Source organism: Ciona robusta, chromosome 8, assembly GCF_009617815.1.
Source record: "Ciona robusta chromosome 8, ASM961781v2".
Classification (NCBI taxonomy): domain Eukaryota; kingdom Metazoa; phylum Chordata; class Ascidiacea; order Phlebobranchia; family Cionidae; genus Ciona; species Ciona robusta.
Genome location: NC_143242.1, coordinates 7,423,116 through 7,704,344, shown reverse-complemented (window position 1 = coordinate 7,704,344; position 281,229 = coordinate 7,423,116). Strand labels below are relative to the sequence as shown.

Sequence of the window (281,229 nt, the reverse complement as noted above, 5' to 3'; positions counted from 1 at the left end):
CTGAAAGTGTATTACAAAAATCGGGAACACTAAAATTACCTTTTTCTTCTTTTCTCTTCTTTTCTTTCCCTTCTTCTACGTTGTTCCTGAATTGGTGAAAAAAATATAAAATTGACACCTGTGATTTATATCGGTTGCCCATTACCCCAACATTGTATATGCACATTCTATTCTATATGGGTGAGGTCCTACAGTAAGGCACGCCATGGGACCTGGGGTTTAGGCCGGAGTTGGCCATTACCCCAACATTGTATAAGCACATTCTATTCTATATGGGTGAAGTCCTACAGTGAGGCACGCCATGGGACCTGGGGTTTAGGCCGGAGTTGGCTCATTACCCCAACACTCCGGGTGCTACAGCATGGACAGATGTTATAGCTTGCCACTCACCCAAAATAAACCATATTAAAATTTAAACTTGTTTAAAACCACCATCCATCACACAACAAACCAAACTAACCTCTTCCTCTTCTACCCCTGCATTCCTGGGTAAAAATAACAAGTTAAATTTTATGTTTCAGCAAAAAGTATAATGTCACCCCTGCCTGTTTTTATCAGCTGCACGTTGCACCCCATATTTTATTAATTGCCACCTATTTAAAAGTTTTACCCCTATTTTATAAGTTGCCCCCCCGTTTCATAAGTTGCACTCCTCATTTTATAAGGTACACCCCTACTTTATAAGTTTTACCCCTATTTTATAAGTTGCATTCATAATGTTATTCTTTTCCATCCTACCTTTGGTGTTGGTCTTCTCTTCTTTCATGTTTCTATTAGTGAATAAATCCAATTAATATTATTATTTCTAATACATATGTTAGAATTATAATAAGGCAAATAACTTTTCAACATAGTTAAAGCATTTTTTGCACTGTTTAGTTTTATTCTGATGAAACAAGGCTAAATAAATGCCAGAAAATCCATGAATGAATGTAGCTTACTTTATCCTCACATGGCGGGGCAATGACGGCCATTACAACACGGGTGTTCTGTTTCATACACCTCGTGCCCGCTTACGAGTTACCATGCATATGTTATTTTGTGGGTGATTGTTTTATATATGGCAGATAATTTGGACAACCCATTAGTGACCACTGGGTTGAAGCAATTGTTGTGTGTTTGCTCAAGGACACATACACCCATAATGATAGGGGAGACAAGACTTGAACCCGTTTCATTTGGGTAAGAGGCAGGCACGTTAACCAACTGTGCTACGACGTGAACCATATTTACAAAACAAGTGTAATATGCCTGACAATAGCTTATACAAGTAAAGTAACAAATAACTTATAAGAAGTTATTTAGTTTTATTTAATCAATGCCACCTCACCCTTTCCCTTCTTTCCCCATCTTTTGTTGCGCTGCATTAAAATATCAAGGTTAAAAATTATTAAGTCTTGAAGAGATTTTCTGTTTATTTATAATCTTAAAAGATTGTCATTTGACGGGGAAACATCATCCGGTCGTTAAAACAACAAATCTACACATCAACAATATATTTACCTTCCTCTCTTTTCCTCTCTCTCACGTTGTCGTCTCTCCTGCAAAAAAGGCAAAAACTCTTACGATAATTATAACATTAGAAAAAACCAGTTATAGCTAATTTAAAATACCACATCATCCAATAAACACATTAAATAAGTTTATAATTAGTAAATGCAAATGCTGTTTTACCTTTTCTTTTCTCTTTGCTCTTTCTTCTGGTGTTTCACGATTTCTTCTCTCACTTCTGCCTTCTTCTTCCCTTTTCCGATGTCTCTCTTCTCTCCTTTTTTCTTTTTCTCTTCTATAATCTTCTTCATCACGAATTTCATGCCTGGATGATTTTTCTCTCCTTTCTCTTTTTTCTCTTCGTTGATCAGAACCTTCTGGAACTTCTCTCCTTTCCTTATGTCGTCTGCAATAAAATACATACGTTTACTGTTCTGTAACTAAAACACAAATACAAGATAGTCTTATAAGTTATATATATAAATATATAACAAATCCAGCACATGCACGAAACTTTAAAAAATACAGGGAAGGGGCGTATATTTATATATGAATTAATGCACTAATTTTTAACACAGGTAATTCTGCTGCAAATTTCACTTAGTAACCACAAAAAAATTTCCAAGTTAAATTCACACAAATGACACAGTATATTCAAAGCAGAAACATTATTTCTCACCTTTCTTTGTCTTCGTTTTTACTTCTATGTTTTCTATTATCTTCATCCAGGACCTGACAACAAGATACACTGATTAATATACAACATATAGTAGGGTGGGGAAGATGGGACACCGTTTCCTTCTATTTTCTCAGCCAATTTAATAATAAACAAAGAACATTCAAAGTATTATAATACCATATCCTCACGACTCCCATAGACCGATGTTAATTGTTTAGAACACGATCAGGATATTTGGATATTATGTGTTAAAGGTTCCTTCACCCTACTATATATATTGTTCAATATGAACTAAACATATTGTTAAACTACATTAACTCACCCTGTGTGAAGAATGTTTCTCTTTGCGGGCTTCTCTACTGTGGAAATCTAAGCAAGAAGGAAAACAATGAATGTAACTTATTTATCCTCGCGTGGCGGGACAACGACAGTCATAACATGGGTGTTCTGTTTCATACACCTCGTGCCAGCTTTAAGTTACCACTTATAGAACTTTGTCAAAGTATATTGCATTCACCACATTAATCAATGAGGTTCCCTATGTTTGACAACTATGAGTGTAACTGCATTTCAGCAATGTCACCTCAGATTTTACTAAAAACAACAAAAGAGTCACTCCTTCTGTCTCCCACCCCCAATAAACAGCCCACCTTCTATATTCCTTGTTTTATCTCTCCTATGAGGTCGATCATTATTTTTATGCAAAGCTGACGTCAGTTCCTCACTTGTCCAGGTGTCGTCTCGTTTCTTACGACGAGGTTTCTAAACAAATAAAATATTTGATGGTTAATTAATGGGTAAAAATTGAAATGTGCAAAAATATTTGGTAATATTGAGGAACCCTCTCTAACTTTACAGATTAAGCACAAAGTAAAGAGCATTTATTAGTTAGCATTGATGTATGGGTAATCCTTTAGCTGGTGGCCACCTGAAATTTTGGTTTCAAAATGTTCCTTAGGTCTCACTGATACTCATTGTATAAGTTTTTTTTGAAAAAACTCGGGCGCTCGTGTCGAAAATTAACTTTGAAAGTGCGCGAAATCGTGCTGCGTCACCGTATTTTCCACATCAGCCGTTATGAATTAAACCAAGGTTGGATTATTACGTCATAGAATGCGTATTGTTACGTTTGATTCCTACGTTAAAACAGTGGGGAAAAACAAGGCTATACCGTCTTATAACGTATGCAATATACCACTATTGTGACGTAACAGACCGCGATTGTGACGTAATAATCGTTAACCTTAAGCAAATCAGACGAATTACGGTGACACAGCATGTTTTTGCGCATTTTTAAAGGTAATTTTCGACACGAACGCCCGACTTTTTTGAAAAAAAAATTAGACAGCAGGTATCAGTGAGGGCTATAGAACATTTTGAAACCAAAATTTCAGGTGGCCACCAGCTAAAGGATTACCGATGTATGAGTGGGATTTTTTAACAGTAACAAAAGATGAAACAAAATGCATTAAAACTGACTTAAACAAATACAATTAAGCATAGTCCACAGTGAACATATATGTTCTACAAACCACTGTCTATATAAATTGCATTGGAAAGTTTCAATTTGATTATTTCCACAAATTATATCAATAATATATATACAAACAACAATTATACCTCTGAAGTCATTCTTCTAGTTTCTGTTTTACCTATATGCTATGTAACCAGAGAATCCAGGTTTGAAAATAACGAATGAAGTTAGTACTATATATGCCTTACCGTATATATAGTAACTATAGATAAAATTAGTTGTACAAACGCGCTAAATTTTTATTTATATTTTATTCATTATTGATTATTTTGCCTGGAATAATTTAGTAACGCGTAAGCGTTAAATCAAGCTGTTCTAAACATGTTAAAATGTTTCGTCCCCTATATAAATCTTGCTGCAAATCCGTGATTTTGTTAAAAACTCACATGCTTTCATTTGAAGACATACACATTTCCTAAATCTTGCCAACTGAACAAGCGAGCACAAGGTATATGAAACACAACACCTGTGTTATAACGACTGTCGTTTCCACGCGAGGTTAATTAAGTTACATTCGACCACACTTTATACAAGTTTGTGTATTTATTTATTTATTTATTAATACATCTTGTTAAGAGTGGATCTGTGTTTGGTATCTTGAGTTACTCCGTTCCCATTTCCATTAGCAAATCGAGTAGAATATCAGCTGTAAAGAAACATTTTAGATTTAGTTGTTTTATCGCGATATTGTGTATTTTTGTTTTAAATATTTTGAAGTATCATCCAAATATCTAAAAATTTTAAAAAGTGACACCCTCTAAAAATCCTGAAAAGTGATACTCTAAAAATTGAAAAAAATGGCACTATATAATACAAATACGATATAAACAAAGCGTGACGCCACGCGAGGATAAATAGGTTATAGTGGGTTATAGTGGACATTTTTATAATTCTTTAAATGTTCTTTGTTTGCTACCAAATAATATGAGAAAATAGAATAAAAAGGTGTCCCATTTTGCCCCACCATGATATTCCTTTATTCGATAAACTCCAACAAACCTGTGTCCAGCACTTTTCCCCTGTATAAAAAACATCAATTAGTAATCATGATTTGGGTAACAAATAATAACAAAGTATTTAAACGTACTGGTTCATTGGTACATGGTCTCTTGGTCCGTCTGTTCCTGTCGGACCGTGAAAGATATAAGGATAAGGCGATGGATATGGGAATTTGTAGGCCAATACTTGGACAATGTTTAGGGCTAATACAAGCACAACAACAACTTTTAGATTCATTACGCTTGTGCTGAAAGCAAAAGCGAAAATGATGGTAAAGATTAAAGCGTCACCACCAGCATTGTAGTTAAGCGCACGTGCTTATGTTTCTTTAATAAAAACAACAAAAAGTACGGTAAGTTTTAGTAGTAGGATGGGAGAAGATAAAAATCTTTTATTCTATTTTCTCGTTCTATTTGGTAGCAAACAAAGAACATTCAAAGAATTATAAAACTGTATCCTCACGACTCCCATAGACCGTTGTTAAATGTTTAAAACACGATCAGGATAAGTGTCCGTAATACAGCATATAAAGTTCACAAAACTGCATGGAGAAAAAGCAAATCCTAGTCTGCCTATCCCGATGCACTCAGCATAAATTTAAAAACAATGAACATCAATCTAACTGTAAAGGTTTGTTCAGTCCTTTTTTTCTCGCGTTTTCTTAGTCCTGCAGGTTCTTAGTACTTGTTGTAACATGAGCCCAAACTGTTTGCCGCTAAAGCCATATGTTCATTCAGTTAGACGTTTTTCCTGTATGGAATAGAATCACAGCATATATATATATGATGTATAAGAAAGCAGCAATCCGTACAAACTCTAATTCCTACAAAACCGCCTTTACTAAATACAAATGTTACATTTGAATTTTACTTTTTTTGTTCCGTTTTCATAGATGTCTAATGCAAAATACTAAAAGTGCAGAGCACTCTTGTTGTGGTTATTTTTAAATGTTCTAAACTGGCCAAAACAAGCTTAAGCAGACTAATCAATCGATCCTCGCAGGGCAATAACAGTCTTTATAACACGGGTGTTATGTTTTATACACTTCGTGCCCGCTTACAAGTTACCACGTATGTAACTTATTTATCTTCGTATGAGGGGCAATAACAATCATTATAACACAGTTTTTTGTTTCTTACACCGCGTGCCAAGTATAAACCAGCTTGCAACACTCACAGAAAACACAAAAAGTTTCCAAGCAATATTGCTTTGTATTATTTTCAATTAGTTCACTAATTGTCAATCATTATGTTTATTCCATGTCCATCAACAAGTCGACCAATGCTTCAGCTGTAAGAAACTTAAAAACTTATATTAGCTTGGCTGTTTTGTAAACAAATATTTTAATTGTATTTTACATAAGCATAGGGTGGGGTAAGATGGGACACCGTTTCATTCTATTTTCTCGCTACATTTATTCGTAAACAAAAAAAAAACATTCAAGACACTAACTGCAGTTGTTGCAACCCAGTGGTCCATTTTGCGTTGTTTAAACTCACAGCCGTACAGAAAAACAATCACCAAAAAGTTACATACGTGGTAACTCGGAAGATGCTTGAGTATGAAATACAACACGCGTGTTGAAACGAATGTCGTCGCTTCGCTATGCGCGGATAAATAACATTCATTTAACTCGAACTCGCATATTTGCTCTCTTATTAGAAATCAGCTGATTTTGTCAACAATAAATTTGGACACGTCAGTGTTTACAAAGTGTTAATGCTTTTGAGAAAACCGTCTGAAGTGTGAAGATTTTTAGGGAAAAAAACTTGAATTCGAAGACTAGATACCAACAACATGCGAAGGTCAAATGCTGGTAAGTTATATTTAAATAAACCAGGCACTCTTGGTTGACATAACATAGAAAAACTGACTATACTTCAATTTTTAAATATTTTTGTTCAAAAATGGCCAGTATAATTCTGTAAAATGTTGTCAGAATAAATTAATGTTCGTTAAAAAATTGCCAGTAATGGTGTAGCATCTTGTCAGTAATATTTGTTACACGTAGGCGAGCATTCCGTGTATGAAGAGGAAAACCAGAGACTTGAAAGTGAACTCAGAAATAAAGTTTCAGCTTTAAAATCAGTAAGTTTGTTGTTATGTGTTTTTACATTTGCTAAGCTGACACTATTAACTGTATTTGGGTAAAAAAGGAAATTGTTCCAACCCAGTGGTTATTAACGCTGGGTGTCGCCGTGTCGGACTAATGAGCCAACTCTTGACTTAATCTCATGTCCCTTTTTACTTATATTTATAAATTCTGTTATCAATTAGCAAAAGGGAATCATCGATACATTTTACTTCTATAATCAAATGTAAGTTTCCTATGCATCAAAAATAGCAGTGTATTTGGCAAGTTGTGAATATGCACTGCCTTAATGAAAATTATTAATATTTATCAACACTTGTTTTCCAGCTTTCAATAAACATTGGGGAGGAAGTTCGAGATCAAAACAAACTTCTTTATGGAATGGTAAGGATGAATGAATGTAACTTGTTTATCTTCGCATGGTAGGGTAACTACAGTTGTTACATCATGGGTGTTCTGTTTCATACACCTCGTGCCAGCTTTACCACGCATGTGTCTTTGTGGGTGATTGTTTTAATGTATGGCTGATAATTTGGAAAACCCATTAGTGACCACTGGGTTGGAGCAATTGTCGTAAAGTGTCTTGCCAAAGGACACATAGGAAGGACACATACGTCCACAATGGTAGCAACGAAAAGCCTTGAACCCATTACCTCTGAGTTCGAGGCAGGTGCGCTGACCACTATACATTGCCGGTGATGTGTTCAAAATGGTGGAAACTCTTTTTTTTACTGGTACTGTGGCATAAGCTTAAAGGGTCAGTGAAGGTCAAATCCAAAATTTATTTAGGGTTGAGACTTGTTGATACCAGTACTTTGGAATTCCCATAGCTGCAGTCTATGAAAGTTTAAGGTTTGACGCTGCTACCATTGTGGGTGTATGTGTCCTTGGGCAAGACAATTATCGGCAATAAGAATTGCTTCAATCCAGTGGTCACTAATGGGCTGTCCAAAACGGCCGGGCAAAATGTGTTTGAAGTTGGGAACTTGAGTGATAATTTTGATTCTTTGTGAACATAAGACTGACCATAACTTTTTAAACAGGATGATGATATGAACAAAGTATCTGGTTTCCTTGGCTCAACTATGAAGAGGTTAAAAGGAATATCACGTGGTGGATATGGAAAATTATATTGCTATTTATTACTATTTGTTCTTGCTGTGTTCTTTGTCATGTATTTGCTTATTAGATTGTCTTGAAACAGAATGGTTTATGACATCATAGGCTTGAATTTCCCAAGAGCACCACTGTAGTTATTCCAAATATATGTTTGGTTAGCTTTGTGGAAGTCTGGTTTGTATTATAACATACAATGTAACAATTCAAGTGCTTTTAACTGCCAACTGTTGTATCTTATATCACTTGAGAATGGTGAAGCTTTTATTTATATGAGCGAAAGTTTTAGCATTTCTATGATTGCCTTTCTAGTGTGCAATAAAAACGTAAAAAAATCTATTTTATGTAATTAATGAGAAACCAACCATTACGTTGCAACACCAGGGCCAGTGCAAAGTTCTAAGAAGATATTTATCTTAACTGAGTTTGTGAAGCTCAAATCACTTGAATGTGTAGCTGTGTCAGTTATAACTTGTACAGACTACTGTGAAGTAAATTGTAAAATACATGATGTATTGGGTCAACTCTGGTATAAATCCCAGGTCCCATGGCGTGCCTTACTGTAGGACCTTACCCATATAGAATAGAACGTGCATATACAATGTTGGGGTAATGGGCCAACTCTGGTATAAATCCCAGGTGCCATGGTGTTCCACTGTTGGACCTCACTCATATAGAATAGAATGTGCATATACAATGTTGGGGTAATGGGCCAACTCTGGTATAAATCTCAGGTCCCATGACATGCCTCACTGTAGAACCTCACCCATATGGAATAGAATGTGCATATACAATGTTGGGGTAATGGACCGACTCTGGCTTGAATCCCAGGTTCTCTGTTTTGCATCATAAGACATAGAGATTAGAATCTGTAAAAGTTGATTGGACAAAATACAAAACATTGCATATTTTAATATAAACTAAATGAATACTGAGGTAAAAATGTGCAAATACATTGACGTCATTACCAATGAAATCATAAACTGCTCACAAAAAAGTGAAACAAGATAAAAAAGGGCGATCTTATCAATAAAGTGAAGAAAAAGATCAATTGAAAAATGCAGATTGAAAAGGGTTGGAGTAAAAAGCAAAGACGTTTTCAGAAACAATGTAATTGTCATATCTACTAAGTGTAGTAGGGTGGGGTAAGATGGGACACCTTCATTCTATTTTCTTGTCACATTTGGTAGTGAACAAAGAACATTCAAAGAATTATAAAAACGTATCCTCACGACTCCCATAGACCGTTGTAATTGTTTGAAACACGATCAAGATATTTTGATTTTTATGCTTAAAGGTGTCCCATCTTCCCCCACCCTACTATATATGTACTCTGGATTGTCTTATTGTTTTACTGTGCTGGAAGTGTTATTCCCTTCAAGAATTCTTGAAAAGCATAAAAAGAATTCCCATCATTAGGATAATACTTCAATAGAGGAACACACAGTGTTGCATAGAATGTCATTCTTCTTTAAGCTTTGGTGATTTGAAGATGGTTGAAATATTAAGATTGAATGAATGAATGAATGAAAAAGCTTTATGCTTGTAGCATTGGCTTGAACAAATCAAGAACTTTTAGTTTAAAAACTTCACGGTTTATTGGATGGTGCAAACCTTGCTGCTGGTTGGCCGATCTTGTCTCACTTCCATCTTAAGAAGAAGAGAAGTTTAAAAGTTAAAAGAAAATGCTAAAAAAAGTTAACAACTTTTTTTAATAAAACGTTAAAAAACCATTTCGAGGTTACATTGAACCCTAAGTAAGTACAATTCATCAACATTACATTGAATGTAACCTATATATCCTCACCTAGCATGGGTGTTCTATTTTATAGACATATCATGCCCGTTTATGAGTTACTACTAACTGTGAGAATTAGAAACAATTTTTAAATTACTTCTCATAGAAATAATATTACCTGGTGAAGTTCCCCAACTTTATTAACACTAAACTTTTTTATTTTTCAAGCAACAAAAAACACCAATTTGCACTCTAAACATAATTCAACCAATACAGTAGAATTCCGAAACCACTGTAGTGACACTATAAGTTGATGCAAGAATCACCAAGCGTGTTGCAGTTGATTGACAGGTTTCCATAAAAATATCCCATGTTTTCCAAAAACTTTACAACTACTACTGCAACTGCTCTAAACAGTAAATACTATCCATAATTGAAACTGACTTTAATTTGAAATCTACGCTTCTACTTTGTTTTGCAGTTTAGCATGAATATATTTATCGCTACTTTGCACACTAGTTTGCCCTAACCATTTTATTGTGTGACTTCTGCTATCAGACATAATGTCATTGACTTTTTTTGGCTTCACCATTATAACAATGTATTTACACCATAGAAGCCAAAACTGTCTTTAAAAATTTACTGTCTAAATATATCCCAGTAAGCTTATACAATGGTGTCCTCTGTCTTTAACACCAGGATGGCATGGTCTTCAAATTGCAAAACTTATTCACCCACAAAGTTACATACCTGTTTTTGTTCAATGCTGTGTAGTTGTTCTTTCAACTTCAATATTTGTTCCTCTTGTTGCATTCTCTCCTTCTCATAAGTCTCTTGTATTGAACGCAACATACTAGCATGCTCTTCTCTCAGTTTTTCAAACTCTTTTTGAGTGGATTTCTTTTCCATTGATAATCTAAATGGTAGAAAGTTTCAAGTTTTGATTTGTTTATAAGACAACACAGTACAGGTATTCAAAATGAATGAATGTAACTTGCTTATCCTCATATAGCGGGCAAACAATAGTCGTTATAACACAGGTGTTCTGTTTTATGCACCTCGTGCCCGCTCACGAGTTACCACGTATGTAACTTTGTGGTTGATTATTATTTTTCTGTATGGCCAACAATTTATTCGCAGCTATTGTCCTGCTTAAGAATACACACGCCCACAATAGTAGCAGCATCAAGCCTTGAACGCATACCCTCTGGTCTAGAGGCAACCACCTTAACTCATGAACACAACTATAAACACAATAACCCACCTTTCAACCTCCTTCGCGAGCTTTATCGGACTTCTCGCTGGTGAACGACTTTGGATCGGGCGATTAGGTGCTGGAATATAGTGTTTTTACTGAAATGATTATAAGATTTCCATGCGTTGAATAAGTAAAGAATTAAGACTGCAATGTATTATCGCATCAAATTGGAATTTAAAACTTTTTGATAATAAAAATTTTTCAATACAGACAATATACATATTACACTTTTACAAAATTGTTGCTTTGGTTTAAAACTAAAACCATCTTCAGTGATGACAGAACTTAAAATGAACACTGTAAAGAAAATGCACACAAAACAGGCAAGGAAAACACATTATACAAACGATGGTCTTGCCCAAAGACACACCTACTGTTATAACGATATGGGGGCACATGTATACACCATTATTCCATATGCTAACCAACCAATCTATATCCTGGCTTTGTTGTGCGTGATAAACAACCAACTTACATCGATTCCTCCCCATATATGGATTCTTCATTGATTTGTTCGGTCGAGGTGACGCCTCTCTTGATCGCCCTCGTGTGCCCGTTCCATTTGTTTCCCGTCGTTTTGACGACTGTAGAGTAACATATAGAAAATGGCTATTTTGGTGGGCAAAGGAAATATAAATAATAAAGTATTTTTATTGCATTTACTATTTATTGTCTGCAATACTAGAGACATTACATCAAGATAGAATTTACATTTAACAGACAAACACTTATACAATACTTAATAACAACAACAACAGAATATAAAGACTGTCATTACCGTGGTATGAGGGGACAAATAGTTCCATTCATTTAATATTATCTACAAAGTTACATACGTGGTAACTTGTAAGCGGGCACGAGGTGTATGAAACAGAACACCCGTGTTATTAAGACTGTCGTTGCCCTGCCATGCGAGGATAAATAAGTTACATACTTGGTAACTTGTAAGCTGGCACGAGGTGTATGAAACAGAACACCCGTGTTATTACGACTGTCGTTTTCCGACCACTCGGGGATAAATAAGTTACATTCATTCAATAATGACACCACAATCTACTTACTGATGTAACAGATGACTTGATATGCGACGAATCAGACGAGGAATCCGACTTTGCTGAGTTAAGTTTCTGGCGCTCACTGTTGATACAAACATATATATGACAGCTGTTGTAGAACAGTCTTGGAAGCACAAACTTAAAGGTTAAATTAAACGGATTCATACTAAGCTACAAACAAGGAATAATAAAAAGCACATCACACATGACCATAGTAAAGCAACCATAACTTACATCGGGTGTATTCGGTAATTATTGGTAGGACTTCTTCTTGGGGTGGAGTTTCCACTTTTCCATCTAAAAAAATTCATTAATATTAAATCGCTTGAAAAAGTTGTATAAATATTACAATGTATATTACACCCATATTTGCAAACTACTGCGAGTTGCTTCTTATATCTCTTCAGCCATACTTTTAACCAATGCTTTCTCCTTTATGCTATCCATATTATGCTCGCTGTATGGCTGATGTCAGGTTATATAAGATAAATATCCACACTAGAGGGCATATTTTAACGGCGTTGCTCTTAAGGATCTGGTTCTTTGAAAACTTAACCAACAAAAATCAAGTACAGCCAATTGTACAATAAAAGATATATAAACTATATACGAAATAGTAATAAAATAGAGAAACCTCATTGTAAGCAATTATAAAAACATCCTTCTTACCCATCTTTGCCCTTGGACTTCTGTTCCTTGTTCGCTGTCTTTGAATTTATCTTGGACTGAAAACAAATATCAATTACAGCAACAGGTAAAACTTGTTTCATAGGATTGTGTGTTTCTGCCACCCCTTTGCTTTAAAAATGTTCGGCGAACAAAATTTCTCCAACCCAGTGGTCACTAATGGGTTGTAGCATCCTAGGTGTTGGGGTAATATGCCAACTCTGGCCTTAAATTCTTACCCTTGAGCGACGCACCCCCTTGGCTGCGCCACTGCTTACGGCAATAAATAACTTAACATGGTTAAACAAACCTGTTGGATGACGACAGCGTTTTCAAGTTCTTCCCTCAACCAATGGGGCGTGACATCTAACTCGGAAGTATCGGAACTACTCACGTAATCTTCGTCGTTGCTACTTTGTGAGTGGTGGAACTGGGGGACCTGGTAGTGGGGGTGTGGTTTTATATGTATATTAAAGAGAAATTATAGGTTATACAATTAAACCAAAATAAAATAATCCAAAAATACAATCACCTACAAAGTTACATACGTGGTAACTTGTAAGCGGGACCCAAGGTGTATGAAACAGAACACCCGTGTTAAAATGAAAGCCATGCAAGGATACAGCGATCTACATTTCAAGCAATGTAGCTCTGCTTGTAGTGTTGAATCCTATCAGTTCATCCAATTGAATTATTAGTCACAAAAATGTTCCCCCGTTTCACACGACCTCAGCCGCATGAGGATAAATGAGATATGTATTAAACCCAACCTTTAAACTATGCATGGTATTCCGCGTCTTCATGGACTTTTATTGTCATATATAACACAACCCCTGCTATTATGTGGTAAAAGTTTAAAAAAAGTCATATTACTCATCCCAAACTTTAAACTATGCATGGTACTTCGTGTGTTTATAGACTGTTATTGCTATATACCACACACAACCACCCTACCATGTGGTATATACCAAAGTTAAACACCCCAACCCACCTTTAAACTATGCATTGTACTCCTCGTCTTCATGGACTTCCTCCTCTTCTCTGACGGAGCAACGGGAGCGTTCGTCTCTACGAGGACGAAGAGGTTCTCACGATATGGGATCAGATTCTCAAGGAAGAGAGCGAGCTCTTCTTGGGACTCCTGTCCTCCTCTGCGGATGTAAGATGAACATTTAATTGCAGTAAAAAACATGGTAAAGATCATGGTGGTGTCGGAATAGTGAGGGAAATTTAGTATTTAGTTTTATTTTTAATAGACAATGGTTTCACACAAAGCAATTTCAGACAGAAGAAGTAAAAAATCTGGCATTGTGGCTTAGTGGTTAGGCATTTGCATTGTTACTAAATGATTTTAGATTTGATGCTTAAAACTCAAACTGTTGAAGTGATAAGTGAATATGTCCTTGGACAAGACATTTAACGAACGTTGTTCCAACCCAGTGGTCACTAAAGGGTTGTAGCATCCTGGGTGTCCGGGAAATGGGACAACTCTGACCTAAATCTCCCATGGCATACCATGTTATAGGACTTCAACCAGGTATTTAAAACATAAATGTTATGTTTAATAGTTTAAACCATCTATGTAACTTACTGTATATTAAGTATAGGAACTGGTGCTAGTATGGTGCCTGGCAACCTCGAGTCTTTATTGTTGTTTGTTTGAATCGCATGGTTTTCCAAGTCTATGGAATCTGTAAGTGTTAGAATGGATGAGAGAAAGAACATGTGAGTTCAAACATAGAAATGATATGTGATATATAGTAGGTTTTGTATGAATACTCGGGAAAAATACACACACATAGTAGGATGGAGGAAGACGGGACAGCTTTATCACATAATATCTAAATATCCTTATCGTGTTTTAAACAATTAACAACGTTCTATGGGAGTAGTGAGGATACGGTTTTATATTTCTTTAAATGTTATTTGCTTACTACCAAATAGGACGAGAAAATGAAAATGTGTCCCATCTTCCCCCACCCAACTATAATAGGTCAAGTTAGTCAATTGTAATAACGCATGAAAGGGAAACCGAAAATTAACAACACACTGGTTCAAACTGCAAAATCTGTTATATCTCTAAAAAAAATTGGAAATTTAGATTCAGCAAGGACTATTTGTATACCATTTGTATACCAAGTATAAAAATCAATGCAACAGTTACCATTTACAAAACAGATTCATTACTTTGGTTATGGGGGAATCATGTATTAGTACTTGGTTCATGCTTCAAAATTAAGCTGGAAAACTTATATGAAAATACTGAAGTGAGTTTATTTATAACTATGGACCCACCGGCCATGTTAAGATCCTGTAGACTTGGTGAGAGGCTTATGCATTCAGATGTTGAATCTGGCTGGCAACTGAATATAAATATATCTTTTAAAATTAATGTAAATACTAATCAATGAAATAATTAATGAAAATAATGAAAAAACGTATCTTACCCGAACCTAACAACAACTAAAAATATATGGAACTTTAAAATTTATGTAAATACCAATCATTAAAAATTTAATGAAAATAATGAAAATCTTGAACACTTTTATAAAATGATAGAGGGACATAAAATGTTACATCTGTTGCAAAGAGTTTGTAATATTTAAGGTTTAAACACATTATATTTTAGTAGAATAGCAAATAAAACAGCAATAATATCATGAGGACAATGGGCCAAACCTGGCCTAAATTCTAGGACCCATGGCATGCCACGCCACAGAACATCACCCATATAGAAAAGGTATTATTATATAGTATTATATAGTAGGGTGGGAGAAGATGGGACACCTTTAGCACATAATATCCAAAAATCCTGATTATTTTTTAAACAACTAACAACGGTCTATTTGGAAATCGTGAGAATACAGTTTTATAATTTCTTTGAATATTCTTTGTTTACCACCAAATGGGACGACAAAATAAAATGAAAAGGTGTCCCATCTTCCCCAGCCCCACTGTACCATATTCCCACCTTGACATGCTTTTAATACTGAGTGTACTCGTACTGCTCATATTCCTATGATGTGCCTTCTTAGATGGAGGTTGCAACAATCCCTGCGATGTCATGTCAAGCGGTCCAAATCTGCTCCCCCAGTATAATACTATGTTATTGGAGGTACCAACTGCAGTGTATGTGTTTCCGCATGCCACAACCTGGGAGATATGAATAAATGTAACTTATTTATCCTCGTGTGGCCGGAAAAACGACAGTCTTTATAACATGGGTGTTCTGTTTCATACACCTCGTGTCCGCTTACAAGTTACCATGTATGTAACTTATTTATCATCACTTGGCCGGAAAACAACAGTTGTTATAACACGGATGTTCTGTTTCATACACCTCGTGCCGGCTTATTAGAGATAAGATAATGTACGTTTATAATTGACCATCGGTATTCTGTTACTTCTGCTTTCTATTCATAATTGAATAGCAGTGATTTACATTATACAGGTTACAGGATGTAGTTTACACCACTGGGGTGTTAAAACATACTGTTGCACTATGCACACTAGTATACGTTCTACTTTATTAAAAATAATAATCAATATGAATTAATGTTTTTGGACCAGAAGAGCAAAATGAGGCCAACATTGCATGAGACCTGTCATTAGCAGTTACTACATTACCAGAATACCAAAAGTTTACAATTACTTTTAGAATGTAATTTATTTGTCCTGGTGTTACAAACTGGCCCTCAGATGAATTACTGTTTTTATACCAAAGCACTTATATTGCATTATGGCCTGTAGCAGTACCAGCATACCAATAGTTTACATGTATTCTAGTTTATTAAAATCTATTATTGATATGTATTGGTTGAAGTGAGTCACACTTTATTAAATATTAAAGAAGATAGTGGAGCAAACGCATATCAAGGGGTAATATACCACTTTTCAACTTATCGGCTGTAACCTGAAAGTGAGTTGCAGTCATAACCTATAGAATAGAATAATATCTATTTGGGGTTATGGGCCAAATTTGATTTAAGTCCCATGACGTGCCTCACTGTAGGACTTCACCCATATAGAATAGAATGTGCAAATACAATGTTGGGGTAATAGACAACTTTGGTCCAAATCCCAGATCCCATGGTGTGCCTCGCTGTGGGACCCCACCCATATAGAATGTGCATATACAATGTTGGGGTAATGGGCCAACTCTGGTCTAAATCCCAGGTCCCATGGTGTGCCTCACTGTAGAACCTCACCCATTTAGAATAGAATGTGCATATACAATGTTGGGGTAATGGACCAACTCTGGTCTAATCCCAGGTCCCATGGTGTGCCTCACTGTAGAACCTCACCCATTTAGAATAGAATGTGCATATACAATGTTGGGGTAATGGACCAACTCTGGTCTAATCCCAGATCCCATGGCGTGCCTCACTGTAGGACCTCACCCATATAGAACACAGGAATATTTACACCAATATGTAAGTACTAACCATAACATCATAATCTTTAATACATTTCACTAAATAAGGAGAAGTCCTGAGTTTGTTGTCTCCAGTTCCCATCTGGCCTTCCTTGTTGCTGAGGATAAAGTTATGTTCGTAAATATAAACAAATAATGGTCATCTATGATTTATATATAAAGATATAAGGTTGTATAATATTGATATAATTGTTTGTATATATAAAGACACAATCACTTTGGCTCAGTGGTGAGGTTTGCATCACAACCAAAGTAACTACCGATATGTGCAAGTACCCTTGGTCAAGACACTTAACGAACATTGCTACAACCCAGTGGTCACTAATGCATTGTGTCATTTTAGGTGCCGTTGGGTAATTCTTACACATGCAGAATCAAATAAAACAAACAAAAAAGGAATCAATAAAGGTACTGTTATACAAAAATAACCCACATAAAGGCCTGGTTATAAACACCCAAAAGTCGATATTTTTTATCTAGTTTCCAGATGTTTGCAAATATAAATATATTTATTATAGATACACTATATATTAATTATATAATATATTAATTATAGATACACTGGTATTTTTCAACTAGTTTCTACATGTTTACAAACATATATATATAGGCAGGTTTATCTAAGTATATATACGTATTTATGTTTATATACATAATGGTATTTCCATATAGTTCCACACCCACCTTCCAAGCATTAATACTTGGTTGGATTCGGTGAGCACCGTCGTATGATGTCGTCCCAAGGCCACGTCTACAACTCCTTTGATAGATTTAACAACCGTCGGTGTTTTCCTGCATTCCACTTCAGTCTGTGGGAAGTAATGGATATTATAAAGTTCGTTAACAGAATTAAATTCATGTCATGTTTTTCTATTTTACTTGTTAAAAGTTATGTTAAATTTTCAGACTTACAGTGCGCGTTTTTTTTTTAAAAACTTGATTACTGGTTTTTTAAAACACGTTTTTTTAGTTTCAGTATAAATATAACAGCCAACAGTCCATATACACAATTGTCATTAAATTGAATGGATGGTTTGTATAAATAGGGGAACAGGTGCACCCCAAACACCCTTAAATCGGTGCCCCTCAGGCCAGAGTACAAAAGCCAAGACGTTAGGATTTACATTGGCAAACATTAAGGTGTTTGGTAAGTAGTTTCTTTGACACCAAACCAATATTAGCGTCAGCATAAATTGGGCCAACAGAATCTATTAAACAGAAGCAGTGAGATATGACCACAGGCACCAAACCTAGGGTGGCTCGGTGGGCAAGCTTACCCTAGAACTTTCTACACTGCATTAATCAGTAAACATTACAACCAATAATTTTGGTGGTTTTATAGAAATATTCATATAACTATCTGCCTTTTATTGAGCCGACTCTGGCCTAAATCTTAGGTCCAGTGGTAGATGTTTAAGATATTATAATTAAGTGCGAGGTGTATGAAACAGAACACTTATGTTATAACGACTGTTGTTGGCCCGTTACGTAAGAATAAACAAGTAACATACGTGGTAACTTGCAAGCAGGTACGAGGTGTAGAAAAAAGAACAACCTTGTTATAACGCCTGTCACTGGCCCTTTACGTGAGGATAAACATACGTGGTAACTCGTAAGCAGGTACAAGGTGTATGCAACAGAACAACCTTGTTATAACGACTGTTGTTTTCCGGCCACCACGGATAAACAAGTTACATACATTCATGTTTACCAACCTTTTTCAACCTGTTGTTAAACATCATGATAAAACCAGTTCTCTCATTCAATCCAAGTTTATTGTATTGGTTGTTTCCACATGCAAGTAATGTACCAACATCTGTGGTAAGGTAAAGCTTATGTAAGTACGAACTAAAGCATACATCACCAATATTCCTAATCTTTATAGCACTTTCAGTAGTCCTGCACTTGTACCAATCTACTTGCTAAATGCACTACTTTTCTTACAACAAATTGTAAGTATGAAAAACAAATCAGTTTTTTATATAGGTTTATTGTTAAAACCTAGTAGAAAAAAGGCGGACAAAAACAATCCCACCAAGTAATAAACGTGGCAACTCATAAGCAGGCAAGAATGAAACAAAACACCATGTTATAACAACTGTCTTTGCCCCACCATGCGAGGATAAAGTAAGTTACATACGTGGCAACTCATAAGCAGGCACGAATGAAACAAAACACCAATGTTTTATAACGACTGTCTTTGCCCGTCATTCAAGAATAAAGTAAGTTACATACGTGGCAACTCATAAGCAGGCATGAAACAAAACACCCGTGTTATAACGACTGTCATTGCCCCACCACGCGAGAATAAACAAGTTACATACATTCATTTATTCAACACATAAAACCATAATCTTCATCTCAACACCTTCCCACCTGTTATGAACATCGTCCCATCATGCCCGCATCTTACGTCTCTTATAGCTTGGTTGATTGCAACTCTATGTGGTTCAATACAATGATCATCATGGCCCGTACCAAGTCGCCCCTGACTCCCGCACCCCCATGCGTATATCTAGTGATTAGTGAAGGTATTAAGTATATATGACAGGGTGGGGGAAGATGGGACACCTTTTCATTCTATTTTTTCGCCCCATTTAGTAGTAAACAAAGAAAATTCAAACAATTATAAAACCGTATCCTCACGAATCCCATAGTCCGTTGTTAATTGTTTAAAACCTGATCAGAATATTAAGATATTATGTACTAAAGATGTCCCATCTTCCCCATTCTACTACACATAAGCATCACAATGCATGGGCTTGGTTTATGGTTATAAGTATTCATTAAGAATGCTATTTTGCCCTCTATATGTCGTAGGCAAAATGTAGTAAAACTTTGCTTGTATAAAGTTGGATACAGAACTTGTAACCACCCAGGAAACATTGAGATTGAGTTTATAAGTATGAGTTGTATGTTGTGCATCACATAATATTCAAATATCCGGATCGTGTTTTAAACAATTAACAACGGTCTATGGGAGTCGTCGGGATACAGTTTTACAATTCTTTAAGTGTTTTTTGATAACTACTAAATGGGACAAGTAAATAGAGTGAAACGGTGTGCTATCTTCTTCCACCCTACTATATCTATGCCACATGGTGCGAAAAATATACATCTGACTGCGATACCTTGTTGCACAAAGGACTTACATGGGCTTCCGCGGGTTGGGGTAATGGGCCAAATCTGGCCTAAATTCCAAGCCCTTGACAAGGACCTCAACCATAAAAAATCAAAAAACATATATATATAAACCACCCGTGACCCACCTCTCCCTCACTACTTAGCGCCACCACGTGGGCGTCTCCGCATGCAACAGTAGATACATCCACCGACAACAGCGGTTCCACCATGCTTGGTCGTGTGGTGCTGCTTAAGTTGCCTTGACCCAAACATCCTTGGCTACCATCACCACAAGTTAGTAAGATGCCGTTGTCCGTTACAAACACGCTAAAATTTGACCCACAACTCGTACTATTGAATGAAATATAAAAATTTAGTTTAAAAAAAAACGCGCTTAAAAATGATTATTGTGTTATATATATATATAGACTGTGTCTAATAAAATGTAAATAAAACTAAACTTGGATTTAGTTTTAAATCGAAATGTTTAAAAATGAAGATTATGTGTCATGTATATTCACCCCGGTTCGATGCTCGACGGCGATACTAAAACTGATCGGCGTATGCGTCCTTGGGCAAGACACTTACCGGACATTACTCCAACCCAGCTGTCACTAATGGGTTGTCCAAATTGTAAGCCATATCAAATAAAAACCATACACAAAGTTGAAAAGTATGGTAACTCGTAAGCACACGAGGATAAAAAATGGTGCCAATATTACGCGTCTGACTGCGATGCGGTGTCATGGCACTGGGCTTCCCGGATGTTGGGGTAATGGGCCAAATCTGGCCTAAATTCCAGGTCCTTGATAGGACCTTACCCATAAAGAATCAAAAAAGAAGAAACATTACCATTAAATACATATGCACAAAATGACTGTTGTTACCCGTCACACAAGGATTAATACGTTACAGTCATCTAACTTAAATGAATTTTATGCAAAATTTAAACCATTAATGATTAAACATTAATAAAATACAGTGGGTAATGTGATGTTACACTCAAGTAATTAATTATAGCAGTAGGGAAATTTACTGCGGTGATAAATGTCATATTTGCTCAGAACAAATTGGTATTTGTGAATAGATTGAACGTTAAGTGACATTCGTGATAAATGTGTTTGCTAAAGTCAGAAATGTTTGCAAACGAACAAAGGCAGAATGGATGTGGGAGATGTGAAGGTACAATTACAGTGTATTTGGATAGTACATCAATGTTTGTGGTTAAGTCAAAATCGGGCGATCTTATGTTATTTCGTATTCTGTGCACTATTTGCTGCTTTATGCATGTCAAGACTATTTTGGTAATGAGCCAACTATGGCCCAACTCTAGGTGCCATTGCATGCCATGCTATAGAACCTCACCCATATGGAATAAAATGTGCATATATAATGTTTTGCATATACAGGTCCCATGGCATACCTCACTGTAGGACCTCACCCATATATAACAGAATGTGCATATACAATGTTGGGGTAATGGGCCAACTCTGGCCTAAATCCCAGGTGCCATGTCATGCCTCACTGTAGGATCTCACCCATATAGAATAGAATGTGCATATACAATGTTGGGGTAATGGGCCAACTCTGGCCTAAATCCCAGGTCCCATGACATTCCTCACTGTAGGACCTCACCCATATAGAATAGAGTATGGATATACAATTTTTGATACTTAGCCAACTCTGGATTAAATCTCATTTAACACCAACGTAAAATATAACAGTAGTAGGACAACATCAAGTCAAAAATCCTGAGAAAGAGACCAGTCAGATATAAACATAACTTACGTTGTGATTGGTTTTCCTTTCAAGGCCTCTATGACGTGGGGTTTTGCAACCGGTTCAAGATGTCCGTGACCAAGTTGTCCGTATGCATTCTCACCCCAAGAATAAACAACTCTTTCTGTGGTAACGACAACTACATGGTTGGTTCCTACAGCAACCTGGAGGTGAATAAAACATTGGTTTATAAAAAAATACTGTATATTTAAAAGAAATAGGAAAAAAATTCACTGACATTTTAGGGAAGTTTCATAAAAAAAACATTTGTTTTTGAAGAATAATGTATATTTAAATGCAACAGGAACAAATTTGAATTTTAAATATCGGTGACAAAGTCATGGCGTTTTTTAAAGCATTTGTTTTTTAAAAATACTGTATTTTTAAATGCAACAGGAAAATTTCATTGATATTTTGGTGCAGTTTCAATTTGTTACTTGATTTTGAAAAGCTAAAACCTGAGGTTTAATACACAGGTAGCAATCTATTAATATCAAAACTTTCATTCTTTTAAATGCAAGGTGGAAAAATAGTTGTGAAAATTTTGGGGCGTTCCTGTTCTATTGTGATATTTTATTCTATTCTATATAGGTGAGGTCCTACAGTGAGGCACGCCATGGAACCTAAGGTTCGTGCCAGAGTTGAACATTATTATTACTGAGTAATTATGGGGTCATTTCAATTTGGTATAACACTTGTGCTATTGTTGGGTAAAGGTTATCCTACATTACAAAGCATTGGAAGTATAATGAGTTCTAATCTAATGCTCATGAAGTTGGACGATTCTCGTAACCAAATACTGTCAGGATCAGGTAAAACTTAATGGACAAAACTCAACTCCAACAAGCAGTATTCTATTATATATATAGTTTGAATAAATAGCAACATTAGTCCTTTATTCAAATTAAATCAAAGCACTTGTGTGGATAATACGAAATTATAACTTACATGTGGAGTTATCTGCCACACATAAAAAAAAAAAAATAATCACCTACAAAGTAACATATTTAACTTGTAAGCTGGCACAAGGTATATGAAACAGAACACCCGTGTTATAACGACTGTCGTTGCCCCGCCATGTGAGGGTAAATAAGTTACATATGTGGTAACTCGTAAGCTGGCACGAGGTGTATGAAACAGAACACCCGTGTTATAACGACTGTCATTTTCCAGCCACGCCATTATAAAATAAATTACATTCATTCACCTGTCTAATTTTAACTTTTGAAGGGAGTCCTTCGATAGGTGTAAGGTGCATGTCGAATGTATTGTAAAGATACAGCACAGATCTCGTGGTTTCATGGTTTCTTCTATCATTAGATTCACGTGATGTTGTAATCATATGATTCCTTTCACTACAACCATGCTTCACGAGAAGTTCCGGCATTCGTTCACTTTCTAATACACTTGCTGTTGGCCGTAAGCTGAAAAATACACATTAAATTATACACGCATAACATATATATATATTAAATTTAGACTGAAAATACACATATTAAATTTAGACTGAAAATACAAACATTAAATTTAGACTGAAAATACAAACATTAAATTTAGACTGAAAATACAAACATTAAATTTAGACCAAAAATACATTATATTATGTTATATATACTACATAACATATATATATATGTTGTACATTTAGGCTGCAAAACACACAATAAATTTAGACTGTGAAAAACGTATGTATTTATTAAAAATGGACTTAAAAAAGGAGGAATATTTTAATATTTTAATCTGATTTTTGTTACAGTATTTAAAGAGATAAATATAAATTTATGTTAGGTGGAAAAAAACAATATTCAAATTTCTTATTTACCACTTTAATAATGGTAAAAATGAAGGGTCTTATATTTGCAAAGTGATAAGCCTATTATATGGTCGCGTGCGGATGAATAAACCACAATATACAACATGTATAATGTATAAGCTTTATGTACAAAGTCCAAACTTACTCTGGATCTTTCTGCAGCATGTCTTTTATAAGTCTACGGATATCATTGGAGTAATCACCCCTTATCGGAGGGATGCTCCCTTGCATTATCTTGTTAACTAGAGCAGGGAGGTTAGTCCCTTCAAAGGTTCGTTGTCGTGTAACCATTTCATATAGTATACAACCAAGCGCCCAGATGTCGGATTTCTCGTCATAGGACTTTCCCTCACATATCTCAGGTGAAATGTAATACGGGGTGCCTGGTGTTGTTTACAAAGATTAGATAAAGTGGTAAAGATAAAGCCTTGCTGCTGGTGTAGGCTGGTTATTATAAAACTTATATATATGTTTATAACATCAAACATAGTAACCATTATTACAGGGTGCCTGCTGTATGTTTACAATTAAGCCTATATAATAAAAGCAGAAAACATATTGTATTTACACCTCATTCATAATCTTGAGTTTAAGGGTTAGCTTTTTAATGTAAAACATAGGTACTTCTTCATGACACTAACAATAATATGCAATGTTTGTCTGTATACTAACATTAGTATGCAATATATGTTTATACAAACAAGCAGAGCCAAAGTATATTGCATTCACCACATTAATTAATGAGGTTCCCTATGTTTGACAACTATGGGTGTAACTGTATTTTAACAATGTCACCCCAGATTTTACCCTGCTGTTAGGTGTCTATACAAACAAGCAGAGCCAAAGTATATTGCATTCACCACATTAATCAATGAGGTTCCCTATGTTTGACAACTATGGGTGTAACTGTATTTTAACAATGTCACCCTAGATTTTACCCTGCTGTTAGGTGTCTATACAAACAAGCAGAGCCAAAGTATATTGCATTCACCACATTAATTAATGAGGTTTCCTATGTTTGATAACTATGAGTGTAACTGTATTTTTACAATGTCACCCCAGATTTTATTAAATGTTCAAGTGCATAACAGTTAACAGATAAAACACACACATACATATACACACATATATATATATATATAAATACATACATAACACATGCAATTATAAATAAGTTAGTTAGCCTATATACCAACCTAAAACAGTATTTGCTGCAATCCTTGAAGAGATAACTTTAGAAACACCAAAATCTCCGATCTTCACAACTCCCTCTTTTGTGAGGAAAATATTTGCAGTTTTAAGATCTCTATGTAGAACTTTCTGGTCATGCATATGAGCTAGGCCCGACACAATTTGCGAAAACATGGAAAATATCTTCTTTTCTTCAATAGCAGATTCCTACAAGCAAAAATGTTTCAATAAGGATCAGGGATAGTTAGACTTTAACAGATTTACTACTGAAGTAGCCGCAAAAACCACCAGATAGTTATTTCAATTATTTTCCGTATGTTTTAATATTTAAAAAAAAATATTTTTGAAATTTTAGTGTTTCCAAATTTATTTTTTATTTTAAATTTTTATTTTTTACGGTTTTTAGAAATGAAAAAATAACAGGAAACACTGTTTTCTCTGTGGTTCACTTTTTATAGAAGTGTTGAACAATAGACAGTGGTGTAAGTGGGATGTTATAACAACACACTCGTACTTGGAACACTTGGTAAACATAACATAACTTGTGTTAGGTATCATATTAACACATGGCATATTATGGAGGCTCCCTGATGCAGAAATTAAATAACTTTTAATCTAATACATAAGTTAGGATAATGTCTAAAGCCTGGTACGCACAATGTAAAATAAACATTGCATGTAACTCTAAAAAATAACTTTTACATTCTGATACTCGTTTTAATTATTCCATGCTTTATTGTTTAGTTTCCACGCGAGGATAAAGTAAGTTACATTCATTCATTCATTCAGTTATATCATGATAAAAAGATTTCTTCACTAATTGTATGTGTTTACAAATAATTTCCAATCATATACCAAATTTCAAGCACTTTATACTCAATGTTTCATTAAATTTATTAATTATATACAGTTTTAATAAGAAATCTTTTAACAAATGTTTACTACAATATATGATATCTACAAAATACTTACAGATTTAGCGAGGAATTGCGCTAAAGTCCCATCATCAGCGTATTCCATTTCAATCATTAAGACCCCATTGTCTTCAAATGTATCATAGTAACATATTATGTTGGGGTGATTTAACATGGCTAGTACACGCGTCTGTTGTGAAATACAATATAGGTAAACTTCATTGTAGAACTTTATATGTGGCTAGGCCCATGCAGTAGCACCCTACATGTTAATATAAAGGCCATATCTAAAGGCCGTATCTAAAGGCCAAATGTAAAGTCGGATCTAAAGGCCATGTCCAAAGGCCATATCTAAAGGCCATGTCCAAAGGCCATATCTAAAGGGTGTATCTAAAGGCCATATCTAAGGCCAACATAAAAGTACGATCTAAAGGCCAAATTTAAAGGCCAAATGTTAAGGCTATATCTGAAGGTCATATCTAAAGGCAAAATATAAAAGCCATATCTAAAGGCCATATCTAAAGGCCGTATCTAAAGGCCAAATGTAAAGGTTCTATCTAAAGACCGTATCTAAAAGCCAAATGTAAAAGCCATATTTAAAGATTAGGCCTATATTTAAAGGCCAAATGTAAAGGCCGCATCTAAAGGCCATATTTAAAATCAACCTTATTGTAAGGTAAAATTGCAGGTGTAACGTATTACATTAGCAATATAACTTTATTTAAAATAAAACAGGGTTGTGTTGCTATGATTTTCTACATTAGCCTGATAAAAGCGAAGCAGTTTATTGCTTTCCTATTCATGCTTATGGCAGCTTTTATAGGTAACCCTATAATTAATATATATACATTAACCCAAAAAGTGATATTACTTACTTCGTTCATTGCCATTTGTCGCTCCTGACTGTTCAGTTCACTCATATTTATTTCTTTTAAAACAACAAGTGAGTTATCATCTTTCTTCTTGTATAAAACAGCTGTACCAAATGCTCCTGGATGGTGAAATGTGTTAATAAGACCATTAATATGTGTATATAGTGTAAGACTTTTTAACAGAGTTCGAAGATCGTGGTTACTACCATTGTGGGCGTATGTGTCCTTGGGCAAGACTTGGGAAAGCTGGCTCCAACCAAGTGGTTACTAATGGGTTGTTCAAATTGTCTGTCGTACATAAAAACAATCACCCACAATGCCACAAAGTTACATAGGTGGCAACTTGTAAGCAGGCACGAGGTGTACGAAACAGAACCACGTGTTATAACGACTGCCGTTGCCCCGCCATGCGAGGATAAACAAGATACATTTATACTCATTCATTCACAGTTTAAAATGAAACAGAAAGTGTTAGCCGGACAAAGATAAGAACAACCTCCCACCTTTTCCAACCATTCTTATTTTTTCGAACAAATCGATTGTTTGATACGACCCGTTGTTGAATGAACGCAGCTTGTCAGATTTAAAGTAAAATTCACCAACAGTTTGTTTACCATCTCCCACATCTAGTATGGTGTCCATACCAAGCATCTCATTTGATATAAACACAGGGGCTCCTGTAGATACGGTTATATCACTATAAAGGTAAAGGTACATTTTGGGCCTAAACCCCAGGTCCTTAATAAAGACCTCACCAACTTAGAATAGATTCACCTACAAAGTTACATACGTGGGAACTGGTAAGTGGCAGGAGGTGTATGCAATAAAACGATAGTGTAAAAGCGACTGTCGTTGCCCTGCAATGCGATGATAGACAAGTTACATTTGTGGTAACTTGTAAGCGGGCACCAGGTGTATGAAACAGAACACTAGTGTAAAAACGATTGTCATTGCCCTGCCGTGCAAGGATAAATAAATTACTCTTTTTCATATATATTATATAAGCTTTATGGTGCAATGATCCTGGTACACACATATTTTCTCACCAATTATTTGTTCAAGTTGGGGAATGAAGGTTTGGTTTTGATTTCCAACTGCTACAAGATCCAGCCGACAATTCTTTGCATTCACATTCACAAATCTTTCAAATAAAGCCTTGAAGAACTTCCCTGTTAAAATAAGAGGTAAATTATGCTGGCTTGTATCTGTTTATGCGGCTATGCCCCTTATTATTTTAGTGCTTAGGGGTCTTCAAGATTTAGAACTTTATTAGAAATTATTAGATGAGAAATACTGAACATTACAAAAATGCTAAGTACAGAAGCTGTTATTTTAAATTTAACATTATAGCTTTGTAGTAGCTTAAACTTTAACTTTCTATGATTTTTAATGTGTTGGGACTTGGGGTCATAGGCGTAAAACGTTTCCAACACTGCTTTATATTTATATGCAATGTTTTCCTCAGGCAAGCAGCATATTTATTACGAAGGAGTAGGGATTCACACGTGGATTCATTGCATCATAATAGCGGTTGTTTGAACCTGGCAATTGATTACGACATAATAGCGATTCACACGTTGATTACTGACGTCACAATAGCGATTCACACGTTGATTACTGACGTCACAATAGCGATTCACACGTGAATTATTTAGCAAACAAGAGTTTAAATACCAGTTGAATGCATTTGTGTCGTGAATGACGCATCGGTATTGACATATTTTAACGAACGTAAACGAAGTTTGTTCGCAGTAATAATGGCGTCTTCGTTTGGTCGAACGTAATTCCTTACGCATTATTAGTATGGAGAAAATCAAAGGGTTGCCAGGCAACCCTGCAACCCCGTAACTTTACGCCAGTGCTTGGGGTAATGGGTGAACTCTGGCCCATGGACCTTACCCATATAAAATGTTCATTTATTATGCTGGTTGTATAAAGCCCCAAAGTTTAACTTATTGAACATAATACCAAATATTTACATCACAGCACCTTTCTTCTAACCTACATAACCTATATTTCCAGTAACACATAACTTATAACTTCTAATAACTCATAAAAGTTGAGCAAATATAAAACAAACCTGGCCATAACTTTGACGTCAGTTTGCTTGTAGGCCCCATATTCCCTTGCCCGTTATTCAACGGAACCATTAACATTCCACTTGGTTTACTGGTCATTAAAAAAGCGACAGAATTCACCTGAAATATAAAATTCTTCATAAATATAAATCACGATTATTGGAGTAGGAATGTTTCCCAAAATTTATGATAAAGTAAAACTAGTATGTCATTCAAATAGGAAGCTGTAATAAAGAAAATAAGCTTTTATCTCTGATTTAAATTTAAAAAGTATATTGTTGTTTATTTGTTTTTAATTTAGTATTTCTCTTGTCTGGTGCTAATGCAAAGTGGTGAGTACGCTTGCCTGCAGCCCAGAGGATACAGGTTTAAGACTTAACACTGCTACCATTGTGGGTGTATGTGTCCTTGGGCAAGACACTAAACAGTGATTGGTCCAACTCAGTAGTTCTTTATGGGTTGTTTAAATTATCAGCCATATAACACAAAAACAATGTTGCACACCACATATTAACAAACCTTTTGTCCAGGAGGCAACGATGCACAAATAAGAGCAAGTAAAGAATCAAAGTTATTGCTGTCATAATGGTATAAGATGGCAACTACATCTGGTAGGACAGATTTCTCCAGCGCTGCTGCATATTTGCATTTGTTGGATACGAGTAATAGTTTGGTGGGTGCTTTGTAGAGGATTTGTCTGGTAAAGTAAATTGTCAATTTTATGTAAACAAAAGGCTGAAAAAGAAAAATTAGGTACTAGTGTACTGTGTGTACGATTCTCTTATGGCAGAATGAAAATAAGATTTAGGGGTTAGTGTTAAGGGTATAATAGGAAGTGGTTAGGAGTTAGCGTATGAAATAGGGGGGCAGATTATTCACTGCAGATATCCTTCTCTTTGTTGTTGTATATAAACTCTTTTGTGACATTTTTGCGAAAACCCAAAGACCAAGTAAAAATGCAAAAGTTAGATGTTTTGCATAGGAAGTGAATTCAGCACTGTTAATTACCTTTTCTTGGGTGTTTAAATATTATCTGCGCTCTAGTTTTCGAACGATAAATAAAAAATGTTATGTTATGGGCAGTGGTTAGCATATAAAGTACTTAAATTAGTTCTTTACTAATTTAAGTTGTTAAAATTTCTCACTTTGATTTCCTGATGATAGTAGTTGGTTCTTTCATTCCTTTATTTGCAATTGAAGCTGGGTGTTTCACAGTAGCGGATTTTGTTTCATTTCTTTTAATCCTTTTAAGTGGTTCACCAGTTGATATAAGGGGTTTTGTGGAATGGTTATTGTTTAAATTCGCTTTCTGTTTTGATTCCCCATGACCTGGATTGGGAGAAACGCTTCTTGAACGAGTTTGCTTAGCAATGTCAAGATTTCTTCCAACTCCACGATTCATTATCAAATTTTGATTGAATGAATGAAACTTATTTATCCTTCCGTGGCAGGGCAACTACAGCTGCTTTGTTCCTTTTTTTATTATTTCAAGATAGAATTGAGTATTTATTAATGTTTAAAGCTGATTGGCAGTATAACATTACATGGCCTACAACTAAACGTTGTGTGTTAATTTAAAATAAAGGCACTAGTGAAGAATCCTCCGATACATAGCAGAATAGGCTGGTGGAAAGTGTTAGAGGTTGATGGTTAGGGGGTTAGTAGTTGGGGATTGGTGGTTTGCAAACAAGGTGGGGGAGGATTCTTTACTACCACCAAAATTAAACCGTATTACCTACAAAATTATCATAAAAAAAAAGTAATAACATGGTACATTATGGTATTTAAGTGCGTATAATTTCAGTTTTAATTGATGTAATGACATTTAAAAACCCAAACTTAGAAAAAAAAGTTTATTTAACTTTTACAACTATACATAATTACAAGTCATTGTGCTGCATCTCAAAAGCTAATACACATATATGTAATTAATTCCTTACACGCTGTCTGCTCTAAACGTGTTTTCTATAAACTTAAACTATCTTTACGTGATATGGTATGCGTAGAACGCGTCTGGTGTTACAGCGTTATAAAGTATGTAGCGCGCTCTTACGTCGATAAATATTGGCGTAAAATTGCGCTGGAAGACGCTGCTAGTTTTGTAGCGTAATCTCGTGCCCGCTGACAATTTGGAAAACCCATAAGAAATCACTGGGTTAGAGCCATTGGGGTCCAGTGTCTTGTTAAAGGACATATATGCCTACAATGGTAGCAACGTTAAGCCTCGAACCCAATATAGGCCTATAGTAGGGTGGGGGAAGATGGGACACCTTTTCAATCTATTTTCTCGTAGAATCGTAAAACCGTATCCTTAGGACTCCCATAGACCGTTGTTAATTGTTTAAAACACGTTCGGGTTATTTGGATATTATGTGCTAGAGTATCCCGTCTTTCCCCATCCCACTATATAAAACCTGCGAAAGAATGCGCCTTTGGTTTCCTACTGTCACAAAGTTGTTCTATGCGTAGTATATTTATTTACCCAGCACCTTAGCTTTCATAAGCCAAGTGGTTCTAGTTTTACAACAAATGACGTAATCGACAAAACATGGCTAAGTGCAATCAACGTAGCTTACTTAGCTGTTTATTTAAATATAACGGTAAGAGCTTAGAGTGTTATGAGGGTATAGTACATGAAGCCCACTCATTAGAGCGCCTAAAACGGCATCATGGTGTATATGAATATATGCGGAGGTTAAATGGTTAAAAATAGTCGAAACGAGAAAAAGAGCCCTTGTTCAATATGTGTGTATGACTAATGCAGTCACTTATGATTCATTAAATTGATACCATTTGATTTAACATGATCGAAACGTGCGGACTGGGAAAGCGTATATTGCTAATAGAAACGAACGAAAATTGGAGAAGTATATTTTAAGTACGCGATTTAGGATGTTTTGGTAGTTTCTTAGTCACATACGCATTATAATAAAATATAGTTTAGTTAAGTACGTTTGTGGAGTATATACAAAAGCGTTGCTTGTTATACAGTAGGATGGGAGAAGATGGGACACCTTTAGCTCATAATATCCAAATATCCTGTTCGTGTTTTAAACAATTAACAACGGTCTATGGGAGTACAATAAAAAGGTGTCCCATCTTTCCCACCCTATTATACTACATATTAAACGAGATACACCGATATTACCTTTTAACGGTGGATTGACCTAATGTGACCTACAGAAAGATTATATATATCAATTATTTTAACGTTATATCTCAATATGTTTACAACTTATATCTGTTACTTACTTCCTCAAATGTTTTGGCAAAAAATATCAAAATCGCTCATGCGTGGCGAAAAAGAAAAAAGCCCTTTAGGTTGTTTTTTATTCTGTTGTAAACTATAGTTATTAAAGTTATATATGCTGGTGTTATCTTTATAGATACTTAGGGAGTTATAAAGAAGGTTTATTTACAATATATGATCCACGATATAGTTATATTTGCAATATCTAAAACGTCGCCCATGAATTGAGTCGCAATGGAAGGGACCAGCGTGAAAAAGGAAGATAAAAAACAACTTCCTTTCGGTCGTGCCTCTAGTAAAGATAAAGACGACAATGCGTTCCAAAATGAAAACTACAGAAATTGTAAGTAATGTATTTGATTTAAGTTTAACCTTCATATATATTTAATAGAAATTAATAAATAAGTCTGTGTGAATTTGTCAAAATCGAACTATCGGTTAATTAGCCAAGGGTTTAGCACTAGCAGTATGGTATGTAGATCGTGTTGATTGATTTCTAATATATTTCTGTATAGTTTAAGTTGATGAATGTTGTTTAATATATATATATACTGTCATTTCATGTTGGAAATCTTAATAAACTGGTTTGTATAATGTCCATTTGTGTCGCACCATGGCACAGCAGTTGTGCGGTTGTGCCTGCCTCTAAAGTAGAGTCGTAGAGGTAACGGGTTCAATGCTCGTCGCTGCTACTGTGGGTGTGTGGGGTTGTCCAAGCTGTCAGCCACATAGTGAAAAATTACTCACAAAGTTGCATATATGGTAACTCGTAAACGGGCACGGGGTGTCGTTGCCCCGTCACGCGAGGATAAATAAGTTACATACATGGTAACTCTTTAGCGGGCATGAGGTGTATGAAACTTGTTTCGTTTTCCCGCAATTTAAAATGAAGTTACATTCATCGTAATAAAGTGTTTGTATAACACTACCTTCTTATATTTACAGCCAAACGAGCATCTGTCCTGCCACGTAGAATGAGGACCCGACTCCATTCATTGTTCGACCAAATAGAAGATGAATTTAGTGAAATATACACCGAGAATACCGAACTTAGAAAAACGATTACAGCGTTGAATGAAAAACTACAAACATGTGATCATGCAGCTTCAGATAAAAATGAACTCGCCCCAACTAATGGATTAGATATATTAAAAGTAAATAAATAATTATGATGTGTTGTATTGTGTTGTGGTAAATATTTTATAAGATCTTCCATATTACGCACCATACTGACACATTAGTTTTTATGAAATCCCACACATCCTCATGCGCCAATAACCTCCTTAGTAACACCAAACAAAGGAATGAATCAAAGTCTTTATTTATCCTCACATTTATTTATATATTTATATATCTTAAAAGCTACACCGCTCTTTTGTTTTAAACCCCTTATGAGTTAACACGTATGTAACGTTGTGGGTGATCAAATGAAACATTTGTTTAATAATAGTTTTTTTCGAATACATTTCATTAATGGAATGAATTATTGTATTTTAATCATGGCACCCAAAAAGCTATAACATACTGATACACAATCATAAATACTCCTATACTCTTTACTCCGGTTTGTGGTTTAAATGTATTTAATAACTTTGTGTTCGATGAAATGAAATATTTTATTCAGAGCAACATCAAAGGAAAATCCTCCGGGATCAGTTCCAGTCAATTATCACAAAGGTTGAAAACAACGTACAAAACTGGGACAAGCAAACTTGTGTCCAGTTTCAAACCTTCTGCCAATGTTATTTGTAAAGCTGTGCAGGTATGGTGGTGTTTTAGAGATATGGTTTAACTAATTAGGATTTGTATCTAATTAATAAAATGTAGTGTTTCCAATTGTATTTATTATTTATACCACTGAGGCAGTATTTCCCAAAGTTAGTATAGACCAAGTTAGGAAACGGCGCTCGTGTCCGCCATTACGGAGCCCACAGAGCGTGAATCGCCTATACAAATGCATGGTCGGCATGTGTTCATTTAGTTCTTGTAAGCGATACAAAGCTAGAAAACACATATAGCGGTTGTTTTAACATTTAAAATATAATTTCTAATATAAATCTTGTTATATAATATTAAATCTAGGAATTAATGTGAAGTAAATTAATATTTTGACTGGTTTTCGGCGTACAGTGTGGTTTAACAGGGTACTTTACGTTGGCGATTAAGACTAGCAGCAATCAGCTTAGTTTACATAATAGTATATGATCATACCTACGAATCTACAGAACCATTCTTTACTACATGTATAATCCAACATGGGTGGACATGCAGCTCCAAACTGCTTAAGTACTAGCAGATAAGGTGTTCGCGTTTTCCGATTTCATAAAGACCCGTAACTTACTAATTAAAGCAGAGGACCAAAAATAGTAACTCAGTATTGTTTTCCTCAATCTCACTTCGATATTAGGCAAATTTTACAAAGATACCTTAAGTTTCGTTGCCGGGTATACGTGTTAAGTTTGTGAGCCAAAAAGTAAAAAACTGCAGCTAGATACACCAGTTTATGGTAATGTTATGCGTTTTTGTTTGTATTTTTATATTTTAAACATGTTCTTTTATGTTTTTGGCTATAGTAAACTTGATATTTTCTGTTTTTTACTCTTTAATCGATTGAGTGTTCAATAAAAGTTGATTATTTATGTGAGGTTTATTATTGTGATAAGATATAACATTAGTAGAAAGCCATTTTTACTCGCAGAAGTGCTTGGTTTTTAAAAAATCGTAAAATTTAAACGAAAAACAGCACCCAGCAATGATAAAATGCTATGCCGTGGGCTCCGTAATGGTGGCTTTTATGACGTCATGGACGCGCGACAATGGATAACAAGACTCGTTGTTTTACAATCCGTTTCCTAACTTGGTCTATACTAACTTTGGTATTTCCTAGTTGCAGCACCTTTGTTATATGTTGGTTAAAATGATAAAATCAATTGTTTACAAGTGAAACACTGCCTGCTCCACCAACCATTTCATGTCATTAATATTTCATGACATCCGCCAGACTGCCACGTATAGGCACCTATCTTTTGGAAAATTAGGGTGGTGTTTAGATCCCATCCCATGTTATTATCTTATTAGTTGATGCATAAGATGGATACCGTTAGCAACTATATCCCATATTTTCTAAGAATCCTAATCGTGTTTTGAATAGTTAACAACGCTCTTTTAGAATCCCAAGGGTACCGATATGGGTATATAAATTTGTAAATATTCTTTGTTTACTCTCAAATGGGTCGAGAAAAACATGCCCTTTTTTACCCCACCCCTATTATAACATATTCAATGGTATGCATCAATGCATGCGCGCCCATAGGTGCCTACTAAATCTACCGCTTTATTTGTAGGAATTCCGAGGGCACAAGGATGGAATATGGGACGTCTCATCTTCACAAGTTAACGTTAACATTGCTGGCTCCGCTTCTGCCGATCAAAAGGCTAAACTATGGTGAGAATGTAACTTATTTATCCTCGCATGACGGGGCGATGACAGTTGTTATAACACGAGTGTTCTGTTCCATACACCTTGTGCCTGCTTACGAGTTACCACATATGAAACTTATTTATCCTCGCATGACGGGGCAGCGACAGTTGTTATAACACGGGTGTTCTGTTTCATACACCTTGTGCCTGCTTACGAGTTACCACATATGTAACTTATTTATCCTCGCATGGCGGGGCAGCGACAGTTTTTATAGCATGGGTGTTCTGTTTCATACACCTCGTGCCCTCTCACGAGTTACCACGTATGTAACCTTGTGGGTGATTGTTGCGAAAAATCTTACAAATTATTTGCATATTAGTCTGTTGCTAGGCTAAACCAGCAAGTTATGCTATATATAATTGCAACTACAGCAGAATAGGAAATCCCATGTAATCGAAATGCGTGTTGTGCTGCCAGTACTATAGGGTTGTTTGCTAAAACAGCAGGTGATACAATATATGATGGCCATAAACAGTAATAATGGAAAATAGCTTACAATTCAAACTGCATGCTATTGTATTGTTTGCATGTTATGCTAACACAGCATACAATGGACTGCCATGCATAATACAACACAATAGGAAATACAATTGAAATCCATACTGGTGTGTTGTGAGTGTATTTGTGCTAGTACACCAGGTTTACTACAAACTGCTAAGCCAGCACTCTGGTTATTGCATAAAGCTTCATCCTTGCTGCATCTATATGACCATATGTTGCCACTGGCACTATCAATATATATTACAAATGCTTAATGCTATTTAAAAGGTTGACTACTCCAGGAATAAACAGGATATTGCAATCACATAGGGACCAAACCTGGGGTGGCAGGGTCGGCAAGCCAACTGAATATTTTTATTGCATTAATCAGTAAACATTATAACCAATAAATTAGATTTGTTTCACAATTCATAGAATTGTGTGTCTAACTATCCCTGCCTCCCCTGTGTTTAAGACTTTGGCTACAAGTTGCAAATTGCAATGTCAATTATATTTGTTTAACGTTGTTTTTTTTAATTTCAATTAAATGCAGCTAAAACATTACTTTACCTAAATAACATTTGAATCGATAAACTTGTCCTAACAATGTTATTGCACAACAACATAAGATTATGCAAATCAATACCTGGTTTTTAATAAGCAATGAATTTTTAATTAATGTTAAAACCACTAAACCCACATAGTTGATATTTCATGAAAAGCTTTTGTTTTAATTCAATAAATCAATAAAAAACAAACAAATGAAATATTTAGGTTTTACAAACTAGATCATAATTAGGGAACCACATTTTCTGGAAATAGAGTTATTTTAACGTAAAAAAAGTAATTCCCATTATCTATCACTATGCTATAGATTCCATGAGCTATATATATACTGTATATATATTGTAATATATTGTTCCTGTTTGACTTTCTCTCTTTAAGATTGGTTTAAATCTTAGTATGTTCTTAGTACTTATGTAGACTGTTGCATATTACCCAAACAAAGTTACATACGTGGTAACTCGCAAGCAGGAATGAGGTGTATGAAACAGAACAGTTGTGGTATAACAACTGTTGCCCCGTCACACGAGAAAGAGCAAGTTACATATGTGGTAACTTGTAAGCGGGTACGAGTTATATGAAACAGAACACCTGTGTTATAACGACTGTCGTTACTCCGCCATGCAAGGATAAATAAGTTACATTCATTCATTTATTTATTTTTTCTAAACCATTCTCAGGAACACACAGAATGGTGAGTGCGTGGCAACGTATCATGGGCACTCTGGTTCCGTAAACTGCGTACGATTCCACCCCGAGAGACAAGTTGCTCTCACTGTGTCCGGTGACACCACGGCGCAAGTGTGGGGTTACGATTGCTCAGGGGTTAACGATGAATTAAACGACTATGATAGTGTAGAAGGTGAGTTAAAATATATGGAATTTACATTTTCTAGAAATTTTCAATTTTTGTTTAATTTTAAGAAATTTACATTTTCTGTTTTTGTTTAATCTTTAATTTAAAGCACATTTAAACTATAAGGTATACACCCATGTTGTTCCTGCTACCAGGCATTACGCAATATTATTAATACCTCTTCTGATAAATTTTTTTTTTTTTTTTGAACTAGTTGGCAAAACTTTTCTTTTGATTAAGATGAACTCAATGTTTGGTTAATCATTATAGCAAGGGGGGTTGTGAACAATTTATTTAAATATTGCAAATAATTTCCTGGCAACAAAAATTTGACTAATAAAATACTGTTGTATTTTAATTCAACTAAACACTGTAAAATATAAAATATTAGCATTAAATTTAGCACGATATATTCAAATAAATAATTGCGTTGCCGGCATTATATTTCAAACCCCTTCATTGATGCATGTGAGAAACAGGAAACACGAACACAATGTGTTATAAAGGTTATGACTTAATGTCTGCATGGCTTGACTAATATATAGTAGGGTGGGAGAAGATGGGACACTTTAGCACATAATATCCAAATGTCCTGATTGTGTTTTAAACAATTAACAACGGTTTATGGCAGTCGTGAGGATTCGGTTTTATAACTCTTTGAGTTTGTTTGGTTAACTACTAAATGGGATAAGAAAATAGCTTTTAAAGGTGTCCCATCTTCCCCCACCCTACTATACCTTATATTTGTAATATCCTCATTGCCCATCTAGTGTATGGGCAGGCACAGGATGTTGTATTATGTAGTGTCAGAATGATGTTTTGATATTAGCCCTCATTAAATAAATTTTTAAATAGCACGTTATTATTTACAATAAAAATTCCAATTTTTAGGTAAGTATGTAAAGTTTGCTGTCATTTGAAACAGCTCTTTTGGCTTTTATTAAAAATGAAAAACTTTATAAATTCATAAAAAATATTTTAAACTGCAGGTAAGGCAGAGACAGTTTCCTGTAAAACAAATCTAACTTATTGGTTGTAATTTGTTTTCCAAAATACCTTTTCTGGTATTTATTTGCAAATAATATGAAAAACGTTATAATACACCTAGCATCAACTGTTTATTAGGTTACAATGTTTACTGATAAATACCAGGGAATTCTGGGTGAGCCTGCCTACCCTGCCACCCTAGGTTTGGGGCCCTACTTTTATGTGAAACAAATCTAACTTATTTGTTGTATTGTTTATTGATTAATGCAATAAAAATATTCAGTTGGCCTGCCTACCCTGCCACCTCAGGTTTATGGTTTGTAAATCCAACATGTTTAATTCCACCCATGTATATTACAGACAGCACCCCCCAAGTCAGCCAGGATTACCACAACCCGCTTATTTGTGTCACGTGCCACACCTCCCCTGTCATGGGGTGTGATTGGCTAATGGATGGCGTACATTTCGTAACAGCATCATGGGATAGAACGTCGTGTCTTATTGATTCTTCAACGTCACAAACTGTCCAAACACTCAGCGGGCACGACTTACCCCTTACATATGTTAGGTAAGGCGACAACTTTTTATTCGTGTATTCTTGCACACGCAGTTATGTGGAGTAAATATATGGGTAATATAATCGGCCATTGCGAACAGTGCCTTTGAAACTTGCTGTTGCTGCCCAAAGGTGCCTGGTAATTCTATATGGGTGAGGTCCTACAGTGAGGCACGCTATGGGACCTTGGATTTAGACCAGAGTTGGCCCATTACCCCAACATTGTATATGCACATTCTATTCTAAATGGGTGAGGTCCTACAGTGAGGCACGCCATGGGATCTGGGATTTAGACCAGAATTGGTCCATTACCCCAGCACCCAGGGTGCTACAACCCATTAGTGACAACTGGGTAAAGTTATTAGGTTTTTTTCATTAATTGTGACTTGGTGGTTAGCTTATTACTGTAAATGGGTAATACACACTATAAAAAATAGCCTTGTAAGTTTGATAATCTTGTAAAAACACCATACATGTGATTTGCTTGATCATTATTAGACTGTATCAATCTGTCTTGTGTATTTGAAATTCTATCTGAGGCTAATTTGACGCTTACATCCGTTGCACCACACACATATTGTATGACCCTTTATGTATCATTGTGTGATAACAATACAGCTTACCACCACACACAGTAAGCTTAAGCCTTATCAGCTCGTCAAGGTAAAACATATTTGACAAAAAACATAAATGTCATTTTGATTTACCACTGAGACAAAGTCAACAATCACTAAACAAACAACTTGAATTTCTTCTTGTACATGTAATGCTGTGTCATCACTTTTATGACATTGCTGGCCTGTTTTGTTGATAAAATGACTTTGTTTTCACAACAAAGGTCAGAGTAGTGTACAACTTCCTATGAAGGCGTAAAAACACAGGAAAGTAATGGTGAAACGACAGTCATTATAACACCTTTAGGTATAAAACAGAAGTACAAAACCTAATCGATAAAAACATGACCGTTACACCTATTGCGGAGTGTTTGTTTTTTATTTTTGTCAATTATTTCTTATTATTTGTTTTTTTTCATTTTAGTGCGCATTCGAAACAAAAGTTAATTGTGACATCATCAAAAGACGCCACGTTTCGAGTTTGTGATTTCCGTGTTCCAACAGTGCATACGGTGATCGTGGGTCAAGGACACACTCAGTCTATTTCATCAGCCGTGTTTACAACTGATGAAAAGGTAACGATATTATGCTGATTTGGACTTAGAAATATAGATGTGTTTATGCCATTTGATGGATGGTGCAATTTACTTGTCAGAAGTATGAGGTATGCAATAGTAAAGGTAACAATATTATCCTCAACTTACATATCGGTATGCAATAGTAATTATCCAGAACTGGGTACTAAAAAACACTGATGAGTTGTTAAGTATATTACACCAGCCATAATATAGCAATTGATGGCAGGTGTAATGAAGTTAACATAGGTATGACACAATACAATAGTAATATTGTTTACACCGCCCACATATTGCATATTATAGCATTGTCTGTGTTGTTTCTAATGTATTATATAACTGTATACTGTACGGAACACCTTTTCATTTTATTTTCTCGTCCCATTTTGGTAGTAAACAAAGAACATTCAAAGAATTATAAAACCGAATCCCCACGACTTCCATAGACCGTTGTTAATTGTTTAAAATGCGACCAGGATATTTGGATATTAGGTGCTAAAGGTGTCCCATCCCCCCCACTCCACTGTATAACCATCATGCGTTTACAATGCTGGACAATTATATCTTGTTCCATTCAACAGATATTTCATTTATATCACAACATTAACAAATTATATATGTTGAACACATCATAACCCCTATAACCCTTGTTCCATTACACAGATAGTAAGCAGTAGTGACGATCGCTGCGTCAAAGTTTGGGATTTGAAAAGCATGCGCGCCCCTATTGCTTCCATGAGGTTCGATTCTCCCGTGAATCGAATATCTGTATCACGACGTGGCGTGATCGTGATTCCTCATGATAATAGACAGGTTAGTGAAGCAGAATTGCTTTGTTGTTTCACTTTGGTGCATATATTTTGAAAACCCTGTTTTTATTATTACTTTTTCTCGCTATACAATATTACAACATGCTTCAAAGAGATTTTTCATTAATTCATAAAATGTTGCTTATTGCTGTCAGTGGCTGGGTGCTTGCAAGTTGCAATGTAACCAAAGAATATTAGGTTTAATGCTAGATACTGATGGCGATAGACTCCGATAGATGTATGTGCCCTTGGGCAAGACAATTAGCGGACATTGCTCCAACCCAGTGGTCACTTTGGGCAAGACATTAACCTACGACCTCTCCCGTGTAGAATACAATGACAAAATAACTTCATTCATCCCAACAGATCCGTTTGTACGACACAAACGGGGCTCGAATCGCTCGATTACCGAGAAACGACCGAACCTCGCATCGACGGGTGGTTACCGCGGCAACTTGGGTGGAAGGGGCGACACCTAGTGTTCTAACCTGTGGATGGGATAAACTGATCATCGGGTGGAACATAGAAATACCAAACTCACTGACATTGCAGAAATAATGTTTCTATAAGGGTAAGGTCCTTGCCAGAGGATTAAGCCAGATTTGGCCCAACACCCAACATCATGATAAATAGAAGTCAAACTTCAAGTAAAACTTGGGGTTTTTAAACAGTGTTGCCTCTAAAGAAGCTGCTTCAGCTGCTATAATCGCAACACTTGGATTCATTGTTGGTCTTGAAACTGATATGGCAACACTGTTATCAACATAAAGACACAGAGAAGACATCTGTATGTTGCGATAATTTAAACTTGCAATTCCAGATGTAAAAAAACATCAGACAACGACAGATAGAAGAATTCTCCCTGTTGCTAAAGTTCAAAGCAATGAATTTAAAAACTTGCCACGCCAGACGTAAAGTTACTAAACTCGTTATTGTATTACAAGCTTACAATTCCAAACCATTTGTCCCAGCTGTAACATGAAGATAACAACAGAAAGAAGAATCTTTACTTTTTGAGTTAGAAAATTACAAAAACTTTTGGCTATGGGCAAAAAGTTACTGAATCTGTTTCTCTACTGCTAGGTTCACATCTCGAGTCAGAACATCTCTGATATTTGTTTTTATGCTTGCCACAACATAAGCAACATGGCAAGCTAATGTTTACCATATTTAAAGTTTCTTATATTAGCTGATTCACTGTTCAAATGACCACTTGCTGCTTAAAAAAAAACTTAGAAAAAATTGTGATATTACCTGACTGTGTCTTAGACTTTTGTTCCTGAGTGTTCTGAAAGGCTCTCAACTACAGTGTTTGTTCTACTTGACATAAATAGACACAGAACACTGCCATAGCTAGCCAGTATGCTTTATAGTATTCCTTTGTATAAAAAAATCCTGAAATTTTGGCTCCAGATGCTACTCAAATGTAGCCTACTTAACCAATAACTGCACTGAATAATTTTTTTGTAAATTTTAATTAAAATAACCCCAGCAACTTACATATTGTAACAAATTTCAACATTTTTGTTTGTATGACGTCTTCCCCATAACAGTTCCTGTACCTTAAGTTTCAAACTCGAAGTGGTATCTCCCCACGCATGATTGCCACGTACAGCAGAATCTCTAAATATTGCATTTCATATTTTCTTCAAGATCTTTGTGTTTTTCTCTACGATACAATTTCTCCGATAACAGCACTTTTTAAATTCTGCCAATTTTTTCATTGTCTACTTTATGTAACACAATATTTAAAAAGACCAATTTGTTGCATACAAGACATACATAGGCGCCAAACCTGGGGTGGCAGGGTAGGCAGGCTACCCTCAAATTTCTGCACTGCATTATTAGTAAACATTAGAACCAAATTTGTTCAATAGAATACGCATCTAACTATCCCTGCCTCCCCTACATTTTAAAAGATTTGGTTCCTATGTTTACATACATAGGTGCCCTTTAAAAAACAAGCATTCAATTTTCTTTCTTAAAAAGATTTTTTGATTCTATTTTCCCAACCACAAAACACTTTTGTGTTAATTTTTTTTCCACTTTTTAGCCCTGTACTGAATGTGAAATAATTGTTGGTATCCAGATTATTGTTGCGCCATCCGCAAGTACTGCTGTATGATTTGTAACACACGTGCATAACAGCATTATTTTGGGAAGTAACTTGATTGACTTTGTTAACATGATTCGCAGTATTTTTAATAAACCAGATCTGCTCTCATACTTTTGCATATTTTCCATCAGACTCCTAGCTTAAACTTTAACAGCTAAAACAGCAACATATTTTCACATCAGCAGCAACTGCCTTGATTTGTACAATGTCCTAACTTTGTTTTCTAAAACAGCTCAGGTATTTATTCTATTCTACATGGGTTAGGTCCTACAGCAAGAAACGCCCTGAGATTTATACCAGAGTTGGTTCATTACCCCAACATTGTATATGCACATTCTATTCTATATGGGTGAAGTCCTACAGTGAGGCATGCCATGGGACCTGGGATTTAGGCCAGAGTTGGTTCATTACCCCAACATTGTATATGCACATTCTATTCTATATGGGTGAGGTCCTACAGTGAGACATGCCATGGGCCCTGAGATTTATACCAGAGTTGGTTCATTACCCCAACATTGTATATGCACATTCTATTCTATATGGGTGAAGTCCTACAGTGAGGCATGCCATGGGACCTGGGATTTAGGCCAGAGTTGGTTCATTACCCCAACATTGTATATGCACATTCTATTCTATATGGGTGAGGTCCTGCAGCGAGGCAAGCCATGGGACCTGGCCCATTATTACCCTGACACGCAAGTGCTACCGCATGGACCTTACCCTATGTTGAAGCCTGTCAGCAAGGTGAAAACATGTATACAAATATATCTCATTGCAAAGTCAACTTTTAACCCCTCAATTAAATTTTATTTCATAACAATGCCATTTATGATTCGCCATCCATTTCTACATCATCCTTGATTGACAGGTCTTGCAACATTTCCTGCAACGATACTGATGGAAACTCAGTTTCATCAGCGCTTGAAGGGACGTCTCCATCTATGAAGGAAACACAACATTGTGAAAAAACATGGTAGTTAGTAGTTACCCAAAAATATGGTATAAACATGGTGTAAAAATATGAATCTTAACTCATACTTACAAAACTATAGTTTTAAATTTGCAAATATAATTAGGAATCTGAATTTGTTTTTAATTTTCGCATGATCTTTACTTCTTGCTTTTCCAAACAGCAGAAATCACAGATCAAGAACTTAATGCTTTCACTGATTGTCTTACAGAAATGTTATCTATTGCTTAATACCTCTTACTAGCTCTACAGTGTCTACACCAACTGCAGTAGGTATGAAGCAGAACACCCGTGTTATAAAGGCTGTTGTTGCCCCGCCATTCGAGGATAAATTACATTCATCCATTTAACTTCTGATCTTTAACCTTTGCTGCAACTAAACTAAACCCCCTGAAACTACAAACAGCTGCCCTCCCAACAACAGAAAGCTTGTTGATCAAAGCTGTGCAACTGAATGAGGTGTACAAAACAGAACACCATGTTATAACGACTGTCATTTGATTCTTTGATTCATTTAACTCCTGCAAACTCTCTCCTGCCACTAAACCAACCCCCTGCCACTACCAACATCTCTCCTAGCAACAACAGCCACAACAAGTTGATCAAAACTTCCTCCCGACCGATATAGATATCGATGTTTTTCCTAAACTCCTTGTCTTCCTCCAGATCCTCCAGGAACTCCGTGTAGCCCTCCTCCCCGTCAACGGAGGATCCTCGCTCTCCAATCCGCTGGAGTTTCCAATTCCTTCGCCGTCTACGACGCTGACGGTCGGCAAAAACTTTTCTCACGAGAATCTGGAAAATGTGTTATCTATTGCTTAATAATGGCATTATTTTAAAAGCATTTTTAAAAACTTTTCGCACGTGAATCTGGAAAAATATGAATAGAATAAAAATAAAGTAGTACATGATGTTTATACAGGCATTATTTTATTTTTAAGCAAAAAACTCGAGAATTTTATAAAAATATAAAATATATTGGTGCATGTGTTCTGTATGAAGTATGTATGATGGTGTTTGAACATGGTGGTGGTATTTAAATATGGGAAAGTTAAAACAACGACGCAACCCACCACATCTGGCATTCCCTTCATTTTATCCAAGTCATCATTATTAACGTTCGAGTTCTTAAGATCAAGCCCAAGCGCTGCATCACCGGGTTTAAGTAGATGACCGAGGTGTGTTCGTACGTGGATATATTCATCGTGCATACCAAGCTCGCTTGATTTGATAACCCAGCAATCAGCAAGAACATGCTGGGAATATTGGGGGTGTTTAGTTTATGGTTTAGAATCAGGTTTTTAGCTTTCAGTATTGTATTCAATATGATTTATATACAGTATAAAATATAGTGATTAACTTAGTAAGATTTATCAGATTTGGCTTAAGGAACGCAACACATAGAACCTTAACTATGAAAATCTCAAGGTCACTCAGTTCAAAAGGATGTTGACACCAGTAGCACATAATTGTAATGAATTCAAAAACCCCTTAAAACTTAGGTTATATACTTATAAAATAAAACATGGAAAACATATATACAAAAAACAATGGGGACAAAGTTAAGAAGTTTAAAGGGGACACAAACATACAACTTAAAGGGGACAACGAAGTAATAGGAGATGAACTCTATACATAAACATTGTTGTCTATTTACCAACCATGCAGATACAAACCAACCAACCTTATTAGACACCAAGCCTTGTCCTGATTTGAAATGACGTTGCTTCACGATCTCGATCTCCATTATTGTAAACTCTATCAAACTCTTAGGTGTGCATATCGCTTGGAAGGGGTGCCTCCAGTACAAACTACCACTCACTTCAGCGACTGTGTTAATATATATCTTGTTAGTTGTAAGTATTCTATATGGGTGGGGTCCTACAGTGAGGCACGGCATGGGACCTGGGAATCAGACCAGAGTTGGCCATTACCCCAAAATTGTATATGCACATTCTATTCTATATGGGTGAGGTCCTACAGTGAGGCACGGCATGGGACCTGGGAATTAGACCAGAGTTGGACAATTACTGTAACACCAAAAACGTTACAAACCATAGTGACAACTGGGCTTGAGCAATTGCAGTTAAATGTCTTGCCCTAAGACACATACATCTATTGCTATCAAAATTATTAAGAGGTATCGGATCAATTCAAGCGCTTAACCACTACACCATAAAACAGAACAAACAACGTATTTTAAATGTATTAAACCTTACTTGAATTTAAAAATCCACTTACTTTGTAAACTACTGAAATCTATGAGATGAATACAGTTAGTCACGCGAACGCATATCAACAGTTGACCAAGATTTCCAAGTTGTTGCGAAAGTTTCTTCGGCAAACAAACTATATCGTCCTGTGTGGGTGGAAACATTGAATGAATGCAACTTATTTATCCTCGCATGGCGGGGCAACGCGACAGTCGTTGTAACACGAATGTTCTGTTATATACACCTCGTGCCCGCTTCCGAGTTACCATGTATGTAACCTATTTATCCTCACATGGCGGGGTAATGTCAGTTGTTATAACACAGGTGTTCTGTTTCATACACCTTGTGCACGCTTACAAGTTACCACGTATGTAACTTATTTATCCTCGCATGGCGGGCAACGACAGTCGTTATAACACGGGTGTTCTGTTTCATACACCTCGTGCCTGCTCACAAATTACCACATATGTAACTTATTTATCCTCGCATGGCGGGCAACGACAGTCGTTATAACACAGGTGTTCTGTTTCATACACCTCGTGCCTGCTCACAAATTACCACGTATGTAACTTATTTATCCTCGCATGGCGGGGCAACGCAACAGTCGTTGTAACACAGTTGTTCTGTTTCATACACCTCGTGCTCGCTTACAAGTTATACCACATATGTAACTTATTTATCCTCGCATGCCGGGGCAACGATAGTTGTTATAACACGGGTGTACTGTTTCATACACCTCACACTATGTGAATCAGAAAAAAATTGAAATTTTATCGGCAAATATTTTATTTCATTTTATATGGAATTATACAAAATTTTATGAACTTCAAGAGTCTGAAAAAAGTTTAAATAAAATCAAGTAACAGATTGAAATAAATTGTAGCATTTAAAACAAATGTAAAGACAGCAAAGCAACAGACTTACCTTGCATACAGGTGGTAATTCAACTGAGAAGGAAGTTTTATAATTAAACGTGTTGCTATGCGTGTCATGTGACACCAACTTCTGTGAGGATTGGTACCTGAGATGTGGGGTCAGTTTTAATGCAAAGTGGAGATGAAATAGAGACCGATTTATTTTATTTAAAAAAAATAGACACCCATATAATTAGGTCTAAAAAGTCTTTGGATTATAAATGGTGCAGAAAATTCCGAGACAATTTTGCCAAGTTTATTATGTAACAGATGCCATGACTTTAATACGCCAGATGGCAGACACTTTTTCCTTTAACATTCACAATATAAAGAGTGATGGGCTAAGGCTGGTCTTAGCAGTTTTCTGTAGGGCAAAGGAGAATAGAATGTTCATATACAATGTTGGGGTAATGGACCAACTCTGGTATAAATCCCAGGTCCCATGGCATGCCTCACTGTAGGACCTCACCCATATAGAATAGAATGTGCATATACAATGTTGGGGTAATGGGCCAACTCTGGTATAAATCCCAGGTCCCATGGCATGCCTCACTGTAGGACCTCACCCATATAGAATAGAACGTGCATATACAATGTTGGGGTAATGGGCCAACTCTGGTCTAAATCACAGGTCCCATGGCATGCCTCACTGTAGGACCTCACCCACATAGAATAGAATGGGCATATACAATGTTGGGGTAATGGGCCAACTCTGGTCTAAATCACAGGTCCCATGGCGTGCCTCACTGTAGGACCTCACCCACATAGAATAGAATGGGCATATACAATGTTGGGGTAATGGGCCAACTCTGGTCTAAATCTCAGGTCCCATGGCATGCCTCACTGTAGGACCTCACCCAAATAGAATAGAACAATAATCCAAGACATATTGGCACATACTTGCATGGCAGAACACTCATCAAGAAATCTGTGAATTTCCGTGCATCTTGTTTTGATGAATAATAAAAATCCAAACCATCTAAAAAAGTTCATTTTTATTGAAAAAAATCCTAATTATTTTGAATATAAAAATAAAGTCACTCAAATACAGTTATGAACGCCAAACCTGGGGTGGCGGGTGGGCAGGTTAAAGTTTAGCATATCAGGGGTAAACAGTTAATATGGATGATCAATTCCATATCTTACTGTGTTATTTTCTGCTACTTCACAAATTTACATTATAATACAAGAAGAACCATTTACTTCATCATCTCATTAATGATATTATATATTATATACATATATTGGAATCACTATGCATTGTATACTGACTTGGTTTCTGTGATATTTTAGTTGTATTCTGATGCATCTTGTGTTTAAGGATCACTTGTTCAAGGTAGTAGAAAGTTTTCTTATGGCCAGCTTTTTGACGGACCTTTATTCAAATATTTAAATGGATATATAATATTTCTATAGTTATATTAGTGACCACTGGGTTTGAGCAATGTTTGTTAAGTGTCTTGCCCAAGGACACATATGCCCACAATGGTAGCAGTATCGTGATATCCTTTGGTTACGCAAGCATACCCACTAACCTGGGGAGTATGAGTGTTGGGTAACAGGTAACAGATCTATATCACTTAGTGCTTAAACAAAGATCTTACCCATATAGAATACAGGCCAGGGCCAAAACATGTGATACACAACTCAATGTCGAAAAAAAAACTCAATCGATACACAACTCAACGTTATGGGATATGTGACATCGCTCCAACACCCAGGGAGCGAAACAATAAAAGTAGTAGCATGTTTTTAAATTTTAAAGTAAATATAATAAATAGTTGTATAAACCAGTGCTCTTCAACCTTTTATGGGTTAGTGAACCCCTAAAGTTGTTGCGTCAAACTCATGCACCCCTGATTGCTTTAACGTAAAACTAATGAAGTTTCACAATTCCCAGTGATGCAAGATATAGAATTCATATAAAAAAATGTAGGAAAGTGGCTAAATTGGTTAGAAAAGTTTAAAATGAAAAAATATTGCTGAAAATTGTTGAAGTTTGTGATGAACCCTTGTATACCTTTTTGCACTGGTGCACCCCTGGCATATTTGGTGCACTCTAGGGTGCACCGTGCACACCGGTTGAAGAGCACTGGTATAAACAACAAAGTGCAAACATGTGAATGTAATCCACAACTTCCACCTGCACAGATGAATTCCAATAATCTTTAGCTTCGACTCGATGACAATCAGGGCACATATGGTTATGAATGACGTATTCAACCACAAATGTTTGTTCTAAGAAAGTCCCGCCTTCAACCTGGGTGTGCCAATTTCAATTTAGATAAAGTTGTAGTTGCTTATGCCAGCATTGCTATGGTAAACTTAAGGCACTGCTTGTTTACCTTTTTTCACGCAGTCCATGGTATAATGCAATTACAACAGTAATTGCTTTAGCTTTTTTATTTTTTTTTTCTATGTTATATTTCTATGCTTTTTTTAATGTAATGTTATTTCTATGTTAGATAAAACTGCATATTTAAACTCTTTGGGTATGATGATGCATTCTTGTGATGCTATGAAGCCTATGACAATGCATCCTGTATATCTTATGGACTCACTGTACACACAGGTGCTTAAAATGCACATTGATACCTAGTACATATATCTGCTACACCAAACAACACAACCACCAACCTCTTTTTGAACTGTGATTTTAACTTTAACACGTTTCGAATGAGGTTCCGTCCATATAAACGAAGCATCCACCAGCCTAACGCGTTGCAACGCTGATTTGATTCGTTTTAAACAAATAGCGAGCAATTCACGAGACTCTGGTTGAGCTGGTATCCATGCTACTGGTGGCGATAAGTATCTGAACAAAGTAATAGCATGTTCGTGTATATTTCAATAGAAAAAGGCAAAATTCAGGAAACTATAAACTGGTACTGCCGAAAAATTCGCTAAAGTAAAAGCATCTTTAAACAGACTGCAATCTTAACGATAATGGCATGCTTTACTGTAGAACCTCACCCATATAGAAGAGAATGCAGAGACATAAATTGTTGTTTTCTACTTAAATTTTACATAATAAACCACCAGCCGCCAATGCAGCCAAACTGTTATAAGTATAACTCTAGTGTTTATAGTTCAGGTCTTCTGAAATTTAATCCTTAAAAAGAGCCAACTAAGGGGACCATCTAGAGAACAAGCAAAGTTGTATAACAGCTGCTATACATCCACCCTTTATGTTTAAGTGCAAGTGCAGACACCCCCCCACCTACCTTACACAGTTCTTGCACTGCAGTAGGTTCCCATGCTTTGGTATCCCATCTGTAATATCTACTTTGCATCGTAAACAATCAACGCACATATTGCTCGGGTTCGGCTCGATTTCGGTCCCACACTCGCAACATAATCTGGAACACAAATCATTGATTGATTTTTTTTATCATATAGTTACATACGTGGTAGCTCCTAAGCATGCACGGGGTGTATGAAACAGAATACTCGTGCTTTAGGGACTGTCGTGGTCTGCTACGCAAGGATAAATAAGTTACATACTTGGCAGCTTGTAAGCGGGCACGAGGTGTATATAAAACAGAACACCTGTGTTATAATGAATGTTGTGAACTTCAACCCATTTTTTCGGAGCAATTGACACTGTATATATACAAAGGACTTCCATTAAATACAATGTGCAAAACATTCATTCCTGTTACATGCAGCTCAACACCAAGCAAACACACATATAATTCATACCAACTCACATTTTTCCTTGTGTTTGCGTTGGAACGAGATCAGATATCCCGATCACATTCATGATTATGAATTTAATTAAACACCTAGAACCTAAAATACATAAAAAATTAAAGAAATCAACTTTTCTGTCATAATAACATGAAACTATCCATAAACAAAACATCAGGTACACTGGTACACTGGTACGGCAAAATAAGTGATAAAAGTTCAGAATTAAAATTAGTCAATTTTTACTGAATAAAATTAAATGATAAAATGCAAGGTGGTAGCATTAAAAAATAAGAAGGTATAATTGTGTGAATTTAGTTAAATAACTTTACCTAGAATGCAGAAGGACGTTTAGCATAATATGTGATATTCATAGGCACCAAACCTGGGGTGGCAAGGTGGGCAGGCTAACTCTGGAATTCTGCAGTACTTAGTAAACATTACAACCAATAATTTAGATTTGTTTCTTAGGATTTGGTGTCTAGCTATTCCTGCCTCCCCTGTGTTTATAAAAGATTGGTGCCTATGAAGTTGTTCATAAACATAATACATTAGAAAAGTTCAAACTGTTAACATGTTTTAAAAATGACGCTCAATTTAAAACTTATGCAGTTGTAATACAATATACAAACAAGGAATTAAAAACAAAATAAATGAAATGTAAAAGTAATAAACAGAACACATTGTAGTTCATATGGAATAGTTAAAATACTGCACATAATTTATCTTAATGTGTAAGACTGTGAATACAAATGGAAAAATACTGAAAAGCTATTTTAGCTGATTTTTCAAATAAAAAAATAACAGCTTATGTTTAAATAAGATAACAGAATGTTTTGAAATATTGGGGAAACGAATTCTTTTTATCAGCTGGGCAAATGTGTTAGCATGTGTCTTGCGCAATCTATTCTTTTTCTGCATCTAACTTGGCAGTAAAAACATTTGTAACTAGATGAGTTTGTATCATGGGGGCCTGTTCAAAGAAACAAAGGTCAGAAAATTTTTAATTTGAGTGATAGAAAACTTATATAAATGAAAAGCTGTAATAGACCATTGACAAAACGTCTGTAGTTACTTTGATTTGTTTAAGCTAGGTTTAAGTTTATGTGATATAAATCTAAAAGGATTGAAATTTACATAAGATAAGATATAACTATAAACCCCTTGAGATATTCTTTCAAAGATAGGCCACCTTATAAAGTTATAAAGCACAATGTACAAGATAGTGAAGATACAGACACATTCATATATCCTACAAATACTCTGCATCAGATACAAACCTTGATGGTGATGCCTTTTCAAAGATAACTTATACTTAATTAGAGCATACAGACTAATGGACAAGATACATACATTCACTTACCCCCTATATTTGGGGTAACGCAATACATAAGTTGTGTAAACATATACATTTAAAGTAAATTACTACATACACACAAATAACACAAACACATTCACTTACCAACACCAACAGTAGACACGACATGTTCCTTTATCACATTCTTGGCATTGCTGAAGAAAAAATATTATATATATATATATATATATACACAGATGTTTAACTGTTTAACGTAAATATATGTGACAACAATTATATAAACTCTATTTAAATAGATGTCATTTCCGCTAAAATATTCCTCCCCACAGTGAACTATTCATTGGACTTGATTATTGTTTGTTAAATATTTTATAGCACTTGTATTTTTATTGTTGTATACTTTACCGTTAGCATTGTGTGCATATGTGACTAATATAAGATGTAAGACTAACCTTGCCATGGTAGACATTGGTTCACTATTCGTTCTTCTTCTCTTATGAGATGGTTCCTCTGTGGAGATATTTTACAATGATTTAAGATTTCTATTTTATATGGGTAAGGTCCTACAGTGAGGCACACCATGGGATCTGGGATTTAAGCCAGAGTTGTCCCACTACCCCAACATTGTAAATGCACTTTCTATTCTATATGGGTGAGGTCCTACAGCGAGACACGCCATGGGACCTGGGGTTTAGGCCAAAGTTGGCCCATTACCTCAACATTGTACATGCACATTCTGTTCTATATGGGTGAGGTCCTACAGTGAGGAACGCCATGGGACCTGGGGTTTATACCAGAGTTGGCCCATTACCCCAACATTGTAAATGCACATTCTATTCTATATGTATTGAGTGCTACTGCATAGTTATCTATATACGAGGTAAATGTTAAATATAATGTGCGTTGTGTGGTTGGGGTCATGAAACACCACCTTGCCTAACCTCCTATAACAATTCACCAAAATAACTACTTTGGTTTATTTTATTCTACTCACTAATTTATTTATACAAAATCACTAATTCGTTTGGGTTTATTTATCTTAATTTACGAATTAGTTTATTTAACTATACGATACCCAATTAGTTATACCCACCACCGAAACTAGTTTGATCCTGATCTTCTCCATTAGTTTGATTCTTATTTATATGGATGATAAGAAGATGCTCGTCAGCTTCCCCAACCGCATCCTCTGATGACATGGAGAAGATCTTCACTTGCCGATCATTCCTGTCTTCCTTGGGATCGGATTCCTCCATCTTATGATCAAGATCAGATGCAACATCATTTCCCCGATATTGAGAGGCGGGATCAAAACGATCCATCTTTTGATCCGGATGCAGGTCATCTTCTTTCTGATCTTGGGAGGTAGGATCAACCTCCAACATCTTTTGATCCAGATCCAAGCTAAGATTTAGATCCTGATGTTTCGAGCCAGGAAGAAAATCCCTAATCTTTTGATCCGGATGCGAGATAACATTATCTTCTTGATGCTGTCTCCCTTTACCTTCAATCAGAGGATCATGTCTCCTCTTGTGATCCTCTATACTCCCCCTCTTATTTTCACACAAGTGCATTTGGTTTAACTTGTCAAGTTTATACACGTCGTCCTGTGCAGGAAATTCCATCGTTTTTCCATTGAAATCAAAATCGTTCTGTTGGTTTACAAGGCGAGCTGCAAACTTTCTGCTCATCAGGGAAACAATTTGCGAAAGATATCTTCGAGTTTCACTTCCAACATTGGTGGATGAAGTACTAATATCTAGTGAGGGGGGGATTTATTATTTATGGGTGAGGTTCCATGGCATGCTTGCTAGGGACTTAAGATTTATCCCACACTTGTCCCATTACCACAACATTATATATGCACATTCTATTCATTTATTATATGTATGTTTATTTATGTATTTATGTAACTGTATGTTTATTTATTATATATGGTTCCTCGCGTGGCATAGTATAGGACCTGCTGAGGTTTATGCGACAGTTGGCCCATATATTGCGTAAGTTTATTTATTCTATGTGGTAAGGTCCTACGGCAACTTAATGTTAGGGTTGGCCAATCACACCATGCAAATATCATTTTATTCAATATAAGTGCGGCCTGTAGTATGGTATGAATTTAGGTCGGAATTTTGCCAATAATACCCCCATACCTAGAGTACCAGGGACTTACAAGATGTTGACCTGCCGCTTCCCCAAAAGTAATAGATATAATATATATATATATATATATATGCCTACATTTATTACGAAAATGCATGCATCAATGTAATAAACCATAAGGTTGAAAGCCATTCACCTGACATGCTTGCTGGGATTTTGTCCTTTGTTCTACAACTACCCAAGAACCTGTTGACGCTTCTAAGCAAATCTTTTTCAGCTTCGACAGAATTCTCATTTCTTTGCCTTTTCAACGTGGTCTTATGAGAACCCCATAGCTTAGCAGGTATGGGTCTTGCATGGCATATTGGTCTCTGCTTATGTTGGCTGGTGTGTTCATCATGTAATACAGAGCCTGTAGTTTTAAATTCTTCCTTATTGTTTGCGATCGTGAAGTGGCATTCTAGTTCACTACGGTTGGAGACTTCCCATAATTTTGCGATCTCAAGAAAGTAAGTGACAGGCAGGAAGAACTTGTGCGATGTTTTCTCGACGAAACTGGTTCGGTCAGATTCAGACGACTCCACTGAAGCAGGCATCAGTCTGTAGCTCTTTGGGGACGAGTTCACGAACCTGGTCTGCGCGAGTTTCTTGATATTTCCTTTCGAAACAGGTAGGAAAGGCACGTTTGAATAAGGGGCTGGGAATGTTGGGAGAGAAGTGTTTCCATTAGTTGTGTTGGTTTCCACACATGTTGATGATCCATTAGATGCGTAACTGGTACTGTAGGTGGTACTTGATGCTTTGTTAGTGGGCGGGGCAAACTGGGACAAGGAGTATTCAGGTAATATCAAACTATTTACATCATTAGATAATACTGCGCTCATATTTCTGTAAAACAATTAAACACAGTGGTTAGAGCTGGAAAATGTTAAAAGTCTTCTGTAAATTACATTGTTGTCCATTACAATTAGTGTATTGACTCCAAAAAGCCCCTTGTAAAAACTAAATCTCCATCAAAATCAAAACAAAGTTAGATCTAAAAAGTAATAATTTCACAAAACAATACTTTGATCAATATGATTAAATATACTTCGTTTTCAAATTGTTTTTATAAAAATTTCCCATTTTTTAAACATAATTTGCTATTGTTTTAAATTGAAGTATTACTAAGAATAACATTAATCACACAAGCACAGAAATTCCCGGGTTGATCTGCCCACCCTGCCACCCCAGGTTTGGTGCCTTTGTCACTAAACACCCTCTTCATCTGTCATCTACATTCTGTTTGTAATATTTGTATCACAAATATGAGACAAGAGTTTTTCAAACGCGTCATAATCCTGTATAATGTAGTCATAATTGTCGGGAGACTTTTGTGCGTCCGCTGCAGTTTTACACAATGAATGAGCAGCAACCTCAGCAACAGTTACATACAAAACCTCATGCTCAAGTGTGTTTAAATGTAAAACAGATTTGAATCCCTTTAAAACATGATCTGCCACTATATCAGCATCTAAACCATCTTTAAATGCTTTCATCATAAAGTAAGCAACTAATATTGCAATTTCAAACAGATAGAAACTGTGGGCCATGTCCCCAAAGTCTATGATTCCTGGAAAGGAAAGATACAAACAGTTTTTAGCATCCACTTTTAGAATATTATGATGTATATATTATATACATATATTCATTGGCACCAAACTTTTTAAAATGTAAGGGAGGCAGGAATAATTACCAACCCGTTTCTATGAATCAAATCTAACTTTTTGGTCCTAACATTCAATAATTGGGCAGTGCTGAAAAATCCAGGGTAGCCTTGCCTACCTTGCCACCCCAAGTTTGGCGCCTATGCATATATTATGCTCCAACCAATATATTCTACATGATTCAATAGGACCTTTAAGATTTAGGCCATTTAAGTTGGTTGGATTGGGACCTAAGCAAAACCAAGTTTTTAGGGTTTAGCACTTCACAAGTTACTACATACTCTGTACTCTGGGTTGGCAGATAAACAAGGTGATGTGCCTACCACCCCAATACGCAAAGATTTAGGCCAGAGTTGGCACATAACAACCCCACCACACAAGGTTGTACAACCTATTAGTGACCACTGAACTATGACTCATACTACATGTATAAGTTTACACACCTTCAATTATCCATCTCCCACACCCAGGTTGCTGCTTTAAGATTAAATTTGCATCATTTGCGTCTCCATGTATTAAACCTGTAGATAAATGTTTGAATGAATGTAAGGTATTTATCCTCGCATAGCGGGGAAACGACAGACATTATAACACGACTGTTCTGTTTTATACACCTTGTGCTTGCTTAAGAGTCTTTTTTATGTATAACTGACAACTTAAACAACCCATAAGGGGGTTAGAGCAATTGCTGTGACGTTAAGTGCCTTGCCCAATAACACATGCGCCCACATTGGTAGCAGCAGTGAGCCTTGAACCTGTACTTTCTAAGCTAGAGACAGACACCCTAACCACTGTGAAACAAAACAACTAATTACCAATAAAAGATAACGACATAAACCACCTGTTTGTAACTTGTTCAAGTTCTTTACAACTTTGTCTTCAAAAAGATTGAAGACACGATGACAAAGATCCTTCGTTTTGTTGCAACGCATATAGTGGGAACAGGATTTTACAAAATCCAAGTTTAACAAATTCCATTCCCCCTTCAGTTGCAACTCATCTGAAAGATGTAATGTCTAAGAAAAAATAAACCAAAATATTTGGAAATCTAATGTACAGAACATGTAAGGTGTCACTTCTGCAACCAAGAAAAACAATATGCCATATATAAATATATATATATAATATATTATAAACTTTTTTGGCATTAGTTATAAAACAATTTCAACTGACATTCGCCATGAGGTTATAACTCATGTGAGAGACGACTCATTAACATCCATTGAACAATATTAAAGTTTTTATATTAAGAAGATAAAAATCTGCTTAAAATTAAACACTAAGCATGCTATTGCATAACATGGCTCAACTTAAATATCAGAAACACATCGTACCGATAATGCTTCATCTATTTGTGCAATTGCCTTTCCACTTTGTTGAGCAATGTCATTCATATGAAGTTGAGTAACAACAACCTCACATAATGTCTGTCCTTGTATATATGTAAGCAACATTACCCCACATAAAATGTCATTGAAATCTAAGAAAGAAAGGATTAAGCTACAATATCAATTTAAGGCCTGGAAAATGGGGCAACTCCGACATAAATTTCAGTTCTAACACATCTATAATTTACCTCTGCACACACACACATGGATACAGATACACCTTTACAATAAAAAAGTATATATATTTATGATTTTCTGGTTCCTATTAGAACTGATGATTTACGGTTACTATTCCAAAATGTTTATTTCCTTATTTCTCTATTGATACACACACTGACAAACACATTATAAAAATTGTTACATACGTAACATGGACCCACTCACCCACCATATAAACCAAGCATTTCTCCATCAACTGTTGGGATTAGTTTTGAAACTTGAACACCTTGTTTATGTAAATGTTGTAATGCACAACCAATAGCATGGTATTGACCTGCATGTATATAGGATGAAATTTACAAAATATATAAAGATATTATGGTACTTAACAGAACATTATTTATATTTATCTCTTCAAATACAGTAATAAAGCTATGTCATTGTCACCATCTGTTTTAAAATAGGGGTGACATCCAGTGGCGCAACCAGCGTGTTCAAAAGGGGACTGTCATATTTACGTCCAGTCAACGTTTATCTCTGACGCGATAAAATACCCCCTTATTGGTTGTGCAGACGAATGTACATTCTACTTTACGCGGTAAATTAACTACTACATCTACATTGGTAAAAAGACGTATCTAAATTAGTAAAAACAAATGAAACATTGGTGACAGTTTTACGCATGTCCATCGTAGATAATTTAACGAATATTTTCGTCAGAATACCTTTGATAATCCATTACGATTGTTACATCATAAACGAGATTGTTGATAAACAATCGTGTTTTATTCTCTCCCATACGATCAGTAGTTCTGTGGTTTTATCAAGTTTACACCAAACGATCGCAAATGATCTTTTAGGGATTGTTATAATTATAAGCATTAGTTTATTTCACATACATTACGTTGAGCGTGACATTTCATGCTATCTATATTCCCCATTATAGTGGTTTCCAACTTTTTTAAACCTAGGCGTTGCTTCATGCGCGTACAAAGTATTTTTCCAAGCCTATCTTTACTTCTTGGCATACGTAAAAAGGGCTAATATCCAACCTGTTTTCAAGCACTTGCAGGCTAAATAATCTAGGGGGACAATCGCTATTATGACGCCAATAACGTGTGAATTGCTATTATGTCGTAATCAGTTGCCAGGTCAAACAATCGCTATTATGATGCAATGAATCCACGTGTGGATCCCTACTATTTCGTAATAATTATGCTGCTTGGTTGAGGAAAACATCGTAAATATACAGCATTGCTACTTCTGGAACATGTTTAGGTTGTTTATTCCACCGTGTTACCTTGTTTAATAGGCAAATTACATATATTTTGCACGCAACTTTGAAAAAGCTGTGTCAAGTTTGTGTTGCGAATTCTCGCTGAAAAAAATACTTATGCGTGCGGTTTCTAATTTCACTATTTAAGATTAGTTATTCACGAGCCTTCAGTAGTTTAGTATGTAGGTGGTAGGAGAAGTCGAGAACGCTGCATGAACCTAAAAGTGTAACGCGAGTAAATAAAGTTTGGGAACCACTGCTTTATATGCAGATAAACCGCGATTATGTGATTTTTTTAGGTGAAGTGCTAATATAAGAGTGAGGAGCGACGCTATTAGTAAATTGGAACCAGCAGAGATTGTAATATAATATTTCAAAGTACTGCCCGGTCGAGATTGGATGAAAGCCAAAAAATATCGTTTGTTGGCTACACGAGAACCAGAGTTTTATTACGTCACTTTTCACGAGAATAAATTCACATCGATTGCTCCGCTTGTTAGGTGTGGAATGTATGCTACCGCATGCGTCTTCCTTTATTTCCTACGCCGGCGCAGAGCGTAAAAATGTGACGCTCATACACGATGTTTCGATCTCGTGGTTGGTTGGGCAGTGGGCACATTCCTCCCGATTGTTATATTATGAAACGTCATAATTAATAGTTACGTTGCAATAGGACAAGTGACGTAACAATTGAACGAAAAATTGTTTCAATTCCAAGCGAATGAATGTAATATTGAATGCAACGCGTGTGTGCGTCTTAGCACTTTCTGGCTGCGTGCGTGTCTGCGGAAAAGGGGGCTGTCATGACAGCAAAACAGCCCCCCTGGTTGCGCCCCTGGTGACATCATATATTTTAACACTACAGTTTTAAGCCAACAACAGCTTTTATCCTGAAGTTAAATGTTCATAAAACAAGAAAATTAATATAAAAAGACACACATGGCTGTTTACAAAGTGTTATAAATTTATTGAAATGAAAATGTTAAACAACTTTACAACTTACATTTAACGCTTTCATTCTCCATATGAATTATTTTCAATACAAACTCTGTACATGAATATTGGTTTGGTTGTGTAGATATGTAGTAGTTACTGTCGGCATATCCTTCCAGTTGCTTCACAGTAATTGTTGATACTGCGTACAACTCACGCAGTACATGTTGAACACTTGTTACATCCATAACGTCAAGTATCACATTTCAAATATCTTAAAAACTCAATCTTATGACATTGGCTTACAGAAATTTATCTGCAAAGCATTTATCTCGTATTTAGTGAACGTAATACAAATTTCATTCGCTTTTTTCTAGCACAATGCAAGTTAAAATTACAGTGATAACGTTTTAATTTTAAAGGGACATTTCTCATTTTGGCATTTAAACGTTTTGATTTCTTTTTTGTCAACATTTTTCGCAAAGGTTTAATTTTCTTTTGGACCTTTTGGTGAAGTTTAGTTTCTGGTACTTCTATTGTAGATAAAGTCACGGGTGATTTTGGAGAGCTTTTTGCATTACTTTGTAGATCTTTTAAAAAGGCACTCCTATCTATAACAATACCAAAATCTGGGGTATTTTCATTGTTACTAAAAGCTGTTACTTCTTCTATAGCAGGATCATCAGCAATATTTCTTTGTTTTATAGAAAATGTCGTTTCAGCTCCAGCTTCATAAGGTGTTGAACAGATATCTTGCACTATAGGTAGGCTGTCAGCTGGACTTTGAGTTTGTTGAGTATTTTTTAAGAAGGTACTCCTGTCAAGAGCAACGCCAATGTCTACGGCATTTTCATCCTCAATACAAGTTAATGGCCTTTTCCCCCTAGTTTTATCAGCAATGTCAGTTGTTTCATTTATAGAAATTGTGGTTTCATTTTCATTTAAACAAGTTGGTAAAGCATCAACTGTAATAGGTATTGTAGAATCGTCTGGAAGTTTCAAAACTTTTAGATGGTCAAATGTGCTTTGTAGTTTTAATATCCATGTTTTCATTTCCGCCATTAATTTTCCAGTTAAATTGTAAATTTTGCTTGACAGTGTCACCAATAAAACATGATATTTGACGAACCGTTCGATGCGCAATTGGTCTAAACTATGTTGTACAGATTCCATACAGTTTTTACATACTTCGTTTAAATAGAGGTAACTTTGGTACAAAACGAAGTGTATTTCTTTAACAGATCTGTTTAATCTTGATGGGGAATCTTCTAGCACACAGAGCTCATTCTGAGCCGCATTTAAAACTTCGTTTGAGACAAATTTTCTAAAATTTCGTTCAATCTTTTTCAGCGCTCCGAAATGTTTCTGTCTTCGTTGCGCGTTTGAATTTTTGTAACATACCTTCGACAAAATAGCTAACTCGTAAGCAAGCGCAGTTTGAGAAGATAAAACCTCAGTAATTTCGAGTAAAACGACTTGAAAATCCATCATTTTTCCACGCAAAGCACATGCACTTCTCCCAGCTGGTAAGAGAAAATTTTGTACCGCTAGGATGCGCTCTTTTATCCAGGGACCAAAAAGTTGGAACCTTTTTCTTCAGATCAGAATCCGTATATAAATGTTTCTATACAGATTCTGCTTCAGATATGGAGATATATTGTTGATACCCTGTTCAAAAACTACGTTAAACGACAACTTTTTATTTATTTTGTGTTACATTTATAAAAATAGGTGGAATCCCCGAGTTTATATACGGACTATGGTACACAATTTTTTTCACCCACAAAAAACGTATACGTGGTAACTCATAAGCCGGAACGATATGTATAAAACACCCATGTTATAACGACTGTCGTTGCTCTGCCATTCGAAGATAAAACATTTCATTTTTTATTTACTTGGAACAGTATGGCCTTCGGATCGGAAGTCACTGCAGTTTATTAAACCCGATTATTTTGATCGTGTTTGGGCAAAGTTGTGTCATATCCTGTAGCGCTGTAGCAGAGCTGAGAAACAAAACATAAAACTATTTCCTGCAATTTTTTTAGAGTGTTACAGACCAATATTTTATCAAGCAAGTTTGTATACTGTTGTTCAATAGGCGTGTTAAAACAAGTGTTGTTTTTACCGTTGCTTCACGTCTTTTAGCTTTGGCATGCTGCTCCGACCTTCGTTACCGTGCCATAAAATACAAAATATAGTCATTCACTTAAGCATAGAGAGCTGTGTTTTCGAGGTTCGAAACAATAGTGTCCTACAAAAAGCCGCAAATGTGTTTTGACTGGTATGGTACGAAACGGAAAGCTTGGTATAGAGTAGCCAACACATTCTGATATACAGACCGGATTTGCTAAGTGTGGAACATATATATATAATAGAAGAAATAGTGAGATAGGCTACTCATAATTTCGATATAAGAAGCCGACAGGACAGAAATACTCGGTGTAGAGTTTACTATATTAGTCTATATAGCATTGTTGGGTAAGATGTATGTCATTTTTAATCGTGTTTTTAACAATTAACAACGCTCTTGTACAGTAGCTTGGATATGGTTATGTCCTTCTGAAATTTTTATTTGTCTACTACCAAATGGGACGATAAAGGAGAATGAAAACGTTGGCCATACAACCATGGGTGCATGCCGAAGTATAAAACGAGTTTCTAATCGAAACTTTGTTACGATATGTGTGGTTTTTATGGTAACATACTTTCTAATGAAAAGATTTTTGCAAGAAGAAAAAACAACGTTGAGAAAGTACGAAAGCGACCTGCAAATCCAAACAAGGAGACAGAAACCGTCGCAATGTGAAACCATCCATGTTTTTCTCGTGTGCACCGGATATAAAACTGTTAAAGATATGGTAGTACTTGTGAAGTCGATACTCTTCCATAGAAAAGATAGTTTACATTTCCATTACCTCGTGGACAACGTTTCAAAGCCGATATTGAAGGAGCTTTTTAGAAGTTGGGACATACCAGACTTAAAAGTTTCAATGTATGAGGATATAGCTGTATTAGACGATGTATCCTGGCTACCTTTTACGCATTACTCTGGAATCAACAGTGTGTATAAGCTGGCTATTCTTAAAGTATTACCGCTGTACATAGACAAGGTAATCGTTCTTGACTCAGACATGGTGTTTGCAACAGACATAGCAGAGTTATGGTTACAGTTTAGGCATATGGATCAACAACAAGCATTTGGAATGGTGGAAAACCAGTCCGATTGGTACCTTGGTACTTTGAAATTTGAATACGTTGTTTGGCCAGCTATTGGGCGTGGGTTGAATAGTGGAATGATGTTACTTGACTGCGAAAAACTTAGAAGCGCAAACTGGGATTTAAAATGGAAGGAAACAGCACAGCAGGGAATTGAACGTTTCAAGACAGTGCCGCTTGCTGACCAAGATGTTATCAATTTATTTCTTGTTAATAACAAACATATGCTGTATAAACTAAAGTGTAACTGGAATCTTCAGCTTCCATACGAACGAAAAATGGAACTTTGCTATAACGACCATAAGCATAATGTTAAAATAGTCCATTGAAACCACGTACGAAAGCATGACATTAATTCGGACCAAATTCAAGGGTTGACGAACTTGTTTACAATCTTTTTGGAAATGAATAGCATGTCGTTACGTCATCAAGCACCTGGTTGCACTCAGCGGGGTGAAGTCAAGCTTTACGCAGACGATAATTTAACCAAAGGTAATTATAATGCCGCTTAATTCATTGGTTTTTACATTATATTATTCGTCAGATGTAACGGTATGGAGGCTTGGGTACAGGACCAACTTTAGCCTAAATCCCAAGACCTATGGCGTTCCACGCTGCAAGACCTCATCAACATAAAATAGATATAGAGTATATAGGGTGTGAAGCTCACGCCTTCTATTGATAAGTTATATTTCGCCAAAAATGGCATCGTTAGTTCCATATTCAAATAGAATCAATCTTGTTATAAAGACATATGTTGTTTTACCGTTACTTCTCGTCTTTTTGATTCTGTATGCTATTTTGACCTTCGTTGTACCGTGAACGAAGAGACAAAATAAAGTCATTCATTCATTTATTCTTCCATTCACAGAAACCGAGATCTGCGACAAGTTCACAGCTCAAGCCTCATCGAGGCATAGAACTCACATCTACTATCTTCCTTTCAAATACCAAAACAAAGACTCGCGTGATATTACTTTAGTAACCCACCTACAGCTCAAAGATATGCAGACATTCGAAACGCTTTGTAAAACATGGACAGGACCTATCAGCGTAGCCATTTTCGTAGACGATCGCGAAACTGACCAGTTGGAACATTTTATAGACTCCTCGGATATTTTAAAACAGCGAGACAACATCGGTTATCATCTGGTTTTCAATGGAGTAAACGAACAAGTGCCACCGATCAGTTATTTACTAAATACATCTGCCAGCCAAGTGTTAACCGAATATCTGTTAATTTATGACGTAAAATATCAGCCGGCGGAACAACTGTACGATATTCTTTACAACTATTTTTCAAAATTCGATGTTTTAAGTTTGGAAAGCGTTTACGTTTTGCCGGTATTTGAAACCACTAGTAATGTATTAGATTCTACACCAAACACAAAAGTCTCAATCGTTAAACAAATTGCTGTTGGGGAAATCAAGTATTCCAATGACCAGCGAGCCAATTCGTTCGATATTGTACGCTGGGCTACTGCGACAACGCCGTATTTAACAGATTCGAGAAACATCGGTACACCGATCATTTTCGCATTACGAAAGCAGCATTTTATGCAACTTTTTGACGGTTTTCTCGATTCTGATCGAGCGAGAATTGCACTGGGAATTGAATTAGACGCTGCTGCTGGGTATAAGTTCTTCGTTTTACCAACAGCTTTTGCCGTTAGTAACTCATTGTACCCTAGTAATCGCAACTTATACTCCATTGATATTAAGCATTGTACAGAAATCACACAAGATTTGTTTTTTGACTACCTCAAACGAAAATGTCCCTCTTTTAATCGTACAAAATACCTTTATTAGTTATTGTTTTATACGTGTGTGAATATAACTCGGGAAATACACGTTTGAATTTTAAAATTTTGAGGCAATAACTTTGTTTAAAAGCACTAACAATTCACGTAAACTTGACCAAAGAAGTAAAGTTAGGTTGGGGTAAGATGTCGTCTACGTTTCATTTTCTTTTATCGACCCATTTGGTAGTAAACTAAGAACATTTACAGAATTATACGCCCGTATCCTCACGACCAGAGTCCGCATATAAACATTGGACTCTGCTCACGACTTTAAAAAGCGCACAGTATTAAACACTGTAACAGTTTTAAACCAATGCCACACGAAACTGTATAAATGTGAATTCACCATAATGCTGTAGCTCGCCCCCGAAAACTATAACAGATAACAGTAACGTAATCAAGATATTATGTGCTAACGGTGTCTATTTTTACGCTATAGTACTATTCTGGCACCGATAGCACGCCCCGAATACTAACAGTAACTGAAATCAATACTTAAATGTCGCTTGGAGGCGAACACAAAACGTTAGGAGAGTTGCCCCCATGTTTTTTCAGTAGTTCGACTTTGTAATCATTATAACGCAGGGTTGATTAGTCATTTCAAAATGAATGATGAAAAAGGGAGCAGCCCTTTGGAAATCTGCTTTCTGCAAGACGTTCACGAAATTCTAAGCTGCTTAGAGTCTGGACGCGATGTTGAAAACTTGAGTCAAAAAGTTACGAATCTGAAAGAAAAGATGGAGCAAGCACGACAAGAAATTAACCAAGCTAAAGGAATTGATAATACTTTACCACAGCAAACAGTCTTGTTAAAATCGTTACAAGACCAGTTAAAGATAAAATCTGACATTGTCGAAAAATATCGTAATTTTTCCACTAAGCCTAATTCAGACAATCTTATGCAATTGCAATACCCATCTTACGAAGGTTAAATACGAAAAATACCTTATATTTGTGGTGAATTCGTGCTTCATTTATGGTGAAATGCAAAAATATTATAAACCATGCAATACTACTGTGCTAATAATCAGTGAACTTGTATTTGTGGGAAATTTCTCCATTACTGTTTAGTGGTAAATAGCAAAAAGATTGCGCACCTCGAATAATAGTCGTGGATTTTTTTTTTACAATTTTATTTTTAGGTATATACAAATAGGTATTTGACTGTGGATAGTTAAAGTCTAAAAACTTCAATATGTCGCATAATGATTCAGATGAAGCCGGGTAAGATATAAGTTATCTAAAGTTATTTATTTGCAAACAATTGCAGCACAAACTAATGCGCCCGTTACATATATCTAAACCTAACACCTGTTAGAATGGAATATATCATTATAATAATAAAAACTAATAAGCATACAACCCAAAAAAATATGTATAACATTATACATAGGCGACATACGTTTGTAAAAATTTTAAACTTTGTTCAGTTGTGTTCTCATTTAAAGTATATTTATAAGCAAAACAATATTTTATAAATTCAAGTTTTGTGTTTTTTCTTTTTTAGTAAAATATTCGTTGGTGGTTTGTCTCGGCAAACGACAAGCGAGGGGTTCAAACAATATTTTGAGGGGTTCGGGGAAGTTACCGATTGCGTTTTAATGAAGGACAAAGAAACGGGTGTTTCCAGGGGGTTTGGGTTTATTACTTTTGCCAATCCATCGAGTGTAAATGAAGTGTTAAAAGCAAGGCCTCATACACTGGATAATAAAGGGGTGAGATAATTAGGTTTATTTTGCTTTTTCTTACTAATTTACATTTCGATTGTTGCTTTAAATAAAACAAATCTAGGGTATTTTATTAGTGGAGCAGGGGACCATGGGTGTTAAATTGATTTACTGTTTTTGTCGTCTAATTAAATGTAATATGTTTTTAAACATAAGTGTGTTTTAATAACTGTAGTTTTGTCTCTACCTGTCTTATCAATTTTATTTTTTGTCATTCTTTATTCTCATTTTAATCAAAGCCCAAATAAAGGGTATTATTATTATGCTAATCCTCAAAAAGTGCGCTAATATACTTTTACCCACTTCACTTTATAGAAATATCCAAACCTAACTGTTATTTTACAGATTGACCCAAAGCCATGCACTCCTAAAGCAGTGCTTCAACAGAAGAAGGCAACCGCCAACAGTTTCACGAAGTCACACAAGATATTTATCGGTGGGATCTCCATGGAAGCCACACAGGAGGATGTAAAAGGATATTTTGAAAGATATGGAACGGTGAGTGCTGGGTTTATTAAACAACAGTTATATTTGGCAATTAGTTAGCACCCTAATTTTTAAAACATGAGTAGCAATATATATACATTTTGATAGACTATTTTAAAAGATATTAAAGTGAGTGATTTGATTTTGCTAACAGCTGAATTTTGTCGCTTAATGACATGTGACCAAAACTTTTAAAACCTGGGGTGATATCATATGTTTAAGCACCGCACTTTTCAATACTAAAGCAGCTTTTACCTTGCTGTTAGGTGTCTATACAAACAAGCAGTACCAAACTGAAAGTATTTTTTAACTGTGTTTTAACAATGTCACCCTGGATTTAACAAATTAAATTGCCTGGCAGCAACAACATATTTAGACCTCTTGTGTTAATTAGTTTTCGATTTCCAGGTGGCTGAAGTGGTTTTCGTATTAAACAAGGAGGATCCCAGCAAACCACATAAAGGTAAATACAAATCCTAACAACTACATCAACCATACATCAATTATTTAGCTCCTTCATACATATATATATAATTTATGATTACGAGATTTTTAAATATTTAAAATATACTATGTTTATTTCTGCCAGACCTTATTTCATCTGTAAAGTGTTGCCAGTGTTTTAGATACCTAGTTAAAATAGTTGATATGTTCTGATTATTTCTACTAAAATAAACCTTGCATTTTATGTATTGAAAATATTATATTTCTTAATTTCTGGCAGAAGTTAAGGGCAGGTTAGCCATACTATATCTTATACTATGTTAATTAGTTAATTACAACTTTAAAATTTATCGTCAATATTTGTGCCAAAGTTGCCAGCTGGGTTTGGCAGCTAAGTTATAACTATTACTATCCTAATTACGAAACAGGGTTTGGTTTCGTGACATTTGAAGACGAATCATCCGTAGACCAAGCTATTGCCAAACATTACCATACCATCAAAGATAAAAGAGTTCGTTATGTTTTAATTCTTGCACATTCAATACTTTTACACACACACATACTGAGACACGCACGCACTCACACACTCAATTACACACACACACACATACCCTCAATTACACACCATACACTATCACATATTTAAATTAATACGTTCACACACATACATACATTCATACTATACAATACCACAGCACATTACTAGCACAGTTAGGTTGGGAATATAAAGTTACACCGACATAAAATGACATTTATCTATCATGTTAGACCTAGAACGCAATAAATTCATTAACTTAAGAACAAAATAAGATACTTTAGGTGTGTTATGTGATATAATGATAATAATAATAAGTATAAGACCTATGGGACACGGGTTATAAAATGCTGAATTCTGTATAATATAATAACTAACAGAGCCATTTTCATGTGATATTGGTGTTTAATACTGTACAAAAATCTATAAATCATGGTATACTTAAATTTCCAAAACTAATATTCAGTTACAAAGTAAACTGCTAAGCGGGCACAAGGCATACAAAACATCTCCTAACGACTATTAATACCCAATTACGTGAAATTTTTTTTATTCATTTATTCAAATTTCTTATCTTTAAATAGGCTACTCAACAAAATAGTCAGCAAGTTGAATTCCCCCTTGTCTAATAGTCATAACATTATTAGGAATAGTTTAGGTTTTCAATGGAATAAATTTAACTTATAAAATAAAACCCTAACCTAGGTTACAATACATTTAGGCTCCACTTAACTTACATTTAGGTTACATATAAACTTAACTTCAACCTAAGTTACGCTACATAATATACATACTACCTACAACTATACCTACTACTACTGTATATGTGAGTACATTGTTAGTATGTTTTGTTTCTCCGTGTGTCTTACCATTAACTTGATCTTACTGGTAATATCTGCAACCAGTGGTGCAGCCACAAAAATTAAGGGGGGGGGGGGTTAATCAAAAATTTTCAGTTTTTTTTTGAATTATTTTTAAGGGGTCGCAACCCCCTAAACCCGCCCCTGGCTCCGCCACTGTTTGCAACTATATATTTCGTTTTATGGTAATTAATGTTCACTTGGCTGTATTTTTACTAAATTTTGTTTTACCATGCAATAGCTAAGCCCAACCAACTATAAGAAATGAATTTATTAAGAAATCCATTTAATTTGTTTATACAAAAGTGATTAGGCTACAGTATTATAACAATTTATGTTTGTGTTTAGAATTGGGTGCATAAAACATTTTCTGGCAGTTTCTATATAAACATATCGGCCTATATATATTATATGACACAATGTCTTCGTTTTCAAACATTTCAGTTTAGGAACTAAAACCATAAAATGTCAGAAGTTAAAACGAATGATGGTTTTAGTTTTTTACATTTTTTATAACTTTTGCGATTAATTTTAGTTTTAAACCGAAACTTACAAAAACAGACAATGTGCCAGTATATATATTCTATATATATGGGTTGTAATGTTCATATAACATAGAATACATATATACAGGCACAAATATCTTTATTTTTGTAAGTTTCGGTTTAAAACTAAAATTAATGGCAAATGTAAAAAACTAAAACCATCATTCGTTTTAACTTCTGACGTTTTATGGTTTTAGTTCTTAAACTGAAATGTTTGAAAACGAAGACATTGTGTCATATAATATATAATGTTAATAAGTATATGTTCATATTATAATTATTCTTATTCTCCACTAGATTGAGGCAAAAAAAGCGGAAAGTCGCGAACGAATGGATTCAATGAAAGGAGCTGGAGGGGTGAGGGTTTGTGTGCTAACTTACCTTACTGTAAATTGTATTATTGTTTCTCAATCTTAACACTTTAAAACTGGGATATTGGAAATACATAAGGGTTTAATTTAATATGATAGCAGCATGCGTTTTGGGGTAATGGGCCAACGGTGGTCTAAATCTCAAGTCCCATGACTGACTTCACCAATATAGAATAGAAATACACAAGTAGCCTGGTTTAAAACTTCTAAATATCTATATATGTTTAACAAAACTCTATATTCATTTTTAGCAATATGGACAAAACCAAGGGTATGGTAACAATGGATATGGTGGTGGAAACTCCGGGTATGGGCAGGGTAACCAAGGGGGTAAGTACTCATATTGTTGCTTATGCTTTTACTGTATGTTGTAGTTAGTCCATCTTATAAATAAAATCTAATACTAAAAATTATCAACCACAAAACATACGTGGTAACTCATAAGCGGGCACGAGGTGTATGAAACAGAATACCCGTGTTTAACGTCTGTCGTTTTCCGACCAAGCGTGGATAAATAAGTTACATTCATTCAACCCCAATAATTTAGCTTTAGGAGTGGGGTATTTAAGATTTGACTTGAGAACACATGTATATACATTTGTTGTATTTCTTCAGTAGAAGGACATTTAGCATTTCAGCAATTTGTCATAAATAGTTTAATATTTTATCTTGGTGTAAATTAGGTTTTGTTTATATATTTTTTTTAATCAACATTATCATAATTCATAACAGGTTGGATGCCTGACCAAAACATGATGGGTAAGCATATTGTGTGTTGCTACTTTGTATATGAATATAGTATATAATGGCTCTCAACCTATATAAATAAGGACCTATAGTCTAAAGATATATGCCAGAGTTTACCTGCATAATCGACAACTGATTTGCTTGGGAAACTCATTCTCTAATATATACTTGGTGTATAAATATAATATATGAATAGTCACCCATGGAATGTCCTAGGATAGATGCCAGAGTTGGCCTGCATAAATTTGGAAAATTTGGAAATCTAAAGGAATCGAATTGGAAATCTAAAAGAAATTTAAATCCTATCATGTTCTGTTCAGTATATATGCCAGAATTAGCCTGTATAATTTTTGATTTGCATGGAAAACTATAGGAAGTTCAATTCTTTGTTATAAATACACCAATATTATCCAGGTAACTACGGATATGGTAACCAACAAGGCTACCCAACCAGCTACCCACAACAAGGATATGGAAACCAACCTTACGGTAAATATGATGTTGTGATTTCAGCATAATAGGCTGACCTTGGTCTAAAACAGTGCTCTTCAACCGGTGTGCACGGTGCACCCTAGGGTGCACCAAAATATGCCAGGGGTGCACCAGTGCAAAAAGGTATACAAGGGTGCATCACAAACTTCAACAATTTTCAGCAATATTTTTTCATTTTAAACTTTTTTAACCCATTTAGCCACTTTCCTACATTTTTTTATATGAATTCTATATCTTGCATCACTGGGAATTGTGAAACTTCATTAGTTTTACGTTAAAGCAATCAGGGGTGCATGAGTTTGACGCAACAACTTTAGGGGTTCACCAACCCATAAAAGGTTGAAGAGCACTGGTCTAAAAAAAAATGTTTTGTGGCCATAGCCATAGGCGATATGTTTTTTTTTATATTTTAACAAAATCTTTGTGGGTTAAAACATATGCAATCGCCTATCATTATTATTTTAGTTGTTAGATTTGACACGACACTTGAGGTACATTAACAGTATGAATATGAATATAAAACATGATATTAACCTGTTTATAAGTAAAAAAAAAACCACAAATGTTACATACACATTATATATCAAAGGTAATGGCTATGGATGACCAACTGTGGTCTAAATTCCATGGCAAGCCTCACCCGTATAAAACATAATTTCTGAGAAATAACATTAAAGAAATAGAATATAAAAACACAATTTCAATCACAGGTTTTGGCTACGGAGGTTACAATGGCGGAAACATGGGAATGCAAAACCAAATGATGGGTGGACAAGGTTACCCACAACAAGGGGGGCCAATGGGGGCACCCCCTCCTACCCCCGATAATATGAGTGGTAATATGGGCGCCAACGGTGGCTACCAACAGCAAGGGGGTATGCCAAGACAAGCTTCAAATAATGGGGGCAACGCAGGCCCTCCCAACCCACCAGGTAGTTAATTATAAAGTTGGTAAAGTAACTTGATAATAATGTATTATGGGCTCATCTGGTATAAAAAAATAAAGTTTGCCCATTCCCTGATGAAGTCTCAGCGTATGGCAGACGAAACGTTGGAAATACACTATGTTTTTATACCAGATGAGCCACTAATATATTATTTATACCATGCCTGGTAGCAGAAGTAACAGAATAACTTGATAATTTTAATTGTTGACGTATCCAAGTGAGGTAATAAGTTCTCCATGTTGTAAATTGTGGGCGTATGTGTGCAAGGAAAGACACTTCAGGGCAATTGCTGAATTGCTCCAACCCGTGGTCACTAATGGGTTGTATATTACATATATTCTTGGGATTAATATACATTTACATTAGCAGCATCAAACATGGGGGGAGGTTATTCACAAAATGCTTCACAGTACGGAGCTGTACGTGGGGGTGGGGGTAAGTTGGATCGTACTATTTGTTATGTATTGCCACTACCACGCATATTTTGTGGTTTTATGAGTGCAAATATTCTGATATGTTGTTGCTGTGAGGTATAATAGAAGTCCGGTTTTATTGGCCAGAATACTTGTTGCTGCAACCCAGTGGTCCCTAATAGGGTGTAGTCTCTGAGTATCAAAGTAATTAGAGAACTCTGGCCTTAATATCCCTTCTCAAAGCGTGCTATGCTGTTGGACCTTGCCTATATACTATGAAAGTTTTCCACATCCTGCTTTTATAATCAATCTGAGGAGTTTTAAACTGTTGTTTTTTTCATTAATTCTTCTGTTTTTTGCATACTAATAAGTAAGACCTTTGCAAATTTAAACTAAGATGTTATTGACAGATTACAACAACGCTCAATCTAACAACGCTCCTCCTGCTGGAGGATCATCCAATTACTCACAAAAACCCGCAGCTGGCTCCGGCAACACTGGCTACCATCCTTACAGGAGATAAGCAAGTTTGGAAACACTGGATAATACAATAACATTGGGCATGATCATTGAAATAGAATACCAATGCACAATCTACAGCTAACTTGAGTTGCAGTTTGTGCCATCTAACACTGCGTTAATTGTGAATAAACATTTTTTAACTAAATTCTGTTTTATCTGTAATCCGTCATCAACATTTGATGCTAGCCATCGTATGTTCGCCATGTATATTAATTGTTTCTAAACTGGGGGCAAGTAAGACTAGGAATAGGGCATGAAAAACAATATGTTTTTGTTGGGTTTTCTCATTGGGGGGCGTGCTTCAAAAAGTTTAAAACCCCAGATGTATACGCTTGTTCCGTAGTCACATACGTATAGTATGAAACAAACATTTCATGACTAGAAAAACCCCAATACTAATGGCTTTGTGAATGAGAAATATATCCACAATTATAACAAAATGTTTAGAAAAGTTAGGCATAGAGATAATAATGCCAGTCACACAGAAGGATAAAAAAACATTTGACATATAATATAAAGTGCAGAAAATTAGAGGATAGGCCTGCCTGTCTGCTGTAATTGAGTCAATACAAATATTTCAGATTTCAGGTGATTTTATTTCAAACAGAACTTTATTTTCACATCTTACATTTGAGGGACAATTTAAGCACAAAGTATCCAAATAAAAAGTTATTTGTTTCTTGTATACAGCCAATAGCACGGTGGGTTTATCTTCGGTTTGTCTTTGTAAAGTTTCACGTTGTATCGGACTAAGCCGACCATTTCCACATCATTTAAGTAATGCAAGTAAGATAGAACTCCAATCCAAGGCACCATGATCCAGAAGATTCCCTTGTCCACAAGTATTTGCTTGATGTTTTTCACCGGTTTGTAAGTTTGGCGGACAACTTCTTGTACACTGATGTACTCTGTACGAGCTTTGAGCAGACGTGAAATTAAACGCATTTTAACAGATTCTACTTTGTCTCTGAAAAATATAGAAATATGTAACAAATAAGCAATAACACTTCTGAAGAGCTATTTTATTGCATCTGCTAAATTAAAAAAAGTAGATGTAAAATATATGGTAACTAGCTATACAGCAATAAAAATATTAAATAGAAAATAAATATATAAATGAGACACAAAAAAATTTTACTTTGATTCTAACAGTGAAATTTTTTTTATAGAAAAGTAATAAAACGGTTAAATAGTAGACATACAATTTTTTGTCCAGAAACGTAACTAAATGATATTTTTTTTAATGCACTTTAAACAATATAGGAAAGGGGGTATTAGAATATAAGTACTACACTATACAAGGGTGTATTGTTTAGATTTAGACTTTTACTGTGCTGTTAGGTGTCTATACAAACAGAGCCAAAGTATTTTGCATTCACCACATTATTCAATGAGGTTCCCTATGTTTGACAACTATAAGTGTAACTGTATTTTAACAATGTCACCCCAGATTTTACACTGCTGTTAGGTGTCTATACAAACAAGCAGAGCCAAATTACATTGCATTCACCACATTAATCAATGAGGTTCCCTATGTTTGACAACTATGAGTGTAACTGTATTTTAACCACGTCACCCCAGATTTTACCCTGCTGTTAGGTGTCTATACAAACAAGCAGAGCCAAAGTATATTGCACTCACCACATTATTCAATGAGGTTCCCTATGTTTGAAAACTATTATGAGTGTAACTGTATTTTAACAACATAATTTCACATTTTACTAAAAATCCAAAACACCGAGCTTTACATGTATTCATTCACTGTTACTGGCACACAAGTTTTAACATGTTGATTGCGATCTCCACGACAAGGAAACTTTTTGCCACAAACCTTACACGAGAATGGTTTTTCACCAGTGTGTTTTCGACGCACGTGGATTATCATGTGTTGTTTATGAACAAAAACTTGGTTACAGTAAGAACACACAACTTTCGGCTGGTGTGCTAATGCAACATGTTGCTGCTTTTTATAATAGGAATCGAAATTCCTTCCACAATGTTTGCACGAATGCCATAATTTCTTACGCTTGCCTGTTATTGCAGCATTGTCATTTCTAAAATCTCCCGTCTGTGTTTTTGCATGAAAATGATTATAATAATATTGCCAAGATAATACATCCTGTTGTGTGATGGGATTTGGGCAAACTGGTCTAAAATGTGATTGCAGGTTTTCTGTAGCTCTTGCTGTATTTTGGTGATCTTGAATATTATCTTTTCTCACAACTTCATTGAAACCATTGTGTTTCCTTTCTGCCGCAACCACTGGTAATGCAACTACAGCATCATCTCTGTTCGCATTGGAAATGGATTTAGCATTAGAACCTGTTGTTCCAACACTTGCGCTAGGATAAAGGTTCCCATACACACAGCCAATTTGAAGATCACTAAGTTCAGAAGGTTGGGCTTCACTTAATAATGCAGGTCTTATATCAGAATATTCTCCTGAAGGTTTTTCAATTTTCAATGCAGAATTTTCTAGCAAACTCATTCCTTTTAATTTCTCTTCATTAATGGAAGTACGAGCCAATTCTAATCTATCGCTCGACGTGGCGTTTGGGGGAATTTTACAGTTGTTGTGTTCAAGTTCTTTTGATGGTTTATGAGAATTCAATGCACTTTCTATGTGGTTGATTGGATTCTCTTCACCTGACTTCTCATGTGTTGCAACTACTGGCAATGTAAATGCAACTACAGCATTATTCCCCTTCTTTAATTCTGTGCTCGCATTAGGAATAGATTTTGTATTAGAACTTGCTATAGAAGTATCCATATCATTACTACCTGTATCAGTAGTTATGTTTGGGGTAAAACTGTTAAACATATTTCCAACAGCAATATCACTGAATTGTTCATCATTGTAGGAATGCTGGGAAACATCTTGTAAAATTTCATGTTTTATATTCATTCCACCACCGCATGCATCTTGTGCATCATGTTCAATGGTTCCAGCTCCAGTTATTGCGGGTTGTTCATTAGAGATTTCACTTGAAGGTTCTTCAATATTCAATGGAATATTTTCTAGCAGACTGGTTCCATCTAATAAGCTCCCACCTTTTCCATTGCCTTTACACTTGTTACAATTAGCTTGTCTCAATTTTGTCAATCCATCTTTCATGTCTTGTCGCATGAGCTTTAGTTCTTGTAATATAAGCAAACTAATAGATGTAACTGACAAGGTGTGTTTATCATCAAGCATGTTCAATTCTATAAGTCTTGCTAAGCACCTAGTATAGACAACTATGAAAACAGTACCTACTTTCTTGATGTCAAATAAACAAAGTATTCAGCAGACTAATATTTCACTACCAACAAAGCTAACACAACATGCACCCTGAAAATATACACAGTTTAATATGAGATAATAGGAGATATGCACATCGTATTCGGATGTACATGATTTCACTACATTGTGCTATTACACGCAAATCTTTACACTCTGTGTTGGAATACACTAGCATAACTTTTGTATACTGATGTATGTGTGCCTTCACTCTAGGTGTTGGAGTAATGGGCCATTTCTGTCGTAAATCCCAGGTCCCATGGCATGCCTCACTGTAGGACCTCACCCATATAGAATAGAATGTGCATATACAATGTTGGGGTAATGGGCCAACTCTGGCCTAAATCTCAGGTCCAATGACAGGCCTCACTGTAGGACCTTACCCATATAGAATAGAATGTGCATATACAATGTTGGGGTAATGGGCCAACTCTGGCCTAAATCTCAGGTCCCATGTCATGCCTCACTGTAGGACCTCACCCACATAGAATAGAATGTGCATATACAATGTTGGGGTAATGGACCAACTCTGGTCTAAATCTCAGGTCCCATGGCATGCCTCACTGTAGAACCTCACCCATATAGAGTAGAATGTGCATATACAATGTTGGGGTAATGGACAACTCTGGTCTAAATCACAGGTTCCATGGTGTGCCTCACTGTAGAACCTCACCCATATAGAATAGAATGTGCATATACAATGTTGGGGTAATGGGCCAACTCTGGTCTAAATCTCAGGTCCCATGGCGTGCCTCACTGTAGGACCTCACCCATATAGAATAGAATGTCCATATACAATGTTGGGGTAATGAACCAACTCTGGTCTAAATCTCAGGTCCCATGGCATGCCTCACTGTAGGACCCCACCCATATAGAATAAAATGTATGCCTTCAGTAGACATAATATTAAACATAATGTTAGTTTCTATCTTGTTTCTGAAAAAGAAATAGAAATGGCGGATAAAAAAGTAGCAGCAGTTTGTTGTAAGTACGTAAACAAACGAAATACTGTTAAAATAAAATAAAATGTATCGGAATATAAAAACTTTTAATCGCATGCATTTAGATTGGTGGAAGGGTATTGGAAATGAAGATTAATTTTACCGTTTTTTTCTACTTATGAAATGTTTTTATATGGTGATTGCAATTTCCAATGCAGGGAAACTTTTTACCACAAATCCTACACGCAAATGGTTTTTCACCCGTGTGGTTATTACGTACATGAATTGTCATATGTTGTCTACATACAAAAATCTTTTTACAATAAGAACAAACAAATTTAGGTTTAGGATGATGGGTTAATAAAATATGTTGACGCATTTTGTAATGGGAACCAAAATCCTTTCCACAATGCTTGCATGCAGTAGCTAATATTCTCTTGCGCTTGTTTTTAACAGCAACATTGTCATTGCTAAAATCTCCCGGCGTTTTATTAAAATGGTCATAAAAATATTGCCAAGAAAATATACTTGATTTATCAACCAGATGTGTATTAGGTTTGGGGCAAACTGGTCTGGTTTGTGATTCCACTTCTTCTTTAACTTTTGCTGTAGTTTTGACTTCGGGAATTAATTTTTTCCCTCCAACTGCATTAACGCCATGAACTTCAATATTTTCTTTTTTATTAGATTTTTCTTCTTCTGCTGCAACTGTCAGTTGATCTAAAGACACATGAGGTTTTGTACGAATGCTTCCACAATGTTTGGAACTTCTTCTTAGTTGATATTTATGTGTAGCAACAATATTTTTAAGTGGTTTAACTGTCTTTACAACAGAAAGTTCACCATTTTGTTTCCTTTTTGCTGCAATCACTGGTAATGAAACTACAGCGTTTTGCTCCATGTTTATATCTGTGTTTGCATTAGGAATAGATTTTGTATTAGAACTTTCTATAGAGATATCCATACCATTACTATCTGTATCAGTTGTAGAGATATCGGTATTTATATCATCCGTAGAATTACTAATGTTGGGGTTAAAGTTCCCATACACACAGGTTATTTGAAGATCACTAAGTTCAGAAGATTGAGCTTCACTTAATGAAGCTTGTTCATCAGAATATTCTCCTGAAGGTTCCTCAATTTTCAATGCAGAATTTTCTAGCAAACTCATTCCTTTTAATTTCTCTTCATTAATAGAAGTACGAGCCAATTCTAATCTATCGCTCGACGTGGCGTTTGGGGGAATTTTACAGTTGTTGTGTTCAAGTTCTTTTGATGGTTTATGAGAATTCAATGCACTTTCTATGTGGTTGATTGGATTCTCTTCACCTGACTTCTCATGTGTTGCAACTACCGGCAATGTAAATGCAACTCCATCATTATTGTTCCCACCTTTTCCATTGCCTTTACACTTGTTACAATTAGCTTGTCTCAATTTTGTCAATTCATCTTTCATGTCTTGTCGCATTAGCTTCAGTTCTTGTAATATAAGCAAACTAATAGATGTAACTGACAAGGTGTGTTTATCATCAAGCATGTTCAAAGGTTTTTATCAGCCCAAACCTTTCCTCTACTTTCTGTTTAAACACAGAGTTTTTTAAACAGAAGCGCGTATATAAATCTAATACTGATGATTAGGGACGCACATTACAGAAATTCGAATCCTTTTATTTTCAAACTTCATTACGGAATTCGGTATTTTGTTTAATGATGTCATCACACGTCATCTCATACAATATATTAACAATTTTTGAAACTTAATAATTTTGAAACAATATTTTTGTGTTTGTGGGACTTATGAGAGTAAACGTTTTACAACGTCCTTTCATAGCCTACTATACGTTTCTTGGCGCAAAAACTACCCAATAGTACAATTTTTGATTATTTTACAGCTCATGATCCAACAAGGCTACTATGAAAGAGTCAATAAACTGACTTATGTGGGTAAAATTATTTTTTCCTATAAATATAAAAAGATTCGAAATTCGAAATTCGAAATAAAGTATTCTAGGATATCCTAGAACACCTAATTATTCTGTAATGTGCATCCCTACTGATGATATATTGCTACTAATCCATTTATCTCAGTAATTATACTCAAAGTTAAACAAGTATATGCCTAAAGTTTTTTACCGGTTTGTAAGTTTGGCCCGCAACTTCTTGTACACTTAAGTCTGTACGTGCTTTTAACAGATTTAAAAATAATCGATTTAACAGTTCTACCCAAACAAATTCTACTCCTGAAAAAGAAGAAATTTGATACGTGTAAAACGGCCAGTATGCAGTGCAAGATAAAAGTAAAAACAGCATCCATATTTTACAGCAATGGTTCTAAAAGTTTTACTTGTGTAGATTTAGAAAAGTTTGCTGGACTTGTGACGCACCAGCGATAATATAGAAATTTAATAATGCTAATGTTCATGACAAAATATAATTATAGATACAAGTTACAACAATCAAACTTGGCCAGATTGTGTTTAAGATCAACTTTCTTGTAAAAGTACGACATAAAGTGCAAGTTTTCAAAATGTGTAGGTTTATGATAAAACAATGCACCAGCGTGTTGTAACATTTAGGAACCACTGGTTACAATGATTATAAAAGAAAGTTTTTTAACTTGATTACATATAAATATATAAAGAAAACCAGTTGATTTTGCTACTGCACTATGCTACAGGGCAATGGGCCAACTCTGGTCTAAATCCAAGGTCCCATGGCATGCCACGCTCTAAAACCTTACCCATATAGAATAGAATGAGCTTATAAAAGGTTAGGGTAATGGACCTGAATATCAGGTAGGTCCCATGCCATGTCATGCTGTAAGTTTACTCCCACGTACAATAAAAAAACGACAATTTACCGACATTTATATCAAACATTTGGTCACGAGCACAAGGTATATGATTACAGCCAATCACTGAATAAAATATTGTACACATGAAATTCACATCGCATCACCTCAATTGCCATGGAAGCACAGCCTACCATGGCAGTTTGTCGCATGCTTGTTTTTGGGAATGCAATATTTTACTCATGGGCAATAAATATGCAGATTTTAAACAAGCGCCGCTTTTAGCATTCCAACAATTACTCTGTTGCTAGCAATGCTTAATGCAGTGGATTTCATGAATTGTTAACCAACAGCAATAAAAAGATCTTATAGCAATACTAGGCTATTTTCATGATGAATTTCATGAACTTCATTCATGTGATTGGATGAACCCTCTTCATATGATGATTGCAATCACCCACACAGTGAAAATGCAATCCACAAATATGACATGAAAAGGGTTTTTCACCGGTGTGCTTACGACGCACATGTACTGTAAGAATGCTTTTGCTGATGAAGATTTTATTGCAGTACGAGCAAACAAATTTTGGTTGTGGGTGATGGGCTGTTACTATGTGTTGGCGCTTTTTGTAAACGGATATAAATCGCTTTCCACATTGTCTGCATGCATATTTTAATTTAACATGCCTGTCTGATTCACTTCCATTCGTTATATCATCGGAATCAGTATTAGCACCATTCGTTAGCTCCATAGACGAGTTATAATTATTATTGTAATGTTGCCAGGATAAAAGACAGGACTGCTGGTCCAAAGATGCGTTAGAATTAGGGTAAATGGTCCCAGGATGCTTGGAGCTGAAGTCGAGTTGATATTTACTATTTGTAGAAGCAATATTTTTTTGTGGGGCAACACTTTTTACAATACGAACATCGTTACTTGATTTTTCCTTTGCTACATTGGCTGATGGAATTAGAGAAACTGTGCCTGTATTAGAAACAGATCGTGTTGTTGAGGAAACATTATCATTGCTACTAGTGATTGTGTTTTGGTTTAAACTTCCAAAGGCATTACAAGCACCAATATCACTGAATTGTTCATCATTGTAGGATTGCTGGGAAACATCTTGTAAAATTTCATGTTTTATATTCATTCCACCACCACATGCATCTTGTGCATCATGTTCAATGGTTTGAGCTCCAGTTAATGCGGGTTGTTCATTAGAGATTTCACTTGAAGGCTCCTCAATATTCAATGGAACATTTTCTGTGAAATTTTCAGAGCAATTCAGGTCCAAACCATAACTAGATGTAAATTGGATTCTTTTCTCAATATCCTCGAAATTATTCTTTCCAATGTTGCTTTCACAAATAGCTTGTCTTAATTTTGTAAATTCATCTTTCATGTCTTGCCTCATAAGTTTCAGTTCTTGCAATATAAGCAAACTAATAGGGGACGATGAAAATCGTTTATCGTTCCGTGGCATGGTTATGTTTTATTGCATAACAACGTGTATACCCAGTGAAAAATATGCCTAATAAAAAACACAGTTACTTTACTTTACCAGTGTAATGTTCAGACATGTGTTGTTATTGTTAAAAGCTAAAATAAGAATCCAAAAAGCCAATACATAAGTGGTGTCTGGTGAGTATAATAGTTTATTGCCAGTCTGCAAAGTATGGCAGTTCCTGACGAGATCTCGCTGTGCAAGACAGTTATTTTCCACGTGCGTGCGTGCTATCATAAAAAATCTATGTGCAAAACATGTACATTTTCAAGACACGTTGAAAATCTTACTCAATTTATTACGATTTTTTTTCTTTGTTTAATTAATTGGCGTGCATGTGACAAATTATGGGATGCATCACCAAAAGTTTGTAAACAGAAACGCCCGTGCACCTGACATGCTTTGCAGACTGGGTTTATTATACTACACTACCTAAAAATACCAAAAAATAAATTGACGTAATATTGTAATGCTGCAATGTACAATCCTCCAACAAGAAATCCAAATGCAATACGTTAGAACTTAGAGGCCAAAGTTTATATTATGCAGTATAGCGACTGTATTCTTTATTAGCACCTGTCAAAATTCTAGCTACATTCATTTAACACAGCGTTTATGAAAAATGGGGCAAAAAAGCATCGACTTTCTAAAACTTTTACGCCTTGCAAAGTTTTTACGCCAAACACGAAATTCAAAATAAATAAAATTATTTGCATATAACTACTCCGCCTTATTTCTTACCAAATAGCGCAAACCGTAACGGTACAAGCATTCTGTAATATGAAGTTGATCAGAAAATTAAATAACCTTCTAAAAGTTACCAACTAAATAATAGAACGGATTCTCTTTACACGTTTCTATGTTATTGTTGTAGGACGAAATGTTAACCCGGAATTCTGACAAATTTAATGTTATCGTGCAGTGTTGCCATGATAAAAAATTATACGTCGTTCATTGGGTACGTAGTTTTAAAAAGGTAGCAAAGGTAAATCGTAAAAAAATGTTTTTTTTTTATAGTAATGTTAACATGAAAAGCATGCCGTATAAAAAAAATACTTTTGTATTTAAATTACTTTCGTTTTTAGGTCTTAGATATATATAGTACTGCAGGGTAAGATGGATACCGTTAGCACATAATATCCCATATTTCTTGGCCATGTTTTAAACAAATAACAAACTCTTTTAAAGTCGTGAGGATACGGTTATATAATTCTGTAAATATTCTGTGTTAACTAATAAACGAGACAATAAAAGAGTATGAAAATATGGACAAAATAGAATGGACCATCTTACCCCACCCTACTATACCACATCGCCAAATTGCGTCAGTAAAGGTCAAGATACCCTTTGAATATCGTTAGGTTATATTGGTGGAAACATATCCGCGTGTCACGATTTAAATCACTCGCCTATAATTCAGCTGGTACTTTTGACGTAACAATGGTTTCAATGATGTAACAATAAACAGCGCGCGCTCGCTTTTGTTGAACGAACTCGTGTCCGATGTAACTTGATCTTGCGTCGGTGCGTTCTCTCGTGAGTATGGATTAATAACAACAGATTGTTTGCTCTTCAATCTGTATTTCAATATGTTTGTACCCTGGAGTAGGAACTTATATGTGTTTTGCAAGAAAGGATTAATTAAAGAGAGAGCTTGCAGCAAAAGCGATCGAAATTGGATTCTCCAGTTAAGTGATAAAGCAATCGTCTTGTTGGTCTTTGCGAGTGTATAGACAGACTATATATGAAGGTGATTTAAGGACGTATACACCGTATCTGTACAGGTATTTTCCTGTAACAGATTGTGGATTTGTTCTGTTCGGTTTAGCAGCCACGCTTTTATTTGACGTTTTCCTTCAGCAGTTTTTACTTTATCGTAGAGCGTGTTTTTAACGACTGTCGTTTTGTTGCTTATTCCCTTCTCTTCGTTGATTTGGTTTATTTCTACATTTATCGCAAAGAGAAATCTTAATTAAGTCTAAAGTTGTCACATTATTCCATTTTTCGCGTTGAGGAAGCCACCGTTTTTTTCAATGTCGTTTGATTTTTCAGGAGGCGCAATTTAGTTTAATTTTAATACGCAATGCCGCCACCAAGTGAAGTTTCATCAAGCAGTCCAACTCCAAGTTCAAGCTCCAGGATCACACAAAGATGGCCTGAAAGCATGACTTCAATACGTGAATCTGATTCCGAGGTCGAAGCCGATGTTATCCGAAACAAACCGAACAATTCCGAAATCATTGTCGGTAAAATACGTCATCGAATCCGAGATGAAGACGATGATGATGACGATCTTCTGGTGACGTCAGGTGACCTTGACGACAATAAAACAGGTGTGACGTCATGATATGATGCGAATTTAGACTACATGGGAGAGATCGGACATATACCGTGAATTCTAAATAAAATTATACATATATATTATAAATATGAAACCGACCTTGTCATGAATGCGAGTTACCACGTATGTAACTTATTTACGCTTCAAATGGCGTGGCAGCTACAGTCGTTATAACACGGTTGTTTTGTTTTATACACCTCGCCAGCTTACAAGTTACCACGTATGTGACTTATTTATCCGTTGTTTTTAATATGTTTTTAACCGTAAGCGTGTTTTAACAACTGTTGTTTTGTCGCTATATCCTGTCTTTTCGTTTAAAATATTTTTAAATCTTCGCTACCGTAATCGAAGATACCAATAAAAGTTATTATTATTATTATTATTATCCTCGCATGGCGGGGCAACGACAGTCGTTATAACAGAGGTGTTCTAATTCATACACCTCATGCCCGCTTACGATCTTCGATTAAGCTGTTACTTTTATGCTGTATAATAACAAGTTTAAAACCAAACAGGGAAAGTCGGTTTGTTCGATGTGGTAAAGCGAGAGTTTCGATGCAAAACAGCCGTCATCACTAACAGGGCGGCGTACGAAGATCCAATGATATTGTCGCCTAGGAAGGCAAAGGTTAACTTTATACAGGTGATGTGTGACATAGTAGGGTGTGAGGGGGGGGGGAGATTGGACACCTTAAGCACACAATATCCAAATATCCTGATTGTGTGTTAAACAATTAACAACGGTCTACGGGAGTCGTGAGAATACGGTTTTATAATTTTTTAAATGTTCTTTGTTTACTATCAAATGGGACGAGAAAATAGTATTAAAAAGGCCCCATCTTTCCCTACCCTACAAAATGCTTCGTGTGAAAGGATGAGAGAAAAAAACATAAATGAGTTATGTTAGACTCTTAGAACATGAGTGTTCTGTTCCATACACCTCGTGTCCCCTTACGAGTAACCACGTATGTAACTTTATGGGTAATTGTTTTAACAAACCACTGACAATTTAGACAACCCATCAGTGACCACTGAGTTGAAGCAATTGCCATCACTGCCTACATGAAGGCGATAATTTTAATGAGTGTACATGGCATCATACCGTTGCCTATATAGACTACACTGTTGGCAAATGCTCATTGTGTTAAAATATGTGTTTGTATATGCAGGACATGAAAACGAAAGTTAGCGTTGGAATGGAACTGAAGAACAAAGGAGTGGAATGCGTGCAAGCGAAGAAATATCGGGAAGCTACGAAGTTGTTTCACCAGGCGATGCTGTACATTAAAGGTGAGTACGAACTATATCTATATATGAATGGATGTAACTTATGTATCCTCGCGTGACCGGGCAACAATTGTCATTATAACCTAAGGTGTTCCGTTTCATACACCTCGTGCCCGCTTACAAGATACCACGTATGCATTACTTATTTTGAAGGATTTTTTATGTTTGGCTGGTAATCGCATGATGGCGGGGCAACGAAGGTCATTGCAACACAGGAGTTCCATTCCGCACACCTCAATTACGATTATACCTTCTCTTATTAGTTTTACTGCGTTTGTTAAAGTAATATTCACAATAACACTGGTAACACGGAAAAGTGTTCTATTTCCACCAGGTTTGGATCCTGACGAAGGGGTTATTTGGAGTCCCGAGTTCGAATCCATGGACAAAGATAAGATGCCACTTAGAGTGATGCCGAGTGAATTAAAAGAGATCAAAGAAGCGGTGGAGATAGATTGCTTTCTGAACCTAGCAGGTATGAGAGATATACGGTAGGGTAGGGGAAGATGGAACACCTTTTAACTTTATTTTCTTGTCCAAATTGGTAGTAAACAAAGAACATTCAAAGAATTATAAAACCGTATCCTCACAGCTCCCATAGACTGTTGTTAATTGTTTAAAACACGGTTCGGATACTAGGACATTATGTGCTAAAGGTGTCTCTCCCCCCACCCTATTATATAACTACATACTATATAGACCGGCTCCATATATAGCACAGTGGTTAGCCAAGAAGGTATGAACTTGAAGGTTGGCACTGCTACCATTGTGGGCTTATGTGTCCTTGGACAAAACTCTTAACGGGAATTGCTCAAACCCAGTGGTCACTAATGGGTTGTATCAGTCACACAGAAAAACAATCACCCACAAAGTTACATACGTGGTAACACGAGGTGTATAAAACCTGTGTAGCCTATAACGACTTTCGTTGCGCCGCCATACGTTGTAAAAAAGTAGCAATCAATCATATTGGTTTATTTTCGTCGTTGGAAAAATTACTAAAGGTGTTCTCGTGCCCTTATTTGAGTATAGTTGCCCAACCAAGGGGTTAGACACTTAGAATTCTTTGTACAAAGCTATTGTTAATCATGTACAAGTTAATTTGCACTTCATTTAATCCCTAATTGCCAGCAAGTGGTCCTTACAAGTCCTTTAGTTAAGCCGTAGGTCACGAACAAAGACTCGGTTACTGCGTAAACATAGAGTTACCTCGCTTTTAAATTTAGAAATTCGGTCTAAAACAGGGGTTCCCAACCTTTTTACACCAGGGTCCCCTTTGAAAATTTTGGAAAATCAATGGCCCGAAGATGTGACACCTTTTCATTCTACTTTCTCGTCCCATTTGGTAGTAAACAAAGAACACTTAAAGAATTATAATACCATATCCTCACGACTCCCATAGACCGTTGTAATTGTTTAAAACACGATCAGGATATTTGTATATTATGTGCTAAATGTGTCCCATCTTTCCCCATCCTACTATATAAACAACTTACAAAATTAATAAAGTAAATGAAATAGAAATTTTATTGTGTTGAAAATAGGCATGAACAGTTATAATTCATGAATACAACGGGCCAGTTTATCGAATTACGATCGTAATAACTGATATGTTGACAAAACATGAATATAAACCCAGGTGTTACTCGAAAGTATAAGATGACCTGAAACTAAAGCCATGGTGTATTTACTGTAAGCGATACGTTCATAAATGTTATGCGTGCGTAACAACGAACGATGGAACATCAGTTTAAAATATAAAGTGGCATCCGGATAACGAATGTGACTTATTTATCATCGAGTGTAGAGGCAACAACAGACGTTTTTCTCGTGCCTGCTTAAAAGTTACCACGTATGGAACTATGTATGTAACTTGTGGGTGGTTTATTTTTATTTTTTTAAAGCATGTTTAACAATTACTTCAACCCATTATTGACGACAGGGTTAAACTTATTGTCGTTAACTGTCTTGCCCAAAGACACATACGATCACAATAGTAGCACCGGTCTTGAACTTTGAGCTACAGGTAGACGCGCGAACTACTGCGGCAAAACGTAAAATGCCAATGTGTATTTCAACAATACAGAAAACCTTCCCCCAATAATGTCATATTGTGATGCATGTTACCAATCCCAATATCCCGTCGTTTATCAAGTTTGTTTATACCCTTTTTCTATTTTCTCATCCCATTTGGTAGTAAACAAAGAACATTCAAAGAATTATAAAACCGAATTCTCACGACTCCCATGGACCGTTGGTAATTGTTTAAAACACGATCGGGATATTTGGTTATTATGTGCCTAAGGTGTCCCGTCTTCCCTCACTCTACTAAATCTTTCACTGAATTTACAATTTACATTTTAGTTTGTCTCATGCACAAAGAGCGAGTTCCTTACCGAAGAATTAAAGAATATTGCTTACGTGTTCTTGATATACGAGATGATAACGTTAAAGCATTAATGAGGGCTGGGATGGCATGCTACTACCTACGTGAATATGAGTTATCAAGATATTACTTGCAGAATGCAAAGGAATACTCACACGAACCGATAGGTTTGGATATCGTTTGTATCAGATTGAATGAATGAATGTAAATTGCGCATGGCGGGGCAACGACAGTCGTTATAACACGGGTGTTCATTTTCATAAACCTCGTGCCCGTTTACGAGTTACCATGTATGTAACTTATTTATCCTCGCATGGCGGGGCAACAACAGTCGTTAAACACGGGTGTACTGTTTCATAAACCTCTTGCCCGTTTACGAGTTACCACGTATGTAACTTATTTATCCTCACATGGCGGGGCAACGACAGTTGTTATAACACGGGTGTTATGTTTCATAAACCTCGTGCCCGTTTACGAGTTACCATGTATGTAACTTGCTTTATCCTCGCATGGTGGGGCAACGACAGTCGTTATAACACGGGTGTTCATTTTCATAAACCTCGTGCCCGTTTACGAGTTACCATGTATGTAACTTATTTATCCTCGCATGGCAGGGCAACAACAGTCGTTAAACACGGGTGTTCTGTTTCATAAACCTCGTGCCCACTTACGAGTTGGCATATATGTTACTTTGTGAGTGAATATTTTTGGAGATAGATTTTTTGTATTCCTTGTTGTTTTCAACCTTCTTTCAAAAAAGGATTGTAGGCTATATAGTAGGGCGTCCCATTTGGTAGTGAACAATGAAAATTCAAAGAATATAAACCGTATTCTTATACGACTCCCATAGACAGTTGGTAATTGTTTAAAACACGATCAGGATGTTAAGATATTATGTGCTAAAGGTTTCCCATCTTTCTCACCGCTACTATAATACCCCATACCTAATTTTAAAACATATTCTATTTATAGACTTGAACATAAAGAAGTACCTACACATGGTTGAAAGGGAGTTAGCCAAGTCAAGGAAAAAGAAATAAATTTCACACCGATTCATATTTTGTTCACTGTGGTTTCGTATAGAAATCCTAAATAACAGCAAATATTTGCCAAATTATGCAATGGTGAAGCTATTTACGCTACGACCCGTTTTCAGCAACGCTATTGGCAACTTTAAAAAACGATTCGTGTGTTTTAACTTACCCTTTGTGTTTTTGTATATGCTATTTTGTATTATAAACGTATAACTTATTTATCCCCACATGGTGGGACACTGACACCCGTTAAAAAACGGGTGTTATGTTTCATATGCACCTTGGCCAGCTTACGATTTACTACGTTTGTAACTTATTTATCCTCGCATGGCGGGCAACGACAGTCGTTATAACACGGGTGTTCTGTTTCATACACCTCGTGCCCACTTACAAGTTACCACGTATGTAACTTTATTTATCCTCGCATGGCGGGGCAACGACAGTCGTTATAACACGGGTGTTCTGTTTCATACACATCGTGCCCACTTATAAGTTACCACATAAGTTGGTTTTCAATTGTATATCTCTACACGAGCTATACGAAATTAGAAGACCCGCCGTATACTGTTTTAATCAATTACTCATTCTATAAACACGACCGGAAAATATGGGCTAACAGTTCCCATCCTACCCAGCCTACTATATATTGTTTCAAGCCACGCATATTGTGCTTTGTGTTTGTTCTAGCCAACATGTGTGTCGTATTACTTTTATCATGGTATAGATTTACACCGTGTGACCGCGGACCAGGTATCAAAAGTTATTGAATGTTTCTGAAGATTAATAAATCGAATAAAAAGTAAAAATATATAAAAATATAAAGTCAAACATATCGGTAATAATGTATTTTCGAAGCAAATGGGACGATAAAAAGAATAAAAATATAAACCATCTTGAAGGTGGCTGTACACAGTATCCGGCATGCGAAGTCGTATGCAAACCCATTGCCGAGTTCCGCATGCGGCAACGAAATCCGGACAAAACAGACAAAACGGACGAATTCCGGATACTGTGTACAGTCACCTTTAACATAGATCCTGCGTTCCAAGCAAACTTCACGAACAAAAGCCAACGTATTTTGAAAGAAAAAGATAAAATAGAATGAATTAAACTGTCCAGACACAAAGGTTCTGGCGAACTGGGATATCATGTTCTTTAGGCTCGCGTTGGCGTTATAGTTGTTGTGGTGACGGTTTCCAAATGAAAAACCGTTTGCCTCAGGCTGTTAGATTGGGATACGCTGCTATGATATAGGAGTTTAAACAATGCATTTGAAACTTTTGGCAAAAAGTGCAAATTTAAATTTAGTATTTTTGTATTTTTAATAGGCATTTGGAAAGGTTGTATTTAAAAGCTATGTCTGATTATTTAAGTGAAATGTGCAATAATCTGTTTTCAATATTTCTGTATGCCGACTTTACGTGAATTGTTGCGTAATAGTCGTTTCGAACAGTTGCTTTTAAACGTTTGCTAGCACAAGGTTTTTCGTTAATTTTGGCAAAAGACATTTTGGTTTTAATTTGTCATACCGTGTGAAACATTAGGGAAGCTACATAAAGGCTTGTTAGGATTTCTAACAAATTACGCACTTATTATTTGCATTTATACTGTTGTATAGTAGAGTGGGGGAAGATGAGAAACCTTTTCATGATACTTTCTCCCCCAACTTGGTAGTAAGCAAAGAACATTCAAAGAATTATAAAACTGTATCCTCACGACTCCCATAGAACGTTGTTAATTGTTTAAAACACGATCAGGATATTTGGATATTCTGTGCTAAAGGTGTCCCGCCTTCCCCACCCTACTATATAGGTTTAACTGTGTAATATATGATTGCTTTGGATATAGGTAACTCGTAGTTACTGTCCTGTTATATTGTGTGAGCATATACCAAACGACAAACATGGAAAACCCAGAGGAAAATAAATCAGCTTTACCCGGATATGCAATGTCGCATGAGGTAAGTTATCGAATGTTTTTGTTCATCGTATTTAATATGCAGATGCGTCAGTACTTATATTCAAATATCCTGATCGTGTTTTAAACAATTAATAACGGTCTATGGGGGTCGTGGGGATACAGTTTTATAATTGTTTGAATGTTCTTTGTTTACTACTAAATGGGGTGGGAAAGTAGAATGAAAGAGTCCCATTTTCCTCCTTCCTACTATATAACATGCGGGAATGCGCCAGTACTCGGACCTTTATATCGTTAATGCGTGGGGCTTTGTTTAAAAAGTGATGAAATAATTAGCAAAATACTTTTGTTCATATGATTGCGCCAACGAGTCCTAAAAGAATGAATGAATGTAATCACATATATAACTTTGGGTATTGGTGATGCATGAAACACGAACAGGATATTTGGATATTATGTTGTAACCGTGTCCCGTCTTGCCCCACCCAACGCGCTATGACTTTGATGTGAGATATTTATAACTTTACACCTCATTATAAAACCTCAATATAGATGCAACCGAACACGGGGTTTCAGCAGCCACAAATGCAACAGAATATGGGATTTCAGCCTCAAATGCAGCAGAATATGGGCCCCCAACAGCCACAGTATGTTACGCAAACTACAGTTGTAAACAACAAGAGCTCTATGGACGGAATGCGACAAGCCATTCCCCAACTACCAATGCCATTGGCTATTTTTCTGTGTGTTGTCAACTTTATCCTGCCGGGAATTGGTGAGTGAATGGAACTTGTTTATTCTTGGGCAGCGAGGCAACGACAGTCGTTATAACATGGGTGTTCTGTTTCATAAACCTATGCCAGCTTACCAGTTACCACGTATGTAACTTATCTATCCTTGCATGGCGGGGCAATGAAAGTTGTTATAACACGGGTGTTCTGTTTCATACACCTTGTACCCACTTACAAGTTACCACGTATGTAACTTTGTGTTTGGTTGATTTTTATGTATAACTGACAATTAGACAACCCATTCGTTTGGAGCAATTGCCGGTAAGTGTCTTGCTCAATAACACATACGCCAACAATGTTGTACAGCTCGTACTCCTTTCCACCTAACCATTTTCCACGACGCCGAACAAGTAACCAAAGATACCCGATTGTCTCTTTATAAAATTCGCAGAGTATAATACACATGTCTGGACTTGCTTAACTTACAGGACAAATATTTAGTTTTCAATCACATTCAACCGTGTATTATAATCAGCCAACAATGGGCGTTTTTTTAGCACAATCTTCTCGACTTTTGTGCGAAGCTTATATGCTAAATAGGCTCAAGGCTTTAACCACTTCTCAAAGAAGTTCTTTCAAAAGAAGTTCTTTCAAAGAGAACGGCATATGGTACGCCATTGAAAGCGATGTTTATGTATATTTTGTTTAAATAACGAACACTTTTGTTGTAAAACGTAAAGCAAATACTTTATTGCCTCCCTTCCCCTAATTAAGTATTGTTTTCCTTTAAAAAACACCTTTTATTTTTCCAAAAAATGTTTCTTTAAATTTGTTTATTTTTTTTACCATCAACTCAAAAAAGTTTTTTTTTAGGCACCATTATTGCAGCCTTCAGCGTGCTATGCTGTGGTAATGTTGGGGAATCCGGTGGAAGTCGGTTTGGAACTTTCTGTATTAACTTCTGGATTGGGTTAGCACAGATTGCGTTGGTATTTTTCTTCATTGGCTGGGTATGGAGTATTATATGGGGGTTTGCGTTCGTAGCTATATCGGGTAAGTTGGAATATGAATATAGTAGGATGGGGGAAGATGGGACACCTTTAGCACATAATATCGAAATATCCTGATGTATTTTTCAAAACAATTAACAAGGGTCTATGGGAGTCGTGAGGATACAGTTTTATAAATCTTTGAATGTTCTGTGTTTACTACCAAATGGGACGAGAAAATAGAGTGAAAAGGTGTCCCATCTTCCCCCACCTTACTATACGACTTGTTACTTTTAGGATTACATAGTAAATGAGGGACATTTGTCGATAGTTGAATGAATGTAACTTATTTATTCTCGCGTGGTTGGGCAACAACAGTCGTTATAACACGAACATTCTGTTTCATACACTTCGTGTCCGCTTACGAGTTTAAGTTTATCACGTTTGTAACTTATTTATCCTCGCATGGCGGGGCAACGACAGTCGTTTTAACACGAGTGTTCTGCTTCATACACCTCATGCCCGCTTGCAGGTGTTATAAATTGCCGTTATGGGACGTTTCATAAGTGTTCTACCCAAAAACCCATACGCTCATAACGGCAGCAGCGTCGAGTTTCGAACCCGTATTCACTGTGCTGGTATTCGGTACCAACTTATATTAAAACATATTTATAGCGGCGGACCAAGGACAAACAACAACAACAACTACACAAGTCCAGCAGCTTCCTCCCCCGAAAGTTATTATGGCTTAATAAGCTACGATATAACAACTCGGAGTGTATTATATTATGGTAGGGCGGGGTAAGAAGATACATGTTTTCATTCTATTTTATCGTCCCATTTAGTAGGAAACAAAGAATTTTTGGAAAGTTATATAACCGTATCCTTACAACACTAAAAGGAGCGTTGATAATTGTTAAAAACACGATCAGGAAATATGGGATATTATATGCAAATTGTATCCCATCTTACCCCACATTACTATAACCCCTTTATTAGTTTATATAACCTTCCTGCATATTTAGATTGGTGTATTAGTGTGTTCTATATACTCTGCGTGTATTTTTACGTAGCTTTTTACGTAAGAGATTACGTATAGTAGGGTGGGGGAGGATGGGACACCTTTATATTCCATTTTCTTGTCTCATTTGGTGGTAAACAAAGAGCATTCAATAAGTTATAAAACCGATTCTTACGAATGGACCGTTGTTAATTGTTTAAAACACAGTCCGGATATTTAGATATTTTGTGCGAAAGGCGTCCCGTCTTCCCCCACCTTACTAACATACATTAAGTAATACTGTGTTGTTTTTAATACAAACATATGATGGCCCATTTTATGATACGATTTTCTCTTGAGCGTTTGTTTAAAATTTAAAACTCTGCATTTGGTTGGTCAAGTTAATGAATGAATGTAACTTACTTTATCCTCGCATGGCCGGAAAACGACAGTCGTTATCACACGGGTTTAACACCTCGTGTCAGCTTACGAGTTACCATGTATATGTTACTTTGTGGGTGATTTTTTTTAAATATGGCAGATAATTTAGACAACCCATTAGTGACCACTGAGTTGGAGCAATTGCCGTTAAGTGTCTTGCCCAAGGCCACAAACGCCAACAATGGTAGCAGCGTCGAGCCTTAAACCCATTACCTCTGGGTTACAGGCAGGCGCGCTAACCACTATACCACGGCGCCATGTAATCGATATATAACAGTTAGAAAACTATTTGTAATGGACCATAGTTTAACTTCACTGGGTTAGGTCAATTACCGTTAAGTGCCCAAGAATACACACCCACAATAGTGGTAGCATCGAGCCTCGAACCCTTATTCTTCAGTGTTTAATTACAGAAATGAAGTAGAATTTTAGACAAACAGATTTAAAAGTCAATTACCGTTAAGTGTCTTGCCCAAGGACATACGTCCACAATGGTAGCAGCGTCGAGCTTCGAATTTAGTATCCTCTGGTTACAAGACAGTAATTCCGTTTTAAAATGTATGGAATAGTTGTATCATTAATTTACTACAAAAATCACGTGTGCAGTAACACTGAAATCATATGAATGTTAATATGAATCACATAAAACGAATCACGAAATTTATGAAATACAGCTAACACGAGAATCATATACGAAATCACAAATAAAATAGGTTTCACATGATTATTTATGATGAAGAAATCACGAAACATTTATGATGAAATGAATAAAGTAAGTTTAGTGCATAAAGAGCAATGAAAATGAATTTGCTACATTTAGGTGGTTGAATAAATTAACTTATTTATTCTCGCGTGGTGGGTGACGTTATAACATGGGTGTTCTGTTTCATACAACCGTAAATTTAGTTATGAATACTCAAAGTTACATACATGTAACTCGTAATCAAGCACGAAGTGTATGGAACAGGTCACCCGTGTTATAACGACTGTCGTTTTCCACCATGTGAGGATAAACAAGTTACATTTATTCCCACCTCGTGCATGTGTATACTTAATGTGTAAATCCCAAAAGAAAATAACACAATTACTACAATAAAGTTTGATATAAAAAATAAAAGAAATTTCCTATTTCGCTCTAATGAAGTTATTATGTTAAACTGAAGAAGATTGGTTTGTGCAAAGTGATTTTGATTGGAATCATAATAAAGTGCAAAGTGCAGGAATCAGCAGTGGTTAGAGTTAAAGGTTACAGCATATATAGCATGGTGGGGGAAGACGGGACACCTTTAGCACATAATATCCAAATATCCTGATCGTGTTTTAAACAATTAACATCGGTCTATGGGAGTCGTGAGGATATGGTATTATAATTCCTTGAATGTTCTTTGTTTACTACCAAATAGAACAAGAAAATAGAATGAAAAGGTGTCCCATCTCCCTCCACCCTACTGTATTATTTATGCTAAGGAAAAAATCACATAATGTGCCCATATGGTACATGTTATAACATGGTGACAATAAGACAAGTCATTTAAAATTGTTTGGTTTATAAGTTTGTTTCAAGCAATCCGTTATCCTTCCTTGATGAGATATCTGAATGGAGTTGGTTGATTAGTTTCTCATCCACAGGTAGTGTGTATTCATCAAGGAAATATCCACAGCCAGGTATTTCAGATGGGAAGCCAGCTGGTAGCTTGTCTCTTGGGCGTGGTGTGAACTTAAACCCTGGGTCCTTACATAGGAACCTTTATGACATCATAATGTATCATTGGTAAAGTAAGAATGTGTATTATTGCAACAACAAATGATTACACATTTTAGCACAATAACATACATAGTATTATGGGGTAAGATGGATACTGTTAGCACATGGTAACACATATTTCTAAATAATGTTTTTAACAACTAACAACGGCATTTTAAAGGGTATGGTTATATAATTCTGTAAATATTCTTTGTTTACAACCAAATGGGACGATAAAAGAGAATGAAACATGAACCATCTTACCCCAACCTAGTATATATATACATCGGCCATCTTACCCCAACCTACTAGATCATATCTTCCTTCATTAAATATAAGTTACAACTTACGTTAAAGCATCTTTATGCCACATTTGTTAACTATAAGTTAAATTAACCTCCGAATATATAATGCCTTGCTACTAGTACTTCTAAAAACTGTACTAAATGTTTCTAAGCCTGTTGCAACGGCTGCCGCTTTGATGCTATGTTCTGACTTTCCTTTACCTTGAATTTTTATGTACAGCTTACAGCATCTCATTTCTATTTTTCATGAGCATTAATCTATTACAATTTAAGGGAAATAGAAAATGTCAACTTTTACTTTAATCCTAGAATTAAAGCTTAAATAAGTTAGCCTATCTACATGGATGAGGTCATACACTGAGGCATGCGACGTGACATATACCAAGTTGACTTACTACCCCAGAAACAAATTAATCTAATACATAAATCAGTCGTTATAACACTGGTGTTCTGTTTCATACACCTCGTGCCCGCTTACGAGTTACCACGTATGTAACTTATTTATTCTCGCATGGCGGGACAATGACAGCCATTATAACCTGGGTGTTCTGTTTCACACACCTCGTGCTCGCTTTTGAATCATCAGTTTATTACTTACTTGTATGAAGTAGGACTGACATAAATACGACCAGCTTCACTGTGAGATTCAAACTTATTTGCCAAAGTAACATTGTTACCAAATAAACAATAACGAGGCATTCGTGTCCCTACTACACCAGTAACTACAGAACCTGTGTGGACGCCTATTCTCATCTGGAATGAATAAGATAATGTTTTGTTAAAAGTGTAAAACAGCAGATCAACGTGTGTTTCAAATAAGTTTGTGAGATATAACAATGATAATGAGTATATAATAACTACAGAGTAATTTCCTTATCCTTGCGTAGCGGGCCAACAACAGCCGTAATAACACAGGTGTTCTGTTTCATACCTGATCACAAGTTACCAGAAAGACCTAAGTGCTTATACATGGCTGACAACCCATTAGTAACCACTGGGTTGGAGCAATTGTTAAGTGTCTTGCCGAGAGATACATACACTATTAATGGCACCATCAAGCCTGGGATCCTAATATGTGTTAAATTATATACTTACCGAAATATTCAGCCCTGTTGGAGTGTATACTGTCCCAGCACAATTCATCATAAACAAAGCCATCCAAGCTATTTGGTGTGCGTGCGTGTCTGTGACCCGATGTAAACCACCAGCCACACAGTAAGCATCACCAATGGTTTCAACCTTAAATGGTAAAGTATCGGTCACAGCTTTTTTTAAAACATAATTTCTTTCTTTTTTATTAATAAGCGTGTTTTAACAACTGTTGTTTTACCCTTACTACACGTTTTTCCTTTGTAAACTCTCTTGTTCTTCGTTATCGTGACCAATATCCAATGGTTGCAGACTTATAACAGTTATTGTATAATTAACAGCAGGTACAAACCTTATAAACATCATATATTCCACATTGTTTATCAAACAGAACATACAGATTACTCAGCATTGAAATAACTTCCATTGGCGTACAAGTCGCGCAGATGGAAGTGAAGCCAACGATGTCAGAAAACAACATCGTCACATCCTGTAAGATATATAAAGTAGGATTGGTTAAGATTTTAATTTCATACTTAAGCCATTAACATATAATAGAATGGGGAAGATGGGACAGCTTTTGGTTCTATTTTCTCGTCCTACTTAATAGTAAACAAAGAATATTTAAAGAATTATAAAAGTGTTACCTCACGACTCCTATAGACCGTTGTTAATTGTTTAAAACACAATCAGGATGTTTGGATATCTAAATGTGTTCCCTCCTCCCCCATGGTTTTATACTTTATAAATTCAATGCCAAACCTGCAACTGTCGTGCTTTAACTTGCTTTCCCAACCAAAGGTCTTCAGCAATATCAACAGGGAAGATAGAATAAAGAAGATCAACGTTTAACCTTCTTTCTTGCTCTAATGCGTTGTTGTTTTCCTCCAAAGTCCCTCTGCGTTATATCATGTTTATGAATGAAAGAATGAATGTAACTTACTTTATCCTCCCATGGCGAGCAATGACAGCTGTTATAACACTGGTGTTCTGTTTCATACACCTCGTGCCTGCTTACAAGTTACCGCGTATGTAACTTATTTATCCTCGCATAGTCGCATGAAAGGGCAACAATTGTCATTATAACATGCATATTCTGTTTCATACACCTCATGCCTGCCCACAAGGTACCACGTAGGTTACTTTGTGGGTGATTGTTTATCTATGGATTTTGTAAAAGCAGGAGCCAATTGTAAAACCATGTCATTTTTGACGTATGTGTCCTTGGGCAAGATATTTAATTGCTCAAATCCAGAGGCCACTAATGGGTTTTCTACGCTTTGCCTAATATGAGCAACAGCAACACAAAGTTACACCAACTAATATTTAATAATTAATAGATGATATTGGCAAAGCAAAGCCAATTGTATTACCATGTCATTTTGACTGACGCTGCCACCATTGTGGGCGTGTGTGTCATTGTGCAAGACACTTAACAGCAATTGCTTAAACCCAGTGGTCACTAATGGGTTGTCTAAATTGTCAGCCATACCAAAAATAAACGCTATTACGAGAAGACTAGAAAAGCTGTATATTATATTACTATGCTTAATATTATAAATGGCAACAGCAACAGAATAATAAACCAACCTAATTTTATCCATCCTTCTTTTCAAGCTTTCTTGCGCTGTAGTTTGTTCCCCCACCAATATAACATCACGCGTGGCATCGTGTATTGGAATATCTGAAATGAACATCCCTGTTTTGTTCAGTTCCTCAAGTTTCCTCAAGTTAGGTGATCCAAGGAACAACATGGCTTTGCTCTCTTCAACATAAACCATCTGTCCACGGATGTCCATCCCCTAATGTATAAAGAAGCAAATATAGGTTAAATAAAAAAGTAACAGGTTTTGCTGCTTTAATGGTATTGCAAGTTAGGCTACTGTTGCCACCATTACAGCTTACAAGGTATAATGTAATAGCCTACTTGAAATTGCTTCTAGTAAAATTATAAATTTTATTTACCAAATGACCTTAAAAAGAAGCGAACTTTCAGATATAGGCTGTATATACAATATTGGGTGAAACTTGTATAAGTATTGTACGTTTTGTTTTTTATATATGGGTCAGGTGAGGTTCTACAACGAGATAGGCCGAAGTTAACTGATATAAAGCCATGGTTGAACAATAATAAACCTAATTATAAACAACAATTAAGCACCAACAAATAGAATCCAACCCTTTTTTAAAGTGGCAATCATGCAACAAACAAAACACCTTGAATTAAAATCCCCCAAGCAAGCAACACACGCAAGACAAGATACCATGTAGGTAAGAATCAATAATCCTATCTAAGCCACCACTGGATTAGTACGTTGCAACTAACATAATCAGGGACTCTCAAAGGACCACAGACACCAATAAGACTTAATTAAATTTCTCACTTCGTTAGAGAACTTGTTAAAAACACCTTTGTTGCAATTTAAACAATTGGCAATATATGGAATATGAAATAGGCTATATACAGCATGTTCTAACAGCCATATAGCAATAATTTTTCATTAAAAATAACTTGTTAGTGCAAAAATAAGATTTGTAAATATTAAATATTATAAATAACATATAAAATAAGACATACAATTTACAATAATAAAAATTTACAACTATTTTTAATTATTATTATTATATATAATTCTGTTTTGTATATGGTATACAGACCACAAAGGCACAAGAATCATGTAAGTTTTACAGTTTTATATACAAGAAATGTGCTTTAAATACCTTGTTTTACAGATTTATTATCTAAATATAAACCAACACACATATTGAGCAATCTAATATAGTAATATGATATGCGAGATGCTATTCTGTCTGTTTTAAACAATAAGTATACCTGAAATAACACTGTATATTTTATGTTTTAAAATAATTAATTTAAATAGGCCACACATGCAAATAAAATCAATAAACTGAGAGATTATTATTTAGATATAGTTACAGAAACAATTTGTGTAGAGATATTGTCTTTGCTTTCTGGAGAACTTCCGCATGACTAGAAAGTATTTGAAATACCTTTAAAAATTATTTCCTCTAAAAGTTAAAACCACTAAAAACAGCAGTCATTTAAAATCTTCTGTATGTTATGTTATTGTCAAAAGTAAAAACACAAATAAATGAACACAAACTTATTTACGCCATTATTTTCACAATTTTAGCGATTATTTTTCTCACATAAGGTGCCAAACCTGTTGTGCGGATAAGAAGAGCAATAAGTTAGATTTGTGATATAAGATTATACGTCTAACTATTGCTGGTTCAACTGCATTTTAAAAGTTTGGCACAAATAGTATGGTAGCGCATACAGCAGTTTCTTAACCTTTATTCCCCTTTTAAAACACACACAAGTTTAAGCCCTCCGCTTTCATTACAAATGGTATGTCCAAACTTTGTTTTGGCACGTAACATATCATATTATAACTACTCAATAATACGGCTACTTTTAACATGCAATTCACTTCACTTTATTCTATTGTGGATAAAGTACTTGTTGAAGACCTGGGATTCTGGGATGTTACCCCAAATGCAATTGACTTTTAGCGGCAACAGTATACAAAACTTACCATAAGAGGGGTGTTACTATATTGCGAGCTTGGATTTTCCTGTTTCTTCAATTGGATGGTGAACGGTTCATTTACAAATTGAAGCAGAGTTTCAAAAGTTACGTCATTGGTTTGTAAAGCTGGCGACACGATTGAAAATTGGTCATTGAATAAAGTTCGTGGTAATTTTGACTTTTTCCCATAAACCACGCTTGCTGCTCTATCTGCCGACAAGACGCGCAAGAAAGCAACTCCAACTTGCAGAAGTTCTAACTCTTTATTGAAAATCAGGTGAAACGGGAAAGCTCGGCAAAATGTTGACACCCCAATGCGATTTTTAATGCAGCAAACTTTTTCTTGAACTTTACACTTATTATTCAATAAGCTTTGCTGTTTCTTTGTTTTACACATCATTCTGCATGACTTGCTTCTTCTTTGTTTGGTGTTATCACATTTTTTCCAAGGTACATTTGGATTAGTTTCATCAGTTTGACCAACTGGGTCTAATTTCTTGATAAAAGGACATTTTCCAAGTTTATTTTGCACCTTTGGGCCGTGCACCCCGATTTGTGCATCGTCATTTGCCTGCAGCATTATTAAATATAACTAATGATACAAAAAACACTAAAATTCTGCATACTGTATATAAACAATATCATATACTGGTAAAACTATAAAGGTGCTAATGAAGAATCCTCCCCCACCTTACTAACCACTAACCCCCTAACCACCAACCTCTAACACGAATATTTGGTAAAACCATAAGATTTGGTGCTAGTGAGCCTTTTATTCTTCCTATGTTATTTGACCGGTAAACGTAACTAGTAATGACTCATGTAACCCCGAACCCTAACTATACCACCCACTAACACTTTCCACCAGCCTAATCTGTAACATATGAGGGATTTTTTACCAGCGCCTAAAATTTTACACCATGAAAATACAGGAACTCGTATTTTGGCTTAAATTAGAAATAAAAACAACTGAAATATTAAAAACTTACTACAAATAATAAAAACAAAAACCAACCATGCGTAAAGTTGGATAAATATAAATTATAGAAACACTGTTTTTGTTTGGGGACTACCAACGTAACTAGAACGGCACTGTTTACAAAAAATACAACTCTCCTAATTTAAGGCGCCACTTAATTGCTTTTTTTGACCTGTAAGTCTAAATGAGATCTATATTTAGAACAGTAACGGGCGAAGTGGTTTCTACGACGAACCGAACAGAAAAGTCGATTACCCATCAAAACCCCTGGGATACTACATTTATGAGTCTGTCTGTTTCGCTTGGTGAACATGGTTTAAAATCATTAACGCAATTACTGTGAGGCACACTACATTGTGATGACATGTGCTATAAACTTTTCAGTTTCACAAAGCTTAATTTATTCGCGTTGAAAAGTTACACCACACTTTAATAGGTTACTTAGATAAGGGAGTGGTATGTGTGTTTTCTGTTTGACAGGAATTCCGCTCATAAGTTGAATGAAAATATATTTAAATCTTTGTTATACAAAATAATATAGTAGAATGGGGTAAGTTGGGACACCTTTGGCGCAAAATATCCGAGTATCCTGATCGTGTTTTAAACAATTAACGACGGTCTATAGGAGTCGTGAGGATACGGTTTTATAATTCTTCGAATGTTCCTTGTTTACTACCACGTTGGACGATAAAATAGAGTTAAAAGGTGTCCCAACTTCCCCCATCCCACTATACATAAATACAAATATACAAATAAAACAATAAAATGAAATAACTGCGGAACAACCACATTCGTATCCTACCAACCACAAAATTTACATTCTTATTAAAAAAACTTTCCAAAAATGTTTAAAGTAATAAATTGGTTATGGTAATCCTTGGTCAAATTGTGTGTATAGTTTAATGTGTAGAGTTCACGGTTTCTCAATTACAGGTAATTGCAATCTGCCGCAAACCAATCGTCGGCCATTCTTGGAGTATATGCTCATAGAAATGTTATAGAAACCGGGGAACGGTAGTTTATTGAGGTAGTTGCGTTTGAAGAACAAGTAATCTGTGGTGTTGTAAAACGTCAAAATATTACATTATAGCGCCGTTCTCCCGTATAGTATAGTAGGGTGGGAGAAGATGGCACACCTTTGGCACATAATATCCAAATATCCTGATCGTGTTTTAAGCAATTACCAACGGTATATAGGAGGTTTAGCAATTCTTTAAATGTTCTTTGTTTACCACCAAATGGGACGAGAAAATGGGCTAAAAAGGTGTCCTATCTTCCCCTACGCCTACCCTATACTATGTAGTTGTATGGGGGTATATTGGGGCATAAGTTACATTCACATACCACCGAGTCTTCCGGTACAACTGAAGCCATGCTTCCCACACAAACTCGAATGTAAAGATAACAATCGGGTTGTATTGCCGGGAGCATTCCCTCCCCAAATATCAAGTTTACCCCACAGCTTCTGGTAATTAAGACCTGTATGGATGTAACTCGCTTTATTCTCGTGTGGCCGGAAAACAACAGTTATTATAACACGGGTGTTCTGTTTCATACACCTCGTGCTTGCTTACGAGTTACCACGCATGTAGCTTTGTGGGTGATTATTTTTTGTGTTTTTTCATGATTGATAAACGTAATGTACATACTTGCCCATGCCTTTATTGTGATCTCAAATTTCTGCCTGAAAACCATTGGATCGGGTGATATCGAGATTGACAAGCGAGAACGAGGCTCTAGAACAACAAAGCTATAACTAGCAATGCGGTAGGTTCGGACAAGAGTTTTCATTCTGTTTTATCGTCCCGTTTGATAGAAAAAATGGAAAATAAGTTTTTAAACAGAAAACATGTCATTTTAAAAGAATTCTACGGCGTTTAACGTGATTTGTCATTCATGCTTTAGTAATCTACGATATGCGTGTACTGTGGGGTACGATGGGACACCTTTAACAAATAATATATAAATATCCTGATCGTATTTTAAACAATTAACAACGGTTTATATATGGGATTCGTGATGATACGGTTTCATAATTCTTTGTTTACTACCAAATGGGACGAAAAAATAAAATGAAAGAGATGTCCCTTCTCCTCCCATCCTACTAATATAGCTTATATACCAGAAATACAGAATGGGATACAGCCCTCATATATTTAGACCTATAATCAACAAGCATTATATTCTACATTGTATTCCTACAGCGACTTCGGCATGAGCGACCTTGCTTCTATTGAGTTTATAACAAACAACAAAATAAAGAATATCTTCATGGTGGCTGTTCTTTTGCTGCTATGATTCCCTTTTTTGTTGTTTTAATTAGTTTTGTCCTTTTCTGTGCTGTATTCGAAGAAATAAAACTAATGTTATGTTCCAACTGTATGCCAGAGAATTATAATCTGGTCCGAAAACAGAAATAACGAGGATAGTATGTTTAGAAGTTAATTGGGTTGTGATATACTGCCTACATAAAGTTATATATATATCCTTAATGTATTGCTGGTAAAGGATTTAGCGAGGCGTTTATATGTTATATTGCATGATGGCGGATGAGACAGGGTATTATAAAATACCAACTGCTTCCTTATGCGCATGGGGACAGACAATTAGGTGAATGAATGAAACTAGCTTACAAGTTACCATGTATACAACTTATTTATCCTTGTGTGGCGGGGCAACTGTAGTCGTTATAACACGGGTGTTTTGTTTCATACACTCTATGCCCGCTTACAAGTTACCACGTATGTAACTTGTTATTCTGATGGCATGGCGGGGCAACGACAGTCGTTGTAACACGCAAGCGTTCTGTTGCACACCTAATTTGAAGAAGGGCCTAAAACATTGTACAAAGTCATTTACTTATTTGAATACAAAAATCTAATCAAATATATGACCGATAATGTTACACAAAAACAAATATTTATACTTGAGTGGTCTAAGTCTTAAATATGAATGGCGCAAATCAGAGCAAACACGTTAAATCTCGTTCAATTACTTATTAATCCAAGAACAAACATTGCATTTAAGCATAAGGGTCACAGCATATGTTGAATGTATACAACGCATGCATGTGTATAAGGTGTGCCAGCATGGTTGCCAACAAATGGTAGAAAGAAAGAGGTTTGCAGATGTGCGTGTGCAATGCTGTACTGCTAGATTTTGTTTCTCAGCTAGTTATTACGGGTAGCTAAACATTCGAAGAAGTAAAAAAAGTTATGTAATATAGTAGGTTGGGGGAAGTTAAGACACCTTTTCATTCTACTTTCTTGTCCCATTTGGTGGTAAACAAAGAGCATTTAACAAATTATAAAATCGTATCCTCACGACTACCATAGACCGTTGTTAATTGTTTAAAACACGATCTATCCCCACCCTACTATATGTTATGTTAGGTTATAGTAATGTGAAAAGTATTCTGGTACTTGTATAGAAGTTGGTATTTTGTGTTTTGTAATTCTAGTACTTGTACAGTTACAGCACAGTTACTTACAGGCGTATGCAGCTGGTATCTACATGGTGGAGACTATGCACACATCGTAACTTTTAAACGTAGTTGATATCCCTATATGCATATACTGAATAAAGATTTTCGATTTCCTGTTAAACGTTGCTTTGGAGACGGTGTGTGCAACAGTCAAGTTGCGTCATTGAGCAAAACGGCAATTGTTCGAACCCAATAGTCACTTTTAATGCATTGTCGAAATTGTAAGCCATACAAAAAACAAAAACAAAATCACGAGGCACGAGGGAAACAGAACTTCAGTGTTGTACCGACTGTCGTTTACCGCCCACGACGATGGGACAAGTTAATTTTATTCTTTTATAGATATTCTCAAAAATATTGGCTTGGTTGGCTTGTACAGCACCCCGCCTCCGTAGTGAAATAACCCTTGTAATTCCATATACATACATATATATTTAGTCCAAGTTCTATTTGTATGGGTGATGTCAGAATACGAATCGAGAATGAGACCAGAGTTGTCCCATTACCCCAACATTGTATATGCACATTCTATTCTATATGGGTGAGGTCCTACAGTGAGGCATGCCATGGGACTTGGGATTTAGACCAGAGTTGTCCCATTACCCCAACATTGTTTATGCACATTCTATTCTATATGGGTAAGGTCCTACAGTGAGGCATGCCATGGGACTTGGGATTTAGACCAGAGTTGTCCCATTACCCTAACATTGTTTATGCACATTCTATTCTATATGGGTGAGGTCCTACAGTGAGGCACCCCAACGGGACCTGGGATTTAGGCCACAATTTGCCCATTACCCAGTATAGAACAGGTTCCATATAGTTTACTATCCGTATATATGAAGCATAGCGTAAATATAGTTCCTATTTACACATGAGGAAGTCGTTAAAACAGCGTCAGCTTATTCGCAACCTACGCGTTATAACTTATGCTTAGTAGAATCCCCACGATGCAAGGTTAAATAAGTAGTAGCCTACTGTGGGGTAAGATGGAACAACTTTAGCACGTAATATCCAAATATCCTGACAATGATTTAAACAGTTAACGCCCGATGGAAATCGTGAGGATATGGAGTTATAATTCTTTGATTTTAACTTGTTTACCACCAAATGAGAAAAGGAAAAAAAAGAGAGAAAAGTGTCCCATATTACCCCAACCTACTATATGTTACAGTCGTTAATTTCAACGATCCATTCAAACAGTAGAACGTTTTTATTTGATAGTAAATCTACCTCTGTTTTTATAGTGCTAAATACAAATATGAAGTTTTTATCAAATGAAGTCACGTTACTTCTGACGTCATTTCTATTTGTGACGTCATTACACGCCAGGGTAAACAATGGAAAATTTTGGCACGTCACGGATCTACATCTAGATTTCTATTATGACGAAACAAAGATTGATGCTAACACTATCTGTCCTTCGTCGTTTGGTGAGAACACGATGGACGCTGGACCTTTCGGCGATTACAGGTTGAATGAATATAACTTATTCATCCTCGCATGGCGGGGCAACGACAGTCATTATAACACGGGTGTACTGTTTCATACACCTCGTGCCTGCTTACGAGTTACCACGTATGTAACTTATTTATCCTCGCATGGCGGACAACGACAGTCGTTATAACACGGGTGTACTGTTTCATACACCTCGTGCCTGCTTACGAGTTACCACGTATGTAACTTATATATCCTCGCATGGCGGACAACGCTCCCCACCTTGCGAGGATAAATAAGTAACATTCATTCAATAATGCGTTCATGATCATGACAAGACAGGGAACATTATAAGAAACAACAATGCACATTTTGATAAACTTCATTTGAATCTTCCTACATATATTCTAAAGACTCTGAACCATATATTGTAATTACAGATGCGACTCACCATGGCGACTTGTACAGTCGGCTATCAGTGCAATGAAGAATATCGAAGGCGATCCGGACTTTATCCTATGGACAGGGTTAGTATAATAAGTATATAGGTCGTAGTCTTTGTTTACTACCAAATGGGAAGAGAAAACAGAGTGAAAAGTTGTCCCATCTTCCCCCACCCGTGTTATAGCTAATGTCGTTGTCCGCCATGCGAAGAAAATAAATATCATTTATAATTTCATATTTTACTATCTTCACAGAGACGATACCCTACACACATCAGACGAGGACAAATACTTGGGCACGGAGTTGGTCCTTGAAACTATTCGTAACTTGACCGATCTCATAAAGGGGACTTTCCCTAACACGACAGTCCACGCCTGCCTCGGGAATCATGACTACCACCACAAAAGCCAAATACCTCCGGGACCAAGTTATATACTGTCTAATGTAGCTGAGTATTGGAGAGATTGGATGACAGAGGAGCAGTTCCAAATGTTCAATTCAAGTTAGTATTTATGTTGTCATAAATTGTTCTATATGGGTGAGGTCCTACAGTGAGGCACACCATGGGACCTGGGGTTTAGACCAGAGTTGCCCATTACTCCAACATTGTATATGCACGTTCTATTCTACATGGGTGAGGTCCTACAGTGAGGCATGCCATGGTACCTGGGGTTTAGACCAGAGTTGGCCCATTGTCCCAACATTGTATAAGCACATTCTATTCTATATGGGTGAGGTCCTACAGTGAGGCACGCCACGGGACCTGGGATTTAGACCAGAGTTGGCCCATTGTCCCAACATTGTATAAGCACATTCTATTCTATATGGGTGAGGTCCTACAGTGAGGCACGCCACGGGACCTGGGATTTAGACCAGAGTTGGCCCATTGTCCCAACATTGTATATGCACATTCTATTCTATATGGGTGAGGTCCTACAGTGAGGCACGCCACGGGACCTGGGATTTAGACCAGAGTTGGCCCATTGTCCCAACATTGTATAAGCACATTCTATTCTATATGGGTGAGGTCCTACAGTGTGGCATGCCATGCGAGAATAAATAAGTTACATAGGTGGTAACTCGCAAGCGGGCACGAGGTGTATGAAACAGAACACCCATGTTATAACGACTGTCATCGCCCCGTCATGCGAGGACAAATAAGTTACTTTTATTCATTTATTTGTTACAGCTGGCCAATACAGTGTTGAAATTGCCACTAAAGTAAACTTAATCTCCCTCAATACAAACGTGTGGTACACCAGCAACCATGGTGTGAATGGTACTGGGGATCCTGGGGGTTATTTCAAGTGGTTTGAAAACCAACTTCAACAAGCAAGGACGGGCTCGGCGAAGGTAGGAGTTGAAATTAATCATATAGTAGGTAGGGTGGGGGAAAACGGGCCACCTTTAGCACATAATTTCCCATGAGCCAACTTTGGCCAAATCCCAGGTTCCATGGCGTGTCTCACTCTAGGACCTCACCCGTATAGAATAGAATGTGCATATACAATGTTGGGGTAATGGCCAACTCTGGCCTAAACCTCAGGTCCCATGGCGTGCCTCACTGTAGGATCTCACCCATAGAATAGAATGTGCATATACAATGTTACGGTAATGTACCAACTCTGGCCCAAATCTAAGGACTCATGGCCCGAACAAAAGGGAAATTGTCAAATGAAAGCGTGGCGGACTCAAATTTGAAACAGAATTATAATTCACTTTTGTATATTACGTAGGTATACGTCATCGGTCACGTGCCACCCGGTCATTTTGAATTAGTTGATTACAAATACTGGTTTTATCCGTCATACAATGAACGTTATGTCGACATCATAAGGAGATACAGTGATGTCATAATCGGACAATTTTTCGGCCACCACCATACGGATACGTTTCGAATGTTTTATGATGAAAATAACAAAGCGGTAAGTATATATATTATATAATATATATAGTAGGGAAGATGGGACAACTTTGGCACATACTCTTTAAATATCCTGATCGCGTTTAAACAATGAACAACGGTCTATGGGAGTCGTGCGATACGGTTTTATAATTCTATGAATGTTCTTTGTTTACTATCAAATGCGACGAAAAAAATAGGATCAAAAGGTGTCCCATCTTCCCCCACCCTACCATATTTAAAATACATACTGGTACGGAGCCGCCCTTTTTAAACAATCAATTCGCTCTGTTACGCTTCGGTGACAAGATAAGACACACGTCATTTGGTAGTATAAACGAAGAACATTAAAAGAATTATAAAACCGTATCCTCACGACTTCTATAGACCGTTAATTGTTAATTGTTCAAAACACGATCCAGCACGGCCTACTAGAGATACGGCCTGATAATTCACATTTTACGTTTGAAATTAGAAGGCCTATTTTACGTCACAACCATCATTATTATCCAATTGTTATCCATTGTTTGGGTGTAAACATATCTCTAGTAGGCCGTGGATCCAGATATTTAGATATTATGTGTTAAAGGTGTCCATCCCCCCACCCTACTATATAACTACATACAACCCCCATACAGATATCCAACCTACTGATAGCTCCAGGCGTTACACCATGGATGACGACACTACCAGGCGCTAAGGATGGGGCGAACAACCCCGGTGTCAGGTTGTTTGAATACGATGTTACGACTATGATACCAACGGTAGGTTTACTTAAAATATAGGTAAAAAAATAGAATAATTAGTATTTTCTGTATACAATTTACTGTGGTCAAAAAATGGATAAAGTTAAGTTAAAGTATTCAACTTATTTATTCTCGCATGGCGGGGCAACGACAGTCGTTATAGCACGGGTGTTCTGTTTCATACACATCGTGTCTGCTTACAAGTTACCACGTATGTAACTTATTTATCCTCGTATGGCGGGGAAACGACAGTCGTTATAGCACGGGTGTTCTGTTTGATACACCTTGTGCCCACTTACAAGTTACCATGCATCATGTAACTTATTTATCCTCGCATTGTGAGACAACGATAGTCGTTATAGCACAGGTTTTATTCTGTTTCATGCACCTCGTGCTGCCGGTTACAACATAATATATATAACTTTGTGGGTGATGTTTTGGTGTACGACTGACAAATTATACAAGCCATGAGTGACCGCTCTATGGCATAAAAAAGTAGCAGCGCCGAGCCTCGAAGCTATATCCCCGTGGTTTAATTGCGTACTTACAAGATACAGTTTAAAAATCCAATTCACATTTTACAGGATTACGTACAGTATTATCTAAACCTACCGGACGCGAATAATAACGGAAGAGCAGACTGGCTAGAAGAATACAGAGCAACGTCTGCTTTTGAACTTCCGGACCTCACAACCTCCTCATGGGATGCATTAAGCAAGAGACTCGCATCCGCTGACGTTTCGGATCAAACATCAGAAGATACAAAGATGTTGCAAAAGTTTTCTGAGATCAATTCCGTGTCGTACAACTTTGCTACTTGTGATAAGCAATGCCAACTTAACCAAGTTTGCGCGGTTAGAGAACTTAATTATGAGAAATATAAAGCATGTGTGAGCGGCGGTATCACACTGGTGCCTGTGTTTTACTTGTTGATGTTTTCGTGTGCAGTGCTAAGCATTTTGATGCTGTAATTTATAACGTATGACTCGATTCTATAGTTGCGATAATTGTTAGCAGTCAATATGGACTACTTTGAGCTACTTTGGAATTCTTTCTGATCCTTTTAAACGATGTCCGAATGCTGTTACACTGGTGCTTATGTTTTCGCTGTTGTTGTTACTTCTACATTTTTGAGCATTTGTAAACCATAATTTAGAACGTTTGATGCGACTTTCTTTAGTTTTGGGGGTTAAACGTAATCAACACTCTGGCCAGTTTACCAATTTTAATAAACAGAGCTACGTAATTGGTGCTAACGTTTTCCTTTTTGTTTTTCACGTCTACATTACTCATTATTTGTATATAGTAGAATGGGGTAAGATGGGACATCTTTAAGGACATAATATCAAAATATTCTGATCGTGTTTTAAACAATTAACAACTATCTATGGGAGTCGTGAGGATATGGTTTTATAATTCTTCGAATGTTTTTTTGTTTACTACCATATAGGACAAGAAAATATAACGAATAGGTGTCCCATCTTTCCCCCACCCTACTATATACGCCCAAGCAATTGAGCAATTGAGGCGCGACATATTTTGATTCTACACACTATGACTGGAACACTCAATATCAGGGAACTCAGTCGCTTTCACGGCCATTACCGCGCATTGCATTGGTGTCTTATCCGGATTTGCACGGAGTAATTATTTTTATGGCTCTGCCGTGGTCCGTAAGAGGTTACAGCAGACTGACAACGTAGTATCTGGAGATGGATATCTCTGCCTGTATGCGATGTTACAATATCGATATTTGAAAGGCTTATGTTTTATAAGTAGAGCGTAGTAAATGGTCGTATAGTTGAGCAGTTAGAAATATAGGAAATGGAAGTTAAGTATAAAGAAGGTCATATACAAGTTAATGGGATATGTAGAGGGTAATATATAATATAGTAGAGCGGGGGAAGATGAGACACCTTTTCACTCTATTTTCTTGTCACATTTGGTAGTAAACAAAGAACATTTAATGAATTATAAAACTGTATCCTCACAACATAAAAAATAGAATAAAGAGGTGTCCCATCTTCCCCCACCCTACTATATATACGTAGAGCAATTGTAGAAGTGACTTTTGCTTCGTTTTAAGTTTTTTCACAACTATACGTCGGGTCAGCATCTTATACAAGCGTCGTATCAATATTTTAACGTTTTATGGATGGCGGTATTTAGTTAAATAGCTATTGTGCTGCGAAGAACGTTATTATTAAGGCGGGCTTGCTTAATATTAATGCTGTGTGGCTGCTAGTGTTTATTTAACACGTAGGGAGGCGACTTGAACTTTAGGAATGCGAGGATTTGTTTCTATCAGCAGCAACTTTTTATACTGACAATATAATAGAGTGGGGGAAGACGGGATACTTTAGTACCTAATATCCAAATATCTTGACCGTGTTTTAAACAGCTAACGAGAAATAGAATGTAAAGGTGTCCCATCTTCTCCCGCCCTACCATATAAAGAGTTTAGGTAAGTTGGCCCATGTGTATAAAGTAGCAGATTGAGTTTGAGGACACATCGTCCCATTTGGTATTCAACAAAGAATATTTATAGAATTATAACCGTATTCTCACGACTCTAAATGTGGGACATTATATATAGTAGGGTGGGAGAAGATGGGACACTTTTAGCACATAATATCTAAATATTCTGATCGTGTTTTAAACAATAACTAACGGTCAATGGGAGTCAGGGGCATTTAGTTTTATAATTTCTTGAATGTTCTTTGTTTACTACTAAACGGGGCGAGAAAATAGAGGTGAAGGTGTCCTGTCTTCCCCCACCCTACTATACTAACGTATAGTTTTTGTTTACCACCAAATGAGTTAAAAGAGAAAGATAACATGGACTATTTTGCCCCAACCTAACAACGTGAAACAACTGTTGTCTTATAAAACGTTGACGACCAGATGCATCGTGTCATATTAAACCTGCTACTTCAATGTTATGCCATGCGGAATATTAACACTCCATGCTCAAAACACACGAATGGATGACATAGATTAAAATGCGGACAATTGCCTATGGTTTGTATACAGACGAAACGTAATACGAATTCTGGATTGTCCACGCGAATGTTCGCAGCGAAAGGAACAATTGAAACGTTTGTTTCGACAAATATCGTTATTGTTTTTAAAAATTATATTATGTTAATTGTTAAAAATACGATTAGGAAATATGGGATGCGCATATATATAGTAGGGTGGGGAAAGATGGGACACCTTTTCATTTGATTTCTCGTCCCAGTAAACAAAGAACATTCAAAGAATTATAAAACCGTTTCTTCACGACTTCCATAGGCCGTTGTTAATTGATAAAAAAACGACCAGGATATTTGGATATTGTGTGCTAAAGGTGTCCCACCTTCCCCCACCCTACTATATTATGTGCTAGCGGAGCCCATCTTACCCCACAGTACTATAAACTTATTAAACGAATTTAATTTTTATTTTGAAGGTTAAATAATTAGTAGGGTACTGTGACGTCACGATGACGTCAGCTCGACGTGGCTCGCAATGGGCCATAACAACTTGGAAGCGAGCGTTTGAAGGAGCGCTGATAACTCCAGCATTTGGTACGTATCATACACTTACTCATTTAAGTATGGGAGGAATACTTGTGTAGCAACGAATGTCGTTGCTCCGCCATGCGAGAATGAATAAAAGTTACATACATGGTAACTCATAAGCGGGTACGAGGTGTATGAAACAGAATACCCATGTCATAACGACTGCCGTTGCCCCGCCATGCGAGGATAAACAAGTTACATAGGTGGTAACTTGTAAGCGGGCACGAGGTGTATAAAACAAAACACCCGTGTTATAACGACTGTTGTTGCCCCGCCATGCGAGGATAATGCATTCATTTATTCATTCGTATACCCACAAATTCGTTAGATATTTCACTTTATAATTCATACAACGTTATATTGAATAGACAAAGACGGAGAGATGATAGTAGGCAGTGGAAAAGCTAACGAAGTTACACTCAACGTTGAAACATTGGAGCATAATGTAAGAGTTGACTTTTTTTATAAAACCGAGATCAATATATTGGTGTAGTTCAGTATATGTACATAACTAAGTTACTTTATTGTCAAATTACATAACTGTTAGTCGCTGTGGCACGAGTGGACCTTTATACCGGAGGTTGTGGCATTGAGACTGCTATAACATTGTGGGTGTATTTGTACTAAGGAAAGACACTTAACGGCTTTTGCTCCAAATCAGTGGTTAAAATCAAAAACAAAGTTACATACTTGGTAACTTGTAAGCGGGCATGAGGTGTATGATACAGAACACCCGTGTTTAACGACTACCATTTTCCGGCCATGCGAGGATAAACAAGTTACATTTACTCCTCAATAATGATCCTGATATCAATACATTCTAATAGGAAGGCGATAGCGTAGCTGATGGACAAGACTTGAAGTTCCCACCTCGTCAATACGTTTATACGAAGGTAAAGCTGCATATAGAATATCAAAGTTATGCGGACTCGTAAAGCTGACATAAGGTGTACAAAACAGGGCACACGCCATGCAAGGATACATAAATAAGTTACACACGCGGTAACTCGTAAGCGGGCACGAGGTGTATGGAACAGAACACCCGTGTTATAACGACTGCCATTGCCCCGCCATGCGAGGATAAATAAATTACATACATGTTAACTCGTAAGCGGGATGAAGTGTATGGAACAGAACACCCGTCTTATAACGACTGTCGTTGCCCCACCATGCAAGAACTAGCAAGTTACATACGTGGTAACTTGTAAGCGGGCATGAAGTGTATGGAACAAGGCACTCAGGCTATAACGACTTTCGTTCATTTTTGCTGATTCTAAGTTTGGCCAAGCCAGAGTTCCCCAATTACCAGGGCAACTTTTTCTGCCAAAAACCTAGAACTCCCAACTAATTTGCATACCGACTGTCTTTCCTGCAATGGTTCTTAACTTCTACACACTTGTAGACTCATCACTTCTTCTATACTGTAGAATTCAAAACTCAAAAAGTAGAATTTCACTGTAGAATTCAAAACTCAAAAAGTAGAATTTCACTGTAGAATTCAAAACTCAAAAAGTAGAATTTCACTGTAGAATTCAAAACTCAAAAATTATATTGTAGAATTTCACTGTAGACTTCCAAATTCAATTAAGCCAAAACTTTCCCAGATTTCTGCACTTATATTGCTCATGCAATGGGAGAAAGAGAGCATCAGAACCACAATGCAAATGCCTTCAACCATCAGCGAAGAAGCCAGCAAATCTGCATGTACTTCTAAACTGGAGTGTCACAAATATGGGGTACCTGACGCATTTACGTCAGCAGCTTTAGTAGAATGGTTGATGAAGAATCTGGAAATAACATCAAAGTCCGGTAATATATGTGAATACATTAGGTTAAATGAACCATTGTGCCCAAAGCAACACTTCTACCAAAAATGCTTAACGTATTTGTTAGCAGCTATAACATATACACCCACAATGGTAGCAATGTCTGCCAAAATGACATGGTTATACAATTGTGCTTTGCCTATATCGTCTATTATGATCATACGTTAAAATAATCAACCACAAAGTTACATACACGGTAACTTGCAAACGGGCACGAGATGTATGAAACAGAACACCCGTGTTATAACGACTGTCGTTGCCCTGTCATGCCAGGATAAACAAGTTACATTCATTGATTACGCCCCATTTTTTAAATTTTCAAAACTTTTTCTTTGTTAAATTAAGTCCTGCAGAAAAACTACTTATTTACAAATGTAGTTAACTAAGTTGTTCATACCTTACCACAGAGGCATTTCACTTGGCTACTACGAGCCTTGAACCCATTACCTCTGGGTTAAAGGCAGGCGCGCTAACCAACTGTGCTCAGTGCCTGGATTTATAACTTACAACATTTTAGTTGAATAAATTATATTTTCCATTTATACCTTACCACAGAGGCATCCCACTTGGCCACATTACTATGCAAGCTTGGGTACATCTACCCCTGTAGGTTTGGTTGGGATATCTCTAACATTACAGTGGGGGATCAAGACGAATCGGTTCTTTACAGATTCCAGGTGATTATGACTTAAAATAAAAAAAGTGGCAAGTGTTATAATGGAATACACTATTTTACATAAAAGTTAATTTTTAAAAACAAAAAAGATTATAACCACAAAGTTACATACGTAGTAACTTGTAAGCGGGCACGAGGTGTATGAAACAGAACACCCGTGTTATAATGAATGTCACTGTAGCCTAGTATTATAAGCTAGCAATCGCCTTGTAAGGTTGAAAAGGAAACCTTTTGCATACCTTGCATATTTTATTAGAGTCCTTTCTATTGGCCAACAGAGACATTATCACCTACAGAAACTGATCACGGTAGGGTTAATATACAAGATGTGCATGTCAGTGTTTGTTATCTTTTTCTATGGGTGAGGTCCTACAATGAGGCATGGCATGGGACCTGAGATTTATATATATGACAACAAACACAACATGTAAGCAAGTCACAACTGGGTTGGAGTCATGTTCGTAAGGTGTCTTGCCCAAGAACACTTATGCCTAGCAGTATCAACCGAGAGCGTTAAGTCCTGTTTCAAAAGACTTAACACCAATAACTCCAACCCATATTAGTTTGCAACACTTAACCATTACACATACTTCAAAATGTAGATCAGTTTGCACAGGAACAGTTTTGACTTGTTGTTTTGCTTCCAGCTTGCCATTTACTATCACGAGAACAACACAGTCAGGAAAATCCACTGGAAGAATATGAATCAGTAAGTTATAAACCTATTAAACACCAACATAGTGACGTAGTAACTTATAAACACGCATGAGGTGTATGAAACATAACAATGTTTTATAGCTAATTTTAAACTACATCTTCATTAAATAAGTGTAACCCTGAACTATCGCGGGCTGTCAAACAGTAGTTATAGTGAGCATCCATAACTCTAAGCTATTCAAGGCTTGCCGCTTTTTTATAATAAAGTAGAATAGGGGAATATGGGACACCTTTACATTCTATTTTCTCGTTCCATTCGTTAGTAAACAAAGAACATTCAAAATATTGTTTAAAACTAATTGTTTAAAACACGATTCGGATGTTTGGATATTATGTTCTAAAGGTGGAATTTTACGAAGTATTTGTATAACAGACTTACATTTTATGCAGAAATACCTTGGAAAACTTGAGAAAAACATGACTAGTCGATGGAATTTTGTCAAGAGTTCAACAGCTATTAAAGAAAAGTAAATTAGAATCTTAAATCTCAATAATTTAAATGTTGAATCTATAATGTTGGCACGAGGTGTATGAAACAGAACACCCTATCCCACCCCACTAGATGTTGAAGCCTGTCACTTCCCCGAAGGCGGCAAGGGTTTTATTGGTAATGGATGGGAGATGTTCCCTTGAAAGAGTTACCTTATCTTATTTTATACGGCTGAGGTCCTACAGTGAGGCATGCCATGGGTCCTAGGATTTAGGCCAGAGTTGGCCCATTACCCCAACATTGTATATGCACATTCTATTCTATATGGGTAAGGTCCTACAGTGAGGCACACCATGGCACCTGAGATTTAGGCCAGAGTTGGCTCATATTACCTCAACATTGTATATGAACATTCTATTCTATATGGTTGAGGTCCTACAGTGAGGCATGCCATGGGTCCTAGGATTTAGGCCAGAGTTGGCCCATTACCCCAACATTGTATATGCACATTCTATTCTATATGGGTGAGGTCCTACAGCAAGGCACGCCATGGGGCCTGAGATTTAGACCAGGATTTGCTATTACTCCAACTAAAATATCAATTTCTTTTTAGTTAGCATAATTCTAAAGTTATTTTATCAATGTTTTGTCCAGTTTACTACAGCAGTGCTGTGCAGTGGACCAAGCAATTAAAAGATGGCAAGAGTTTGCGTTTTGGAGAGTTAACCGACCGCAAATGTATCAGAAACAAGTTGGAAACATAAAAGCAAACACATGGGCGACTGCTATTAGAGGAATGAATAGGAAATTTACTTCTTACCCAAGGGCAAATGATAAAAGTGAGTTTTAATGAATGAATGAAAATTATTACTTTTTGCTAGATGGTGTTTGGTATACGCATAAATGTATAGTATTAATAAATGTAACATATTTTCATTGCCTGGCGGAATAACAACAGCCGTTATAATGTAAGCGATCTGTTTTATACACCTCATGCCCGCTTTAACACGTGTTTATCACGTATGTTACCACATATGTATTTATCCTCGCATTGTGGGGCAATGGCAGCCGTTATAACAAGTGTGTTCTGTTTCATACACCTTGTATCTGCTTACAAGTTACCACCTATGTAACTTTGTAGGACTATTTTAATGTATGACTAAGAATTTGGACAACTCAAAAGGGCCATTTATTTTCAGGTAAAAAAGAGAAGAAAAAAAATCCAGGAAAATCTCCGTCCAAAGTTTTAGCTACAAGTTGTTCAAGGTAAATAGAACTATAGCTTTGTTAGACAAGTTTAAGTACAATTTCTAGGTTTTGGGGTAATGGGCAACTCTGGTTAAATCGCAAGTCCAATGGCGTGTCTTACTATAGGACCTCACCCATATAGAATAAAATGTGCATATACAATGTTGGGGTGATGGACCAACTCTGGCTTGAATCCTACTGTGCCACACGGTAGGATTTCCTATAGAGCTTAATGTCACGAAACTTTAATTACCTTCATTGATTTAGTGCTTTCAACTCTTAACTTCAGGATATAATACTTTTCACTTCTCACAAATTTATAATTTTTGATATATTGTCTATGGATATAATTGATATAATGTCATTACTTTCCACTCCTCACTTCAGGATCCTCACTGTTTGCACCGAGTGGGTGAGCATTGACCCCTTATTCCAGGATGAGATGTATTACAACCCATGGAGAGCTGATACATTAAGAGACTCCTGGCCACAACCGTAAGAACAAACTAACAATTATCTAACTTCTGTAAACAAAAACAAACAAGTTATTACACATTACATAAAGCATTGTGGAGTTAAACAGTAAAAAATAAAACTTATTAGTACAAAAAAAAATACCAGAATGGCTATAATTTATTTGTTTTACGCATGTTCTTAACAAATATGTTCAGTGTAAAGAATTAATTCTCGCATGGCGGGCAACAACAGTCATTATAACACAGGTGTTCTGTTTCGTACATCTCGTGCCCGCTTACAAGTTACCATGTATAAAATGAATAAATTAACTGATATACCCTGATAATGAGGCAACTACAGTTGTTAAAACACAGGTGTTCTGTATTTTAAACTTTTCCTTTCATTCAGAGGACCAGGCCCTTATAAACTGGAGGCCAAAAGTTGGGCCTTGAGTTTTGAAATGCTCATACAAAGTGATCTTGGCCAACAGTATTTTGAAGAGCATTTAAAAAAGGAGTTCAGCGACGAAAACTTGAATTTTTATTGCGAGGTCATGTACTTGAAGTGTTCCAAAGAAAAGGAAGTCGATCAACTCATCAAGGCTATATTTAAGTAAGAGTGAATGAATGGGACTACGGTATAACATGGGTGTTCTGTTTCATACACCTCGTGCCCGCTTATGAGTTACCACCTATGTGACTTATTTGGGAAATGACAGTCGTTATAACACAAGTGTTTTGTTTCATGCACCATATGTTTCATACACTAATAAAAATTGTGATAAAATTGTTAACTAAAAAATTGGGTTCCAAACTTTTATCTTATAAACATATAACCATTTTCTGCATAAAGACACGACCCCCCCATTGTACGGGTTGTGTCTTTATGCACACTTTTGTTTCTATTAGAAGTTTAACTTAATTAAAATAAATGGCTTGTGTGTCCGTTAGGTGTAGCGACCATGTCTTTTTCTTCCAACTAAATGTAAATATGTTTTTAACTGTAAACATGTTTTAACAACTGTTATTTTGTCGCTATATCCTGTCTTTTCGCTTAAAATATTTCTAAATCTTCGCTACCGTAATCGAAGAGACAAATAGAAGTTATTATTAATATTCTACTTTTCACAGCGATTACATATCTCCAAATGGAAGTACTCCAGTGAACATCGACACTCAGGTTGTTAAGCACGTAAAGCAGGAACTAAAACAAGCCAAGTCTCGGTATATTTTTGATGCCGCGCTCGATCATATATACACACTAATGAGAAAAGATTCGTACAAAAGGTTTCTAACGTCAAATATTTACAAAGACGCAGTAGCAAACGCAAAGCATCCATGTAAACCAAGGTAAATATATTGAAAACAAAATAGTCAAATTTTGTGAGGTAAATTTAGCTTATTTTGCTTTGAAAATGTATCTCTGCAAAAAAATATAATCCACTCTAGTGGTTCCTAACCACCAAACTGCGAAAATTTTCTGCTGGTCCCCACAGCATATTACTTTTTTTCTAAAACAAACCAAATAACACATTAAACGTATTGCCAACTACTACTTGTTAAAAAGAGAAAATTTTGTTTTACAACAAGTTTGTTTATCAAAAAGTATTTATTATATTGCTAACATTAAATACTTTAATTCTAACCATAATGATTGTTTTTACAGAAAAGAAAAAGGAGGTTTGCCAAAGTAAGTGGAGTGTTTTATCTTGTTTATACTGATGTTAAATGAATGAAAGTAACTAGTTTATACTCGCATGGCAGAGCAACAACAGTCGTTGTAACACAGTTGTTCTGTTTCTTACACCTTGGGCTAGAGGCAAGCGTGCTAACCACTGGGTCACGACCAAACATAATGTTTACATTTAAATTAAATGCACAAATGTTTTTTTAGAATTTGGAGACTTTCCCAGTTTTTGCCAAAGAAGAAACCCGAAGAATTGGGAGATCCAGAGAGGTAGTTAATATTTGACAAACAATTAAGTAATTAATAATGCAATGCAGTGGTTTTCAAACTGATTTCTTTGCAAAGTATTTAGAAAAATTTGCTGGAAAAGCCATCCATCAGTAATACAGGGAATTATGGATGAAGTTAAACAAAGTTGTTTATTAAACAACAAATAAAACGTGATTTATTATGTAATATGATGGTAAGCACTTAGCACTTCAAGTGGCAGGGTGTAAAGACTAGTAAGGTCCAAGCAGTAGTCGCCCGGGTGTTGGGGTAATGAGCTGATCCTGGCCTAAATCCTAGTACCCATGCTGCGGGACCTTACCCACATAGAATAGAGCGTTGCCATACACACAGTTTGGGAACCACTAATATAACATATATTCTATTTGCAGAGGAAACTGTTAAACCTAAGTTCCATCAAAGCGTTTTGGGACAATCACTTTTTCGAGCTATTCTCCAATTTTTATGCTTTCTATGGCGCTGCATGATGTCATCAATGATGTCATTGATGATGTCACCATCAGAATGAAGTGAGAAACAAATGGGAGATACAACCTTGTTAATATTGCTTTACGATCATAGACACCAAACCTAGGGTGGCAGAGTGGGCACGCTTACCCTGAATTTTTTCACACAATCTTTTTTGGCATTAATCAGTAAAATACAACCAATAAGTAGTGTTTTTATAGGATTGTGTCTAACTATCCCTGCCTCCCCTGCAATTTAGGTTTGGGGCCTATCTTCACAATGTAGATATTTTTATTTTGTTACCTGATAAGTGTTTTGTCGTGCAAATAAACAAAGGAAACAAAATTATTATTTCTAAACCATGATTGCAGATATATATAGTACTCATGAGAAAACAGTATGAAATGATGTCCCATCTTTCCCCCACCCTACTTTATATTGCTAACCACTATACACAAACCAAACTATGAACATACTTATCTGTGACGTCACAGAGGATTCATCACTAGCACCTTAATATTGTTAACCGCTGCCATGGCGAAGTGGTTAGCGTGCCTGCCTGTAACCCAGAGGTAATGGGTTCAAGGCTGGTCCCGGCCATCATTGTAGGCGAATCAACCCAGTGGTCACTAATGGGTTGTCCAAATTATCAGCCATACAAGAAAAAAAGAAAAAATCTCCCAAAAAATAATCACCCACAAAGTAACATACTTGGTAACTTGTAAGTGGGCACGACGTGTATGAAACAGAACAATAGTGTTATAACGACTGACGTTTTCCAGCCACGCAAAGATAAAGTAAGTTACGTTCATTTATAAAATTTTACCTAAGTTACCAAAACCATAAGTTATCGGCGTAGCAACCGCGCTTATCTCTGTCCTTTCGTTTAAAATACATTTTGTTTAAATATTTAAATCTTTGCTACTGTAATCGAAGCGACAAATAAAGGTGGGCCAACTTCTAACACGCAATACATTATCGGTAATCCCCTACAGGGAAAGTACCTCATAAAGTGCACATGCAAAATAAAATTTGTCTCAAATACGTGTTCATAATTACGCGACTCGTTTTATAAATTCGCACGTTTTAAACCAAGTAAACCAGCAACATATAAATCATGAATGCCATTAACTGGTAAATTTTTCCACGAGCTAAAAACAGAAACTTTTAAAGCTTTAAAATCAACAAATATGTCAGTTATATGCGTGAAGTTATGCTATACCTTATACTGTACTACAAAGACACATACATTTACAAAAAAAATCCATCAAAAAAACTACACGATCCGAATTTAACTCCTTTAAAATATAAAACAGGTTCCCACATACATCCTGAACCGGTGTGGAAATAACTGCCCAATCAAAATATTTTGCCTGGAATGCGGCGTTTTTCGTTTATTATAATTAGCCCTCCGCCTTATATAAAGCAACGCTGCAACAACGTGGTATTATTGTCCTTTGTTACGTGTTAAGTTCTCGAAGCGCTTCGTTTTTGCTGAGTTAAAATGTTCGTTCTCGTTTTGTTAAGGTAAGTCCAGGATTTGTTGCGTAATGTGTTTATTTACGTCGTTCAAGATGTGCGGTTAATGTAAAAGGTAGAACGAAAAATACTTCTGTGAAAGTGGAGGTTTTCGTTATTATAGATCCGTTACAGCTGTAAATATGGTACATGCTCCTATGTTATGTGAAACGATAATGGTAGCGACCTTGTGTAGGTTATACAAGGACACGTGCGAAGTGTTCAAAGTTGGGCGAATAACCGTTGAAAGTGCGCGCGGAAGGTTCTTTATGTATAAAATGCATTTCTTTTCCAGTTTCCTGCTTTCGAGCTTCAACTCGGCGAATGCTGCTTGCGTGAACAATTTCCAATGTCCGTTGAACGCTGAATGCAGGCAGGGCACTTGCGTTGCAGTTGGTGGCGTTACTACTACATTGATCCCACCAGAACAAAACCGAGGGGCATGCACGCCCAACCCTTGCCAGAATGATTGCAGATGTGTGCCATCGTGCAAACACGCGTCGGGTTTCTATTGCACGAGTCCTTCCGGCTTTCTCGGGAAAACCTGCACGATACGTAAGTATAAATGGAGCGGAATTTAAACACAAGTGTTCCTGGGTTAGGGCCCACGCACCACAATGGTAGCAGCGCTGGGCTTTGTCCTAAAACGATCGCTGTAACCACTGCGCCACGTCACCAGACTAAAAACTGTGGTGTGTTTGCCGCTGTATGTTTAGACTTCCTATACATAATATGAAAAACTGGCGTCCGTTGGTTTTACTAATCTTTTTTCCTTCCCAGCCGCCCCGTCGTTATCCTGCAGTGAAAACACGATCACTATTTCTGTATCTGCGCAGTTGGTTCGCGAATATTCCATGTCTACAACCGGTAGCTACATTTACATGGGTCAAGGTCCTACTTCTTTACTGCAAGGCGGCACCGCAATGTCTAGTGCGTGTGCAGGTAAGTTGTTATGGTGGAGCTTCACTTGTGCTGTGTGGTTTAAAGTCTCCATGCTTTCTAATTTCTTGGTTTGAAGTTCCACGGCATTACTCCTACTTTAATGGATATTTAGAAACTAAATTCTGGGAAGCTTCACTTTCGCTGTATGGTTGAAAGCCTCCATGTGCATTTCCCGTTTTCTTGGTTGGCGTTCCACGGCTTTACTAAATAGACACTAACCAAATTTCTCAATTTGTTACTTTTTTCTCAATTGCGAAAACATTAACTTGTTATTTGTAATTTGTTACAGCAGCAGATGCCATAGTTTTTCTTAATTGCGAGGGCATTAAAACTTGTTCGGTAATTTCATTAACGACTGTTTTTTAACCGGTTTAATTTTCCTTTTTGTTTTCCAGTGTCCTCCCCTGTGAACGGCTACTATACGATTTCTATTCCGCTCCCATTCACTGGGTGTGGTACCAGAGTCAGCGGGCCCACCACCGGTACTGTTAACACGAATAGCTTCACCAACGAAATCTGGTTGAACACGAACGGTGTTTTATTCGACGTCCCAATCCCCATCTTTCGATGGACTTGCTCCTACACCGAGAACTACTCCATCGTTACAAGACTGCAACCAACGTATGTATATTTTAACACGCTTTCTATTATCGGTCGTTTTGGTAAAATTGATAAAAATTTTAAAAAAACAAGACTTCGTTTGCATAGGTAAACTTTCCAATATAGAAGGCGGTTTAACGTGTTTTTTTTAAGACTTCGTTTGCATAGGCAAAGTTTCCAATATAGATGGCGGTTTAACGTTTTTTTTTACATCTTGGTTGGTAGTAAACCAATATTTACGGAATTAAGACAGTTCTGTCTTTACCTCACTAGTGTTTTATAGCTGCTACCAGAACTCCAATATTTAACTGAAAATCCTACTATATCTACAGAGTTGAACCACTACGCATCGTCAAAGGCGACACCGTAATGCGACAAGCGGTGGCCGAACTTTGCAAAGTTCAATCTGCGTGCCCCGGTGCGTGTCCACCATTGTTCAGTGTGAAGGAAGGAGCTGCTTACACGGTGTCGGAGATGATTCATCTCACTATATCGTTACAAACCCCGACAATGGTGAGTGGTAGGTCGGGTTGGGGCAAACTGGGTCGGGTTGGGGCAAACTGGGTCGGGTTGGGGCAAACTGGGTCGGGTTGGGGCAAGATGGGTCGGGGCAAGATGGGTCGGGTTGGGGCAAACATGCCACTATCATTCGTTTTGATTAATGTTGCCAAGATTTTGGGTTTGCTATTATATAAGATAGTACCAAGTTACAAATTCTCAAATAGTTTGTAATCAAAAAAACATTGCAACAACGTTTATCCTAATCATGTTTTTACAAAGCGAATAAATATGACTGGCTTAAACAACTTAGTACTTTTTTTATAATCTTTCACTAACACTTTCGTATTCTCTTTTTTACAGACCGGCCAAGCTTTATACTTGTACAGCCTGACCCTTTCTTGCTCAAGCACCCCAGGTTCTTCTGATGCGGTTTCGTTGGTCACCGCGGGTTGTAGCAGCAACATATTGTCCACTACATTCGGTCGCAACGGTCAAAGCGGGACAGTGTGCGTATCATTCCGAGTTCCAAGGATGATGGGTTGTAACATGATGTACATTCACGGGTCGATGAAGTCTGCAATTCCTAGCACACTTTCGGTAAGTTTGGTAGTTTTCACACTTCTTTATATAGTAGGGTGGGGAAAGATGGGACACCTTTAGCACATAATATCCAAATATTCTGATCGTGTTTTTAACAATGGTCTATAGGAGTCGTGAGAATCTAGTTTTATAAATCGATTAAATGGGATGAAAAAATAGAGACAAGGTGTCCCATCTTCCCCCACCCTACTGTATTTGTATTGGAGACTTGCTTCTCTCCAAAGCAATAATAGCAGGCCAAGCACGAAGGGTCTTTTAGTATAACAGGAGTCTCCACCTTTTAAAATGTCCTTGCAAGCTCGATTGGTTTAGGGCGGGAGAGTTCTAATTTATCGTTTCATTTGGTGGTAAACATAACAAGTAAAACCTATGATTGCTTTGAACTTAATTTCTATATCCAGCTTGAGATACATTTGTCCTTTAACAAATTTTTACAAATCCCCGTAGGCTTGTCCAGGTGCAGACGGTGTTATCCTGCGCTCGGCTTCCTCGGTACCCGATACCGATGACGTCAATAACACTGACGTCAGAAAGCGACGATCAGCTGTTACTACAACCACAAACGATGACGACAACACGACTGCTATAGTGAGCGTTGGGCCCATCTTTATATTCCCGGGTTCGCCAGGTACCCCGCAGTCCGAGCTTTTCCCTGGAGCGGCAGTGTTGCCGGAATCTGACGACTCCTTACCGGAAGGTATGTCTTTCAACTAAAGCATTCGCTGTACTGTTAACTGAAAGCAAAAAACAACTTGTCTCTGGCCATTTTCTAGAAGTCGTTACCGGTTAAAAGCCAGTCTTAATCTTTAACGTTTTTCTTTCTGCAGGTGTCCCGACGTCTCCACTCGCCAAACAGTCGATAATTATCGTCACGACAATCGTCGTCGTCGCAACTTTATTGTTAATCTGCATTGTGTTGTATGTTTACGTCACACGAGCTCGTAACGTTCATAAATAAATAATTTATTAATTTCATACTTGTCATTTGTGGAAGTTGAAAAGGGAAATTCTTATTAATTGCTTTGGTTAAACATTCAAAAACTTGTGCTTCTGGAAAATCTTGTAAAATAGTTGGCAATTATAAGTAGATATGGAAGTCGTTTCGGATAACTGTCGCTGATACTATAATAAATACATTCTGACGTGCTTCTTGTGATAGCATATCCCCTCACAAGTTCATTGACTGGAATATTTCTCTTAGGTCTTGCTGAAGTTGTGCATCAATTTAAAAGCAACCTGAAGTTCCCCGGTTCGCTCCCCAAGCTCTTTAAGCATTGTCGGGCGTCCTATATATTCCCACAAGTTCGTGACAACTACATTTTAACCCCTCTGGGAAAAGAGGTCATCATGCTGAAGTTGCAATCTCACCGAATTTAAAATGTAGTTCGCCAACCACCTAAATTTTTAGCCATATAGATTAGATAAGATAACTTGTAAGCAGAAGGCTGTCGTTGCCCCTTCCAGTGTAAACAGGCTACATTCACTGCATAATTTCAAACGTATGGATAATAAATATGTCATTATTTAGTAGGGTGGGGAAGATGGGACACCTTTTCCTTTCTATTTCTTTTTAGTAGTAAAGAAAGTACATTCAAAGAATTATAAAACGGTATCCCCACGACTCCTATAGACCGTTATTAATTGTTTAAAAGATCAAGATATTTGGATATCATGTGCTGAAGGTGTCCCATCCTCCCCACCCTACTACTATATAAATATTATGCTATCATTATACATTCGTGTTGTTAAAGCCAAGGTCAAACGTGGTGATCAAATTTTATTACATTTTCTAACGCAAGCAGAATTAGATGATAACCTTCCCTAAAAAGTTGTTTGTATTTACAGCCAGTTAAATGAACGATCGTTTAAAAACGTAAATACGATTTTACCATTTCCCATTATATCCAATGAAAGCAATGTAGATATACAAGAAATAAAAACCAAACTCGAAAGGTAAAGGACACCACGTTTTTGAAACCAAATTCTCCCAGTGCTACACAGCAGTAAATTACTTCTCTTTTGCCCAAAACAAAACAGTGTTTCGCAACCAAAGGCAATAAAGCCAGCTTGAATGGGAAATAATTAACTAAAAAGCAAGTGTGCAACACTGCAATACAAAGTACTTTGTATTTCTCTGATTTTAAAACGAATTATTTCGATATAAAAACGTTATTTTTACTTCAAACATTCAGTCTGACTTAAGCCTTGTAGATATATAGAAAACTTTAAAAATTAACGTTTTTATACCAGATTTTTGGCGGCAAACTTATTAATTATATCCCATAGCATGTAGTCCACTTTATGTAGAGCACTGAGAAGATGTGTTTCGATTTTCTTCGAGGAACTTCCTCCCATCCTCCTCTGCTGCATCTTGCACACTGCTTAAAGATCGTCGTGACTCCGTGCGCTCATCCTGCTGGTAATTGCTTGCGTCGTTAATATTTGTTACTTACATTACGATAGCATACTACACATCATAAAAATATACAGTAGGGTGGGGAAGATGGGACACCTTTTCATTCTATTTTCTCGTTCCCTTTTGGCAGTAAACAAAGAACATTCGAAGAATTATAAAACCGAATCCTCACGACTCCCATAAACCGTTGTTAATTGTTTAAAACAGGATCAGGATATTTGGATATTATGTTCTAAAGGTGTCCCATCTTCCCCTACAGTACTATATAATTTATTTTTCATTGCTTCATGGGAATCCGCTGGTAATGGCTTGCAACGTTAATATTTGTCTTGTATATTACGATAGACATACGACACATCACACAATTTATAATTAGATGTTAAATTACTTAATGAGTGTACATACTGCCGGTAATGGCTTGTATGGTTCATATTATTATAACATTTAAACTGTATGCCTGGTAATTGGTAAGCATTAGGGGAATTTCATATGATTTATAGGGAACTTTAAATAGCTTTTTTTTATAGGTTTAAGCTTGATTCATTAAAATTGTAACACATATCATGGCTTGCTGGTGTAGCGATCACGCAAATCTTAAACAATTATTTTCTCTCTCTATATGTATGTATGTAGAATAGAAGGATACCTTTTAGCACATGTTATATATTTACTACCAAATGAATGGATGTTAAAACAGAATATAAGCATAAACCAACTTACCCCAACCTACTATAACTGCGCTGCACTGAATATTTTCAGCTGAATAACTACCTTACTAACTGTGACCTGTCTAACCAACTCCAGGGCCTGTTTCATCAAAAAAATACACACACCTATATGCTCAACTTTTCTTTTTTAGTAAAATAAAGTCAGGATCTGGTGTTACGAAAATGTAAGAACCAAAAGGCAAGCCCAACCACTAATATATTTTAAAGTAACTAACTGACAGTGAGATCATCCAAACAACTTTATTCTGCCTTGCCTCAAATAGCTATCAAATTCTTTCTCTTCTTATTTTCAATAAATAACCTTCAATGTTCCAATTAGGATATAAATAAACACTACACACAGGGTCACAGGGGGTGGGGGACCAGGATTTTATAAGGGGAGGGGGCCAACTCTATTTTAAACATAAAACCAATGCAATGGAGCGTGGCTATTCATGGCTTATTTTATTACAAAAAGGGAGTTCCAGGTTTAGGCAACCGAAGTTAAAGCCATCAAAGGAATTTTCTGTAGAGTTGGAATTGTTTCTGTAAATTTTTCACAAAAAGGGGTTCCAGGCCCCCCATATCTCCCCCTGAATACGCCTGTGTTCACACACACAATATAACATTGTACCTACTTGTCTAATACTGAGAGAAATTGAGACCTTGACCGGTGTAAGCTCGCTCTCCTTGGTAAGTCGAGTCCTGAGACAAAGCTGCGTCAACTTGGGATCGGAACTCCTCAGCCATGTAGCTGTCCTGTGAGGGATTGATTGGAACTTGCAGATTATACAGTGAACAATGGTATGTGTGTTGTAGATTATACAGTGAACAATGGTATGTGTGTTGTAGATTATACAGTGAACAATGGTATGTGTGTTGTAGATTAAACAGTGAACAATGGTATGTGTGTTGTAGATTATACAGTGAACAATGGTATGTGTGTTGTAGATTATACAGTGAACAATGGTATGTGTGTTGTAGATTATACAGTGAACAATGGTATGTGTGTTGTAGATTATACAGTGAACAAGGGTATGTGTGTTGTAGATTATACAGTGAACAATGGTATGTGTGTTGTAGATTATACAGTGAACAATGGTATGTGTGTTGTAGATTATACAGTGAACAATGGTATGTGTGTTGTAGATTAAACAGTGAACAATGGTATGTGTGTTGTAGATTAAACAGTGAACAATGGTATGTGTGTTGTAGATTATACAGTGAACAATGGTATGTGTGTTGTAGATTATACAGTGAACAATGGTATGTGTGTTGTAGATTAAACAGTGAACAATGGTATGTGTGTTGTAGATTATACAGTGAACAATGGTATGTGTGTTGTAGATTATACAGTGAACAATGGTATGTGTGTTGTAGATTATACAGTGAACAATGGTACATAGCTGTTGGGTATGGAATTAACTTAAATTAAGTATATGTACTGTTAGGGGGGGTGTGTGTACTATGGCTTATTTGGGGATAAGTGTAGTTGTAGCTTATACAGTAGATAAATGAATGTATGCAACTTATTTATCCTTGCATGATTGGAAAACGACAGTCGTTATAGCACCGGTGTTCTGTTTCATACACCTAATGCGCGCTTACAAGTTACCACATATGTAACTTTGTGCTGAGTTAATGTAACTTACTTCACACACTTATATTCAGATACTAACCTGTGATAGTTCAGCTTGAGAGAGACCAAGTTGGCTCATCCCCTGGCTAATGGGTTGGCTCATGGAGAGACCTGTTCCATATCCTTGTGTGAGGGCACCTTTGGGATAAAGTATATGGTTAAGTTGATATGGTTTGTAACTTCTATAATAGTGTTGTGTGGTAGCATATAGATTCATCTAGCATTAAAGTCACTTATTTTAACAGAAGTCCTATGTTATGGCATTCTATTGTATATGGGTGAGGTCCTGCAGTGAGGCATGCCATTGGACCTGGGATTTAGGCCAGAGTTGACCCTATACTCCAACATTGTATATGCACATTCTATTCTATATGGGTGAGGTCCTACAGTTAGGCAAGCCATAGGACCTGGGATTTAGACCAGAGTTGGCCCATTACCCCAACATTGTATATGTACATTCTATTCTATATGGGTGAGGTCCTACAGTGAAGCATGCCATAGGACCTGAGATTTAGACCAGAGTTGGCCCATTACCCCAACATTGTATATGCACATTCTATTCTATATGGGTGAGGTCCTACAGTTAGGCAAGCCATAGGACCTGGGGTTTAGGCCAGAGTTGGTCCATTCCCCCAACATTGTATTTGTACATTCTATTCTATATGGGTGAGGTCCTACAGTAATGCACGCCATGAGACCTGGAATTTAGACCAGAGTTGGTACATTATCCCAACATTGTATATGCACATTCTATTCCAGATATCAATCAAGAGTTTTCCCATTATCATACATTACAAGCCTTATGTTAAAACAAGCATTATATTTACCCTGTGAGAAGTTCTGTGTCATATCCTGGGATTGAGTTGCGGGGTTGGATCCAGCTTGTGGGTGCCGATTGGTGCGACTTAAACGTGGGGCGCGCCCACCCTTGGCTACTGGACGACCTGGGGGATAAGTGGGTTATTTTGGGTAACTTCTAGGTAAAAAGGATGAACCTAACCAGAGCAACACACTCAGTAATATCTAACGTGTGTATACATATATTCAAAGGCGTTTGGAACTTGGGTTTAAGCCAAAGTTGGTACATTAGGCCAAACATCTACTTCTCTATGTGGGTGAGGTTTCGCAGCGTGGCACGCCATGGGTCCTCGGATTTAGGCCAGGATTGGCTCATTACCCCACCCAAATATTCACAGTCACCTATCAGTAACTTGTATATACATATATTCACATGTGTTTGGAATTGAGATTTAAGTAAAAGTTGCCTCATTATCTACAAACGTAACACATATGTTGCAGAATACCATACAGTTATAATATCAACCTTGTGCCTGTCCATTATGGAAGTAATTTGGTGGTATAGTGGGGTTCATGTACATGTTAACAGGTACAGGTAGGCTTGCTACTGCTTGTTGCGCTTGTATGCTCGTTGTTTGGTTGATCATCCCCATCTGGTCGTGTGTACGAAAGTATTGGTGGCGTGGCGGGACAGCACCTGCGGTATTGATATCGTGATCAGTTATATTGTATATTGCTAAAGGTGACGCCTTTATGTTTAAATAATAAACTTTCAAAATAACAAACCCTAGTAAGCAGTGCACCAAGTGTATTGATATCGTGATCAGTAAAATAAAAAATAGTTTAATACTTGTTATTAATTAGCAACAAAAATAAGGATCTAGACCTGATCTAATGCTCATGAAGTTGGATGATTCTTGTATTAGCGGCTCAACTGGTTTAAAAAACGTAGTATATTTCCAAGGTTTCGTCTGCCATACGGCAAGACTTGAACGTTGGAAATACACTATGTTTTATACCAGATGAGCCACTAATATATTATTTATATTATGCCTGGTAGCAGAAGTAACAGAATAAATGATCCTTGTAACCAAATTATAATGTTTGTTGGTATGGGTAAGATATGATGGCTTTATGGCAGTGGTTCTTAAACTTTTTTGTTGCGAAACATATGTAAAGTATGGGTAAGGTTTTTGAGCATTACGTTTAAACATTTAACCTTTAAAACTTTATTCTCGGCTAACCTAATTAAAGAGACGAGCAAAATTTATCACAAAATTAAACTTCTGTAATAATAAACGCTAAAAATATTACTTACCATTATAAGTGGACGCTCTATCATAAGCACCACCTGGTATAAGTGCTTCCCTTGCATCCCACATAGCATTGCTCATGTACCTTCCACCCTGTTGTTTATGTGGGTTAACTAATGAAAGTAACCGATATATCCTTGTGTGATGGGGCAATGACAGTCGTTATAACACAGGTGTTCTGTTTCATAAACCTTGTGCTCGCTTACAAAGTTACCACGTATGTAACTTATTTATCCTCGCATGGCAGGACATCGACAGTCGTTATAACACGGGTGTTGTGTTTCATAAACCTCGTGCCCGCTTATAAAGTTACCACGTATGTAACTTGCTAGTTCTTGCATGGTGGGTCAACAACAGTCGTTATAACACGGGGGTTCTGTTTCATACACCTCGTGTCAGCTTACAGGTTACCACGTATGTAACTTTGTGATTGGTTGGGGGCGTATTGGTATAATGAATGGATGGATGTTACTTGTTTATTCTTGCGAGGATGAATAAGTTATTTTAAAAACTCACAAATGTGGACAATGGTTAAAACCTATTAATGACCACTGGGTTGAAGCAATTGCCGTTAAGTGTCTATACACACAAGAATAAATCGGTTACTTAAGCAGGCACGAAGTGTATGAAACAGAAAACCTGTGTTATAACGACTATCATTTCCCACCATGTGAGGATGAACAAGTTACATTTATTCATTCACTAAAACTTAAGCTACACACACACAACCATAAAAACACACCACAAGCCCAATATACACACCGGGTTCAGAACGTTTGTGAGTTTCCTTGGTTTCGAAAACTGCATCAGGCTTTCTTTGAGGTTTCCAAGCGGGCCTTCCACCAAAGCTCGTTGTTCTTTGAAATAAGTTAGCAGGTGATTCCACAGAGGTTGCTTGGATAAAGCTTTCGGGCTGCCAACGATGATCACACCAAACCTGGGAATTAATTACAAATTTGTTACAAACTTGTTATACAATGTATAAACAGGCAGATTGCATAATTTCAGACAACATATATCTGCCCGTACTCATCAAGTTTTTGACTGTTTAGTACTTGTCGAACATAGGGAACCTCATTGATTAATGTGGTGAATGCAATATACTTTGGCTCTGCTTGTTTGTATAGACACCTAACAGCAGGGTAAAATCTGGGTGACATTGTTAAAATACAGTTACACTCATAGTTGTCAAACATAGGGAACCTCATTGATTAATGTGGTGAATGCAATATACTTTGGCTCTGCTTGTTTGTATAGACACCTAACAGCAGGGTAAAATCTGGGTGACATTGTTAAAATACAGTTACACTCATAGTTGTCAAACATAGGGAACCTCATTGATTAATGTGGTGAATGCAATATACTTTGGCTCTGCTTGTTTGTATAGACACCTAACAGCAGGGTAAAATCTGGGTGACATTGTTAAAATGCAGTTACACCCATAGTTGTCAAACATAGGGAACCTCATTGATTAATGTGGTGAATGCAATATACTTTGGCTCTGATTGTTTGTATAGACACCTAACAGCAGGGTAAAATCTGGGGTGACATTGTTAAAATGCAGTTACACTCATATTTGTCAAACATAGGGAACCTCATTGATTAATGTGGTAAATGCAATGTACTTTGAGCTAACAGCAGGGTCAAAGATGTTTTTAATGTAAAACTGGGGTGCCAAAACATATATCACCCCTTTAATATGACGTTATAAAAACCTTCTGTCTTAAAATCAAACATTTGTAACCCAATAAACCCCTAACATGATTTCAGTACAACATGCTGTACCAAACAGCATAACTCCTCCCTGGCAGCACAATCCAACGGCAGTATCCCACTATGCCACAATCCCCACTAACAACTAACCCACTATGCCACAATCCCCACTAACAACTAACCCACAATCCCCACTAACAACTAACCCACTATGCCACAATCCCCACTAACAACTAACCCACTATGCCACAATCCCCACTAACAACTAACCCACTATGCCACAATCCCCACTAACAACTAACCCACTATGCCACAATCCCCACTAACAACTAACCCACTATGCCACAATCCCCACTAACAACTAACCCACTATGCCACAATCCCCACTAACAACTATCCCACTATGCCACAATCCCCACTAACAACTAACCCACTATGCCACAATCCCCACTAACAACTAACCCACTATGCCACAATCCCCACTAACAACTAACCCACTATGCCACAATCCCCACTAACAACTAACCCACTATGCCACAATCCCCACTAACAACTAACCCACTATGCCACAATCCCCACTAACAACTAACCCACTATGCCACAATCCCCACTAACAACTAACCCACTATGCCACAATCCCCACTAACAACTAACCCACTATGCCACAATCCCCACTAACAACTAACCCACTATGCCACAATCCCCACTAACAACTAACCCACTATGCCACAATCCCCACTAACAACTAACCCACTATGCCACAATCCCCACTAACAACTAACCCACTATGCCACAATCCCCACTAACAACTAACCCACTATGCCACAATCCCCACTAACAACTAACCCACTATGCCACAATCCCCACTAACAACTAACCCACTATGCCACAATCCCCACTAACAACTAACCCACTATGCCACCATCCCCACTAACAACTAACCCACTATGCCACAATCCCCACTAACAACTAACCCACTATGCCACAATCCCCACTAACAACTAACCCACTATGCCACAATCCCCACTAACCCACTATGCCACCATCCCCACTAACAACTAACCCACTATGCCACAATCCCCACTAACAACTAACCCACTATGCCACAATCCCCACTAACAACTAACCCACTATGCCACAATCCCCACTAACAACTAACCCACTATGCCACAATCCCCACTAACAACTAACCCACTATGCCACAATCCCCACTAACAACTAACCCACTATGCCACAATCCCCACTAACAACTAACCCACTATGCCACAATCCCCACTAACAACTATCCCACTATGCCACAATCCCCACTAACAACTAACCCACTATGCCACAATCCCCACTAACAACTAACCCACTATGCCACAATCCCCACTAACAACTAACCCACTATGCCACAATCCCCACTAACAACTAACCCACTATGCCACAATCCCCACTAACAACTAACCCACTATGCCACAATCCCCACTAACAACTAACCCACTATGCCACAATCCCCACTAACAACTAACCCACTATGCCACAATCCCCACTAACAACTAACCCACTATGCCACAATCCCCACTAACAACTAACCCACTATGCCACAATCCCCACTAACAACTAACCCACTATGCCACAATCCCCACTAACAACTAACCCACTATGCCACAATCCCCACTAACAACTAACCCACTATGCCACAATCCCCACTAACAACTAACCCACTATGCCACAATCCCCACTAACAACTAACCCACTATGCCACAATCCCCACTAACAACTAACCCACTATGCCACAATCCCCACTAACAACTAACCCACTATGCCACAATCCCCACTAACAACTAACCCACTATGCCACAATCCCCACTAACAACTAACCCACTATGCCACAATCCCCACTAACAACTAACCCACTATGCCACAATCCCCACTAACAACTATCCCACTATGCCACAATCCCCACTAACAACTAACCCACTATGCCACAATCCCCACTAACAACTAACCCACTATGCCACAATCCCCACTAACAACTAACCCACTATGCCACAATCCCCACTAACAACTAACCCACTATGCCACAATCCCCACTAACAACTAACCCACTATGCCACAATCCCCACTAACAACTATCCCACTATGCCACAATCCCCACTAACAACTAACCCACTATGCCACAATCCCCACTAACAACTAACCCACTATGCCACAATCCCCACTAACAACTATCCCACTATGCCACAATCCCCACTAACAACTAACCCACTATGCCACAATCCCCACTAACAACTAACCCACTATGCCACAATCCCCACTAACAACTATCCCACTATGCCACAATCCCCACTATGCCACAATCCCCACTAACAACTATCCCACTATGCCACAATCCCCACTAACAACTAACCCACTATGCCACAATCCCCACTAACAACTAACCCACTATGCCACAATCCCCACTAACAACTAACCCACTATGCCACAATCCCCACTAACAACTAACCCACTATGCCACAATCCCCACTAACAACTAACCCACTATGCCACAATCCCCACTAACAACTATCCCACTATGCCACAATCCCCACTAACAACTATCCCACCTTGCCCTTGTAAGCGCCACATTCAGCCTTCGTGGATCGTTCAGGAACCCGATGCCTTGATGCTCATTTGCCCTCACACATGAGAGGATGATGAAGTCCTTCTCACGACCTTGGAACGCATCCACACTGGCAATCTCAACCTCCTGGTGTATAAAGTAAAGTCATGTATGGTGAATCAACAGCAGTCGTTATAACACAGTGGTCTGTTTTATACATCTCTTGGAATATTAAGTTACAATGAGGTAATGTGGTAAGGTGCACAGGGAGTCATAAGACAGTTGTTATAATAACACAAGTGTTTTGTTTCATACACCTCGTGCCTGCTTACAATTACCACGTATGTAACTTATTTATCCTAGCATGGCGGGGCAACAACAGTCGTTATAACACGAGTGTTCTGTTTCATACACCTCGTGCCTGCTTACAATTACCACGTATGTAACTTATTTATCCTAGCGTGGCGGGGCAACAACAGTCGTTATAACACGGCTGCTCTGTTTCATACACCTCGTGCCCGCTTACAAGTTAGTCAATCTAAACCCCTGACTAATACACATAAACCTACAACCCACCATATACAGTTTAGAATGGAGGGAACCCGAATATTGCATGTATTGCACCAAGTAAGACCTCTGGCCTTCATATGGAGTTATAATCCCTATCTGCTCAGGTTTGATGCCGGATTTAAGAAACTTAGTTGTGATTCGTTCAACAACTGCGGCTTCAGTTCTGTGTAGAAAAATATAAACTTTTATTCAAATACCCTCGGTGGAATATGTTATATAAAGAATCCAGCAGTATGGCTTAGTGGTTGGGTGCTTGCTTTATAACTTGAGGTTCATGCATATGTATGTGTTCATGGGCAAGACACCTGACGGACATTGCTTCAACCCAGTGGTCACAAATGAATTGTAGCGCCCTGGGTGTTGGAGTAATGGGGCAACTTGGGCCTAAAACATAATTCTCATGGCTTTCCACACTACAGGAACTCACACATATAGAATAAAATGAATGGGAACATCTATCCCTAAACCCCCTAAAGCCAACTAAAACAATTTAAAAAAGCAGTAAGGTATTGGGAATAAAGGCAACTAAATCTAAGGTCCTGTTATGAAGTATAGTACTTCATCTCATAGAAACAACAAACAACCCACCTGTTTAGATACGAAGTACCAGAACTTGCAATCTCTTCCTGTCCTGATGTTTTGTAGAAAAACATTGGTTTATCGGGGGATGGCCAAACAAAACTCAGGTTCTTCCTCATTCTTTCACCTGTGGTGCAAATACAATGAATATAGGATATATAGGCGACAAACCTGGGGTGGCAGGTTTCCCCTGGAAATTTTCTACACTGTATTAATCAGTAAACATTACAACCAGTAAGTTAGACTTGTTTTATATGAATGTGTGTCTAACTATCCCTGCCTCCCCTGTGTTCTACAAGCTTCACCTATGTATACCAATATATCACATAATAACTAACTTATGCTGTTTGTTAATTAAACAGGTATACGCAAACAAAATGCAGCCTTTATTCCCCATGTATTATTGTGTTAAAATAAACGAATACGTAACGAATACATGGCCAACGAAGATGAGATATTGATGTGCATAAATATTTGGTTGACCGAGTTACTTTCATATTTATCATGTATCAGAATCTTACCTGCAGTGACCCCATTCTGTAGAGATCCTTCATAGAATATATTGGATGGGAAAGCAGATAAAGCTGGGTGCATACGGTATTGTACCTGTAACGTAGATGTATGGAGAATGAATTAAAAACAAACAATTTGACCCCACGGGCTCTAGGCAGCAATTAATTGTTAAATGGGGTATCGTCTCATATACCTCATGCCCGCCTAAGAATTGTATGTAACTTTGTAGATAAGAATTTTTTATTTTTTTTATTTGGTATGACTAACAACCTAAAAAATGACTACTGGGTTGGAACAACTGCCGTGTTTTTCTCAGATTTTTCTGGTCTAAAGTCGAGCGCTTCAACCACTGATCACAAATGGTACCTTAGTTGTATTAAAACACTTAATAAATTTGAATTTCCAGCCATAAATTACCTGCAATCTGATTGGCCGAATCCCGAGCACCACCAGCCTCTCGAACAGTGATTGGGCGAGCCCTGCATTGGCTGCTTTCTTACACATAACCACGGGTCCCAACTGACAATGGTCTCCTACTAAGATCAACTGGAAGAAAAAAATACAAGGTTTAGTGGAAAAAGTAATTCTATTCTATATGGGTGAGGTCCTACAGTGAGGCATGCCATGGGACCTGGGATTTAGGCCAGAGTTGTCCCATTACCCCAACACTGTATATGCACGTTCTATTCTATATGAGGTCCTACAGTGAGACATGTCATGGGACCTGGGATTTAGGCCAGAGTTGGCCCATTACCCCAACACTGTATATGCACATTCTATATGGGTGGGGTCCTAAGTGAGGCATGGGGACTTCTCACTTAGCTTGAGTACGCCATTAATTTAACAGCTTCAGGGCTGAAACATACACTTATTATATGACCAAATGCTGTCCTTGTACAAAAGGGAAAAATTAAGTGTAAACTTAAGTTTGGGAAAGTTAAATTCTGCGAATATTATATAGTTGGCACTTCGGAAAAAATGAAAATGTCACCAACTAAATGTAATTATTAGAACATTCAGTAACACAGGTGAACCAGGTCACTACAACCTGACTAACTAGGCAACTTTGATCAACTATTACAACAATATAAATGCAGTACTAACCTGCTGTGCTCCAAGCACAACTGGCACCATGCACTCAGGTTCAGTTGCTTGCGTGCTTTCATCTATCAGTATGGAACGGAACCGGAACCTTACAAGGCGTGGATCACCAGCTCCAACACAAGTAGAACATATCACGTCAGCATGCTGGGGATTGTGATATCATAAATATGTTAAGTGATGTCATAAATATGTTTAGTGATGTCATCAGTAGCAATGTTGCATCCAAGATCATTTTTATTAGAATAACTAGACTTCTCATTTTCGTGTGCGAAAATGACAATGATAAGAAAAAGGCAATTGAGAGTTTGCAGTAAAGGGAAAAGGCTGTGTCGGTAATTACCCATAGAGTGCAGCATGCCATGAGAGCTTAGATTTACGCCAAAGTTGGCCCATATTCATATATAACTTTACAAGTGTCAAGCGTTGAATCTGGCATCTTTTAGTTCTGATGCAGGTTCCCAACCACCGAGTCACAGCGCCGAACCATCGAAATTGTATGATAACAAAGTTATTGATATGAACAACAACCAACCTGTAGCAATTCCCGTTCAGCATTTCTCTTAAGGGCTCGGTATCTCTTCTCATCATTAGAGGATAATTCACCCGTCTCGTCCTTCAGTTGTTGTAGCTTCTGCAGCTCTGGTAAGCTGTGTTTGTAATTAATTATAACCTTGTATATATAACAATAGCTGTATCATGTTTCTAATGGCAGTATTGTGTTCAAGTGATAAATAGGAAACTATGTGTTTAGATGTATTATTATTCTGCACAATTATTGAAAAAGCAGAATTTGGTAGTATCTACATGAAAGAGTGTCTATACAAACAAGCAGAGCCAAAGTATATTGCATTCACCACATTAATCAATGAGGTTCTCTGTTTGACAACTATGAGTGCATTTTTACAATGTCAACCGAGATTTTAGTCAAATAAAAACTTAACGCCTTTATTGGACATCATCATATTACAACGTTACTTTTGTGACATCACAATAATACTTTATTGCATCACAATAACATTATGACATCACCTACCTCTCCATGCTTCTGACTTGATTATGCAGAGATAGAAACGAAACATTAGAATCGATCGCTTCCCTGCTCTTCGCGCACAACCTGACCACCTTTAACCCAGTTCGATGGATCTTCTCAGTAAGTTGGTCTACTGCTATGTTACTTGGAGCACATACAAGAACCTGTCTGTTTGGGGGATAGGGGATAAAACCATTGGGTGGTGGGTTCAAACCTCAACCAGGACAACAAAACAGATTTTTTTTATTTGGGTATTTTGTGTTTGAAATATTTCTTCTATTTTAATCGCGTCGTCTGTCGGCATTTTAACGCTTGAATCTTAAAAGGGAATGAAACCCAACAGGTCAAAAAATAAGAAAAATTGTTTTTAAACTCAGCAGAAAAAAGGGGTAGTTTGTCAAACTGTTAATGAGTAAGATACTAGAGCAAGGCATGCCATGAGACCTAGAATTTAAGCCAGAGCTGGACCATTACTCCAAGCCTGTGGTATTTTGTAATAAGAATTAATTGTAACTTTTATTTAGAGTTGAAATTTATATTAAACTTACCTTTGTCCACATGATTTAACAAGATGGTAAACAATAGTGGCGCTGGTTACAGTTTTGCCGGTGCCAGGAGGTCCTTGGATTAAACATAAAGGTCTTTGAAGCACCGTCTTCACAGCATATACCTGGGATGTGAGGAAAGTTAAGTACAGGTTCAATGCTCGATGCTGCTACCATTGTGGGTGCATGTGTCCTTGGGCAAGACATTTAATGACAATTGCGCCAACCCAGTGGTCACTAATGGGTTGTTTAAATTGTCAGCCATACAATATAAAAAATGTCACTATTGTGGTAACTTGCCTAAGGGTACGAGGCATATGAAACAGAACACCCATGTTATAACGACTGCCGTTGACCCGCCATGCGAGGATAAATAAGTCACATTAATTCAGACAATTATTTCAAACAACAATGCAACCTCACCTGTGAATGGTTGAGCTCTGGTAATCCTGGAGCTGAAAACCTTTTTGGAAGATTCGTTTTCAATGTTTGTTCTTCAGCTTCGTGGCCAAGCAGTCTATGGTAGATGTAGGTGGATACGGATGCCTCATCTACCGCAAATGTCTTCATAGCACTCTGCATTCTGTGAGGTGGGTAGGGATGCACATTACAGAATAATTAGGTATTCTAGGATATCCTAGAATACTTTATTTCGAATCTAGAATTCCGAATCTAGAATTTCGAATCTTTTTATATTTATAGGAAAAAATAATTTTACCCACATAAGTCAGTTTATTGACTCTTTCATACCCGCCTTGTTGGAACATGAGTTGTAAAATGATCAAAAATTGTACTATTGGGTAGTTTTTGCGTCATGAAACGTATAGCAGGTTATGAAAAGACGTTACGAAACGTTTACTCTTGAAAGTCCCACAAACACAAAAATATTTTTTTTCAAAATTAATAAGTTTCAAAAATTGTTAATATAGTATATGAGATGACGTGTAATTACGTCATTAAACAGAATACCGAATCCCGTAATTCCGCGGTTCCCAAAGTGGGCGCCGCGGCGCACTAGTGCGCCGACGCAACTCGTCAAGTGCGCCGTGAAAATTTGCAGAAACATTTCCAATTTAGCATGGTCGAGATAATTGATTTGTATTAATATTTTATTGCAATATAAATTGTTGTTTTATATAAAAATCCAACGTGTTTGTTCAATAATAAAATTTAAAAAGTTTGTTTTCGCATTTCTATCTGTACAGTAGATTTGTATATTACGTAACAATGCCAATTATTTCTTTCGGTTTGCAATAATCATGTCCAGACTGTGGTACACAACACTTTTCATATGCTTAAGTTTCATATGCTTAAACGAGCCTAATCTTAAAATACACGATAAAACTGTAAAAATGCGTTTTTATTTCTAAGACCTTTGGCTAAGTGCGCCGCAAACATTTTGAATAGCTCAAGTGGCGCCGGGTGAAAAAAAAGTTTGGGAACCACTGCCGTAATTAGATTCGAATACAAAAGGATTCGAATCTCACGGATTCGAAATTCTGTAATGTGCATCCCTAGAGGTGGGACAATATAAATTAACAATAGTATGGTTGGTTGGTGTAAACCAGTGGTTCCCAGACTTTATTTACTCGCGTACCACTCTTGGTCCATGCAGCCGTCTCGTGCCACTTACATACTAGCTTGTCAATGTTAAACAAAAAAGTCGACTGATTATTTATGTAATTTTTTGCGGGAATTCTTAACACAAACTTGACACTGCCTACCTCAAAGTTGCGCTAAAAAATATCATTTGCAACCGTTTGGTGTAAACATAATGAGTTGTTTGCGTACCACTTCGGAGACCAGTGGTACCACAGTTTGGGAACCACTGGTGTAAACTAAGGGCAACTAAAGATGTATAAAGAGAAAAGGCGCCAAACCTGGGGTGGTAAGGTGGGCACGCCGACCCTGGAACTTTGCATTAAACAATTAAGTTTCAGGGTTTTTATCTAGCCATCCCTAACTCCAATACATTTATTAAAATTGTGCAACATTGTAAGTAAGTACAGTAAGTATCTTCATATCTTAGCTTAGATTGAATAAGGAAAAGTTTTGCAACAATCTTAATATAATGCACACCGATATGCAAGAAAATATGAATACTACACAGAAACAAATCTAACCTGTCAAATGAGGTTGATTTCCATACAAAGTCAACGTGGAAATTCCCTGTTTTATCAAGGGGAACCCCCACAGATGATCTTAGTTCAATCGCTATTTCATCGCTCGAGTCTTAATGAGGTCAAGTTAAGGTCAAATAATTTACGTGGTGGAAATTTACAGTAATGTTTATTATGTTTTATTTACATTTAGTACTTAAAGGCCAAGTGTCTTAAAAAGACCAAGTTAAGAACAAACCAGTTTAAATGGGTAATAACAATGTTTTAACCAAAATTAGTTTGTTATTTGTAATACTAACTGCATTTTAGTAATAGTCCCCCGGATTTTGTAGCATACAATGTACATGTATACTACAAAATCACAAGCATTAGAAATTTTAAAATTAATTTATATTTAACAGTAAGTCAGATGGTGGGAATTACAATAGTAAGTCACACATATGTGTTAAGTTATGGTTCATCTCAGATAAAGGATACTGTCAGGCACTTTAACCACATGCCCCTTCCCTTCCCACAGTGTTCCCAGATGTCGCAAGCTTATCTCATCTCCCTTCATTAGTTTCATGTCTGAAAATAAACGGGGAACACTGATAAAAAATGTTCATATGAGCAACCAGTTTAAACCGCCTAAAACGATTTTTGTCATGAGTGGCTAGTTTAACCTGTCTGAAACCAGTTTCTGTTATGGGTAGCTAGTTTAAGCTGCCTGAAACCGGTTTCTGCTTTGGGCAAAGATAACAACAGTAACCACTATCATGTTAATACAAAAACATAGATAAAATGAGACATTGATTAATTCTTCCTTATTTGAATATAGCCAATAATAAACAAACGGCTTAGGGCAGAACAGAAATATCTTTATTAAATAAATGAATATTTGGAATTGGGAGTTTCAATAGGTGTTTGAACGGAGCAATTGGTCAACTCTGCACTAAATCTCAGGTCCCATGGCATGTTTCACTGTAGGACCGCACCCATATAAAATAGAATGTGCATATACAATGTTGGGGTAATGAGCCAACTCTGACCTAAATCCCAGGTCCCATGGCGTGCCTTACTGAGGACCTCACCCATATAGAATAGAATGTGCATATACAATGTTGGGGTAATGAGCCAACTCTGCACTAAATCCCAGGTCCCATGGCGTGCCTCACTGTAGGACTTTACCCATATAGAATAGAATGTGCATATAATACAATGTTGGGGTAATGTGCCAATTCTGCACTAAATCCCAGGTCCCATGGCGTGCCTCACTGTAGGACTTTACCCATATAGAATAGAATGTGCATATAATACAATGTTGGGGTAATGTGCCAATTCTGCACTAAATCTCAGGTCCTATGGCATGCCTTGCCATAGAACATTACCTATAAGTCCTCACATAGACTGTTTAAATTTAAAAATAAAATACATTCCAATTCCTGCCCATGGCATGCCACTCCATAAGACCTCACTCATATAGAATAAACTAGGGTATAAATTAATGATTCCAATTTAATTTAAATATAATTCACCTGTATCCGTCTTAGGAAGCTGAAAATGGGCCAACCTTTTCTTATTGAGCCCGATATCCCATCTTATAGTTACGTTGGCTTGCGTTTGGGATTCCTTTAGCCTTCTATCATAGTCAGCTTCCAGCTTAACTAGTGGTCCAAATATGTTCTGGTATTGGTAAGCGTCTTCATACCTATAGTGTAAGTATATATGAAAGGGTATGTTGGGTAGTATTAGTGTTATTGTTAGTTTATCATACTGTATAAGTAAGATGGTGAGGCAAGATATGGGACCGAACACCCAGGATTAAGGACAAAGTGAGTTTATAACTTTAAATTTCTATATATCTATTCTGTATGGGTGATCTTACAGCAACGCCTAGGAACAAAGTCAAAGTTGGTCATATACCCATTCGGCCAACGATACGACTACGAGTAAAACTCCAGAAGTCTGGTCACCACATATGTTAAACAGTAAAAAGGATTATAATACATAAACCAAGCCTGTCAGGCATAATATGAATCCAAATAAGCTTCTATTCTTATACTCAGTTACCACATACGCTGATCAGCATCAATATTGTTTAACATAGAGCATCAAACCAGTTATCCTTTGGTTGCCATAAGGGCATTTAACCACAAACAAAACGTTTGAAAGTAAAGCCAATTGTATCATATATACATGGACCTCTATGTGTATATATTAGCTTAACTAAGTTGAACAAAAGCTACCTCAACAGCACAGCGTGTGGATCTTCATCAACTCCAGGCTTCTCCAAATCTTCAATGGTTGCATCAACATTTTCCTACAATGGAAACATATTGTGTTTCAATTATGCTTTATAAATGTAAACAGCAGTAAACAAATCCACAATTTCTTGAAACCAGTTTAATTTACATCACAACTTTCAATTTATAATAAATTTCGTACAAATCGGTTGTTTTTAAAGGAATATTTTATAAGGGTGCCTCATTCTTGTTTACACCAAAATAACATATTATAATAAGACATCACTACACCATTATGTCATCACACCTTCCACAACTCTTCCAACTTATTGATCTGCTGTGCTGTTATCTGTCGTGCACGTAGTTGTTCTTCCTCTGATGGGATCTTAACCAACCAAGAAAGGAAACAGCGATCCTGGATTAGAGGTTGCCATTGGGATGCATCCCTAGGTGTGATAAATATTGGGTTTAGGAATATGAAAAAACTGGAAGATTAAATCTGACCCTGACCTGGTGCTTATAGAATTGACGATTCTTGTGTAAAGAATACAGTAAGATCTGATGCTACAAAAACAGACAAAAATCAAGTCCAACTAGTTATTAAGCAAGTGGTCAAATTAGAATAATATTGGAGCATTAAGTACAAAGGGATGGGGTACATGGGCTCACTCTTTTAAAACAGGGTTGACATTGTGTGTTTTAGAAACCCCAGTTGAATTTAAATCAGCTTTTACCGTGTTGTTAAGTGTCCATTGCAGTGCAGGAAATTTTGGATTATAGTAAAGTTAAAAAAAAGACAAGTTTACCTGGAATAAAGGTTAATGAAAGCACCTTGAAGTAATAACAACTAATGTATAAAGCACTTTATTTACAGATATAGGTTTAAATTAGACTCACCAGTTCATGTCTTTTAAGCTGGTCTGATTGGCGCATGGTTGCCTGAATAGATGATGGTTTAATTGAACAAAGATATTTTCCATTATGTTATCACACAACTAAACAAAGAGTTTATCAAAACCAACAGAAAAGGATTCAAATACTAATACCGGGGAAATATATGAACTTTATAAGTATAGCTAGTTTTAATAGAACTCCTGGAATTATAACAAATTTGACAACTGTGCATTTTATATGAGTGAAGTCCTATAGATAGGAAGCTGGGATTTAAACCTAAATTGGCCCATTCCCCACGTAACAGGCTATGTCTATTCTATATGGGTGAGGTCCTACATTGGCATACCAAGGGACCTGGGACTTAGGCTAGAGTTGCCCATTACCCCAACATTCTATATGGGTCAGATCCTACTGTGAGGCACATCATAGGAGTAGACTATCTATGCATGCAAATAATCAAAGCAAGCCAAACCTGCATAGGAGAACAACCACTGAATCAGCTTTAGCAGGAATAAACCCAAGTAAGAAGATATTCCTACAACCACAGTTGTAACATTCTAGCATTGAGTCGCCAAGTTGTCCGTCTCTATGTACGGTTACCTCCTTACATTTAGCTCGCACCAAGTGGTTGATGATGTGGCTGTGGTTGTTATATTGGTAATATGGTTAAATATATGGTTCCTAAAGCTTCTATTCTATATGGATGCGGTCCTATATTGAGGCACGCCGTGGGGTCTGGAAACTAGGCCAAAAAGAAAACTAAAAAAATAAATAATTTGATTCGATAAAAACAGATTTTGAAATGACTTTCGTTATTATTTATATTCACTCTCACAAAACAAGATTTAAAAACATCATAACCACACAAGTACCTTCCAGATGTATTTCCTCTTCCATTACAAAACCACTTCTGTGTGGAGTTACACATCACCACGCAGTTGGGGTCATGTATTCCACAATATCTGGGGTGGGGAATACAGTTTAAAATGTGTTAAGGTGGCTGTACACAGTATCCGGCGTGCGTATTAGCATGCGAAGTCGTATGCAAACCCATTACCGAGTTCCGCATGCAGCGAAATCTGGACAAAACAGACAAAACGGACGAATTCCGGATACTGTGTACAGCCACCTTTACAGTTAGGGATGTTCTGAGCCAAGCGCAAACTTTACAATGAAGCTCGGCGCTTGGCGAACCCAAGCTTTTACAACTTCGGCACATTCCTAGTTACAGTATATATAATATAGAAAGCAAAAAAACTGCTAAAAAATATTAAAATAAACGGAAGGATTACATTACAAAACGTAGTTCTTTTATTTCTGCGTTTTAGTTAGTTTAAACTTAGTGAAAAACAATTTTTATGCTTTCTCAGAAATAAGCCTCAAAGAACTTTTAAAAAAATAAGATAGATTCTTGTTTCTATGACCCTGCCCTATGCGTGGTTAGGGATGTCTCTGGTTGTAAAACATAATTTGTAAGGAGGGCAACTTGTGACTCTTTGTAGACCATCTTACCCCAAGCTGCTACATAGTGGTTTGGGTAAGATGGAGTTGTAACTTGTGAGGATACGTTTATTATCTGTGGGGCAATTTGTGACTTTGTGCCCAATCTTACTCTAATCTACTATACGTTGGGGAGTCGTGAGGATTGTATATAATCTAACCTGCATGCATGTTCAGGAAGATCCCTGGTATAAAATCCATCTTCGTCATCATCTTCCTCGAACCTTAGATCCGCTACTCCTTGTGTTGCGATGTGGATGTTCTCCTGCAATCCTCCCAAGTCATCATCTCGACCAACCAAGCCTTCATCCTCTCCTGCTACATCCTGGGTCTGGGAAACAAAGGTGTTTTATTATGACTCACACAAGAAAATTTTGCCTAAAATTGAAAAACAATAAAATACGTACAAAAGCCACATCCTGTGTGTGGGGGAGTAAAGATTTTTTGTTTTAATTCATAAAATGAGCAAAAACATTAAAATACTAAATGCATACAAGATACAACCAGCTAGTTTCTGTGTCTTGTGAGACAAGAGAATGATATATTAGTCATCTTTTTTTCGACACCTCTTTTTGAACTTTTAAAATGTAAATGCTAGCGAAAAAATTATCAGATAAGGTGGTATCTTGTTTGTGTAAAAATAGCATACAAAAACAAACTTTTTGTTTGTGAAAGAGTAAAAAATAGATTAAAAGAAAGGCTCTTGTTAGCATATCTAATTCTTTAGCTGAATTTCAAAAATATACTTCTACAAATTTACCAATAAATATTAATACGAATTATGTACCTGGCTATTATCCCCAGCATCAAGTTGGCTTTGGCTGTGTTGAGTTTGTGTCTGAGTTTGAGTTTGTGATGGAATAGTGAAGTCAGTGAAGTCATACTCGCTTGCCTGGGAGGTTAATATATGGTAAATTCAAGACAAAATAATTAAAATAACAAATTTTGTTTATCTTCTTAAAATAGAGTACAGCGAAGATCAGTTTAATTGAAACAACGAAATGAAGGGAATTAGCAGTAAAACGATACGTGTTAAAAACACGCTGAAGAGGTAAATTTATGTTAAAATCATGGAAGATAAAAAAAAACATGAGTGAGTGAAAGAAAGCAGCACTAAAAAAATGGATTTTAAATCGTGAAAGGAGTAATAACTTTAAAAAGGTGTAGTTGCTGAACCCACAATAGACTGTAAATTAACTCATATTGAGTTGTATTTAAATAAAACAAATTAAGATGTAATTGGAAAAGGTGTGTGTGAAGAGAAGAGAGAGAGCGCTGGCATATGTTAAAGAAAATAGAGTGAACAAACGTTGGCATAACATCACTGAAACATAATACCAGCCAACAATTAAAGTTTCCCTCCATACAAATGACCATTGTCTGTGACTTGAATGTATGTATGGGCATTTTAACATTACATCCAACTTTTTGTACCACCATTTTACACAACAAAAGATTGAGTATTCATATAAATAAAAGTAGGAATAAGGAACTAAAATATTAAGCAATTTGAAAAGATAGCTTCTTCCTCTTGCTATTAAGATTTTCAGCAAACATTTACCATTTTTATGTCGACATTTAAAATAAAAACACTGTCTTTGCAGTTATATTACAAGATCTTGAAATGAAATACTATAATAATACCTGCGTGTCTCCCCCTGCAGTTAGTACTCCACTTTCATCGGGATCCAGGAAAGTGAGAGTCTGGGAACTTGGCCCATAAGCATCTACACTACTCATAATTTGATTTAGTAACCAGCCAACTATATGGGATAAAATGTACAAATGTAAATACAAATAACATTAAAGGCAGTGTGAGCATTGGGCATCAATAAAAGTAAATGTCGAATAAAAACCACATTGTGAGTTGTTGATGTTTTATAGAAAGGCAAACAATAACTTGGCAGGTTAAGAAAAACAGAAGTAAATTTCACATTGGTTGTTGTAGTTTAAGTCCAAGCAAACAATAATTTGGCAGTTTTAAAAAAAAATATTATCTTTACAAAAACAACACAAAAAATGGCCCGCAGGCAACATTTTAAACAACATACAATTAAGTTTAAACTCTTTAAAATGATTAGAAAAATAATAACAAAGCTATAACAAACAAATTGTTCAGTTTTCTTTTAGAATGTTTGCTTTTTCTTTGAGTTTTTCCCTGGCATGCTGAATGAAACCAGCCAAGTTATTTGTTTCATTCAATCTATTTTCAAGCTGCTGTAAGTTCTCCAAGGGTGGCTCAGAGTCCATGATATGATATGTTTTACCTTCCATCTTTACTATAATGAATAATGGAGCAGTGTCATCTGGAAATACATTGTAGAAAAGAAACTGCACACGATTATTGCGTAATGTGTGAACCTCTAATCCCATGTACTTATGGTAAAACTCCAACCCCTGAATCTCTAATTCACTTTGTTGTTTTATTTTTTGTCGTTCATTTTCATTTTTCTCTATAATTTCTTGTTTTTTCTTCGAGTTTTCTTCCAGCTGTTCCCGCAACTTACAAATACGCGTTTCAATTTCTTCTTGCCGTTTTTCCATTTCCGCATTCACCACTTTAAGTTCAGCTAAAGTTTTTTCCAACTCCGTGTTTTTCACAAATTTTTCCTCCACCTCTTTTCTGCTCCTCATATAAACATCATGGAGCTCCAGGTATTCCGGCTTCTTCTCAAGAGCTTTGTCCGATGCAGCTTCTAACATACTCTTGTACGTGTCTGCTTGTTTTTTAGACTCATCCTGGATTTCTGCTAACAAGCTTTGAACGTCCATTTTGCTCTAAAGAAAAATCCTAAAACATAAAATCAACAATTAATAAATATACATGTAATATATATATATAACATTATTTTTACCTAATGTTAAGTCAAAATATTTTGTGCGCTGTTTAAAATACTTTAAATGGGCATACATTGTTTTAATGAAATGATTATAAATTTGCATTGCTTTTAATACTCAAACCTTTACATAATATAACACAAACTTATATTTATATTTTTAAATATAATAGCAAAGATTTTAATAATTAAAAGGATGAAGAGAGGGGAATTAGCAGCAAAACCATAGTCGTTGAAAATCCCTACAGTAAAGTGTCAAATAAAAGCTATGCCGCTGAAACTAACCTAACTGCTAAACCCAACATACAATGAACTTACATTAAGTTGTAGTTAATTAAACTAATTATTATGTAATGAGTTGAATCTTTAGTTACGCATATAAATAAAATTATTGGACTGAAAACCATTTTAAAAAGTTATAACATGTTTTAAAAATCCGATTTACACACTTTTCATATTCGTTATGCGTAGTTTAGCATTTGAATCTTGCAATATTCTAACGACATGTATCTTTAATTTAACTTTAAAAAAGCTGTAAACACATTATTTAATTTAAAACATTTTTCCGCTTTTAACTAACTTTCCGCAAAATTTCAACATCGTTGTTCAGATACATAAAAATGTTATAAAATGCAAAAAATAGAAGTCCCCATCAAAGTCCATTTTGGTCCCCATAATGTTTTTGTGTAGGTCACGTGTATTCAAAAGATAAACGTTTGTTACATTCGCTGGTAATGTTTTTAAAAAAATTATCCAACATACGTATTTATTCTTAGACAAGACAAATTGGCGATCCTCTTGTCAAAATTGTCATCAATGCAAAAAATTCCTTCCAAAACAATCCTACAAGCAAAGTCGGAAGTCGTAATTTCCCACGGCGTTAAAAGACTGTCGTCCCCCCGCCCCCTGGTTCATACAATCAATTCTACTCCAATGAAACCGTAGTTATAAAAGTTCAATGCATTAGTACAGACTAACCTCACTAACGCCTACTGCTTCAAATTCACTGAAAAAGTTAGCCCTCATTTTTATTTGCTTTAAATCGACCACAATTAAATGGCAGCGCATCGCTTTTCTTGCATGGTATTTATTAATGCATATCATAACAACATTGGCGAGGCAGACATTGACTGATCGATTATTTTCCACGCGGCTCTTCTGTCCATCTCTTCAACATCTCGACACAAAGCCCAAACATGGAAGACTTTCATTATTTGATCCTGGATAAAAACATACATTCAGTTTCTTAACTTACCAGTAATTTATAACAAAAACGTTGTATAGTAGGGTGGAGGAAGATGGGACACCTTTTCATTCCATTTTCACGTCCTATTTGGTAGTAAACAAAGAACATTCAAAGAATTATAAAACTGTATCCTCACGACTCCCATAGACCGATGTTAATTGTTTAAAACACTATCGGATATTTGGATATCATGCGCTAAAGGTGTCCCGTCTTCCACCACAAGACTAACTAAAAACATGACAGCCTATAGGTGTGACTTACATTCTTTACATTTCAGTTTAAAAAATTTTTTAAATAATTTTTTAATAAAAGGTTAAAATTAAATAAATATTGAGATTTAATATTAAGAATGTTAGAGTGTTATATAATAAATATATACTAAGCGTATACAATGAGAGCGCAAAAGTGAGTAAAATTTATGTTAAAGATATCCACATAGTGTAGCTAAACTGTTTGAAAAACTACTATATTTAAACAACTTACTGAATCTCCTTCTACAATATCTCCCTTCTTATTCCTAACTACCATAATCTGTTGAGTTTGAAAACTTATTACAAGCACAGGCCCCTGGTCTACTTTTGTAGCCCCAGCAATATCTACATGGTCAAGATCCACTGTGGTGAGCTCGTAACGACAACCTATTTGCTGGGCTTGCTTCACAGGAAACATTAGCTGGTTGTATGGCTGAAAAAGTTTTATAAAATAAATTGAATAAACCTAATCACTCTCAAAGTTACATATGTGGTAACTCATAAGTGGGCACAAGGTGTATGAAATAGAACACTCATGATATATCGAAACAGAACACCCGTTTTATAACGACTGTCGTTGCCTGCCTTGTGAGGATAAATAAGTTACATACGTGGTAACTCGTAAGCTGGCACGGGGTGTATGAAACAGAACACCAGTGTTATAAAGACTGTGTTGGCTCCGCCATGCAAGAATAAATAAGTTACATACGTGGTAACTCGTAAGCTGGCACGAGGTGTATGAAACAGAACACCAGTGTTATAAAGACTGTGTTGGCTCCGCCATGCAAGAATAAATAAGTTACATACGTGGTAACTCGTAAGCAAGCACGAGGTGTATGAAACAGAACTTCCATGTTATAACGACTGTCGTTGCCCCACCATGCGAGGATAAATAAGTTACATATGTGGTAACTCATAAGCTGGCACGAGGTGTATGAAACAGAACACCAGTGTTATAAAGACTGTGTTGGCTCCGCCATGCAAGAATAAATAAGTTACATACATTCCTTGCCACCCTATTATGTGGTATGAATTAAATTAGTTATCATTCATACACGGATCAATAGAATTTATAAGCATACCAATAAACACCTATGTAGATACAGGTTACTTTATGATAATAAACTTCTATACATAGTACTTACCGCTTCACTGCACCAGTCTTTCACAATGTTTTCATTCCCTTGTGAAATGGCTTCCAGTAAGTTTGGAATGATTTCAAATCGACAAAAATCTAGAAATCCTTGTGCCGAAAATTCAGGGTCAATTCGAGCTATTTCTGTCATCACTTTTGAGATGTCTGTTCCTCCAAATAAACTTCCTAGAAACGAAGAAGTGTCAATTTCCTGACAGCAAAAATACCTATATGCATAAACTAAATAACACATAGAATACATGTAATGTAGGGGTGCGGGTGCCTGGGAAGAACTAAATTGTATTTAGCACCCATTTTTATGGGTAAAGAGCTTTTATGATGCTGTTGAGTGTCAATATACACAAACAGAAGTATAGCCTTTGGCATTCACCACGTTAATCAATGAGGTTCCCTATGTTTGACAACTATGAGTGTAGCTGTATTTTGACAATGTCACCCCAGATTTTTTACTGCTGTAAGGTGTCTATACAAACAAGCAGAGTCAAAGTATATTGCATTCGCCATCACCATATTAATCAATGAGGACCTCTTTATGAGGTTACCTATGTTTGACAACTATGAGTGTAGCTGTATTTGAGCAATGTCACTCCAGATTTAGACCAAAGGAAATAAGTGTCTATAAAAAACAACTCCAAGCCCCCACCTGCCACTCCCGATATTTTGTCTGTGATAAAACGCGAACCTCGTATTAAAACATTATCGCTTTCATCAAAACGCATTTTCATTTCAGAAATACCTGTGAAGAATAAAAGAGACATTAATTCCACTTGAACAAAACCACCAATAAAAACATTAGAGAAAGCTGTATACGTTTGTAAATAGCATTATAGCCTAATTATTAAACTTAGTTCTTTAAAGTAGAATATTGTTTAGTAAACTCAAACCAATTCTTTTTAATTTTTAAGTAGGAATTTTAATTTTTATATTTAATTATTTATCATTATACAGTAGTTTCAACAGTTAGGAATGAAAAAATGTTATAACTTCTTTTTAACAAATAAAGGTAAAGGTACGTATGTACTAATATCTCTACAGGGACAGAAGTACCGCATGTTGAACAAGACTATTAGCACATTAACATCCTTACATATAACCGTAATCCACAGAAACACTATACTGCTTACTTTCTCCAACTTTGCTGGTCTTAAACGACTCCCACTGTTGGTTCCATATTGTATCTTTATGCATCACAATATTCGTAGCTTCTGTGTTGGGCTGGTATTCTCTATCAGGGTCAACCGATAATTCTTGTTTCCGCATCCGTAATACAGCTGTTAAGATGAAGAAAGGTTGTAAGACCTTATGTGACAAACCTAGGGTAGCAAATGGGTAAAAAACTTGTTTATCCTCGTATGGCGGGGCAGTGACAATCGTTTTAACACGGGTGTTCTGTTTCATACACCTCGTGCCCGCTTACAAGTTACCACGTATGTAATTTATTTATCTTGAATGGCGGGACAGTCGTTATAATACAAGTGTTCTGTTTTATACATGTCCAATTCGAGCATCTATTACAGCATAACATGAAACAGACTGTGACAACTTACTTGGTGGTCGATATAAGCTATCAGGAGCAACACCACTGCCTTGAGCAATGTCGCTCAGTCTTGATTGGACTTTTTTCAACGCCTCACTTTCCGAGGCGCGTTTTGCAGCGTCAGAAATCCCTCCAGAAATCCGACTCGCTGCTTTGCCAACTTCTGATGATCCAAGCTCCTCAGCCGTCTGTAAAGACATTTTATATTAATGTTTAAATATTTAGTAAAATCTTGGGTGACATTGTTAAAATGCAGTCACACTCATAGTTATCAAACTTAGCAAGTGTCTTTTCCTGACTTATAAATAAATATTACAATATGATAAATACAGTAGCCTATAGAACATTTAGATTACAAACCAAACACCACAAACCTCGGAAACTTTGGATTTAATTTTCCCGAACGTTTCTTGAAGAACCTCGGTGCTTTGTGTCGTCTCTTTTTCAATTTCTTGAAACTTTTTCCTCGCTTGTTTTAAAGCGTCAGAATCTTCCAATTCCTTTGCTTCTTGTCGAAACTTCTTGATGCTTTCTTTTAACTCAGGGTCTTTATTATATTCCTGTTTAATTGTTTCTATAAAGTTTTCAAGAAAGCCTTTCCTGTTTGAATAATCACGCTGGACTTCGGAATTCTGAAAATAAAAATATTTATTTGTTTAATAAGAGCTAATGTAATGAGCAAATATCCCAGGTCCCATGGCGTGCAACACTGTGGGAACTCACCCATATAGGATAGAACACTCTGGGCATGAGTGATCGGCTATAAAAATCTATATGGCAAGTTTCTAACCTAACATAATTTGCAAAAACTATTTGATTGATGATAAATTCCAACTATGCAAAACAGTCTTAACAGTGCTAGTGAAGAGTCTCCCCCCCCCCCTTATATCCTAACCACTAACCCCTATAACCACTAACCCCTAACCATCAACACCTTACCCCTATTAGGGGACAGTGGTTAGCAAATTTTTGAGAGATTCTTCACTAGCACCGTTTTAACAAAAACATGTTACTGTAGTCTGCAGTATAAGTTGACTGGGACGATGCCAAATCAAATACGAACAATTTTAAAAACGCTAGGTTGTTATATTAACGTTATTAGATGTATTATAGTAACGAAACGATTCTAATCAAACCTTAAAAACATGTTGAACGACTCTGGCGTCCAAAATAGCGTTGTCACTTTTTGCTTCTTTGCCAGCGACCAGCGCACCCCTTCGTAGCGTTGAACTTGTAACCATACGGCAAAGTGAATACATAATTCAGTTTATATTACACTTACAACTATTTTTTAAAGGTATGGCTACGTTATACACCTCATTGCTCGCTAAAATGCTAGTAATTAGGTAAATAACATGTTATTTTTGCAGGATTACTAAACTGATGAAATTGCATGACAACACGCTTTATACCAACCAAAGTACTCCTAAAGTACAGTAGCGCGCAGCGTTTTTAAAACATAGTTTTCAAAGCGTCAGCTGTTTCCACCATACTTGCTCCCAAACAGTTCACGAACATATTTTCTAATTTAAAAAAAGTTTTATAACTTTAAACAAATCTCGAAGAAAACAAACACTAACGTTCAAATATTAATTTTATTTTGCACAAAATCACATCCCTTGGGAGGCTTTCTTTGTAGCAAGTTTCTTCCGATTATGATTTCCTCTTGATGATTTATCTTTTCCTCTCCCACCTCCTCTGCTCCCACTCGCTCCTCCTCCTCTTGCTCCTCTCCCACTTCCTCCTCTGCTCCCACCCCCTCCTCTAAATCTCCTCCGAGATTCCTCCCTCATTTGATTAAATGCGCGAACCTCTTCAGGATTACGAACAAAATCTTTTAATCTGTCTTTCTTCTCCCTGAAAAAAAATTAATTAAAACAAAAAGTAAACAGCTGAAGGACTTAATAAACAGCTGAAGTTTTCAGCCATGCAAAAATAAAGTAAGTTAAATTCACTCAATCATCCAACTTACCCTTCTTCATTTTCATCATCATTTGTTTGTTTATATTTCCATAGGTCCCTGGTAGTTTGATGTTCTACAACAAGATCATCCGTTTCATCGGCGTCATTCGCTCCTACTTGTATTCCATCATATGTGTCATCGTATTCATCTTCATAAGAACATTCAGTTGTTTCTACATTGGAAGCAACAAAGATTAATATAACACCTTATATAGAAAAAAATTGGAAAATTGCGAAGGACTTTAAATAAGGAAAGCAGAAAAATAAAAGTGTGAAAAAAGAGCAAAGATATTGATCAGTTTTTTTCTATATATATATATATATAAATGGAGTACAAAAAACTGTAATAAATTAGGTGAGTCAAACCCCAATCTCAGGCTCATAGAGTTGGACCATTCTTGTGCAACAAAATACAGTAATCACCCACAAAGTTACATACATGGTAACTTGTAAGCGGGCACAAGGTGTATAAAACTATAACGAATGTAGTCTTCCGGCCACGCGAGGATAAAAATAAGTTACATTCATTCAAGTAAATGCATCCAAAAACCAACCTTGATTTTCTTCACCATCATACACCACCCCATATTTACTGTACAGTTCAACCAGCTTTCCTTCATCAGCTAAAGATATTTCTTGTGCTTTATACGCCTTGTATTCGGTAAATTTCTTCTTCCGTGGCATTTCAAAGATTTGATCGTCAAATTCAGGATCAAAAGATCCAAATTCATTCAAATTTTCTTCATGGTTTAAGTTTGCAGTTGGTTTGGTGAAACTAAAACAAATAATTTTGTTAAACTAACATACTGTATGGAGATAACTTAACTATTTTGAAACATTTTGTTAAAGATTTAAATCAAAATTAACTTTCATATAATAATTTGGTCCATATATGAGGTAAGTATATTTATATTTGGAATATATTTATATTTGGAAGTAAATAAAGAGTATTTACAGAATTATACAACCATATCCTCATTCTAAAGACTTCATTAGGAATCTTGCACAAAAAACAAAACATTGAAATAAAAATAGCTTTTATACCAAAAAAACAAAGAGGATTTATTTAGTTTTTTTATACCTTAAAAGCCAAAAAGATAATATGAGATTTTATTAGGTGTCTTGCCAAAACATTGCAAACAAAACATTAGGAAGAAATCCACATATTTGCAAAAGGTAGACAAAAGATGTTTTATACCAAAAAAGCCAAAAAGGATAATACATTATGCAAACCCAACCTTTGTGTTGTTCTATCCATCGTAGCAATATGGCTGGGAAGATTGTCCTCCAGGACCCTCTGGATCACCATCTCAGGGTTGTTGGAAAACTCCTCCAAACAAGCTCGGATGAAACCGGCTCCGAGATCGGGGAGGATGTCTTGGACGGAAGAGATGAGAGAGACAGCTTCAATGTCATCTGTTGGTGTTGCGTATATAAATTTAACGGTATATAAAGTGTTATCTTATCTGTTGTAAAAAAGAGTGACACAAAAAAATCCTGAAGAATTAATCACTCACAAAGTTACATACGAGTTAAGGAATACGAATATAAACAATATTTGGAGTGTCATTTCATAAGCATAATCTCATAGACTGTTAGTAAACAAGAATTATATAATAAATCCCAAAGAACAATCAACCACTAAGTTACATCAAAGAACAATCAACCACAAAGTTACATACGTGGTAACTATGTACGCTGACATGAGGTGTATGAAACAGAACACCCGTGTTATATAGACTGACATTGCCCCGCTACAAGGATGAACAAGATACATTCACACAAAAAAAACTAAAGTTTATATTCACACCCTGATCTGTTGCATTCACAAAACTATTCTGGTCTTCAAAGCTCTGAGCAGTTTCGATTCCTCCCGAATCTCCATTCGTTTGTGAGCTTGAAGTAAATTGTTCCCTCCATGCAGAGATGGCATCTACCTCAGTAGAGACCTCGTGTGGTGGTTGGCATGGCGATGGTTGAATCGTATCAAGGAGAAATGAAACTTGGCTTTCATTTATTTCTTCATTTACCTGCATGGTCGCAATAATTACAAAATAAACTTTTTGCCTCGTAAATTGTTATATTTTTATCAATATTTTGTATGGAAGACAAAACAATGGAATAAAATTAACAATTTCAGAGGTTTAATCTCACTCCCATTTACTGCAAAGTGGACATGCAATGTACTGTCTTAAATATCTACTTTTTGGCTCCTTAAGTATAAAAATTGTTATTTTATTTAAACGTTTCTTCTGCCATTCAGTAACATTTCAAATAGTTCTACCAGGACAGCAAAAAATTTATATTTAATTAAATTTTGCCTGGTAGCAGAAGTAGGTAATAATTAAATTATATATACACTACTATTAGATTTTAGTAGATACTTACCTTAACCAAGTTATTTATATCTTCTCTTAACCCAAACTTTTCATCCAAATCGTTAATGATGTTGTGGTCAGATGCAAACGCACTCAGAATCTTAAGAAGATCAAGAAAAACTATTATAATAATTTTATTACATGACTAAAAGTTACGAGTTACCACAAATGTAACTTATTTAACCTCGTATGGCAGGTCAAGGACAGTCGTTATAACACAGGTGTTCTGTTTCATACACCTTGTGCCCGCTTACAAGTTACCACGTATATAACTGTGGTACTTATTGTTTTTTTAACCAACAGTGATCACTGGGTTGGAGCATTTGCTGTAAGGTTTTCTGCCCAAGGTCACACACGCCCACAATGATAGCAGTAATACAATGTAAAAATAAAGAATATACCTCCAAATAGTTTTCACATAAAACCGTACAATCCGATGTTTTATTTCGAGATGCTTCAACAGCCGGTTTATAAGCGCATTTATCAACCACACGGTGCAGCAGAGACAATACAAGTTCCTTTGATTTTAAAAGGAATGTTCGTAGTTTAAAGAAATCATCATCTAATGGTAAAGCATTGTCTTGGGTTTGTTCCTTCATTATAACCAGAGCTCCATTGTAGAGTTGACAAAGAACCTCTATGGTGTTAATCTGTAATGCAAAAAAGTAATTGGGGAATGAAACCTTGAATATTACTTCTTATACATAAAGAAAAGAAAAATACCGGAGACTTTATTTTATTCATAATACATTGCTTGAAGAGAAATATGTGAAAAACTGAAAACCCAGTAGTAACTAATGGGTTATAATACCCTGGGTGTTTGGTAATGGCCAACTGTGGTCTAAATCTCAGGTTCCATGGTGTGTCTTACTGTAGGACCTCGCCCATATAGAATAGAATGTGCATATACAATGTTGGGGTAATGGGCCAACTCTAGTCTAAATCCCAGGTCCCATGGCATGCCTCACTGTAGGACCTCACCCATATAAAATAGAATGTGCATATACAAAGTTCGGGTAATGTGCCAACTCTGGTCTAAATCCCAGGTCCCATGGCATGCCTCACTGTAGGACCTCATCCATATAGAATGTGCATACACAATGTTGGGGTAATGAGCCAACTCTGGTCTAAATCCTAGGTCCCATGGCGTACCTCACTGTAGGACCTTACCCATATAGAATACCTGTTCATCTATTCTTGTATATGTTTATAAACAAACCTTGTAAAATGCATCACAGCTTTCAGGGTAAACTTGCATGAAAGCATCCAACGTATACAAGGAGTTGAATAAATAAGAAGCGAGTTCAAGCAATTCATCTTTGGAGTGCGGGATTCCCGACCTGTCAATCAACTTCCGCTTCGTGGTGGTTTGTTTCACAAATTTACCGTCAAATTCTTGAAGAATCTGAAAAATATTGAAGATATTAAACAATAGGCAATATAGGCTTTAACATTTCATTAGTTTTAGTTATATTTAAGTTATCTCATACTATAACAGAGAATCAGAGATCAGGTTAATTGAAAAAACAAAGAGACGGAATTGGCAGCGAAAGGACAGACAGTAAAAAAAGGCTGCTGGGGTGGGAACTACTTGAGTAAAAGTGGCAGATAAAAGTGTGTGTTGCTGCTGTGGTGAGTCAGATAGGTCAGATGGAGCTTTCTCTCTAAAAAAAGCTAGGTATTTCCTATCATAGTGTTTAACTTAACTTCTAAAATCACTAAAGATGGTACGTGTTTTATGAACCCCCAAAAAATATTTTAATACTTTACTTTAACCATCATTTTCGCGGCTTCTTCCAAGTCATTATTGTACAGAGGTTGATTATTGAAGATGCTTTCAAACATTTTATGGAGTAGAGGATGATTGGTTTGGTTTCCAAACAAACAAGCGATGTCCATCAACGAAGGAATGTCAAAGATAAAATTCTCATAAATAATTCGACCAAACTCACTCGGGGAGAAAAAAGAGTTTTCCGATTCTTTTGGTGTCGATAACCTGGTGGGAAGAAAGGTCTACTTTAAAAAAAAAAAAATTTTAAATATCAAAGTCCTTACTAATAGGGAAGTTTAAAAAACAGACTTTTTTAGATTTATATTTAAACCATCATGTTATCCTTTGATTACAATCACAAGTATCACATTAATAAACATAACGAAGAAATTGGAGTTAACAGCAAAAGGACACGCCAACCAATGTTAGTACCGCCGTCGAGCATCGAACCGGGGACACTTTGGTTTCTGATGCAGGCGCCTAAACCACTGAGCCGGACAAAATTGTAGCACAAAACGTGGATAGAATATTCACAATATACAGTGACGTAACCTATCACCAGAACATACCCTGGGATATGTTACAGTGGCAATGCACCACACATATCATATGCCTTATTATGTACATCAGCACAGATCAAACCACCTGAGGAAGGTCATGAAGAATAGCCGATGAAGTTGATCGTGTTTCTTCTTTATTTCATCCGACCATGAAGGGTTGTGGAAACGTGGTGCAAATTGTAAATATGAGCTGAGTGTTGCGCTGACTGTTTCATCATTGATCACCTGGTGGGTGGAAAATATAAATTGTATTTTGTAGCGCTTAGTCCTGTGTGCGTGTGTGTGTGCATGCGTGTGCGAAACGACCATTTTTATTTGCCTTCTTCTTCCGTTCTCTTTCGTGTTTCGCGTGCGTTCAAAACTGAATCATTACAATATATACAACGAGCAATAAGCATCGTCACTACATTGTGGTGACCTCAAAATATTGTTTAGTATTGTTACAGTTTAGACCACTTTAATAGAGACTGTATCATGTTTATTTTTTAAAATATTTTTAACAAGAATAAACCCATTTAAAACGTTATTTCCTCTTCTTTTTTGCATGTATTTGATTACTAAAATACTATTTTTTCATAAACATAATATATATATGTTCCAGATTGGAAAAAATTGTATTTTTGGTAAAAGGTTGTTAATAGGATATTGTGGTGTATGAAACTGTAGTAGCAGCAATAAGTTATTGAGAGACTTACAGTCTTGTTAGTTATCTTTACACTTAAACACTTTTAGTTATTTATATACTAAATAACTGTTGGTTTATCTATATACTAAAAAAGCACAAAAACTTTCTTATTTAAAGTAAGCATGAAAACCCTTCTTACCTGGCACCAGAACTTGGGATGGTTTAAAGTAAGTAACCATTGAAGGTCATCAATGATTGTCTCAACTTTGCTTAAGTTATTTTCATCAAGGTTTTCATATAATTCTCCCGACAAACGGTATTTGCACAAGTCCTTGTGAATTGCAGGGCGAAGTTCAACTTTATCTAAATGAATGAATTAATATACAAGAATGAAACTGCGTTTAGCTTGTCAGTTTAACTAGTCCTATTCATTTATTTGATTATATTCTCAAATAGTGAGGCCCTACAGGGAGCAGGGAGGCAGGCCATGGGACCCGAGATTTAGACCAAAGTTGGCCCATTACCCCAACATTGTATATGCACATTTAGTTTATTCTCGCGTGGAGGAACAACGGAAGTTGGTATTATACGGATGTTCTGTTTCATAAACACCTCGATCTCGTGCCCGCTTACCAATTACAACGTATGTAACTTTGTGAACAAATATTGAACACTAATAGCACATAATATATGAAATATGTTTACCCAGACTTTCGTTGAGATACGGCACTTCTTCCATATTTAAAATGAACGTCTATGAACACCATAAAACAATTGCACAATAGGATGTCATAAAAAGTGGGGAACCACCTAAATTAGGGAAATCCCCAGTTTAATGACGTTGCAATCATAGAAACACAATTTTTAAAATAGTTCTCACTCCCCTGTTATATTAAATGATTTTATTATATGTGGTTAACTTCTAGGCAGGCACCTGGTCCAAAAGGAAAAATCAAAATAAACTAAAACAACGAAGAGAAAAGAATCAGCAGCAAAACTGTAGTCGTTTAAACACGCTACGGGTAAAAACTACTTGAGAAAATTGTCAAATAAAAGCGTGGCTGCTAAACGCCCTAAAACAAATACAGACGCAATGTTAACATTAATGTCCCGTAATTTGTTCAATTATTACCCGTTAGTGGGCATAGTGACGTCACAGACGTTGAAACCGTTGTCAAACAGAACAATGCGAATCTATTCAGCATCGCGTTTCGAATAACATCTATGTGTTACGTCACAATAAAAGATATTCGGTAACAAAATACGACTTTTGTGTTTTATTCCTAAGACCTTTAACCGATTCACGGCGACATAGCAATATACAGTAGGGTGGGGGAAGATGGGACCCATTTGGAAGTAAACAAAAAAATCAAAGAATTATAAAAACGTATCCTCACAACTCCCGTCGTTAATTGTTTAAAACACGATCTGGATATTTAAATGTTATGTGCTGAAGGTGCCCCATCTGCTCCCACCCTATTATGCTTGAAAGTTTAAACCACTGGTAGTACAGAGTACTGTGGGGTAAGATGGTATTCGTTAGCAAATAATATCCCATATTTCCTAATAACTCGGGAAAACTTTGTCCATCTTACCCCAACCCACAATAAAGCAGAGATGATTAAATGTGTAGGCTATAGCAATAGACTCAATAACAGTTGACCGTATAAGTTTTTAATGCTATATCTTATTTAGAAGTGTATATAGTACTGTCGGGTAAGATGGCGGTATATTCTTTTTTCTACATATGCACAATATATATATATATATAACGCAACAGAAAACTCGTTTTACAAAAGTTCTAATATCTTGACCATGTATCTCCTAAGAAAACGTTGAAAACAAACAAATGGTTTCGAACAAAAGAAGGTGTCGGCCTTCGGCTATTGTAGCAGACGTTATGATTGTAGGGCTGTGGGGTAGCAACGTGACGCTGTTATGTCGTTACCATGCGTGACTATATGCCACCTTGTAGTAAAACTTATATTGATCAAGTATGTATTGGCGTAAGGCTTAAATTTAAACAGACAGTAATCTTAGCCAAGTTTAAGGGATACAGATTGCAGATTTGTAGCGTTTTATAACGACTGTTGTTTCCGTTACTTTTTAAAAGTTGTAGTATATAACGTTTATTGATTTAGTTTATATTGTCGTAAAGCTTTTCAACAGGGACCAATTTAAGCCAAGTTTAAATGGTAAAGGGTGCAGATTTCCGGCCATAATTTGGACGTGTTATAGTTTTTGTTACACTTTTAAAGTTGTAGCAAAACGTTTATTAAACAAAGATATACGCTGGCGTAAAGGATGCATTGGGGAATCTTATATCGTGCTATAACGACTGTTGTTTTATCTTTACTGTCCGTGATTTCGAAGAGACAGTAATTTTTACCAAGCTCAAATGAAGAAGTTTAATGCCTGTACCTGTTATGTACCGAACCTCTTTTATACTTCGGGCGAGTTATAACAACTGTTTTTACCGTTACTTGACATTAATTTAAACTAAGGCCAGAGAGCGATGAACGATGCAGATTTTGCTCATTTAACGTGTTATAAAGACTGTTGTTTCATGGTTACTGCTGTCTTTTCGTTTTTTATTATTAATGTAACTAACAGAGCGTATAAAGGCATAGTATAAACTAACTAAAGTGGTTTCAGCTTAGTTTATGGTAAAGGGCTATATATGTATTTAGGAATAACTCTGAGAAATAGGTCTATAGGTATTTTACATGGATCTTATAACGCATGATTAAATTTAGAGGGGTGGGGGGAGATGGGACACCTTTAGCACATAATATTCAAGTATCCTGATCGTGTTTTAAACAATTAACAACGGCCTATAGGAGTCGTGAGGATACGGTTTTATAATTCGTTGAATGTTCTTTGTTTACTACCAAATGAGACGACAAATTAGAATGAAAAGCTGTCCCATCTTTCCTCACCCTACTATATTACATTCGATGAATTAATATTTATTATTCACAGATTATACGCAACATTTAAGATGATAACTTCCTAAATGTGCAGTTACAAATAACTTGATTTTTTCCTTCAAACATTTGAGGGTCATGTTTTCTAAAAAACCTCTCGTGACGTCAGAGGATGATGACGTCACGAATCAATCTACCACCGAACCGTTACCAGGGCAATCGAGAGAAGCGTTTTCAGATGATAAAGGTTTGAAGTTGTATTACACGGTTTAATATAGTAGAGTGGGGGGAGATGGGACACCTTTAATACATGTTATCCAAATAGCCTGATCGTGTTTTTAAACAATTAACAACGGTCTATGGGAGTCGTGAAGATACGGTTTCATAATTCACTGAATGTTCTTTGTTTGCTACCAAATGGAAAGAGAAAACTAAACGAAAAGGTGTCCCATCTTCCCCCACCCTACTATATAATAAAAATTTAATATTATATTAAAAATAATAATATATTATACAAATGACGACTGTCGTTTTGTCGCTATTACCTGCCTGTTTAGTTAAACTATTCTTTATACTTTGCTACAGTAATCGAAGCGGGAAGTTAAAGTGATTCATTTATATTTAATATAGTAGGGTGGGAGAAGATGGGACACCTTTGGCACATAACATCTAAATATCCTGATCGTGTTTTAAACAATTAACAACGGTCAATGGGAGTCGTGGGCATTTAGTTATATATTTTTTGAATGTTCTTTGTTTACTACTAAACGGGGCGAGAAAATAGAGGTAAAAGGTGTCCCGTCTTCCCCACCCTACTGTATCATTCACATATATTTTTATTCGTCCATTCATTTCCATTCGTAGAATCGGAAGATGAAATTCACGACAAACCGAAAAAAACGAAGAATAATTTCTGGAAAAGAAAGAAGGCAGAAGTGGCGGCTTTGGAGGCAAAGAATGCACAAGGTGAGTCGGGGGTTTAGTTTTAAAATGTTTGGTTATAGAAAGCCGAATGCTAAATTGCAGCCCGGTACGCTGCCATTGCCGTTTATAACAAACCAAATACCTCTAGTATAATGCTTTTATTATAAAAGAGATTCTATTACGGTTAGGCTGTTAGGGTATACACACAGTGAGTTGATTTTCAGTTTAAAGTTCAGTTTAAAAGCGTCCCGTAGTTGTTGGTTGTTAAAGCATTTCAATTTATGCATGAACTTTTGGTCATGGCTATATATTAGGGAAAGATGGGACACCTTTTCATTCTATTTCCTCGTCCCATTTGTTGGTAGTAGACAAAGAACATTATAAAAAGGATCTTTCCAACCACCAATTGTTTAAAACACGATCAGGATATTTGGATATTATGTGCTAAAGGTGCCATGTCTTTCCCTACCCTATATACTATGTAGGTAGTTCGAAAATCTTTACAAACATAAGATTACCACTTCCACGACTCACTGAATAACATGAGTGTAACTTATTTATCCTCGCATCACGGGGAAACGACAGTCGTAATATAGGGTTCTGTTTTATACACGCCCATCTACGAGTTATATAGTTTTAGCTGTAAATATAGATGGTTCAGAAATTTGAAATAACAGTATTTTTTGCAGAGAAATACGTAGAAATAACGAGGAACATGTCGTGTAAGTTTGTATTTGGAGCGTATGGACGCGTGTGTATGTGATCGTATATAGGTATATAGTATTGAGGCAAGATGGGAAATGACTTTATTTAACTTTCTCATCCCATTTGGTAGTAAACAAGGAACATTTAAAGAATAATAAAACCATATCCTCACGACTCCCATAAACCGTTGTTAATTGTTTAAAACACGATCAGGATATTTATATATTATGTGCTAAAGTTGTCCCGTCTTCCTCCACCCTACTATATATGTATGTACGTGTGAGTACGTGACTTATGCTTGTAATATGATCTGACATTGTTACCATTTGGACAACTCGTGTAATTCGCACGCGTGTTGCGGAACTACGCTTGAATGCACGCAGGCATGCCAATGCAAGCCAAACATATGCTACAGTAAGGGATACATATATTGCAGCAAAAATGGCAGAATAAACGAAAGGCAGCATGACGATCAGGGTAACGAAGTCAGGATTTAATTAGGAATTTTAATACATGTTAGCATATACTGTAAAATCTATTATAACTCGTGAGCGGGCACGGGGTGTTGAAACAGAACACCCGTGTTATAACGACTGTCGTGGTCCGCCATTTGAGGATAAATAAGTTACATTTATGGTAACTTGTAAGTGGACATGAGGTGTATGAAACAGAACACCCGTGTTATAACGACTGTCGTTGCCCTGCCATGCGAGGATAAATAAGTTACATACATGGTAACCTGTACACAAGGTTTATGAAACAGAACACCCATGTTATAGCGACTGTCGTTGCCCCGCCATGCGAGGATAAATAAGTTACATACGTGGTAACTTGTAAGCGGGCATGAGGTGTATGAAACAGAACACCCGTGTTATAACGACTGTCGTGGTCCGCCATTCGAGGATAAATAAGTTGCATTCATTCATTCAAATATACCAAATCCAATTTAGTTAAAACGAATACAGAGTCAAGACATACACCAGTAATTATTAACAGCAATGACAGTCGTATTTAGGAAATGTGTTTTGGTTTATTTCATTTTAAGTATTTTATAAGACCGGATGAGTGTTGTGTATGTTTATACGGATATAACAATAACTGCGTATTCAGTGTCGAAATATCAACATTTCCGGCGGTTGAGGAATATGCGTGAAATGTTGTGTTTGTTCATTGAAGCCTTGGTTCTTGAAAGAAGCGCTTATAACTACTTCACGTTAAGTACATTGCGGTGTTGTACAGAGGGTGAGCTAAAGTTTCAATAAGAGTGCTGGTTAGTGGGCTTTTAGTTATAGGACAAATGGCTATATAGTAAGGTGGGGGAAGACGGGACACATTTAGCACATAATGTCTAAAAATCCTGACTGTGTTTTGATTAGTTAACAAGGGTGTATGGGAGTCGTGGGGATGCGGTTTTATAATTTATTAAATGTTCTTTGTTTACTACCAAATGGGACAAGAAAATAGAATGAAAAGGTGTCTCATCTTCCCCCACCCTTTTATAGGACAAATGGTTATATTAAGACAGGCGATAAAACAAAGATAATAAAAAAATAATATTAACCTCATTTGTCTCCTCAATTACGGTAGCGAAGATTTAGAAATATTTGAAACGAAAAGACAGGATATAGCGACAAAACAACAGTTGTTATAACACGCTTACGGTTAAAAACATATTTACGTTTTTAAAATACTCGTGCATGCTACGCATGTCAGGTTAAAGTCCAAAAAAACGAAGGTTAGATATCGAAGCATAGCGCGATAACATAGTCTTTATTTATCTCTTACGACAGCGATAGCGAATACCAAGGGAATTAGCAGCAAAACTACAGTCTCAAAATACGTTACGAGTAAAACAAGACAGCATATAAAAGCGTGGCTCTGAAACTCAAAGAAACCAATGTTGTTTTATAAATTTTACCCTTGGCGTGTTTATAACAAGCGTCGTTTTGCTTTTAATTTTCATCTCTTCGCTGTGAGTTCTTTGTCGTTGTTAATCATACGTAAGTAACAATGTATTGTGTAAGCAGGTAAACGTGTTGATATACAAGGTATCAAACACATGGTTAAGCGTAGCACAAGCTAGACGTGTATTAGCAAACCATTTTAACACATTAAACACGTCCCAGAGTTTAATAGGCGTCGTTTTAGCTCTTAAATTGCTAGAACAATGTCAGTAAAGGCGTATTAAATATTAACAGCGTCTGTGTGGTTAGGGCAGCATATAATAGCGCTTGGTTTTGAAGAGTAAATATTCCGCCAATCTTTCCTTGTTTTCGACAAAGCTATTGTTTGTTCTTTAAGGGTGGGGTGATGAAAAGATAGAGCGGCATGTGATGTGAAGGTCCCAAGTCGGCTGTATAGAAGTGTATATTAGGTTAGGAAAAGATAATCCACTTTTATTCTCATTTATCGTCCCATTTGGTAGAATAAAAACCTTTGTAAGTAGAATATTCGGGATTAATTTATAATCAGAGTATAAATGAAAGGTGGCAACATTTACGAAAATTCAAACTTTAAGTTGAGCAGCAAGGCTTTTATTTGACACGCTGCTCTGTTTTTTATTAAAAAATGTCGTTTTGTTGCTAATTCCTTATTTTTGCAATAATACTGAGACATCAGCAGGGTTTACCGTTAAGTGTCTTGCCCAAGGATAACTACGCCTAAATGGTAGCAGCGTCGAGCCTTGAACTCATTACCTCGTGAATAGACAACAGCAGGCTTGCAACCGAAATACTAAAATAATCTTAACATATGGTAGGGTGGGGGAAGATGGGACACCTTTTCGTTTAGTTTTCTCTTTTCATTTAGTAGTAAACAAAGAACATTCAATGAATTATAAAACCGCATCTTCACGACTTCCACAGAACGTTGTTAATTGTTTAAAACACGATCAGTCTATTTGGATATTAGGTGTTAAAGGTGTCCCATCTTCCCCCACCCTACTATATGGTATTTTTCACAGAAGCTCCGCCAACACCTGATGCTGATTCCTCATCATACATAGGCTCCACTGAACTTGCTTATAAGGCGTTAACCCGACCTGAATATACCAAGCCAGCACCAAGAACTTTACCCCCCATAAATACGAAGACAGCGGCTTTTGCTGGAACCGCTTCCGCCCTTCTTGGACCGTTGGTGCCAGAGATGGATCAAACTAACCACCCAAAGGTGATTTCCCTACTTGGATAATTTAAATTAAAATATAAATCATGTTTTTTGAAAAAATACGACGCACCGTATATGGTCAAAAGCGACTCTTCGGTGACGTGCTGGCCCAGTAGTTTATAGACGTTTGCATCTTAACTGTTGGACGCCAAGTTCGATGCTCGATACTGCCAGGCGTACCAGGCTATATGCGTGTCCTTAGTCAAGACATTTAACAAACATTGCTCAAACCCACTGGTCACTAATGGGTGACAGCCCGCTAAGTGTCGGGTAATGGGCCAACTCTGGCCCAAAATCCCAGGTTGCATACAAAATAATATACCTCGAATGATAGGCCACGGTTACGTTACGGATTTTCCGACATTTTCTCGACTCATAGATTCCGCATATTCATCATACATTTTCTCATTAGACCGACGGCCAAACCAACCCATCTTACAACGGCAGTGACTTTGTAGCTGGAGCAACATTACTTGGTACAACAACAGAAACACCATTACCGGTTAACGGGGGGAAGGATGGCGAGTTTTATAAGGTACGCTTACTCTGTAAAGGTGATTTTCTTAAAGGTATGTATGAATGTAACTTGTTTTGCGCTGGCATGGCGGAAAAACGACAGTCGTTATAACACGGATGTTCTGTTTCATTCACCTCGTGCCTGATAATGAATTTCCACGTATGTAACTTTGTGGGTAATTAGTTTGTGTGTGGCTGACAATTTAGACAACTTAAAAGGGGTCACTGGGTTGAAGCAATTATTGTTAAGCGTCTTGCTGAAATATGCATAAACCCACAGTATGGTAGAAAATACCTATGCAGACTGAGCGTTTATGTCTTCTTTTCCCAAGGCGCAATTCTAACTAACAAGTCTGTGTTGTCATATAGTAGGGTTGGGGAAGATGGGACACCTTTAGCACATAATATCCAAATGTCCTGACCGTGTTTTAAACAATTAACAACGGTCTGTGGGAGTCGTGGGTATACGGTTTATTAATTTGTTGAATGTTCTTTGTTTACTACCAAATGGGACGAGAAAATAGAATGAATGGGTGTCCCATCTTCCCCCACCCTAATATACTTCTCTTACTTTAATTCTTATATCCAGTTATTTAGTTGAGAACTCGTTTCAAAACCACGTTAAAAGCATTTTGTTGTCGAATCCATTTGCATCAGAAGGCTAGCACGTCAAAATAAGGGGCGTAATTAACTTTAGAACAAGCAATTCTAAATTATTCATAACGACTGCGGTTCGAGCTGTCGCCTGTGACTTAACAATGGTCGTACAACATGCATTGTTGATCGAAAAGGTTCGGAAACAGGCAATACGATTGTAGAATGCTTCATCACAATAGTAGCAGGAGCAATACGCGAATTCTTAAAACAACAATGGTTTGACTCGAGGTTGGTTTGACTATCTTGCGACTAGAGTAGCTAAGTTGGCCTTTAGCTTCGGAGTTGTTTAGTGGAGTGGGGAAGATGGGACACATTTTAGTTTTTTCCTTGTCCCATTTGGTAGTAAACGAAGAACATTAAAAGAAATATAAAACCATATCCTGGCGACTACCATAGACAGTTGTTAATTGTTTAAAACACGATCAGGATATTTTGATATTATGTGCTAAAGGTGTCCCGTCTTCCCCCACCCCACTATGCTATAGGTATACTAACAGACATACTATAACATAAGCATATGATAGCGAAGAGCAAATTAGTTAAAACAACAAAGAGAAGGGAGTGCAGTAAAAGGACAGTGGTTGAATGATTCAGTTTTGCTTAGTTCGATGCTGTATTGAGTTTTACTGAAAAGCAGGCTTTATTTAAGTTCATATACAATAGGTGGGGTAAGATGGTCCATGTTTTTATTTTCTTTTTCGTCCTAGTTGGTTGTAAACAAAGAATATTTACAGAATTATATATCGTATTCTAAGGACAGTAAAAGAGCGCTGGTAGTTGTTAAAAACACGATTACAAAATACGGGATAAATATGCTAACGGTTTTCATCTTACCCCACAGTACTACATAAAGATAATACAGAAAATCAGTTTTATATTTTAAAAGCTAGCAGTATATCTCGCGGGACCAGTAGCTACGTCAGCAGCCACACGGGAATCGTAATCGATTTAACAGCGCTTGAATGACTTCGAATATTTCCTATGCTACAGGGATAGCTACTATGCAGCTCTGTAAAGACGTATTCATAATGTATGGGAATACAGAATGCAGCGATTTCGTGTCGAAATAGCGTCAGAGAATGTTTAATTATGTATACAAGAACTCTAAACAGTAAAAGTCGCAACAGATTAGAGCACGTAAATAACAGTAGTGGTATTATTACCCACAATGTATGGAATACTCAGTGTATCAGAGTATTTATAAACCAGACACAGTTTAAGTACATACACTTACATACAAGTTATACAGTAAGATGGTATATATACACAAATGTGGTGTTTTATGTGTTAAAATAAAATTCACATTTCAGCGTTGTACGGCAATACATACTTTATACAGTGCGTATTCTGTACCCACTTTTATGTGCGTTTGGTCCATTGAATATCAGTACACTACACGTTATCTAGTTACGGTGATTGAATTTGTATTGACGCCGAAAATACCTAGTTTGTTGCCTACACCGGTAGCGTGTGTTTGTAGACTTATATCATTTTACACTGTTGCGGTGTGGTAGTACCCGGGGTGTTGGGGTAATGGGTCATCTTTGTCCTAAATCTCAGGTCCCATGGCATGCCTCACTGTAAGACCTCGTCCATATAGAATAGAATGTGCATATACAATGTTGGGGTAATGGGCCAACTCTGGCCTAAATCCCAGGTCCCATGGCATGCCTCACTGTAGGACCTCACCCATATAGAATAGAAATTATGGAATGTACATATACAATGTTGTGGTAATGGGCCAACTACGGCCTACATCAAAAGTGCTAGCGTGTTTTGCATTTATAATTAGTTTAATCCTCGTTAGTAAATTACGTTATGATATTTTATAAGCCATATATATTAAAATGAGTGAAACTGAAAAGTTGCATGATGCTGAAAGCGAAGATAGCATCGTTAGTGAGATAGAACTTCCAAACTCGGTGGGCGACACAAAATCAAATACGACAAGGGAAACTATATTAGAATACTCTGGTACTGAGACGACCACTGTGAGTTTGGGGTTAAATTCGGTGTTTTACGTCGTTGCATGTAAATGTAAACGGTTAATTTTGTAACTTATATGTCGTTGTCGTTGTTGTACCGCGTATGCGTGTTTTGGCAAAGTTAGGGTCGAAATGCTGCTAAAAACATCGTAAAAACAAGTAAATACACTCAAATTACATAGTCTGTTAGTACATTACTTGAAAATTATCTTATCATTGTTATCACAATATGCATTGTTTGTTCAAGGTCAGCAACAATGGTGTCTGTCAATACATAATCACCACAAATAGGGGTCAGATTGCAATTAAAAATGCAAGTTATTGCAAGACAGTTAGACCTAGAGTAAACATGCCTCGTATTTGTTGCTGTTGTGATTGCCTTGACAGTCTATTTCGTGAACTGGACGAGGTAAAATTGATTGTATTTCAATATATAGGTTATAACTGCACGAAAATGCAATTTAAGTATATTTTTACGTTGATTTTAATTTACCAACACGCAGCAAGAATTGTTATTTGTTATTTAAGAGTATTTAAATGTGCTATTTTATAGCGCTTATATAATGTATTAACAAACGTTGTGTAACCGTCCAATTACTGTGTGCTTGTAGTTTTAACGATGGAGACCAACATTTAAACGTTTTATGGCTTTTATTGCTTTGAAGAGTGTAATAAATCAATGTAACAGCTACAGTTAACGTTAAATGAGGTCATGTCTCAACTGATTAAAATAACAGAAACCAAAAGAATATTTACAGAATTATATAACTGTATCTTACTATCTTTACGACTCTAAAAAAACATTAGTAATTGTTAAAAACACAATCAGGAAATATGGGATTTCGGTGCTAACGATATCACATATTACCCCACAGTATCATAGTGGAGTGGGGAAGATGGGACATCTTTTCATTCGATTTTCCGTCCCATTTGGTAGTAAACAAAGAACATTTAAATATTTATGAAATCGTATCCTCACGACTACCATAGACCGTTGTTAATTGTTTTAAAGTCAATCAAAATAATTGGATATTTTGTGCTAAAGGTGTCCCGTCTTACCCCACAGTATTATATATCAATTTATACCTTTTTTACAGCGACCAAAAGCAACTCTCTATTTCCACGATGGTGTTCGTTTCATAGACTATGTGATTGCGTATCAAGACAACGATGAGCATGAACATGATAAGGACGATGGGCAACGGCAACATTACGAAGAAAATCTGGAGAAAGCTGGTCTGATGTTGGAACGGGAACCGAAAGAGGTGGGACAAAATATATAGTAATAGGGTGGGGGAAGATGGGACATCTTTTATTCTATTTTCTGCTCCCATTTGGTAGTAAACAGAGAACATTTAAAGAATTATAAAACCGTATCCTCGCGACTTCTAGCAAAGAGAAGGAAATTAGCAGCAAAACACCAGTCGTTAAAATACGCTACAGATAAAAACTACACTCGAGGGAAAGTATTTAGAGCGTTTCTGCTAAAACTGCCGCTATTTTTCCGCCCCGTGGTGCAGTGGATATAGCCTTGAAAATAGAGGTTACGAGCGCGAGGCTCGAATTAATCCTCAATGCACATACAGCGTGCAAAAAGTCGGGCGCCATGACACAGTTTTTATAGTTTTTTAAAAAAAATCTGAGTTTAAGGCTCGGCACTGCTATTGTTGTGGCGTTTATCAAGTTGCCACACGCAGTTTACTAAGTTCGAAACGTTTGTTATGGGTAATTCCCAAACAGAAATCCCCACGAACCGGGGATTTTTACACTCCGTTTATGAATAAATAACTGAAACTTATTTATCATTAAAACTACCACTATTTTTTAACTTTAAATGCTATCTCTGTTTTCTGTTTCTACAGCAATCGCAAGACCAAAACACATACTTTGTGAAAGTGCATGTTCCTTGGCCTATTCTGCTTAAATATGCTGAGAGAATGAAAATGAAGATGCCGTTGAAGGAAGAGAGGAGGGAGGAGTTTATGAAGGATTCTTCTGAGATTTGTGGATGTGTGAAAACTTTGTATAGAAAACTTGTTGCGCCTTGTGTATTGAACACTGAAGAAATGACAGAGATGGTGAGAGAATTAACTGTATATAGCATGGTATTGTAGTTACCCATGCCCGTGTTTGGCCCAGGGAATATTTAGGTTCAAAGCTTAACATGATCAGTGGTCACTAATGGGCTGTCCAAATTTTCAATCATTGTTTGAACAATCACCCACAAAATTACATTTGTGGTAACTTGTAAGCAGGCACAAGGTGTATGAAACAAAACACCTGTGTTATATCGACTGTCGTTGCCCCGCCACGCGAGGATAAATAAGTTACATAAGTGGTAACTTGTAAGCAGGCACAAGGTGTATGAAACAGAGACAACCCGTATTATAACGACTGTCATTGCCCGCCATGCGAGAATTTTATAGGTTACATTTATTCAACTCGTAAGTTGGCACAAGGTGTATGAAACAGAACACCCGTGTTATAACGACTGTGGATGCTACGCCTGCGATAAAAATTAGTTTTGTTCTATTTATTCAACTTTCAGGAGGAACCAGACTACTATACGACCGAGTTTGTTCGGGACAAGATGGAGTTCTTTGACATTCAAGACGAGAAATCATTTTTTGCGAATTCACAAAGATCACGAATCGTGAGTTTTACTTTTATTCTATTTTCTATATAGTAGGGTGGGGGGAGATGGGACACCTTTTTATTCTATTTTCTCTTCCCATTTGGTAGTAAACAAAGAATATTTAAAGAATTATAAAACCGTATTCTTACAACTTCGGTAGACCGTTGTTAATTGTTTAAAACTCGATCGGGACATTTGGATAATATGTGCTAAAGGTGTACCATCTCTCCCCAATTAAAAAAATTATTTCATAAAGTTAAAATTTAAAAAGATAACATACCCAAAACATTAAAACACGAAGCAAACCTAAATTTGTGGAAATCTGTTATAGATTTATGTTTGATTCACCAACAACAGTTTGTAAAATATTATAAACACTTTTTCGCATGAGTTATATAGTAAAAATAAAAATTAATTTCAAACCCCAAATTTTTACAGGCCCATCGAATTATGAGTGAAACAAGATACGGTCCTAAGAGAGTTAACATTGGTATTAACAATCTCATATCATCAGGAGTGTATGAATGTGCCTTCCCTTTGCATGAGGTAAGATATGTTTCAACTGCAGTTAAATTTATTGGGTTGTTGCATTTGTGGCATATAAGGGCTAGCAAATGGATCACTAATAAATTCTTCTAAATAAATGTAAATAGGTTTTTAACTGTAAGCGTGTTTTAACAACTGTTGTTTTGTCGCTATATCCTGTCTTTTCGTTTAAAATATTTCTAAATCTTCGCTTTTGAATCAAAGAGACAAATAAAAGTTATTATTATTTTAATAACTAGAAGGAATTTTGTTGATTGGATTATGGATTTATAATTATGCAATAAATTTGATGTTTTTCTTGTTAACCTTTTATCTCAAAAAGCTTAAATCCATTGATTTTAAAACATGAAATGTACTTATGCTTTGGGTGGGTATGAGCTTTTATGTTTTACAAAAAACAGTGGTTTTAAGCTTGTAGGTTAAGTAGGTTTGTCTTATAACTTGTGGGTGTTTTGCATTTGAGGGGGTCGAAAGTTGGCGGTGTGTGAGGTATTGCATTTATGGGTTATTACAGGGTTACATTTAGGTTTCACTTGCATATCTTGCTTCAAGTGGATTATATGCTTATGTACTTGACAATTCTCTCTCTTATGTGCCATTGAATACCACATTACATGGTGGGACATACACATCTTATAAATTATGCAACACCTTTAGTGGATCACTCTCCTATATAATCATTGTATTGTTTGTCGTTGCTACCATTGTGGGCGTCTGTGTCCTTGGGCAAGACACTTAATGGAAATTGCTCCAACCCAGTGGTCAGGCATAGAGAAAAGAAAAACGCCACTAGAAAAATCATATTACAAAAAAAAATGTAAAAATACTTCCAAAGAATGATCACCTACAATGCAAAGTTACATATGTGGTAACTTGTAAGCTGGCACGAGGTGTATGAAACATAATACTCGTGTTATAACAACTGTCGTTGCCCCGCCATGCAAGGATAAATAAGTTACATACGTGGTAATTCTAAGCAGGCACAAAGTGTATGAAACAGAACACCTGTGTTATAACGACTATTATTACCCCTCCACGCAAGAATAAACAAGTTACATTCAACCACTCTACTTTATATAGGGCAAACATAAGAGCACTGAAAGCAAACTAGCAATCAATGCAAACATGAGAAGGTTATTATACTGGGAATGGGCAAGATGGGGAAGATGGTATAAGTTTCAACCACTTGATTTGATAAGGTAAGTTATACATACAGCTTAAAACCTTATGTCAATATTTTTCCCATATAATATATATAGTATTTTTCCACTAAAGTTGCCTTATTATACAATTATATATGAGGTCTTGTAACATGGTATACCATGGAACCTGGGATTTAGACCAGATTTGGCCCATTACCCCAACATTGTATATGCACATTCTATTCTATATGGGTGAGGTCCTACAGTGAGGCATGCTATGGGACCTGGGATTTAGACCAGAGTTGGCCCATTACCCCAACATTGTATATGCACATTCTATTCTATATGGGTGAGGTCCTACAGTTAGGCACGCCATGGAACCTGGGATTTAGACCAGATTTGGCCCATTACCCCAACATTGTATATGCACATTCTATTCTATATGGGTGAGGTCCTACAGTGAGGCATGCTATGGGACCTGGGATTTAGACCAGAGTTGGCCCATTACCCCAACATTGTATATGCACATTCTATTCTATATGGGTGAGGTCCTACAGTGAGGCACGCCATGGAACCTGAAAGATTAAACCAGAGTTGGACCATTACCCTGAAAAATTTAATATAATATTATTAGGCCTAATCAGCAATCAGTAAATAAATATAAACAGGAGTTACCTGGGTGACAAGATAGCATTGTATTTTGCTTTTATGGGATTTTACACCAAACTCCTATGGCCCGCTGCCATGGTGGGTATTGGGGTTCTAGTATATGGCGTAGTGACGCTTGTCACCTGGACTAATGTCAGGTAAATGCTACAATCCCCCTGAGCATGAAATTGTAGCACGGGTGTTTGGTTCGATGGGAATGCCTTTTATGTTGTCACACAGCTGTATTGTTACATCACATATTGCTATGTCATGCTCTGAGAAAATGAGACATATATAGTTTATATCATTCTATTCTGGCTTTGGATAAAGGCTTCTAATATTTTACTCTATTTTAAGCAATTTACTTTATTCTTTTAACGTTTTATTTAAAAGTATGCACTTAAAAAATATAAATATTCCAATTTTCAGTTACCACAGTCTGAAAGAGATTTTCTGGCAATTGTTGTGATATTTTCGTGATTAGAATTACAAATAAACAGCCAGCAGATCTCTTTTTTTAGACTAATAATACGCCTGGCAGCAACATGCGCACACTGCATACCTATCCATATACATGCATATCCATCTTAGGCAGCTATATACATATACACCACATCTCTAGCTTTGCATGCATTCCATCAGGTTGTACCTTGGCGACAAGGTAGCTATCTACTTTGCATGGTTGGGCTACTACACTGAGATGTTGTTCTACCCCACCATTGTTGGATTTATCGTCTTCATTTACAGCATTATTGCTGTATGGTTTTATGCGCCAACGTGAGTATAAAAGTAGGGAAGAAATGAAAAAAATTAGAAATGTTTAAAAGATACAACTTACAATATTCTATGGGTTAGGTCCCATAGCCAGGCACGTCGTGGGACCTAAGATTTAGTCCAGAGTTCCCCATTACCCAAGCACTTTTCAATAGTAAATCAAATTGCAAAATTTAGATTATAGTAAGAGTTATAATTAGTGTAATTAAAATTGATTCAATTTGGACTTTTTTTTGAAAAGGAAAATCGTGTTTGAAAATTCCTATTGATTTGGTAAATTATATTTTGTTTATAAAAAAATGGGATTTGGTTAAAGTTACATAAACTAACATAATCTAAATATCTGCCAAACTTTATGCATTCAGGAAATGGCTTGCTGTGGTAATTGATTGCATGTTATGTGTTGGTGTTATATATATAAATGCATGGGTGTGATTTGTTTAAATGCATGCAGCACTTTACTTGTATAAAGTACACAGATGTAATTCTCATTAGGTCTATTAAACACTTCTGTTTTTCTAACATAATTATATATAAACAATGAAAAATTTATGATAACATTTTTTTTTGTAATCTGTTTAAAACATAGACATTATTTTAGTTTTAAATTAAAATCTTTTTAAAAAAGTTTTGCTAAATTGCAAAACCCTCTCCAAAGTATTTTTACACCACAGTCAGGAAATTTGCGATGAAACGTACCCAACGTATGCTGGTAATCTAACTATGTGCCCACTGTGTGATGAAGATTGTAGCTACTGGAAATTAAAGACATCTTGTCTTGCTGCGAGGGTAAATTCAATATTTGTTAATAATACCATAGTGGGTTGGGGGAATATGGGACACCTTTAGCACATAATATCCAAATATTCTGATCGTGTTTTAAACAATTAACAACAGTCCATGGGAGTCGTGGGGATGCAGTTTTATAACTGTTTCAATTTTCTGTGTTTACTACTTAACGGGAAGAGAAAATAGAATCAAAAGGTGTCTCATCTTCCCCCACCCTACTACATAACATATGTATTATTTCAAAAAAAAAAGTTTTATATTTTAAGATTGGCAGAAACCTTTTGCTTGCCACTTTTACTCAAGTTATTTTTGCCCGTACCGTGTTTTTAACGACTGCCCTTTTGCTGCTACTTCCCTTCTCTTCGTTGTTTTAATTAATTTAATCTTTATTGCGTTATTTAAAATTTAACCAAAAATTATGTTGAAATAAAGACATCTGCAATAAAGGGAAACATTATACATTATAAATGCCAGAACTCCAGAACACCAGTTTTAAACAAATGTAATAAATATGCCTGGCGGCAACAGTTTTTATATGGTATAACTATCATCTGAATTGGGTTGATTTACCTTGTGTTTAATTCCTTAGATAACATACGTGTTTGACAATGAAGCGACGATTTTCTTTGCTATCTTTATGTCATTATGGGGTAAGTTGATACAACCTCTAAATTGAAAACAATAGGAAATGAATGAATGTAACTTACTTTATCCTCGCGTGGCCGGAAAACGACAGTCGTTATCACACGGGTTTTAACACCTCGTGCCAGCTTACGAGTTACCATGCATGTTACTTTGTGTGGTGAGGGATATCAACTATTATGGGTTGTATGTTCTTGGGCACGTATTGTAACGACAGTTGCTCCCAGTGGTCACTGATGGGTTGTTTAAATTATCAGCCATACTTCCCAAGGAAAAAATCACCAACAAAGTTACATACGTGGTAACCTATATAGGTGGAGAAGGTGTTTGAAACAAAACACCCGTGTTATATAAGACTGCCTTGCCGGGCCATGCAAGGATAAAGTTACATTCATTCGTACCATATTATAGATTTAATAAACTGCATTCATTCACGTATATTATATATGTAAGTTTCATTCATACGTTCGTCTAACGGTCATGCCTTTCATCCAAAACAATATTTTTTCCTTTTTTATTAATAAACAGGTTTTATCAACTGCTGTTTACCGTCACTACCCGTCTTTTCGCTTTTTACCAACTCTCTTGTTCTTCGTTATCGTGACCCAAGAGACGAAATAAATTTCATTCATTCAAATCGTATCCCTACATACCCTACCTACCATATTATTATATATCCCTTCTACCCTACGCAGCCACTATGTTCCTTGAGTTTTGGAAACGCCGACAGTTTGAGCTTTCGTACGAATGGGATTTAGTCGATTACGACGAGCAGAGGGACCTCGTACGGCCCGAGTTCGAAGCTCAAGTTACGAAGGAACGACTGAACCCGGTAACTGGTGACATGGAGCCATATTTGGCAGCTAAGGACAAATACACAAGGACATGTTTGTCTCTTGTTACCGTGTTTTTCTGGGTAAGTTAGTTATATGGGGGAATTGCGAATGTTTATAATATATAGTAGGGTGAGGCAAAACGGGACACCTTTAGGACACAAAGTCCAAATATCACGTTTTAAACAACTAACAGCGGTATATGGGAGTCGTGAGGATGCAGTTTTATAATTCCTTTTTCTTTGTTTGGTACCAAATGGGACTAGAAAATGTTATCAAAATGTGTCCCATTTCCCCCCAGCCTACTATATATTAGTTTTGGTCATTTCGTGGGCAGAAAGTAGATTGTTTGTAATATTTTATAAAACATGTCATTACATTTTATTTAAGAATTGTATTAGGCTAATAATAAAGTATGTGTTTCTTTTTACAATGTGTTTTAACACATACAATAAGCAGAACATAATTTATCTCTCAACACATAGTATGTTCATAGTATGCAGTAAAAGTGTTGCATTGACATGTGATGCAAATTACATTATCTATACAATGAAACTACCTTTAGACGTACGTAACATATTTGTTAGCGATCTAAACATGACAACTTAATGACCTTTAACACAAGACACGTTATATATGTATAGTACATGACAACTATATAATACAATACATGTCAACACAGCTATATTTCACACCTTAGTTGCTGGTGGTGTTTCAATGCACATAATAGACACACCATTACACATATAATTGCTGTCATTACAGTATATTCTATATGGGTGAGGTCCTGCATGGCAGCACGCCATGGGTCCTGGGAGTCATTACATTATAAGTTTTACACCTCAACCGTAACAACATGCTGTATATGTTTTTAGTACATTACATATGAATGGTTAATTTAGCTTATCAAAGTAGTTTCTATTCTAATGCACACAATGATATAGTAATAGACATATCTATATATAACACATTCAGATTCAGTATAACCTAATCCATTAAAAGCATTGACATGTTGTATATATTAAGAACAAATTTATGATTTTTTTAAAGCTAATCAGGGTAGTATTTATTTCCTATTCCAGTGCATTTTATTGCCTGCAATATATGATAGATATATATAACACTTATGTTGCTGCTACTGGTACATTACAACTATATTTCGCACTACAGATCTTGGTCGTTATCGCTGCGGTATTCGCTGTCATCGTATACAGGTTGGCAATAAGTGCTATATTTGCTGTCAGTGTGGATTTATCTTCACTGGGAGCCATAGGAACCTTTGCAACACCTGCTATGCTAACAACCATCACTGCTTCTATGTTGTCTCTTGTTATCATTATGTGTCTTAACAAGGTGAGTGTATAAGGATAGTTTGAACATAGTCTGTTTTATATATGGGTGAGTTCCTACAGTGGGGCATGTCATGGGACCTGGGATTTAGACCAGAGTTGCCCATTACCTTAATATTGTATATGCACATTCTATTCTATATGGGTGAGGTCCTACAGTGGGGCATGCCATGGGACTTGGGATTTAGACCAGAGTTGCCCATTACCCCAACATTGTATATGCACATTCTATTCTATATGGATGAGGTCCTACAGTGTGGCATGCCACGGTACCTGGGGTTTAGACCAGTGTTGGCCATTACTCCAACATTGTATATGCACATTCTATTTTATATGGGTGAGGTCTTACAGTGAGGCATGCCATGGGACCTAGGATTTAGGCCAGAGTTGGTCCATTACCCCAACATTGTATATGCACATTCTATTATATATGGGTGAGGTCCAACTTATTAGTGACCACTGGGTTGGAGAAACGTTCGTTAAGTGTCTTGTCAAGAACACATATGCTGACAATGGTATCTGGATAACACTGGTGTTCTGTTTTATACGCATTGTGCAGTTACAACATATGTAGCTTTGTTTAATATATGGCTGACAATTTGAACAACCTATAAGAACCAGTGGTTCGGAGCAATGATCTAACATAACAATGTTTTTATATGATGTAGGAAAAAGTATGAGTTTTGTAATATACTAAACAATAAAACAACGCTCATAACTTTCCATTATAATATTCCTTATGTTACAGGTGTATGAAAAAGTAGCGATATGGCTGACTAATATGGGTAAGCTATTACTTTAATTTGATCGTTTATTCTGTAATTTAATTCACTTTTTGAAAGATACAAATACAAACATTTTCTCCTTAAGATATTCCTGTGTTTTGATTAATTTAATCTTTGACATTGTGTTCGAAGAGATAAATAAAAATTGATGTGTTTTATTATTTTTACTTTTATGTTATGTATGAATGATGAATGAATGTAACTTACTTTATCCTCCCGTGGCCGGAAAGCGACATTCGTTATCACACGGGTGTTGATACACCTCGTGCCAGCTTACAAGTTACCATGTATGTTACTTTGTGGTTGATTTATGTATGTAAATTGTTGCTGCCGGGTAAATAGGGTTTCAGCTTTGTACATTAATATTTCAATGTCAGTACAGGTCTATTATGTTTTAAACGGTCGCTGCAGGCGTAATACACTTGTTTGAAAAGCTCTGCCATATATATTTGTACTGACAACTTTACCTCTTATACAGGTCTATTTATTAATGTAATCTTTTTTTTATCATATATGGGTGAGGTCCTGCTGCATGGCACGCCATGGGTGCTAGTATTTAGACCAGGATTGGCCCATTACCTTAACACTTAGGGTGCTCCGCCATGGACCTTGCCATTGTTTGAAGCCTTCCTAATCTAATGTAATCTTAATTTTCCCAGAGCTCCCGCGAACGCAGACGGAGTTCGAGGATCGTTTTACTTTCAAGATGTTTTGTTTCCAATTTGTTAACTTTTATTCCTATCTCTTCTACATCGCTTTCTTCAAAGGCACGATATCTGGGACCCCTGGACATTATACTTATCTATTCGGCTCATGGAGATGGGAACAAGTGGGCTATTCTTTCTTGAATTATTATTATTGTTTGGTTATCCTTGCATGGCGGGGCAGCGACAGTCGTTATAACACAGGTGTTCTGTTTCATACATCTTGTTGTGTTTTAAACACCTCGTGCCCGCTTTCAAGTTACCACGTATGTAACTTATTTATCCTCGCATGGCGGGGCAACCACAGTCGATATAACACGGGTGTTCTGTTTTAAAAACCCTGTATGACTGCTAATTTGGATGCTGAAAATATTTAATCTTACTGTGACTTGATACACCTCAAGTAATAGAAGACACTTGCTTGACAAAAAGTTTAAAATGACCAACAATATATAATGACCTTATTTACCTCCCGTTAACACAAAGTATGTTTAAACTTCAGTGCGATGCTGGTGGGTGTATGTATGAGTTGTCCATCCAACTAATCATCATCATGTTTGGAAAACAACTTTGGAATAACTTTATTGAGTTGGTGATGCCATGGTTGCAACATAAATACAGGTAAGGGGTGGAAATCATTGGGAAACACTGAAATGTAAATTTGTCTGGAAACACTGAAATGTAAATTTGTTTGGAAACACTGAAATATGAAACAGAACACCTGTGTTATAACGACTGTCGCTGCCCCGCCATGCGAGGATAAATAAGTTACATACTTGGTAACTCGTAAGCTGGCACGAGGTGTATGAAACAAGGATAAATAAGTATTTCCCACTACATTATTTTTAAAGACTGTTACTTGTTTATTCTCGCATGGCGGGGCAACGACAGTCGTTATATTTCATGCATTCACATTATTACCCATATTTTATAACAGACAATGGAAGTCCCAGAAAGTTTCAACTGAAATGAAGGACAACGAATATACGAGATGGGAACAGGATTATGATTTGAATCAATTCACCGAGATGGGATTATTTTATGAATATCTTGAAATGGGTAAGTGGTCAACTTTATTGCTTTAGTATATAGAGAAAGATATTTCTCTAGCCCAAAGGTCATGGGTTCAAGGCTCAATGTAGCTACCATTGTGGGCGTATGTGTTCTTGAGCAAGACACTTAACGACAATTGCTCCAACCTAGTGGTCACTAATGGGTTGCCCAAATTGCCAGCTATACTTAAAAAAAACACCTAAGTGGTAACTTATAAGCGGGCACGAAACAGAACACCCGTGTTATAGAGACTGTCGTTGCCTTACCATGCGAGGATAAATAAGTCACATCCATTTAATTCAATTGTGTTACCATGGCTAGTTATTCTTCATCTACATTACAGTAATACAGTTCGGCTTCGTCACATTATTTGTGGCTGCGTTTCCCCTCGCACCAGTGCTTGCACTTGTAAACAACATTATCGAGATCAGACTTGATGCAAATAAGTTCATCTGTGAACTCAGGTACGTGGAAGACTAACTGTGTATATGAGTGTTAAAAAGTCAGTGGTTACTGATGGGATGTAGCACCCTGGGTGTCGGGGTAATGGGACTCTCTGGCATATATCTGGTTGCTGTAGGATCTCACCCATACAGAATTACTACCTGGCTAAGAGACTTTTAACACAAAACTCTTTTAAAATATTCACTCACAAAGTTACATACGTGGTAACTCATTAGCGGGCACGAGGTCTATAAAACAGAGCACCCGTGTTATAACGACTGTCATTGACCCACAATGCAAGGATAAATAAGTTACATTTGTGGTAACTCGTAAGTGGGCACGAGGTGTATGAAACAGAGCACCTGTGTTATAACCACTGTCGTTTTCCCTCTACACAAGAATAAAGAAGTTACGTTTATTTATCTATATAAAGTAATACCATTAAGGCATAAACACAATCATTGTTTTCCTACAGGCGACCATTGGCACACAAATGTTCAGATATTGGAGCTTGGTATTATTTACTGGAGTTCATTGGTAACCTTGCAGTTGTCACAAATGTATGTATGGACTACTTTGTTTTTACTTTGTATGAAACATTCTGATTTTGCATTATGGATATTTATTACTATTCTATTCTATGTGGATGAGGTCCTACAGTGTGGCATGCCATGAGACCTGGGATTTAGGTCAGAGTTGGCTCATATTACCCCAACATTGTAAACGCACATTCTATTCTATATGAGTGAGGTCCTACAGTGAGGCATGCCATGGAACCTGAGATTAGGCCAGAGTTGCCCATTACCCCAACATTGTAAACGCACATTCTATTCTATATGGGTGAGTTCCTACAGTGAGGCACACCACGGGACCTGAGATTAGGCCAGAGTTGCCCATTACCCCAACATTGTATATGCACATTCTATTCTATATGGGTGAGGTCTTACAGTGTGGCATGCCATGGGACACTCAAAGTGTTACAACCCATTTAGTGACCACTGGGTTGAAGAAATGTCCAAAAAAGTGTCCCGTCTTGCCCAAGGTCACATACACCATTAATAGTGGCAGTATCGAGCATTGAACCCGGTATCCTCCAGTTACAATGCAATAAGTCAGTATGCCAACAGTTTAACCACCTCCGCAGTATATTTGCTAACTTACATTATGATTGCAGGCGTTCACAATTGCTATAACATCAGAAGCAATACCTAAGCTGGTTTATTATTATGTTTATTCACTTGATATATATCCTTCCTCTACATATAATGTAAGTGCCCATGTGTTATTGTGAAATATGTAGATATAAGACCAGACCTTCTAGAAAAGCCAACAATGTAAATCTATGCGATTAAAAAAGGTTGTGGCCAAAAAATCCATCATTTACTGTGGTATAACAATAAAACCTGTGTTATAACAGGTTAAAACAACTGTATCAGTGTGAAATATGTAAATATTATTGTAGAACCAGAACTTCTAGAAAACATAAAATAATTTAGACAACAAAGCAACTAAATTTATCGCAGTCTGGATTTTAAATGTCTCGCACTTACCTGAATTTTTTTGGTAAACTTAAGATATTATAAAGCTTCCTTTACAATTTTCCTGCCAAAACTATTTCCTATGCTTTATATTACAACTGTAATATAAAGATAATCTACCATTCATAGGGATATGTAAACAACAGTATGTCATATTTCAACACATCTGACTTTGAAGCACGCAGCATGCCAAATAATCCTGATCCATTCGGTGAAGGCAATATCACAACTTGCAGGTAAATACATGTTATGGATTTCCAATTTAACTTTCATAAACATATAGTGACTTTAATAGTTTCAGGGGAGACATGGTATCTAACTTATTTGCTGTAATGTTACAGATTTAGGTGAATGCATTGAATGAATATAACTTGTTTATCCTCGCGTGGAAGAGGCAACGACAGTCGTTATAACACGGGTGTTCTGTTTCATACACCTCGTGCCCGCTTACGAGTTACCACGTATGTAACTTATTTATCCTCGCATGGAGAGGCAACGACAGTCGTTATAACACGGGTGTTCTGTTTCATACACCTCGTGCCTGCTTACGAGTTACCACGTATGTAACTTATTTATCCTCGCATGGAGAGGCAACGACAGTCGTTATAACACGGGTGTTCTGTTTCATACACCTCGTGCCTGCTTACGAGTTACCACGGATGTAATTTTGTGGGTGATAATTTCTCAGTATGGCTGAGAATTTAGACAACCTATAAGTGACTACTGGGTTGAAGCAATTGCCGTTAGGTGTCTTTCCCAAGGACATAATATTATATACAATTACCGTCACCAAAAATAATATTTTTTGTATACAGTTAATATTTTAAAATTCATATTTATTATTTTAATACTTGTAGATACCCTGGTTATCTCTCCCCGCCAACAGCCAGCCCCAAATATGAATACACGACCCAATATTGGCACAACATTGCTGGGAAGCTAGCATTTGTTATCGTGGTTGAGGTGAGATGGTTTATATTGAAGTGGTAGCTGTATTATGTAAAGTGTTTATTTCAACATGGTATACATTTTGGAAAAAAGCATATTATAAAAGACACCCATGTTATAACTCAGCAGTGAGCATGAGGTGTATAAATACACCATGTGTGTCTGGTGTATAAGAAGACACCAATGTTATAACAGTGATCATGAGGTTTATAAATAGGTCTATCTAAAACATACTTAACAAGATCTTCACAGTAATACCAAACTGTGTAATACATTAGTAAAACAAACTTACAACTAACCCATAAACATATTCACAGCATGTTGTGTTCTTTCTGAAACGATTGTTGGACTACCTCATACCAGACAGACCACGTAAACTACGAGATAAGATAAAGCGAGAGCATTTCCTTGTACAACATATGCTGTTCAAAGCTGAAACTCAACAATTGCTCAAACAACTTTCACAAGGTATAGACCATATAATATAGTTATATGTAATGGTGTTGAATTGCATAAATTTTAATATTTAAATATATTATTTAGACCCAGTGGTCACTAATGGCCTGTACAAACTGTCATATACATGTCACGTTTAAAAGTGACGGATGGATTTTCTTTTTAATTGGAATTAACTATCGAAAGTGTCTCGAAGCTGGTCCCGTTAATCACCGTAGCTAAACGTCTTCCTTATTCCTCTTACTCACAACCATAAGTAACTCAGTTCACTCTTGTATATCATGTTTACTACGGACCAGAACACGCTTATATACGCAAAGATTTCACGACGAAAGACACAAAAACAAAAGAACAGCGTGATGCGTCGTCTAGATACGTAACAGCAGGGGTGTTTGGTCTGGCTCCAGACCTTGCAGTTACGTTCCACGACTTCCGCGATGCGCAATTATCGATCTATAGATACGGCAGATGACCCAGAAACTCACGCACAATACATAATATAAGGTTTAAGGAATAGCAGCCTTTTACGCATCAAAGCGTGAATTTGTGACAATACATAAAATGTTTATAAAATAGTGAAGTTACATTTCTGCTCTCTTTTAAACCGGCCCGAGGTGTATGAAACAGAACATATTATATTGACTGTCGTTGCCCAGTCATGCGAGGGTAAATAAGTTACATACGTGGTAACTTGTAAGCGGGTACGAGGTGTATGAAACAGAACACTCGTGTTATAACGACTGTCGTTGCCCAGTCATGCGAGGGTAAATAAGTTACATACGTGGTAACTTGTAAGAGAGCATGTGGTGTATGGAACAAAACACCCGTGTTATAATAACTTTTCCTCTTTATGAGGATAAGCTTCACATAATCCTACTTACACCAGAGTCACAATATGCTTTATTACATCACAGATAACGAAGGCACTAGAGAGCTATCCCCAGCACCTCGGTCTTCTACGAAGCAATTCTACTCAGTTGAAAATGAAAAAAAAACAACGCCGTTCTGATTAAATGCAAACAATATACATGCATTCTAATAGAGCTTGACTTTATACACTGGGTTTTAATTTCTTTAGCTTAGTTATAGCTTTTAATATTAGGACACACTATTCTCAAAATCTATCCAAAGGTCCATGGAAAATTGACAATGTTTTAAACCAGCAGTTCCTAAACTTTTGTAAAAAACTTTGCCTGGTGGACCCCTGCAAATTATTTTGATATTTCACGGCCCCATAAAAATCAAGGAATGGTATAGTTATAGGAAAACCTACATGGTATAGGTATAGGAGGGATGAAAAAAACCACACCAATGAAACAAATTTTTTATCGAATCATAATCATTGCTGTACATTAAGGACCCTCTTAAACTGCTGTATAAACCCCAGTTAGCGAACCACTGTTTAAACTATGTATTGCTACTACCATATACAACTTAACATGGGTTTAAAGCTACAGGGCCTGTTTATCACAAATACACTTATATGTTCCTGTATTGCATGGGTATTGTACATACACCTTTTACTTGATTCCAATATCTTCCTAAGCTTATAAACAGATGCTGTTAACTTAGGCGCCAAACCTGGGGTGGCAGGGTGGGGAACCTACTCTGACTTTGACACTGTATTAATCAGTAAACAATAAAACTAATGAGATAAAATTTAATTTGTAGGATTTTATTTTAACCATCCCTGCCTCCCTTGTGTTTTAAGTTTGGTCACGTACTGTTGATATTCTGTTACTGCAAAGTATTGTTCCCATTATCACTGCAGTATGTAGTCACAATGTAGCAATTTCAAAGTAATTATCGCAATGTGAACCTTTAGTTCATTGGAAATAAAAAAACTGTGACTTGACTGAACTTTTACTGGTTGTTTTAATATTCTATTCTATATGGGTGAGGTCCTACAGTGAGGCATGCCATGGGACCTGGGATTTAGACCAGAGTTGGCCCATTACCCCAACATTGTATATGCACATTCTAATCTATATGGGTGAGGTCCTACAGTGAGGCATGCCATGGGACCTAGGGTTTAGACCAGAGTTGGCCCATTACTCCAACATTGTATATGCACATTCTATATGGGTGAGGTCCTACAGTGAGGCACGCCATGGGACCTGGGGTTTAGACCAGAGTTGGCCCATTACCCCAACATTGTATATGCACATTCTATATGGGTGAGGTCCTACAGTGAGGCACGCCATGGGATCTGGGATTTAGGCCAGAGTTGGTTCATTGCCCCCAACATTGTATATGCAGTATGCACATTCTATTCTATATGGGTGAGGTCCTACAGTAAGGCACGCCATGGGACCTGAGATTTAGGTCAGAGTTGGCCCTTTACCCCAACATTATATATGCATATTCTATTCTATATGGGTGAGGTCCTACAGTGAGGCATGACATGGGACCTGAGATTTAAAACAGAGCTCATTACCCTGACAGCCCTTTCTAAGTTCTTAAATCTGTCCTTCTGGCAGTTATTTGCATACCGTCGTTTCACCGTTTCATACAGGTCGCTCTAATCAGGGTGAACGGACCTTAACAGTGCAAAATATTCTCGACAAGTATAGATTTCTTTCGTAGTGGTATACAGGTAGTGTTCTTTATTCCCGTTTTAAAAAACCAATAACCCACTTACCCAAGGACCGTTAAAAACAGATCTTTTTACAACACATATAAAATAGTTCAAGTTGCCAGAATAACTGTTTCTGTATCTTTTTATTGGCTTTTAAAAATTCGACAAAAACCCATAAAAAAACACATCTTTTGAGAACAAAACATTTATTTCCCATCCCAAGTCCAAACGACGTTCAAACACGATTTACAACCCAGTGAATTATTTCCTTATATATTCTTCTAGTGATCTTGAAAAACAAACAGAATGAAATCTTAAATCCCAATTGAAACGAACGATCACCAATTTTCTTTTGGCCCTCCTGCCCAGTGGGGAACCTACATATAATGTTGATGTAGTTAAACATAATATAACTTCATTTATTTCCTCAAAAAGGAACACCTTTAAAGAAAAAGTGTGTAAAATTGTCAGTGTAAAAGCATGGCTGTTAAAACAGCCAAAGTCGGCATTTCTTTTAATTTTTATAGCAGAGCAATGACAGTTGCAATATCACTATCACTGGTGACAGTTGCAATAACACTAGTGTTCTGTTTCAAACACATGTGCTCACTTCCGAGTTACCATGTTTGTAACTTTGTAAGTGAATGAATATTTTTTGCATAGCTGACAATTTAGAAACACTGTGAAACATATCCGTGAAACATATTTGGCAGCACTCACAGCATCTGTTCGATCTCTTTCTTTATTCAACCTTCTTTCAACGTTTGTCGACAACATTTGGGTTCGTAAACCTAAACTCTTCGTTTTCTCAATTACCTGGTTGATGGGAAATTAAATTATGTAGTTATAATCATATCATGATATAAAAAAGAAATACTCCCGGAAAAATCACACACCATGTAGTCATGATACATGAAAGCACTCACATGATATGATACATGATCATTTAAACTCATCAAATATCAAAAACTTATTCATATGATGAAACAGCTTGTTTTAAACTATTTACTCATGAATTATGATAAATGGAATCACTTTCATGATATGATACATGATTGTTTGATCATATACATTCATAAAAATATCACTAACTTGTTCATATGATGAAACGGCTTGTTTTAAACTAATGAATAATGAATACAGTGTAGGATGGGGGAAGATGGGACACTTTTTAACTCTATTTTCACATCCCAACTTGGTAGTAAGCAAAGAACATTCAAAGAATTATGAAACCGTATCCTCACGATTCCCACAGACCGTTGTTAATTCTTTAAAACACGATCAGGCTATTTGGAAGTTATGTGCTAAAGGTGTCCCATCTTCCCCCACCCTACTATATAATACATGAATCCATTCTCATGATATGATACATAAACACATAAACATGAACCACATTCACGAAATATCACCAACTTGTTCATATGATAAAACAGCTTGTTTCAAACTATTTACTTATGAATATGACATAAATGCATTCTCATGATAATACATGATCATATGAACGAAATACTCATGATATGACATGATACATAACCATATGAACAATATACACTCATGAAACATCACCAACTTGTTCATATGATGAGACAGCTTGCGTCCCCATCATAACATGCCCCATCTTTGAATCAATCTTTGCATCCAAACGAGCGTTACGGATCAAGTTGACGATCCATCGTTCGGCTTCGTCCACGGACATGTTTAGCTTGTCAGCAAGCATGTCAATACTGATGCACTGTGGGGGTATAAGGTGTGTATAGTGTGTAGGGGGAGCATCCTATTCTAAATCTGTGAGGTGGTATGGAAATACAGGACAAAGACCTAGGATTTAAGCTAGGATTGGTCTAGGATCCTAACATTGTATATGCACATTCTATTCTATATGGGTGAGGTCCTACAATGAGGCATGCCATGGGACCTGGGATTTAGGCCAGAGTCGACCCATTAGTCATTACCCCAACATTGTATATGCACATTCTGTTCTGTATGGATAAGGTCCTACAATGAGGCATGCCATAGGACCTGGGGTTTAGACCAGAGTTGGTCTATTACCTCAACATTGTATATGCACATTCTATTCTATATGAATGAGGTTCTACAGAACATGGGATTTAGGAGAGAGTTGGACTTTCACCATACATGTATATAGCATATTCACATTATACGAATATAGCATATGCATTCTCTTCTGTAAGGGTAAAATCCTACAGCATGACTCCTAACGCTTTCCCTACAGATTGTTCATTTAAAGTTACCACAACTACCTGATGAATCCTACAGAAAGTTTCGAAGATAAAGAGTCGAGCGTTTTCGATAAAATCGTCCAAACAAGCGATGAGGAAGAAATCGTTTGAAAGAACAAGTTCGCATTCGCGTAGCTTTTCTTGGGCCTTGTCAAAATCAAAGTGAACGTAAAGGCATTCAAGGAATTCAGTTACAGGGTCACGATATGTGTATGCTTCTTGTTGGATCACTCTAACCAAATCTTTAAGAACCTGCAAAGGAATTCATTTGAACTGTATTGGTTGTTGATGGCTCAGTGATAAAAACCAAAAAGCTGGGATAGCAGAGTGGGCAGGCCAAAGTGGAATTTCTACACCAGAATTAGTAAATATTACCCTGGAATTGGGAGTTTTGCACCTAACCCTGGAATTTGCACGGCATTAATCGGTAGAATTTATAACCCTATAGGTTAGATTTGTTTCACAGGATTTTGTTTCATTATTCCTGTCATCCGCATTTAAAAATATTGGTGCCTAGTCTAAAAGGATTAATTGCTTCGAAACACATTACAGACAATCAAGTCTAAGAAATACGTAATATTAAAAACCCTGACTGTTATTTTTATACAAAAGTTGTCCAACTTCATGAGCATTGGATCGGGACCAAATTTAAACAATTCGACACATTTTTAAATCTGTAAGTTTCAATATAAGTATACCAACCTGTCTTCTTCTCTTGTTAGTGATAACGGCAGTAGTTAGATACCGTAACACCCATGGACACATGGTTTGTATGGTGTTTAAGTAGGGTGGCTGGTAAAGAAACAAATCAATAATTTCATCTCTTCCTTTGGCATGGTTGAAGAAAACGAATAGAGACCAATGTATGAGCCATGTCCTTTGCTGGAGTAACTGTAACATTTGTTTGGATTAGTAAATGGTAATGAACACAAGATAAAGATTTTGGCTTCCCCATGGTATGGCACACTGTAGGAGCTTATCCACAAAGTGAATGGAACAAAATATGACATGCACTAAATTGCCGTGGTAGGTTAAGCTTCAATGGCAATTATGTTGCTATGGTGATACGAAGACGCAAGGTAAATTTCACGAACCAGGCCACTGTATTACCATTTATTTCAAATGATGATCAAGCAAAGATTAAGTGTTATGAAATAAATTAACCAACAAAAAAATGTGTAATATTTGCCTAAAATAGCATCATCAGACTCCTATTTAGATGTTAAATACTTAAACTACCTGCAGAGGGCTTGCTATTGTGTTGGAGTCAATGCTTTCCTGCAAGCGGTGTAAATCTTCCCACGCTGTGTCCCAATCCTGCATCAATATTTCACTCGCTAGTTTTCCCCAAAGCGAGTCCATTGCTCTCTTGTCATCCGGTTGAACCAACACACGATGGAAGTAGAGATACTCCGCTGCCCCGGAATAGTTTCCACACTCATATTGAAACTTCGCATAATCGTACAACGTATCAAGATCTTCCAGTTTAAAGTTGTGATTTTTTTCCAAATATTCAAACAACTGTTTGCCGTCGCGAGTTGTTTCAATCTTAAAACACAAAAAGTAAATCTATTTTTTTAAACATTTTTTTGTCTCTTAAGCTTAAATGAAAAAAATGAGTAGGATTGTATCATTGTATACCAGCGGTTTTAAAAAGCAGTTATTATATCTTCCATATTTTTAAGACTCATTTAACCCCTTGGGGACGAGTAATGCAAATATGCATTCTGAAAAATGTTCATGAGCTTACTTATAGTTGGTAATAACTTTCAGTTAGTTTATTGGAAAGAGGGAGGAATTATCTACCAATATGTATATTTATAATATTATAACTAATAAAATATATATTGTTCCCATAAGTTTAACATTAAATGCACCTGTTTTCTGACTTCATCTTGCTCAAATATATGAACTATTGGCTCAGTTTTAACGGTATATGATTTCAACAAACTGACAACGTTGTTTCTCTTGTCTCGAAGGCTTGAAGGGATTTCCTGTGAAAATGGTTGTTAGAAATGCCAAATAACCATAAGCGCCAAACCTGGGGTTGTAGGGTTGGCAGGCCTATCCTGGATTTTTTTTAATCCGCACAAAAAAGTTCAAAAAATATTCTCTGTCCAAAAAGTTAACTTTAAATCTAAACTATGATTTCTACAGCAAAAATAAAATTCTTAAAACTAACGTGGAAAACAAAATTAGCAGCAAATAAACGGGCTATTAGCGCTATGGGTAAAAACTATACTGAAGTTAAAAGTCTCAAAAAGTGTGACAATACAGTATAACTTAGTTCATGTTGGATTGTATCTAAGTAAAACACACTAAGGTACAATTTTAAAAAACTGTGTGTATAAAGATTTGGTAGGAATTATTTTTGTGATTTTTTTAGGTAAACAGAAAATGCATTACCTCTCCCGGGTATAATGTCTTGTGTACATCCATAGCAAAGTCCACCATGTTGGTGTTACTAAGTAACTCAAGCTTCCCTTTATGTAGGTCCCGCTCATCGAAAATGTCTCGTTCCGAGAGAAATTCAAGCAAAGGGAAAACTAAATGACGATCAAGGTAACATCCTACTTTAGATGTAAGATCAAACTGCGCCATTTTTACTCTGTACTTACTCCACAGTACAGTCAGACTTATAAACCTAAAATACACAATATTTACTAAGTTTTAATACAAATTACAGCTGCATAAGCAGTATTTTTAGTTAAAATTTCACGAAAAAACGAAAATACAAAACACACGTTGTTACTAATAGTCGTTTCGGCCGGAAAACCAGGAGGCGACAGTTTCCGCAATATGTGTTTTGGTTAACTCGCCAAAAAAGTTAAAAAACTTTGTCTTCGGAAATTTATAACTAGGCTATTTAAACTCGGGTAACACATTTTACATGACATAAACATTGTGTGTTTATTATGTTGTTGCATTGACATTGCAAAGATTCTCCTGAATATTTACCTATAGGCGCCAAACCCGGGGTGGCTGGGTGGGCAAGCTTGCCCTGGAATTTTCTGCACTGCATTAATCACAATCAGTAAACATTACAACCAAGAAGTTGAATGAATGAATGTTAGATTTGTTTAATAAGATTGCGTCTTTAAACTATCCCTGTCTCCCCTGAAACTTAAACTTACCACATATAAGCATATAATTAAGTTCATTTAATCCATTGACACAACAGATTTACAAATGTACCAATCACATACGCACACAGTAGATAAAAAAATAAACAATAAATTATAAACTTATGTTAAATATATAAACACCTAGTTGGAATGTATACAAACGCAATAAAGAAACAAAATAATATTTATTCAAGACCTTAATCCAGCAGCAAATATTAACAAGGTTGTATTTAAACTTACAGTAAAACATAAATGTTTGCGTGTTTAAGCTATTAGGCTAATAAGTATATTACAACAAAATGCAACATGCTATAAGAATCAACTGCAAAAAAACCATAGCATTGGGTTTTGAATTTTTAATCTTAATAAACATAAACGATAGCATGAAAAATAGTGAAAAATTGTAAAATACTATGACAAAAATGCAATTTGCTATAAAGAAGCTACACCAGTAGGGCCCATTGTATCAACTACAATTGTTCCATTAGAATCTTTTACTCTCACTCGACCAGAAGAGTATTTTGTCTCTTGCCTTCCATCTGAATAAACAGTCTTGCACGTCCCGTCTGGGTATGTTCGGCGTTTATACAATGGCGTATGGACCTCCTTCTGCCCATTCATATATTCAACTATCTTCTCCCCATTCTCCTTCACTAACATCACAGTTCCATCAGGAAATATCGTTTCTTCCGTTCCATCAAGTTTAACCATCTTACTTGAACCATCCTCAAAAGATACGTGTTTCGAACCATCAGGAAAATGCCTTTCCACTTGGTTGTTATTAAACTCTATTATCTGCAGTCCATTAGGGTGTGTTGTATGTTTAGTACCCGAAGCTATGTATAAATAAGTTACTGTTCCATCTGGAAAAGTTGTTTTGACGTCTCCGTTTGTAAACTTGATCTGCACAGAGCCATTTTCTGGTGATATTATTTTCTGCGTTCCTTTTTGAAAAGTGATTTCTTGTGTGCCATCTTTTAACCTTCTTTCTATTTTCTTTCCTTCCCCAGTATTCCCTCTGTGTATTTCATCCGCCACTCCTTCTACCAGCACATTATCATTTCTATCCATTAATATCTCCTTAAACACACCAACAGGGGATTTCTCCAGCGCACCAGAATGCAACACACTTGGTTGGAAATTCTCTTGATCAGATTTATCTAACTTAGAATCTGATTCGTCAACTATATCATTTATAGCTTTCCAAACCGTATTTGCTTTTTTATTTTTCCTTGAATTATTTTGCTTCTCGTATTTTTCGACAGTTTCCTCCAGCTTTTTAACTTTTTCGCAAAGTGTTTTATTTTCTTTTACAGCAACATCCAATTGGCACCGCAGTCTACTGTTAACAGCCCCCAACCTCTGCTCCTTGATCTTCATTTCTTCCTGCAAAGTCAGAATTTCTTTCTCCAGGTCTGCAATTTGCTCCCGAGATTGCTTGCTGGGAAGATCTTTCAAAAAAGCTGAATGTTCGTCCAACATCTTTCTTTCTCTTTTCAGTTTTTTCATCTCAGACTTACGAAAATCTTCAAATTGTTCAGATTGTTCTTTAAAACGCTGCTCAATCATTTCCACTTCTTTCCTTTTCACTTCCAACTGCTTTGCTTCTTTTTCTCTCAAAAAAGACAACTTTGACGATTCTGTTTGAAACCTTTTTATTTCCAGTTCCATTTCTTCAAGCTTTCTCTTCAGTAATGTAGATTGTACAGACTCATCTACAGGAATCCTGTTTTCCTCATTTCTGCTGCAGAGCATGCTGCTTCTCTCAATAGCTTGGGGTGGGGACACTGGTTTCATTTTTGGATCCTGTTTTAAGCTCGGGAACAACTTTTGCATTAATCTATTAGGTGGGGGTGCTGGCTTCTGGTGCTCCAATACAGTTGGGCAGGAGATTGACTCATTGTCTAGGCTCTGTATGTTGTTAACATGGGCGTAATTTTCATTACAATACTTCTCTATTTGCTCAAATGTTTCATTGGATGTTTTATTAAAATCCATGCCATGCTGAGCTGGCTCCTCTCCTACTAAAAGCACCGAGTCTTCAACATCTGACCAAGCTGATTCCTGGAAGTTTGGTAACAAAGGTTCGGGACTACCACAAGTTGGACTATAAAGGTTTTGCAAGCTATTTTCACGAGATATAAGCGGAGATTGAAACTCAACCACTGGTTTTAGACGCAACTCTTTAATTGGTTCTTTTCGTGTCATACGGGATGTTTTACGCACAACTTGTCTTTCTGGCTGGATAGGCTGCTGTGTCATAGTTTTAGCTTCATGTATTTTAACAGCATTATTATCTTTTGATGGTACCATAGTATTTTGAGAAAATTCATTTGCGGTGTTTTTATTTTCAAAAATCTCGACTGTAGGAGTTTTACTTCTGTGGTGAACTTCCTGCTTTTGCTCAGTTTGTTTTTTTGTTCTAACTTTTGGTTTAGGTGGTGGGCCTTTAAACCTCGCTATTCCTTGGCCTTTTCGAAGGAACGTTCTTTTGGAAATTTTAGGGGTAGAAGAGATGTTCTTCTTTACTTTAGGAACTTCCGTCTTCCCGTTTTGCTGAAGTTCTTTCTCCAGAATTTCTTCAAACGTCGCTCCTTTACTTTTTAAAGGTATGTCGTCAAAACTACTAGGGTTTTTCGATGTGTTTTCGAAGCTGACTTCAACTTGGTCATCGAACACGTCGTCATTATCATCCCCATCATTAGATCCTTCATCAGTGGGATTATCACATGAAGATTTATCCAAAAATTGACCGGCTTCTACATCACATTGGGAATTATCTCCGCGACCACCATCAACAGGCGAGTCGTATCTTATGGGAATCGCTAAAACATCTTCATGATCAATTTCCACATCTTCTCTATCACTTGTCTCCTCAGGATCATCCTTCTCCTCTTCATCAGTATCATCACTAATAGACGTAATTGTTTGCGATTTAAGGATTGCCAACTGAGACTGCTGTTGCTGCTTCAGTTCTTCTTGTTGCATCAGCTGCCAAAGTCTGATTGCTTGAAGTTTTTTAATGACATCTTGATGGTCTTTTCCTTCCTCAGTTTCAAGTTGGGTAAATAATGACTCAATATCACTAGTAGTAGGTTGGGAACTCGTATCCATGATAACTACAACATGTATAGCAGGTTTAAGTTGGCGTTCTATGAAAACAAAACAAACATGATGATTAAGAAATGTTTGAAATATAAATAAATTGGTGTAAATGAAAAAAAACGTAACGGTATAGGTTAGGCAGTTTGTTTAGTTGTTTAAGAAGTATTCTTCACTTATCCTAAATATTATTCTTCACTAAATAAAGAAATAACTACAAAAATCGTAACAAATAACTTGCACAATTGACATAAATAATTTTTTCTGCAACTTCTTAGTTTTAAAAACAATTTCTTTTGCCGGGAATTTATCAGTTGGTATTTATGGTACCCTGTTACAAAACTTGATTGGGGAGTAAAATATGTTACTTGGTTAAAAAGGGTGAAACTGCGTAAATTATAGAGAATATTTTTATGTAATGTTAACTCATTAATATTTTTTTGCATTTACAAAGAAATAATTTTAATATAGAAAGGTGGGTCACGTGATCTATACTTAGCGTGTCTTTACTTTTGCAGGCTTCGTTTCTGAGCAGGTCGCACTTCATTTAGCTCTCGTAAGAAGGGAATAAAACGGTTTGTATACTTATTCGTGTTTTTAAATACATTTTGGGTTTGTTCTTTTGGTTAAATATATATTTTTAGTGATGTTTGATGTGGGTGATGTCCACGTCCTACATTGTTACACGCCCACAGTTACCGCGTTACCTTGACACCCAGGATGTTACAGGCCTATCAGTGGGTTGGGGCAATGTCTGCTAGCTATCTTGTCCAAGGTCACTTTTCTTGAGTGTTAAACCCGGTATCCTTCAGTAAGGAAGAATGGTCAAGGGTCTGAACTGTCAGTTACGACGAAAGCACTTAGCCACAGTCTCCAACACTTAATTTTCTATTTTTTATAAACAGATAAAAACCTGTGCAACATTCAAAATGGTTAGTCGAGCTGTAGGTGGTTTAGTTAGTCTTGTTACTGGTGGTGCATCGGGCTTGGGAAGAGCTACAGTTGAACGATTGGTCAGGAATGGCAGTCGCGTTGTTATGTTCGATCTGCCGTCATCAGATGGGAAAAAAGTTGCCAAAGAACTCGGCGAAAACAACTGTGTGTTTTGTCCAGGTGATGTAACTTCAACAGAGGATGTTTCTGCTGCGTTGGACGTTGCTAAGTCAAAGTTTGGAAAACTGGATGTAACGGTTAACTGTGCTGGTATTGGTATTGCTGTAAGGACATATAATATGCATAAGAAGAAGCTACACCCGCTGGACCAGTTTGAAAGAGTGTTGGATGTTAATGTGTGCGGAACCTTTAATGTCATTCGCTTGTCTGCGCAAATGATGAATCAGAATGATATTTCGGAAAGGCAAGAAAAAGGCGTGATCATTAATACAGCAAGTGTGGCAGCATATGAGGGGCAAATCGGTCAAGCTGCATACAGTGCAAGCAAGGGGGCAATCGTGGGCATGACTTTACCAATTGCACGAGATTTATCTGTGTGTTCAATCCGTGTCATGACGATTGCGCCAGGATTGTTCGAGACCCCACTTTTGGGATCTCTTCCAGAGAAAGTTAAAAATGAGCTCGGAAAACAAGCTCCGTTCCCACAAAGACTTGGCCATCCAGATGAATATGCTCAGCTTGTGCAAACTATCATTGAGAACCAAATGCTTAATGGAGAAGTTATACGATTAGATGGTGCAATTCGCATGCAACCATAAAAAACTAAAATTAAAAAAATACAGTCGAGTAATTTTAACATGGAATTTATAATCGTGCGTTAATGAACTTGTTTGTGATAAAAGTTTAGTACAATTTTGAATCCCCATTTGTAAAATGATCATATTGTTTGGAACAATTCATATAAAGGTTTCCCATCTACCATTATATTTAGTCAATTTATTCGTAATAACATGGGATATTTATTCCATTAATTGTAGATGGCTGACTCTAATACTGACCACAACACTACAGATGGCAATGAAACTGCAAGTGGGATTTGTGGAGTAATAAAACCAGTTGTGCAAAGAATTGATAATCAGGTTGAAGCAGTAAGAAAGTCTCAGGTGTGTTGGAACATACTTTATAAACTATAGATTTAGTACTAAGTATTTAAAATAATTAAAGTGTATGTATAATTTTAGGTTTGTGCTTAATTTACAAATCTGCAACTTACCTTGACAATGTAACTTGAATAAATAAAACTTTTTTATCTTTCTGTGGTGGGGCAACAACAGTCGTTATTATAACCCATATGTTCTGTTTCATGCGTCTTTTTGCCTGTTTACAAGTTAGGACGCATGGCATTTTATCTACAGTTTTTTCTGTATGGCTGATAATATAGACAACAAATTAGGGACCACTAGGTTGAAGCAAAACTGATTTTAATTTTTTCAGCTGGAGCTGAGAGTTAAAATAGAAGAAGTTTCATCGGATCTCCAGCGAATCAGTGAACAGCAGCCTGTGAATGTGAACTTTGACCCTTATACTCGTCGCCTTATAAACTCAAAGCGACGAGTTACACTTATTAACAATATTATTCAAAATGTTCATGACCGATTAGAACGATTACAGCGTAGCGCGGAACAAGAGACAAACCGTGTAAAAACAATTGTTCAAGCTGAATCTGCTTTAATTAATGTAACACAGGTGGTTACTAGTGATCCTTCATAATTCTGTGTTCAATAACAATCTAATTGTTCGGCATTAGTTTTTTTTCTGTTTGTGCAATAAGTGAATATTTTTATTACCCGTCTAAGTAAAACATATTGTTTTGATTATTCACTAAAGCGAAGCATTTTTTACTAATTTCACTTATATTATATAATTAGCCTGGGTGTTGGGGTAATGACCCAATTCTGGTCTAAGTCCTAGGTTCCTTTTGATAAGGACCTTCCTTACCCATATAGCATAGAAGCATATTGCTGTCGTTGTTGTTTTAATTACACATTGATTGTTCCCTGTAAAGTTGGTATTCTGTTGAATGACAATAAATGTTCCAAATCACAATAATTAAACATATTTTATCTCATTTCACCAATTCTTCTAACAAACCTAGATTGTCTTGGAAACCTGTGTTTTCAAGCATATTCAATAAATATCACATAAACACCAAAAATAAAGGTCACAGATCTTAGATGTCATTTACAGTAGATAAAGATTTCAGTATAAATACTACATAACATGCAGAGCCATTGTATGTACAAAAATTGTACCAACAAATAAACATGGAACTCATGCAATTCAATCTTATACATTCCTTAATACCTATATAAGAAAATATTTCTATTTTACTAACTGCTAAAGGAAAAGGCTATCAAAGGTTTAGTGTGGCTAAGGCATGGTACAGTTAGGGGTTTCTTGAACAATTAGCACATTGGTTTTATACCAAAAACAGATTTGACCCTGCTGTTAGGTGTCTATACAAACAAGCAGAGCCAAAGTATATTGCATTCACCACATTAATCAATGAGGTTCTTTATGTTTGACAACTATAAGTGTAACTCCATTTTAACAATGTCACCCTTGATGTTTCTAAAATTCATAAAACTTGATGCCTTTGTTATAAAGAGAAGATATTTCAATCCTCCTCTGACGAAGAGTCCTCAGAATCGCTCATCCCTGGCACAGCGAACCTTAATATCCCAGCAACACCAGTGAGTTGGCCAAGTTGTTCCCCACTTACATGCATAGATGAGAACACCCTGACGACACCACCACTATCCTTTACCTGGTCCACGATTCTAACAAGTTTGGTGCGCAAAGCAATATCAAGTGATCGTAACAACATGTCTGTAATCATGAGCACATCAATGGCATCGGATGCACTTGCTTTTTCGATTTGTTTTAACCCATAGCATGCTTTGTCTGGTTCGTGTTGTAGTGTTTTGTAAAAGTCTTGCAAAGCCTTTATTTCTGCTGTTGCTTTTGTGTCTGATAACCTGGATGCAACAGAAGGATCCAACAATGCTTCTTTGAGTGAGTGTTTGAAACCAGATGAGGCGTGCACGCATATGAACTTAGACTTGTTATCAATGATTAATCTGTTATCTGTTTTAACCGCTTGGGACATTAAGAAGTCATGAAACTGGTCTTTAACAAAACCGGGACTTGCCAAAATCACACATTTAACAACTTCAAAGTTGATGTGCCGTATAATAGCTTGCATAACTGAGTCGAAGAACTTTTCTACACCCTTATCATGCTGTTGTGCATTTCCCCTTCTTTTTCTTGGGATTTGTGTTTCTATCTTGGCACGGACCAATGTCATACTCGATAGCACCAAGCATACGTGGGCAAGACCCTCTTGCATTACCACTGCTGCCACATCAGCGTTCTGTGTTGGATCGCAAGCAACATTTATCCGGTCTAGATGCACAGTATCCCAGCATTTTTTCGCCAATACAAACTTCCTATTTGGCTCCAGATCTAGAGTATGGTAAGCCCCCATTTTGACATATTGGTTCTCCTGTATATTTCTTCCTTTTACATGCAAAACACATGCTTGGGAGTCGAAATCAATTGACTCAATAGCAATGGTAAGAGTTGTCCTTACTCTGTTGCTACCAACACTCCCAGTGCTCGATTCTGATTGAACTTTTCTCAACGTTGTTGAACGTAAACTATCTCCAGGTTGAACAAGATTATAAGCGTGCCACATGTCTTCTCCATCTTCAGGAATTAAAGTAATTTGACCAGACGAATCTTTGTTTATATTTCTATACACTAACTTCATGTTCAAAAGTTTAGCACACAACGTTTTGTAAAACGTTCTCACAACATTTGTGTTTCACTTTTCGCATATGCCATTCTTTAGATTTGTTTCAAAGTTTGACAGGGCGCTTTTCGTGTTCTAGAACAGCGCGAAATATTACCACTCACTGTCACTGTTGCGTCATAATGTTAAAAAAAGAAAAAGGCAATTGAATATATTAGCGAATTTGTGTTTATTTTGTGCGACCACTTTTACAGTTACGTAGTGTATGTATTACTCATAAGATGAATAATATTGGAGATTTCCACATTCTAAATGAATGTGTAAGAGCGTTATTAATTCAGTAAAGAAAAGTCGTTACGTTCGCAAAGTTTCATAGCAATTTATTCACGTTTCTCTTCATATATAGGTGTTATACGCAAGGACACTTAGTTTTTTTACTGTGTCCTGAAAATTTGCTATGGCTTCAACTAAAACGGAAGTTTTAAAAGTTGTGTATGATCTTATTTGTTTTTTCATATGTAAGTATTTGGTCTTATTTTATTAATTGAAATGTGTCATAGCAATATTTAAATATTTTTTCTTTAATCTGTCTTACTTTAAAATGTGTTTTATACTGTTAACAGACTAACAGACTTTAATTAAACAAATTTTGTACTTTTATTCATCTGTATTTTACCGTTACTTCCCATTTTCATAATTTTGTATATTACCCTGACCTTTGTGACCGAAGAAACTTTTTCCCCGCACATAATTTTTAAATCTTACATTTTCTGCACATCTACATTTCATGCTTCATATTTCTTAAGTGAAATCAAATTATAATATGTTTTTATAAAAGAATTATATATATAATATGTTTTTATAATTGTTCAGGTTTATAACCACCTTATTAAATTAAATATTTACTTGTATTTCAGTTGTTATTACGACAACAATAAATCCTACATTTCATGCTTCATATTTCTTTACTGAAATCAAATCATAATATTATAATATGTTTTTATATTTTATAAAATAATTGTACAGGTTTAAAGCTCCGTAAATAAATTCAATATTTAATTGTTTTTCAGTTGTTATTCCATTGTGGGTGTACAATCTCCTGCATGTCGTTCCACTGAATAGACTTGGTTACTTCTGTAGCGATGACAGCATTCATTATCCTTATCGTAACAGCTCAATATCATCAGTTGTACTGTTCGTATCAGGCACAGTTGCTTATATAGTTTCCGTAAGTTTAATGTATAATTTATAACATAGGTGTTGAGTAATGGCCTAACTCTGGTTCTCAGGTCCCATGGCAAGCCTTACTGTAAGACCTCACCCATATAGAATAGAATGTGCATATACAATGTTGGGGTAATGGGCCAATTCTGGTCTAAATTCCAGGCCCCATGGCATGCCTCACTGTAGGATCTCACCCATATAGAATAGAATGTGCATAAACAATGTTGGGATAATGGGCCAACTGTATGACTTGAATTTCAGGTGCCATTGGCCTATGCTGTGTCTTGGTGCAGAACTTTACTGATCAACTTACCACCATAGAATAAAAACATAGACATTTGTTTTTCATCATGTTTTGATTGCCTGGAATGGCATGTCACCATAAATTTTAAAACAATGGTGACAATTTAATGTTTTTCGAGACATTAATGTTTTAGCACCTTAGTTTAAACTCTAGAACAGCTTTTACTCTGCTGTTAGTTGTCTATTCTATACAAACAAGCAGAGCCAAAGTATTTTACATTCACCACATTATTCAATGAGGTTCCCTATGTTTGACAACTATGAGTGTAACTTTGTTTTAACAAAGTCATCGCCCATGATTTCTAAGTTAAGGTTTAAATTTATATATATTTTTGTTATTAAGGTTTGTGTAGTGGAGTTGTTGTTATATAGAAGATCACCTAAGACTGGAAACACTTCTGTCTTTCATCCTATTGTTGTTAATGTGTATAGGAGTATAGGTATGTAGTTTAACTATTAAATATATTATGATTTATCATGGTGGTATGCTGCAAAGGAGGCTATTATTAAATAGATGTATCTTATTTATCCTTGCATTAAGCATTTTTTGTTATAACACGGATGTTCTGTTATTAAATCTCACTGTTTTATACAAACCTTACGAGTTACCAAATATGTAACTTAGCGGGTAATCACAGAGATCCTCATTTATTTTTTTTCTTTTCCAGTAATTTTTTCATTGGTACCTTGATCTGTTTTGCATCTTTATATTAATACCATCAATCACCACTCAAGAGGTATTACATAGATTACATTCATTTATCTCAGGTTACTTTTTTATTGGCGCTTGCGTGAACCAGTTTCTTACCGACATCGGCAAAGATGCAATCGGGAGACCTCGCCCACATTTTCTTGATATGTGTCAATCTAATGTCACTTGTACTCTCGCAAACCAGCATGTGTATATAGAGAATTATGTTTGTACCCGAACCTCGCACCCACTTGTTCCACAATCTGATTTTAAGAAAAGAATGTCAGATTCAAGGTATTATATTTTTATACCTATATAATAGGATCCAGATGGGAAATTTTAGTCATAATCTGACCTCTAGGGACCTGGAGTGACATTGTTAAAATAGTTACACTCATAGTCGTCAAACATAGGGAACCTGATTGACTAATACGGTGAATGCAATATACTTTGGCTCTGCTTCTTTGTAAAACCTAACAGCAGGGTAAAACTTAAACCCATTTTAAAGTGTAACTAGGGTGATAAAAAATAGTAGGGTTTTCCTATGAATGTGTGTCTTTCCCTGCCTAATTTGCATTTTTAAAAGGCGACTTCATTCACAATTAATATGTCTTGGACCATAATGTCATGACTCATGCCATAAGAGAATTTGCCGCTCTTGTATAACAACAACATGTATTTGTGTTTGTAGGAAGTCTTTCCCTTCTGGCCACGCTTCGTTTTCTATTTACGTTGCAGTGTTTATGCTGGTAAGTCCGTTGTTGTTGTAATAAGGTATTTAAATACAAAACATACGTTTTTTCCTGTGTATTTAATTTCTCTGCCAAGTTACATAAAATGGATAATATCATTTGGTATTGTAATGAAGTGTTTAAATACAATAGTTAAGTTATAGAGCATGTGTCAATAGCTATTGGCGCATTCCTTCATTTTATACATTGTAACATTCCTGTGTTTTGTCGTTGATTGGTTGATTTCACGATTATAAGTTTAATGGAAACCGTTTTATAAACTAACGAATGTTTACATACTCGCTATAAATGCCACTCAAGTTTGACAACAAATCTTAAAGGTAGTCCTTATAATTTCTGTGAATCTGTCCCTGTATTCTGCAACTCTTTTATTGCTTCTGTTGCAGAAATGGATGATGCCTTTTTTTACACAATGATAAATAAGTTTTATTCATTTTTAAACCAAAGTTTTTTATCCTTAGTTGTACCTGGAATTCCGCTTACGCTCCCAACGTACACGTTTGGTTCGTCACTTAATTCAAACGGGTATTGTGGCTTGGGCTGTATGGGTCTGTTGTTCAAGAATCTCTGATTACAAACATAGATTTTCTGATGTAGCTGGAGGGTTAGTCATTGGTACAGTTACAGCATTGATGTCTGTAAGTAGACTTACGTATGTGTTGCACAACTATACGAATCAACGAATGTAAAGCTGTAAATAAGATGCATGGTAACATTGCATGACTAGTGGCACAGTTTGGGAATACTTAAAAAAAATATATCTAATTTAAAAAAAAAACAATATTTTTTTTCAAATAATACCTGTAAGTAGACTTCAGTATGTGTTGCACTATATGTATGTAAATCTATAAATAAGATGCTCATTATAATATTGCGTTAAAATTGGCATAGCTGCGGGAGTCAAAAAAATCATAATTTTTTAAAAAAACCCAAACTGTTTTTTTTACCTAAAGTGTTTTTTTACCTTATAGTATATTTAATATTTGTCGGACCACTGTACGCATATAAAGGTGTGAAAAGGATGCTTATAAATATTGCATGGCTAATGGCTAGGTGGTAAAACCATTTTGAAAGCCCCGGACTTATGTTTTCTGGCTGTGCCACGGCGCTAGCGTTTAATTAATGACCGTTGTGGTGTCATATGTGTTTCTCTGTACGCATGTTAAGCTATGAATAAGCTGCTCATTATTATTGCATGGCGTTTATGTTTTATGCATGGCACTTCATTAATTCAAAACATGAGCCTTTATATTGTTAGTCAACAAACAAGATTGTTTAATTTCTTGAAAAATTGAAAAATGTGTATTGAAAACCTATGAGGCGGTATTTCAAATTCCCTAAAAATTGGCTTTTTTTTTAAACTTATGAGGTGGTATTAAAAAACTAAATTCTTAACTATTAGGCCAACTTACCAAGTTATCTAAAGTGATGTATTAGGAAATAACATAGGGTTAAAAACATGGGGTTAATGAGCACGATAAGGTAAAAAAAGCAGTCATTCAGGAGCTATTAAAACTTATGCGGGGTGTTTTAAACAGATGAATTCAAGTAGTAGGTTTATTTATCTAAATTGCTATATTAGGAAATACCATAGGGTTGAAACAAAGTCTATTGAACAAGATAATAGACCATGTTTTATTATTGGGCTGTATTTAAAACAAGATGGATTCTTAAGTAGACTTATTTATCTAAAGCGCTACATTAGGGAATGCCAAAGGGTTTAAACAAAGTCTATTAAACTTTATTATTGGGCTGTATTTAAAACAAGCTGGATCTTAAGTAGGCTTATTTATCAATAGCGCTACATTAGGAGAAGGCATGAGTTGAAACAAAGCATGTATTGAGCAGTTGATATGCGCAGACCAATTTACAATAAGATAGTTAGAGTTGAAAGATTGCAGTCAACACCAAGGGATCCTGAGATGTTTGATTGCAGATAAAGTGCTGATAGATTTATATGTGAGGACAGATGGTGTACAGGCTCAAGTGGGAAATGGAATGGCAATGAATGCAGAGATATATCATACACCAAATACAATGTGGAAATACTAAGTTAAAGTGGTTTAAATTTGCTGGATTAAATGAAGTTACCACCACAAGGCAAATACAATATTTAAATGCGGAAGTAAGATGGTTTATGTTTTAAAAATATGTTAATTCTTAACTAGTTTATAACTTGCTGTTTTTAAATTTTAACCATTATTTTCGGTGTACGGGTATCTGTAATGTGGACTCCAGGTATTTTTCATTAATTTTAATGTTATTTTTAAGCATTAAGTGAAGTTACCTTCTGGACTCAATCTGTTACAATAACAAGGTGTTTTGTTTTTGTTGCTTGTGGTGTCTTTGGTCCTACTTCTATGTAAACAACATAGCTGTTATGTTAAATTTATAGTCCGTTGTAAAATCTGTTTGCTTTCAATTGGACTTTAAAATGTCGGGTCAGTCGTCTTAATTGAGTTTTTCTGGCGCCGCTGAAAATGCAATAAGCCTAAAGAACAAGTGCATTCTATAAACAAGCGTGCCTTGGCCTTTTCTCTATGCTGTATTGTCAGTATTTTGTCGCAGACATGAATTTTCATGTCAATTCGATAAAATGTCATAAAGTTCACTTCATATAAGGAAGAAGTGCCCTTGTACTGGCGGTGATATTTCCTGTATTTATAGGGCATATTATATGGTTGAGAAGTTTATAATGGGCAATACTTCAGTTACATGCTGCTTACTTCCTGGCCAAGTTACATTGATAGACATTTGATTGTTGCAGCTGGTTTGCTCTATTTTCCATGGACCTGTATTTATTGAAACCATTTCCTTTGACCCTGTTGTTAGACCCTGTATTGCAAATGTCCAAACCTCAATTGCTGTGTTGGAGTTTTAATGATAAACTAATTAATCAAATTAATAACATGCTTTGGGTATTTGGATAATTCATTACTTGACAACATATATAAAGGCTGGGATTGCTGGATGATAAAAATCTATTTTGATAATTGATAATCCTTACTATTGTCACTAATCAAGCCAAATGGGATTGTTGTGTTGCTGTAGTAGCATCTCATGTCCTATCTTATAGCATACTTAAATTGTAAATACCATACAGACATACCACACATATGAACAATATAAATAATTAAAAACACCATCTAAAAAAACACCACACATAAAAACCACTACATAAAACACCATACAAAATACCATAAAAACATTGTACAAAACAAAATACAAAACAAGAAGCAAAACACCCCACACAAAAAACACCACACACAAAAACCACTATACCTAAAAAAAACACTACATAAAACACCATACATAAAATACCATATATAATAACACCATACAAAATAACAAACAAAACACCATACAAAACAACAAACAAAACACTATACAAAACAACATACAAAACGACATACAAAACACCATAAAAAACACCATACAAAAAGCACCACACAAAAACACCATACATAAAGAACAGCATACTAAACAACATACAAAACACCACACATAAAAGCCACTAAAACTTAAAAACCACAAAACAAACCATACATGCATACTGAGTTGCAGAAACTTTGGGTTTCACTTAACTTTAACCCAGTCTTATGCACACTAGATACTAGCATACACTCGCTCAGTAAGGCTTTACAATGCAAGCCGAAATGAGGGAATAATAAGCAGTGAAGCAACTCCATTATGTGCAGTAAGGAATGCAGAAAGGTGGGGAAGTTTTGGAAATAAAAGTTGTTTATTCACGCGTTTATATATAAGTGTAATGTTATATATGAAAAAAGTTTTGGCAATTTTTTTTAAATTGTATTTTACCTATCATGGCACGTTTGAAGTTAAAGAATTCCCAAACATTTTCATGTTTTTTCAAACGGTATTTTACCTATCCTGGCATGTTTAAAGTTTGAGAATTTGAAACATTTTCTTAAAATGGCGTTTTACTTCATCATAGCATGCCAATATATGTAGCATTCATGCATGTATGCTTTATTGTAGGCTCATGCTTTCTCAGTTATTAGAATTATATCTTTGGAATTGCAACCGTATTTTAACTATTTATTTGTTATTAACTTTATATGCTATAATAGGAAACCAGCATTTGGCGACAACATTATGGATTGTGGCATTTATGGCAAATAATATAAATTTTCTTTGAGTGTCATACAGAAAAGTACAAATCACCTACAAAGTTGCATACGTGGTATTGGTAACTCATAAGCGGGCACATGATGTATGAAACAAAATACCCGTGTTATAACGACAGTCGTTACCCGGCCATGCAAGGATAAATAAATAAGTACCTTTATAAAAGCTCTAAAATAAACATATTTACATGGTAACTTGTAAGCAGGTACGAGGTATATAAGATACAGAATACACATTATATTTTTATACTTATAAGAATAAACAAGTTTCATTCATCCATACAGTTCAAGCTGTTCTTCCAATCCACACAACGTGAATTAAACAAATGCAAGAGACTTGATGATGTGCAGTCCATGGAGGAAAGGTCTTCAACAAATAGCAACCGACTGAACTCTGAGCATAGCCTGAAACACGTGACAACCCAGTAGTTCCAACTCTTTATCATTAACTGTTTTAAACATACAGTACTGTGGGGTAAGATGGATACCGTTAGAACTTACGGAATATCCCATATTTCCTAATCGCGTTTTTAACAATTAACAACGCTTTTTTCAAGTCGTGAGAATACGCTATAAAGCTTTGTAAATATTCTTTGTTTACTTCCAAATGGGACGAAAAAAGGCAAGGAAAACCTGGACCATCTTACCCCACCCTACTAAATGCTTCTAAAGAGTTGTAATTTTTACCTTTTGAAATTGTTGTGTTGCATATTATACTGTTCTAACCAACATTATAAAGTGACATCCAAAATGAACGCCTGTTAGTTTTAAAGCACCTTTTTAACTCAAAAAACAAAAGTGACAATTTGAATATACATATGTACCTTACAACTCATGTACATTGCACATATAATCTATAACCTCTCATTTTTACCCTTTATTCCTTAACTCTGTATTGAAATTGTGTAATTTTTATTGCTTTTTATAGAAGTGATATTAATAAGTTATTTTAAAAACACGGCCACACTTAATGAGGAGGGTATTCATTTATCTGGTGGCCGGTGACTTTTTTATAACTAATTTTTAACACAATCGCCAGACTTTTAAACAGTATATACAGTGGGTATAAGTGAGACCTAAGGAACATTTTGAGAAATTTTCACTGGTCACCAGCTAAACTGCTACAGGATTATCATTTATAAGTTTATATGCCTTCAATCAATAGTAGTAACAGTTCCTTGGTATTTTGGAGCGTAACGTAGCGATTAAACTTTTTTAAATACAAAATAAAATTACAGAAAATGTAGTTGTAATGTCACATAAATTTATTTCCCTTTTATGTTTTCATTTATCTGTTTAAATACAGTAACGATGATCATGTTAATTAAAACAACGAAGAGAAGGGAATTAGCAGCAAAACGATATTCGTTAAAACACGCTGCGGGTGAAAACTACTTGTGTAAAAGTGTCAGATAAAAGCGTGGCTGTGGCTATTGAACCAAATCCAAAACTCAGAACTTATTTAATCGCTGAGTTAATGCCTTTGGGCCGTAATTCAAGCCACCACCCATGTTGAAAGTGACGTGGCGCATCTTGTAATCTAAACGATTACGTCAGCGAGAAGATATGTTGGTGTTGAAGCCAAAAGCTTGGGTAACGCGGCAACTGTTCTGATAACAAGATCGCAGTTCACGAAAACCACGGTTTAATAAATTCTGGTCAACATTTGTTATTTATTTCTTTGATTTTAAAAGGTTGTATGGTAATGTCAGGGAAGATGGGACACCTTTAGCACATAATTTAAATATCCCGTGTTTTAACCAAAAAAACGAAAGGTGTCTTATCCTCCCTTACCCTGCTACACTAAATTTTCAAAGATATAACACGATACAGGTAAAGTAAATAAAGAGGAACACCCCAGTTTAATATACACATTGTTCTAAATGTATTCTTTTATTTCCATGTTTAAATAACAGATATAATATTTCTCCCTTCGATTCTAAAATGTCATTTTAAATTACATTCGCGAAAATATAACACGATAAAGATAAACTAAAAGTAAAAAAGAAAACTCGGTTTGTACGAATTTCAAATCGATCTTTTTCCATCGTGGTAACATAGGTAAAACTCGGTTCCAGAAAAACGTAACAAAGTAAATGTCAAGTGACAGCTTTGTTCGATATAAAGGAAATGCGAAAGCAAATGGATCCAAATGGACTTAGTTTTATGGATTCTAAAAATACATTTATCTGGCACACGGCGTTACCTTATCGTCTGTGTGTCAGGTCTACGCACAATTCAATATGAGTCCAATGGTAATGTATTCCGGGTTTTAGCATAAGGCATTATTTGACAGTGTCCCTTAGTTTTTTCCCCAGAGCATGTTTTTTACGACTGTCGTTCTGTTGCTAATTCCATTCTCTTGGACGTTTTTAATTAATTTATCTGACTCGTAAGCGTAGTTTATAAACAGAACAACCAAGTTATAACGGCTGATGTTGTCCCTTTCGCGCGAGGATAAATAAGTTACATACGTGGTAACTTGTAAGCAGGCCAAGGTGTATAAAACATAACACCTGTGTTATAATGACTGTCGTTACCCCGCCCCGCGAGGATAAATAAGTTATATACGTTCATTATCTTAGGAAATATTATGTAGTACATGCGTGGGACGGAAATTGAGTTTAATTTACAACAAACAGGAAGCAAAACAAGACCAACAAAAGGACTTCACCGATCGATCGGTCATGTACCGAGTCATTGACGCACGTAATACATAACGTATATAGCAAGTACGCAAATACATAAATAGGTTTACATGCAATTGCTGAATCCGGGTTTCCTATTACTTGACCGAAACATGACTCACGCTAAAAGACGAAAGACAATGCAATATAATATAAAACATATAGTAGGACGGGAGAAGATGGGACACTTTTTCATTCTATTTTTTTTTCTCGTCCTATTTGGTAGTAAACGAAAAACATTCAAAGAATTATAAAACGGTATCCTCACGACTACCATAAACCGTTGTTAATTGTTTAAAACGCGATCAGGATATTTCAATATTATGTGCTAAAGGTGTCCCGTCTTCCCCCGCCCTACTATACCTTTTTTTGATTGTTTTAGGCCTTCGAATACAACAAAAAAGGTCATATTTAATTAAAATAGTAAAGGGATGGGAGTTGACAGCAAAACGTTTACACAACGACAATCGTTATAACACAGTTGTTCTGTTTCATACACCTTGTGCCAGCTTACTAAGTTACCACGTATGTAAATCCATTGTAAGCGTTTTTTTTAGAATTTTTAATGGCTGGTTTTTTAGACAACTCACAACCACTGGGTTAAAGCAATTGCCGTTCAGTGCCTTGCTCTAATATAATCTAGTCCCTCTACTGACATCTAGCGGTTGTTAATTTGACAGAGGAAAATTCACGATCAAGTTTATTTAGAATACCGATTATACATTTAACAAAAAAAATTATTCAAAGCCACAATGACTGTTGAGAACTTCAAAAACAAAGTGTTCTAAAAAATTACAATACTTAACAAGCCAGTTGCAATAAAAATGCACAATATTATGTGAAAACATGGAATGAGAAAAGGACAGAAGAAATAAAACTGACGCATATTACAATAATAACGACAAAAACCGTAAAAAAACTCCCAAGTCAAATCATGCAAAGTTTAGTTTGTAGTTTGTCTGTTCTGATAATATTGACCTTGGCACATATAGTGGTACTTGGTAGATTGACCAGTTTAGTGATTGGTATTTACAGTTTAAAATAGGTTGGGGTAAGATGGTTTACATGTACATACAGTAGGGCGGGGTAAGATGGGACATTTTATTCGGTAGGTAAACATCGAAAATTTACAGAATTATATAACCGTATTCTCACGACTCTAAATGAGCGTTGTTAATCGTTTAAAAAAAGATCAGGAAATATGAAATATTATGTGCTAACGACGTCCCATCTTATCCTACAGTTCTATATGTATATGTTGTTAAAGCAATATCTTTTGAATTTTGATCGTATTTTGTGAGAATTAGTAAAAACTCAATGAAAAGTATGTTATTTTATGTAATGTATCAAAAACAGATCAGGATATAGAAGGTACTCGCAGTACAATTGACAAAGTTTTTTTAAATGTAAAAATTTACAGTGATGCAAAATGGCAAAATCCAATGATCAGTTAGAAAACCTTTATAAAACTGTGAACACTGGAAAAAGCTACAATGCGACAATAGGCTGCAAGAAATAAAAACAAAATTCGGCAGAAAGAAAAAAGTATTTTAAAGTGATTGATCATTTAAATAGAGTATATACTGCAAAGCTAATTTGAGTTAGCTAAATCTATAACAGGTTAATGCAGTGGTTCTCAAACTGTCCGTTGGGAAACCCTTGTGGTTTGTTTCGATATTTAAATGTTATTTTTAAATGTGTTTTTATACAAATCTTGGTATTCTACCAAACTCGCTAGTCCACACTATCGCATAATATTCTATTTTGTTGGATTAACGAATATAACTTTGGTAATAAATATCATTATTAATTTTTATGTCCCTGTTGCGCGGCAAATCAGGAAACGTTTTCAAATATTTCGCAACAAAAACAGTTTGGGAACCACGAACCACAGAGCTGCATTATTATAACCAATGCTTTTAATAAACCAGACCAGCGTGTGAGTCAGCTACTGCATAGACATAGAGTTTTAATCAGTGATTTATAAAAGTCCACGTTTATATTTAGCTGAGAATTGACATGTCATGTTTGACTCACTCATGCCGGACACCTTTAAACAGGAAATGATGCAATCGACGTAGCAGGAAATGACATCACGCTGCAGTTTATGCACTCGTCAATAAACAGTATGATGTCATAATGTTATTATGTGTGACATATTGTTGCTTGCATCTCTTTCTGTGAAACAGAAATCAACTTTATTAGAATTTAATTAATAGTTAAAACAGATACCAAGACACTTATAAATAAATAATTAGGTGTATTTATTTTAAATTTCATAAATTTACAGGACACTTATATTACATTACCTCATTAGGTTGCATTGAAAAAAATACACTTTCTATTATTTTTCTATGATTTAAAACAACAAAGAAAATAAAACATTATTTTTTCTACATTTATTTTTTTATCGGTTTAAAATAAAATAAAAATATTTGATGCAAATAAATTATAGGATTTACAACAAAGTTACTATCAATCTAAATAACTTTGTCAGTGAAGATAGTTACTTTGTTAGTTTTGTAAGATAATATAATAAACCATATTTACTTTGCGGGCGTTATGTTTGTGAGTTTGTATGTTTACTGTCACGCTATGTTTACTGTCATGCTATGATAAACTACAACTCATGTAGTTTATAAATTAAAACAGTAATAATATTACATTATAATATATTCGTTGGTGTGTGTACTGTGATAATACAAACTATCCTATAATGCATTGTCATAAACAACACTCAATGATAAATTACAGCTTAAGTCATCAGTATATAAATCATACATACTTCAAGTGATGCACCATGATGATACATTGGTATATGGTAATACACTTTATAATACTATATAATACACTGACATTATACAACGGTCAAATCCCAGTGGACAAATATTCAATATTGAATGGAATGTATTACATACAGTAATACCAAAGGAATCGAATGTGAAATTGAATTATTTTACTTATTGTTACACTCATGGCCTACTCAGTACACGGCCTAGGAATACACGTAAACTGCTCAGAAAATGAGAGGCCTATTGACGCGAACAATGGCCATTATAATCCATTGTTTCATCACTAGGCTGTGTATCGAGTAGGCCGTGTCATACTTTAATATTAAACAGTGTATATAAATATTTGTACATAGGTGAGGCCATGGGACCTGGAGTTTAAGCACATTTGGCCCATTACCCCAACATTGTATATGCACATTCTATTATATATGGGTGAGGTTCTACAGTGAGACACGCCATGGGACCTGAGATTTAGACCAGAGTTGGCCCATTACCCCAACATTGTATATGCACATTCTATTATATATGGGTGTGGTTCTACAGTGAGGCATGTCATGGAGCCTGAGATTTAGGCCAGAGTTGGCCCGTAACCTGAACACCCAGGATGCTACAAACCAGGATTTTAAACCATTTGTAGTTAGGCAATTTCTAATTCAGGGCTTGCCCTATATTTTAACCACCACTGAACTATATAGTTACACCTTGTCCTACAATGAGTGACTCCCAAAATAAAACAATAAAACTGTGCAAATACTTACAGGGAAGGCAGTGATACTTAAAATGAAACAATTTTTCAAAATGTGTAATTCTAATGGGCAAAACAGTGTAAATTCTGGGGTTGACCTGCACACCCTGCCACCCCAGGTTCGGCGCCTATGCCAGGCACCCCTAACAATACTATGTGTGTAAAATGTAGATTACTGTAAACATCTTACCAATGGTTCAAGTTCCTTTTTATCAACGAGTCCAAAACATTTAACAAAGTAGAAGAAATGTTTGTAGCAAGCGTTGATATGCGCTTCAGCCCCCATGCTCTGTTAATATAACGATATATATTTCAATTACCAGCCATAGTATAACACCGTGGGTAATACAGACTATTTCCTGGTATAGAAATTGTATGAAAGTGGAAATTCAATGGAAAACTTTATCAACACTGATATTTATTCCACAAAATAAGTTAATTGGAATAAAACCAGAGATTTAACTTTAAATAGTCTCATCAATCATTTACAACAAATATAGAGTGTTGCATTTATTAATTATAAAATTGTGTTTACACTTTTCAAACATTATATGCAAAGCTATGTAATACAACAATATTTCAATTATTTTGTAGAAAATATTAAATATAGTATTGCACTTTTAGAGCCATGGGGCTCTACAGTTGTGTAATTCTGTAAATATTCTTTGTTTACTACTAAATTTACTACTAAAAATGGACTTAAAACATGGACCATCTTATCCCAACCTGCTATATATATACACAAACTAGACTGCCAACATTACACTTACATGTACTCTGTCAAAATGATGAATATAAACATGTACAAACACACGGTGTAATCGCGTCAATATCTTCTTGCAAGTGGTTTTAAAGGATTTGGGAAAAGGAGTCCCTGAAATAAATTAAACTGATAAGAAAAGAATATCCAATACATTTTAATATATAATATACAGTACATACCATGGGTAACCACACAAGACACAATCTATATTACATTTGATATAAAGCATGTTATTTTACTTTCATAATTATCCATGCCCTGTTACGTGCTACCATACACCAGTAATTAGCTTGGGCTACTAATTTGAACATACGTTGCTTGGCTTTTTGAACATAATTCAAGCCATATTTACTGTACTGTATAATGGTTTCTACTTTATACAGTTTTATATTGTAGATTATTAGTATGTTTACTTGGGCAAGAAACTTAATAGCAATTGCTTCAACCCAGTGGTCACTATTGGGTTGTTTAAATTGTCAGCAACAAATTAAAGTAATCACTCACAAAGTTACATACGTGGTAACTTAACAGCAGGCATGAAACAGAACACCTGTGTAGGCTGTGTGTTAACAACTGTCAATGTCCTGCCATGCGAGAATAAAAAGTTACATATGTGGACAATGTGGTAACTCGTAAGCGGGCATGAGGTGTATGAAACAGAACACCCGTGTTATAACGACTGTCATTACCCCGCCATGCAAGAATCAATAAGTTACATTCAATAATCCACGATGCACTCACCAACTTTAGTGGGAAAGATGGCCTCATCATTAATTAAATGTTCAATCCACTGCATAAGTTCAGCAACATACATAGATGCTGATAAGTTGGTTGGTTTCTTGTATCTATCATTGTCTTGCCACCTGTATTCATATTTGGGGCCACCGGACATCATAGGGCATGACTGTTAAAGGAATAGGTTTAAATTTAAATAAAGAAAATAGTCTAGCTATGGATGCACATTACAGAATTTCGAATCCGTGAGATTCGAATCCTTTTGTATTCGAATCTAATTATGGGATTCGGTATTCTGTTTAATGATGTCATTACAAGTCATCCCATAAACTATATCAACAATTTTTGAAACTTAATAATTTTGAAAAAAAAAAAATTTTTTTCTATAAATACAAAAAGATTCGAAATTCTAGATTCGGAATTCTAGATTCGAAATAAAGTATTCTAGGATATCCTAGAATACCTAATTATTCTGTAATGTGCATCCCTAGGTCTAGCCCACATTTTCTATTTCTAAAGTCAATCTTTAACATTTTATTTACAAACAGGTACATTGGGTAGCTATAAGACACAACTGTTAAGTATATGCCTCAGGGGTACATAACCTACACCCAACCGTACCAGTGCCAACAAACTATGACAATTTGTACTTAAATGAAATGGTCCACAGTCTGTATTTCTAGAATACCTTTATATATTCTAGTTTACAATGGTGGAATTGGGTCCCACACAATTATTATGTATCTCAAGGACACATATACCTACAATGGTAACAGAGTTAAGCCTCAAACCGGTTCCAATGGTCAAAAGGCTACAACTCTAACCATTGTCCCATGGCGAGTGGCAACCCATTAGTGACTGGAGCAATAACTGTTTAGGTCTTTTCCAAAGAACGCATACGCATACGGTGGCAGCAGCCAGCTTTGAACCTGTATTCCCTGGTCCATAGGCAAGGACTACTACAGCATCGCTATGCATATTTTCTCACCTCATTTGTGCAGAAGTCGGACACAGTTCCGTAAATCAAGTTGATCCTGTTGAAGAAATCCACGACATGAACGGCGATCCAATCATTTTCATCTTCACCAGATGGAAGAACAACAATAGCTTTCAAATCCAAACCTGAGATAGAACATCATATATTAGTAACTCAAGTTTAGTACCATATTCCATTCTATATGGGTTACGTCCTGCAGTGAGGCACGCTATGGGACCTGGGATTTAGACCAGAGTTGACTCCTCACTCCAACATTGTATATGTAGTTATGCACATTATATTCTCACATTTTGTATGGGTCAGGTCCTACAGTGAGGTAGGCCATTGCCCATTGGACCTGGGCTTCATTCCAGAGTTGCCCATTGTCTCAGCACCAAGAAGACATAGCGAATCACCAGACTGCAGAGTATGGCAGGTGCACGCGCGATTTTTTTACAGACTTTCGGTTATGCACGCCACAATTTGTCCTACGCACGCCAATTAATTAAACAAAGAAAAAAATACGTATTAAATTAAGTAAGATTTCCTAACGTGGCTTGAAAATGTACATGCTTTGCACGCAGATTTTTAATGATAGCACGCGCGAACGCGAAAAATAACCGTCTTGCACGCGCGAGATCTCGTCAGGAACTGCCATACTTTGCAGACTGGGCGAATCAGTGACCACTAGGTTGGTACAATGCAATGTATGTTAAATGTCTTGCCCAAGGACACATACGCCAGTATGGAAACCAGTATCCTTCAGTTACTAATCAAGACAACAAAAATAATGTTTTACCTGAACGTAAACTGGCCTGAGCTTTTTTGTGCAGGTCGAATTTTATAGTTCCTGGTTCAAAATGTTTCTTAGGACGAAAGGTTTTCTCCTTGTTAAACACTGACTTTAAGTTAAGATGTGTCTTCGACATTTTTCTAAGTTTCCGTCGTACTTAACCACAAATTATAAGCCCAAATTTTAGCCGGTATTGCAAAACGTGATACTTTTTCACTAAAATATGCAATGAAAAATCACACTACCGACAACTATAAATAAACTTACGCCAATCAACACAACACGAGCTTTAGGGAAATACAGTTGTGACGTCTCGGAAATACCCAGCGAGCCGCCATTTTTGCTCTTTTTGAATGTATTTTGGAGTTGAATATTTATTTTTGGAATTTTCTATTTAAATAAAACTACTATCTTGTCAAGGCACGTTTTCGTATTAAATCACAACAAATATGTTATAACGAGTAAATCTATAAAAAAATTGTCGGAAAAAGGCCATTTTTTTCTTAAAAAAAATCCTTATTCTGCCCAAATTGCCACTGAAACAATGTTTCCGATTTCCATCCGTTTCGATGAATTTTTCGGGGATGAAAAATAAATAAAGTGAGAAACACTTGCAACACATTTTTTGTTCCAAGGCGTAAGAAACGTTGATTACCCCCGTTTTTCGCCACTTACAAAACACTCACCTTCCAACGTGTCGTCTTTATACAACGTTGCAGTTTAGATCAGAGTATACGGACTCTGGTTTAGATGAAGTTGGTTCTGCAACTAATTTGGGATTTTATTTCAAGACTGAAGTTAAGTATTCCTATTTAATTAACCGACTATTTCATTACCACCTATTCTATTATTATATTACTTACTATACTAGAATATTACTAATATATATACAGTACTACTTTATCGGTATTTTAAACACTACACTTTATTAACTTTAGAATAGTATTGTGCCTTGCGTTTAAAATATTTTTAACATTAACTTATTTTATCTTTAACATTTCTTTCAGATTGCTCGACGATTCTTTATTACGTCACTACAAACGTCAATCGCAACGTACCGTCCGCTTACGTCACAATCGTTACGTCATATAAAAAGCCTAAATATCATCGCATCATTACCGCGTCGCCTTCGCTATTGTTTGCGCTTATTACGTCATATTACAGTCATCGCCGGTTGCCACGTCACAATGCGGTTTGTTCTACGCGTGCGTTTCGCGACCTTTTTTTATGGGGCCCCAGCATGCGCGTTTTGCGTCGGCGCAAGGCGCAAGGCACATTACTTGTATACTCTAATTATATTTGCGCTATAAGCGCGAAGCAAGAAGATCAAAGATTTGGTAAAGTATAAATCACAATTGGCATTATTACGTACATAAGCTCTTTTCTAGAAACATCGATGATGTGACGTCACGAAGTGGTGATGACGCAACAGAAGAACCCACTTCGTAAGTTCACTTTTCGTCAAAAACTTTTTTCATATCAAGATTTTAAAATGTTTGTTTTTAGAATATGGTATGTGACGTCACAGAGGATCAAGCGGGCCATGGTATGAAAGAAGAATGAAGGTAATTATGACGTAATAATACGTAATCAGTAATCACCAAATATAACGTTGCAGAAAAGTCGGCGAATACGCTGCAGAAGGAAAGCGCAAGGTATTGTATATGATTACTGTTTATTATATTATTTACAGCAAATTATTTTGTAAAACTGGTTTCTATAACTAGATGATATAGTAGGGTGGGGAAGATGGGACACCTTTAACACGTAATACCAAAATATCCTGATCGTGTTTATAAAAAATTACAACGGTCTATGAGAGTCGTGAAGATACGGTTTTACATTCCTTTGAATGTTTTTTGTTTACTATCCCATCTCCCTTTACCCCACTTATATTCTTTGTATTTTAAATTCAAGGAAATGTAATATTTTTTTTGCATCGTCCGTGTATAAGCTTTGGTAATAAGATATTGTGACGTACCTATCACGTTTGTTTTGTAGACGAAGAGCAAAGACGAAGACTCCAAAAAAGGATAAACAGTTTGAGGTTTAAGTATTAAAAGTATGAGTTGTGTGTTGTATGTGTGTCTTGTCTGCGCTGCTGTATTCTTATTCTGCTGGACCTAATGTTGCCAGCTATTTTTAGTCAGTCACTATTATAGTGCATTTTGCATGTCTATGAAATATAGGCAATGAAACTATGGCGAACATCTTGCTGGATCGGATTTTGTTGTTGTACACTCTATTGAGTACTTCGTCTACAAAGATCAAATCCTTCAGCGATTCCGTATTGTTTCGGTTTGCTTTGCGAGAACTCCGTCTTGGTACACATATACTCGAGTAATATTAACGCGCATTATAATATTCCCCATTTAAGTTTAACAATCACCCGCCATGTTTTAATTATTTAAAAATTAACTGTAAACTTCCCCACCTTGTTAAAGTTAGTATCTTATACGTCCTCATGACGTCACGTTGCGTAATTGTGATGATGGCCACGTCACAGTTTCTCTACGTCACGTCAATACGGTGGGTCAGCAACGTCATGACCCTGCGTTCGGTGCGGTTACGTCACGGTCGGCTTAGTTACGTTACAGCTGCGGGTTTGTTACGTGGACGTCGCCGCTTTGCGGTTCGTAACAGCCACAGTATGTCGTAACGGTCGATGCAGTGCGTAACAGCCGGACGATATTATATTGTGTGAAGATACGACGAGAGTATCGCGGTACCAAGATGTTTTCTTAATAAGCACTCGAGATATGCAGAGCTGTTGTTGGCTTCGACTCTTTGCGGTCGGACATTCAATATGGTGTACACTGCAGATGATTATCCTTCAGGATTTGAACCATATTTTATTTGTAGATGTTTCAATGATTATGTCCGCGTTAATTATTTTTGAACCACGCCCCCTTTTTGTATGATTGAGCTGTTGTGTTTGTTGCATGTTTGGCACATGTATGTCGCTGCACTCGTTGTACTATTTTTGTCTTTTTGTTGGTATGTTCCTTACTATTTTTGTCTAATGGTTTGTTTAACCTTGCTTGGGTAAGGTCTATCCAGCAAAGGGTTTCTCACCAGAGTAGAAACCCACTACCATAGGCTGGGGGCTTGTCGTGCCGTAGTGGCTTTCCACCAACGCCAGCCACATAAACTATGAAGATATTTTAATCCTGTTTCTATTTTACAGAAGTATATGCTATACGACGTTCCAGTATATTTGATAGTGTGTTTTATAATTCGTTCTGTGAAAATTTGCATTGCGTGAAATTGATTTCAACGTGTCTGCTTATTAAAAATAAATCAAGTACTCTAAAAGTTTTATTTTTCTTAAGACAGCCAGAGCATATTAAATATTTTTTTCGCACGTGGGCGATACAGATTTAAGCATAAAATAAATAAAACTAGTCTGCGAAAATAGACCACGTGTATAATGACATCACAATAAAGATGAGATATGACGTCACGACACATTTTTTACCGTGGCTTCACTTTACCTATAGTTTGTCCCCGACTGTTATAGGATTTCTATCCTTACTTGTTTAAGGGAGATTTACCGAAACCAAGAACACTACGTCAACATTCACTTTTTTTTTGTTTACACTACAGTCGTAGTTTATTAACTGCAGTTTACGATGGAGTATTATATGTAGCTTGCTAGAGATTTGCGAAGGTAAAGGCACCCGAAAATGGAGAATACCGTATTGGTATCTAGACCGACGTACAGTAGTTCTACATTTCAACAAACTTATGAAACTATTGAGAAAAATAATTTGAATCTTTGCTCGCGATTAAAACTATGGTTTCGACTACAAATGCAATGCTCCTTTGCAAGGTAATAAAGGATTTGGTAAAGAAATAAACACATATTATTTTCTTCAAATAGGATAGCAAAACAAATGAAAAATAAAGAATAGAATTACCAGAAAAACAACAGTCGTTAACAGTATACATACTACGACCACACTTTTAAGTTTAATTTTGTAAAAGTACCAAACTAAAAACATGGCTTCTGAACTCACAAAACAGCATAAATTTCACCATATTAAGTTGTTAATTGTTAAAAACATGATCAGGATATGTGGATGTTATGTGCTAAAGGTGGCTCATCTTACCCCACCCTACTATACATATATGTGCAGCTAAACAATGTTAACTTTGTTTTAAATATTGTACACAGAGTTTGGAGAATCCTGGTCAGTTTCCTTCCCGTGCTTGGTTGGTTACCGAAATATAAAAAGAAATATATTGTTGGTGATTGTATTGCTGGGTGGACGGTTGGGATTATAAGGATTCCACAAGGTATATGTTGTGTATGTTGTGTATTGGACATTTAAAAGCAGTGGTTCGTTTCAACCAAGGTGCTATACTGTATTGACGCTTCTGTATCTGGTCATGTTGTAATTAGTATTACTGTATGATGTAATAATATATGTTGTACAGGAAGTGTATAAAACAGAAGACTTGTGCTATAACGACTGTCAGCACCGCCATGCGAGCATAAATTGGTCTTACATTCAAATAACATAACTGTATCGTCCAGGTATGGCATATGCATTACTGGCAGGGGTACAACCAGTATATGGATTATACAGTTGCTTCTTTCCTGTTCTTTTATGGTTTGTGTTTTCAACATCCAAACATACATCAGTAGGTAAGTTAAACTAACTATTTCAAATAATTAATTTTCAATAAATAATTTATATTATTTCTATTGTTGCCATGCAAGTTTGGCTTGTTTTTAAATATAGATGCAGTTACATGACATTTTTTAGTTGGGTTCTTAATTCAAATATTTTCAATATTTAATTCATTTAAATATTATATTTTTTTGTGAGTTTGGCTGATTTCGATATAAACAAAAGAAAAGTATTAACTTTTTATAGAATTATAGGAAATTAAATTCCAATCAAAATGCTAGATTCTTAAAAGTCCCAGTTACAAGATGTAAATTTGAAAATGATCATAAAATGAATGTTAAAACAAAGTCTGTATTATCCAACTTTATGAGCTAGATCAGTGCCAGACTCTCATATTTTATTACGCTTACTTTATTTGTATCACAGTTAATTTATAAATACTAATATTTTACTTTACTTTATTTATAGTTTATATTTATTATTTTATATTGTTTATTTTTTATTGTTTTTTTATATTGTTTATTTTTTGTTGTTTTTTTAAATATTTTTTATTGTTTATTCCAAGGCACGATGGCTGTAGTTTGCTTAATGATTCAAAACTTGGTTGATCTCTATGTCCCTGATGTTACAACTGCAGTGAATGGGTCAATGGTTCTCGTTAACGGGGAACAAGTAGATTGGAACAAAGTGGATGAAAAATATGTTTTTATTGGTATGTGGTGTAAAGTGTTTTTGTCACGTATGTTAAGTCTTACTTTTAATTAGCTACTTCGTCCAAAACCATTTGGTGTCCTACTCCTATCTGTTGGGGATTTTTTATATGAATTTTACTTTTTGCAACACTGGAAATTACAAAACGAACACAAAGTATGATTGTGTTCTCTTTAACCACAAACTACGTGTTCTGTATTATTTTTGTTTGTGCTGCTTTTTGAATCAACAGAAACGTATTCTCGTACGCCTTTCTCCTTAATGACGTCATAGGTGCTTGGGCTCTTGCTAAGCTTTTCGTTGAAGCAAACCCGAGCTTTTACAACTTCAGCACACCCCTACTATCTATGTGGCCTTTATCACGGTTAATTTTATTTAATTTAGTATGTGGGTTTAAAAGTAGTAGTATGTAGTAATACGTTAATATTTAGTATGCCTAATTAATCTTGTCATATTGATTGATGAGGTTCTGTAGCTGACTATACAAACTAGTAAAGAAAAAGTATTTTGCAATTTTGCTCTTACCAATTATGTTACCAGTTATTGTGTTTTCACCAGATGAATCCAACCACCATGTGATTAATGGAAGTTGGTATTTGGAAGATTTCTTATCAAACAGAGAGTTAGAGAAAGTACAAGTTGCAAGTTCCGCTACCTTGTTGGTGGGATTAATGCAGGTGATTAAGTTATACAAACTATTGGTTTATTATATATATATATGTATTTAATTCTCTAGTTTAAAAACAGACAAAATGTTGGTAGAATTAGAATAGTCAGAAGAAATGTTGTTTATGATAATTAATGGTTTTCAGAAAAGCCTATTTTTGCACAAGGCTGTGCATATTGTTTCTTTTTTATAAGTGTTTATACTTATTTAAGTAGTTAAACCATGTTTACCACTCCAAATACCAAACCACACAGCAAATATTTAAAGAAATTTTATGCTAGCATTGTTTGCATAGGCAGTGTATCCTTGTAACAAGATTTTACTGGGTGTGTTTCTGTGCTATATTAAATACATCAATTCTCTGTTTAAAAATAAAGCAGATTTAAAGGGTTTAAACATTTTGTAAACCTTTTTTAAATTGGATTGGCGGAGAAATAAAAACTTTCTGTTATCTTTTACTGTTATGTTGGGGTAATGGGCCAACTCTGGCCTACATCCCAGGTTCCATGGCGTGCCTCACTGTAGGATCTCACCCATATAAAATAGAATGTGCAAATACAATGTTGGGGTAATCGGCCGACTCTGGTCTAAATTCCAGGTTCCATGGCGTGCCTTGCTGTAGGACCTCACCCATATACATTAGAGTATAGTATGTATTACCTTTACCATTTTAACCCCACAGTTACTGATGGCCATGTTAAGACTTGGGTTTCTCACCACATTATTATCGGACCCCGTCATTCAAGGCTTCACCACCGGCTCTGCATTCCACGTCATGATGTCCCAGTTAAAATATATGTTCGGACTCGCCAAGTCAGTTGGCAAACACAGCGGCGCGTTTGCATTGTTCAAGGTGAGATTATCCAACTTACAAGTCATGGTGACTAAGGTTTATTCATGATAATTCTTCTGTTCCAGTTACCACGTATGTAACTTATTTATCCCCGCTTGACAGGCAACGGCAGTTAATGTTCTGTTTAATACACCTTATACTCGCTTACGAGTTACATTATATATAATTTATCCTTGCATGGCGCAGCAAAAGTCATTATAACACCGGTGTTATGTTTCATACACATCGTGTTTACGTGTTACCACATATGTAACTTTGTTGGTGAATATAATGTGTATTGCCAAAGTCACAATGACTAAGATTTCTATTCAACCAGAATTACAATGAACGCAACAGTATGACTTAGAAAGTCCGTGTATTTTACTTTTGCATGTCACTGTACAAATATGAAGTTCACCTCATCATAATTGCCATTGAAGCTCAAACTGCCATTTTGGAGAATGCAATATCATGGACAAAAATATTTAAAATGCATTTTATAAATAACTCGAATATGTTTTAAACTGTTTGATTTATACCGTTTTAGTTTTCTGCTGCGGTTTTGCCATTCGAATAAAACTAACAAGTGCATAATACTGTGCCGGTTTCATTGACTGCACTATACCAATATGGAAACTATGCAATAATTTGTCTTACATTTATAAACAGTGGCACAGCCAGAAAAAAAATAAGTTGGGGGTTTTAAACAAAAAGTTTTCAAAATTTTTTTTTTTAACTTTTTTTTAATGAATTATTTTTTTTGTGTAAAAGAGGGGGGGGGGTTGCGACACCCTAAACCCCCCTGGCTGTGCCACTGTTTATAAACATGCATTGTCTATATCTATATAACTTCCCTGCTTTATATGTTCACAGACTTTAGGTGACATCCTGTCAAACCTGTATCATGCGAATGTTACTGACATTATTATATGTGTAATATCCGTACCGATACTCATCATTGTGAAATATATCAACGACCGATACAAGAAAGAACTAAAGAACATCCCGATTCCAATTGAGCTGATACTCGTCGTCATAGCAACAGTGATTTCTTACTTTTGCCACTTTGATGACCCCCCTTATAATGTTAATATCGTCAAAACTATTCCTACTGGGTAAGTTTAATTGTTTATGGCTCTTCTTTGTAATATTTACAGCAAGATTAACTAATATTCTGTTCTATATAGCACTGTTGGGTAAGTAGGATACCGTTAGCACATAATATCGTATAGTTTCAACCAAGTCATGTTTTTAACAGTTAACAACAATCTTTTGGACTTTATAGGATACGATTATAGAATTCTGTAAATATTCTAAAAATGATTGCATTCATCACAATAATCAATGAGGTTTTCTGTGTTTGACAACTATAAATATGTGCGTATTTTAACAATGTCACTCGAAGGGCACCTATAATCCTTCTATTTTCCTTTCCCAGATTCCCCAGCTTTTCCACACCCACTTACATTCATTTATGGCCAGAAATAATCTCCGATTGTTTAATCATGGCGTTCATAAGCGTTGCAATATCTTTGTCTTTGACGAAAATATATTCTGACAAACATGGATATGATATTGATGCAAATCAGGTGGGTACGAAGGTATGACATCTGGATTGAACATGCATTGAATGAAGAAATGTAACCTATTTATCCTGGCGTCAGTTGCTATTCACAGGTGTTCTGTTTTATACATCTCGTGCCCGCTTACAAGTACCACGTATGTATCTTATTTATCCTCGCATCATGGGGAAACGACAGTCGTTATAACACAGGTGTTTTGTTTCATACACCTCGTGCCAGCTTTCAAGTTACCACGTATGTAACTTTGTTATTCTCGCATGGCGGGGCAGCGAAAGTCATTATAAAAATTTGTTTTTCTGTTTCACACACCTCATTCCTGCTCCATATCTGGACACAAACTCACCTGGAACGAGTTTTAACGACTGTTGTTTTGCTGCCAATTCCCTTTCCCTTCGTTGTTTCAATTTACCTGATCTTCGCTACTGTATTCGGAAAGTTTAAAATCATTTATGTTATATGAAAACACAACAATAATTAGCAGCAAAACTAATTAATTCAAAAAAGATAAACAAAATAATATAGTATATGATGTTTATCCAGGAAATCCTTGCACTTGGTGTTTGCAACACAATCCCAGCTTTCCTGAGTTCGTTCGCTGTTGCAGCTTCATTATCAAGAACTGCCATACAAGAATCAACTGGTTGGTTTAATAGGAGTTAAATTTGCCAGAGGAAGAACACTTGCTATTAGTGCTAAATAAATATTATAATAGTAACATGTACATCACTGGGCTGTCACAGGTTTCAAGGTGATGGTGCTTACTATACAAAACATCACAGGGTGCCCACATCCCAACCCAGTTCTCACTAATGGGTTTTTGCACCCTGAGTGTGGGGATAATATAATAAACTGACTTAAATAGCAAACCTTTCTCATATAAATTAATGCAAATGTGCCTTTTGTAGGACTTTGCACATTTTAGATAGAATGTCATTTACAATAGGAACGGAAATCAAACATGAAATACACAACTTACTTAAGACTAGTGCCAGTCACGCTAACTTCAGATGGTAGGACATCACCCATATAGAATGACACATAAACAATTAATGAAGTAAACACAATTCACTTTTTTACATTTATCTCCAGGTGGAAAGACCCAACTGGTAGCCATCTTATCCTCCATCCTTATGCTTGTTGTTCTTATATGGCTTGCCCCTTTGTTTCAACCTGTGCCCAAGTCCCTACTTGCTTGTATTATTATCGTTGCAATGAAGAGTCTGTTCATGCAGTTTGGAAACCTCAAGGAATTGTGGAGAGTCAGTAAGATTGACTTTGTAAGTTGGTGTATTGTTTATATTGAATGAATTGTGTTCTACTTTTGTGAGTGCGGTTCTAAACTCAGGATTGACCATTTTCAAACACCTGAATTGATGTTGTTACCATAAAATAACATGCATGCCCTGGAATCTAATATGATACCTTATGTGAATAACATACACATAGTAAAAGGTCAATTGATCACTGAGTTGGAGTAATTGTTGTTAAGGGATTGTTTTTTGCGTTAAGTGTCTTTCCCAAGGACACATACGTCCACAATGGTAGCAGCAACGAGCCTCAAACCCGTATCCTCTGGCCCAGAAGCAAGCGCTTTAACCATTGTGGGTATTTTTCCCCATTTTCCCAAGGATAGAGCACCTCACAACACAAGCACATGTTTAGAATGAATGACCAAAAAGGTCAGGCAGGAGGCCAGACAGAAAAAGGAAGAAGGCAAAATCACTGATGCTGAACATAATGCACATGATTGGGGAGGGGCACCACACATACAAATTAGATATGAAATAAAACAATGGTAACTTAACACCCACAATGGTGCAGTGCCAAGTCTGTGTCCTTTTATTTATAAGAGGCTGGTACTCCAACCCCTCATACCAAGGTGACAAACCTTTAACTTCTCCACAGATAATATGGATCGTGACTTGTACTTCAGTCATCGCACTTGGGGTGGATCTTGGTCTTGCAGTTGGTGTTGTATCGGCTATAGCTGCCCTTGTGTATCGGATCCAACACCCTAAGCATGCAGTGCTTGGTCGTATCATGTATACTGATATATACGCTGATAAAAGGAAGTACAAAGATGCTTATGAAATACCCGGGGTTAAAATCTTTCATTATGCTGACTCAATATCATTTACAAACAAAGACGCGTTCAGGAACTCACTTTACAAAGCTGTGGGGTAACTTATTCTAATAAATATTTTTTTGCAACATATTTATGTTTTATCAAAGCAAATATTTGTCAACGTGTTTAAAAATATATACGTTATACGATACATGACAGATACTATTATGTTATAGCTATGAATTAAGAATGTATAAAATACTTCTGTTTCATTTGGGTGAGGTTCTACAGCAAGGCATGCCATGGGATCTGGGGTTTAGACCAGACTTGCCCATTACCCCAACATTGTATATGAACATTCTATTCTATATGTGTGAGGTCCTACAGTGAGGCATGCCATGGGACCTGGGATTTAGACCAGAGTTGGCCCATAACCCAACATTGTATATGCACATTCTATTCTATATGTGTGAGGTCCTACAGTGAGGCATGCTGTGGGACCTGGGGTTTAGACCAGAGTATCGAATACTTAAAATACTACTTCAATAACATATGACAATTTATTAAAGTTTATTAAAACTTTATAAAAAGATCTATTAAGAAATCTGAATAGTTTAGTGTATATATTATACTAGATACTAGATACAACCATAACCATACCAATATATTATATAGTTGTAACCCAAGCACAGTGTTGGCGAAACTACAAAAAGCAAAGAAGACACGAAACGAATTAGAAAGCACGATGGTAAGTATTGACAAGCTTGAAGGATGGTTTATCACTTCTTTAATAGTTTTAATTTAACAGTAAAATTCTTTTTATGTAATGCTGATAATTTTGACAACTCATTAGTGACCACTAGGTTGGAGCAATTGCCGTCAAGTGTCTTGCCCAAGGACACATACGACCACAATGGTAGCAGCGTCGAGTCTTAAACCTGTAACCTCTTGGGTAGAGGCATGCGCCAAACAACTGTGCTCGGGTTGATTTATACATTTTATTTTGTTTACAGAATTTGATTCCAAAGCCAGCCTTCACTACAACGCGTGTGGACAGCTTAAGGGTAAGTAGTGGAACGCCTACCCCCCTAATGTTAATGGTATTCACTAACACCCCCCCACCCCTAATGCTAACAATAATGTTATGCACTAACACCCCTGACCCTTATATTAAAGTAACTCTAACATTACCCCTATGTTTGTAGGTTCAGGAACAAGATGAAAATGTGAGACGACGATCGGCAGTTGTTTCTGAAGGTTAGTTAGTGTAGGTTTGAACAAACCACCCTATATATATAAATTAATATATGTGCGGTATCTATATGATATATACATTCAGACACGTCCATATACATAGTAATCACATACAATATATATATATATAAAGTAAAGGAAACAACCAAAATAGTTTTAAACTCTCCCAAAAAATGAAGACAACTACGTCATATATAGAGGCTTTTATGTTTGTATTAAAACCACTACAGAAATAATAAACAACCAAACATCGTACTCGATCCTCGGCTTCAACATTTTGATCATGGACGCCACCATGTGGAGTTTTGTGGACTCAACGGCAGCGAGGGAAATTATTCAGATTATCTCAAAGTTTCAAGCACTAGATGTCGCTGTACTGATTGCTGGACCCTCAGGTATGATTGCTGGACCCTCAGGTATTTATTGTGTCCAACTATGGTATACTGTCTGTTATATATTGAAGGTATGCTGTTATATATTTGGTAGTAAACAAAAAACAATCAAAGAAATATAAAACTGTATCCTCGCGACTCCTATAGACCGCTGTTAATTGTTTAAAACACGATCAGGATATTTGTATATTATGTGCTAAAGTTTTCCGATCTTACCCCATCCTACTATACACTAAGATTGATCTTGTAATATTTCCTTTTTCTTTTTTTTCCTTTATAACCTACCACCTCCAGCGAACGTCCTATCAACCCTTGACGAGAGTGGTCTCTCCAGCCACGTTACGCATGACCGTGTATTCGTTACCGTGCACGATTCAGTCATTTACGGGGAGAAACTCAACCTACAGAAGATAAAAAAGCGACAAACCGAGCCCGACGACCCGTTCTCCGGCCTCCCTGGTTACCCTGGATTCGATTCTCTTGCTTTATAATGTCATTATGATGTATTAATGTATGTGGTTATAAAATTTTTAAGAGCGGGAAGATTGTTATAGATTGGCTACTACTACTTATGCTAATGAATCAATTTTGAATCATTGCAATGCACCAGCTATATAGGAATTTATTAACTATATTCCAAACTATGGATAGCAACTAAAACTTCTATTGCTGATGTATCGCAAGTCCAAACTTTTATAAAGGGTCCAAAGAAAAAAGTTTAAGAACCACTGGTCTATATGATACGAGTGTTCTGGTTTCACCTTTTCGTTTGTGCCAAAGAAGCTTTAGGTCTATGCTTTCTAGATTATCAAAATAATCGTTAAATGCTGTTTAATTTTGTTAAACAATTATTTATTACTTAACGTACTCTACCTTTACTGCAGTATCGTTACTTAATTTCCATTTTCGCCAAACTTTTTAAATTCTTTTTGATACATATTCAAGTTCATTAAGTTTAAAACTTGTAAAAAGCGGTGCTATCTATCTATGGTGTTACTCTGTGAAGAATTGTTTTTTTTAATTTTCTGCGGATAAGCTTTTTTGAAAACTCTTTGATTCTTTGCTAAAAAAACTTTTTTAAAAACTGTAATTTTCTGAAATTTTTTTTATAAAGATTTTCTACTGAAAAGATTTTTTTTAAATAACACGTTCAAAACTTTATTTATCAAAGAATCGCTGCTTGCAAAGTAATTAGGTGAAATTTTGCTGCTTAATTTGGCCAAAGTATTAGCTGTATTTATTTGCTATTGCAATGAAACCTGCTGTACCAATAGTTTTGCATAATTATCTAAGTACTAAGACTTTGATGGTGACTTATTTATATCAGTTTTGACACATATCATGACAGTGGTATTTTTATGGAATTCTTAATTAAATTACAGAGCACAAAAACTGCAAAACACAATTAACAATAGAATTATTAATAATTTATAAACACACAGAAAGTAATAGGATATTATGGACAGTTAACAAGCTGACCCTAAAACTACAAAGTTTCAGACATTTAGAAAGGCACCTCATGGTTTTCGTTTACCCGGGTTTAAAGATACTTTGTGTGGTTTTTGCAAATGGTATTTAAATTATATTTTGGGTTCTACATTGTGCAAAAAATTAGAGTTTTTGACCTAAGTATACAAGATAACAATTTTCAGTTTGAAATATTTAGAACCACTTGTTTTTAAAGAGCTGTTTGTAAGGGTTTTGCTTCTTTCTTTGGTTTATACATAATTGTTTTTAACATAGTTTTTTGACGTCCTCTCGGTATAAAAACTTAATTTTTTCCCAAAGTTTTGTCTGCCATTCGGCAAGACTTCTTCAGGATATGGCGAACAAAACAATGGAATTAAATTAACAATTTATACCAAAAGGAACACAAAAATCCTATTACATAATGCCTGGTGGCAGAAAGAGCAAATGTTTTTTCTCCCGTTTTTCTTTTACCAATGCTGCATGCAACTACAGCACTCGGATGATGGCTGATATAAAAGCAAGTATAATGAGAGTTAAACTTGATGATATATTGTTGGCTCCTCCTCCTCTGCCAGAACTTACACCTGTAGAAAATAGTTATTATTATTCTTGATAAAATGCACATAAACTTAGGTTACCAGTTTGGTAAAAAGCCAGATCTGGGAGCATTTGGCTTCAGACAAGAGGTTATGGGTTTAAAGCTCGATGCTGCTACCATTGTGGGTGTGTATGTGTCTTTAGGCAAGACACTTAACAGCAATTGCTACCCAGTGGAATCTTGTAAGCAGGCACAAGGTGAATAAAACAGAACACCGGTGTTATAACGACTGTCATTGCCCCGCCATGCAAGGATAAATAAGTTACATACATGTTAACTCATAAGCGAGCATGAGGTGTATGAAACAGAACACCCGTGTTATAACGACTGTCGTTGCCCCGCCATGCAAGGATAAATAAGTTACATACGTGGTAACTCGTAAGCGAGCACGAGGTTTATGAAACAGAACACCCGTGTTATAACGACTGTCGTTGCCCAAACCATGCGAGGATATTTACATTCATCCTATAGGCTACACTATTCAATACACATAATGCATTTAGAATAAATGAGGTAAATTTAAACTGACATTCATGGCACACACTACCTGGTTCACATTCAAAATGAACAAGTTACATTTCTTAAAAACTCACCCTTCAAAGTTGAAACATGCGCTGGGGTTGAAGGTCTTCCATCACCCCCTTGGCTAAACGCTCGGACCCAAACCTCATATTCAGCGCGTTCAGGCAGATCAAACGTTACTGAAGTAGTCGTGCTGTAATAACTTCTAGCTGTGTTGGGGTCAGCACCTTCAAACCAGTATTGGACCTGCATGGTGGTTATGTTGTTCTTATAATCTTATTTTTATTTTATTATTGTATTCTTATATTAAATAATCAAAAAAGAGGTAATGTTTAAATTTTCAGACATAAAAAAAGCATTTATTTTAATTTTGAATTAGTTTTTTTTGGTACTGACACCTTTTTCCTGACATTTATTAATTTCTTACCAAAATGTATGTTAATTTTGTAGACAGGAACTTTTAATTCCTTGATGTGTTACGGAATTTGAATAAGCATCATTACACGAATCATGCTATTTATAGTGATATATTTAAACAACAATAGAGTGTAAGTTTAACCTTATATCCCTGTATGTCAGATTCTTCATATCCCTTCTGCACTGGACTCCATGAAGCAGATAACGTCATATCTGACGCGCTTATCTCAATATTGGAAGGAGCTGTTTGTGGTGGTTGGTAGGCAGTAAGCAATGTAAAGTCTCCTGGGCTCCATGGGCCAATACCTGTTGTGTAGAAGGTGCATGCCATGGTTAAGTAGTAGGATCATACGTAACATATTATTTTGTTATCAGTGTTATTATAAGCTTATATGGTATAGGTTTATGAAGGCGTGTATCCTTGGGCAAGCACATAACAAAAATTGCTCCAACCTAGCCGTCACTAATGGATTGTCTAAATTATCAGTTATACATCCCCCCAAAAAAATTACCCACAAAGTTACATACATGGTAACTTGTAAGCAGACACGAGGTGTATTAAAACAGAACACTTGTGTTATAACGACTGTTGTTGCCCCGCCATGCGAAGATAAATAGGTTGCATACGTGGTAACTTGTAAGCAGGCACAAGGTGTATCAAAACAGAACACTCGTGTTCTGACAACTTTTGTTGCCCCGCCATAAATAAAATAAGTTACTTTTTACCTGCTGTATTAAAGCCAGCAATATACACAACATAATAATAGTTTGGTTTCAGTCCATCCATGTTAATATGAGGCCGAGCTCTTGCAGTTGTGTAGTTTAACCAAAGATCAGGGTTCTCGCATGAAGGATCCTCCATTCTTGGGCACAGACTCACCTGGGACCAAACATGGAGGTAAATAATCACTAAAATTCTTTTTTAGCATATTGTAAACATAGCATGAGGTTTTATTTATTTTTTAAATACGATAGCAAAAATTAAATTAATTAAAGAAGAGGATATCACCAAAATGACTGTCGTTTAAACATGCTGTGGGCAAAAACTACTTAAGAAACTGTGTCAAATTAAAAGGTTTCTTCTAAATCGGTAACATTAAGAAAGTATAGAGTAACTCCACCCAGGGTGCTACAACCCATTAGTGATCACTAGATTGGAGCAATTTTGGTTAAATGTTTAGCCCAAGAAAACATACGAATATCAGTATCAACATATACAAGTTATACCTTGTACCCTCTTGTATATCCATTTTTATTCTCCAGGTACAACCATTCCAACTCTGCACTATACGCTGCTGCTGTTCTAACTTTAATGCCGGAAGGATACTTGGTTGGAGCTGCAAGTTTAATATACAGTTTACTTTTTAATACAGATATTATATGTTGGTTTTACAGCAAGGTAAATGGGTTTTGGATTGATGGCATAGGTTTAACATGGTCTATTGGTCTATTGTGGAATGGGCCAACAAATGATTGTAACTCATTTGTCTTCGCAGGGCCGAAAAATGATAGTCATTAAACACGGGTGTTCCGTTTTATACACCTCGTGCCCGCTTACGTGTCACAACCTCGTGCCAGTTTCATGTATGGACACGAACACATCCATAGCGTATTTTATTGACTGTTACGTGCTGTTAATTTCCTTATATCTCAGGTCCCATGGCATGCCTCACTGTAAAACCTCACTTATATAGAATGGAGTAAATTTCACAAACTATAAACCCAAACCTTTTTCAGCAGTATGTAGCACCCTCATCAAACTGAATGGTCCAGGTCCATAGTTGTTAACTGCTTGTACTTTTACTTCATATGGAACAAATATCTCAGATGCATTTACCTGGAAACATATTTATATTCAATAAGATGCTATTTCTGTGAAGAAAAATCGATTATTATGGTAGTTACACAGTATCACTGTAAGACCTATCCCATATAGAATAGAATGTGCATATACAATGTTGGGGTAATGGGCCAACTCTGGTCTAAATCTCAGGCCCCATGGCAAGCTACACTGTAGGACCTAACCCATATAGAATAGAATGTGCATATACAATGTTGGGGTAATGGGGAGTATATACATAAACATCAAGTTTAAACCAAGTTCATAAACTCTTACCTTAAATGTTGTTTGATTCTTGGTACCTCCAATCGCAACTTGTTCAATCCAAGGTCTATTATCAACAGGTGGAACATTTGTATCGTTCAAATTAACCGGAAGAACAACTGGGTCTCCTCTTACTTGTTTACGAATAACAACCTTGTACGATATATCGTTGTCTCCAAAATACTTTGGTTGCATTGGCTGCACAACAATGTTTTTAAAATACTTTGGGATGATACTGTATTAAGAGTAAAATGTTAGTTTTAACTAGAAAGAGGTCACAATGTTTGTCCGGTGCCGTGGCAAAGTGGTTAGCGCGCCTGCATGCAACCCAGAGGTAATGGGTTCAAGGCTCGTCACTGCTACCATTGTGGGCGTATGTGTCCTCAGGCAAGACACTTAACGCCAATGACCCAACACATGGACTGCTATAACTCATTAGTGACAACAGGTTTGAGCAATGTCATTTGATCGAGTTGTAGTGCCTGACCACAAAGCCGTATTTAAAGACAACAATATTTTAACAGGTAGTGAGTCACCTATTACAACATTAAATAAAACCTGATATATCCATTACCTGCCATTGCACCACCAACTCCCCAAGTTCCTTGCTTGCTCCTTTGATTTTGATTGGATGTCTAATTGGAGCTGAAATAATAGGGTGATATAAATACATAACCTGTCTTACTGCGATGCGCGTCTTGGCACCGGTCGCATGAAAGACTTCAATGGGCTTTTTGGGTGTTGAGGTAATGGGCCAACTCTGGCCTAAATCCCAAGTCCTTGACAAGGCCCTAACCCATTAAAAAAAAACAAAACAAAAAACACTCAGTTACATACATGGTAACTGGTAAGCAGGCACGGATAGTGTATGAAACAGAACACCTGTGTTATAATGACTGTCGTTGCCCCATCATGCAAGGATAAATATGTTACATACGTTGTAACTTGTAAGCGGACAGGAGGTGTATAAAACAGAACACCCGTGTTATATCGACTGTCTTTGTCCCATCAGAGTATAAATAAGTTGCATACATAATCAAAGACACAAACAAAGGTAAGTTATACACACCTCCTGGAGGGCTTGAATAAACTGCTGAAGGCTCACTAGGTGCACCAGTGCCATATTTATTCATGGCTGTTACTCGGAACATATAGTCGTTGTTTGGAAGAAGTTTCTTCACTTGACAAGTCGTTGTGTTGACAAATATCGGACTCGTGACAATAAATCTCCATGAGCAATCAAAACCACATTTAGCTTCAACCAAATACAAGTCCACGGCTGCCCCATTATCATTGCCTGCTTGCCATTGTAGTGTGACGGTGTTCTCATATGAGTTTGTGACCATTACATTGGTAGGGGGTTCGGGGGGTGCTGTGAGAATGCATTGGAATATATGAATGTATGAATAATTGTAACTTACTTTATCCTAGCATGGACAGAAAACGACTGTCGTTATAACACGGGTTTAACATCTCGTGCCAGCTTACGAGTTACCATGCATGTTACTTTAAGGGTGATTATTTTTTGGGGGGGATTTTTTTATTCCTTTTTATATATGGCAGATAATTTGGACCACTGGGTTGGAGCAATTGCCCTTAAGAGTCTTGCCCAATGACACACGCCAACAATGGTAGCAGCGTCGAGCCTTGAACCCATTACCTATGGGTTACATGCAGGCGCGCTAACCACTATGCCACGGCGCCGGTCAATATATGTATGTATATGTCCAGAGAATGCATTGGTTTATATATATCAGTAAAAGTATGAGTAGATAACTTATTTAAAAAAAAAACCACTAGATAATTTTTTATACAGTGTTTCCAGCTTACCCATAACAACCACAGTAGCAGAAGCACAATCTGTTCCAACATCGGTATTTGCGCAACACTGGTAAATTCCTGCTTGCTCACTGGAAACATCTTTAATCTGCAAGTTAATAGAAAGGTCAGAAATAATGAAGCTTGTTCTGTTTCATTCACCGTGTGCTTGCTTGCAGGTTATCACATATTTAACTTATTGATCATATCGAAAACAACAGTCATTATAACACGGAATATAACTTGGAATGACTGTTGTTATAATACTAGTGTTCTGTTTCATACACCTCGTGCCCATTTATAATAAGTTACAACGTATGTAACTTATTTATCTTCGGATAGGGGGGCAACAACAGTAACTATAACACGGGTGTTCTGTTTCATACACCTTGTGCCCGCTTATAAGTTACTGCATATATAACTTTGTGGGTGATTTTTTATGTATGGCTGACAATTAAGACAACCTATTAGTGACCACTGGGTTGGAGCATTTGTTGTTAGTGTCTTACAGTACCAGACTTTTAAATTAGCATAAGTTTAAATGCTTTCAAAACTCCATAATACATACCAGTATGCTGTCACCGGATATTGTATAATGTTTATCAAATACACTGATAGCTTCCCCATTTTGTGTCCATGACCATGTAAGTTCCAACTGGTTATCATGTGTAGCTTGACATCCCATTTGAACCAAGTCGCCCACAATGACTTCATTCCCTTGTGGTCCTGTTGTTATAACTGTGGGCACTGGAAATATAATAAATATGAATCAATTGTATGTTAACCATGTATTGGACTCAACAGCTACGTTTTAACTGAGGCACTTTCCAATACGTTTTATCCATAGCATTTTTTACAGACTCTTTTATAAACTTAGTGTAGAAAACACAGATTTTCTGTTTAGTTTAACTACAAACATGATAGCCTAGATTTATGATATGATTTTTATTTCAATTGTGTTCTGCTGTAAGGTGACGAACTGCATGAATTGCATTTTCCAAATTAACCAATAAGGTTATCCATTATAACTATGTTAATGTATATTAGCAATGTCGCCCCATATTTTGTACGAAATAAACAAAAAAATTCCAAAAAAGTTTTTATTTCTCCCAAAATATTAAACCAAAGTCAATGTATTTCCTTACAGTAAATTTGCAATGTTCCTTCACTTTGTACGTTTCCCATATCATTCTCAGCATAGCAATTATATACACCAGCATCACCATTTGCGAGGTTGCTTATTTTAAGACCATCTGATTGCAAAGTGTATCTGCAAGTATTATCAGGTTAGTCTGTTTATTTGGCTCTATACAGCACGGGTTAAAGATTTAGACGAATGTAACTTATTTAACCTCGCATGGTGGGGCACGACAGTTGTTATAACACAGGTGTTTTGTTTCATACACCTCATGCCTGCTTACGAGTTACCATGTATGTAACTTATTTATCCTCGCTTGGCCAGGCAACGATAGTCGTTATAACACGGGTGTTCTGTTTCATACATCTCGTGCCCACTAACGAATTACCACATATACCATTTCTGTTATTTGTATATATTTTGTACATATTTTAGTTAGCACTGTCACATACATATTATAACCATTTTGAATAAACTCTTGACCCAATATGCAGTAGGGTGGGGAAAGATGGGATACTTTTTAAAGAATTATAAAACGGAATCCCTACGACTCCCATAGACTGTTGTTAATTGTTTAAAACACGATCAGGTTATTTAGATAATATACTAAAGGTGTCCCATCTTACCCCATAGTACTATACCAACATTTTAAAGCTATTTATTTATTTTCATCAACTTCAATTCATCAACTCACTTGTTATTATCAATTACAAGCACTTGATCGGTATCCTTGGTCCAAACTATAACGGCCGCTGGTGCTGCTTCGATATCACACGTGATGATCACTTCATTGTCCAACGCAGCGCGCGTGATGTCCGGCACAGGTTCTATAATGGTTGGAGGAATAGCTGCGGAGAAAAATGGAAGAGATAAATGAAGTTATTATTATGAAAAGGTAGATATGAATAAATAAGCGTAACTTGTTTAACCTAAACTTTTATTTAAACTTTGGAATTAATTAATGTAAGTTATTTAGTCTCGCATGCGGGGGCAACGGCAGTCGTTATAACACGGGTGTTTCTGTTTCATAAACCTTGTGCCCGCTTACAAGTTACCACATTTATAGCACAGGTTTTTGGTAAAGATACTTATAAACTTGTAAGAAAAAAACTTGAAAACGGTGTCCAATTTTGATACTTATTCTGAAAATATTTTATAAAACAACAAATAATACTTACAGACTACGGCCATTTTTGCGCTCGAGAATATGCTCCCATGTGAATTGCTTACTACACACTGGTACATTCCTTGGTCGGCTTCTGAAACATCATAGATGTCTAGCTGGCTTCCACCATCAAAATTCCCAATGTTTATATTCCCACTGTCGCCAAGCACGACGCCATTTTTGAGCCAAGTAAATGATGGAGTGGGAACAGCAATGGCTCCACATTGTATAGATGCAGATGTGGTTCTATCCACAGAGAATGAGGAAATAGGTGAAGTCCACTGCGGCGCATCTACAAGTTTTGTAAGTGAATTATATTATATCTCTAGGTTGCTGCAGCATTGTATACGGGACCTGAGATTTAGGCACGAGTTGGTCCATTACCCCAACATTGTATATGCACATTCTATTCTATATGGGTGAGGTCCTACAGTGAGGCATGCCATGGGACCTGGGATTTAGGCCAGAGTTGGCCCATTACCCCAACATTGTATATGCACATTCTATTCTATATGGGTGAGGTCCTACAGTGAGGCATGCCATGGGACCTGGGATTTAGGCCAGAGTTGGCCCATTACCCCAACATTGTATATGCACATTCTATTCTATATGGGTGAGGTCCTACAGTGAGGCATGCCATGGGACCTGGGATTTAGGCCAGAGTTGGCCCATTACCCCAACATTGTATATGCACATTCTATTCTATATGGGTGAGGTCCTACAGTGAGGCATGCCATGGGACCTGGGATTTAGGCCAGAGTTGGCCCATTACCCCAACATTGTATATGCACATTCTATTCTATATGGGTGAGGTTCTACAGTGAGGCATGCCATGGGACCTGGGATTTAGGCCAGAGTGGGCCCATTACCCCAACATTGTATATGCACATTCTATATGAGTAAGGTCCTACAGTGAGGCACGCCATGGGACCTGGGATTTAGGCCAGAGTTGGCCCATTACCCAAACACCCAGGTTGTTATATTTAGCAATGATTACAACAAATAAAATAGCCAGGTTGCTTGGAAGAAGATGGTACAAATAAATATATAATGTATAAATTATAGTTAGGATTGGGGAAGATGGGACACCTTTTCATTCTATTTTCTTGTTCATTCAATGTATGTACATTTTGGTAGCAAACAAAAAACATTCAAGGAATTATAAAACCTTGTCCTCGCAACTTTCATAGAGCATTGTTAATTGTTTAAAATACGATCAGGGAATTTATATATTTTGTGCTAAAGGTGTCCCATCTTCCCCCACCCCACTATATTATAATGTATTATTAAATGTGACTCCTTATCTCAATGTTAACTGAACTATTGGTTATTAAATTATTGATTTGCTGATTAAACTGCTTATGTAACTGTAGACAAATCGAAATTTCTTTAGGTCTTGTGTAAATTTCTATAAATCGATATTAGGTGTTGCATTTAACGAGCTTTTAATTAAAAATCCATTCAATGTCATTCAGCAGGACATTCAATGTATCTAATACAGTCTTACCATCATGTACAAGTTATTTTGTTAAATGTTTAAAACAAGATCTAGATCTTTGAACATTATAAGCTAAAGGTGTCCCATCTCCCTCCACCCTACTGTATTCACTATATTGTACTAAACCAAGATAACGTATATTTTACTCTATTACATTCCCTATGTTTATTTATACGATATAATTTTGCAATCTACTTACATTCGAGTCTCAATTCCCCATCTGCATGTGTTGACCCCTTGCTATTAACAGCAGTGCACCTGTATGTACCAGCCATGTCCTCAGTTACCGCTTTCAAGATAAGTTGGCCTGCTTCACTTATGGTGTGATTGACAGGCATTGGGCCGCCCAGTTTTGTCCATGATAACTGCGGTGTGGGCCTAAAAATAAATGAATAAATAAATGTAACTTATTTATCCGATGGCGGGGCAGCGACAGTCGTTATAGCACGGGTGTTTTGTTTTATACACCGCGTGCTCGCTTACGAGTTACGACGTAGTTTAATTTGTGGTCGATGGTTTTTACATTTTACTGACAATTTGGACAACCCATCAGCGACCACTGGGTTGGAGCAATCGCTGTTAACTGTCTTGCCAAGGACACATACGCCCACAATGGTAGCAGGGTCAAGCCTCGATCCTTTACTGTCTTATCTCTACATTCGTGTTAACTACTGTACCACGACTATAGACAACGAGGTTGCTTTAATGCTTTAAATAATTAATCAAGTTTTCTCTACAAATACAAATGTGAATCGGTATTGACCTGAACGAGCATTTTCATTTGAATACGTTTTTAATATGATTGTCTATATTAGGAACCATTATAAAAGATACATCTACTGCATCCGTTTAACAGATCCAAACATACTTACAATAGTTCGTAGGGTATTTAGTTACTACGACTAATAATCGTATAGCCCATTAATCCCGTAGCGGACGTTATAACACGAGTGTTCTGTTTCATACACCTCGTGCCCACTTAGGTGTTACCACGTATTTAACTTTGTGAGTGAATAATTTTTGTATGGGTGGCAATTTAGACAACCCATTAGTAACCATACATATGCCCACAATGGCAGCAGCGTCGGGTCTCGAACCTGTATCCCCCTGGTTCAGAGGTGAGCGTTATCACTATTGTGGGTGCTATCAGCTAAAGGGGCAACTAAAACATTAATTTAAATAAAATAAAGTCTTACCTGCCACTTGCAAAGCATTCAATGATTGCGTATCCTCCTCTCTTAGCGTTTGTAACGGGTTTGGGCACAAGCATAAACTCCGGATCGAACTCGACATCTGAGTTGAATGAACGTAACTTATTTATCATCGCGTGGCGGGTAACGACAGTCGTTATAAAACGGGTGTTCTGTTTCAAACCCCTCGTGCCCGCCTACTAGTTACCACGTATGTAACTTTGCGGCTGATTGTTTTTATATAGCTGCCAATTCGGCTGCTATAAGTACATTTATATACTTGTCGCATGAACACGTCTTTAAATTACGAGGTAACACAGATACCTTTAGCACATACATTTCCTGTCGTGTTTTAAGCAATTAACAACTGTATGTGGGAGCCCTGAGGATACGGCTATATAATTCTGTAAAAGTTCTTTGTTTACTATCAAGTAGGACGAAAAAAAAACGTCTGAAAACATTTCTCATGGCTAAAAATCAGTATTGTCAATTTCTTAAAACAGGATTATGAAATAGAGTACGATATATGCTAACGGTATCCATCTTACCCCACAATACTATACCAATTAAGTGCGCAAGATTAAACTACCACATGGGATGTTTCGTTTTCAAAACCGAAAGCTTTATTTAACTTTGCGTGGGAGAGTACAATAACTGAAATGTTGCGCCGACTGTTTAAACCTGGAGCATGCTATGTCACTTGGCTACACCCAGCTTAGTAAATAGTCAAGCAAATTAATCGTTGCTTAGCAAATACACCCCCGCTTTTTATTGTACAGTCACCGGACTATGGGTAATATGACTGGATGGTTCCCCACCCCACTATCCTTACGTTATGCTTACAGTGGCAGAAGCACACGCTTACTTGACGAATCCACAGTTAGCGGTACAATGCTCGATTCCGCTTTCTCTGGCTTGCCATTGTATTTCCAAAGTGATCGCACGTTACATGTTAAGGTGTCTTGGTCAATAGCGGTTGGGTTAGCAATGTATAATGTGCCATCGGTTTGAGAAACGTAGTGGGATTGGTTGCAGGGCGTTTGTATCCTCGTGTTTTTGTCGATTGCCTCCCAATAGAAACTGACGGAGTGCTCTAGTGTAAAAAAATACAACGGTTACAAATAAAGAAAATAAGGACGACAGTCGTAAACACTGGTGTTCTGTTTCTAACACCTCGTGCTCGCTTATAAGTTACCGCGCATGTAACTTATTTATCCTGGCATGGCGGGCAACAACAGTCGTTATAACACGGGTGTTCTGTTTTATACACTTAGTGCCCGCTTACGGGTTAACTTGAATGTAACCAGTTTATTCTGGCATGGCGGGCAACAACAGTCGTTATAACGTGGGTGTTCTGTTTCCAACACGTACATGAATTATCTCACGTACGTTCTTGCTTGTACATAGGACGTCGAACGTCCGTTGTTTTACAGTAAAAAAAACGACTTTAAACTCTGAACAAGGGAATACGATTACACCGTTAAACAAACCGTTTTGGCGGCTGGTTTTAAACATTGTATGAACGGAACCTTTATTTTAACGCAATGTTTGTGTAGAATAACGTAATGTTTGCTCAATAAATATAGAATGCTAGTATGTTGTAATAGTTGGAACCAGCTAACCGATGTGTAATGAGAATTTAAACCAGCGAATGTATAGCTCGCTGTTTTGAAAGTTGATGATGCTAAGTTGTATTGAATATACATCACATGGCAGCAACAGTCATTATATTAGGGGTGGGGTAATACGGGACACCTTTAACATTATAATATACAAATATTCTGATCGTATTTTAAACAATTAACAACCGTCTATGGGAGTCGTAAAGATACAGTTTTTTCAATTCTCTGAAGTTTCTTCCTTGGGATCGTGGATAAGTTTTAGATTCGTTTAATGATCTACTTAGTGTACATAGTTTTCTCACAGCAAAAGCTCGTAAAAGTTATAAAATCGGATACTCCCTTGTTTAACAACGCGTCTGGATAACTAAAGGATATAAAAGCAGATCCAGCAACGCGTGACTGCTATGTGTTGTGTTTCTGCATGTGTGTTACAACATAGTTTATACAGTATAGAGTGGGGTAAGATGGGACATCTTTTAACTCTACTTTCTCGTCCCGTTTGGTACTAAACAAAGAGCATTCAAAGAATTATAAAACCGTTACTTCACGACTCCCATAGACCGTTGTTATTTGTTTAAAACACGATCAAGAATTTCAGATATTACGAGCTAAAGGTGTCCCATCTTCCTCACCCTACTATAAATATATTATATTGTTCTTACCTGGAGCATAACTTGGCTGTGGGCATTTGATCGACACTCCCTTACCAACAACTGTTGTCACTGGTTCGTTTACCGAAGGAGAGAATTCTCCAACCCCTGGTTATAATAAGTGATCAAGGAATAAATTTTAAGAGGATATTTTTTGTATATTTTTTATATCGTATATTACTTTATAAAATGGCATTTTTAATAGCTGGACTTATGTTTCCCCGTGTGGCGGAGCAACGCTAGTGGTCATATAGCTTCCTGCCGCTTACAAGTGACCACTGGGCTAAAACAATTGGTGTCAAGTCTTATCCACAGGCATACACCCACAATGGTGACAGCGCCAAGATTGTAACCCATATTCCCCGGTCATGAGCGCACTTAACACTGTACCATGGCGTAAAACATTAACAGCGGTTCGTGGTATTAGGTAATCGCAAGTCATTTATGATATATGGTAGGTTCCGCTTTCTCAATAAATGTATTTGTGGTATCAGAGTTTACAATTGTATATATATATGTGTGTGTGTGTGTGTGTGTGTGTATAGTACTGTGGGAAAAGATGGGACAGCTTTAGCACATAATATCTACATATCCTGATCGTGTTTTAAACAATTAACAACGGTCTATGGGAGTCGTGAGGATACGGTTTTATAATTCTTTGAATGTTCTTTGTTAACTACTAAATTATACGAGAAAATAGAATGAAAATGTGTCCCATCTCCCCCCACCCTACTATACATCTAATAACGGAGTTGTGTGTTTGTCTGTAACCCATGCTTATACCAGGAGCATGAAACATGTATTTTATGGTCAGTTTTAATACAAACACGTCCATTCATGGTAGCCTATAAACTACGGTTAGCGATATTTTTAAGATACTTCGCATTATTATTTGTAAGTGATAGGCATTAATATGCCTTAGTGGTTGCAGTATAATGGATATAGTAGTACACAGATATTTCAGCAATTACTTAAACCAAAGGATTTTTCATTTAAACAAAAAATGTCTTGGTAATCCACGGGAATTAATCAAAATGCTTCCCTGAGTGATTAGGGATTATGTTTAGATTCTTAATCTCTAAATCTGTTGCGATTTGCGCAGTTCGTCTGTTAGAACTAATCAATATAGAGTACTGTGGGGGAAGATGGGACACCTTTAGCACATGATATTTAAATATCCTGATCGCGTTTAAACAATTAACAACGGTCTATGGACGTCGTGAAGATAAGGTTTTATAATTTATTGAATGTTCTTTGTTTACTACCAAATGGGACAAAAAAATAGAACGAAAAGGTGTCCCCTCTTCCCCCACCCTACTATATTACATTTGTAGTACTGTGGGGTAAGATGGATACTGTTAGCACAAAATATCCCATATTTCCTAATCCTGCTTTTTCAATTAACATAATTCTGTCAAATGTTATTTATTTATTACCAAAAAGGACGATAAAAGGGTATGAAAACATGGACCATCTTACCCCAATCTACTATATGTATATATATTCGTACCATCTTACCCCAATCTACTTTATATATATACGTACCATCTTACCCCGTACCATCTTACCCCAATGTTCTATATGTATTTATACGTTCCATCTTACCCCAATGTTCTATATGTATCTATACGTACCATCTTACCCCAATCTACGCTATGTATATATACGTACCATCTTACCCCAATGTTCTATATGTATCTATACGTACCATCTTACCCCAATCTACGCTATGTATATATACGTACCATCTTACCCCAATGTTCTATATGTATATATACGTACCATCTTACCCCAATGTTCTATATGTATCTATACGTACCATCTTACCCCAATCTACGCTATGTATATATACGTACCATCTTACCCCAATGTTCTATATGTATCTATACGTACCATCTTACCCCAATCTACGCTATGTATATATACGTACCATCTTACCCCAATGTTCTATATGTATATATACGTACCATCTTACCTCAATGTACTATATGTATATATACGTACCATCTTACCCAAATGTTCTATATGTATATATACGTACCATCTTACCTCAATGTACTATATGTATATATACGTACCATCTTACCCCAATGTTCTATATGTATCTATACGTACCATCTTACCCCAATCTACGCTATGTATATATACGTACCATCTTACCCCAATGTTCTGTATGTATATATACGTACCATCTTACCCCAATCTACCATATGTATTCATACGTACCATCTTACCCCGTACCATCTTACCCCAATCTACTATATGTATATATACGTACCATCTTACCCCAATGTACTATATATATGTTTATAAACACACTTACATCCAAACACAAGCTTTCCATAATTACTGACAACCGTCCCATCCACGCTGCTAAGAACACACTGGTAATCGCCTGCATCTGAATCTTGTGGATTCGATATTTCTAACGTTCCTCCGTGCACTTGGAATCGGGAGCCATCTAAATATATAAAGTGAATAAATGAATGTAAATGGTTTATCCTTGTATGGTTTCATACACCTTGTGCTCGCTTATAAGTTACCAGCACATGTAACTTTTGTGGGCCCATTACCCCAACGTTGTATATGCACATTCGATTCTATATGGGTGAGGCCCTACAGGGAGACATGCCATGGGAACCGGGGTTTAGGCCAGAGTTGGCTCATTACCCCAACACTGTATAAGCACATTCTATTCTATATGGGTGAGTTCCTATGGTAAGATATTCGAAGGGACCTTGGGCCAAAGACAGAGTTGGACCGTTTATACCCACAATTTACTTCTATATAAAACATACCTAAGCAGTCATCATGCATAGATAGATTATAGACCCATTTTCATGTATTTAAATTTAAAAAGAGATATAGACTCTAATCTGCCTAACTTTATAGGCAGTACAGTATATGGCAACATTACAATTAATTACCTGTTGTATCAACGGGCGACCCATCTTTCCGCCACGTATATACTGGATCAACAACGTTAGCTTTGCAAGTAAATGAGATGATCGCCGTTGAATCAGATGGAACTAATTTGTCTGACGGTTCTTCAATGAATATATTGGCTGTAAATGTAAATGGTAATGTATTGGTCGATTTAATACAATATATTAGGCTGTTATAGGTATAATGAATAGCCTAATGAAGCCACTTCAGTATTAATTTAGGGCCCAGGCGACGTACATACACAATATATTTATTCGAAAAGTTGTTTTCAATCATGGCCTACTCAATTGGCCATGTTTCAATTCTAACTTTAATGTAATTAAATTGTTTATTGTTGATTGTTTGTAGGTTGTTATGGTCACGCTTTTATCGAATATAAGTTATGTTTTCTGTTTTATCCAGACTCGTGTTATAACGACTGTCGTTTTACTCTCCCTGCTTTTCACTTTTAACCAGATTCGATCATTTTAAGGTGACTGAAAATACGAAACAAAAACACAAATGACTGAAAAATCAAAATAAATTCATTTATTTGATCTTCGCTATCATATTGGAGGGGATAAAAAAACGCAAAAAACGCGTATGTTATTCACGAATTGTAACATTTATTGCAATATATTTCAGATCAATAAAAGGGGCCACATTATACATATTATATTTGTGCGAGGGTTATCTTATATTTAGTATTGATTGCGTCTCGTTTGCGTAAGCAGGTATTGATCGAAACAGTTCGTTTTATAAATTGCTGCTCTAACGTAATGACCACAACATCTGTGGAAGGGATTTGCAGAAAGGCCATTCAAGGTCATTCTTAAGCTTCTGTATAACATAAGCATCATGCTGTTATGATTTGAGTATGATGAACAACGTTACTACATATTATCCCATATTTTAAAATGTTTGTATGTTATAAGCATGCTGTTATAGTACTGTGTGGTTAGATGGAAACTGTTAGCACATAATACAGTAGAGTAGGGGAGATAGGACACCTTTTCATTCTATTTTTCGTCCCATTTGGTAGTAAACAAAGATCATTCAAAGAATTATAAAGCTGTATCCTCCCGACTCCCATAGACCGTTGTTAATTGTTTAAAACACGATCAGGATATTTGGATATTATGTGCTGAAGGTGTCCCATCTTCCCCCACCAAACTATGTCTCGTATTTAACCTTTGGTATAACATGAGCATTCTGTTCGGTGCATAAACCGTATGTATCTAGGCTTTTAACAACCTGTCTTCCAGTTAAAATGTCATATTTTCATTAATCCCATGGGTTTAAATTAACGTTTTTAACTACATAGAATGTTATAACGGCAGTCATTGGCCCGCCAGAAAGGCCATTCAAGGTCATTCTTAAGCTTCTGTATAACATAAGCATCATGCTGTTATGATTTGAGTATGATGAACAATGTTACTACATATTATCCCATATTTTAAAATGTTTGTATATTATAAGCATGCTGTTATAGTACTGTGTGGTTAGATGGAAACTGTTAGCACATAATACAGTAGAGTAGGGGAGATAGGACACCTTTTCATTCTATTTTTCGTCCCATTTGGTAGTAAACAAAGATCATTCAAAGAATTATAAAGCTGTATCCTCCCGACTCCCATAGACCGTTGTTAATTGTTTAAAACACGATCAGGATATTTGGATATTATGTGCTGAAGGTGTCCCATCTTCCCCCACCAAACTATGTCTCGTATTTAACCTTTGGTATAACATGAGCATTCTGTTCGGTGCATAAACCGTATGTATCTAGGCTTTTAACAACCTGTCTTCCAGTTAAAATGTCATATTTTCATTAATCCCATGGGTTTAAATTAACGTTTTTAACTACATAGAATGTTATAACGGCAGTCATTGGCCCGCCATGTGAGGATAACTCAGTTATATATATGTGGTAACTTGTAAGCGGGCACGAGGTGTATGAAACAGAACATCTGTGTGATAACGACTGTCGTTGCCCCGCCATGTGAGGATAAAAAAGTTACATTCATTCTTAAGTTACATTCATTTAATAAGTTACATTCATTTAATAAGTTACATTCATTCTCATTCATTTCACAATGATTTGTGCCGAGCAAGTATAACTGCCCGTATTACATGAAGGTCATTGCGTGTTTCGCAACCCCATTAAACGTAACTAACGACCGGCCAGTCTCTTAGCGTGGTGCTGGATACTGTTTCCCAGAGACAAATATCTTGTTAAATATTAACAGTGGTTAACTGTAACACACGAAAGCGCGCCAAGGGGTCGATACGGTGCACGTATTACACCTGCTAATAAATTAGAAGTTCACATTGTACACGCCTTATGGATATGTTTCACTATGAATGACATTATTTTGCCTCAATGGCCACAAAGGTCAGGGTAATTTGTAAATATACAGGAAAAAACAGTAAAATGGCAGTCGTTAAAACACGCTTATGGATAAAACAGAATTACAGACTTGTTTGATAAATACACTCTGGCTATACTTTCAGTTAATCAAAATAGAAAGGGGATTTTCACATAAAATACCATATTATAGTACATAAGTCCAAACCAAACAGAAATTGACAGATTCAATATGGGCGTGTGGTCTAACATAACACTTATAATTGTCACTTTGTTTAGCGACTGTTGGGTTGGGCTATTTGGCGGACAAGTGCTAAAGTGTTGCGCAATATAACTGTGTAGAGATCTGTGGGGTAAGATGATCTATATTTATCGGTTATTTTGGTAGTAAACAAAGAATATTTACGGAATTATATAACGGTATCCTCACAACTCTAAACGATCGTTGTTAGTTGTTTAAAACACAATAAACATTTGGGATTTCGGTGCTATAACGATATCCCATCTTACCCCACAGTACTATATATTATGGGCTAATGGTACCCATCCACCTCAGGCTATCTATTACCAGTAGGCTACTATACCAAACAGCCAGATGTTTTATATATTTGGGTGGGGAAGATGGGACACCTTTAGCACACAATATCCAAATATCCTGATCGTGTTTTAAACAATTAACAACGGTCTATGGGAGTCGTGAGGACACAGTTTTATAATTCTTTGAATATTCTTTGTTTGCTATCAAATGGGACAAGAAAATAGAATGAATGGGTGTCCCATCCTCCCCCACCCTATACTTTATACATTCACAACCATATAAAACTATGTAAGCTAAACCAAACATGACAGTTTCACCCACCTGCGGAGAATGATAGTAGCAATATAAAGACACAACTTCGTAACTTATTCCTCATCTTAAAACTTTAAGTCAAACAATATACCAACCAACGCTAAAACTATTCTGAAATTGAATAAAAATAAGTTAAATATAAGATACGGATTTCGAGATTCTAATTAAAAAAGAGACAGATGACGCCATTTTAGGCGAAATATATATAGTAGGGTGGGGGAAGATGGGACACCTTTTCAATCTATTTTCTCCTCCAATTTGGTAGTAAACAAACATTCAACGATTTTTTATAAAACTTTATCTTCACGACTTCCATAGGCCGTTGTTAATTGTTTAAAACACGATCAGGATATTTGGTTATTATGTGTGAAAGGTGTCCCATCTTTCCCCACCCTACTATAACTTTCACAAAACAGTTGGTTGGACCTCGGTTTTTGTCGGTTACGTATTTTGCAGCTCTTGGTCACGACTGCAGTTTTTCATTCACATATTGTAACGTTTTGACTTCTGATTTCAAGACTAATGATACCATTTTAGGCAAAATGTATCGCCGATAGTACAATATATAGTTTTCTGTATACATATTGTATCGTTTTAAAACTAATTTCATTAAACACTTCGATCGCCTTTATCGGTTCTTGGCAATCTGTCTAAATTTATGGACTAAACTTGGCACTTCTGCTCCTTGGAAACGCTTGTAAATCCTCGCAGTAAAACCTATTCTTGGGCAGCCGATCCGTCATGGAAAGCTTCGTCTCAGACTGATCGTAAAATCCCATGGGTTCTGATGAGAGACATTTTGCTCGCTTTCTAGAAAAAAGAGAAGGCGCCAATGACGTATTATATATTGGAATCGTCTGATCTTTGCGACTATTTCCGAATATACAATCATTCGCAAAACTTTTTAACTGTAAACACATTCTAACGCTACTTGTATTAAGGTACCTTTGCAATATTAGAAGGTATAGCAGCCATACTTTTTTGACACTTCCTCTGTTTAATTTCTATCATTCTACTACATAGCGTGTTTTAACGACTGTTGTTTTGCTGCCAATTTCTTTCTCGCTGTTATTTTAATAAATTTGATCTTCGCTACCGTATTCGAAGATATAAATAACATTCATATTATACAATAAGGGCAAAACCCTGTACACTATATTCATTTTAGAAACTAACCTTGTTTCTTCTGTCTTTTCTTCATAATAGTTAACTTTGTAGCCTCGTGTTCGACCGCCAAACTAAACGTATACTAACGTTGAAAAGGCGGCAAACTAACTAACTACAAATATTTAATTTGCTTATCGACTAACGCGGCTCCGAACACGTTAAGAACACACACAACGAAACGCATCGAAATATCCTATATCTCTGTTTCAAATCAGCTTATACTACTCTAACAGATGAGATACAGCTATAACTAATGCAGTGAAAGACTTAATACTAATCCCTGATATTTAATAACATGCTAGAGGCTCACAACATAGTCATATTAATGCTTCATTTCAACATAAGTAATTCGTTAATAGGTAACTTATTATGGAATTGAGCCCATACAGCACGTAGCAACGAAGTCTGGTATAACCGGTGTCTTTATATACGCACACTTTTCTTCTATATAGTTACTCCAGCTTTAATTAATGATCTGCAACCCACTGTGAGTTGCTTCTTATAGGTTTTTATCATACTATACTTGCGGTATATAGTATAGGGTGGGGGAAGATGGGATACCTTTATCACATAATATCTAAATATCCTTATCGTGTTTTAAACAATTAACAACTGTCTATGGGAGTCGTGAGAATACGGTTTATAATTCTTTGAATGTTTTTTGTTTACTACCAAATGGAACAAAAAAATAGAATGAAAAGGTGTCCCATCTTTCCCCATCCCACTATATCAGTTGTATAAGGTTTACCAGTCGCCTTTAAACGATTTCTCTTTTATTTACTTTATCCTTGGCTTGTTATAACACATTTAGTTTTGCTGTTAATTCGTTTTTATCTCTTCGATATGTTAATTAAAATGACATTTGTTATTGTAATTAAACAAATAAAAGTTATGCTATTTAAGACTAACGCTATCCCATCTCACCCCACAGTACAACGTGTTGTTACAATAGGTCAAGTTAAATAATATACTGTTACAATAGGACCAAACCCGTAAATACATAAATCAAAGTCGAAAAAGGATTGAGGTTTTATTCTTTAAAATCCTGATTGATTTTTGTTGGTTCGATTCCCAATTCTCCTAAAGGCAAAAACAATTATGCTTTGTATTTTCCCGACGCAGTAAACGTGCGCTTTAAAACGTATTTGCTGCAAAACCAAATTTAGCTTTATATTTTATACACCTTGTGCTTGCCTACCAATTATAACACGAATGTAACTTTGTGGGTGAATTTTTGTGCATGGCTGGCAATGTTTACAATCCATTAGTGACCACTGAGCTGAAGCATTTGTTGTTAAGTGTCTTGCCACATACGTTCACGATGGTGGTAGTCTTGAGCCTCGAACCTGTAACCTCTGTCCAATCGACAAACGCTATATTTATACTGAGTAGAAATCCATAAACCGCAAGCCAATTGATTAAATATAGATTAGGATTCAAGAGCAACCTGCAACTTTTATACATGTTCTGTATTTCGTAAAATCGTTATTATTATTCACAGTTCAATAAGCAGTTCCTATAATTATAAACAGTGCAACTTATACAACATAATAACAAGCGATAAAATATGCAAAAAAGTCATAAATGTGAATGCCGAACTTGAAAAGACTGCAATTTTTACAGCATTTAAAAGAGTGTATACCCTAGTTTTTTTTACTCTAGTTTTTTTAACAAACAAAAAAATAGAAGTTATAAATACAACTGCCATTTAAAACAGCGAAAGTGCAAAAAAACTAAAATATATCGATCGTAATATTATTTATTGTTCAACGGTCTTTAAATGATCAGACAATGTACAAATCTCTAATAAAGAGACATTACCAAAGAGAAAGGGAATTACACAGGAAACATACTAGTTACCACAACCAAGATCATTGATTTTTCCAACACATTACCAATATATAGTAGCTTTATAGAATTTTAAACAGGTTTGAATGAATGAATTCTTTTTTTAGGCCTAGTTAGCTGTGGTCGAGAAGTTTAAGAAAGCTAAAAGATGGAAAGTAAGAGTAAAACGACAGTCGTTATAACACGCTTATAAATTAAACAGAAGTAGAAAACTTATATAGGGTGGGGGAAGATGGGACACAGTTTCATTCTATTTTCTCATCACATTTGGTAGTAAACAAAAACCATTCAATGAATTATAAAACTATATCCTCACGACTCCTATAGGCCGTTGTTAATTGTTTAAAACACGATCAGGATATTTGGATATTATGTGCCAAAGGTGTCCCATTTTCCACGACTCGACTATATAAAACTTAAATAGATTCCGTAAACGTGTAAGTGTATGCAGCTATATAGCGAAAACGGTTTCCTCATAAAGAGATTTCGGTATATCATTGTGACTTAACAGTTCCCGGTTATGACGTATGAAACGAATTGTTATTCGACAAGCGAGTTGGAGGCGCACTTATGACGTAACAATGAACTGGTCGATAGATGGAAGCTTCGATCCGATTGACGTCATACCGCGAAAACGACGTTCCTGTTTTAACGTGGACTCTCTGGTTGCTTTAAAGAGGGTCTGGGTAATTATTACACCGAATTTTATATGAATAAATAAATGTAACTTATTTATCCTCGCATGGCGGGGCAACGGCCGCAGTCGTTATAACAGGTTGTTCTGTTTCATACACCTCGTGCACGCTTACAGGTCACCGTATGTAACTTTGTAAAATTTATATAAAGAATTGGCGACTAGGGCAAGCAGATATCATTTATACAAAAATAAAACACCACAAGATTAATAAATTCAAACTTATAGCGCGCTTTGAGCGAATGTTGAAATGAAATGGCAACAGAATTCGGGGTCTTGAACCTTAAACTTTTCTAGTCTGAGGGTAGATGAAAAAGTCTAAGGGCGGTCTACCGAAAGTTGATTAGTTCTGTGTTGTTTGAGCTACTTGGTTGGGAAAGATTCTCTCGAATTTTGGCGAATTTTCCAATTTATCACTTTGGTCCATTCGACAAGATCGTCGGAAGAACTGGCGGAAAAAAGCCACGTTCGGTCCGGAAATTCTAGCATGAAGCAATTCTCCCTACCCGCCACCACGCAGTCATTGCAGCGGTAACACTCCTCCAAATTAAGGGTACGAATCGGGCGGAAGCTGGTCGGGTTGTCGAAGTAGCTGAACTCGTTCCGGATAACGGAGAACCATCTCAACTTCCAGGTCTTGATGTGTCCGCCTTGTTTTGTGAGGAAACCAGACTTTGATGCAAGAGGAAGAGCTTTTGTTTTCTGTTTCAAGTCGGCTAAAGTAGCGTCGTTTCGAATCGTTGAATGGAAAACCATTTGCTGGTCGTAGTCGTCTGGTTCGTCCACCGACTTGGGGTACGGATATTTTAGTATCAGCATCGTCCCGTGGTCAAAATTTTTCGACAAACTCCCTAAATCAGCGCACAGAATAAGTTGGTTCGCAAATACCTGCAGCAGATGCGCCATGCTCATAAACGACCCGTGAGCGAAAACGACCTCAGCATCAGCTGTGACCTCAATTTTGAAATGTTTGACGGCATCATTGGTTCTAACAGATATACATTGCCCACCAGTGACATCTCGCATCAGAAAACTCCCTTCACGACCGTTGGCCATCAGCAAAGCTTCCGCTACATGTCTAGTAATTCCTCCATGATACCATTCTAAATCCTCCACCGATTGCACCATCGCATAAACGCACTAGCTACCGTATAGCTTCAGATAAAGGCCAACCTTTATAAAAACCTCTAAAAATACTTTGCGGAAGCTAAAACCTACTTTTGTGTTTAACACTGTAAAAATACATGTTGTATTATTAATACGTATGTAGTAGGATGTGGGAAGATGGGACATCTTTAGCACATGGTATCCAAATATTCTAATCGTGTTTTTAAACAATTCACAACGGTCTATGGGAGTCGTGAAGATACGGTTTCATAACTCTTTGTATGTTCTTTGTTTACTTGCTGGGAGAGAAAATATAGAAATATATAAATAGAATGAAAAGATGTCCCATCTCCCCCCATCCTGCTGTATATAATTACTATTAAATACTGGATATACCGTTAGCACATTTAATATTCTGTTTCCTATATAACTTATAATACCATTTTAGAGTGTCCGCCAAAGCTATATTGCAGCCACGAAAAATATCAATATAAAACCGTAGCTTAACTATATTTCTTTTACTCATTACGTTTATTTGACTTAAAGTTTTTTAATTCGGGAAAAACAGTCGAGTTCTTGCGCTTGCTTTAACGTCTATGCCATTCTTCTCCGGATGTGAGCAACCAACATTGTTTAGCTATCCTGTATAAGCTGATGTGTGGGGCCGAGACACTGCTTTGTATTGAGCTTTTACTTCCCTGTAGGAAACAATGGATACTCTGTGTTGTTTCTTTACATAAAGGATAGTACATAGTGGGGTAAGATGGATACCGTTGGAATATAATTTCCAATTTTTCCTAACTCTGTTTTTAACAACAAACAAGCTCTTTTAGAGTCGTGAGAATACGTCTATATATTTATTTAAATATTCCTTGTTTGCTACCAAGTTGGACGGTAAAATAGAATTAAAACATATACCACCTTTACCTTAGCAATTTATATACTACATATTCACCCTTCTATCGTTACAGTCCCATATATGTATATACTATGACTCGGAACGTTATTATTCAAAATTTTATTTGTAAACACATAATCTATAGGTGCTAATTTTCTGCTTTTCTTATATAGAAATTTAACAATTTGAAATTGTAGCTGAACTAGCTATATAAGCATACGCTACACCTATATGCTTTATTTATCAACATAACCCCAATAACCACGACCTGACAAAGTCCTAAACAAACCCTTGACTTTTGTGCAATACATATTCACTTACTCATTCATTCATCTACGCATGCTGTTGGTTCTAAAATAGCAAAAGTATTTTGATACAAGTAGTTTCGCTCTCACATTGAATGAGTCATAACTCTATCTTACACAAGACAGGAAGTTGTTTCCATCACGCCAATAGCCTTTCATAAACTTACGCCTACAACTTATAGAAGTGAAGTTTTACCATTGGCGCATAAAAGTCATTTTTTATGTGTTTTTTTTGTGGTAAACAAAGAATGTTTACAAAAATATATAACCGTAGCCTCACGACTTCAAAAGGGCGTTGTGAATTGCTAAAACATATTTAAAACCATGTGCTAACGGTATCTATTTTACCCTAAAACATGTTTATATACGGACTCTGTACAGTACTATACAGCTACGTCAGTCTCGGACTACTTTTGATACACTTGTTTATATTTACATTTGTAAGTGCAGTGAATTTGTTCATTATTTCAGTAGAACCCCTTAAAGCCTCAGCCCCATTCTCATTATGTTTAGGTTTTCTATATTCACCTATTACGTTTTGACGACACTCCCCTAATAAAAAAATGTGTATATCATGTCTATGTGGAAACGAATGCAAATAATTTTTTAACAAAATTCACATTTTTGTTTTAGTAATACAGCTATAGTTTTTAATTAATAATTATTTTAAGTGTGTTTTAAACAGACAAACTACACAAATATTTAAACAAATCACTGACCAAGCTTGTAATATGAAATCTAAGCCAGATTTATCCAGTTTAACCATCGAAGAACCGCATCATAACGACGAAATAAATGCTTACGTGCAAGCTGTTGAAAGTATGTGTGTTTATAAGTTTGCGAATATTGTGATATAATACGAATGCCCAGTAGCGTTGCTACGTATTGTTTGATATGAGCGTAAGGGTGTATCTTGAGATAAATGCTTATAAGTTATGTATATATAAAATAATGAATCGCTTTATTCTGATTTTTGTCTCATTCATAAAATGGGTTGAAGAACTTGGAGTAATATACAAAATCGTAAATGTAAGGGAAGAATGGCAGCACTACAGTTTTTTATAACAGGTTAATGGATAAAACCTAATTACAAAGTTAATTAATGCTTAAAGCAGGTGCAGATTTAATATATTTCACGAAATGTTTAATTATTTCAGACTTTGATGAGGAGAATGCAACTTTGACGGAAGATTTGGAAAAATATTTAAATCACGTCGCTAAAACTGGACACATATTGTAAGAGTAACATTATTTCATTAAATTATACATATATATATTTCATTCATTTTTTTCTAGTTTAACAACAAACTTTTTGTCCTGTTTAAAAAACCCTGAATCAAATTTCCAATTGGCTAAATAAAGTAAAATGTATAAGTTTTCTAAATTGTTGATTCTTTTCAGGGGTACATGGAAAAAGGTCCAAAAAGTTTTTCTATTAAAAATGAAGCAGACAATGAATGAATTCTTCGAGAAGAATCCTTACAAAGCGGGGAAGATTAATCCGAATTGTGAAAACGATGATTATCATAAAATGAAAGATCGGCTGATTACTTTGATTGATGATTTTGACAGGTACGGGATTTTCTCAAAATAAATATGACGGTCTATGTATGTAGGTGTACTTGTCCTTGGGCAGGACACTTAACTGCAAATTTCAGGGATCACGAATTGGGTTTTCTAAATTATTAGCTTTACGTAAAAAAAATCTATAAAACAATCACCAACAAGCAAGAGTGACATGTGGGGGTACCTTTACTCCTGACATTTTTGAAAAGTTGCCCATTGAGCCTACATCATATTATGTTCTAACATGAATGTTATTTCACAGTCCTCCTTTTACGTTCCAACGACTGTGTGAGCTCATCACAAATCCAAAGAAGAATTATTCGAAATGTGAAAAGTTTATGCGAGCTGTTGAGAAAAACCTGATGGTTGTCACATCGTGGTCGTATTCTAACATGTAAGCTTGTGGTTCATGTTTGTATTGGTATGTTGTGTTTTGTAGTATTTTTGCTATAGGAATTTTAAGTCTGTATACAACATACATAATAAAGTTTTTATTGTGCTTTTGACGTATATGAAAAAGGCTGTATTTAACTTTTGTTGTATTGTAAGCGGGCATAAGGTGTATGAAATAGAACACCTGTGTTATATACCTAGTTTTCTAGCCACACGAGGACAAATAAGTTCTGTTTTATAAACCAATTGTTTAATTTCTTTTATCATTTATAGAAAAAGAACATCAGACACCCCATGTAAAGTAAACGGAACATTTGATTCACAAACTCATTACACAAGTGAAAGGTAGATTTGTATATTGTTAAAACAACATCACAACAAACTAACTAATTATGCATTTGCTCTTCCAGCACATGGTCCTCACTCCCTCCCTCACCAGCTCTTACAACAACTGCCCCGAAAATACCTGATGTCACAGTAACCTATTGTGATGAAACTAAGAAGAACAATGAAGGTCAAAGTTCAGACAACACAACAAATAATGAAGCAATCACTTCCAGTACACAACTTATTGAAGATAATGCAAAAGTTGGAGCAAATCCAAATAAACAGCCAGATATTAGGGCCGAGAATGAGGTTGCAGTAGATTATAATAAAACATCAGAAGTTTTATGCAGTAGTTCTAGGAATGAGAGAAATGAAATAAAAGTATCGCCTGATAGAGGAGACGGTGTTTATGAGCTTGACAAGAACCCATTACCAGGCAAGTATTCCAACTAAAAAAATTTGAAGTGCTTGTTATTTTAAATGTATTTATTGTTGGTTTATTGTTACATCACTAACATGTTTTGTATTATAAGGAGTTGATACTTTGGTGGAAAAGCATTCAATTATAAAGACTGAAGAAGTAAGTATGTAGATCATGTTATTTATTTGTTAACATGGGCCCAAGGCCTGTCCCTACTACTGTTGTACGCATATGTGTCCTTTGGCAAGACACTTGATGGCAATTGCTTCAACACAGTGGTTTGTAATTGGTTTGTCAGCCATGCAAAAAAGAATAATAGCTGACATTAAGCTTCGAATCTGTACACTGTTTGTTAAAAGCGGACATGCTGTACACTGTGTTGCTACAACAGATATTAATTTCATTCTACTTAGGTCCAAACATCACTAGTGACAGAGGCTGCTTGTGGAGATGTGTCGGACAAACCAATTGAAACCCCCGCAGATATACTACCTGTTGTACAATCACCAAAACGTAAACTCGTTCCCGATAATGAGGTTCAAATGGAGTTAGGAAGCCCAACCAAACGTCCAAAACACGATGAAGCAGCTGATGGAACTGCACAAATGGAAACCTCAAATGAGACAACAATTTAGATTAAAATTTTATTCGTATAAGATGTTTTTATATTTTTCACCGTATGTTATGTGTTGCCAGTATTTTAAACTAAACGCTGGTCATTTGAAAATCACTCAGTTCTAGGAACATAAAAGGACAGTGATTTTATTTAATATTTACCAATTTATGATTCAATTTAACTTAAATCATTGCCCATTTGTCCAATAATACTGCCTTGAGTCAAATAAAAATTGTTCTTTTCTGTTCATTCAGCCATTTATATTTAAGGATTTAATAATACTACTGTGTATGCGAACGGAACCACTGCAATTTGGACAACTAATAAGTACCACTGAAATGATGCAATTATCGTTTATTGTTTTGAGCAAACAAAGTTGTGGCACCCCTGAGCCTCGAATTCTGCACCGTCTGGTTTAAAGCCCTCTACTCTGCCACAGCAACGAACACACGATTAAAATGGGTTTAAAAATGTCGCCAAGAATTCATTTAATGTGTCTTAAGCATGAAGGTTGCTATTATTTCACAGTATTTGAACCAGCAGATGATTAATGCCAAAGTGATACTCCCCATATGTTTTTAGCTTGAAATTATATATGAAGGAATACGATCTCTATGTTGGAGCGTTGCCATAGCAACATTTTAAACGAAAAAGAAATCTTGGTTTGCCGTTTTCGTTTCTTGCTTGAAATGCTAATTTAAAGAAGTAATATGGCAGAAAACGAACATTCTCGGTCCTCAGAAAGTATTCACGTAACTGTACTTCGTGCTCGTAGACTTAAAGGGGTTAAAGGCGACGTTTTAACTTCTTATGCAAAGGTTGAATTTGACGGCAAAAGTTTGGGCGATTCAGCGAAGGTAGATTCAACTGCAGAGGTCAGTGCTGAGTATAATTTCACTACAAGTTTCGACTGCTCGTTCACTGACGGTCACCATACACTTGACGATGTGGCTTCAAAACCATTGCTGATAACAGTAACAGAAGTTTTACCTAAAGAGAAAAAGCAAAAGGAAGAAAAGTCAGCAGTTCTTGGGCAGTGTACAGTAGACTTGTTACCTTTGCTGCTTCAACCTGAATCTGAAATTACAAATACGTTGATTTTGCATGCTGTCCCTGGTTCTCCTCTTGAAACTGTCACCCCTGAGTTCGGCAAAGTCGAAATTGATATCAAGATTTCCGTAAATGAACCGCTTCTTGATGGAGAACAACTTACCCAAAGTAATCTTTTTACTGTAAGACTTGGCTCTGCTTATTCCTTACCTGATTCCTGGTCTTCTGGATCTCATTATAACTACATTGTTGGCCTGCCTGTACCAGTTACCTCTGAAAAACAAGCAACTGTAATATTCCAGAACGGCGCACTGAAGTCTAGTGCTGATAAAGAGCCTTCCAAAAGGTCTGCCAAGTGGTACAGTGTCCCTAATGCTGTCAGTGCCGCACAGTTCATTCCTAACAGCCAGAAAGAACGTGTTTCATTTGAAGAAGAAAAAGGCGACTTTTCAGGCAAAGAATTCCGAGATTTTCGCATTGAAGCTGAGTCTGAAAAGAATCGAATTTCTTGGGACGTCGAAAAGCGATGTTACCTTGATCCAGATGCAAAAGCCGAGTTCCAGAACAAGATTTCACAAACTCGTTACTGGCCTGTGGAAGTAATGAGAAATGTACCTTCACAATCTAAAGTGCCGACCGCTGCTGGAAGCAAGAAAGACAAGAATGCTCCTGCTGAAGAAGATGGTAGCATCTCGTTTCATGGTGTTGTATATGTTGACCTCGCTCCTTTGCTTTACCCTGGTGTTTGCTCTGTAGCTGGTGCATTTGCAGTCCACCCGTTTAGCGAGAGCGAGCTCAAAGAGAAGACGAAGCGAACAAGCGCAGTCGCAGAAGATATAGCGCGAGTTCAAAGCAGTACAAGTCGTGGTACTGGTTCGTCACCTGTGTTGAAAGGTAAAGGGGCAAAAGAAGGTTCAACAGCAGTATCAAAGAAAGGTTCTGCTGTCAAGCATGCAGAGTCAACTGCAGAAGTGGACGGAAGCCAACAAACCAACACAGACAGCTTGGCATATACAGAATCCCGTAGTTACCTTTACTTAGAGTTTACTCTTGCCCGACCTTTTGTGCCAAGAAGAGAGCCGGAAGAGTTGGCGGCGATGGTAAGAGAATACATTCCACCAAGACCTGCATTTAAACGAGCAGTTGGTGGAGCTGCCAAGGCTGTTGAAGATTACCACGCGCAGTTAGCTTCTGTGGCATCCATGGTGCTGGATGAATTTCGTGAGATGTTTGGAGAAGAAATAGGAGATGATGCTTTGAACCAGACTGAGGCAAAACGTCGCGAACGCAAGAAACAACTGATGTACCAACTCAACTCATCAGGTAAATACTTCGCGTTTAAAGAGCAACTGAAACATTCTGTCGTTAAAATCGTGAGGGAGAAGTACATGAAAACTACAACGTTCAAAAGTAAGGATGAACTGCAAGCGTTTTTGTCCGATCTGTATGTTTACTTGATCGATGAAATGCATGCGGCGTTCGGTAAGTTGCTATCGATGGAGAATGAGCCTCAGGAGGTCATAGAACCGATGGTGGATTCATTACAACTTAAACGATTTGCTCAAGAAGCAGAAGTCAACGAGGAGTACAAGATGGCGTCTAAATATTACCAAGAGAGGTTGGCTATGAATGAGAAGGATCCAGAACACTGGTTCGATTACGGGACGTTTAATTTGCTAGTGGGCGACAACAGCAAGGCTAAGGAATGTTTCAAGGAGACTGTGGCGATAGATCAGACTTACAAAGAGGGTTTGCTTATGTATGGTATTATGTGTACCATGGATGAATGCTACACTGAAGCTGAGACGGTACTGGAAAGATCTACATCTCTGGTTGAAAGTTCACCAGATGCAACACCACAGAATCTAGCATGGACTATACTAGCGTTGTTTTACGACAGCCAAGGAAACGAGATACAAGCAGAGCACGCATACTCGCAAGCTAACAAGCTCAATATCGCTGCAGCTGTTGAAGCAATGGTGAATTCCGAAGCTAAGGAAGAAGATGTGAAAGAAGTTGCCGAAAAACCTGACCCTGGATCCGTTGCGGGCACAGAGCAAGAACAAGCTGCATCTTTACTGCCATCTACCGGTAGCAACACCAAGCCCCAACCACCAGGTTCGGCAAAATCTGTTTCAACAGTTCGTGGGACGACCAAAGCATCCACGAAAAAGGATCCACGGATTCGAAGCTCGACTGAGAACAGCGTCTCTTCGCATGACCAAGACGCTAAACAGAAGCCAAGTGAAGCAGAACCAAAGGTTACAGCTGTACCCAAGCAAACTATCTTCCTACAAGCAGCGCAGTGGCTGTTACGACGCAAAGCTCTCAAGTTCGCTGAGATCTCTTTATCCCATGAGCTGTTAGAACCGCACGGAGGTCCTAGCGCCGAGTATTATATCGCTCTCGCCCAACTACAAATGATGAGACGTCAACTTTCCGGCGCTAAAGATAGCTTAGAGCTTGCTACCTCATTCGACAACGAACACCCAGACGCGTGGGCGATGATGGGGCATTTCCACTACGTTTCCGGCGACTACATATCCAGCAAAAGTTGCTACGAACGCACTCTTGCTTTTGTGACCGACGCTGCGGAGATGCATTCAATATACCTGCGGCTTGCTTCTATATATCTACAACAGGGCGAGTTCCAAAACGCTAAACGTACTTACCTCCTTGCATGTAAGCATTCCCCGACGTGTATATCCTGGCTCGGCGTCGGCATCGCCTGTTATCGACTGAACGAAATATCCGAAGCCGAAGACGCATTAGCCGAGGCCAATATACTGAACAATACTAACTCTGACGTTTGGGCTTATCTTTCCCTAGTTTGTCTTAACACAGGGCGAAAGCTGGAAGCTGAACAAGCTTACAAATACGCCATGAAAATCGGCTTCGATGACGAGAATGTGATCGAGGAGATACACAGCGTGCAGAAGAAGCTAGGGTTTGGTAACCCCTCCTATTAATACTGTGTTCAAATTGCTTTTATTTCGTTATGCGTTTTTATTTGCCCGTATGCTCTTGTTTATTGTATATTAGGTTGGGGTAAGATCGTCTTTTTTTCCATTTCTTCGTCCCATTTGCTAGCAAACAAACAATATTTACGATAGAATATATGGGTTATTAAATGCTAACGATATCCATCTTACCCCACTCTACTATAGTGCTTTTATATATTACCGAAATTCGACATTAACTAAAATTCAACAACTTTTTTATACATACTTGCATAGTAACAAATGTTTCATAATTCAAAGTCTTCGTTGTGTTTTGTGACTTCTGCGTTTCTTTTATATTACATACAGCAGTGTATAAATTCAGACATTGAAACTGTGTGGTTTGGCAAATTTTGTACATCGGAGTAACGAACGTTTTGAATTCTGCGACACAGTTATATAATCTTATAAAAAAAGAATAAAATCGTGGACCATCTTACCCCAACCTACCTATACGAGTGTGTACAGACTTATGCTATATTATGGCTGGAACGGTTAAGTTTTTTTAGGATAATCAAAAACACAGTGTACCGAAGTAGGCCATGACCAAAGTCGATGAACAATTTTGATGACACGACAACAGCAGCAAAGTTAGGATAATTTCTATGACAGAATTTATTCGTGGAACATTTATTGTTTGCAGTTTCACAGTTGCTCTAGAAATCTTTGGCGGCATTTATATGCAGTGGCAATTTGGCAATGCACGCTAAAAGTAAAAGTACCGAATAGGCAAGTGTTATGCAGGCTAATGGAAGTCTTGAAAGTAGAAAAAAAGAATAAAAAAACACAGTAATGTTATAAAAATTGTGGGCCAACGCTGGCCTAAATTTGATGTCTCATAGCACGTCTCGCTGTAGCCCTCGATAGAACAAAATGTTATAAAAAAATAATAAAACAAAATAAAAGGGAACAATTTTGAGACCCAATTCTGACATCATCATGACGTCACATAAACATCTTATTTTAGCGTATGACTCCAATTTATGGGGTTGTATTTTAATTGCTCCGAATCCCTTTTGTTTTCGAGTAACTTCAGAACTTGTTTTTCCTTCCAACGAGTTTCCATCATCTTAAATAAGAATGTATTAATATTAGTCCGAATTTTATTTAAATAACCTATATTGGCCCATAGTGGTAACAAGCTTAATATAGTATGGTTTATGTATATACATAGTAGGTTGGGGTAAGATGGTTCATGTATATATAGTAGATTGGGGTAAGATGGTTCATGTATATATAGTAGGTTGGGGTAAGATGGTTTACAAACATAGCTTGGGGTAAGATGAATCATGCATTTATACAGTGGGTTGGGGTAAAATGGTTCATAGGTTGGGGTAAGATGGTTCATATATATATATGTAGTAATGGGGGTGAGAAGGGCCATGGTTTACATTTATTCGTTCTTTTACAACATAAGTTTCTACTTTTCATTTACCTCTTTATTAGCTTTAGTAAAAGTTAGCAAGAAATTAAATTTGTTTCTTCTTTTTTCATAATCCTCCATACAATCTCTCCTATCCTTCTCTGACGTCATAATGCTCTCATTCACCGCCTCCTCCCACTCTCTCCTCTTGAGGAGAACCCGGTCATCCATTTGTGATTTGAGCGTCCCTCTTAGAGTTGATCTGTAATATGTAAAGGGATGTATTATGTAAAATGTTATTACTATATATATAGAGTTATCTTCTCATGGCGGGGCAACTACAGTACTTATAACACGTATGTTCTGTTTCGTACACCTTATGTCTGCTTACAAGTTACCACGTATGTTACTTTTTGGATGATTGTTTTTTCCGTATGTCTGACAATTTAGAAAAAAACATTAGTAACCACTGGTTTGGAGCTGATACTTTTAAGTGTCATGCCCAAGAACACGTATGCTTACAATGGTAGCATCACCAAGCCTCGAACTATTAACCTTTGGTTACTAACCGCTATACCACGGCGTGGATTTGAACCCTGCTTCCCTTGCATACCCTACTATATATAATTTGTTTCCTTTGGCTGTGTTTACATCATAGCGCAAGTTAAAATTTCCTTATTCTTCTTAACGCAAAAAAACAAACAGATACTTGTATCCCTCGAAAAATACAAACCATGGCATTATTTGCTAGATCACAGATACCCTTAAGGTGGCTGTACACAGTATCCGGAATTCGTCCGTTTTGTTCGGATTTCGCTGCCGCATGCGGAACTCGGTAATGTGTTTGCATATACGACTTCGCACGCCGGATACTGTGTACAGCCACCTTTATACAGAAAACAAACCTGTAGTTCTCCCTCACAGCAGCTGTTCCATACACCGGCTTCTGCCATTCCCCATGTTCCCGCATCCACTTTTGTTGCTGCATTAATATACATCTCCTATGCATGTGGTACTGGGATTCCCCTGTCTCGAGAAACACGGTTCGCTTGGGAACGGTGGGCGGGTGTAATACATCAATGCTGTAGAAAGATTGTATGGAATCAAGTTACATTAGGACAAGAATCTCTGGACCAGACAGTTGACCACACAAGGACATATACTGTAAAGCAATGGAAACAGGCAGTGTTTTTTTGGCATATAAATTTTAATTATAATCTAACGGAAAGGCGCTGTATAGCGTTATAGGGTGTTGTTTATGTAAGGCTGTTAGGGTAAAGGACCAACTCCGGCTTAAATGAGTGTAACTTTATGTAACCGTTAATGGCATGTTGGGGCAACAGTAATCACAACACGGGTGTTCTGTTTCTTACACCCCGTGTGTGCTTACAAGTTACCACGTATGTAACTTATTTATCCTCGCGTGGCTGGAAAATGACAGTCGTTATAATAACACGGGTGTTCTGTTTCATACATCTCGTGCAGCACGCTTATGGGCTACCACGTATGTAACTTTGTTGGTAATTGCTTATCTATATGCTGACCGACAATTTAGCTCAATCATATTTACCGTTGTACAGGATTGATCCCAGTTATAGCTGGTGTTACAAGGGTAGACCTTGGTACAATATTTGGCAACCGGGTAGGCAAAGTAGCACTTCTTCTGTGACGGGCTCTACTTCCTCTAGAACCTGGTGTCTTCGTCGTTTGGGGTAAAGTTGCTAAAGTCATGTTAGGTTTCTAAAGTCACCTACACCCCTATTTGCAAAATAAACATTCACTGGTAAATTGTTAGAAGATATAACTAGGCTGGCTTAATGGAACGTTAAATGGGTCGGTTAAAATAACAGAAGAACTCACGACTCTAAACGAGTGCCGTTAATTGCTAAAAATTTAAAATATGAGATATTACGTACTAACGGTGTCCATTTTACCCACAGTATGAAATATTCATTTTCGTATCAAAAATTTTGAAATTCCACTTAAAACGACAAAGGAATATCAATGCTATTTTAACACATACAAACGCTAGGCGCGAATATGTCTATAGAATTGTTACGAAGGCGGCGGAACGACGCTTTATTGAACGCTACAACGTCAATTGATGTAACTGATAAATACTGAAAGATATAATAAGACATAGCTCATAGCTCCAGCCGTTATATAAAGCAGCCCAATAAAGTAAATTTTCCCGACATACATTAAATAACGAAAAAACAATCACCCACCAGTTACATACGTGGTAACTTGAAGCAGGCACGAGGTGTATGGAACAGAACACCCGTGTTTGATGACTGTTGTTGCCCCGCCATGCAAGGATAAATAAGTTACATTCATTCATTCTTTCAGTAAAACACGTCAATACACTTCCATGCACCGCCTTCCTCTTAAACTTTCACTTGAACTCTTGACACTGAACACTATTATGACATCACTCTTTCCTATTGTTGTATCACAAGTGTCATTCCCTCAAGTCCCATATATATCTTGACAACTCTCGACGCCAACGCCACTTAATCTCAACGAAACGCCGGCAAAACCACCCGAGGATAAATTCTTGGGCAAATAAAAATTCTTCCCGACCACGAATACAAAACCAGCTATAATAACAAGCCGATAACTATTGGCGAAACCGCTTCAATGTTTAAACTTCATTCTCGGGCAAATACATGTTAAATGCGCCCTGTGATATATAAGTCATGTAGGTACGTTTTTACCTTGAGATAGTTCTGTAAATATTCTTTGTTTACGACCAAATGGGACGATATATTTGAATGAAAACATGTCCCGTATTACCCCAACCTAATGCAGATAAATCACGCAATATACGATGTTTTTGTGTTGCTCGCCCATATATAAGTTCACTACAAGTTCTTTCATAACCTTTTTTTCTCTTTTCTAAGCGAAAAAATGGACCAAAAACTTGTTAAGACACCAATAATATGTCGAACACCTTGTAATGCTTTGCCTATCTAAGTATACACAGTAGCTGGCGTTGCTTCTTCTATTCCTTCGTTTGTTCCCAAGAAAAGCCGCTGACAAGTAAACGCCTGTACTATTGAGTTTATAAAACAGAGACGCGGTGCTCTTTCACCAGCGCTTTCAGATCCCGGCACTTCCATAGTAACCAAAGCCCATTGTTTGACGATAATTAGGCCATTGTTTGCTGATAATTATCCTATTGTTTACCCGGGGCAGGCACGGGGGTAGGGCTTCCAATTCAAACGACCTTGTCGAGGATAAAGAAAGCTGTTTATGGTTGGAATACGATACTCAAGGATTGCAGGGTCCGAAAATAGTAAAACTTATAGGCTGGTACTGCAGGGTAATAAATAGCACCAGCAAAAATGCGTATTGTGATTCAGCATTTTTTAAATTTGTTTAAATTAACTACAACTCACTGTGAGTTTGGTGTATGTTTAGTTTAGCAGACACGCTTCTATTTGACACTTTTCCTTTAAGTAGTTTTTACCCGTAACGTGTTTTACTACTGCTGTTTTGCTGCTAATTCTCTTCCTTTCGTTGCAACTCTGTTTAAAATTGTCGACAAATGTTTTTTATTTCATTTTGTGCAAATTTAATTTTTGTTAGTGAGGGCATGCATATTTATTAGTTGAGTTAAGCAAACCTGCGACTATGACAATCCTGCAGAGCACGACAACTGGTGTGGTATGGAGCTTTCACTCTAGTCTATAATATACTCAGAATCAAAAACAAGTCTATATGGTGATTGTAAGCGGGCACGAGATGTATGAAACAGAACAGCCGTGCTATAACGACTGTCGTTGCCCCGCCATGTGAGGATAATAAGTTACATATGTGGTAACTTGTAAACTGGCACGAGGTGTATGAAACAGAACACCCGTGTTATAACGACTGTCGTTGCCCCGCCATGTGAGGATAAATATGTTACATATGTGGTAACTTGTAAACTGGCACGAGGTGCATGAAACAGAACAGCCGTGTTATAACAACTGTCGTTGCCCCGCCATGCGAGGATAATAAGTTACATATGTGGTAACTTGTAAACTGGCACGAGGTGTATGATGGTACAGAACAACCATGTTATAACGACTGTCGTTGTCCCGCCATATGAGGATAAATATGTTACATATGTGGTAACTTGTAAACTGGCACGAGGTGTATGAAACAGAACAACCATGTTATAACAACTGTCGTTGCGCCGCCATGTAAAAATGAGAAAGTTACATTCATCCAACACACAGTTACATATATGGTAACTTGTAAGTGGGCACGAGGTGTGTGAAACGGAACAGCCGTGTTATAACGACAGTCGTTGCCCCGCCATAAAGGATAAGAAAGTTACATTCACCAATACAAAGATATAGATTCACTCAAGATGAGTAAAAACATCAAAAAAAATATTTTTACTAAAAGATTAATTTCAACTTTATAATTTATTATTTTGCATTCGTATTTTACATTCAACAGTCTGAAGTGTATGCGGTTGATGGTGAATCAGCAGAAACCATTTTCTTTGTTTCTTCTAAGTCGGTATCGGCAGTTACTCTGTGAATGCGTTATAAGTATGTTGCCGGTCTGTACGGTTGTTTTAGCACTATATAGTATTATGGGGTAAAATGGTATTTTGGGGTAAAATGGTGTTATGGGGTAAGATGGTAATATGGGGTGAGATCGTATTCTGGGGTAAGATGGATACCGTTAGCACATAATATCCCATGTTTCCTGATCGTGTTTTAACAATTAACAACGGTATATGGGAGTCGTAAGGATACGGTTATATAGTTCTGTAAATATTCTTTGCTTAATATTAAGGGGGCTATAGAAGAGAATAGAAATATGAACCACCTTACCCCATTTTAAGTATAGTTAAACCATATGAACACTAAATCAAGTAATTTATATAAAGTATGAATACAGAGTCAAAATACCTTTTCGTCTTCATAAAAGGAATTCTAGGAAAAACATTTTTTTGATAATGAATTTTAAAAACTTTTTCCGCCTCGTCGAAGTTCATGGTTAATGGCTTCCCGGATGTCCTGGGAAATGTAAGAGCGAGAGAAGCAGCGAAAAAGGCAAGGATACCGAATATAACCTGTATAAAGAGAGTTTCAAAAGAGGATACTTAGTGTTTATTAAAATGTATAGAAAATACAAAATTTGCGAAAAGTGATCGCCCACTGAGATATATACGTGGTAACTTGTAAGCGGGCACGAGGTTTATGAAACAGAACACTCATGTTATAACGACTGTCATAGCCCCGCCACGCGAGGATAAATGAGTTACATACGTGGTAACTTGTAAGCGGGCACGAGGTTTATGAAACAGAACACCCATGTTATAACGACTGTCATAGCCCCGCCACGCGAGGATAAATGAGTTACATACGTGGTAACTTGTAAGCGGGCACGAGGTTTATGAAACAGAACACCCATGTTATAACGACTGTCATAGCCCCGCCACGCGAGGATAAATGAGTTACATACGTGGTAACTTGTAAGCGGGCACGAGGTTTATGAAACAGAACACCCATGTTATAACGACTGTCATAGCCCCGCCACGCGAGGATAAATGAGTTACATACGTGGTAACTTGTAAGCGGGCACGAGGTTTATGAAACAGAACACCCATGTTATAACGACTGTCGTTTTCCAACCATGCGAGGATAAATAAGTTACATTCATTCAATCTTAACTATATATATATATATATGTGTGTATATTCGTTGCGAGTTTAAGCATAACATGTAAGGGAGCGCCCACCGGAGACAGCCACGGTATATCTTCTTGTACTTGGATGGTGAAAGGACTTAATATTGAACCGATTCTCGCGGCCATTGAGGAGAGGCCAAGAGCTGTCGTTCTGTTACAAGATCAGGTAATTGAGTTATTGGCATTTACTTGATTATGTGACATAAAACTTTATTTCAACATTTTAGACCAAATAAGACGGAAAATACTTTTTACATCACGGCTGGTGTAGCAGAAATAACGGAATGTTTGAGTTAAATATTCATGATTGTATATATAGAAATATAGCATATGTTGCACAAAGATGCATATCCTATAGAGGCATTTGCCGTTGAAGCAGACTCTGCCAGAATTAGAACTGATTTACCAACAAGTATAATATGCCAATAGCAGCAAAGTATATTTTTACCTTCCTGAAGTTGGGAATAGCTGTGGGCATTGTACGAAAATCATGGCGAAAGAACCGCTGGTTCCGAAACGACCAATCATTGCGAAGATTAAGCCGAGGGTTTCGAGGGCTGTTGGTAGAAATGTTAGTGTATATTACTGTGGGGTGAGATGGATACCGTTAGCACATTTTACCCCATATTGCTTAGTCGTGTTTTTAACAATTAACCGCGCTTTTTAAAACTATATTTCTTCAAATATTCTTTGTTTACCAATAAATGGGACGGGGAAAGAGTGCAACTTCTTTATCCTGTTATTTGTTTAATAACGATCAGCGGCAGTTATAGCTGTAACACGGGTGTTCTGTTTCATACACCTCGTGCCCGCTTACAAGTTACCATATTTCACTTTGTTGGTTAAAGTAAAAAAAACATGATGAGGAAATATGCGACATTATGTGCTAACGTTATCCAACTTACCCAACACAAATAATCGAGTTAAAACACCCTACCCGTGTTCCCTGATCCCGTCTGTGCCACAACAGTTGAAGCAATGCATGAAAAACTAGCGATGAACAAAGTCGTTGCCACCAAGTTTCGAACCCCAACTTTCAAAACCATGAAGTAAAATGTAATGTCGGCAAATACTTCAACTAATCCACCCAGCGCGTTGTTCCAGAAGATGTCGCCAGCGAGCGAACCGCCGTTGAGAATAAGGCCGTAGTAGACGAGGCTGAAGGTGTTATTGTTGTTATTCGAATGAATGAGTGCAGGATGATGTTTTCTGGCCTAAATCCCGGATCCCATGGACTAAAACGTCGTATAGGACTTCACCCAAATGGAATAGAATGTGCATATACAATGTTGGGGTAATAGGCCAACTCTGGCCTAAATCACGTATCCCATGGCTTGCCATGCTGTAGGTTTGTAGGGTCTCACCCATATACAGAGTTTAATACGAATTGTTAACTAGAGACACCTTCTTCATTTTCTATACTTCATGTAAGTTGAAAACAAATATTTGTTTTTGATTTTTAAACTAGGGGGTGTGGCATTTATAGGATTCGTAAAAAAGGGGGTGTGTACCCCTTTATCTTATAAAGACAAAGACACAAGTCATGTTTAGTCTACTCGTTAAGGCACTGAATAAAACTTTTCCATATTAAATTTAACCATAAACTTTATGACACTAAATTTGTATTCAAACATGGGTTTTGTTATATTCATGCTCTTTGTGTGGCTTTTATGTAGTTTGAATGAATGGCCTCTTAAACTCTTCCAATGCGGGCTATACTCTGAGAGCAAATTATTTTGCTAAAGGCTACAGTTAAGTGTTACAAAGTACGCGGTCAACAAAAATTTAGTCCAACTAATGGTGCATTTAGCAGCACTCAGCGTATAGGGTCCCTTTAATTAGTTTGCACTATGTTTGCCATGTCCACTATGTAGTGAGTATTGTCGACTGTCGTATATCGACTGTCGTTGCCCCGCCAGCATGCAAGGATAAAAAGTAAACAGGCTGCGTACCCACAGTTAAAAATCGTTAAGCTACTCTCTTATATACGAAATAATATTTTAGTGTCTTACCTTGTAACCGCCCATATAAACATTACACTGCAAATAAGGAACCGACTGTAAGGGCGAACGAATATCTCAGTCAGACTGTTGTGAGATTCCTCCGAACTTTTTGGCTAAACAGAGAATAAGATTGGGCTTAATTGTCTTTATTTACTTAAATATCTTAAGATTATGTGGTTATTTCGATGCCGTATCAAAGTGGTTGAAACACCTGTCTCTGTGGTCAAAGGGTTGATGTTGTAATCGCTATGGGCGTATATATCCTTAGGCAAAACAGTTAACAGTGTTCATGTACAGGGTGTTGGACATATTTTTGGTGTCTTATCTAGTTTTTGGTCCATTTTTTTTTCGCTTAGAAAAGACAAAAAAATTACGAAAAAATTATGGTAGCAATAAAGCGTAAACTGTAAAAGTTGTTGCGTCTTGTATTGTTTTAAGAGGTTGCGTCTTGTATTGTTTTAAGAGGTTAACGCTGACTTAAACCTCATGTGCAAAGGCGTGTTGAGGTGGCTGCACAGTGTACACAGTATCCGGAATTCGTCCGTTTTGTCTGTTTTGTCGGGATTTCGCTGCCGCATGCGGAACTTGGTATTGGGTTTGCATACGACTTCGCATGCCGATACTGTGTACAGCCACCTTTATGCTGAAGTAGTGCAGACATCACTCATATAGAATACAATGGCACCTATAGGGTTGTCTAATCGTCAGCCATATACACTTTGTTTGACCAAACCACGGCCTATATATCTCACCTTATCATCCAAGTTGTCCCAAATTCCATCATCAAACTTAACGCCGTTCATCCGAGCAATACGTTTACAACTTTGTTTGGCTTCGTCCGTTCTGTTTCTTCCATAAAGCCATCTACAATATGGGGGTAGATATTGTTTACCACTATATGGTATCCGTTGCAATGTGTGTAGTGGGCTTACTTTTAGGCCGGGGGATATGGGTTCAAGGCTTAACGATGCTACTATTGTGGGCTTACGTGTTTTTGGGCCAGACGCTTAACGGCAACTGCTCTAACCCAGTGGTCGCTATTGGGTAGTCTAAAAGTGGAGGCCATATAGCCCAAACGATATTATATAGTAGGGTGGGGGAAGATGGGACACCTTTAGCACATAATATCTAAATATTCTGATCGTGTTTTAAACAATTAACAACTGTCTATGAGTCGTGAGGATACGGTTTTATAATTTTTTAAAAGTTCTTTGTTTACTATACCAAATGGAACGAGAAAATATAATGAAAATGTGTCCCATCTTCTCCCACACTATACTACATTTTCAAAATTGTTAATCTGGCCTGTGTATTGAACGCTAACTAGAGTTAAACAACAATATGTGTATCTCACCTTGGTGATTCTACCATTATAAACGCATCAAGTATGCACGGGACAAATAAAAGAGCAACTGCGAACTCTATGTTCCTCCAATCCCGAATAAAATAAGCGATCACGCTAAACAACGCGCATCCAACACCGAACATAACGTTGCAGAAAATCCCGGCAAGCAACCGATGTTTCTCCTTAGCTATTTCAATGGCTGAGAATGGTGGATTTAAACATTAAACAAGAGGAAAAATACCACACAGATTCGGTTCACGAATAATAAAAGCCATATACAGATCGTGCTTATAGTTAGTTATTCCTTTTAGAGTCATAAGGATATGGTTAAATAACTGTAAATGTTCTTGGTTTACAACTAAATGGGACGATATCAGAGAATTTAATGGCTGAGAATGAAGAGTTGTGGCATGGTATCAATTACAGACAAGGATTACAGATTCAATCGGTTTATTTGGAGTCTATTCGGTTACACTATCATATGTCCCACCGCACCCAATACTGATATATATCTGTGTCCCATCTAACCCCACAGCCTGCTATATATATGTGCGTGTGTCCCATATTACCCCAACCTACTATAATATACTATGGACACCGAATAGTCGGATATGCTCACCGTATACAACGCTGGACATTATTGTACCCATGCAAACAACACCAGTTAGAAATTGTAACAAATAGAAAACATAGACGTTTGGTGATATCCCGTTGAGTGCGATGATTATCGCGGAAACCACGGACGCCACTCGTAATATAAATACACGGCCGAATCTGTTTAAAACAACGTAAATGAATAAATGAATGTATTGTTTATCCTCGCATGGCGGGGCAACAACAGTCATTATAACACGGGTGTTCTGTTTCATACACCTCATGCCCGCTTACAAGTTACCACGTATAGAACTTAATTATCCTCTCATGACAGGGCAACAACAGTCGTTATAACACGGGTGTTCTGTTTCATAAACCTCGTGCCCGCTTACGAGTGTCGCAGTTAAATTAAATCAAATATTGTAACCCCTAACTCACTTGTCCGACAGTACACCCGCCATTACAGAACCAAAGAAAACACCAAGAAAGTAAATGGAAGTTGAGATAGTTTTCAGGGTGGCACGGTCACACACTAAGTTCCACTGAAAAACATTATGTTCGTTTAGGTTGTTATAACATTATTTAGCTGTAAGAATTAATGGATGTAACTTGTTTATCCTCGTTTGATGGCGGAGCAATTATAGTCGTTATAACCCAGCTGTTCTGTTCCATGTACCTCATGCCCGCTTACAAGTTACCACGTACATGTAGTTTTGTGGTTTTTTTTAGTCCTTGACAATTTGGACAGCCCATTAGTAACCACTCGGTTGGACCAATTATTACATACGTGGTAACTCGTAAGCGGGCACGAGGTGCATGAAACAGAACACCCGTGGTATAATGACTGTCGTTACCCCACCATGCGAGGATAAACAAATTACATTCATCCAATCAAATACATAAATACTTTCCTCAGTTACAGTAGTCGATTTGAACACGCTATGGTCGAACACGTAACTCCCATTACAAGATACAGGTGTGAATGTCGCATTAGTCGCCACCAGCCCACGAACGCATTCGATCTTTGCTTCATCACAACTTGACAAGTTGTAGATTTTACGGCGACACGAATCGTACGACTGTAATATATTATATGGATTTTATCTCATTGAATAAGATTGCAAGTGTAAGGGCAACAAAGCGACAGTTGAATATAGTAAGGTGGGGTAACATGGGACACCTTTTCTTTCTATTTTTTCGTCTCATTTAATAGTAAACAAAAAACAATTAAAAAATTATGAAACCGGACCCTCACAACTCCCATTGACCGTTTTAATTGTTTAAAACACGATCAGGGTAATGAGTTAATATGTTTTAAAGGTACCCCACCTTACCCCACCCTACTATACATTGTTTGTGTGTAAGACTTTTTAGCTACTGGTTATAATAACCATATCTTCACGATTCTAAAAGAACGTTGTTAAAACACGATTACGAAACAGAGCATAACTTAACGGTATCCATCTTACACCACAGTATAGTTGTATTGTTGCATGTGTTACACTTTGACTCAAGCAGTTTTAAGCCGTACAGCCTAGCATCCTCACAACTTTAAAAGAGCGTTATTTAGAGCGTTATTGGTAAAACACGATTACGAAACAGAGCATAACTGGTGCGAACGGTATCCATCTTACACCACAGTATAACATTAAATCCGGGTCGACACTGACAAATGCAGTCTCAACTCAGGTGTAACGAACCGTACAAACGTGTGGTTAACATTTTGTGTGAGTATAATTTTACCTGTTTGCCCTCTTTCCATGGTAGGAACATATGAGCTATGTTATTCCCGGTAACGTTATTGTTCCATGTGTGACTTGGGTTGTCTATTTCATCAATATAACATCGGAACTTCGGCGTGTTGGCTGAAAATGATATTAAAGTTATGTATGGATTAAATGCGGTGATAGACTTCTGCTCATGCAAGAATGTGCATATACAATGTTGGGGTAATGGGCCAACTCTGGTTTAAATCCTAGGACCCATTGCGTGTCTCACTGTAGGACCTCACCCATATAGAATAGAATGTGCATATACAATGTTGGGGTAATGGGCAACTCTGGCCTAAATCTCAGACCCCATGACGTGCCTCACTGTAAGACCTCACCCATATAGAATAGAATGTGCATATACAATGTTGGGGTAATGGGCCAACTGTGACCTACATAAAAAGGTCTTATACCTTACTATAAGAGTATAGGACCACACACATACATTTTTAAGCGCGCCTTTGCTTCGTGCACACGGTTACAGGAACGACGGTAAGATTAGTATGCTAAAGCCAAAAGTAAAGATAAAACAACGGTCATTGCAATACGCCGGAGAATTATCATATTAGAATTACTTGTTGGGTGAAAGTTTGCCCACTATAAGTATAATGCATGATCTGATGTACTTCCCACGAGGTCGGCGCTATTTGCATTAGCTCTAAAATTACCACAGTTATCCAAGTAAACCATGCGATCAAATGAACCAATAAGCCACTCCCCGTTTCGCTGTATTATGTTTTATTATTAGGTATACAGTAGGATCGGGGAAGATGGGACGTCTTTTTATTATATTTACTTGTTTCATTTAGTAGTAAACAAAAAATTGAAATAAATATAAAACCGTATCCTGACGACCGTTGTTAATCTTTTAAAACATGATCAGGATATTTGGATATTATGTGCTAAAGGTGTCCTATCTCCCCCACCCATATTATTTGCTGTATTATGCATTAAGCCATTAACATATGCAATAAGCCATTAACATACACTTAACTAATTAAACACCTTCTTTTTATAGTATCTTACTATATACCATGGAGACCACGCAGCAACGCTGGTGAATCACCACAAAAACCAAGGGCTTTAGTTATGCCAAGCGCTAAGTAACTGCGGTTGTAAAACGGCCATTTAAACATAATATCAAGTTTATTTATCTCTTCGAATACAGCAGCGAAGGTCAAATTAAATAAACCCACGAAAAAATGGGATTAGCAACAAAACGACAGTCGTTAAAACGCGCTTTGGGTAAAAACTACCTGTAAAAAAGTGTCAAATAAACGTGGCTGCTAAACCTACGCTTCCATACAAAACATATATAGTAGGGTGGTGGAAGGATGGGACACCTTTTCCTTCTATTTTCTCGTTCCATTTGGTAGTAAACATAAAAAAATTCAAAGAATCATAAAACCGTAACCTTACGACTTCCATAGACTGTTGGTAATTGTTTAAAACACGATCAGGATATTTGGATATTATGTGCTAAAGGTGTCCCATGTACCCCATAGTACTATTATAATAACTTACATATAAATACAGCGCTTGTGTGCATCATCGATACCGGTATGTTGCAACCGTTCACCAACAAGATCAGAAATACATAAAAGAACCCATTGCCTGCTACGTAATCAATGACGTCACTAAACTTAGTCATGCTCGACTAACTTCTGCAAAATACATATATAGTAGGCTGGGGTAAGATGGTATGTGCTTCTATTCACTTTTAACGTCCCATTTAGTAAATAAAACACCTTTGCAGAATTATATAACCGTATCCTCACGACTATAAAAGTGCGTTGATAATTGTTGAAAACACAATTAGGAAATATGGGATATTATGGGCTAACGGGATCCATCTTCACCCACAGCACTTTATGCATCACATAACTAAACCACACGCTTGCAAGGTATGAATGAATCGCCCCACAGACCCTCGTCATGCATGAACGCTTTGGTGTGACGTCATTTTTTCCTGACTAGCAAAGTTACTGTTCAAACTCATAAACTTATGGAATGGCACCTTTGTACACGGTGCTATAACTTTGAATGTAACTTATTTACACTGTGGCAGGTCAACGGCAGTCGTTACAACACGGGTGGTCTGTTTTATACACCTCGTGCCCGCTTACGAGGTACCACAATTATATAACTTATCTACCCTCGCATGGTGTGCTGACGACAGCAGTTATAACACGGTTGCTCTGTTTCCTAATCGAATGTAACTTTGTCGGGAATTATATTATTATATGTGTCTTGGCTAAAAGACAGATACGCCCTCAATAATGGCAGTATCATGCTGTTTTATAGTAGCGGTTGGGGTTTCGGCCACAGATTTTAACATACATATATATATCTAAATTTCACAATATGCATAAAGATTGCGTACTGTCGTGTAAAGTGGCTAATGGCTTAACGCTTTTTGTGAAGAGGTTGTTTTAGTTGTTGCAGGACGAAATGTAGAAACATAAAATAAATAAAAGATGATATTTTGATCCACTGAATAATGAAAAAACACTCGTCAGGAAATTTCGCTTTGAAATTAAAATCATGTCACTTGTACCAATGTATGCATCCAGACAATCAAAGCCTCAAAAATAGCGCCAGAAATTAAATTGGAAAAGGGCTGTAGTTGTTAAACCTGACGCTTTAAATTACGAGACACAGTTAATTAAGCGGACACGACTAATCGTTTCCTTTCCCATGTATAACAATGAGAATTACACTCAATCGCAATGATTAGGGAAAAACATTATTAGGATAATACTGAGAGAATTTGC

At 36.5% G+C, this 281,229-nt stretch overlaps 38 protein-coding genes, 1 long non-coding RNA gene and 2 pseudogenes across 56 annotated transcripts in view; 17 read left to right on the top strand and 24 right to left on the bottom strand.

The window, feature by feature from the left end:
* The window catches only part of LOC149733012 (cytoplasmic dynein 2 intermediate chain 1-like), a 15,226-nt gene extending 10,195 nt beyond the window's left edge, over window positions 1-5,031 (bottom strand). For 2 of the 4 annotated variants that reach the window (XM_089883340.1, XM_089883343.1), the window contains exons 1-12: window positions 4,792-5,031; window positions 4,704-4,723; window positions 3,791-4,350; window positions 2,821-2,932; window positions 2,493-2,539; window positions 2,171-2,223; window positions 1,675-1,897; window positions 1,504-1,541; window positions 1,331-1,361; window positions 739-770; window positions 461-485; window positions 40-86 (exon numbers count right to left, since the gene is read on the bottom strand). In XM_089883340.1, the coding sequence (XP_089739466.1) occupies window positions 40-86; window positions 461-485; window positions 739-770; window positions 1,331-1,361; window positions 1,504-1,541; window positions 1,675-1,897; window positions 2,171-2,223; window positions 2,493-2,539; window positions 2,821-2,932; window positions 3,791-3,802 (620 nt within the window). In that variant the 5' untranslated portion in view covers window positions 3,803-4,350; window positions 4,704-4,723; window positions 4,792-5,031. Of the gene's footprint in view, window positions 1-39; window positions 87-460; window positions 486-738; window positions 771-1,330; window positions 1,362-1,503; window positions 1,542-1,674; window positions 1,898-2,170; window positions 2,224-2,492; window positions 2,540-2,820; window positions 2,933-3,790; window positions 4,351-4,668; window positions 4,724-4,791 lie in introns of all 4 variants that reach the window. The other 2 variants (XM_089883341.1, XM_089883342.1) reach the window with 2 other exon arrangements.
* Window positions 5,032-6,346: 1,315 nt separating this feature from the next.
* LOC149733011 (BET1 homolog) lies at window positions 6,347-8,250 on the top strand. Its single transcript, XM_089883365.1, has 4 exons — window positions 6,347-6,519; window positions 6,715-6,791; window positions 7,123-7,179; window positions 7,839-8,250. Exons 1-4 carry the CDS (start codon window positions 6,501-6,503, stop codon window positions 7,992-7,994), a joined length of 309 nt encoding a protein of 102 aa, XP_089739491.1. The 5' UTR covers window positions 6,347-6,500; the 3' UTR covers window positions 7,995-8,250.
* A 553-nt stretch (window positions 8,251-8,803) lies between these two features.
* LOC149733010 (uncharacterized) lies at window positions 8,804-30,886 on the bottom strand. 2 transcript variants are annotated; one of them, XM_089883338.1, is made up of 28 exons: window positions 29,979-30,886; window positions 29,353-29,530; window positions 28,836-28,953; window positions 27,802-27,924; window positions 27,259-27,432; window positions 26,759-26,874; window positions 25,942-26,073; window positions 24,975-25,176; window positions 23,924-24,161; window positions 23,173-23,389; window positions 21,975-22,129; window positions 20,333-20,537; window positions 19,440-19,578; window positions 18,779-18,879; window positions 17,748-17,872; window positions 17,074-17,161; window positions 15,600-15,781; window positions 14,924-14,991; window positions 14,220-14,319; window positions 13,620-13,779; window positions 12,939-13,067; window positions 12,632-12,687; window positions 12,197-12,259; window positions 11,969-12,044; window positions 11,383-11,491; window positions 10,914-10,983; window positions 10,400-10,565; window positions 8,804-9,561 (listed from the first exon to the last, which is right to left on the bottom strand). In XM_089883338.1, exons 1-28 carry the CDS (start codon window positions 30,233-30,235, stop codon window positions 9,508-9,510), a joined length of 3,801 nt encoding a protein of 1,266 aa, XP_089739464.1. In that variant the 5' UTR covers window positions 30,236-30,886; the 3' UTR covers window positions 8,804-9,507. The 2 variants fall into 2 exon arrangements, with proteins under 2 accessions (XP_089739464.1, XP_089739465.1); XM_089883339.1 differs by having other exon boundaries at window positions 14,220-14,310.
* A 1,289-nt stretch (window positions 30,887-32,175) lies between these two features.
* LOC149733009 (WD repeat-containing protein 37-like) lies at window positions 32,176-43,229 on the top strand. The gene is made up of 9 exons (XM_089883350.1): window positions 32,176-32,426; window positions 33,029-33,237; window positions 33,708-33,845; window positions 35,428-35,528; window positions 37,289-37,470; window positions 38,812-39,019; window positions 40,046-40,196; window positions 40,860-41,009; window positions 41,372-43,229. Exons 1-9 carry the CDS (start codon window positions 32,318-32,320, stop codon window positions 41,561-41,563), a joined length of 1,440 nt encoding a protein of 479 aa, XP_089739476.1. The 5' UTR covers window positions 32,176-32,317; the 3' UTR covers window positions 41,564-43,229.
* A 677-nt stretch (window positions 43,230-43,906) lies between these two features.
* Window positions 43,907-63,745, bottom strand: LOC149733004 (60S ribosomal export protein NMD3-like). The gene is made up of 13 exons (XM_089883348.1): window positions 63,731-63,745; window positions 50,929-51,012; window positions 50,443-50,577; window positions 49,856-50,033; window positions 49,362-49,478; window positions 48,491-48,593; window positions 48,119-48,197; window positions 47,229-47,325; window positions 46,333-46,450; window positions 45,776-45,921; window positions 45,165-45,347; window positions 44,712-44,886; window positions 43,907-44,060 (listed from the first exon to the last, which is right to left on the bottom strand). Exons 2-13 carry the CDS (start codon window positions 50,979-50,981, stop codon window positions 43,948-43,950), a joined length of 1,497 nt encoding a protein of 498 aa, XP_089739474.1. The 5' UTR covers window positions 50,982-51,012; window positions 63,731-63,745; the 3' UTR covers window positions 43,907-43,947.
* LOC149733008 (uncharacterized) lies at window positions 51,011-55,213 on the bottom strand. The gene is made up of 5 exons (XM_089883346.1): window positions 54,526-55,213; window positions 53,320-53,985; window positions 52,679-52,736; window positions 52,371-52,420; window positions 51,011-51,881 (listed from the first exon to the last, which is right to left on the bottom strand). The coding sequence occupies exons 1-5, from the start codon at window positions 55,211-55,213 to the stop codon at window positions 51,775-51,777; spliced, it is 1,569 nt and encodes a 522-aa protein (XP_089739472.1). The 3' UTR covers window positions 51,011-51,774.
* On the bottom strand, window positions 55,215-60,039 carry LOC149733007 (hydroxylysine kinase-like). 2 transcript variants are annotated; one of them, XM_089883358.1, is made up of 6 exons: window positions 59,862-60,039; window positions 57,812-57,916; window positions 57,370-57,515; window positions 56,877-57,051; window positions 56,479-56,556; window positions 55,215-55,941 (listed from the first exon to the last, which is right to left on the bottom strand). In XM_089883358.1, exons 1-6 carry the CDS (start codon window positions 60,037-60,039, stop codon window positions 55,604-55,606), a joined length of 1,020 nt encoding a protein of 339 aa, XP_089739484.1. In that variant the 3' UTR covers window positions 55,215-55,603. The 2 variants fall into 2 exon arrangements, with proteins under 2 accessions (XP_089739484.1, XP_089739485.1); XM_089883359.1 differs by lacking the exon at window positions 57,370-57,515 and having other exon boundaries at window positions 56,877-57,035.
* LOC149733006 (uncharacterized) lies at window positions 60,118-61,454 on the bottom strand. The gene has a single exon (XM_089883354.1). The coding sequence runs from the start codon at window positions 61,280-61,282 to the stop codon at window positions 60,119-60,121; it is 1,164 nt and encodes a 387-aa protein (XP_089739480.1). The 5' UTR covers window positions 61,283-61,454; the 3' UTR covers window position 60,118.
* On the top strand, window positions 61,960-65,954 carry LOC149733003 (xylosyl- and glucuronyltransferase LARGE1-like). Its single transcript, XM_089883357.1, has 2 exons — window positions 61,960-63,502; window positions 63,882-65,954. The coding sequence occupies exons 1-2, from the start codon at window positions 63,415-63,417 to the stop codon at window positions 64,817-64,819; spliced, it is 1,026 nt and encodes a 341-aa protein (XP_089739483.1). The 5' UTR covers window positions 61,960-63,414; the 3' UTR covers window positions 64,820-65,954.
* Window positions 62,506-63,339, top strand: LOC149733005 (xylosyl- and glucuronyltransferase LARGE2s pseudogene; annotated as a pseudogene).
* LOC149733002 (DAZ-associated protein 1-like) lies at window positions 65,335-73,046 on the top strand. 2 transcript variants are annotated; one of them, XM_089883353.1, is made up of 12 exons: window positions 65,335-66,036; window positions 66,320-66,527; window positions 66,885-67,037; window positions 67,434-67,488; window positions 67,898-67,980; window positions 69,707-69,766; window positions 70,032-70,110; window positions 70,513-70,539; window positions 70,942-71,016; window positions 71,730-71,951; window positions 72,336-72,401; window positions 72,790-73,046. In XM_089883353.1, exons 1-12 carry the CDS (start codon window positions 66,008-66,010, stop codon window positions 72,900-72,902), a joined length of 1,170 nt encoding a protein of 389 aa, XP_089739479.1. In that variant the 5' UTR covers window positions 65,335-66,007; the 3' UTR covers window positions 72,903-73,046. The 2 variants fall into 2 exon arrangements, with proteins under 2 accessions (XP_089739479.1, XP_089739478.1); XM_089883352.1 differs by having other exon boundaries at window positions 72,333-72,401.
* Window positions 73,047-73,476: 430 nt separating this feature from the next.
* Window positions 73,477-76,097, bottom strand: LOC149733001 (uncharacterized). The gene has a single exon (XM_089883349.1). The coding sequence runs from the start codon at window positions 76,095-76,097 to the stop codon at window positions 74,646-74,648; it is 1,452 nt and encodes a 483-aa protein (XP_089739475.1). The 3' UTR covers window positions 73,477-74,645.
* A 135-nt stretch (window positions 76,098-76,232) lies between these two features.
* LOC149733000 (uncharacterized) lies at window positions 76,233-79,364 on the bottom strand. Its single transcript, XM_089883351.1, has 2 exons — window positions 79,256-79,364; window positions 76,233-78,699 (listed from the first exon to the last, which is right to left on the bottom strand). The coding sequence occupies exon 2, from the start codon at window positions 78,657-78,659 to the stop codon at window positions 77,295-77,297; it is 1,365 nt and encodes a 454-aa protein (XP_089739477.1). The 5' UTR covers window positions 78,660-78,699; window positions 79,256-79,364; the 3' UTR covers window positions 76,233-77,294.
* LOC149732999 (uncharacterized) lies at window positions 79,363-81,960 on the bottom strand. The gene has a single exon (XM_089883356.1). The coding sequence runs from the start codon at window positions 81,395-81,397 to the stop codon at window positions 80,327-80,329; it is 1,071 nt and encodes a 356-aa protein (XP_089739482.1). The 5' UTR covers window positions 81,398-81,960; the 3' UTR covers window positions 79,363-80,326.
* A 1,541-nt stretch (window positions 81,961-83,501) lies between these two features.
* LOC149732998 (tetratricopeptide repeat protein 9C-like) lies at window positions 83,502-89,338 on the top strand. The gene is made up of 6 exons (XM_089883360.1): window positions 83,502-83,751; window positions 84,275-84,402; window positions 84,929-85,049; window positions 85,381-85,521; window positions 87,411-87,599; window positions 88,405-89,338. Exons 1-6 carry the CDS (start codon window positions 83,502-83,504, stop codon window positions 88,470-88,472), a joined length of 897 nt encoding a protein of 298 aa, XP_089739486.1. The 3' UTR covers window positions 88,473-89,338.
* An 886-nt stretch (window positions 89,339-90,224) lies between these two features.
* LOC149732997 (protein stum homolog) lies at window positions 90,225-93,503 on the top strand. The gene is made up of 4 exons (XM_089883364.1): window positions 90,225-90,426; window positions 90,936-91,158; window positions 91,988-92,167; window positions 92,779-93,503. Exons 1-4 carry the CDS (start codon window positions 90,370-90,372, stop codon window positions 92,853-92,855), a joined length of 537 nt encoding a protein of 178 aa, XP_089739490.1. The 5' UTR covers window positions 90,225-90,369; the 3' UTR covers window positions 92,856-93,503.
* A 607-nt stretch (window positions 93,504-94,110) lies between these two features.
* Window positions 94,111-101,206, bottom strand: LOC149732996 (guanylate cyclase soluble subunit alpha-2-like). Of its 2 annotated transcripts, XM_089883344.1 has the most exons (8): window positions 100,243-101,206; window positions 99,621-99,674; window positions 98,273-98,484; window positions 97,445-97,580; window positions 97,035-97,172; window positions 96,689-96,832; window positions 96,192-96,346; window positions 94,111-95,289 (listed from the first exon to the last, which is right to left on the bottom strand). In XM_089883344.1, exons 1-8 carry the CDS (start codon window positions 100,813-100,815, stop codon window positions 95,091-95,093), a joined length of 1,611 nt encoding a protein of 536 aa, XP_089739470.1. In that variant the 5' UTR covers window positions 100,816-101,206; the 3' UTR covers window positions 94,111-95,090. The 2 variants fall into 2 exon arrangements, with proteins under 2 accessions (XP_089739470.1, XP_089739471.1); XM_089883345.1 differs by lacking the exon at window positions 99,621-99,674 and having other exon boundaries at window positions 100,243-101,202.
* An 817-nt stretch (window positions 101,207-102,023) lies between these two features.
* On the bottom strand, window positions 102,024-103,712 carry LOC149732995 (uncharacterized). Its single transcript, XM_089883366.1, has 4 exons — window positions 103,417-103,712; window positions 102,864-102,964; window positions 102,559-102,693; window positions 102,024-102,267 (listed from the first exon to the last, which is right to left on the bottom strand). Exons 1-4 carry the CDS (start codon window positions 103,485-103,487, stop codon window positions 102,128-102,130), a joined length of 447 nt encoding a protein of 148 aa, XP_089739492.1. The 5' UTR covers window positions 103,488-103,712; the 3' UTR covers window positions 102,024-102,127.
* Window positions 103,713-105,909: 2,197 nt separating this feature from the next.
* LOC149732994 (acid sphingomyelinase-like phosphodiesterase 3b) lies at window positions 105,910-110,478 on the top strand. The gene is made up of 7 exons (XM_089882328.1): window positions 105,910-106,171; window positions 106,576-106,662; window positions 106,834-107,081; window positions 107,769-107,932; window positions 108,316-108,504; window positions 109,121-109,246; window positions 109,813-110,478. Exons 1-7 carry the CDS (start codon window positions 105,960-105,962, stop codon window positions 110,197-110,199), a joined length of 1,413 nt encoding a protein of 470 aa, XP_089738454.1. The 5' UTR covers window positions 105,910-105,959; the 3' UTR covers window positions 110,200-110,478.
* Window positions 110,479-112,658: 2,180 nt separating this feature from the next.
* On the top strand, window positions 112,659-121,554 carry LOC149732992 (regulator of G protein signaling 6-like). Its single transcript, XM_089883448.1, has 16 exons — window positions 112,659-112,797; window positions 113,160-113,236; window positions 113,619-113,684; window positions 114,396-114,600; window positions 115,173-115,294; window positions 115,550-115,601; window positions 115,941-116,002; window positions 116,401-116,477; window positions 117,095-117,279; window positions 117,640-117,706; window positions 118,076-118,183; window positions 118,553-118,756; window positions 119,275-119,493; window positions 119,810-119,833; window positions 120,038-120,100; window positions 120,490-121,554. The coding sequence occupies exons 1-16, from the start codon at window positions 112,713-112,715 to the stop codon at window positions 120,500-120,502; spliced, it is 1,629 nt and encodes a 542-aa protein (XP_089739574.1). The 5' UTR covers window positions 112,659-112,712; the 3' UTR covers window positions 120,503-121,554.
* Window positions 114,305-117,125, bottom strand: LOC149732993 (uncharacterized). 2 transcript variants are annotated; one of them, XR_016385582.1, is made up of 4 exons: window positions 116,407-117,125; window positions 115,884-115,984; window positions 115,163-115,304; window positions 114,305-114,578 (listed from the first exon to the last, which is right to left on the bottom strand). It is a non-coding gene; the product is annotated as an uncharacterized LOC149732993 (long non-coding RNA). The 2 variants fall into 2 exon arrangements; XR_016385581.1 differs by having other exon boundaries at window positions 116,390-117,124.
* Window positions 121,555-121,949: 395 nt separating the features above from the next.
* LOC149732991 (uncharacterized) lies at window positions 121,950-125,701 on the top strand. Its single transcript, XM_089883449.1, has 8 exons — window positions 121,950-122,092; window positions 122,379-122,638; window positions 122,864-123,025; window positions 123,421-123,646; window positions 123,958-124,138; window positions 124,487-124,723; window positions 125,174-125,423; window positions 125,554-125,701. Exons 1-8 carry the CDS (start codon window positions 122,070-122,072, stop codon window positions 125,682-125,684), a joined length of 1,470 nt encoding a protein of 489 aa, XP_089739575.1. The 5' UTR covers window positions 121,950-122,069; the 3' UTR covers window positions 125,685-125,701.
* A 787-nt stretch (window positions 125,702-126,488) lies between these two features.
* LOC149732990 (regulator of nonsense transcripts 1-like) lies at window positions 126,489-148,746 on the bottom strand. 2 transcript variants are annotated; one of them, XM_089883445.1, is made up of 28 exons: window positions 148,618-148,746; window positions 147,761-147,865; window positions 147,135-147,304; window positions 146,346-146,435; window positions 145,946-146,113; window positions 145,477-145,518; window positions 144,887-145,025; window positions 144,583-144,656; window positions 143,872-144,044; window positions 142,835-142,924; window positions 142,361-142,469; window positions 140,661-140,820; window positions 140,241-140,362; window positions 139,696-139,860; window positions 139,195-139,309; window positions 138,663-138,806; window positions 137,976-138,104; window positions 137,567-137,651; window positions 137,055-137,172; window positions 136,473-136,629; window positions 135,901-136,043; window positions 132,362-132,536; window positions 131,605-131,692; window positions 130,813-130,983; window positions 130,316-130,432; window positions 129,529-129,626; window positions 128,488-128,608; window positions 126,489-127,142 (listed from the first exon to the last, which is right to left on the bottom strand). In XM_089883445.1, the coding sequence occupies exons 1-27, from the start codon at window positions 148,711-148,713 to the stop codon at window positions 128,492-128,494; spliced, it is 3,360 nt and encodes a 1,119-aa protein (XP_089739571.1). In that variant the 5' UTR covers window positions 148,714-148,746; the 3' UTR covers window positions 126,489-127,142; window positions 128,488-128,491. The 2 variants fall into 2 exon arrangements, with proteins under 2 accessions (XP_089739571.1, XP_089739572.1); XM_089883446.1 differs by having other exon boundaries at window positions 126,489-127,139.
* Window positions 148,737-149,803, bottom strand: LOC149732989 (uncharacterized). Its single transcript, XM_089883453.1, has one exon. It carries the CDS (start codon window positions 149,743-149,745, stop codon window positions 149,089-149,091), a length of 657 nt encoding a protein of 218 aa, XP_089739579.1. The 5' UTR covers window positions 149,746-149,803; the 3' UTR covers window positions 148,737-149,088.
* A 1,078-nt stretch (window positions 149,804-150,881) lies between these two features.
* LOC149732988 (mitochondrial import inner membrane translocase subunit TIM44-like) lies at window positions 150,882-155,407 on the bottom strand. Of its 2 annotated transcripts, XM_089883450.1 has the most exons (8): window positions 155,137-155,395; window positions 154,375-154,632; window positions 154,011-154,188; window positions 153,588-153,734; window positions 153,107-153,199; window positions 152,453-152,628; window positions 151,540-151,740; window positions 150,882-151,030 (listed from the first exon to the last, which is right to left on the bottom strand). In XM_089883450.1, exons 1-8 carry the CDS (start codon window positions 155,257-155,259, stop codon window positions 150,911-150,913), a joined length of 1,296 nt encoding a protein of 431 aa, XP_089739576.1. In that variant the 5' UTR covers window positions 155,260-155,395; the 3' UTR covers window positions 150,882-150,910. The 2 variants fall into 2 exon arrangements, with proteins under 2 accessions (XP_089739576.1, XP_089739577.1); XM_089883451.1 differs by lacking the exon at window positions 151,540-151,740 and having other exon boundaries at window positions 155,137-155,407.
* Window positions 155,408-155,576: 169 nt separating this feature from the next.
* Window positions 155,577-162,170, bottom strand: LOC149732987 (activating signal cointegrator 1 complex subunit 2-like). Its single transcript, XM_089883447.1, has 12 exons — window positions 162,002-162,170; window positions 161,496-161,659; window positions 160,757-160,896; window positions 160,111-160,336; window positions 159,560-159,745; window positions 158,742-158,990; window positions 158,351-158,440; window positions 157,773-157,992; window positions 157,201-157,378; window positions 156,517-156,737; window positions 155,973-156,135; window positions 155,577-155,857 (listed from the first exon to the last, which is right to left on the bottom strand). The coding sequence occupies exons 1-12, from the start codon at window positions 162,033-162,035 to the stop codon at window positions 155,611-155,613; spliced, it is 2,118 nt and encodes a 705-aa protein (XP_089739573.1). The 5' UTR covers window positions 162,036-162,170; the 3' UTR covers window positions 155,577-155,610.
* Window positions 162,171-164,263: 2,093 nt separating this feature from the next.
* LOC149732986 (anoctamin-5-like) lies at window positions 164,264-189,321 on the top strand. 6 transcript variants are annotated; one of them, XM_089882545.1, is made up of 25 exons: window positions 164,264-164,470; window positions 165,088-165,189; window positions 168,815-169,020; window positions 169,430-169,552; window positions 173,273-173,440; window positions 174,038-174,253; window positions 174,724-174,828; window positions 175,249-175,356; window positions 176,437-176,555; window positions 177,789-177,923; window positions 178,595-178,709; window positions 179,299-179,359; window positions 180,047-180,267; window positions 181,355-181,537; window positions 182,282-182,318; window positions 182,978-183,147; window positions 183,525-183,643; window positions 183,960-184,081; window positions 184,419-184,539; window positions 184,995-185,079; window positions 185,694-185,786; window positions 186,187-186,293; window positions 186,915-187,020; window positions 187,323-187,473; window positions 188,376-189,321. In XM_089882545.1, the coding sequence occupies exons 1-25, from the start codon at window positions 164,362-164,364 to the stop codon at window positions 188,468-188,470; spliced, it is 3,177 nt and encodes a 1,058-aa protein (XP_089738671.1). In that variant the 5' UTR covers window positions 164,264-164,361; the 3' UTR covers window positions 188,471-189,321. The 6 variants fall into 6 exon arrangements, with proteins under 6 accessions (XP_089738671.1, XP_089738670.1, XP_089738673.1 ...); XM_089882544.1 differs by lacking the exon at window positions 177,789-177,923 and adding an exon at window positions 177,167-177,304; XM_089882547.1 differs by lacking the exon at window positions 177,789-177,923.
* A 907-nt stretch (window positions 189,322-190,228) lies between these two features.
* On the bottom strand, window positions 190,229-194,987 carry LOC149732985 (eukaryotic translation initiation factor 3 subunit E-B-like). The gene is made up of 8 exons (XM_089882565.1): window positions 194,686-194,987; window positions 194,157-194,273; window positions 193,519-193,827; window positions 192,982-193,170; window positions 192,301-192,531; window positions 191,610-191,771; window positions 190,760-190,855; window positions 190,229-190,416 (listed from the first exon to the last, which is right to left on the bottom strand). The coding sequence occupies exons 1-8, from the start codon at window positions 194,878-194,880 to the stop codon at window positions 190,378-190,380; spliced, it is 1,338 nt and encodes a 445-aa protein (XP_089738691.1). The 5' UTR covers window positions 194,881-194,987; the 3' UTR covers window positions 190,229-190,377.
* Window positions 194,988-195,425: 438 nt separating this feature from the next.
* Window positions 195,426-198,584, bottom strand: LOC149732984 (uncharacterized). The gene has a single exon (XM_089882554.1). It carries the CDS (start codon window positions 198,516-198,518, stop codon window positions 195,837-195,839), a length of 2,682 nt encoding a protein of 893 aa, XP_089738680.1. The 5' UTR covers window positions 198,519-198,584; the 3' UTR covers window positions 195,426-195,836.
* Window positions 198,585-198,957: 373 nt separating this feature from the next.
* On the top strand, window positions 198,958-200,438 carry LOC149732983 (3-hydroxyacyl-CoA dehydrogenase type-2-like). Its single transcript, XM_089882578.1, has 2 exons — window positions 198,958-199,081; window positions 199,412-200,438. Exon 2 carries the CDS (start codon window positions 199,436-199,438, stop codon window positions 200,216-200,218), a length of 783 nt encoding a protein of 260 aa, XP_089738704.1. The 5' UTR covers window positions 198,958-199,081; window positions 199,412-199,435; the 3' UTR covers window positions 200,219-200,438.
* On the top strand, window positions 200,438-201,533 carry LOC149732982 (SNARE-associated protein Snapin-like). The gene is made up of 2 exons (XM_089882585.1): window positions 200,438-200,563; window positions 200,895-201,533. Exons 1-2 carry the CDS (start codon window positions 200,438-200,440, stop codon window positions 201,168-201,170), a joined length of 402 nt encoding a protein of 133 aa, XP_089738711.1. The 3' UTR covers window positions 201,171-201,533.
* LOC149732981 (protein pelota homolog) lies at window positions 201,501-203,391 on the bottom strand. Its single transcript, XM_089882570.1, has one exon. It carries the CDS (start codon window positions 203,230-203,232, stop codon window positions 202,078-202,080), a length of 1,155 nt encoding a protein of 384 aa, XP_089738696.1. The 5' UTR covers window positions 203,233-203,391; the 3' UTR covers window positions 201,501-202,077.
* Window positions 203,392-203,517: 126 nt separating this feature from the next.
* Window positions 203,518-211,578, top strand: LOC149732980 (phospholipid phosphatase 1-like). 2 transcript variants are annotated; one of them, XM_089882575.1, is made up of 8 exons: window positions 203,518-203,732; window positions 204,285-204,442; window positions 205,085-205,181; window positions 205,510-205,726; window positions 206,124-206,181; window positions 206,646-206,822; window positions 209,795-209,898; window positions 210,618-211,578. In XM_089882575.1, exons 1-8 carry the CDS (start codon window positions 203,672-203,674, stop codon window positions 210,652-210,654), a joined length of 909 nt encoding a protein of 302 aa, XP_089738701.1. In that variant the 5' UTR covers window positions 203,518-203,671; the 3' UTR covers window positions 210,655-211,578. The 2 variants fall into 2 exon arrangements, with proteins under 2 accessions (XP_089738701.1, XP_089738700.1); XM_089882574.1 differs by lacking the exon at window positions 209,795-209,898 and having other exon boundaries at window positions 203,547-203,732.
* Window positions 211,579-213,706: 2,128 nt separating this feature from the next.
* LOC149732979 (MOB kinase activator 3A-like) lies at window positions 213,707-220,126 on the bottom strand. The gene is made up of 6 exons (XM_089882579.1): window positions 219,830-220,126; window positions 219,043-219,176; window positions 218,061-218,223; window positions 217,327-217,430; window positions 216,747-216,845; window positions 213,707-215,197 (listed from the first exon to the last, which is right to left on the bottom strand). The coding sequence occupies exons 1-6, from the start codon at window positions 219,957-219,959 to the stop codon at window positions 215,165-215,167; spliced, it is 663 nt and encodes a 220-aa protein (XP_089738705.1). The 5' UTR covers window positions 219,960-220,126; the 3' UTR covers window positions 213,707-215,164.
* Window positions 220,127-223,397: 3,271 nt separating this feature from the next.
* On the top strand, window positions 223,398-233,369 carry LOC149732978 (prestin-like). Of its 2 annotated transcripts, none has more exons than XM_089882556.1 (16): window positions 223,398-223,655; window positions 224,001-224,122; window positions 224,364-224,474; window positions 225,026-225,172; window positions 225,730-225,848; window positions 226,521-226,691; window positions 227,544-227,785; window positions 228,109-228,259; window positions 228,794-228,893; window positions 229,343-229,530; window positions 230,159-230,433; window positions 230,994-231,066; window positions 231,332-231,382; window positions 231,524-231,575; window positions 231,803-231,988; window positions 232,259-233,369. In XM_089882556.1, the coding sequence occupies exons 1-16, from the start codon at window positions 223,510-223,512 to the stop codon at window positions 232,453-232,455; spliced, it is 2,331 nt and encodes a 776-aa protein (XP_089738682.1). In that variant the 5' UTR covers window positions 223,398-223,509; the 3' UTR covers window positions 232,456-233,369. The 2 variants fall into 2 exon arrangements, with proteins under 2 accessions (XP_089738682.1, XP_089738683.1); XM_089882557.1 differs by having other exon boundaries at window positions 223,399-223,655; window positions 231,803-231,967.
* Window positions 233,318-252,430, bottom strand: LOC149732977 (contactin-1-like). The gene is made up of 21 exons (XM_089882551.1): window positions 252,306-252,430; window positions 249,084-249,221; window positions 248,480-248,617; window positions 246,169-246,264; window positions 244,750-244,977; window positions 243,891-243,987; window positions 242,894-243,072; window positions 241,210-241,488; window positions 240,726-240,879; window positions 240,039-240,163; window positions 239,462-239,640; window positions 238,906-239,002; window positions 238,145-238,447; window positions 237,650-237,720; window positions 237,088-237,273; window positions 236,700-236,808; window positions 236,199-236,308; window positions 235,698-235,851; window positions 235,114-235,277; window positions 234,626-234,800; window positions 233,318-234,018 (listed from the first exon to the last, which is right to left on the bottom strand). The coding sequence occupies exons 1-21, from the start codon at window positions 252,358-252,360 to the stop codon at window positions 233,921-233,923; spliced, it is 3,135 nt and encodes a 1,044-aa protein (XP_089738677.1). The 5' UTR covers window positions 252,361-252,430; the 3' UTR covers window positions 233,318-233,920.
* Window positions 252,431-256,368: 3,938 nt separating this feature from the next.
* On the bottom strand, window positions 256,369-257,133 carry LOC149732976 (dual adapter for phosphotyrosine and 3-phosphotyrosine and 3-phosphoinositide pseudogene; annotated as a pseudogene).
* A 1,807-nt stretch (window positions 257,134-258,940) lies between these two features.
* LOC149732975 (uncharacterized) lies at window positions 258,941-261,887 on the top strand. Its single transcript, XM_089882567.1, has 8 exons — window positions 258,941-259,134; window positions 259,473-259,551; window positions 259,717-259,887; window positions 260,144-260,275; window positions 260,548-260,619; window positions 260,685-261,037; window positions 261,135-261,181; window positions 261,436-261,887. The coding sequence occupies exons 1-8, from the start codon at window positions 259,047-259,049 to the stop codon at window positions 261,655-261,657; spliced, it is 1,164 nt and encodes a 387-aa protein (XP_089738693.1). The 5' UTR covers window positions 258,941-259,046; the 3' UTR covers window positions 261,658-261,887.
* Window positions 261,888-262,036: 149 nt separating this feature from the next.
* LOC149732974 (cilia- and flagella-associated protein 70-like) lies at window positions 262,037-266,126 on the top strand. The gene has a single exon (XM_089882543.1). It carries the CDS (start codon window positions 262,349-262,351, stop codon window positions 265,655-265,657), a length of 3,309 nt encoding a protein of 1,102 aa, XP_089738669.1. The 5' UTR covers window positions 262,037-262,348; the 3' UTR covers window positions 265,658-266,126.
* A 175-nt stretch (window positions 266,127-266,301) lies between these two features.
* LOC149732973 (uncharacterized) lies at window positions 266,302-268,888 on the bottom strand. The gene is made up of 4 exons (XM_089882580.1): window positions 268,621-268,888; window positions 267,956-268,132; window positions 267,123-267,312; window positions 266,302-266,756 (listed from the first exon to the last, which is right to left on the bottom strand). Exons 1-4 carry the CDS (start codon window positions 268,779-268,781, stop codon window positions 266,646-266,648), a joined length of 639 nt encoding a protein of 212 aa, XP_089738706.1. The 5' UTR covers window positions 268,782-268,888; the 3' UTR covers window positions 266,302-266,645.
* A 1,715-nt stretch (window positions 268,889-270,603) lies between these two features.
* Window positions 270,604-280,140, bottom strand: LOC149732972 (solute carrier family 22 member 4-like). The gene is made up of 14 exons (XM_089882561.1): window positions 279,980-280,140; window positions 278,430-278,551; window positions 277,600-277,765; window positions 277,125-277,230; window positions 276,712-276,866; window positions 276,102-276,291; window positions 275,500-275,611; window positions 274,757-274,860; window positions 273,682-273,902; window positions 273,193-273,301; window positions 272,796-272,895; window positions 271,964-272,127; window positions 271,494-271,580; window positions 270,604-270,740 (listed from the first exon to the last, which is right to left on the bottom strand). Exons 1-13 carry the CDS (start codon window positions 280,104-280,106, stop codon window positions 271,496-271,498), a joined length of 1,761 nt encoding a protein of 586 aa, XP_089738687.1. The 5' UTR covers window positions 280,107-280,140; the 3' UTR covers window positions 270,604-270,740; window positions 271,494-271,495.
* Between the last annotated feature and the right edge of the window lie 1,089 nt (window positions 280,141-281,229).

Excerpts from the sequence above, each read along its gene's own strand:
- LOC149732988 (XM_089883450.1), bottom strand. The coding sequence starts at position 155,259 with ATGTATTCACTTTGCCGTATGGTTACAAGTTCAACGCTACGAAGGGGT. Across the intron at positions 153,735-154,010 it reads TAGCTTATATCGACCACCAA|CTGTATTACGGATGCGGAAA; the intron begins GTAAGTTGTCAC and ends TCATCTTAACAG. Across the intron at positions 151,031-151,539 it reads ATATTGTAGAAGGAGATTCA|GATCAAATAATGAAAGTCTT; the intron begins GTAAGTTGTTTA and ends GTTTTTATCCAG.
- LOC149732982 (XM_089882585.1), top strand. The coding sequence starts at position 200,438 with ATGGCTGACTCTAATACTGACCACAACACTACAGATGGCAATGAAACT. Across the intron at positions 200,564-200,894 it reads AAGCAGTAAGAAAGTCTCAG|CTGGAGCTGAGAGTTAAAAT; the intron begins GTGTGTTGGAAC and ends TAATTTTTTCAG.
- LOC149733001 (XM_089883349.1), bottom strand. The coding sequence starts at position 76,097 with ATGCTTGATGATAAACACACCTTGTCAGTTACATCTATTAGTTTGCTT.
- LOC149733000 (XM_089883351.1), bottom strand. The coding sequence starts at position 78,659 with ATGCTTGATGATAAACACACCTTGTCAGTTACATCTATTAGTTTGCTT.
- LOC149732984 (XM_089882554.1), bottom strand. The coding sequence starts at position 198,518 with ATGGATACGAGTTCCCAACCTACTACTAGTGATATTGAGTCATTATTT.
- LOC149733009 (XM_089883350.1), top strand. The coding sequence starts at position 32,318 with ATGGAAGGGACCAGCGTGAAAAAGGAAGATAAAAAACAACTTCCTTTC. Across the intron at positions 35,529-37,288 it reads GATCAAAAGGCTAAACTATG|GAACACACAGAATGGTGAGT; the intron begins GTGAGAATGTAA and ends AACCATTCTCAG. Across the intron at positions 40,197-40,859 it reads TGTTTACAACTGATGAAAAG|ATAGTAAGCAGTAGTGACGA; the intron begins GTAACGATATTA and ends TCCATTACACAG.
- LOC149732991 (XM_089883449.1), top strand. The coding sequence starts at position 122,070 with ATGTTCGTTCTCGTTTTGTTAAG. Across the intron at positions 122,639-122,863 it reads CGGGAAAACCTGCACGATAC|CCGCCCCGTCGTTATCCTGC; the intron begins GTAAGTATAAAT and ends TTTCCTTCCCAG. Across the intron at positions 123,026-123,420 it reads AATGTCTAGTGCGTGTGCAG|TGTCCTCCCCTGTGAACGGC; the intron begins GTAAGTTGTTAT and ends TTTGTTTTCCAG.
- LOC149732986 (XM_089882544.1), top strand. The coding sequence starts at position 164,362 with ATGTTTTCTAAAAAACCTCTCGTGACGTCAGAGGATGATGACGTCACG. Across the intron at positions 183,148-183,524 it reads GCTCATGGAGATGGGAACAA|TGCGATGCTGGTGGGTGTAT; the intron begins GTGGGCTATTCT and ends TTTAAACTTCAG. Across the intron at positions 183,644-183,959 it reads TGGTTGCAACATAAATACAG|ACAATGGAAGTCCCAGAAAG; the intron begins GTAAGGGGTGGA and ends ATTTTATAACAG.
- LOC149733006 (XM_089883354.1), bottom strand. The coding sequence starts at position 61,282 with ATGATGGATTTTCAAGTCGTTTTACTCGAAATTACTGAGGTTTTATCT.
- LOC149732990 (XM_089883445.1), bottom strand. The coding sequence starts at position 148,713 with ATGAGTAGTGTAGATGCTTATGGGCCAAGTTCCCAGACTCTCACTTTC. Across the intron at positions 145,519-145,945 it reads GTGGTTGTTCTCCTATGCAG|GCAACCATGCGCCAATCAGA; the intron begins GTTTGGCTTGCT and ends TCATCTATTCAG. Across the intron at positions 140,363-140,660 it reads CAGAGCTCAACCATTCACAG|GTATATGCTGTGAAGACGGT; the intron begins GTGAGGTTGCAT and ends CTCACATCCCAG.
- LOC149733010 (XM_089883338.1), bottom strand. The coding sequence starts at position 30,235 with ATGAATCGTGGAGTTGGAAGAAATCTTGACATTGCTAAGCAAACTCGT. Across the intron at positions 17,162-17,747 it reads CAAGTATTAATGCTTGGAAG|CAACAAGGAAGGCCAGATGG; the intron begins GTGGGTGTGGAA and ends CTTTATCCTCAG. Across the intron at positions 9,562-10,399 it reads ACAGCATTGAACAAAAACAG|ATGGAAGTGAGACAAGATCG; the intron begins GTATGTAACTTT and ends CTTCTTCTTAAG.
- LOC149732973 (XM_089882580.1), bottom strand. The coding sequence starts at position 268,781 with ATGACTTTAGCAACTTTACCCCAAACGACGAAGACACCAGGTTCTAGA. Across the intron at positions 267,313-267,955 it reads GCTGTGAGGGAGAACTACAG|ATCAACTCTAAGAGGGACGC; the intron begins GTTTGTTTTCTG and ends TACATATTACAG. Across the intron at positions 266,757-267,122 it reads TTACTAAAGCTAATAAAGAG|ATGATGGAAACTCGTTGGAA; the intron begins GTAAATGAAAAG and ends TTCTTATTTAAG.
- LOC149732989 (XM_089883453.1), bottom strand. The coding sequence starts at position 149,745 with ATGGACGTTCAAAGCTTGTTAGCAGAAATCCAGGATGAGTCTAAAAAA.
- LOC149733004 (XM_089883348.1), bottom strand. The coding sequence starts at position 50,981 with ATGAATGTGATCGGGATATCTGATCTCGTTCCAACGCAAACACAAGGA. Across the intron at positions 50,578-50,928 it reads ACGCAAACACAAGGAAAAAT|ATTATGTTGCGAGTGTGGGA; the intron begins GTGAGTTGGTAT and ends TTTGTGTTCCAG. Across the intron at positions 44,887-45,164 it reads TGAAGGGAATGCCAGATGTG|ATTCTCGTGAGAAAAGTTTT; the intron begins GTGGGTTGCGTC and ends CACATTTTCCAG.
- LOC149733008 (XM_089883346.1), bottom strand. The coding sequence starts at position 55,213 with ATGAGCGCAGTATTATCTAATGATGTAAATAGTTTGATATTACCTGAA. Across the intron at positions 53,986-54,525 it reads AATCCCAGCAAGCATGTCAG|ATATTAGTACTTCATCCACC; the intron begins GTGAATGGCTTT and ends CCCCCTCACTAG. Across the intron at positions 51,882-52,370 it reads CGTGTCTACTGTTGGTGTTG|GCCCCCATGATACAAACTCA; the intron begins GTAAGTGAATGT and ends TTCTTTGAACAG.
- LOC149732998 (XM_089883360.1), top strand. The coding sequence starts at position 83,502 with ATGCCGCCACCAAGTGAAGTTTCATCAAGCAGTCCAACTCCAAGTTCA. Across the intron at positions 85,050-85,380 it reads GGCGATGCTGTACATTAAAG|GTTTGGATCCTGACGAAGGG; the intron begins GTGAGTACGAAC and ends TATTTCCACCAG. Across the intron at positions 85,522-87,410 it reads TTGCTTTCTGAACCTAGCAG|TTTGTCTCATGCACAAAGAG; the intron begins GTATGAGAGATA and ends TTTACATTTTAG.
- LOC149732975 (XM_089882567.1), top strand. The coding sequence starts at position 259,047 with ATGAAATCTAAGCCAGATTTATCCAGTTTAACCATCGAAGAACCGCAT. Across the intron at positions 260,276-260,547 it reads TCGTGGTCGTATTCTAACAT|AAAAAGAACATCAGACACCC; the intron begins GTAAGCTTGTGG and ends TATCATTTATAG. Across the intron at positions 260,620-260,684 it reads ACTCATTACACAAGTGAAAG|CACATGGTCCTCACTCCCTC; the intron begins GTAGATTTGTAT and ends TTGCTCTTCCAG.
- LOC149732985 (XM_089882565.1), bottom strand. The coding sequence starts at position 194,880 with ATGGCGCAGTTTGATCTTACATCTAAAGTAGGATGTTACCTTGATCGT. Across the intron at positions 191,772-192,300 it reads CTTTCTGTAGGATTCATCAG|TGCATCAGTATTGACATGCT; the intron begins GTAGTTGTGGTA and ends ATACCCCCACAG. Across the intron at positions 190,856-191,609 it reads CTGTCTCATCATATGAACAA|GTAATTGAGAAAACGAAGAG; the intron begins GTTGGTGATGTT and ends CCCATCAACCAG.
- LOC149732997 (XM_089883364.1), top strand. The coding sequence starts at position 90,370 with ATGGAAAACCCAGAGGAAAATAAATCAGCTTTACCCGGATATGCAATG. Across the intron at positions 91,159-91,987 it reads CTTTATCCTGCCGGGAATTG|GCACCATTATTGCAGCCTTC; the intron begins GTGAGTGAATGG and ends GTTTTTTTTTAG. Across the intron at positions 92,168-92,778 it reads TGCGTTCGTAGCTATATCGG|CGGCGGACCAAGGACAAACA; the intron begins GTAAGTTGGAAT and ends ACATATTTATAG.
- LOC149732995 (XM_089883366.1), bottom strand. The coding sequence starts at position 103,487 with ATGAAGATATTCTTTATTTTGTTGTTTGTTATAAACTCAATAGAAGCA. Across the intron at positions 102,694-102,863 it reads CACAATAAAGGCATGGGCAA|GTCTTAATTACCAGAAGCTG; the intron begins GTATGTACATTA and ends ACATCCATACAG. Across the intron at positions 102,268-102,558 it reads TTGTACCGGAAGACTCGGTG|ATTACTTGTTCTTCAAACGC; the intron begins GTATGTGAATGT and ends ACAACACCACAG.
- LOC149732983 (XM_089882578.1), top strand. The coding sequence starts at position 199,436 with ATGGTTAGTCGAGCTGTAGGTGGTTTAGTTAGTCTTGTTACTGGTGGT.
- LOC149732996 (XM_089883344.1), bottom strand. The coding sequence starts at position 100,815 with ATGCTGCAGGCAAATGACGATGCACAAATCGGGGTGCACGGCCCAAAG. Across the intron at positions 98,485-99,620 it reads TCTCTACACAAATTGTTTCT|GGGATGGACATCCGTGGACA; the intron begins GTAACTATATCT and ends TTTATACATTAG. Across the intron at positions 96,833-97,034 it reads GAATATATGATGTTTATAAG|GTTGAAACCATTGGTGATGC; the intron begins GTTTGTACCTGC and ends TTACCATTTAAG.
- LOC149732972 (XM_089882561.1), bottom strand. The coding sequence starts at position 280,106 with ATGACTAAGTTTAGTGACGTCATTGATTACGTAGCAGGCAATGGGTTC. Across the intron at positions 272,896-273,192 it reads CTATTCCCAACTTCAGGAAG|AACGACAGCTCTTGGCCTCT; the intron begins GTAAAAATATAC and ends ATCTTGTAACAG. Across the intron at positions 271,581-271,963 it reads CCTTTTATGAAGACGAAAAG|AGTAACTGCCGATACCGACT; the intron begins GTATTTTGACTC and ends ACGCATTCACAG.
- LOC149732978 (XM_089882556.1), top strand. The coding sequence starts at position 223,510 with ATGGAGAATACCGTATTGGTATCTAGACCGACGTACAGTAGTTCTACA. Across the intron at positions 225,849-226,520 it reads TGTTGGTGGGATTAATGCAG|TTACTGATGGCCATGTTAAG; the intron begins GTGATTAAGTTA and ends TTAACCCCACAG. Across the intron at positions 231,383-231,523 it reads CGCGTGTGGACAGCTTAAGG|GTTCAGGAACAAGATGAAAA; the intron begins GTAAGTAGTGGA and ends CTATGTTTGTAG.
- LOC149732994 (XM_089882328.1), top strand. The coding sequence starts at position 105,960 with ATGAAGTTTTTATCAAATGAAGTCACGTTACTTCTGACGTCATTTCTA. Across the intron at positions 107,933-108,315 it reads CAAGGACGGGCTCGGCGAAG|GTATACGTCATCGGTCACGT; the intron begins GTAGGAGTTGAA and ends TATATTACGTAG. Across the intron at positions 108,505-109,120 it reads ATGATGAAAATAACAAAGCG|ATATCCAACCTACTGATAGC; the intron begins GTAAGTATATAT and ends ACCCCCATACAG.
- LOC149733011 (XM_089883365.1), top strand. Across the intron at positions 6,792-7,122 it reads AAGTTTCAGCTTTAAAATCA|CTTTCAATAAACATTGGGGA; the intron begins GTAAGTTTGTTG and ends CTTGTTTTCCAG. Across the intron at positions 7,180-7,838 it reads ACAAACTTCTTTATGGAATG|GATGATGATATGAACAAAGT; the intron begins GTAAGGATGAAT and ends CTTTTTAAACAG.
- LOC149733007 (XM_089883358.1), bottom strand. The coding sequence starts at position 60,039 with ATGGATGTAACAAGTGTTCAACATGTACTGCGTGAGTTGTACGCAGTA. Across the intron at positions 57,516-57,811 it reads AGAAATGCTTGGTTTATATG|ATTTCAATGACATTTTATGT; the intron begins GTGGGTGAGTGG and ends TTTCTTTCTTAG. Across the intron at positions 55,942-56,478 it reads TGGGAGATGGATAATTGAAG|GAATCATAGACTTTGGGGAC; the intron begins GTGTGTAAACTT and ends TTTCCTTTCCAG.
- LOC149733003 (XM_089883357.1), top strand. The coding sequence starts at position 63,415 with ATGAATAGCATGTCGTTACGTCATCAAGCACCTGGTTGCACTCAGCGG. Across the intron at positions 63,503-63,881 it reads AGACGATAATTTAACCAAAG|AAACCGAGATCTGCGACAAG; the intron begins GTAATTATAATG and ends TTCCATTCACAG.
- LOC149732977 (XM_089882551.1), bottom strand. The coding sequence starts at position 252,360 with ATGAGGAATAAGTTACGAAGTTGTGTCTTTATATTGCTACTATCATTC. Across the intron at positions 246,265-248,479 it reads TGGAAAGCTTGTGTTTGGAT|GGGTTGGAGAATTCTCTCCT; the intron begins GTAAGTGTGTTT and ends TATTATAACCAG. Across the intron at positions 240,164-240,725 it reads CTTGTAATTGATAATAACAA|ATACACTTTGCAATCAGATG; the intron begins GTGAGTTGATGA and ends TAATACTTGCAG.
- LOC149732980 (XM_089882574.1), top strand. The coding sequence starts at position 203,672 with ATGGCTTCAACTAAAACGGAAGTTTTAAAAGTTGTGTATGATCTTATT. Across the intron at positions 206,182-206,645 it reads ACGTTGCAGTGTTTATGCTG|TTGTACCTGGAATTCCGCTT; the intron begins GTAAGTCCGTTG and ends TTTTATCCTTAG. Across the intron at positions 206,823-210,617 it reads CAGTTACAGCATTGATGTCT|TTCAAGCTGTTCTTCCAATC; the intron begins GTAAGTAGACTT and ends TCATCCATACAG.
- LOC149732979 (XM_089882579.1), bottom strand. The coding sequence starts at position 219,959 with ATGTCGAAGACACATCTTAACTTAAAGTCAGTGTTTAACAAGGAGAAA. Across the intron at positions 219,177-219,829 it reads TCAGGCCAGTTTACGTTCAG|GTTTGGATTTGAAAGCTATT; the intron begins GTAAAACATTAT and ends GTTCTATCTCAG. Across the intron at positions 218,224-219,042 it reads CCGACTTCTGCACAAATGAG|TCATGCCCTATGATGTCCGG; the intron begins GTGAGAAAATAT and ends TTCCTTTAACAG.
- LOC149732992 (XM_089883448.1), top strand. The coding sequence starts at position 112,713 with ATGACGTCAGCTCGACGTGGCTCGCAATGGGCCATAACAACTTGGAAG. Across the intron at positions 113,685-114,395 it reads GTCAATACGTTTATACGAAG|ATTTCTGCACTTATATTGCT; the intron begins GTAAAGCTGCAT and ends AAACTTTCCCAG. Across the intron at positions 114,601-115,172 it reads GGAAATAACATCAAAGTCCG|AGGCATCCCACTTGGCCACA; the intron begins GTAATATATGTG and ends ACCTTACCACAG.
- LOC149732974 (XM_089882543.1), top strand. The coding sequence starts at position 262,349 with ATGGCAGAAAACGAACATTCTCGGTCCTCAGAAAGTATTCACGTAACT.
- LOC149732987 (XM_089883447.1), bottom strand. The coding sequence starts at position 162,035 with ATGGAAGAAGTGCCGTATCTCAACGAAAGTCTGG. Across the intron at positions 161,660-162,001 it reads GTATCTCAACGAAAGTCTGG|ATAAAGTTGAACTTCGCCCT; the intron begins GTAAACATATTT and ends TCATTCATTTAG. Across the intron at positions 160,337-160,756 it reads TTCTTCATGACCTTCCTCAG|GTTATCGACACCAAAAGAAT; the intron begins GTGGTTTGATCT and ends TCTTCCCACCAG.
- LOC149732999 (XM_089883356.1), bottom strand. The coding sequence starts at position 81,397 with ATGCCACGGAACGATAAACGATTTTCATCGTCCCCTATTAGTTTGCTT.
- LOC149732981 (XM_089882570.1), bottom strand. The coding sequence starts at position 203,232 with ATGAAGTTAGTGTATAGAAATATAAACAAAGATTCGTCTGGTCAAATT.
- LOC149733002 (XM_089883352.1), top strand. The coding sequence starts at position 66,008 with ATGTCGCATAATGATTCAGATGAAGCCGG. Across the intron at positions 66,528-66,884 it reads ATACACTGGATAATAAAGGG|ATTGACCCAAAGCCATGCAC; the intron begins GTGAGATAATTA and ends GTTATTTTACAG. Across the intron at positions 67,981-69,706 it reads ATACCATCAAAGATAAAAGA|ATTGAGGCAAAAAAAGCGGA; the intron begins GTTCGTTATGTT and ends ATTCTCCACTAG.